Source organism: Podarcis erhardii (assembly GCF_964252035.2).
Source record: "Podarcis erhardii genome assembly, chromosome: 11".
NCBI lineage: Eukaryota > Metazoa > Chordata > Lepidosauria > Squamata > Lacertidae > Podarcis > Podarcis erhardii.
In genome coordinates, this window is record NC_138501.1 from 54952853 (window position 1) to 55236985 (window position 284133).

The 284133-nt window shown below is 48.6% G+C and overlaps 6 protein-coding genes and 1 long non-coding RNA gene across 12 annotated transcripts; 3 read left to right on the plus strand and 4 right to left on the minus strand.

Moving 5' to 3' along the window:
- The first annotated feature begins 414 nt into the window (after nucleotides 1-414).
- IL11RA (interleukin 11 receptor subunit alpha) lies at nucleotides 415-140106 on the plus strand. Of its 4 annotated transcripts, none has more exons than XM_081881597.1 (14): nucleotides 415-537; nucleotides 70803-70878; nucleotides 115788-115887; nucleotides 119449-119509; nucleotides 119702-119868; nucleotides 121089-121203; nucleotides 129164-129199; nucleotides 130906-131069; nucleotides 131993-132156; nucleotides 133173-133314; nucleotides 134812-134907; nucleotides 135236-135335; nucleotides 137286-137368; nucleotides 138514-140106. In XM_081881597.1, exons 3-14 carry the CDS (start codon nucleotides 115788-115790, stop codon nucleotides 138528-138530), a joined length of 1245 nt encoding a protein of 414 aa, XP_081737723.1. In that variant the 5' UTR covers nucleotides 415-537; nucleotides 70803-70878; the 3' UTR covers nucleotides 138531-140106. The 4 variants fall into 4 exon arrangements, with proteins under 4 accessions (XP_081737723.1, XP_081737720.1, XP_081737722.1 ...); XM_081881594.1 differs by lacking the exon at nucleotides 415-537 and adding an exon at nucleotides 70532-70604; XM_081881596.1 differs by lacking the exons at nucleotides 415-537; nucleotides 70803-70878 and adding an exon at nucleotides 71709-71815.
- A 6498-nt stretch (nucleotides 140107-146604) lies between these two features.
- Nucleotides 146605-154709, minus strand: LOC309352845 (uncharacterized protein). 3 transcript variants are annotated; one of them, XM_081881722.1, is made up of 7 exons: nucleotides 154342-154709; nucleotides 153163-153329; nucleotides 151945-152025; nucleotides 151754-151835; nucleotides 149895-149977; nucleotides 149507-149583; nucleotides 146605-146840 (listed from the first exon to the last, which is right to left on the minus strand). In XM_081881722.1, exons 1-7 carry the CDS (start codon nucleotides 154364-154366, stop codon nucleotides 146837-146839), a joined length of 519 nt encoding a protein of 172 aa, XP_081737848.1. In that variant the 5' UTR covers nucleotides 154367-154709; the 3' UTR covers nucleotides 146605-146836. The 3 variants fall into 3 exon arrangements, with proteins under 3 accessions (XP_081737848.1, XP_081737849.1, XP_081737850.1); XM_081881723.1 differs by having other exon boundaries at nucleotides 151945-152019; nucleotides 154342-154708; XM_081881724.1 differs by having other exon boundaries at nucleotides 151945-152016; nucleotides 154342-154703.
- Nucleotides 154710-177755: 23046 nt separating this feature from the next.
- LOC309352855 (C-C motif chemokine 19-like) lies at nucleotides 177756-187525 on the minus strand. Its single transcript, XM_081881735.1, has 4 exons — nucleotides 187328-187525; nucleotides 185568-185691; nucleotides 180559-180655; nucleotides 177756-178890 (listed from the first exon to the last, which is right to left on the minus strand). The coding sequence occupies exons 1-4, from the start codon at nucleotides 187404-187406 to the stop codon at nucleotides 178867-178869; spliced, it is 324 nt and encodes a 107-aa protein (XP_081737861.1). The 5' UTR covers nucleotides 187407-187525; the 3' UTR covers nucleotides 177756-178866.
- A 5827-nt stretch (nucleotides 187526-193352) lies between these two features.
- LOC309352911 lies at nucleotides 193353-269060 on the plus strand. The gene is made up of 2 exons (XR_014161472.1): nucleotides 193353-193384; nucleotides 268960-269060. It is a non-coding gene; the product is annotated as an uncharacterized lncRNA (long non-coding RNA).
- Nucleotides 196209-200858, minus strand: LOC309352853 (C-C motif chemokine 21c-like). Its single transcript, XM_081881733.1, has 4 exons — nucleotides 200685-200858; nucleotides 199451-199580; nucleotides 198347-198479; nucleotides 196209-197200 (listed from the first exon to the last, which is right to left on the minus strand). Exons 1-3 carry the CDS (start codon nucleotides 200755-200757, stop codon nucleotides 198359-198361), a joined length of 324 nt encoding a protein of 107 aa, XP_081737859.1. The 5' UTR covers nucleotides 200758-200858; the 3' UTR covers nucleotides 196209-197200; nucleotides 198347-198358.
- Nucleotides 207299-227545, plus strand: LOC309352835 (uncharacterized protein). The gene is made up of 9 exons (XM_081881705.1): nucleotides 207299-207447; nucleotides 211522-211561; nucleotides 220504-220570; nucleotides 221282-221459; nucleotides 221591-221671; nucleotides 222998-223087; nucleotides 224798-224917; nucleotides 225952-226042; nucleotides 227380-227545. Exons 2-9 carry the CDS (start codon nucleotides 211525-211527, stop codon nucleotides 227412-227414), a joined length of 699 nt encoding a protein of 232 aa, XP_081737831.1. The 5' UTR covers nucleotides 207299-207447; nucleotides 211522-211524; the 3' UTR covers nucleotides 227415-227545.
- On the minus strand, nucleotides 228725-244709 carry LOC309352308 (uncharacterized protein; the record flags this gene model as incomplete). The annotated part of the gene is made up of 5 exons (XM_081880668.1): nucleotides 244544-244709; nucleotides 242418-242469; nucleotides 230956-239746; nucleotides 230466-230872; nucleotides 228725-228786 (listed from the first exon to the last, which is right to left on the minus strand). The coding sequence occupies exons 1-5, from the start codon at nucleotides 244706-244708 to the stop codon at nucleotides 228725-228727; spliced, it is 9477 nt and encodes a 3158-aa protein (XP_081736794.1). The 5' UTR covers nucleotide 244709.
- Nucleotides 269061-284133: the final 15073 nt, after the last annotated feature.

Sequence of the window (284133 nt, forward strand, 5' to 3'; positions counted from 1 at the left end):
CAAGGTTGGGAAACACTGATCTAGTCCAACCCCCTGCAAAACACAGTCAGTGGCAGCCAAAGCAGCATGGCTCCATCAGTGCCGGATTTCTGTATAAACTGAGCAAAATCCCTTATTTGGTCCCTTGTTTTCAGATCTGTAAGTTGACAGCTATAGTCTCGGGGCGCAGGTCGGGAGAAGGCGCCCAGTCACCCGTCCGGGCTCCCCTCTAGCCAGCCAGCCAGCCAGCCAGCCAGTTGGGTAGCCAGTGCAGCGCTGCGCCGCGAGGCGCGCCCGGAGAGCAGCCGCCGCTCGCCCCGCGGGGACTGGCCGTCCCTCCTCCGCCAGACACGCCGCCTTCGCCCGCCCGGATTGGCCGCGCCGGCGGCAGCAGCGCGGGGCGGGACGGCGCGGGCGGGCGAGCGAGCGAGCGAGCCAGCCGGAGGCAGCCGAGCCGAGACACCGGCACCCTCCGCCGGCCGGCCGGAGGCAGGAGAGCGCGGGCAGCCGCGGCCAACATGCGCGCCTAGCAGCCCCGGGACCGCGCAGGAGGACGAGGTAAGGCCCGCGCCGACGGGAACGGGATGGGCGCACGGCGGGGAAGCAGGAACCTCTCCAAGCGCGCGTCGCATTCCCCGGCTGCGCTTTCTCCTCCCAGCCAGCCAGCCGTTCTTCCTTCCGCCCCCCATTGCCAAGGAAAAGCCCCCACTACATCCTAAGAGAGGCCCCCACTCTGAAAGTTATGTCCAAGCGCTGCCCCCACCCCCGGTCCGGAGGCACAGACATTGCGAGCCGCCCCCTCCGGGGGAAAAATAACAACTTTCCGCTGCTTATTTACTGCCGCGTGTCCGCGCCAAGAGACGGGCTGATATCCTCCCAGAGACGCAGGACTTTTCAAGCCAGCCAGCCCCCCCCCCCCGTCCCGGAGAGAGATGCCCCCTCCCGTAGCGTGCTCCTTCCCACCTCTCCCGACCCATAAAGACCAAGGCAGACGCCTCTCCCCGTGGAAAAGGCATTTCTCCTCCCCCAAGCAACTAGCCTTTTATCTTGGACTTATGTGGCCTGGAATGGAGTTTTCGGGTGATGGGAATCCCAAGCTGGCTGGACTTTCCGCCGTCCTGGCCAGCCAGACGCAGGGGAGAGGGCCAACTTCTTGCCTGGCAGGAGGCGTAAACAGCTCTGCAGAAGCCGCAGCGTGGCGGGGGGGGGGGAGACTCCCCCCTCTCCTGCCCCCCCTCCCTGGGAGTCCCTGCTCTGCACCCCGGAAAGGCCTTGGGGGTCTCTCCTGCCTGCCCTCTCCAACCTCCCTGGCAGCCGTCCTTGGAGACTAAACAGCCACTTTCTCCCCCATCTCTCCACCCCCCCCCCCAAATCTCCCGCTCAGCAGCTGCAGCTGCCAACCCAACTTTTATTACTAGAGAGAAATAGGCAGCTCACTGCCCGTAAAATGCCAGGCAGGAGGAAGGGAGGGGGCGGGGAGAGACGCAGCGGGAAGGGGGGAGCCTTTTTGCCAGCCAGCCAACTCTCTGGGTCCCTGGTGCGACTGTCAGAAGGAGGGGGGGGGGAGCAACTGAGCACTAAAAACAAAAACACCGCTTAGCACACAGTCCATGTCCTCCCGCCTTTCTGGAATTGGGAAATGCTTCGCCTTTTATTTATTGTGATGGGAACTGCAGAGGAAAAGGTAAACTCTGCGGACACAGTTGTTTAGAGATCTGCTGCTTTCCTTCCTTCGCTCAAGTACACAAACACTCGTAAATCTCTCCCAGAGGCTTCCAGGCCTGTGACTACTGGTGCACGCACGCGTGCAAATCGTTCTCCGTGCACGCCTGGAGTCATGGCTGCCGCAGGGACACGGCGTGGCCCCGATCTTGAGGCGGCTGCTTGCTTTGGAGGAAGGCTCAAGAGTAGATCAAGTAGATCAATAGGTTGTCTTTCGGTGACAGGCGTCTTTGAGTGTCCGCTGCCGGACCCACCACTCACTTCTGGAGAAGATCTGGGAGGGGGCGAGAGTTTTCTGGACGGCTCTTAGCAATTCCAGAGAGGGCACACTGCAGGGTTGGGCTGGCAAAGAGGGTCTTTATAATGGACCCTGTGGGTTTTGTGCTAACAGGCCACAAGGCTGTCTGGTGTCTGGCGATAAAGAGCCCTAATGGCCGGCAAGTGGGAGAAGAAGATGGCTGGAGTCTTGACCTAGGGAGTGTGTGTGTGGTCCAACCTTTGTAGACTTTAGGCCTTGACCAAGAGCCACAAGGTGTTCATTTGAATGTCAATTCCAGGGCTGAAGAAACTCAGGTTCAGGAGCCAAATGCAGCCCCCAGGGGTCTCTGTCTGGCCCTTGGGAGTTTCCTCCAGCTCCTCCCCCCCCCCCGCCGGCCACCATCCTGAGCCACATCCCTCCCCAGGTCTGATTTGCTTATTTCACCCTGTGTCTTTTATCTCCAAAATGGGAAGGTTTATGATCTCATATTCTGCAAGAGTTTGGGGGAAATTGAGTAATAATAATATTTATCATTTATTTGCTTATTTATTACCTGTTTCACAAAATAAGTGTACACCGCTTGATTGTACAAAAGCAACAACCTCATAAAGAGGTGTAAAGGTAAAAGTACTGCTGACCGTCAGGTCCAGTCATGACCCACTCTGGGGCTGCAGCACTCATCTCGTTTTATTGGCCGAGGGAGCCGGCATACAGCTTCCGGGTCATGTGGCCAGCATGACTAAGCCGCTTCTGGCGAACCAGAGCAGCGCATGGAAATGCCGTTTACCTTCCCACCAGAGTGGTACCTATTTATCTACTTGCACTTTGACGTGCTTTCGAACTGCTAGGTTGGCAGGAGCAGGGACCGAGCAACGGGAGCTCACCCTGTCGCAGGCATTTGAACCGCCAACCTTCTGATCGGCAAGACCTAGGCTCAGTGGTTTAGACCACAGCGCTACCCGCGTTTTGTAAAGAGGCTTACAAAAAGATAAAAACATCAAGCAAAATTCATGGCAATGCTTAAAAACCTACAGAAAGCTAACATACCCAAGCAGATTAAACCTCACACCAACTTCCTGAGCTTCTGGGTAAGCTTGTTGAAGCAAAAATGGTTTTAGTAGGCAGTGAAGGTGCCTGCTTGATATCAGTAGGCAGGGAGTTCCAAAGGGCAATAATCATGTGCCCAGGATTCGCACCCACTGCTGTTTGGTGGGAGCAGAGCCTCTCTTTCCCTGTGGAAGGGCTGGGCTTTATTCCACGCCTCTCCCAGAGACAACTGCTCTTGCTTAGACCTTGTGGAGTTGTGGAGCCCGCCAGGGTTGCCTTCGGTCCTTTGCTCTGGTTGTGAACAAGGCAGCTCCTTCCGTGCCTCCGTATTTTCCCTCCTGGACTTTATTCTCTGATATCCTTGTAATGGAAAATCAGGCAAACTGACCTGCTCGGTTTTGTGGCCCCAGAACAAGGAATGTCAGTAGAGGAGCAAATGCTGCAGAGGTCCTGGGAATGAATGAACCTTGCATAGTTAAACTATGGAACTCATTCCCGCAGGACTTTGGATTCCTTTAAAAGAGGATTAGACCAATCCATGGAAGAGAGAGCTGTTTTCTGAATGCTTCTGAATACAGTGGTACCTCAGGTTAAGTGCTTAGTTCGTTCTGGAGGTCTGTACTTAACCTTAAACTGTTCTTAACCTGAAGCACCACTTTAGCTAATGGGGCCTCCTGCTGCCGCCACGTCGCTGCCGCACGATTTCTGTTCTCATCCTGAAGCAAAGTTCTTAACCCGAGGTACTATTTCTGGGTTATCGGGATCTGTAACCTGAAGCGTCTGTAACCTGAAGCAACTGTAACCCGAGGTACCACTGTACAGTCAAACCTCGGTTGTTGAACATAATCCGTTCCAGAACCCCGTTCGGCTTCCGAAATATTTGACAACCAAGGCAGGGATTCCGATTGGTTGCAGGATCTTCTTGCACTCAAGCAGAAGCCGAGTTGGATATTTGGCTTCCAAAAAATGTTTGAAAACCGGAGCATTTACTTCTGGGTTATCAGCGTTCGGGAGCCGCAACGTTCCGAAACGGAGGCGTTCAGGATCTGAGGTTTGACTGTACCAGTTGCTGGAAACCGAGGGCTCTTTCATTCATGCCCTCATTGCATCCCACAGGCATCTGGTCAGCCACTGCGAGAACAAGATGCTGGACTAAAGGAGCTGTTGGCCTGATCCTGCAGGCTCTTCTTACGTGCTTCTAAGACTTCCAAGGGAGGAGAATTCCTCCTCTTGTGTTGTGATTAAAGGCCTTTCCTCCTTGAAGGAGCCGTTCAAAGTGCTGAGGCCTTTTCTTCACATGAGCATCATGTATCACACACACACATCTGTGTGCGCCTGTTGGTCTTTGTGGATGCCGTGCCTTGCCAGGCTACGAGGATCGAGGCATCACATGCGCCTCTCCTCTCTTGATCCAACGCCTTTGCACTGCAGGAAATTTTGCTAGTTGTCTGAGCCGTTGGATACGGAGCTCAGGAGGGGAGCATTTTCTTGCATGATGCTCCTTAAGCTTGTTGCGTGAGTCATCTGTGGCTATTCTGCTCCACAGCTCCCTCTCTGCATTGCACCTTGAGTCCCTGCATGTGGTGTGGACAGAATGAAGTGTGGGCGTCTGGATCAGAGGGGGAAATTCATACCTGTAGGCTCAGGGGGGACGGGACACTCCAAGATAAGGGTCCTCAAACTACGGCCCACGGGCCAGATCTGGCCTGCCAGGGTCCTAAACCCGGCCCGCCCAGCAGTTGCAGAACCCACCGCTGTCTAGCAGGTCTATGGCGAAAGGAAGTACGGTGTCCCATGCGTGAGCGCGACCTGTGCATCCAGCATCCATTGATGCTGCGAGTGGGTTGGTTGGTTGCGTGGAGGGGGGGCAGTGCGCATGCAAGAGGAGGGATGATGCGATCCTGCACATGTGCAGCAAGCGGGCTGGCGCTTTTGCGTTCTCTCTCTCTCTGTCTCTCTGGTCCGTGGCTGAGAGTTTCTTCGGCTGTGCAGTGCGAGGCGAGTAACTCAGGTGAGGCAGCCGTGGAGATAGGGGGAAGGTTGGCCACCCCCCGCTTTCCCTTTTCAGCCGTTACGCTCTGAGGCGGGACAGTGAAGTAGCCATTTCGTGGCTGGGGAGCCTCATTCCACTGCCCGGCAGAGCAGGTGGGAGGAGATATTGACCATCTCATTAGCCAAAAGTAGGCCCATACTTCTCATTGAAATACTTGTAAGTTTATGTTGATTAAAACCGTTCTTCTTTTTAAATACAGTGGTACCTCCGTTGCGAACGGGATCCGTTCCGGAGGCCCGTTCACAACATGAAAAGCCCACAACCTGAAGCGCCGTATCTGCGCAGGTGCATGGTGCAACTTAGCACTTCTGCACGTGTGCGAGCGGCGAAACCCGGAAGTATCCCTTTCCGGTACTTCCGGGACCCCGGGGGAGACAACCCGAAAAAACATAACATGAAGCAAACGTAGCATGAGGTATGACTGTATTGTATTGTTTTCCCTATTTTTTTGTGCACCACAAATAAAATATGTGCATTGTGCATAGGAATTTGTTCATATTTTTTTCAAACTATAGTCCGGCCTGCAACAGTGTCTGAGGGACAGTGAGCTGGCTCCCTGTTTAAAAAGTTTGAGGATCCCTGCTCCAAGAAGAAGGAAGCATTCGGTTTACTCCTTCGCAACTTGTGAAATTGGTTGTGTCTGCAAGGTGTGCTGGTCCATAGAACAGGCAGCTTTAGGATGGGATGAGTTTGCCGTGAAAGAGCCCTAGCAGCTGTTGCCAACCATGAAATCTCTCCCCTGGCCTCCAGGTCTTTTGGATCACAACTATTTAATAAGAAAATGCACAGCCAGAAGTATCAGGGTTGGGAGAGGAGATCATCAGGCATTCTGGAAAAAAGAGTGACGAACTGGACAGACAAAAAAACCAATGACAAAACAAAGCAAAATACAGACACATACATAGGAGCCTGAGATCCACAGAAGGTAGCCTTAAATCATATTCCCATTCTGGCTGGACCTTTCTAGCAAAGTGTCCTATGGTGTTGCCCAAAACCTGCTTATTTCTCTTCAGGATTTATTCTTAGGAAGTCACTTTAGATTTTAATGTGTTCTATAGAGAAATGTTACTAATGGTAGTAACACATTAAGTTTACTCCAAGGTGGTTGTGAACTCTGCAACCACTTCAAGCCTCCTCCACACCACACCCCCCATTTTTCAGGGTAACAGATTAAAAAAAAGGTGTCTAGTTTTCGTTTGTTAAATAGTGGTGATGTTTAACAGTATCACCAACCCAAGCTGGCCCATGTAAACCTTAGGAAGAACTTGCTGAAGGTAAGAGCTGTTTGGCTATAGAACGGACTCCTTGTGAAGGTGATGGACTCTCCTTCATGGGAGATTCTTGAGTAGTGGTTGAATGGTGGCAGGAAGCTGGTGAGTGTGTCTTGGGAGAAGGCGGGCTGGAGTCTGACTCTGGAGAAGGGGCCAGAGGTCCGTGGGGACCTGTGCCAGGAGAATCAGAGGCAGGAGAAGCTTCAGAGCTGTGCCAGCTTGGGAGGAGGCAGGACAGGCAAGTGACGTTCTTCTTCACCCTCTCCAGCACCCCTGTCTCCCAGAACCAAGAGAGAGCTGAAGAGGGAAGAGCAGAGGAAGCTTTCATGCAGGCAGGCGTAGTCTCTGACTATGTGTGTCCAGACTGTCAGAGGAAGGTACATAAACTGGTGGAGGGAGAGTGGTCCCCAGTTCCTGCAACTGCTCCATACAGCACAGACCTGGGAATAGGTGCCTAGGTCATGGGTAGATAACCTAAGGCCCAGGGGCCAGATGCGGCCCAGTCGCCTTCTAAATCTGGCCCACGGACGGTCCGGGAACCAGCGTGTTTTTACCTCAGTAGAATGTGTCCTTTTATTTAAAATGCATCTCTGGGTTATTTGTGGGGCACAGGAATCCGTACTCCCCCCCAAAAAAATATAGTCCAGCCCCCCACAAGGTCTGAGGGACAGTGGACCAGCCCCCTGCTGAAAAAGTTTGCTAACCCCTGGCCTAGATGCTAGACTGGCATGCCCAGATCTCCAGAGCGGTAGAAGCAACTGTAAGTGTTATCTTTTTTTTCTTTTTTTAAAAGTCATATTTATTAAGTTTTTAGCAAAACAAAAAAAAAGGTTACAAAGCAATAAACAGTAAACAAAAAACACACTAAAAATACAATAACCAAAATTTAACGTAAAAAGAAAAAAGAGAAAAAAAATCCCTCTTTCTGATATCTTATTGCTCGTTAACTTATTTTCATGACTTCCTCACACCTCCCTTTTTTGTATTCCAGTTAATAGTTGGTTCAGCAAATCCATACCCTCTTTGTTTACTCTTAGTTCTTCATCTTCATGCATTATAACTTCAAATTTTCATTTAATATCAGTCCAATCTTACATATTCCTATCTTGCCTTATTGCTAAAACCACTTCATTTCATTCCAACATCATTAACATTCAATAATTTTACAGTGTTTCTGTAAATAATCTTTAAATTTCTTCGCTTCTCGGCCTTTTGGCTAAGATCAAGTGTAGTATCTCTAAGTGTTATCTTTGACCATAAGTCATTAATTGCATTCCTTTGGCTGAGAAGTGCCTTTAACAGATGCTCGCCTGCCAGGGATGCTTTTGCTGTGATTCCTACATCGCGCATGTGGGGTGGGCAACTGACTCGCGAGGGTCCCTTCCAACTCTGCAATTCTGTGATTTGATGAGACTTGGGAGAGGGGCCAGCAGGGAGGTCTGGCAGCAGGTGGCAAGAAAGGAAGAACTGGATTGAGGATGCAGAATCTGCCCCGGTGGACCTCCAATGGGGTCGTTGCTCTGGAGATGACCCAGACATGTGTGACACCCCCCCCTTGGCGGTGACCCTGTGTTACACCCGCTCTTCCCACGCATGGGAAAGTCCAGGGTCGGGGTTGGGAAGAAGCGATGGCGACGTACGTCGGCTAAGCAACTTTCTCTTTGCTGTAATAAAATCTTCTCGCTGTGGCAGCTGGAATAGGGGGGGCGGCGGAGAGGGAGAGACAGAGGCCTTGGCTCCCTTGCCCTCTCTTATGAAGCATGAATGAATCAATGAATGAATGGGAGAGCGAGCCGGTGACTCAGCCCGCCACCCGTCCCCTCCGAGGCCAGAGAATATTGGAAGCCGCCCAAGTTTCCTCTCCCGTCGCCCTCGCCTTATCGGAAGCCTGGCCGCCTTGATTTACGGCTGATCTGCCCGCCTTCCCGGCTCCTTGCCCTTCAAGTGCCCCTGGGGGCATGTGGCAGCAAAGCAGTGCCCAAGGCGGTTCTTGCCAGGGAAAGGAGACAGAGGAGGAGAGGGGCTGTTGAGGGATACGACTGCTCAGATGGCTGTGCTTTGACTGTATGGGCAGAGGAAGCGATGCTTCTGAATATCCTTTGTTGGAAAATATAGGAGGGGAGAGTTGCTCTTGTGCTGGGATCCTGATTGCTGGTTTCCCACTGAGGTATCTGAGTGTCCACTGTGAGAACAGGGTGCTGGACCAGATGGGCCATTGGCCTGATCCTGCAGGCTCTGCTTATGAGCCCCAGACACTGCCGGCGGCAGCAGGAGGAAGCGTGTGGTCCTGAGCGCGTGGACTTTGGGGCTCCACCCTGTTGGAGCATATTTCCTCTAGGGCAGGGTTCCTTTTTCAGCAGGGGGCTGGTCCACTGTCCCTCAGACCTTGTGGGGGGCTGGACAATATTTTTTTGGGGAAATGAACGCATTCCTATGCCCCACAAATAACCCAGAGATGCATTCTAAATAAAAGCACCCATTCTACTCATGTAAAAACACGCTGGGCTGGATTTAGAAGGCGATTGCGCCGGATCCAGTCCCTGGGCCTTAGTTTGCCTACCCATGCTCTAGGGCAGGCTTTTGCAACCTGTGGGTCCCCAGATGTTGTCGAACTACAACTCCCATCACCCCTAGCTAGCAAGGTCGGAGCTCAGGGATGATGGGAGTTGTAGTCCAACAACATCTGGGGACCCACAGGTTGAGGACTGCTGCCATACGGGGATAAAGTGGTAGTATTGTGTGAGGCAGCGTTGTGCAGTGGTCAGAGCAAGACTGCAGAGTTATGGGTTCGAATGTGCACTCAGCCGTGCAGCTCAGTGAGTAACCTTGAGGCAGTCAGTGTCCCTCAGCCTGGTTATTTTTATTCATTTTATTTATTGAATTTGTATACAGTACCACCCTTCATCCGTAGATCTCAGGGTGGTTCACAACATAAAAATACAACCTAAAAACGCAACATAATGAAAACAACAAACAATAGACCCACTTCCCACAAACACCTGATCTATCGCACGGGGTTGTTGTAATGATGAAATGTGGACGGGGGAGAACCACACATCCCACTTTGGACGCCTTAAAAGAAAAGCAGAGTATAGATGCAGTAAAACAAATCCTGCCACCCCCATTTTCCAAGATAAGACCTTCTTTGCCTTGGCTCTGGTTGACTGCAAGAAAGAATGAATATGATTCATCTGTAGGTGGCTCCAGTAAGTGAGCCAAACTGCAACATAGCATAAATTTCAGAATGCTTTGCAATCTTTTGGATTGTGTGTCCCCTCATCACAAGCTTGTCAGGTAGGCCCTATTTTCATTGGTGGGGAGTTATGGCAGAGAAAGAGACAGGGAGCTCGGCTGGTCATTCAGTGAATTTGTGGCAATGTAGGACTCGAATCTTGAACAACCCATCTCTCACTTCTGTTTCTCTTCCATGAACTACAAGAAAATGCAACCTCACAGATGCAGCTGGGATCTCCAGCTGAGTTGGGAGGGGCGGGGTGGTTGTGGCTGGGAATCCTTTTCTTACTACAGATCATGAGGCGATTGATCTGTGTGATTAATTTTCCCCATGTTCCGTCTCAGTCACTGCAGATTTCTGCAGGCTATTCCTGACTCGCTCATTCGCTTGCCAGCAAAGTCAGAACCCTCTCCTCTTGGAGACTCACCAAATCCTGAGCATGAGAGCATGCATGGTGCCATGTGGCCTAGTGGTTAGTGCCCAACTTGGACCAGGGAGGCCTGGGTGCAAAGCTCTGCTTGGCCATGCGGCTCACTGGGTGATTGGCAGTCAATTGCTATCCCTTAGCCAAACCTATCTCACACTTTGAGGGATGACGGGTGGGGCGCACCTATTTATTTGCTTGTTTATTTGCTTAATCAAATTTGTATACCACTTGATTGTAGGGAAACCCCCCTCAAAGCAGTTCGCAAAAAGATAAAATGCTAAAATTATCACTAAGAATTTACAACCCTGTTGTAAAACATGCAGAAATTTAAAACCAGAATTAAGCAAATTAAATTTGTTTAAATAAATAAAATGGTTTTTGTTTGTTTTCTTGTTGCATTTATAACCTGCCTCTCCCCCCGCCCCAACCCAAGGAGCTCAAGGCAACATACACAGTTCTCCCCTGCCTCATTTGATCTCCACAACAACCCTGTGAGGTGTTGCAGGAATTTATGTATAGGTTGGGGGGGGGGTTGTCCCTCCAGCAGATATCATGCACATGCAGCCCACTACCAAAATCAGCACAATTGTTTTTGTGACTTTTGTGATTTGTCCCCGCAAAACACTTCATCACAGTTTCTTCCTATCTATTCAAAGGGCCTTTGCTGAACGACACCAAATGTAAGAATTCACTGATCAATGTGTCTATGTACTGGCTCACAGGGAAAACTAAATAAATTCCTATAGACCTGTGAGCTCAGCTCCTCAGCAGCCCCTCTGCCTGAGTGATAATCCCTGGCATCCTGATACCTGAGGGCCAGACTTGTAGCCATTCCAGAAATAACAAACCCAGATGAGGACAAAAGGGTGTGATGAACTTGGCTGGGAAACAGGGAAATGTAAATACTGTATCTCTTTTGTTCCACTTGATGGGTGTTTGGTGGAGGGCAAGGGGAACCATGGGGCAGGGTCCAGGATGCTCAGATTCCTGCCACCAGACCTCCGCTTGCATGATGTAACCGTGATGTATGAGTGATGTAGTTGGGGGGGGGTAACATGGGGATGAGCAGCTAATAAAAGTTTGGGTTCTCTTTTGTTTGGGGCTTCCATCTTGTTCCACCTTGTGGCAGGTGGGAGTCCTGTCGCGACAGTCTTCAATCAAGACCAAGCCTACTGGCTGCTGTTTTGCTCTGTTATTCCTGGCTGGTGTCCTTGTTTTTTGTCCAAGGGAGCCCACAGATTTCTCTGTTAAGAGAGGTCAGTTCAGCTGACAGGTCAGACTGACTGGCCCAAGGTCACACCCAGTGCGCTACATGGCCGAGCCAGGATTTGACCCCTGGTCTCTCCTGGGTCCTAGTCCCTCATTCTGACCACTACATGACACTGTTTCTCTTTGTATATTCCATTTTCGGATAGACATTTTCTGAATGTCCCTGGAGCCCTTGTTTGGCCAGGCAGCTAATTGTTGCAGATAAGCCGGTGCTGAGATTAAGTGGGCTTTGTCTTTTTAAAAGAAACATCTTTGATTTAGCTACTGACTCCACAGAACAGCCAGACCTGCTCCAGGGATGCTTTGCCAAAGGGCTTTGTACATGTCGGTGGAAGGATCCTGTGCTATGGAAAAACCGCTTGAGGTCTAAGCTCGGAGTCTTTTTTGCGGCTGCAACCCCTGAGGAAAGGCAGACGTTCTCTGGCCTTGCTCTGTTGACTCCCCTGGACTGCAGCCAACACCTTGACAGCTGTTATTTATGCCTCCAGGTTTTAAATGGTTGTAATCTCTTGTGGGAGGACAGGCGAAAGAAATGTCTAAAGGCATCCGCTGCCTTCAGGGACTGCAAGACCTTGCAACCATTCTTAATGTGCAAAATCGTTAAGGAAATTCAGCTGCCACCTGCCAGCTCTCCTCTCCTCTGTGACTGGTCAGGTGTTACCTGTGTTTTCAGGGTTCCCTGAGCAAGGCCAAAATTTAGTGCCCCTCCAAATGGATCTCCTCAGTTCTGGATCTTTACCTTTTTGCTCCACTTTGGTTTGGCACCCTGTGCAGGGGAACTGCCCAAACGTGCCCTAAATCCGGCACTGGTGTGTCGTAGAGCAGAGATGCTCAAATAGTGATCCATGTTCTCTAAGAATAGAGGAAGCAGCTTCACAATGAATAATAGATCATACAATTGGAAGGGAGCCCTGAGGGCCATCTAGTCCAGCCCTCTGCAATGCAGGCTTGAATCCATGGCCCTGCAGGGGTCTACTCTACTGCAGGGGTCAGCAATGTCTAGGCAACACGATGACCATGTACATATGCAATGAACAATCTTTTATAGAATTCCTTCAAACCAAAGAAAGTCCAAAATGAAATCTTTAGTCTCAAAGTCTCTGAAAATATTTAAATAGACTATATCCGGAATCACTGTTCAGTGTTGGATGTCATATTTGCTGAATACACAAAGCTTCATAGCTTGTCTGCCATTGTACAAAGTCTGGTACCTCGCTTCATTTAAAGATTTTCAGAGACTTTGAGACTAAATATTTCATTTTGGACTTGTTTTCATTTTGGACTTGCCTAGACATTGATGACGTTTTCTTTGCAACACAGGGGTTTGTTTGGTTACCTACTGCAGGGGTCCGCAAGGATTACCTCACCTGGGCCAGCTCCAGCAGAGATCCCTCTGTGAAGAGAAGAAGAAGAAGAGTTTGGATTTGATATCCCGCCTTTCACTCCCCTTCAGGAGTCTCAAAGCGGCTAACATTCTCCTTTCCCTTCCTCCCCCACAACAAACACTCTGTGGGGTGAGTGGGGCTGAGAGACTTCAGAGAAGTGTGACTGGCCCAAGGTCACCCAGCAGCTGCAGGTGGAGGAGCGGAGACGCGAACCCGGTTCCCCAGATTAGGAGACTACCGCTCTTAACCACTACACCACACTGGCTCACTGTGGGCCGGATTGTGCGCACACTTGAGTGTGTGCTGTGATTTTCAGCGTCTGCACATGCACAGACGCGATTTCTGGTGCCACAGAAGCGAGTTCCCGCCTCATGCTGCACTGGTTTAGCACAGCGCGCAGGGACTTGCTGAGTGGGCGGCTCAGTTTGGGGGCAGCTTGTGGGCTGGTTAAATGACCCACGTGGGCCGTTTGTGGCCCATGGGCCTTAGGTTGCCTACCCCTGCTCTACCCACTGAGCAATCCCAGCTTCCTACTGAGCCAGACCATTGACTGGCAGCAGCGGCATAGCGTGGGTTGTCAGCACCCGGGGCAAGGCAAGTAATTTGCGCCCCTAACCCCTAACCTGCCGCTGCTGCCAGCTTCTTCTTGCTGCTGCCTGGGCTGGGGTATTTACGCTAAGGTAGCCACGGTGGCGGTGGGTCCGTGTCAGGTGATCTGAGGCGAGTTGCCGCTGGCGCTGCCGCCCAAACAACGCCGCTTGCCTGGAGGAGGAGGGCAGAGAGGCGAGGAAAATGCAACATGACCCAGCAGCTGCAGCAGCAGTGGCGGTGGCGGGGCTGTGAGGAGGGGCTGCCTGGCGCGCCCTCCGTGGCCCTGAGAGCCGCTGCCTGCCGGACGCCTTCAGCCCAGACGCGCGCACAGCTCTTCAATTCCGTGAGACATGGGGCTCTGCTACAGCCTGCGCCCGAGGCCCTTCAGCGACTCCGGAGGCGACGAGCGCCCCCCCCAGATGTTGCGCCCGGTGCGGCCGGCCCCCCCTGCACCCCCCATGCTACGCCACTGACTGGCAGCAATTCCTAGAATCACAGAACCGTGCAAACATGGCTACGTCTGAGAAAGCCTGTGTAATTCCAGAGCTCCGCGAAGCCCTCCATACCACACTTCTGTTTCGGGTCGTAGATGGGTCTTTCCTGAATTCAGTCTACGGAGAGTGACTTGGGGGAGCGCTCCCATGGTTTGACAATGTGGAAGCACCCTGATATTTGGCAAATGCAGAAATGTGGGACTTAGCAGAGAAGGTGGCAGAGCCTAGGCATCCCGGCAGCCCTGAAGCCCAATCAAAGCTTTGTGGCAACCGAGGTGCATGACACAGAACTCTCTTGAGAACCGCTTTGCACACTCATTGTGGCGTCTCCAGCAGCTTCCCGTCTGCAGTGAGGGTGCAATATCTGATAGAAGCCACTGATAGTCCTCTCCTTCTCCATGAATTTGCCTAGTCCTCTTTTAAAGCCATCCAGGTTGCTGGTCCTTACTGCCTCTTGTGGGAGGGAGTTCCATGGATCAACTATATATCGCATGAAGAAGTCCATTTTGCAGAACAGCAAACCCAGATTTGCCACCAAGCATTCCCTCAACAGGGAGCCACGTTCAGCCACGGATCCCTGGCCGGACACAAATGCAAGGTGCATCAATCGATTGCACGCATTCCTTGCTGTTTCGGTACGTGCTTTAGATGGCAACTGGTGACAAACAGAAATGATTCTGCGTTGTTGGGGGTGGGAGCAGGTGCCCTGTGAGTCATTGCCGTGACATCATTTGCAAAGGCCTCGGAATGTGGATTCTTCTTGCAAGGCATCTCATGAAAGCAGCTGCAATTTCTGAATTTTTGCATGGATTGAGAGAGAGAGAGAGAGAGAGAGAGAGAGATGTCCTTGTGTGTGAGGGTGTTAAGTTCCAGAAGGCAAGATGGCTGTGAGTCGGGGTGGGTAAACAGAAGGGAGGCCTCTAGCGCAGCAGGAACCCCGTCCAAACTTCTCCCTTTGTTCCTGTTTGTTTAACGTTGTCTAGGAAATGTGGGCTTACCCGACTGAGCATGTGCTGTTCCCAGCTGAGCCACTAAACATGTTAATCATGAGGCTGCGTTTATTAAATTGCTGTTAAAGGTTTTAGTACAGAGATAGTTTTTAAAGCAGGACTTTTGTACTGCTGGCAGGAGCTGAGCTTGGGACCCTATCCGTTTCCCATTGTCCACTGACTGTAAGTTTCTAGAGTCCTGTTCAGGTGTCCAAAGAACAAGAGGGTGTGCAGTGGGTCATCGTTCTGAGTGCACAGAGCCTACACATCGGTACACTGTTTCGCCCCCTGGAAAAGGCTGAGTGCCCTTCACTGGTTGTGTGTTTTTTACATGCATACATGCATAATTTTATTTGCAGCTTTTCCATAGCTCGAACCATGCTCAAGGCAGCTTATGACATGAAAAAAGATTCTGTGAGTCCCACATTGCATGTTCGGGATGTGTAGACCAAACAGTCCATGTGCCCGTGATATGCGGAGATTGGAGCAGAGTCAGCAGATCCCGACTCCCACTGCCCCCAAGTGCACGCCAGTTTGTACTTGTTGCGCCACTTGGCTCGCGTTTCCCACATTGCGCATGCAATCCAATGCGCCTGGTGCTCCCATTAGAGCAAATGGGCCCCAGGCCTGCTTGCTGGAATGCGCTCAATAAAAGTGATTTGTTTGTGTTATTAAGTCAATAGAAATGTCCTCAGTATATCACCTGCTCTGAAATACTGTAATATATTATTTTAACGGGCTAATGAATCTGCTAATCGGTTAAAGGCCCCCAAAAGCAGTTGATGGTTCCCCACAAATGCTTTAATTTGTTACAGGCCTAAAAAACTCTGGCAAAAGCCCCAGAGGGATCTTCATTTTTCTCCTTCCACCCAGTGGCACGGCTTGTGAGAGTATGAAAGATGGAGAAAAGGCTGAATATTGTATCCCCCCCCCACCTGCTCTTGCGCCTTGTCTTTGGGCAAACTGGATATTTGACGCCATGTTGGGGTTGTTGTTTTTTTAAATGTAGGCCAGATGTTTGAATGTGATTCAGCTGAAGGTTTTAAGAACCTGACTACCTTCCCCCAGCTTGTCTACTTCCAGTCTCTCTCTTTCTGGGCTATTGTCCCTTCCGCATCCCGTGGAAAGATCTTAGCTCTCTAGTAGAGCACCTGCCCAGATTCCATCCCCAGCAGTGTGGTACAGTGGTTAGCGTGTCAAACTAGGACACTGGGAGAGACCAGGCTTCAAATCCCCACTCAGCCATGAAGCTCACTCTCTCAGCCTTCCTTGTCCTCACCAACAGAAGGAGGTACCAGACAAGGCTCCACAGCATTAGGCTAGGGGTGTCCAATTGCCACAGGGGCAGGTTGCTCCTCTGACAACCTACTCAGGCCGCCCCTGGCTTCCAGATCTCTTCTTCCCAGGCGCTGGGTGCCTCACCGGGTTCCGACACTTCTTGATGTCCTGATTCCATCCTGCTAGAACTCTTTCCAGTGTCCTCCAGCTCCAACTCTCCAGGCTCCTCCCATTCCACCTTGAGATGCAGCCATCTCCTCCATGACACCTCCATGGGACTCACAATATTCAGCACACATGGCAGCCATTCCCAGCTGTAATGAGGTCTTAGTTAGTGCCTGTAACTGCATTTGTTCACATTCATCGTCACCATCCTTGTCTCTTCCCTTCCTGTTGGCATCTCCTGCACAATGAATAATAATAATAATAATAATAATAATAATAATAATAATAATAATAAAGCTCACTGCCTGACGCTGGGGGGGGGGGGTAGTCACTGCCTTACAGCCTAACCTACATCACAGGGTTGTTGTGGGGGTCAACTGAGTGAGCGCCTTGGAGAAAAAAGAGTGCTATAGATGCAATTAATGGCCTGATAGTCTGCAAGCTGGGCTGGACTCAAACCCTGGAGAGCCACTGTGTGATGATGCTGAGCTTCTGATGAATGGACTTTGTTGGTCAACAAGGGGAGAGGCTTGCTATGAAATGTGCTGTCTGCGCACATGAGCTCTTTCAGATGTTCTGCTGAATCAGAGAATTGTAGAGTTGGGAGGTGAAATAAAAAAATTAAGATCTTATAAGAATAATAAATGTTCATAAATGTACCAAGCAAACACGTATATAAATATATAAACCACATGTCTGAAGCAGCACAGGAAAACAGCCATGAAGCCATTTTGGCTCCCAAACTGACCAAGTGTTTTCTCTGCAAGGTCAAGGAAAATGGAAAAGCCTCCCCATTGTCTTTTCATTCACAAATCCTGTCTTAAGGGTATGTCTGTGTATGAATAGGGTGTGAGCCTGTGACCTGGCTCAGGAACTAAGTATTTATCATTACAAAAGACTGGCCAGGCTCCCCAGGGTATCCAATCAAGTGAGCATTAACAGGTGACCTGCCAGACAGGAGATAAACAATCCACTCAGATTTCTGCTGTAGACCGCCCTTCCTGTGATGTAGGTATGATGTTTCTGGGGGGTGGTCTTAGACTCCAAGGCGTGCAATTTAAAATGTCTATATAAGGGCGGGCACACCTTTGTACGGGATCCTCCTCCCTCCCTGCATGTGAGGCGAGCCCCCTGTTGCAACAGTTCAGTAAAGATCAGGCTTACGAGCTGCTTTGCTTCTCAATATTCTCTGGTTGGCCTCTGTTATTTTCTCCGACCGATGGAGAACCCGCAAAGGACTCTATAAGGGCTCTTGTGTCTCCCATAAGAGAATAAGGACCCCCCACCCAAGGGTTCTCTAGTCCAGCCCACTACAATACAAGAATTTCAACCCAAGCATCTCTGGCAGATGGCCACCCGACCTTGAGCATGCCAAGGGTGAGGTCGACCTCACTCATGGATGTCTGCTCAGTCCTCAACCCTTGAGGCTTCCGGTGCATGAATGACGGCTGTTGGGTCTAGACCAGAGTTGCAAGCGCTTCCTGCCAGTGGAGAGCTTGAAGCATCTTCTCGTGGCTGCTGAAGACCTGAGCACCTTGACCCACTGTGGGTTTTGGGTGGCGATTGGCAACTGGAGCTTTCTGGGTCAGAATCTGTCCCCTTGGCAGGTAATGGCTGGGCTCCATAGGGGTGGCTCCGAGGTGTTGCTGGCAGGAATGGGAAATGGGAATTGGCACCTTTGCTTCCAGAGATGCCCTCTGGCAAAATGAGGCACTGGTTTGAAGAGGCCTCCCCGGGCTGCCAACGTGGGTAACCACAAGAGCCACAGAACTTAGCACTTTCCCCTGCTCCGTCAAAATGTGCTTTATTTTTATGCACGAGACACCGTTGGTATATCTGGCACTTTAGAGCATAAGAAAAAGCACTGACACTTTTAGGGGTGTCTTTTAGGGGTGTTTTCTGGGGCTGGTGGTGGTTGTGGTCCAAAACATTTGGCGGGTAACAGGATGGCGAAAGCTGCTGTAAGCTAAGCCAGCACTACAACCTCCCATTCTGCAGGTGGAAGGACTGAGGCTTGCCAACGTCATTGGCAGTTCGTGCCAGAAGAGAGATTTGAACTTCCTGACTTGGAATAATCATCATCATCATCATCATGATAATGATAATATTTGTACCCTTCCCATCTGACTGGTTTGCCCGAGCCACTCTGGGCGGCTTCCAACGCATATAAAAACATAATAAAACATCTTGATACAGGGCTGCCTTCAGATGTCTTCTAAAAGTCAGATAGCTGTTTATTTCCTTGACATCTGATGGGAGGGTGTTCCAACAGGATGGACACCACTACCGAGAAGGCCCTGTGCCTGGTTCCCTGTAACTTGGCTTCTCGCAGTGAGGGAACCGCCAGAAGGCCCTCAGCGCTGGACCTCAGTGTCCAGGCTGAATGATGGGAGTAAAGATGCTCCTTCAGGTATACACGGCCAAGGCCATTTAGGGCTTTTAAGGTCAGCACCAACACTTTGAATTGTACTTGGAAACATACTGGGAGCCAGTGAAGATCCTTTAGGTCCCAGCAGCTGCTCCCAGTCCCCAGTCTAGCTGCCACATTCTGAATTAGTTGTAGTTTCCAAGTCACCTTCAAAGGTAGCCCCATGTAGAGCGCATTGCAGTAGTCCAGTAACTCACCGCAGTTCTTTAAGGTTATGCACATAATAAATAATAATAATATATTTTTATTTATACCCCACCCTTCCTGGTTCAAAAACCGGGCTCAGGGTGGCTAACAACAAATTTCAAACACTTAATTGTAAAAGCAGCATAAAATACAGTATAAAAACATGAATAACAATAAAATTCAAAGTTCAGAAATCAGTTTAAGGGAAATCCCTCTAATAAGCATTAGATAATCCCCAGGACTAGCTGGCTGAATTGGTCCTACTTGGGCCAGCGAGGAGACCAGGGGAGAATTAGCTGTGGGGTCTCAAAGCAGGTAATCTTCATAAAAGGGGAGAGGGAGGGAAGAGAAGGGAAATAAAAGATCAGGCTGAATTCAAATTAAAGGCCAGGCGGAATAGCTCTGTCTTACAGGCCCGACGGAAGGAGGTTAAATCCTGCAGGGCCCTGGTCTCATGGGACAGAGCATTCCACCAGGTCGGAGCCATCACTGAGAAGGCCCTGGCCCTGGTGGAGCATAGTCTGACTTCCTTGGGGCCCGGGACCTCTAAACGATGGTTATTCATGGACCTTAAGGTCCTCTGCGGGGCAAACCAGGAGAGGCAGTCCCATAGATACGAGGGGCCTAAGCCACAGGTGTCCCATCCCGTCGTCCCCCCGACAACTGATAGTCTTGCACCTGCAGGTGTGGAGTCATAACTGTAAAACACAGCAGAGAAGTACTTTTGAATTATGGATTCATCTGAAGCACGTTTTAACCTCTCCAACCTCCCGAGTCTCTGAAGCAGAGTTCAGTCATAAGAGGGTCTTTGCTTCCTGCATGCAGGCTCCTTGCTCACTCCCGATTCTTGTCTTCTCCTCTCCAGTAAAGCTGTGTCAATACTTGTCCCCAAGGGCTTTGTTTGTTTTTGCTTGAGCTGTGCCACTCGACGTTCACTGACCCAGAATCCACCCTTGTTCTCTGCTAGAACTGCTGCCTTTTCCTTGCGCTTGAAAGTCAACATGGCCTGCCTCTGTGGGACATGAGGAGCACCTGTGATTTCTGCAATGGGTTGGCGTGGAAGTGGGAGCCTTGCTTCTGCAGCGCCTGCCTTGCCCATTCCGGTACATTCCTCCACGGCAGTAAATATCCCCCAATATAAATAGGATTGACTTCTGCAGGAAGGCCGGGGTTCCTGCAGAGTCGTGCAAGGCTAGAACTGCGGAAGGATGGAACATTTAGAGCTTTTTTGGTTCAGCAAAAAGTAGATTTAGGAGAGGGGTGGAAGGGTTAAGGTTTGGTTCGCTGTGGTGCCCACCTTAAAAAATTTATAGCAATGCTGGGCAATAAATATAGGACGCAATACAGATTTTCCTCTTTGGGAAAAACTCTGGAAGTGTGATCCAAAATTTAGCCCCAAAATGGAAAATGGCTATAGAAGATTGACAACTTTAACTGATGGAATATGAGCAGCTTGTGAACTTAACTTATAGAATAAGAGAACAAGAAGAACATACGTTTAAAGAAGGTTGGAAAATGTTTATTGAATATCTGGAGGAAAATTGTGTTTATTTGAAAATGTGGGCAGCATTAAGATAAATTCAACAGTGTAAATAGCATTTGATGAATGTAATACAGTGGTACCTCGGTTTACGAACAGTCCTGTTTACGAACTATTTGGTTTATGAACTCTGCAAAACCAGAAGTAGTGTTCCGGTTTGCGAACTTTACCTTGGTCTACAAACGGAATCTGAACGGTAGAAGGGCACTGGTGGTGGGAGGCCTCATTAGGGAAAGCGCACCTCAGTTTAAGAACGGTTTCGGTTTCAGAAAGGACTTCTGGAGCGGATTAAGTTCGTAAACCGAGGTACCACTGTAATGGAATACTGAATGGTTTAGTTTATATAAAATGTGCAGGGACTTATGTTGTGCAAAATGAACCATGGAAAGTGAGGAAGGGAAGTCATTGATATTTTAAGGTTGTTTAAGTGAATATTCTAAAATGTAAAACAGAAATTTAATAGAAAATTAAACGAATTATTTTTTTTTAAAAAATATAAAAATGGCTATGTGGCCTCCTTTGGAAGCGAGTTCCAGAGTTGGTAACTCTGCGCTGTGTTGAGAAGTTATTTATTTTGTCTGCCCTGAATCTTCCGACAAAGGAAGAACTGGGACAAATGGAAGCACATAGTTAAATTGGGGGGTTGTGCTGCCCCCCCCCACTTTGGGCAGTTTTAGAAGGGGGTTAGACAAATCCATGGGGGATAATTCAGGGCAAAGTCAGGATCGCTGTGCCCTCCCCTCCAGTATCGGCTCCTGGCCCCTGACTAATCAAGGTCCAGAAGTCAAAAGAGGAGCAGCCTCTTCATTCCTCTGGAACCAGCTGTTCTCCTTTTCTTTCCCGAAGTCACTTTTCTCATTCCCACATCCCACAGCTGGTTGCTTTGCAGGGAAAACGTTTCTTTTTTAAAAATAATAATAATATTTATTCAAATTTTAAAGATTACAAAGAGAAAAAACAAAAAATAAATAAATAAAAAAGACAGAAAAATACAAACAATTAAAAAAACACACCACCAAATCAAACCTTTACATAACTTTCTTTCCTTTGCTTATTTCCTTGACCTCCTCACACCTCCCTTTTTTGTATTCTAGTTCAATTAGATATTTCAGCAAATCCTTTTCAGTTTTTATCCTAATAATTTATCTTAATATACTGTAATTTTACATTCTCGTCTTTCACCAATTAAAAAATCAATTTTTACCTAATCCTTTATATCATTTCTGCTAAAACCACATTACTTCATTCCAACATCCTTCTAACATTCCTTAATTTTGCAGGGACAATGCCACTACCGATCCTCAGGAGGGGGTGGAGTTGCGGGCTCACGACCCCTCCCACACTCCCGCGGGGCTGAGGTCAGCCTCGCGGGATTACAGGGTTGCATTATCCCAGGCAGTGACATCTGGCGATGGGTGATCAGGGTTGCTTTTCCTGGCTGGCTGACCTCTGCAGCATCTGGTTGGTGGATAGGTCTGTCTTGGAGCAGGAAGAGGTTGAAGGACATCACTCTCTGAGCAGCATTTATCTCTGGGGATTTTATCTGTTTAACTCTGACCCTACTGCTGAATGGCTTCTCAGGCTGCAGTTTGTTCTCCCTAAGCTTTGCTCTTCTCAGAGTCATCTTGCTGATCAAAAGGACTTTGAATTCTAATCTTATCTCTTATTGCATTCTGCGCACAACAAAAGTCACCCATGAGTTGTCAGGGCCCTCAAAATATTTGCAGATCCTTCAGCCGATTAAGTATTAATCCCCCTGTCTCTTGCAAACTCATCGCTTTATTCCTTTGCTTTGAACTCCTCCGGTTTGGGCTTTTCTCGGCCTCTCTGACCACAAAAGGCTCTGGACTCTGGATGTCGTTTGGGTCTGGTTCCAGCAGAAACTGGCCTCTGACTCCTCATATAGAAGTCCAGGAAATTTCCAGCACTCCAACCACTACACCACACTGTCTCTTACATGCTAAGTGGCAGTAGTTCATTGGTCTCACTCTCCGCACAAACACAGGGTTGTAAAGACTGCCGAGAGAATAATTGGGTGCACTCTTCCCACCTTGGATCAAATCTATGCTTCCAGGTGTCATAAGAAAGCTGCAGGGATAGCGCAGGATAGTGCACACCCCGGAAATGATCTCTTTCAGCTTCTGCCTTCTGGAAGAAGGTCCAGGGTTATAAAGACTAGGACTAGCCACCTGAGAAACAGTTTCTATCCAAATGCGATTTTGGTTTTAAGCGCGGTGTAAGGAGTCTCTATGGGAGTATATCGTATTTAATTATGGGGTATCAGAGTTTCTAGGGGGATAATCAGGCTGGGATAGCTGGGATAGCAGGCTTGTGGGTTTTTGAATGTCTGATGTAGATTTTTTTTCAATTTTGTTGTTCTGCGTGGGACAATGGCAATAAAGATAATAATAACAACAACAACAACAACAACAACAACAACAACAACAATAATTTATTTGTACCCCGCCCATCTGGATGGGTTTCCCCAGCCACTCTGGGCGGCTTCCATAAAAACCAAAAATACACTAAAATATCACAGATTAAAAACTTCCTTGAACAGGGCTGCCTTAAGATGTCTTCTTATCATATCATATCGTATCGTAGTCCAACCCGCTGTACCGCAGGAATCTCAACTAAAGCATCCAAGACAAATGGCCAGTGAAGTCCTCCATGCAGTGTATCGTTAATCTGTGGAACTCCCTCCCACAGGAGGCAGTGAGGACCACCAACTTGGATGGCCTTAAAAGAGGATTGGGCAAATTCATGGAGGGAGAGATATCTATCAATGGCTACTAGCCAGGATGGGTTTGCTCTGCCTTCACATTGGGAGGCAGCAATGCTTACAAATACCAGTTGCTGGAAACTTCGGGAAAGGAGAGGGCTCTTGCGCTTGAATCCTGCTTGCTGGTTTCCCATTGGGGCCACTGTGAGAACAGGATGCTGGCTCTTCTTACGTTGCTGGCAGAAGTCATTTTGCAGTGCCAAGCAGCATCTCTGAAAACCTGGAGAGGTATTAAAAAATTGTCCAGTAGCACCTTTGTTGTTGCTTAGTCGTGTCCAACTCTTCGTGACCCCATGGGCAACAGCACGCCAGGCACTCCTGTCTTCCACTGCCTTCCGCAGTTTGGTCAAACTCATGTTCGTAGCTTTGAGAACACTGTCCCGCCATCTCGTCCTCTGTCATCCCCTTCTCCTTGTGCCCTCCATCTCTCCCAGCATCAGGGTCTTTTCCAGGGAGTCTTCTCTTCTCATGAGGTGGCCAAAGTCTTGGAGCCTCAGCTTCAGGATCTGTCCTTCCAGTGAGCACTCAGGGCTGATTTCCTTCAGAATGGGGAGGTTTGATCTTCTTGCAGTCCATGGGACTCTCAAGAGTCTCCTCCAGCACCAGAATTCTAAAGCATCCATTCTTTGGCGACCAGCCTTCTTTATGGCGACTGAGCCTGGCCAAGCCACAGAGTTGCCATGGCCCAAAGGGGCAGAAATGGCTTCCACATGGACCCTGTAGCTACATCTTCTTTGCTTCTCATGTTGAAAAGTGAGCAAGAAGCAAGCACTTTTCTTTGAACTCGAGGAGGTGCAAAACCATGAAAGCAAATAAAAGACAGGAACGGGCGGCGGGGAGGCCTGTTCAGAGGAAAAGCAGTGTTTGGCGTCCGCGGAGAAACATGATTCTTCTTTCTCTTTCTTCTTTTATGCATCAAAGTTTGTCATAAAACTTTTACGGCAAGGATAAATGATTTGCTTGTGTGTGAAATGTGCAGATATCACAGAAACACATTTTTTTTTTCCAACCAGGGAGAGAGAACCCTGCAGCCCCATTCCTCCCCCATCCAAATCATTTTTGATATGACTGCCTCCGGCTGCATCTCAAAAGAATCCACAAACAGGCTTGTTCCAGTTTGTGCATTTGGGCTTTTGCTGATACAAACCAGAAGGTTTCTGTGCCAGGCGAGAACTCAGAGCTTGCTGTCTGCAGGAATTTCAGGCGCACTGGGAAGCGGTTTCCCTAATTGCTGCTTGCGGAGAAACTGGGAGACCAGTTTTTAATCTTTAACCCGCCCCAGAGAGGCCCAAAGAGATCAGGTTGGCTGAAGGATGGAGGTTTGAAAGGGGAATTTAAGCCAAGGCAGCTCCCCCCCCCCCAATTTCAGTTAGGGTGCTCAGGAATAATGAAACCCCTCATGCACACATGGTTTTCTCCTCTTTGCATATGACAACCGTGTAAAAAAACCCTGCAGAAGTTATAAGCCTGCTGGGGCTGGCAGAGGGGAAACCAAGAGTTCTCGCCTGGCTCCAGCAGCCAAACTGCATTTCTCTGCTGAGCCAGGATGAGCCCAAGTGAGGCCTGTAACAAAATGTTGCAGCATGGAGCACAGCTGCTCCAGGATTCCAGCCACCCACGCCTTCTCCCAGGATACTTGCATTTTATGTCCACTTAGTTTACACTTTATTCCCCTTCCAAAAGACAGTCAGCATTCAATGCCCACCAGTTTGGGGTTTTTTTTAGAAAAAAGGTGATGGTACTCATCACGAACTTGTTACAGTAAATGCTACACTTTTAACATTGAGCGGGGGGTGCCTGTATTGTGTACCCTTGAGCACCCCCAGGAAAAAAAACACTGATTCCCACTGAGGGCTGTCACATGGAAGAAGGAGCAAACTTGTTTTCTCCTTCTCTGTTGGGGAGGACTCGAACCCATGGCTTCCAGTTACAAGTGTTGCAGGAATTTATGTATAGGTGGTGGTGGGGTTTTGCCCCTCCAGCAGATATCATGCACATGCAGCCCACTACCAAAATCAGCACAATCACTTTTGTGGCTTTTGTGAATTGTCCCCACAAAACACTTCATCACACTTTCTTCCTATCTATTCAAAGGGCCTTTGCTGCACGATACCAAATGTAACAATTCACTGATAAATGTCTCTACAGTATGGACTGGCTCACAGGGAAAACTAAATAAATTCCTATAGACATGTGAGCTCAGCTCCTCAGCAGCCCCTCTGCCTGAGTGATAATTCCTGGCATCCTGATACCTGAGTGCCAGACAGGTAGCCATTCCAGAAATAACAAACCCAAATGAGGACAAAAGGGTGTGATGAACTTGGCTGGGAAACAGGGAAATGTAAATATCTCTTTTGTTACACTTGATGGGTGTTTGGTGGAGGGCAAGGGGAACCATGGGGCAGGGTCCAGGATGCTCAGATTCCTGCCACCAGACCCCCCCCCCCTTTCATGATGTAACCATGATGTATTAGTGATGTAGTTTGGGGGGTATAACATGGGGATTAGCAGCTAATAAAAGTTTGGGGTCTTCTTTTGTTTTGTGCTTCCATTTTGTTGTTTTTTTTCTTTTTTTTAAATAATATTTATTAAGAGTTTCCAATTATAACAATATAAAAAAAAAACACATCCAAATTTAAGATCTTATTTTCCGTAACATCTTTCCAGGACTTCCCCTCCCCTCCCCCTCTTATATTCCAATTCTTACAAATAAATTCAGCAATTTATTATCCCAAATTTTAACCTTATTATCATTAACCCAATTTAAAAATATTTTCCCATCTCCTAAGATCGACCTATTCCCTTCCGCGCGTTCTCCCCTTTAATAATAGATTAAAATATAATAAAATAAAATATGATTTTGCAGCCTTTGGATTCCAAATTTCCCTCCCCCTTTTCCTGGTTGCGTTCCCCATATTGATCAACATCTGATGTCTTCCTGGAGCTCCCACATTTATTTAAACCATAGTCCTTTACCAGTCTTCTTTAATTTTAAATGTCCAATCTTGGAAGGAGTCTATCTCAAAAAGGCCCATTTTTTCCATCCAGATTTTTATATACTTGGGAGTAAAACTCCAATTTTATTTCTTAAACCTTTCAAATCTGGATGTCCCAAATGTTCCCACTTCCAACTTTGTCCAATTCTTATTATTCTTGTTGTTCTTGTTAATCTCTCTCTTCTTTCTTTTCCTGTTTTCCTGCACAAATGTTCTAATTCCAAAAGCTTCTAAATTCCACTGCAGAGGCTCTGTTATTCAGGAACGAAACATGATGCCAAGTCCCTTCCATTTTTCAATAGATAAGTCTATTGTCTACTTTAGTGTGTAAACCTCTGTAGCCAAAATAATGTTCCATTTCTGCAGTTTCCCAGGAGATAAAAAGTTCTGTCAAATTCGATGCCAACAACTTGTAATATCCCTCGGCTCCTCTAGGTGGATTGTAGTAACTCAGTTCCCTTCCAGATCACGTCCACCAGTCAGAGTAACTTATTATTCCTTGTTTTAAACATTTTGTATCCAATTTGTAACAAATATAACCGGCAAAGTCCTCGTAACAAAGTCCTCGTAACAAAGTTCTCATTTTGTTCTTCTGCTTTGACAGCTCTTTGACAGCTGTCAAAACCTCTCCTTGTCTTCTCCCGGCGCTCTAACTAAAACGCTCCCAGGTTCCGGGGGGGGGGGGGTTGCTTTTTGAATAAATTCCACTTTTCTCCTCCAGCTCAATCTTATAATTTTCCATCGCGAAATTTCATAACTTTATCAAAATAAGGTTGCGCTCAATCTTAGATGTTAAGTCCTTTACTTTAGCTCCTCTACACCAGGGGGGGGGGGCTGACTTCCATTTTATGCCTCCCCCGCTCGTTCCGAATTATTTAAAAATTTCTCGCCTTTTTTAATCCAAGTTCCGATTACTCACGGGTTATGCTTTTAAGTCCAAATTTCCAATGGAAGAAGTCAGCGCTCTCCATCAAATGGCATGCGGCTTCGCTCGGCAGGGGAAGCGGAGGACTCAAAGCACCACCCCCCCCCCTGTCACCCGTTCCGCAGCCTTTAAAAAGGCTCCTTCGCGGGTCGGGGGGGGCTCAAAAGGTGCCAGCCGAGTCACCATGTCCATGGGTTTTAGCGCCCATGGTTTTTAAGGGTCCCCGCGTCGCCAGCGCGGCAGGACCCAGCCCCTACCGAGCAGGCTCCCTCCAGAGCTCGGAGGGAGTCCGCCATTCAGCGATGGCGCCAACCCGGAAGTCTGTTTTGTGCTTCCATTTTGTTCCACCTGGTGGGAGGTGGGAGTCCTGTCGTGACAGTCTCCAAGAAAGACCAAGCCTACTGGCTGCTGTTTTGCTCTGGTATTTCTGGCTGATGTCCTTGTTTTTTGTTCAAGGGAGCCCTCAGATTTCTTAGTTAATGCAAGAAAGGAGATTCTAACTCAACATTAGGAAGAACTTCCTGACAGTAAAAGCTGTTTGACTGGGGAACAGACTCCTTCTTGAAGTTGTGAACTCTCCTTCCTTGGAGGTTTTTAAACAGAGCTAGGATGGCTGCCTGTCATGGATGCTTGAGCTGAGATTCCTGCATTGCAGCGGGTTGGACTAGATAACCCCCAGGGGTCCCTTCCAACTCTACAATTCTTTGAATGTTGGGGTTGTTTTTGCCTCCTGCAAAATGAGCCATCTGATGCCTTCCTCATTTCCCCAAGGGCTACTGTTTCAACCACGTAAGGAAGAGTGCTCAGAAATTGAATTTCTTCATAGTGAACTGTATATGATTACAACGATCCTCTGGTGTTTTTGTTCCTTTTTCTTTTATTTATGCCCAACCTTTCAGCTCCTGGAGCGGTTTAAAATGAAAATGGAACGCAGAATAAACCAGTCCTTATCAAATTGCAACACGCTCTCAGAGCTGTTACAATACAGGGGTACCTCAGTCTAAGAACAGTCCTGTTAATGAACGATTCGGGCAACGCACTCCGCAAAAGCGGAAGTAGGTGTTCCGGCTAGCGAACTTTGCCCCAGAAGCCGAATGGAAGCTGAACGGTGGAAGGGCACCGGCGGTGGGAGGCTGCCCTACATTCCCAAAGTCTCCCCAATCTGGCTTTGCCAGGGATTCCTTAGCTGGGATTCCTGCATTGCAGGGGGCTGGGCTGGATGACCTTTGGAGATCCCTTCTGACTCTGCCATTCTGTGATTCCTTTTCTCGCCCGCTTGCTCCATGTATGCCGCTCAGCCTGTTCCCCCCCCTTCCTTGCTTGCTCTTGCTCCCTCCCTCGCCTCCCTGCTCTCGCTGAGGCAATGTGAAATCTGTGACAATGGGACCCCAGTGCAGTTTCCAAGGAGCCTGGCTCTGAGCTCTGGGCATGGATTGTGCAAATGGTGAGTTTGCATAATGCATTCTGCCTCATCCAAGGTTCGGTGGAGGAAGGGGACAGGCAATAATAGAGCCATTGCTCGCTGGCAGAGCAGCTGCCTCGAATGCAGAAGGGCTCGGTCTCCAGCACCTACAGCTAAACTCTGGATTTCTGGTATTAGGCCATGGGCAGGCAATCTAAGGCCTGGGGGCCGGATCTGGCACCATTGCCTTCTAAATCCAGCCCGCCGACGGTCCGGGAATCAGTGTGTTTTTACATAAGTAGAATGTGTCCTTTTATTTAAAATGCATCTCTGGGGCATTATTTGTGGGGCCTGCCTGGTGTTTTTAATGTGTGCTTTTATTTAAAATGCATCTCTGGGTTATTTGTGGGGCATAGGAAGTCATTCATTCCCCCTGACAAAATATTGTCCGGCCCCCCACAAGGTCTGAGGGACAGTGGACCAGCCCCCTGCTGAAAAAGTTTGCTGACCCCTGTATTAAAAAGGTAAAGGGACCCCTGACCATTAGGTCCAGTCATGGCCGACTCTGGGGTTGAGGCGCTCATCTCGCTTTATTGGCCGAGGGAGCCGGCGTACAGCTTCCGGGTCATGTGGCCAGCATGACTAAGCCGCTTCTGGTGAACCAGAGCAGCATACGGAAACGCCGTTTACCTTCCCGCCGGAGTGGTACCTATTTATCTACTTGCGCTTTCGAACTGCTAGGTTGGCAGGAGCTGAGACCAAGCAACGGGAGCTCACCCCGTCACGGGGTTCGAACCGCCGACCTTCTGATCGGCAAGTCCTAGGCTCCGTGGATTAACCCACAGCAAACCTCTTCTTTTCTGCCTGTGACCCTGAAGAACTGCTGCTGGCCACAGTAGGCAATACTGGGCTCAGTCGCCTGACTCTGTAATGGACAGGGTGTGCATTAAAGTGTTTTGAGTGCTGGTTTTCATTTTTGGTGATGGTGTGAGCAGTCTTTTAGTCATCATTGCAAGCACCCTGGTGCCGTGCTGTGGGAAGGATTCAGGGGCAGTGATGCACTGAGAATCGCAGAATCGTAGGGTTGGAAGGGACCCAAAGGGTCACCCAGCCCAACCCCCGGTAAATGCAAGAACCTGTCACCCTCTGCAACTTGGGCAGGGGTTGCACCACGTGGAATTGCCAGTGGAAAACTGGCTTTTTTGTGCAGCTCCTGCAACAAAAAAGCCCATCACTGCCATGAATGGAAACAGAAAGGAATCCAAGATCGAGGAGCGATGGTGAATTCTGAAGGCTGAGGAGTGTTAAAAAGTACTGCAGAGTGTTAAAAAGTACTGTTTTCATTTTTAGTATGTCTTTTGTGGTTTTATATCTTGATTTTATTATGTGAACTTCCCTGAGACCCCTGGGTATAGGGCAGTATATAAATAATAATAATAATAATAATAATAATAATAATAATAATAATAGAAATGTAGAAACGCTTGGTTATAACGCTCTTATGCAGATCAGTGGTGTGGCTGCATTTGGAATAGCGTTTTCAGTTCTGGTCGCCTTGCCTCAAAAAGGATACCTTAGAGTTGGAAAATGTTCAGGAAAGGGCCACAAAGATGATCCAAGGATCAAGGGGATGGAGCGACTGTCCCAGGCGGGAGATTTGCATCTTTTAGGAATTCCAGGCAAGATGCGTTATTTTTATCTGGCCAACTCAGCACGTAAATGCCAGAGAGTTTAGGGAACCTTCACAAGACCTTGTTAGTACCTCAGGTTAAGTACTTAATTCATTCTGGAGGTCCGTTCTTAACCTGAACTTAACCTGAAGCACCACTTTAGCTAATGGGGCCTCCCGCTGCCGCCGCGCCACCGGAGCACGATTTCTGTTCTCATCCTTAAGCAAACTTCTTAACATAAGTTATTATTTCTGGGTTAGCGGAGTCTGTAACCTGAAGCGTATGTAACCCAAAGTACCACTTGTAATGCTAAAACCCAAAGCAACAGAGTTTGGTTGCAGGGAGCGGGGGACTGTCACTTGGAGCCATGTTCTTCTCATCTCTGGGAAGTTTTTTGTTGCCCCCCCCCCAAAAAAACCCCTTAAAAACAGCCATCAGTTTTATGGGAAAATGCCTGAGAGAATCCCTGAGCAACCTGCTAGCTACCTGTTCATATCAGAAAGATCTCTCCTTCCCTGGAGGATTTTAGGCAGAGGTGGGCGGAGTGGGGGGCACCAGGGATTTTTCAGCTGAGATTCTTCCGTTGCATGGGGCTGGAGTAGATGACCTTTGGGGGACCCTGCCGTTCTCTGAACCCTGTCACCCTGCAATCTCCCCTTCCAAGACAGCAGTGGTTGAATATGTCTGGCTCTTCTATGGCAGGTGAGGAAGAACTTCCTCCTCCTGGAATCTTCTCAGATCTGGCAGATTCTGGGCATCCTTGACAGCACTTGGCGCAAAGCTAAGGGCATCCCCTGTCTCTGGCCCCATTAGCACCTCCACTTTGCCTTTTGTGGGATCCCTTCTCTCCCGCAACCGCATCCTTTTACTACTGTGAGAAGAGCCTGCATAGCTCCAGACGGCTGCAGCAGCGGCAGCCACTGGCTCTGCGAGCTTCTCTGTTGCCTTGGGAGATTTCCCCAGTAATGCTGACCTAACTCCGAAAACATTTAAACAGAAGGTCGAGAGGGAAACGGCCTAAGCTGAAGCTTCCTTCCCCCCTCCTCTTGCACCTCTGTCAGCTTGGCAGTCTGAATGGTGCAACTCCTGCAAGGAGGATCGAGTCCTTTCTGAATCTCTAAGCTGAATTCCACACCATATTCCGCCCCCTGCCTCCCGTTTCCTGGCTAAATGTAGCTGTTGGCACAGCCTTGGCAGGGGAGATAAATCTCTGGTTTGTGCTACAGCAGGGACCTCTCTGCAGATGGAGGCAGCTGCGTGCTCCTGCCCGTCTCCCCAGCATGGCGCTTTGCACAAACGAAGCCTCCTGCGTGTTGGGGTTTGGTGTGCAAAGCAAAATCGTTCCTCCAGAGCAAACTCAGATCTCCAAGGCGGATGAGAGAGCAAGCTCTTCTCAAAAAAAGAAGTGGTGGGTTCATGCAAAATTCATGCAAGGCACTGCAATGTTTTTGCAGGAGAATGCTGAGCCACAGGCCCCTCACACATCGGGGTACAGCATTCCTGCTTCAAGGAAAAGAAGGGAACCCCAGCATTTACCCTTGTGATAGGAATTTTGAGCTCTTGTTGTTGTTTAGTCGTTTAGTCATGTCCGACTTTTCATGACCCCCTGGACCAGAGCACGCCAGGCCCTCCTGTCTTCCACTGCCTCCCGCAGTTTGGTCAAACTCATGCTGGTAGCTTCAAGAACACTGTCCCGCCATCTCGTCCTCTGTCGTCTCCTTCTCCTTGTGCCCTCCATCTTTCCCAACATCAGGGTCTTTTCCAGGGAGTCTTCTCTTCTCATGAGGTGGCCAAAGTCTTGGAGTCTCAGCTTCAGGATCTGTCCTTCCAGTGGCCACTCAGGGCTGATTTCCTTCAGAATGGAGAGGTTGGATCTTCTTGCAGTCCATGGGACTCTCAGGAGTCTCCTCCAGCACCATCATTCAAAAGCATCCATTCTTCAGCCATCAGCCTTCTTTATGGTCCAGCTCTCACTTCCATACATCACTACTGGGAAAACCATGGCTTTAACTATACGGACCTTTGTCGGCAAGGTGATGTCTCTGATTTTTAAGATGCTGTCTAGGTTTGTCATTGCTTTCCTCCCAAGAAACAGGCGTCTTTTAATTTCATGGCTGCTGTCACCATCTGCAGTGATCATGGAGCCCAAGAAAGTAAAATCTCTCACTGCCTCCATTTCTTCCCCTTCTATTTGCCAGGAGGTGATGGGACCAGTGGCCATGATCTTCGTTTTTTTTATGTTGAGCTTCAGACCATATTTTGTGCTCTCCTCTTTCACCCTCATTAAAAGGTTCTTTAATTCCTCCTCACTTTCTGCCATCAAGGTTGTGTCATCTGCATATCTGAGGTTGTTGGTATTTCTTCCGGCGATCTTAATTCCGGCTTGGGATTCATCCAGTCTAGCCTTTCGCATGATGAATTCTGCATATAAGTTAAATAAGCAGGGAGACAAAATACAGCCTTGCCATACTCCTTTCCCAATTTTGAACCAATCAGTTGTTCCATATCCAGTTCTAACTGTAGCTTCTTGTCCCACATAGAGATTTCTCAGGAGACCGATGAGGTGATCAGGCACTCCCATTTCTTTAAGAACTTGCCATAGTTTGCTGTGGTCGACACAGTCAAAGGCTTTTGCATAGTCAACGAAGTAGAAGTAGATGTCTTTCTGGAACTCTCTAGCTTTCTCCATAATCCAGCGCATGTTTGCAATTTGGTCTCTGGTTCCTCTGCCTCTTCTAAATCCAGCTTGCACTTCTGGGAGTTCTCAGTCCACATACTGCTTGAGCCCTTGATCTACAGGGTGGCAATTTCAAAAGTCCATATAAGGCCTTGCATGCCATTGTTCTGGGTTCCTCCTCCCTCCAGTGTGGGGTGAGTGAGGACCCTGTTGCAACAGATCAATAAAGATCAGGCTTATTAGCTGCTTTGCTTCTCAATATTCTCTGGTTGGCCTCTGTTTTCTCCTACCAATGGGGAAACTATGTAAGGACTCTATATGGGCCCTTGGGTACCCCATAAGGGAAAAGGGCAATTTTTGTTTACAACACCCTCGCTCCTTCCAGCTGGTTTGGTTAGAAAACAGGGGTGCTTTGACCCTTTCTGCAGGCAGGAAGAACTTGCTCAGAAGGCCTTCCAGGAGTTTCCAGCCAGACTTCAGATTAATTTAATCGATTGGTCTGAATGATTCCTGACAGGTTCCCCCAAACTGCCGCCCTTCTCCTGGCCTAATCTCTGCTGTTTCCACTGCTGGTCAGCTGTCTCCTATGTGGGCTGCATCTGAAAATGGCTGCTGTACAGAATGAAAGTGGCTCTCTCCAAAACTCCCCAATTCTCCCTGTCTGTCTCCCTCACCTGCCTCTTAGAGCACCTTTTCCTCTCCTTCCCTCTCAAGAAATATCTCTGGCCAGTTCCTATTGCTCTTCTGATTGTGGGTGCTGATCAGTTAATCCACGTTAAATGATATGGATGTGTACCTGCCTTAACGCCTTGGTCTGGATGACTTGAATTCTTGGAATTTTGGAGTTGGAAGGGATCCCTGGGGTCATCTAGTCCAACCCCCCTGCGATGCAGGAATTTCAACTACAGAATCCCTGCCGGGTGGCCCCCCAACCTTTGCTTAAAACCTAAAATGAACGTGGGTCCACCACCTTAAAAATCTGGCTGTGGGATCAGCCCAAAGAATCGCCAAGCCCAGCAGCCTCTTGACCTCAACAACTCGTACACAGAGGCCTCTGAAACCTTCGGCAAATTCATGGAGAACAGGACTTGTTATGCCATCAGAACAGTAGCTGTCACCTTCTCTGTGACAGTGAGCGTTCCATCAGTCAACTTGTCTGCTGTTCAAAATAACATTTCCCATGGTCTGTTTTGAACCTGCCCATTTTGCTATAATAATAATAATAATAATAATAATAATAATAATAATAATAATAATAATAATTTATACCCCACCCTTCCTGGTTCAAAAACCTGGCTCAGGGCAGCTAACAACAAATTTGAAATACTTAATTATAAAAACAGCATAAAATACAGTATAAAAACATGAATAACAATAAAAATCAAAAATCAATTAGATAAGCCCCAGGGCTAGCTGGCTGAATTGGTCCTACTTGGGCCTGTGAGGAGACCAGGGGAGAATTCGCTGTGGGGTCTCAGATCGGGTAATCTTCATAAAAGGGGAGGGAAGGGAAGGGGAATAAAAGATCAGGCTAAGTTCAAATTGAAAGCCAGGCAGAATAGCTCTGTCTTACAGGCCCTGCAGAAGGAGGTTAAATCCTGCAGGGCCCTGGTCTCCTGGAACAGAGCATTCCACCATGTTGGAGCCATCACTGAGAAGGCCCTGGCCCTGGTGGAGGATAGTCTGACTTCCTTAGGGCCCAGGACCTCTAAAGTATGGTTATTCATGGATCTTAAGGTCCTCTGCGGGGCAGAACAGGAGAGGCAGTCCCATAGATACGAGGGCCCTAAGCCACAGAGGGCTTTAAAGGTCAAGACCAGCACCTTGAACTTGACCCTATACTCTATCAGGAGCCAGTGCAACTGGTACAGCACTGGGTCTCCTGGGTTTTGGAGCCAAGAGAGTGGGGGGGGGACCCCACTTCTGTGTCCACTTCCTTCTCTATCCACAATTTCCTTTCGCCGCTTTCCATGCTGGTCCTGCAGGTTCTGTATCCCTCTCCTTGGCTTTCCCCAAATTGCTGCTTTTGCATGGACGGTTTCGCGGGGCAAGCGCTGGGGCAAAGCTGCCGCCTGGAACAGTCTTCCTCCCCTGCTGCCAGGGGTCTCTGGGTGTTGTCATCCCCAAAGCACCCCGAGAGGCACCGGGTGGAAGAAAACTCAGCAGGACTACGCAGGTCCCCTGAGCTCCTTGAATTCTCTGCCTGGGAACTAACGCCTGGCGCCCCTGGCCCTTCCGCAGCTCCTCGCAGATTTGTGCAGCTCTGAGCACCTTGCTGGCCGCTGGCCATCGATTCCTGGCTGCTCATCCAACCTGCCGTCCTTGCTGCTGTCAGCGTGGTTTATGGTGCCGGCAAGAACTTAATTACTGGCCTTGTCCTCCCCTCCAAGGACCACGTCCTCTCCAGATAATGGAGCAGCGTTCTGCTCCGCTGAGGGCTGGCAGATAACCGATGGAGCCGTGTTTTCTCCTCTTCAACATGCACATTAACATCGATCCAACCTGCCTGAAAGTCTGCTGCTGCAGGTCTAGAGGCTCTTGCCAAAATACAGCCGGCTTGCGGCGCTGAAAGAAGCCTCTGCTCTTTCCACCGTCTGCCCCAAGCCGCTTTCTGATTTGGGGGCTTCGATCGCTGCTTATTTTTATTTGTTTAACAACGTTTATATACTGCTTGAGTGTGGTGCTGTGGTTAGAGTGTCGGACAGGGACCTGGGAGTTGAGTGTTCGAATCTCTGCTTAGTCATGAAGTGACCTGGGGGGGGGGGTGGCAGTCACTGCCTCTTAGCCCAACCTACCTCGCAGGGTTGTTGTTGTTGTGGGGAGAACCATGTGTGCCCCTTGAGCCCCTTGGAGAAGGAGGTGGAATATACATGCAACAAATAGAGATAAAAAACAGAACCTCCTAAGGAATTTGCAGGAAAATGAAAGGAACATTAAATACATCAATGAAAGACACTTAAAAGCAGGGTTTTCTTTTCTTTTCTTTTCTTTTTTTATACAAAAGAAAAACATCTATGCTACATCTTTTACAAACAAACAAACAAACAAACAAACAAACAGAAATATGTAACACTGCTTCACCAATACACAAAAATATTCCAACTTTCTTGATGTGGGTCCTTGTCTCCTCGATTCCTTGCCTCTGATATTCTAATAAATTTGATCTGTACTAAATCTTATTTGTATTTGTTTTACCTTATTTCAGTTCGAGAGTTATTTGAAGCATTCTAAAGTTTTTATATGGGGACACTTTTGGGTCGATCGATCTCTATTTCCCTCCGTCATATATGCTAATTCCATATATCCTAACAGTTTTCCTTGCCACTCCTCTTTTGATGGAACTTTATCTCCCTTCCACCCCATGGAATCCGTTCCCGAAGTCCATTTGACTTCCAAAATGTTCAGAAACCAAGGCGCGGCTTAAGATTGGCTGCAGAAAGCTCCTGCAGCCAATCAGAACCCACTTTGGACATTCAGGTTCCAAAGAACGTTCACAAACCGGAACACTCACTTCCAGGTTTGCTGCGTTTGGGAGCCAAAACATTCGACTTGCAAGGCGTTCGACTTCCGAGGTCCGACTGTATCAGGTTCAGATTGTGCTCGTGTCCTGTTAAAACCCTTTCTTGCCCACACTGTAGGCAGCTGGGTGCCGGCAGTCCAGACCTCCTGTTTCTCTGTGGGGGTGGGCTGTGCTGAGTGGTCACTAAGGGTTTGAAATAAAAAAATTAAGTTCTTATATACGGTATATAATAAATGTTCATAAATGTACCAAGCAAACATGTACATAAATATATAAACCACATACAGTATCTGAGTGGATAGTAATGAAATTATAATACAGAAGGGGGAGGTGTGAGGAGGTCGAGGAAATAAGGTTTAAGAGAAAAAAAGGATTGAAATTATACTTGTATTTTGTTTGTGTATGTCTGTGTATTTTTGTGTTTTAATAGAAATTTCAATAAATATCATTAATATATATATATATATATATATATATATATATATATATATATATGCAGGTTTTGGTGTCCTCGGGTGTCTTCCCGTGTAAAAGTTGGGGTGTCTAGGCGACGTTTCGACGAGGTCTCACTCGTCATCTTCAGGCTGGTGCTTTCGGCTTCTTGTTACTGGAACAGAGCAGGATCTCAGTGTTTGAGTTCCTATAAATACTGTAGAGGGGGTGTGGTGTATAGCCTCCAATGTTCTGGGCAGAGAGGAAGTTCCCAGGCTAGTGTGCCTTTTCTTCTTTTGTTCCTTAATTACCTTTTGTTCCTTAATTGTAATTAAGGAACAAAAGAAGAAAAGGCACACTAGCCTGGGAACTTCCTCTCTGCCCAGAACATTGGAGGCTATACACCACACCCCCTCTACAGTATTTATAGGAACTCAAACACTGAGATCCTGCTCTGTTCCAGTAACAAGAAGCCGAAAGCACCAGCCTGAAGATGACGAGTGAGACCTCGTCGAAACGTCGCCTAGACACCCCAACTTTTACACGGGAAGACACCCGAGGACACCAAAACCTGCATTCCTGTACCCGTGAAAATCTACGAAAGCAAATATATATATATATATATATATATATATATATATATATATATATATAAACCACATATCTGAAGCAGCGCAGGAAAACAGCCATGAAGCCATTTTGGCTCCCAAACTGACCAAATGTTTTCTCTGCAAAGTCAAAGGAAAATGGAAAAGCCTCCCCATTGTCTTTTCCTTCACAAATCCTGTCTTAAGGGTATGTCTGTGTATGAATAGGGTGTGAGCCTGTGACCTGGCTCAGGAACTAAGTATTTATCATTACAAAAGACTGGCCAGGTTCCCCAGGGTATCCAATCAAGTGAGCATTAACAGGTAACCAGCCAGACAGGAGGTAAACAACCCACTCAGATTTCTGCTGTAGACCACCCCTTTCTGTGATGTGGGTATGATGTTTCTGGGGGTGGTCTTGGACTCCAGGGCAGGCAATTTAAAATGTCTATATAAGAGCGGGCACACCTAGGTTCTGGGTCCTCCTCCTTTCCTGCGTGTGAGGGGAGCACAGTTCAATAAAGATGATGATGAAGAAGAAGAGTTTGGATTTGATATCCCGCTTTATCACTCCCCTTCAGGAGTCTCAAAGCAGCTCACATTCTCCTTTCCCTTCCTCCCCCACAACAAACACCCTGTGAGGTGAGTGGGGCTGAGAGACTTCAGAGAAGTGTGACTGGCCCAAGGTCACCCAGCAGCTGCATGTGGAGGAGCGGAGACGCGAACCCGGTTCCCCAGATTACGAGTCCACCGCTCTTAACCACTACACCACACTGGCTCTCAAAGATCAAAGGTCAGGCTTACTAGCTGCTTTGGTTCTCAATATTCTCTGGTTGGCCTCTGTTATTTTCTCCGAATGATGGAGAACCTACAAAGGACTCTATAAGGGCTCTTGTGTCCCCCATAAGGGAATAAGGGCAGATTTTTGTTTATTACAAGTTGAAAGAGAGGGAGCACTGGTGGCCAAGGGGCAAAGTGACCCAAGGGGCTCCTGGGGAACTCGATTCTGCCTGGCTGCTGCGCTGCCTCCCTGCCTCTTTACTGCAGGTAGCCTCTTCTTGCTGCATCGGAGGACGAGGTGGAGACTCTGTCCTACGCAGGCAGAAGCAATCACCACTAATGGCCGGCCAGGGAGTTGTTTGGGCAGGTTGTCCTCCTGCAAGCCGAGCCAGACCCTCCTGCGCTGGATCCGTGCGTGTGATTTGCATTGCCTTTACAGGACCAGGGGGAAAGGAAAGGGAGGCGAGAATCTCTTGGAAATGTGGCTGCTGCTTCATGCAGACCTGGGAGGAGGCCGTTGCAGGCCCCAAATTGTGGGCAAGGGTGTGTGTGCTCTTGCACAATGTGGACTTGACGTTCGCAGCAGAGGGGGGCAGAATCTTACCTTTTACTTGTTGGAAATGAAAGGGTCAGTGCACTGCTGCAGGAATTTATGTATAAGTTGGGGGGGGGTTTCCCCTCCAGCAGATATGATGCACATGCAGCCCCCTACCAAAATCAGCACAATCGTTTTTGTGACTTTTGTGATTTGCCCCCACAAAACACCCCATCACAGTTTCTTCCTATCTATTCAAAGGGCCTCTGCGGCACAATACCAAATGTAGGAATTCACTGATAACTGTATCTATGCACTGGCTCACTGGGAAAACTTCAGAAATTCCAATAATAATAATAATAAGAAGAAGAAGAAGAAGTTATTATTTATACCCCGCCCACCTGGCTGGGCCTCCCCAGCCACTCTGGGCGGCTTCCATAGAAACCAAAAATACAGTAAAATCACACATTAAAAACTTCCCTGAACAGGGCTGCCTTAAGATGTCTTCTGAATGTCAGGTAGTTGTTTATTGCTTTGACATCTGCTGGAAGGGCGTTCCACAGGGCGGGTGCCACTACCGAGAAGGCCCCCTGCCGGTTCCCTGTAGCTTTGCTTCTCGCAATGAGGGAACCGCCAGAAGGCCCTCGGCGCTGGACCTCAGCATCCGGGCAGAATGATGGGGGTGGAGACGCTCCTTCAGGTATACTGGACCGAGGCCGTTTAGGGCTTTAAAGGTCATCACCAACACTTTGAATTGTGCTCGGAAACGTACTGGGAGCCAATGTAGGTCTTTCAAGACCAGTGTTATATGGTCTTGGCAGCCGCTCCCAGACCCCAGTCTAGCTGCCGCATTCTGGATTAGTTGTAGTTTCCGAGTCACCTTCAAAGGTAGCCCCACGTAGAGTGCGAGACAGTCCGCAGGCAGATAGGGTCTCAGCCTACGTACCAGATGGAGCTGGTAAACAGCTGCCCTGGACACAGATTTGACCTGCACCTCCATGGACAGCTGTGAGTCCAAATTGACTCCCAGGCTGTTCACCTGGTCCTTCAGGGGCACAGTTACCCCATTCAGGACCAGGGAATCCTCCACACCTGCCCGCCTCCTGTCCCCCCAAAACAGTACTTCTGTCTTGTCAGGATTCAACCTCAATCTGTTAGCCGCCATCCATCCTCCAACCGCCTCCAGACACTCACACAGGACATGTGAGCTCAGCTACTCTGCAGCCCCTCTGCCTGAGTGATAATTCCTGGCATCCTGATACCTGAGTGCCAGACAGGTAGCCATTCCAGAAATACCAAACCCAGATGAAGACAAAAGGGTGTGATGAACTTGGCTGGGAAACGGAAATGTAAATATCTCTTTCCTATCACTTGATGGGTGTTTGGTGGAGGGCAAGGGGAACCATGGGGCAGGGTCCAGGATGCTCAGATTCCTGCCCCCAGACCTCCCCTTTCATGATGTAACCATGATGTATGAGTGATGTAGTTTTTGGGGTGGTAACATGGGGATTGGGATGCGGGTGGCGCTGTGGGTTAAACCACAGAGCCTAGGACTTGCCGATCAGAAGGTCAGCGGTTCGAATCCCTGCGACAGGGTGAGCTCCCGTTGCTCGTTCCCTTCTCCTGCCAACCTAGCAGTTCGAAAGCATGAAGTGCAAGTAGATAAATAGGTACTGCTCTGGCGGGAAGGTAAACGGCATTTCCGTGCGCTGCTCTGGTTTGCCAGAAGCGGCTTAGTCATGCTGGCCACATGACCCGGAAGCTGTACGCCGGCTCCCTCAGCCAATAAAGCGAGATGAGCTCTGCAACCCCAGAGTCGGCCACGACTGGACCTAATGGTCAGGGGTCCCTTTACCTTTTACCTTAACATGGGGATTAGTAGCTAATACAAGTTTGTGGGCTCTTTTGTTCGGGGCTTCCATCTTGTTCCACCTGGTGGCAGGTGGGAGTCCTGTCGCGACAGTCTTCAAGAAAGACCAAGCCTACTGGCTGCTGTTTTGCTCTGGTATTCCTGGCTGGTCTCCTTGTTTTTTGTCCAAGGGAGCCCTCAGATTTCTCCATTAACAGCACAACCTGGGAGCAGCTTTTCCAGCACAAGGTCTTTGGAATTAAACCTGTTCTCTGCTGTCAGAGGATGCATGCTTCTGAACCCCATTTTCTGGAAACCAAAGAGGGGAGAAGGGTCCCGTTCTCAGGTCCTGATTTAGGTTTCCCTTTGGTTGGTCACCGTGAGAACAGGACGCTGGACTAGATGGGCCATTGGCCTGATCCAGACTGACACCCGCCACACCTAAAACCGTATTATCATATTCTGCAAACTGTCCCACAAGTTCTGCTGAATGGCGGCAGATACATTTCTGATAGAACCAGCACCCGAAACAGTCTGTCCACTTCCTTTGCAGTCCCCCTCCACTTCTGCCTTCCATAAATCTTATTTGCCTCCCCCCACCTTGTTGCCCTGCTCCCCATGCTTCGTGAAACTTCTCCCGCTCTGTAGCCCCAGCAGCTGCCAAAAAAGAGAGAGAGAGAGAGAGAGAGAGAGAGATCTCAGATTTTGCAGAAACCCAGATGCCGCATCTGGAAGCAATTTGGAGGGAAAAAATTAAGTAATTTTCCTAACTTATTCTGATTGCAGAATTTGGGGCGGGGGGTTCGGTGTAAAAATCCACATGGCCCCGACCACAGGAGAACACGAGGCGCTGAAACTGAGTCATTTCTGGCTGTGCCTCGCCATCGTTTGTTTTGCTGGGGTCCTGTTGAAAGCCGCTGCAGAGTAAGAGGATTTTCCTCTTTGTTCGCACATGGTTTTCAGGCTCCGTGAAATGGCTGTATTTTCTCTTTTAACAGCTTCCCGGCGTCAGTGGGGAGGTGTGCAGATCTGCAAGGGTGCAGATTTGATGTGGTCCTTGTTGAGAGGGTTCCCTGTATCCCCACGGAGGATTGAGCGGCCCAGAGGGGCTGAGTTGATGGAGGGTGTTGGCTGGTGGTGACAGGGACCAGGTGAGGCAGGTGTTTGCTCAGGAAGCTTGGCAGAAGAAGACAAGGGATCTTCCACACTTAGAATCATAGAAGGGGTCCGGACGATCATCTAGTCCAACCCTGGGCAATCCAGGAATCACACCAGGAGATGAGAAGCACCCCAGAGTTGGGAGAGGAGTTCAGAGCGGGGAATTTAAAATGGAAAACTGGACCTTTCCATCACCTTTCCTCCCAGAGTTTTAAGTACAACATCAGAAGGGCCATTCGCTTGATCCAGCAAGCTCTTCCTGTGTTCTTATGTTAACAAATGGAGCACCTTGTCCAGGGAGTCTCTCAGGTAAACTGTTTGCTCAGTGTTTCAGAGCAAAGGCAAGCGAGAGGCAGGAGGGTGGAGGTTTATAAAATTCTGCAAGGCATGCTCTAAAACTCTTGGGCACCCAAGGAAGCTGAATGTTGAAAGATTCAGATACAAGAAAGGACTTCTTTAAACTATGGAACTCCCTCCCACAGGAGCCAGTGTTGCCCACCAACCTGGATGGCGTTAATGATAATAATAAATAATAAAATAATAAAAATAAAATTTTATTTACCGTATTTTTCGCTCTATAAGATGCACCAGACCATAAGACGCACCTAGTTTTTGGAGGAGGAAAACAAGAAAAAAAAAATATTCTGAATCTCAGAAGCCAGAACAACAAGAGGGATCACTGCACAGCGAAAGCAGCAATCCCTCTTGTTGTTCTGCCTTCTGGGATAGCTGCGCAGCCTGCATTCGCTCCATAGGACGTGCACACATTTCCCCTTACTTTTCAGGAGGGAAAAAGTGAGTCTTATAGAGCAAAAAATACGGTATATCTTGCCCTCCCCAGCTGAAGCTGGGCTCAGAGCAGCTAACAACAATAAAAGTAACACAGTTTACATAAAATCACAATCATGCATTCTAAAATCAATTCATTCTACAATCAATTCAGAATCAAATTAATGGCAACCATTGGGCTAGAATTCTATGAGGATTACCAAAGGAGGGGGTCAGGCTGTGCCTCGGCCAAAGGCCCGGTGGAACAGCTCTGTCTTCCAGGCCCTGTGGAAAGATGTCAAGTCCCGCAGGGCCCTAGTCTCTTGTGACAGAGCGTTCCACCAGATCGGGGCCACGGCCGAAAAGGCCCTGGCTCTGGTTGAGGCCAGCCTGACCTCCCTGTGTCCCGGGACCTCCAAGATGTTTTTATTTGAAGACCGTAAGGTCCTCCAGGAGAGGTGGTCCCGTAGGTACAAGGGTCCTAGGCTGCATAGGGCTTTAAAGGTTAAAACCAGCACCTTGAACCTGATCCTGTACTCCACCGGCAGCCACTGCAGCTGGTATAGCACCAGGTGAATGTGATCCCGTGGCGAGGATTAGACAAATACATGGAGAAAGAAAGAGCTCTGAATCCCTGTTGTGGGGGGGGGGGGTGGACAGGAGGGGAGAGGGCTCTTGTGCTTGGATCCTGCTTGTGGGTTTCGGAAGATGGGCATCTGGTTGGTCACTGTGAGAAGAAGATGCTGAACTAGATGGGTGACTGGCCTGATCCAGCAGGTTCTCATTGCGTTCCTATTCATTCTGATTTGCTTGCACACCATTTACATGGAGGTTAGACTATATTCAGCCATTATTGAGCATTTGCTCGCAGGGAGTTCATACATCTTCCCATTAAACATTTGTTCCCCTTTCAGTTCATATACCCGTCACTTTCCTGACTGCAAAAAGCTTCCCTCTTTTCTGAGTGGGTTTGTTGCTCTAGGGCAACAGAGCTTTTAAATCCGCTTTAATTGAACAAACCTAATGTTCCAGAATGCAGCCGAATCCCTCCGTTTAATTTAAATGCAACTCTCTGGGAAACTCTGCTTAAACCACAGATCCACTGTGTAAAAAAGCAGCAGAACAATTCCAGCAGAAATCAGCATAACATGTAAATAAACATTGGAATTCTGAACAGCTCGGTTCCAAAATATTTCAGCTCCAGGTGAGACAGCTCTATCAATCTAAGCCGCTCCTGGGGCTTCTGGGAGATGCCAAAACCAAAACATCTGGACACATATTAACAAGTAACAGTGAGTGTCAGCAATCCCTAGAATGCAAACAGAGCTGGGTGAACCGTCGGAACAAACGGCAGATGAATAGCAAGCTTGATTCTTGCTTTGCCAGCTTAGAGGTCCAAGCAGCTGCTCCCCACTCAAAAGATCTCTAACTCCAACACGTGTGGAGGAAGGGTTGTAAAATCCCCGGGTCCGTTTCCCCTGCCGCTAGGACAGAGGAGATTGAATTTCAGAGCGAATCCAGCCTTTCGCCATAAATCACACTCCAATTTTGGAAGGTCAAACTCATCAGCGGACTTTGCAAGCTAACATTGCTACGATTCCTGGTCAAGATGGATCAGCCCTTAAGGCGAGGCAAGGATGCTCTGTTCACAAAGCAGTTGGGCATACAGTCTTAGGTTTATTAGCAACCGTAATAAGGAAACAGCCAATTCATCAACAAGTTTGGCCGGTGGCCTTGGGCTGATTCACACATTAGCTGTGATTCCTGCATTGAAGGGGGTTGGACTAGATGACCGCTGGGGTCCCTTCCACCTACAGTTCTGTGATTCTTTGCCCTCCCTTGCTCTTTGCTCCTGCGCCTGTTTAAATATGTTGCTCTCTCGGCCAGGTTTTGTGGTTGGTTTTTAATTCTCCGTTTTATATGGCCTCTCGGGTGCTTTTGTTTTTAGGCACTTAAGAAAATATTAATTATGCCTCAGTAGATGAGTCAGCACTGAAAGGCTTTCCTGGAAATCAAAATCACTGGACATTGGAGCTCTAAACCAGGGGTTGGCAAGGTTTACCACGCCTGGGCCAGTTCACTCATGCGGAGATCACTCCGTGGGCCGGATCGAGTCTGCAGACGCAATTTCCGGCACCACAGAAGCGAGTCCCTGCTCCGCGGTGCGCCAGTTTAGCATAGAGCACGGGGACTCACCGAGCAGGTGGCTCAGGGGCCATTTAAACGATCCCTAAACAGACGCGGAAGGTGGGAGTTGCAGTTCAGATACCTGGCTGGAGAAATTTGGGCTGCACTTTCTTGCAGTTAGCTCGGGGAGCTGCAGCCCGCCTGTGTGTCCTGCGGTTCAACTCCTGGCCTGTTTTTGCCTCTCCAGCTCTGCCCAATGAGCCCTTCTGCCCTGCCTAAGGCTGGTTGGAGTGGGTGGTGCTTGGTATCCAGTGCAGCTCAATGTAGTAAGATTCAGGACAGGTAAAAGAAAGGACTGTGGAACTCACTGCCACAAGAGGCCCCAACCTAGAGAGGGTTAGTCAAATTCATGGAGGACCAGAGGGCTATGGTTCAGCAATGCTTCTGAAAAACTAGTTGCTGGAAAACACAAGAGGGAAGAGCGTTGTTCTTGTGCTTGAATCCTGCCTTTGGGTTTCCCACAGGAATCTGGACTGGATGGGCCACTGGCCTGATCCAGCATGAAAACTACTTTGTTTTTAATTGGCTCTATGGGCTTGGGGAGCTTCTCTCGACACTTGCTGGGTATTTAAATGGGCCGTTGCCATTGCCGGCAATTTGCCTGGCTTTTGGCTCTGACGAGCCCCTGCAGAAAAATTCCTGTGTGTGTGTGTTGAGCCGCCATGCCTCATTTAGGATAACTGGCGGGTGGGAGGGGGGTGGAGAGGAGAGGAGAGGAGGGAGGGAGGGAGAAAAGGGAGAAGGTCACACAGAGAGGGCAGCTTCCTCTCGAACAATGTTATAAAAGTGTAATTGCCCTGGGTTATTCAGAGTCCTTTCCCCTCTCTTTACAAGAGTATTGGGGGGGAGGTGGGCTTATTACACATTTTTTAGCAAGCTGAGCGAGGCACATAATGGGGGCTGCACCCCGTCCAAAGGGATTGTAAGGGGGGGGTTAGTGAACGATAGACCCCAGGAATCCTGGCTCCCAATCTCTGCTGGAAGCACTTAGCGCTTTCGTTCTCCTTGGGAACATCAGCTTCTAGTAGGAGGATGGAGGCTGCCTTGCAGGCTGGACCACAGAGGGTTTGGGTCTTTCAGGTTTCTGTACTGAACACATGCCCTCCACATGGCCCAGAGTCCCCCCCCCCCGGCCCAAGTGCCCTGGCGCCACCGCAGGAGAGCCAAAGAGCAGCCAGAGTTCACTTCCTGCCCGCCTGAGAGCTTAGCAAGCAGTCGAGCTGCTTATCTGCCCTTGGCGGCTGACCTCTGCCCATGAAGGGAGCCATTTCCCTTGGCCTTGAAATGTTCCAAACAATGTCTGAAAGTATGGGAACCTCAGAGATTTGTAGAGCTGGGACTCCAAAGGTTCTCTAGCCTAACATAGTCTAACCTCTAGTTTGGCATGCATGCTGAAATCCAGCATCGCTAGTGTTATCTCCCGATTGAAGTGCAGAGTGTTTGAGAACCGGGACATTTGCAGGGAAACCAAAATGCAGTGGTACCTCTGGATGTGAACGGGATCCATTTCGGATTTCCCCCCCCCCCTCTCTCTCTGTGTGTGTGTGTGTTTCTCTTTCTCTCTCGTTAACTCTATCATTCACTCCCTCTACCAAAAACAACTCCCCAAAAGCTTTTCTTACTCGGCTACCAGTGATCACCAAAGAAGAAGAATAAGTCTAACCCCCGTGCAATGCAGCTAAAGAATCCCTGACAGGTAGACAAGGTAGAAAAGTCGGAATCTCCTTCTTGTCAAGTGAAGCCATGGGTTCGAGTCCTACCCTCCAGAGCAGGGGAAAACAAGCTTGCTCCTTCCTCCATGTGATGGCCCTTCAGATATTTGAAGATGGCTATCATACAAACATAAGAAGATGCTGCTGGCTCAGGCCAATGGCCCGTCTAGTCCAGCATCCTGTCCTCACTGTGGTCAACCAGATGCCTGTGGGTAACTAGAAAGCTGGACCATCAAGAAGGCTGATCGCCGAAGAATGGATGCTTTTGAATTCTGGTGCTGGAGGAGACGCTTGAGAGTGCCATGGACTGCAAGAAGATCCAACCTCTCCATTCTGAAGGAAATCAGCCCTGAGTGCTCACTGGAAGGACAGATCCTGAAGCTGAGGCTCCAAGACTTTGGCCACCTCATGAGAAGAGAAGACTCCCTGGAAAAGACCCTGATGTTGGGAAAGATGGAGGGCCCAAGGAGAAGGGGATGACAGAGGACGAGATGGTGGGACAGTGTTCTCAAAGCTACCAGCATGAGTTTGACCAAACTGCGGGAGGCAGTGGAAGACAGGAGTGCCTGGGGTGCTCTCGTCCAGGGGGTCACGAAGAGTCGGACACGACTAAACAACTCAACAACAACAACAACAACAACAACAACAACAACAACTAGCAAGCAGAAGAGCAACTCTTCCAGTGTGGTGAGAGCCAATGTGGTGTAGTGGTTAAGAGCGGTAGATTCGTAACCTGGTGAACCGGGTTCGCGTCTCCGCTCCTCCACCTGCAGCTGCTGGGTGACCTTGGGCCAGTCACACTTCTCTGATGTCTCTCAGCCCCACTCACCTCACAGAGTGTTTGTTGTGGGGGAGGAAGGGAAAGGAGATTGTGAGCCGCTTTGAGACTCCTTCAGGTAGTGATAAAGCGGGATATCAAATCCAAACTCTTCTTCCCTCCTGGGGTTTCCAGCAACTGGCATTCAGAAGCATCACTGCCTCTGACTGTTGAGGCAGAGCAGAGCTGTCCTGGCAAGTAGCCATCAATATGCTTCTTCTCCATGAATTTGTCTAATCCTAACTCCTCTCAGTCTCTTCTTCTTCTCCAGCCTAAGCACCCGCAACTCCTCCAACTGTTCCTCCCAAGGTTTGATTTCCTAAACCCTCCATCATCTTGGTCTCCCCCCTTTGCACACCGTTTGTACGTTTCCACACACAGTCCTGCAAAGCTGGAAATGCCATGTTTGTAATGCCACACACGCAGCCAGCAGAAGACCACATGCCTCCAAATTTGGGGCCCAACTTACAAGGCAACCCTGCATTTTGGTTCTTGCAAAGGACTGGGAGGGAGCTGGCATGCCGATGCCTCTCGCACCTCTTTTGTGGGGAGAAGGGGATTAGCTTGTAAGTTTGCTTCACTATTGATTTAACAGAAATTCCATTAAGCCTGGCTATCGGAGTTCATTTTTTTCTTAATTCCTAAAGAATCAAACATCAGCAGAAACAGGGGGGGAAACCCACCCACATTTCATTAAGCTACACAATGTCTGCTGTTGGTTAGCCAGGAGAGCCCCAGGAAGAAACGAAGTCTTGGCTGAAGCATTCCACCCAGCAATTTTAAAAGGGAAAAAAAAGATGTTCAAATAAATAAACACTTATAAGCCCTCTCTGCGCCGAACGGCCCTGGGGCAGGTTACATAAAATATCACAATTTAAAACAATACACAACACATGAAAACCATTAAAGCAAAACCACAAAACCAAAAATAATCACAAGGGCAGCAAAACGGGAAGGCAGGAATACTGCAGAAGGGAAAGATCTGCTGACCCAACAGCCTCCGGAGCAGAGAGATGGGATTTGACCCGACACCAGAAACGAGGGTGCAAGTCTCACCTGGGAGGCGAGAGTGCTCCACAACCCGACTTCTTGCATTTCATTCCCCATTGCAAAATAACTCTGGGTGTTTTGGCCAGGGGGTGCCACTGAGGGAAGCTTTGAGAGGAACTGTGAGACCGCTGCGTCGCCGGTGGTCAGAGTCTCCCTATGCCGTTCTCTTTTCAGTTTACAGTGGTGCCTCGCAAGACGAAAAGAATCCGTTCCGCGAGTCTCTTTGTCTAGCGGTTTTTTCGTCTTGCGAAGCAAGCCCTTTGACGGCTTAGCGTATTAGTGCTATTAGCGCTATTAGCGGCTTTTAGTGGCTTAGCGGATAAGCAGATAAGCGGCTTAGCAGATAAGCGGCTTAGCGGCTTAGAAAAGGGGGGGGGAACCCACAGGAACTCACAAGACATTTTCGTCTTGCTAAGCAAGCCCATAGGAAATTCGTTTTGCGAAGCGCCTCCAAAACGGAAAACTCTTTCGTTTAGCGGGTTTTCCGTCTTGCGAGGCATTCGTCTTGCGGGGCACCACTGTATCCTTTTTACTGCGAAAACACAAGAACCCAGTGGACACTTTAGGGAGCAGCAGGCACCTGGATGTGTCAACCCCCAAAGGAGTTCTTTAAGAATGAACAGGCCGGTCACCCCCTCAATGACGTGTGGGATGCACGTTCGCAACCCGCAGCGAATTTGGTGCTTCTGCGCATGCGTGACTGCCAAAGCCCAGAAGTAACCTGTTCCGCTACTTCCAGGTTTTGGTGGGTCCGTAACCCCAAAAAATGCAACCTGAAGCATCTGTAGTCCGAGGTATGACTTTATTTGAAATGCATCTCTAGGTTATTTGTGGGGCCTGCCTGGTGTTTTTACATGAGTGGAATGTGTGCTTTTATTTAAAATGCATCTCTGGGTTATTTGTGGGGCATAGAAATTTGTTCACCCCCCCCCAAAAAAAAAACAATATAGTCCGGGCCCCCACAAGGTCTGAGGGGCAGTGGACCAGCCCCCTGCTGAAAAAGTTTGCTGACCCCTGGTCCACACTGATTGGCAGCAATGGTTCTCCAGGGTTTTAGTTCTTCCCAGCCCCACCTGCAGATGCCAGCAGGGATTGCAGCTGATGCCTTCTGCATGCCAGGCAGATGTTCTGCCTGCTGAGCTGTGTCCTCTCCGCTAACTGGGGTTGTGGGAATCCTCCCCGGAGTTAAGCCAGGCAGTGATAACAGAGAGAGAGAGAGAGAGAGAGAGAGTAATTCTCCCTCCCCCACGAAATTCATAGTGAGAAATTCCTTTTGTGGTTGCTTCCTAACCGTCCTCCTGCATATTTTTATTTCCTTTCCACGATGTCACATTCCAAAAGGTGATTCACCAAGAAACAATACTTGAAGTCGCCTTAGGCTCATTCATCTGCCATGTTCTGGATGAATGCTGACCAGGAAGGAGGCAGCGGTGCTTCTGAGTATCAGTGCTGCTAACTGCAGGAGGGGAGAGTTTCTCCTGTGATCGAATCCTGCTTCCGAGTTTCCCCCCAGGGCATCTGTTTGGCCACTGCGAGAACAGGATGCTGGACTGGACGGGCCATCAGCCTCATCCTGCAGGCTGTTCTTATGGGTCAATTAAATAATATTTATTAATGTATTGCTTTTCTATCCTTCTGCTCCTCCCAAAGGATCCCGGTGTGGCAAGCATGAACATGGTTAGAACAATATAATTTGAAATGAAATAAAAGCAAGTTTGAAAACAATTTTAAAAACCATCTAAAGGCTAATAATAAATTTTACCCTGCCCTCCCCAGCCAAGACTGGACTCAGGGCGGCTAACACCAGGTATAAAAACAATTGATTAAAATACAACTTAGAAACAAGATTAAGTACAACATTAAAATGCAGCCTCATTTCAGTAGAAACTCAAATCAAAAACTTTTTGGGATGAAAACGTCAAAACTTCACCAAGGCCAACTATCCAGACTGGTCCTACGTGGGCCAGAAAAAAGCCAGTGACATATAGGACATCTGAAAATAATTGAAATCGCGGAACTGGACCAAATATGTTGTTAGAGACTGAGAAAAAACCAGAAGCGAGGGATTCTTCTGAGAGTCATGACAGGGACCCCAACTCTGTAATGTTCTGGGGAAAAGACCAACTCAGCTCTGTTTGTGTTACCTGGACAGGTATTCTTGTGTGACAAGGCGACAGACGCATCAGAAACTGAGCCTGTCAGGTCAAAGAGCCCTTGAGGTGCAGCCTCCCTTTTGCAGATTTTGGGATTTCTTGTTCCCTCCTGCCCTCCTCCCCCAACTCAACAATCTCCTCACAGCTTGTAAAACAGCTCGAATGAAAGACGGCTGGATAAGTGTTGGCTGCTGGTCAAGTGTCTGTCCCAGGAGCCCAGGAGGCAGAGAACTTAAAAGGTAACACATGATGGAGAAGCGAGCAGCAGAGCTGGCCTCCTTTCCCTCCTCTTAAAGGGGAACAGGCACGGGGTCCGGGGCAAGGGCTGCATTGCTTTGCTGGGTGAGACTAGCTGCATCCCCATCTGCATCTGGGCCCCTTTTTTCCGCCAGAAAGGTGCCTCTTGCAAAACTCATAAGCAGAGCATCTGCTGGATCAGGCCAGTGGCCCATCTAGTCCAGCCTCCTGTTCTCACATGGGCCAACAATCAGATGCCCCAATGGGAAATCCGCAAGCAGGATCCGAGCACCAGAGATTCTCTCCCCTCCTGGGGTTTCCAGCAACTGGCGTTCAGAAGCATTGCTGCCTCTGACCGTGGAGGCAGAACACAGCCACCTGGCTGGTAACCAAGTGGTACGCAGGATGAGACCCTCCCTGCCCACAGACTGTCTCGCCAGAGTGGTGCATGCTCTAGTTATCTCCTGCTTGGACTACTGTCATATGCTCTATGTGGGGCTCCCTTTGAAGGTGACCCGGAAACTACAACTAATACAGAATTCAGCGGCTAGACTGGTGACTGTTGCTGTTATGATATTGGCAGTCTTCTTTCAAGTGATCCCTTTCCTAATGATCCTTTTTCACAGCTGCCGCATGTTGGGTCGACATCTGAGCGACCTGCGCAGTTCTGCAAAGAATCTTGTATGGGTCTTGCTACCTCGCTACCTTCCTGCAGCTGGGAACACAACCCAGAAGCCCTTCTTCCCAGTTTCTGCAAACAGCCTTCTCCCTGCAGCTGGAATGCAAACCCAGCATCCTGCTTCTGTCCCCTTGGGGGGGCTATGGCTTTCTGGGAGGGGAGGGCAGCTTCCTGAGTGTCGCTCTGTGGGGGCAAAGAGTCACGGAAGCGCCTGCCTGCGTGTCGGGCTTGATGTCGAGTTCCCAGAAGTAACTTTTCAACCCTTGCCAAACACTGCCAGGTCTGTTTCCTCCCCTCTGCAGATGGTGGGGGCCCCGGGAGTGCAGGAAGGCAGATGCCCCTGGGGCAAATCTCCAGACAGGGAGGACTGAACCCGGGCGCGGGGAGGGCAAATTCTTTGTGACGGCCATGGAATGAAAACGGTGCATTTGTTTTATTTTACTCACTTGGTATATTTTTACGCCTCCCCTCAAATGAAAGGTTCTCAGGGCAGTATGCAGCATTTAAAATGAAATTATTATTATTATTATTATTATTATTATTATTATTATTATTACTATTATTACAGTGGTACCTCGGGATGCGAACGGGATCCGTTCCGGAGCCCCGTTCGCATCCTGAATAGAACGTAAGGCGCAATGGCGTGTGTGCGGGTCATGTTTTGCCACTTCCGCGCATGCGTGTGACATCATTTTGAGCATCTGCGCATGCGTGAGTGGCGAAACCCAGAAGTAACACGCTCCGTTACTTCCAGGTTGCTGCGGAGCGCAACCCAAAAGCACTCAACCTGAAGCACATTCAACCCGAGGTATGACTGTATTATGTTTATTATGTTTATTTAATTTCTTTACCACCCTATACCCAAAGGTCTCAGGGCGGTTCACATAAAATATCAAATACATAAAATCAAAACAAAACCAACAACCCAATAAAACCCCTCCAAAACAGCCAGCATTTTAAAAAAGGGTATAGGATGTAGATCAAGTCAGGCAAAGGCTTGGTTGAAAAGGAACATTTTTGCCTGGCACCTAAAGGTGTATATTGAAGGTGCCAGGCAAACTTCCCTGAGGAGAGCATTCCACAGATGGGGAGCCACTGCAGAGAAGACCCCGTTCTCATGTGGCCACCCTCCTGAACTCTCACGGAGGAGGTACATGAAGGAGGGACTCAGAAGATGATCTCAGGAACCGGGTAGGTTCATATGGGAAGCGGCAGTCCTTGAGGTATTGCGGTCCTGAGCCATTTAAGGATTTATAGGTCAAAACCAGCACTTTGAACTGGGCCTGGAAACTAATCGGTAGCCAGTGCAGTCAGACAAGAATCGGTGTTATATGCTCAAACCATCTTGCTCCGGTGAGCAACCTGGCCACTGAATTCCGCACCAGCTGAAGTTTCCGAACCATCTTCAAAGGTAGCCCTCCACAGAAGGCATTGCAGTAATCTAACCTTGAGGTTACCAGAGCATAGACAACAATAGTTAGGCTACCCCTGTCCAGATAGGGGCATAGCTGATGGAAGGCACTCTGGGCCACTGAGGTGACCTGAGTCTCGAGCAACAGCAAAGGATCCAGGAGGACCCCCAAGCTATGAAGTTGATCCATCAGGGGAAGTGTAACCCCATCCAGAGCAGGCGACCTCCCACCCATCTGGTCTTAGGAATCGCCCACTAGCCATGCTTTGGTCTTATCTGGATTGAGCTTCAGTCTATTGGCTGAATGAGAATGTAAACATAAGAACAGGAGAAGGGCCTCCTGAGTCAGGCGAGTGACCCATCCCTGTCTTCTGTTGGCAGTTCTATAGTTCAGCTCCGCTCTGCACGAAGAAGCGCTTTGTATTCTCTGTCCTGAATCTTCCAACAATCAGTATAGCATCTAGATCAAGGGAAGTAATAGTGCCACTGTATTCTGCTCTGGTCAGACCTCACCTGGAGTACTGTGTCCAGTTCTGGGCACCACAGTTCAAGAAGGACACTGACAAACTGGAACGTGTCCAGAGGAGGGCAACCAAAATGGTCAAAGGCCTGGAAACGATGCCTTATGAGGAACGGCTAAGGGAGCTGGGCATGTTTAGCCTGGAGAAGAGGAGGTTAAGGGGTGATATGATAGCCATGTTCAAATATATAAAAGGATGTCACATAGAGGAGGGAGAAAGGTTGTTTTCTGCTGCTCCAGAGAAGTGGACACGGAGCAATGGTTCCAAACTGCAAGAAAGAAGATTCCACCTAAACCTTAGGAAGAACTTCCTGACAGTAAGAGCTGTTCGACAGTGGAAGTTGCTGCCAAGGAGTGTGGTGGAGTCTCCTTCTTTGGAGGTCTTTAAGCAGAGGCTTGACAACCATATGTCAGGAGTACTCTGATGGTGTTTCCTGCTTGGCAGGGGGTTGGACTCGATGGCCCTTGTGGTCTCTTCCAACTCTAGGATTCTATGATTCTATGATTCTATGATCTTCATTGGATGCCCACAAGTTCTAGCATGTCTTGACCAGGGGCTGACCAGACTTTGGGATGCGGGTGGCCTGTGGAATGTGGAGATAGATAGATAAAACTTTATTCGCATTAGCCAATGGCCATAGCAACAGTAAAATATTACAGTATATGCAGAAAAGGAAATTTGATAGAAGAGCACAATTTAAAGTCCTGAATCAGCCATCAGTTAGTGGTCCTTAATCTGATTGCCCCTGCTATGAACCTAGCAACCTTTGCTGTTATCTGCTCATTTTGATCTGATGGAAGAAAGGACATTGTGGCAGTGGTTGAGCAGCCTGGGGTAGTTAGTACGAGTTAGCATGGGATGCGGGTGGCGCTGTAGTCTAAACCAATGAGGTTGATGGTTCGAATCCCCGCGATGGAGTGAGCTCCTGTCGCACTGTCCCAGTTCCTGCCAACCTCGCAGTTCGAAAGCACACCAGCGCAAGTAGATAAATAGGTACCTTGGCGGCAGGAAGGTAAACAGCATTTCTGTGTACTCTGGCTTCCGTCACGGTGTCCCGCAGCACCAGAAGCAGTTTAGTCCTGCTGGACACATGACCCGGAAAGCTGTCTGTGGCCAAACATCGGCTCCCTTGGCCTGAAAGCGAGATGAGCGCTGCAACCCCATAGTCACCTTTGACTGGATTTAACTGTCTGGTGGTCCTTTACCTTTTACCTTGATCAGACTTGTAGCTCAAAATATCTGGAGGGTGCCAGGTTGCCAAAGGCTGCATTAGCACCTAGAACTGAGCTCAGTAGCAAATCAGTAGATCCCTGAAATGCAATCCACCCACTGTTGCCACAGGATGGGAGAGGGCTCTTCTGCTCTGGTTCTGCTTTTTGTTCCCCTAGAGGACCATATGAGAACAGGATTCTGGTCCAAATAGACCATGGGCTTGATCCAGCAAGCTCCTCTTACATTCTTACTCCATGCTTTAACTCCCCACCCCCACCCCACCCCTTTGTGAAGATGCCCAAAGCTCAGATTTGTAACCATGGATGCTTTCGGCACTCTGTCCTTGACTTCTGAACGGTTGACGTGCTCCTTGGAATTTTCCCCAGTGGGGCAAAGAAAAGCTTTTGGGGAGTTGTTTTTGGGTAGAGGGGTGAATGATAGGGTTAACCAGAGAGCGAGAGAGAGAGAAACACACACACACACAGAGAGAGAGAGAGAGAGAGAGAGAGAGAGAGAGAGAGCGCTTCTCCGAGATCTCCATAAACTAGCTTGGATCTAACAATGATCCAATAATTCCATATAGGTTTGAGGCATGAAGACCTTCACATGGTACCTCCAGACTGAATTGGTGAATGCACTGGAGATGTGAGTCTGAATGGAAAGCACTGCCCAGAAAACCCATTAGGAAGAGTGTTCTTCTTCTTCTTCTTCTTTGGCGATCCCTCGTAGCCGAGTAAGATTGTCTTCCATAAACACGGTTTTAACAATGAGTCCGTAAGTGACTGTGGAGGCCAATTCTGGATCCACACGTCCTTCCACAATGGGGACACTGGTTTCCAGGCAGGAGTTGATCACGGTGTGGATTTGCCAAGCGTACCTTCCTCTTAGCACGTTTCTCCCTTGCGTCCTGAGTTCGAGTGTCTTCAAAGCCCATGACACCTTTGGCAAAGGCTGTTCTCCAAGTGGACCACTCCCAGGCCAGTGTTTATTCCCTTTGACCTTACCGCCTTGGGTGACCCTGCTGGGAGTCTGAGTTTCCCAACGGTTTCGCTCGCAAGGGTCATAGGAACATGCAAGCCCACTCACCACAACAAGGTGATGATCCAGCGAGTGGGTAGGAAGAGTAATATTGACTCATTAACCAGAAGCTTTGGAGAGGGCAGAGGGGGGTGTTATGGGGTGAGCTGGCCTAACAGCCAGAGGTCTTGGGGGAAGGGCAAAGTGCTTTGCAGCAACCTCGCTAGAAGGGCCTGACCCTGGTAACAAGGTGTACCTTGCACTGGCTGGCTGATTCTCTCTTGGTGATACTGCAGAATGATAAATAACCATATCCCATACCACACCTTCTCAATTCTGCAGCTGAGCTCTGGTTCAGATGCAGTCCTGATGTTAGCCAGACAGCTTTATGCTCACATTCAGGGGTGCGGGTGTGTGAAAAGTGAGGCAGCCTTGGGTGCCTTCTGCCGTTCTGGATCACAGTCTTTCCTACTTGCATTTCGTATCCCCTGGGGAGAACCCCAGCCATTCCACTCCCCACCCCCCACCCCGATGCCCCAGTGCCAGTTGTGCTGGCCAATTGCTGAGAGCCAGCCTTTTGGATCAGAGCTGAGTCGCTAATATTATTTTGGGAGTGGAGGAAGCCTGCCTGCTGGGCAAACAAAAGCCAGCAAGTGTGAAAATACGAGCTGGTGACACGCTGCATCCTCTTGCTGGGCTTTCTTGTAAATATGTCACTGCGGAAGGAGGGAGGGGAAAGGAGTTGGCTGCAAGGAGAGCATCCGGCCAGGAAGTTCTGGCCCCTGGTGGAGCAAGCTGGCCGGTTGGTGCCGGGGGCCCGTGTTGGTCCTGGAAACGATGGGGCAGAGGTGGAGCTTGTTCCTGGATTCTCTTTGCTTCCATCTAACACATTGGCAGCACATTTCTCTTCCTTTTTCAACTTGAGATCACACACACACACGAGCTCACTCCTGTGAGTGCCAGTTTTCATTTTACAGTTGGGAAACTGAGGCTGGAGCAGAATGGTTTTCTTTGGGGTCAAATGGTGGAGTTGTGCACTTAAAGCACATTTAAAGTACATAGTTTTTAATGTGCATTAAAGTACACAGCCCCTCCCGAAGATTACTGGGAACTGTAGTTCACCCCCCCACACACACAACCACAATTCCCAGCACCCGCTGGAAGCTGCAGGATTCTTTCGCGGGCAGGTTGTGTGCTGTCAATGCATACTGTGTATGCAGCCTGTGGCTTGCACCCAGCTTCCTTGAGATAGGTCATAGAAATCATAGAACAGTAGAGTTGGAAGGGACCCCAAGGATCATCTAGTCCAGCCCCCTGCAGTGCAGGATTCGTGTCCTTACTGAACCACCCACATAACTCCAGTGGCATAGCATGGGGGGCACAAGGGCAGTTGTCCCAGGTGCAAAATTGTTGGGGGCCCAAAATTTCATCCCCCGGTGCTTCCTCAATACAGCTGTTCAGTTTCTCTGTGCAAACCAGGAAGTGACCTCTCCAGACAACGGGCCGGCTCTGCTTTTCCCATCTCTATGGCTGTGGTCTCCTGGGCGATGCAGATACCATTCTCTTCCTCCCTCCCATCCCTCCATGCAGCCCCGGGCACTGGCAACCTCTGCTACATCACTGGATTACTTTCCCCCCCAATTTTTTAAAATTAATTTTCCAAAATTTTAAACTAACAAACAAACATATATCATAACTTATCTTAATAACATTGTTAAGTGACTTCCTCAAATTCCCTTGACTGAATTTCAATATATATCATTGTAACGGTTTTCCAAAACAGATTCTCATAAAATTGACTTAATCCTCTTAACATCTTTGTTTCTTTTCATCTTTGCTTTAAACATAGTATTCAATAACTTCACATATTTAAATCCTTAGCATATCTATTTTTTGCAAGTATTTCTGATTAATTTATATTAGCATATTTAAGTATAATCTTTGAAGTTCTTCCATTCTTCCTGGTGCTCCTCCTCCTTCTGGTCACGGACTCTTCCGGTCAGGTTGGCTAGCTCCGAAAAGTCCATCATCTTCATCTGCCATTCCTTCACTGTTGGTACTTCTTGAGTTTTCCAATTCTCGGCCAGTAAAATTTGAGCTGCAGTTGTGGCATACAAAAACAATCTAACATCTTTTTTGGGCAATTCCAAACTGGATCACTGGATAACTCCCTTTCAGACTAGACTGGCATTAGAAGGCTGCCAGTCTTGAGCTGTAGGGTTTGAGGGAGACACCAGGGGTCCGAGTCTGCCCCACGCTTTGCATTCCTCCTTCGTCTCTTCCTTCGTCCTCCCACTGCCCCAGCTCCTCTCTAAATAGCCCTCTGGTTTCCTAGGTGCTATTTGGCGGCTGCTTCCCCGCATCACACCTAAAACACAGCACACACAGCACAGGAATTTGCTGGGTCCTTGACAGAATCGCCGCCTTTTCAGAAACATGGCCAGCGCCAAGCGAAATAGGAAGCCGGCTGAGGCAGGAAGGGCGCAGAGCGCTCTTGTTTGCAACTGCTGCCTTGACCGGCTGGCTGGCAGGGCTGCCGAGTCCCTTTTGCAGAGACTGCCAGGATTTGCACCTCCAGTGGCTCCAGTTTGGGAGGAGCAGCTGCTTGCTAGGCCAACGGAGAGAGCGAGGCGACTCCTTGATGGGCCATCAGCAACGAGGGGATGAAGCGCCCTCCCAGATGTTCAGATTTGGGGTGGTGGAAGTGCCAGGAGGAGACGGGCGGGTCACATCTCAGAGGTCTGAAGGACTGCCAGCAGATCATCTTCATTCTAGATTGGCCCTTGGATAACAATTGCCACATTTCCAGACTTAAACTACATGGTTAATCTATGGAACTCCCTCCCACAGGAGGCAATGACGGCCACCAACTTGGATGGCTTTAAAAGAGGATTGGACACATTCATGGAGGGAAGGGCTATCAATGTCTACTAGCCACAATGGCTATGTTCTATCTCCACAGTCAGAGTCAGCAATGCTCCATCTGGTACGCAGGATGAGACCCTCCCTGCCCGCAGACTGTCTCACCAGAGTGGTGCATGCTCTGGTTATCTCCCACTTGGACTACTGCCATGCGCTCTACATGTGGCTCCATTTGAAGGTGACCTGGAAACTACAACTAATCCAGAATGCGGCAGCTAGACTGGTGACTGGGGGCGGCCATCAAAACCACATAACACCGGTCTTGAAAGACCTACACTGGCTCCCAGTATGTTTCCGAGCACAATTCAAAGTGTTGGTGCTGACCTTGAAAGCCCTAAACGGCCTCGGCCCAGTATACCTGAAGGAGCGTCTCCACCTCCATCGTTCAGCCCGGACGCTGAGGTCCAGCGCCGAGGGCCTTCTGGCGGTTCCCTCATTGCGAGAAGCAAAGCTACAGGAAACCAGGCAGAGGGCCTTCTCGGTGGTGGCGACCGCCCTGTAGAACACCCTCCCACCAGATGTCAAAGAAATAGACAACTACCTGACATTTAGAAGACATCTGAAGGCTGTTCAGGGAAGTTGTTAATGTGTGATAGTTTAATGTATTTTTAATCTTTGTTGGAAGCTGCCCAGAGTTGCTGGGGAAACCCAGCCAGATGGGCGGGGTACAAATAATAAATTATTATTATTCTGTCTCCCAGTTGCTGGAAACCACAGAAGGAGAGAGGGCTCTTATGCTTGAATCCTGTTTGCTAGTTTCCCTTTTGGAGCATCTGGTTGGCCTTGTGAGGACAGGACGCTGGACTAGATCAACCATTGGCCTCATCCAGCAGGCTCTTCTGATGTTCTTAGGTCCCAAGTAATCTTCAAGGGCAGCCCCATAGGGAGCATGTTGCAGTAGTCCAGTCTGGAAGTTTTCACCGTGGCCAATGAGAGAGAGCTTTCGACGGCTACTAGCTATGATGGCTTTGCTCTGCCTCTGTGGTTGGAGTTCTGCACAGGTATCTGGTTGGCCATTGTGGGAAGAAGGTGCTGGACTGGATGAAGCACCCCTGGGTGGCCAGATTTGGGATAGTGGAAGTGTCAGGAGAAGACAGACAGGTCAGGTCTCAGAGGTCTGATGTAAGAGCCAGCTGTTCTTATTCATTCTCATTCATTCCTTGGGTTACAATTGCCGTGTTTCCGAAGTGTAATTGCCTTTGTGTGAGGCAATGAGTGTCATCTGTGTTCTGGATATTTTTAATGCTTCCAAATTTAGACTTCAGGAACAGTCACTTAATTTATAAATACAGCACTATCCTCTGATTGACTGCATAAGTGCATATTTGGCTTGCGACTGAGGCGTGATTTCTCAATAAATGTTTGCATTCAAGAACAGTTACTCATGCATCTGACTAAAGAGGAGACGCTCTGATTGCATACTGACCTGTGCCTGGGATCAAGTTTGGAAGATGAAAGTGCCGTCCCTGCTGAAGGTCATAAGGACCTTGTTTGAATTTGTCCACGTGTTGCAAGTTAAGTCTCATTTCCCTCAAAAGGATTCCTCTACATCTTGAAATGTAAAATAAGGTTACCAGGCGTCCGTTTCCCGGGGACAGTCCCCGGATTTACAAATCAGTCCCCATACAAAATCCATTGAAGTTGAAAAGTGTCCCCTGATTCATTGAAAAATATCTGGTAACCTTAACCCTCAAGACAGAATTTGCCACCTTTTTTTTCCTTTTTTTTGCAGGCTCCACCAAAACTCTTGCTCAGATCCTTGTTCTGTCTACCTTGCATCGACAACTGTACTTATCCTCTCTCGGCTTAAACTAAGCAGAGATTCAGCATCCTTCCTTTTGACTTTTGCGCATTCAAGGGTCTTCAAGACTTTTTTTAAGCTGACAAACCTACAGAGTCATTTAAAATATCCTTGAGCAGTTTGTCGTTTTAATGATTGCTCTGCATTGCTTTTAAATGTTTTCCGTGTCGCTGTGTACCACCCTAATATTTTACGAGAGGACAGTGCAGAAATACTTTTATAAATGAAATAGTGCAGTTCTTTGGGCGCAGGTGGAATATGCTGTCATAATCTCACCCCTGGTTGGAGAAGCCTGACCTGGCCACAGAAATCAATGATCAAGCCATGGTTTGACTGCTGCCATGTGCTCTGTGTGGCCCTTTAAAGTCCTCTTCAAAACTCATTGTATTGAAATATGGCTGCCTGAATCATGTGACACTCCCCCCCCCCCCCACTGTTAAATACCACCAGTGCATTTCCGAGCTGAGATTGAACTGCTAACTTTAACTTCTTTAAATCCTTGAATGAGGATTTGAAGGAGCACCTACAGCCAATATTGTTTTGCTCATGCATCAGGGATGGAAGTCTGAGCTGTTTGCCCCACTGCACACACTCCAGAAAATCCACTCTTTAGTGCTAAATCGGAAGAAACTGCAATCCACAGGAAACCCAATTGCTGTTTGTTCCAATTCAGTGCAAAACCGCAGCTTTTCCCGGGGGAAAGCGGAGAGGCAAATAGAGGTGTGGCTAAGCCCTGAATTGCTCATCACCATCCAATCATAGAAATGTAGAGCTAGAAGGGAACCCAAAGGTCATCTGGTCCAACCTCCTGCAATGCAGGAATCCCAGCCAAAGCATCCTTTGTCTTCTTGTATGGGCCACTGGAGACAAGATAGCTGCAGCTTTGCTCAGCAGACAGAAGTGGGCTTGTGACAAACCACCCCCATAAAAGGCAGGCTCCTCAGGCCTTCACACCAGCACGATGGACAAGACGTTGTGTTTGCTTAGTGGATTTCCAAGAGTAGCAGAAAATCCGAATGAAATGTTAGCAAAGAGGAAGCAAGTGTGGTCTGACGTTTTGATGATGGAGAGTGTTGTGCGGAAGCAGCTGTGATGTCCTGGGACTGGGTCTCGGACTTGGAACCAGAGGAGACTCGGTCTGCACGGATCCTTCGCCTCAGGCATCATCTGAACAAAGTCTGGGACCTGATCCTGAAGAGCCCCAGTCTGCACAGGTTCCCCTGCAACAAACCCCAGCTGGGCCGAGTCCGGGGCCTGAGCCTGCCCTGGCTCCAGATGCGGGGATGACCTCGTTGCCTTCAGCTGGGCCATCACTTACAGCTGCTCCACTACCGGTTGGGTCAGGGGAGGCTGAGGCGGCCCCTGGGTCTAGTCACCCACCGACGTCTCCCGAGCTGCAGAGACTGAGGTCTGAGAGAAGGAGAGACCTGAGCACTCGCAGGAGGAGTGCTCGCCTTCGGGTGAAACAGGGAGGTGAGTCGCCAGGGGATCAGGACCGGCAGCTACCCTGACAAAGATGAAAGGCTGTCAGACCCTGCCCCAGGTTGAGGGAGCAACATTGCTGTATGCTAGATCCTGCACCTGTCCTTGCCTGGTTTCCTGCCTCGTGTCCTGCCTTGGCCCTGTCAGACTGACTCCCAGCAGAACCTTCGGATTCTGGACCAGACCTGGACTGCGTTTCATGGGTTACCCCCTGGCCCAGCACAGCAGCAAAAAGACAGGCATGCACAAATCAGCTACATCAATTCCACCACAAACCTTCACCCGGAAGCAGCACCCATCTTCTTGGTCTTTGTCCTGGTGGAGCACCCTCCTGGCTGTCGGCCAGAGAGCCAGTGGTGGTTTTAAGACCTGGGAGAGACCAGAATTTAAATCCAATCCCCTTCTCAGCCATGAAGCTCGCTGAGTGACCCTGAGCCAGTTGCAACTCCTCTGCCTAACCTACTTCACACGGCTGTTGTGGGGATTAAATGAGGATGGAATTCTTCATGCAGCACAAAGTTAACCTATGGAACTCCCTCCCACAAGAGGCAGTGGTGGCCACCAATTTGGAGGGCTTTAAAAAAGATTAGACAGATTTATGGAGGAGGAGAGGGCTGCCAATGGCTCCTAGCCAGCATGGCTGTGATCTCACAGTCAGAGGCAGCCATGCTTCTGAATCCCAGTTGCTGGAAACCACAGGAGAGCAGAGGGTTCTCGTGCTCAAATCCTGCTTGCAGATTTCCCATTGGGGCATCTGCTTGGCTGCTGTGAAAACAGGATGTTGTTGCTGTCATTTATTCGTGTCTGCCTCTTTGTGACCCCCTGGACCAGAGCACGCCAGGCACTCCTGTCTTCCACTGCCTCCCACAGTTTGGTCAAACTCATGCTGGTAGCTTTGACAACACTGTCCCACCATCTCGTCCTCTGTCATCCCCTTCTCCTTGTGCCCTCCATCTTTCCCAACATCAGGGTCTTTTCCAGGGAGTCTTCTCTTCTCCTGAGGTGGCCAAAGTCTTGGAGCCTCAGCTTCAGGATCTGTCCTTCCAGTGAGCACTCAGGGCTGTTTTCCTTCAGAATGGAGAGGTTTGATCTTCTTGCAGTCCATGGGACTCTCAAGAGTCTCCTCCAGCACCAGAATTCAAAATCATCAATTCTTTGGCGATCAGCCTTCTTTATGGTCCAGCTCTCACTTCCACACATCACTAGAAAACAGGATGCTAGACAGTTTATCCAGCAGGCTCTTAACATTTTGTAACTCACTCTACATGGGGCTGCCCTTGAGACTGAGCCAAAAACTCCAGCGGGTGCAGAATGCCGCGGCGAGACTCCTTACAGGGTCCTCGCTGCGGGATCACATTCGCCCGGCGCTATATCAGCTGCACTGGCTCCGGGTGGAGTACAGGATCAGGTTTAAGGTGCTGGTTTTGACCTTTAAAGCCCTATATGGCCTAGGACCCTCGTACCTATGGGACTGCCACTCCTGGTATGTCCCATGGAGGCAGGGGCGCCGACTTATAAAAAATATTGGGGGGGCGGGGGCCCATACCGACTTATAAAAAATATTGGGGGGGCCCAAGACCTCCAAACCTCTGCTGCTGGGGGAACGAAAGGGGCGAGCCCCGGGCTGCCCCGACCTTAAGTGAACCTGTGAGGGCCCGCCCTTTGCGGTAGCCGATTGGCTGCCGCCGTGGGCGGTGAATATTAATGAGCTAGGGGGAATCCCCGCTTCTCGTGGGGCTGACGCCAGCCCCGCGAGATTGTTGATGGGTCGAGAGCCCGCAACCCCACCCCCTCTCTAGATCGGGAGTGGCTTTGTTTTAACTTATTACTGAATGTATTTTAAAAGGTAACTATCGTCAAACAAGGAAAATAAAAAATACCAACATAATTTTGTGATTTTACAAAGCATAATATAACTAATAATTTTCTTAAGTTATTGGGGGGGCAGAGCCCCCCAAACGAATTTTTGAGGGGGCTCGGGCCCCCTCAGGCCCCATGGAGTCGGCGCCTATGCATGGAGGACCTTATAGTCTTCAAAGAAAAACATATTGGAAGTCCCGGGCCACAGGGAGATTAGGCTGGCCTCAACCAGAGCCAGGGGTTTTTCGCCCGTGGTCCCGATCTGGTGGAACGCTCTGTCACAAGAGACTAGGGCCCTGCAGTACTTAACATCTTTCTGCAGGGCCTGCAAGACAGAGCTGTTCCACCGGGCCTTTGGCCGAGGCACAGCCTGACCCCCTCCTTTGATCATCCTCACAGAACTCCAGCCCAATGGTTGCCATGAATTTGATTCTGAATTGAATTTAGAATGATTTGATTTTAGAATGCATTTCAATTAATAGATTGTGGTTTTATATAAACTGTGTTACTTTTACTGTTGTTAGCCGCTCTGAGCCCGGCTTCAGCTGGGGAGGGTAGGATATAAATAAAATTTTATTATTATTATTTATTATTATTATTAAAGCCATCCCGGTTGGTGTGCACCACTGGCTCCTGTGGGAGGGAGTTCCATAGTTTAAATAAATCCTTTCTTGTATCTGAATCTTGTATCTGAATCAGGGGGTTGGACTTGATGGCCCTTGTGGTCTCTTCCAACTCTATGATTCTATGATCTTTCAACATTCAGCTTCCTTGGGCGTCCAAGAGTTTTAGTGCATGCCTTGCAGAATTTTATAGACCTCCACCCTCCTGCCTCTCGCTTGCCTTTGCTCTAAAACACTGAGCAAACAGCTCACCTGAGAGACTCCCTGGACAAAGTGCTCCATTTGTTAACATAAGAACACAGGAAGAGCTTGCTGGATCAAGCCAATGGCCCTTCTGATGTTGTACTTAAAACTCTGGGAGGAAAGGTGATAGATAGGTCCAGTTTTCCATTTTAAATTCCCCAGTGACCAGAGTAGAAATAACCGCTGGGATGAGCGCAGAAAGAAGGAACGCCCTGGTGCATCTGCAGCGGCACAACTGGGCACCTTGCTCTGCCCCAGCTGCAATAAAACATGTCTCTCCCCTATCCGTGTCTACAGCCATAGCAGGCACTGCTAGCTCCCAACAGCTTACCCTCACCCCAAAAGGTGGACCCCTCTGTTGTCCCCCCAGACCAATGCCCTGCCTATCCCACCTTGAGCTCCTTGGAAACAGAAATGGGATATAAACTAGCAAATAAATTTGGAAGAAGCAGAGAAATGATGCCTGCAAGCTGCATCTCTCCTCCGGAATCTGATCTGCTTCCCCAAACCTGCAATGGGCCCCCTCTCTCCACTCCCCCCCCCACCAATTTACTGCTGGAGCTGAATCAGCCCTCCTGCCCCCCTCCTTCTCAACAGCCCTGCCTCAAACAAGGCTCCTCTTTTATTATTTTTGGGGCCTCTGTTTCCCCCCTCCTGCCCCTCTCCTTTCTGCGCCTTCACCATCTGGGTTCGATAGAAATGCACACACACATACGATTCCTCCCAGCAAAGCTTATTTTCCTCCATTTGGGTTTTTTCTTTTTTTTAGTGTATGTTTTCTGTAGCTCTAATTGGCCGGGGCTTGAACCCGCGCCAAGGCAAACGCACCTGAGGGAGTCTTGCTTTACAGGCCCCCTCGCGAGAGCCAGAAATTTGGCCTCTCTGACTGCTGGGGTGGGGCACGAATCGTGACCGGGGGGAGGGGGAACTTTTGGCAGGGTCTTTGCTGACCGGGAAGGGAAGGGGGGTCGCGCCAACAGCACAGTTACCAGCCGTGCCCCATGACAGCTGCCCTCTGTTGGCGGAGCCAGGAGCAAAGGCTTCCAGCCTTTGGAGCTGAGTGGGGAATAGATGCTGTGTCAGACCTGCAACCACCTGTGAACTGTGCCCCCCTCCCTCTGCAAAAAGGGGCCTGGACCGCAAATGGGCCAACGGAGGATGCCAGGCACGTGGGCTGCATGTGCTACCCAGAAAGGAGCAGGTCCGCTTCCAGATTCTGAGTATTTTTGGGTCAGAAGTATCACATAGCGGGGGGGGGGGAATACATGAGGAGTTGGGGGGAAAATGCTTAAGATCACATTAACGGAAAAATCAGAGGCTTACCAATAATAATAATAATAATAATAATAATAATTTATTATTTATACCCCAGCCATCTGGCTGGGCTTCTCCAGCCACTCTGGGTGGCTTCCAACAAAATATTAAAATACAGCAATGCATCAAACATTAAAAGCTTCCCTGAACAGGGCTGCCTTCAGATGTCATCTAAAAATCTGGTAGTTGTTTTTCTCTTTGACATCTGCTGGGAGGGCGTTCCACAGGGCGGGTGCCACTACCAAGAAGGCCCTCTGGCTGGTTCCCTGTAACTTGGCTTCTCACAGCGAGGGAACCACCAGAAGGCCCTTGGAGTAATGGGGGTGGAGACACTCTTTCAGGTATACTGGACCGAGGCTGTTTAAGGCTTTAAAGGTCAGCACTAACACTTTGAATTGTGCTCAGAAACGTACTGGGAGCCAATGTAGATCTTTCAAGACCGGTGTTATATGGTCTCGGCGGCCGCCCCCAGTCACCAGTCTAGCTGCCGCATTCTGGATTAGTTGCAGTTTCCGAGTCACCTTCAAAGGTAGCCCCACGTAGAGCGCATTGCAGTAGTCCAAGAGGGAGATAACTAGAGCATGCACCACTCTGGTGAGACATTCCGCGGGTAGACTGGGCCTTTTAGAAAAAGAAATAGTGAAATCGAATAAAAGAATTTTTTATATGCGACCACCGCAGCTAGGATAGTAATAGCATCTAAATGGAAAGCTAAAGAGCTACCTACCAAGGAGGAATGGATTCTTGAATTAAATGAATATTTAAAACTGGCTAAATTAACAGCATCCATACGACAGCAGTCAAATCAAAACCTAAAAAACGAATGGCAATGCTTTGATGATTCTATGACAAGAAATTGCTCCAAAAAAGACATGCTAACATGCTTAGATTAAGAATGAAATGCATCAAAACAATAAATTATCAATGACATATGTATGTATACAGAGAAAATAAAAACAACCAGAATGCACTGATAAGTGTAAAATTGATTCTAGGGAAGATGAGTAGTGGTGGAGGGAAGTTAAACAGGGTGGTGGGTTTATTTTCTTTTGTTTATTTTTTTTCTTTTTCCTTTTTGGATATTGTATGATGATTTAATGTTTCTTTTCTGTTATGTATTATTTCTCTTTTTTTAATTAAATTGTATGATGAAAAATCTAAATAAAAATACAAAAGAAAAAAGAAGGAAGTATCACGTAGTGAGGCTTTAGAAGCCAGATTTGCACAACCACCAGTCAAGGTTCAGGAGTCGGTCCTCCCTTGTGCTTTCCCCTCCTCAGAGGATTCCATAAAGGCAAGATCTCTCCTGAGCGTCTTCTCTGGGGTTTTGGAGCCTAGCAGCTCCTTGGGACTCTTTGATACCCGTTCCACATTTGTAAGAACTTGATCGTTTAGAGTGAGTGAGTGAGTTATTAGAAGTTTTCACTGAAAAAAAATATGAAATAAAAGAAATATGAATACAATCGTACCTTGGAAATCGAACGGAATCCATTCCCGAAGTCCGTTCGACTTCCAAAACGTTCGTAAGCCAAAGTGAGGCCAGCAGAAGCTTCTGCAGCCAAATGGAAGCCCCATTGGATGTTTGGTTTCCAAAAATAGTTCGCAAACCGGAACAGTCACTTCCAGGCTTGTGACATACAGGAGCCAAAATGAGAACTAAGCTGTTTGAAAACCAAGGTACAAAAGGAAAAGGAAAAGGAAAAATAACCAAAGCATTACAATACAACAGAGTATACAGTACGGTAAATAAGTACATAAGTGATATAATTGTTTGTATCACTTATGTACTGCTTGTTTGTTTGTTTGTTTTTACAATCAAGTGGTATATAAATTTTCTGAAATAAACAAATAAATGGGAAGGGGAAAAACATGCTTGTGCACTAGCACTTAGCGTTACAGTTCTGATAACACGCAACTGTGATTCAGATGGTTTTGGGTGACCTGATGGCATCTCTGCTGCCAGGTGGCAATTGAGCGAGGGCCAAAGGCAGCTGATCTCTCAGCGGAAGAGATGGCCTGGCCCTGCTTTGCTCCCCCCCTCCCCCACCCCCAGCTCTGCGGTCTGATGGAACAACTTCAGCTCCTTTCTCAAGCCTGACCTCTCAGGATTTATGGAACTTTCTTTCTCTCCCTGTAAAATGCACATTGTGCTGTGCCGATTCCCCTGCCTGGCATCTGACGCAGTTGGCTTTTGCCTTTCAGCATCTCCGCAGACCTGTGATTAGTCTCTTTGGGGGTGCGGCATTCCTGCAACGAATCCTGCCCATATCTGCTGCTGCAGGACAGGAGGCCTAGCCTCTTCTGTGATTTGTTTCTGACATGAGGTTGCTGTAGCGATGGCCACCACATGGCTTGGCAAGGCCAGCGCCAAGCACAATGTGATTTATGGGTGGGAAGAGAACAGACCTTGCATCGCCCCCTCCGCATTCTGCCTTTCCAAACCCCATGACTTTTCCTTTTCCCTGGGAGTTGAGAGGTTAAGGGCCCACCCTCTTCCCAGACCAAATCGATGGCCCAGCGCCTTTCGAGGGGCTGTTTCTCAGGTGCGCTTGGAGCTGCCTGGAGCCCAAAGGGGCCTTTGTTTTGGAAGCGGCAGAGGGCTGTTTTGCATGGCTGGAATGCAGCGCTCCCATCCCGGCAAGCGAAGGAGCACAGGAGCGGCAGTGAGCTGTTTGCTTTGGAGCTCGCCTGCTGGCTGACCTGAGCGCCTCCGTGCTTGGAAGCCGGCTTGTGGCTATGCCCTGCCCTGGGCCAGGAGGCATCGCTAGCCAAAGCACAGCTACGGAGAGCCGTCCAGCAGGAAAGAGGTTGCCCAGCTGTGGTTTTGAAAGGGTGGCGGTGGAAGCCATGAGGAACGGGCAGGCGGCTAAGGGACCCAGGTGCCCGGGGAGCCCTTTGACCCCTTCTTTCTGCAGGGAGGGAGGGGTAGCAGCAGGATCAGGACCACTCCTAGCTCAGCTGAGCACCTCTAGTCTAGAGGTCTGGTCTAGCCACTTGCCCAAAGCTCAGAGACTCCATTCCCTCTGGTATCTCCAGCTTCCAGTCAGGGTAGACAATACAGTATTGAGCTAGGTAAAGGTAAAGGGACCCCTGACCATTAGGTCCAGTCGTGGCTAACTCTGGGGTTGCGGCGCTCATCTCTATAAGCCGAGGGAGCCAGCGTACAGCTTCTGGGTCATGTGGCCAGCATGACTAAGCCGAACCAGAGCAGCGCATGGAAATGCCATTTACCTTCCCGCCAGAGCGGTACCTACTTGTCTACTTGCACTTTGATGTGCTTTCAAATTGCTAGGTTGGCAGGGGCAGGGACCAAGCAACGGGAGCTCACCCAGTCGCGGGGATTCAAACCGCTGACCTTCTGATCGGCAAACCCTAGGCTCTGTGGTTTAACCCACAGCATCACCCGCGATGGACCCAGTTCTCTGCTTAGTATAAGGCTCCTTCCTATGCTCCACGACAGAGTTGGGCGGTCCAACTTTTTATGCTACGTGGGCTGCAAAAGTACTTTGGCATGGAACCTGTGAGCCCCACAGTGCCTTGTCGCAAGGCTGAAATTTGAAGCCCCTTCCCCAGCCCTCGCGCTGACTTCCCAAAGATAACTAAACAAGGCGAACCTCAGTCAGCTTGTTAGGTGGTTGTAGGCAGCCATGCTCTCCCCACCTCGATGCCCCCTCTCCCCCAGAATGGGGGTGACAGCGCTGACCTACCTTGCAGGGTTGTTTGTAAGTACTGAAACAAGCTGGCGTAGAGGAAGCACCTTAAACTGTAATGTGCTCATGCCCTGCTCTGTACTGTATTGTTGAATTTCGTAATACAGTGGTACCTTGGGTTAAGTACTTAATTCGTTCCGGAGGTCCGTTCTTAACCTGAAACTGTTCTTAACCTGAAGCACCACTTTAGCTAATGGGGCCTCCTGCTGTTGCTGCGCCACCAGAGCACGATTTCTGTTCTCATCCTGAAGCAAAGTTCTTAACCTGAAGCAATATTTCTGGGTTAGCGGAGTCTGTAACCTGAAGCGTATGTAACCTGAGGTACCACTGTAAACACAATAGGATGTAGCAGGTGGAGAGAGGAGAGTTGTCTTCTTCTTCTTCTTCTTCTTCTTCTTCTTCTTCTTCTTCTTCTTCTTCTTCTTCTTCTTTAGATATTGTATTTTAATATTCTGTTGGAAGCTGCCCAGAGTGGCTGGGGAAACCCTGCCAGATGGGCGGGGTATTATTATTATTATTATTATTATTAATAATAATAATAATTACTAACACTGGAACTCAGTGGAACGGCTCTGCTCTGCTCTGCAATGCTTCTGAATCCCATTTGCTGGAAGACGTGGGCTTTTCTCTGGGGCATCTGAGCGAGGTCCAGATGTCTTGATCCAGCAGGCCCTTTCTATATGCTTTCACCCACAACCCCATTGCCTCTCAGGTAATATCCTCAAGCCCCATTCTTTGCTCAAGTGGCCATTAGCTCCTGCAGAGCGTGATCCTGCTCACAGCAATTGCGCGATTTGTGCACGATTTTTTCACAGCACCCCGAATCGCCTCCTCCTCCTCCTCTCCCTTGCCCGCCGACACCCACACCTGCGCAGGTTGCCTTTTGCTCTGGGAGATGCTGCTCCTGTCCTCGCTTGCGTTTTCCTCATCCCGGAAACTCTGCCTGCAAAGGGGAGAGCCAGGGAGGCCTTGCCTTTTGCTCCTGGTATCTGCAGCCTGAAATCGAACCCGGCTCCCGGCTCCCCCACTCCATTCCCCAGCCGCCCAACTTTTTTACGAGCGCTTTGCTTTTGACATTATTTTTAGGAATTTCTCCAGCGTGTGGCTGGGCTGGTGGGGGGAGGGAGGTGGGGGGAAATGGTTTTCCTTTCCTCCCGAGCTTAGCAGGCAGGAGCCGCTGGGCTGCTTTGGCTGCCGTTCTGCTTGTTAACAGAGCAGTTGCTGTTCGGCTCCTGCCAGAGCCTCAGGTTACGGGTAGGCGAGGGGCTCGGGTTGGGTGCAGTGGGGCGGCTGCCGAGGGGAGGGAGCTTGGGCTGCGGGGAGGCTTGGGCGAGGGGCAGAAGCGGGGGTCGCGGTGGGGATTGGGTGGGTGTGTTCCCAGCTCTCCGGCTGCAGCCAGCGTCAAGAATAGCGGCCCCCCTCCACCAACCCCCCTTTCCTTTCTTTTCCCAGAGTTTTTGTGATCTGGCGGCGGCTGCGAGGCCATGGGGAACGGCAGAGGCAGCAGAGGCAGCACCAGGTCTTGAAGGTAAGCCCTTGCCACAGGACAGCAGGAATGCTCCTGCGCTCTCCGAAGGACAAGGGAGACTAGTAGTTGTGGCTTCTGGAGCATGGTGCTGTCGGGTTGCACCAGGCAGAGGAGAAATCCCGTGGGTCATAAGTGGTTTAGATACTACTAGGGGAAACGGGTTGTCTGAAGGATCCATGCGCTGCCTGAACCTCTCCATCCCTATGCCGTGCATGTGTTTTATGGCACATGGGGCATGCTCCGAGGGCGCCGGGCTGGGTTCCTCTGGCTGATCCCGGTAGAAGGAGCTTGGCTCCTCCAGAGGCGACACAGCATCGCTGAGTCACAATCCACTGAGTCAGCACTCTGGGACCCCTGCGTCAACGGGGTCACCGCACGCGGTGGACTCTCTCGTATCTGAGTCAGAGCGTTGGGAAGCGTTCAGTCCTGCGCAGCTGAGTTCAAAGCGTTTTGCAGAGCGCACTGCACACAAGTCTCGGGCTGTTTTTACAACGTGTTTGCCGCACAGCGAGGGAGAGCGTCGTCAGGGCTGCAGCCGTTTCCTTGCTAAATGTATTTGCTCCACCGTTTAGGGCACAAAAACCCTCACAAAGCTGCTTTACGGCATTTAATAAATATATTCCAAAACTCTTACCACTTTAGCATTCAAAAAAGAAGCTTCCAAATTTATTTCCTGCTGTTAAAAGTTAACTCTGCTGCGCTAATGCAAGGGTGGTGCAGGCTGCTTCGTGCTGTTGTTTTTGTACGAGTTGCTCAGACTTCCACTCAGGCTATCTAAGCCGAAATGTTTCTCTAGATCTCCTGAGCTTTGCCAGACTTATTTCCCTAGCTGCAGTGACAGTAGCAGCAGCAGCAGCCGCCCTGGTCGATTGTATCTCATCCAACTCTCCAAGGTCAACCCAAAGCAACCTTTTAATGGGGCCATAAACCAGGAGGGGTATGTAGAAAGTTTCGGCATGCGGACCCTGCATTTATGGAACGCTCTCCCTCGGAGATTAATCAAAGCCCAGCGCTGTAACCTTTTGAAAGCTGTGCACAATCTGCTTGGGGTGGCTTCTGTTGCAGGGGACAAGCAGAGAGACGGTGGTGGGGTTAAGAGACCAATTGAGTTTTGATGCCGAATTGGATTTAAAGTGGGTGCTTCCTTTGTTTAATCTGTTAACTGCCCTCGGAGTCTCCAGGGTGGGATGAGCTAGGTCCTCAAACAATTAAATCTCTGCTCTTTTATTAGCCATTTATTAACTAAATAAGTTGTTTTGGTTTTATTTCTGTTTAACCCGTTGCTGTGCACAGTCTCTGTGAAGGCGGAGGAATTGGCTTCAATTTTTCTGCCTTTATAGTTCTCTGGCTCCATTGCAGTTTACTTTCTCTGGTACTGATATAGTTCAGTTGCTCTGGAGCACAACAGAAAGATCTGTGTATGTTCTGCCTGGAGAAGAGAAGATTATTGTGGATTATTGTGGGAAAGGTTTAGAAAGAGGGCGATGAAAATTATCAAGGGGATGGAGAAAGGTTGCAGCATTTAGGACTTTCTAGTTTTGAGAAAAGGCAAGTTAAAAAGGTGGCATGATGGATGTTTATAAACCCATGGCATGGAGAAATTGGAGAGTGAAATCTCATAATACTGGAACCCAGCTGGGGGGCATCCAAGGAAGCTAAATGTTGGGAGAATTCAGGACAAAAGAAGATACTCGCACAGTGCACAGTTCAACTATGGAACTCCCTGCCACAAGGAGGTAGTGACGGCCACCAAATTGGATAGCTTTAAAAGATTAGACAGATTTATGGTGTGTAAGGTTCTTCTGATGGCTACTAGTCAGGAAGGCTATACAGTGGTGCCTCGCAAGATGAAAAGAATCCATTCCGCGATTCTCTTCATCTAGCGGTTTTTTCATCTTGCGAAGCAAGCCCATTGACGGCTTAGCGGATTAGCGCTATTAGCGGTTTAGCGGCTTTTAGCGGCTTTTAGCGGCTTATCGGCTTAGTGGATAAGCTGCTTAGCGGCTTAGAAAAAGGGGGGGAAGGGAAAAAAAGTCGGAAAAACTCGCAAGACATTTCGTCTTGCGAAGCAAGCCCATAGGGAAATTCGTTTTGCGAAGCGCCTCCAAAACGGAAAACCCTTTGTCTAGCGGGTTTTTCATCTTGCGAGGCATTCGTCTTGCGGGGCACCACTGTATTTGGCCCTAAACGGCCTCGGCCCAGTATACCTGAAGGAGTGTCTCCACCCCCATCGTTCAGCCCGGACACTGAGGTCCAGCACCGAGGACCTTCTGACCCTCACTGCAAGAAGTTACAGGGAACCAGGCAGAGGGCCTTCTTGGTAGTGGCGCCTGCCCTGTGGAATGCCCTCCCATCAGATGTCAAGGAAATAAACAACTACCTGACTTTTAGAAGACATCTGAATGCAGCCCTGCATAGGGAAGTTTTTAATGTTTGAAGTTTTATTCTGTTTTTAATGTTCTGTTGAAAGCCACCCAAAGTGGCTGGGGGAGGCCAGCCAGGTGGGCGGGGCAGAAATGATTAATAATAATAATAATAATAATAATTACAATAATAATTACAATTGGAGGCAGAACGGTTTCTGAATACCAGCCACTGGAGACAGCAGGAAGGGAGAGGGCTACTCTTGTGCTCAGATGCTTGCAGGTTTCCAGTGGGGTAACTGTTTGGCCATTTTGAGAACAGGACACTGGACTAGATGGGCCATTGCTCCAGCAGGCTTTTCTCATGCTTCTATTAATGTGAGCCATGGCAGAGGTTTGCAGATACCTGTTTGTCTGTCTCACACATAATAATAATAATAATAATAATAATAATAATAATAATAATAATATTTTATTTATACCCTGCCCTCCCCAGCCAAGGCCGGGCTCAGAGCGGCTTACAAACAATAATAAAAACAAGAAGAATGATTTCAACTTAAAAACAAAACTTAAAAACAAAAATAAAATACAACATTAAAATAATGGAACATTAAAATATTAAAATGTAGGAGGAGAAGGAAAAGAAAAAGAGAGAGAGAGAGAGAGAGAGAGAGGGAATCAAATTGGCTCCAAGCCAAAGGCCAGGCGGAACAACTCTGTCTTACAGGCCCTGCGGAAAGAAATCAGATCCTACAGGGCCCTGGTCTCATGAGACAGAGCGTTCCACCAGCCGGGGCCAGAGTTGAAAAGGCCCTGGCTCTGGTTGAAGCCAATCTAACTTCCTTAGGTCCCGGGACCACTAGGGTGTTGCTATTTATGGACCTTGAGGCTCTCCGTGGGGCATACCGGGAGAGGCGGTCCCGTAGGTACGAGGGTCCTAGGCTGTGAAGGGCTTTAAAGGTCAAAAGCAGCACCTTAAATCTGAACTCTTGTTCTCCCATTGCTCCAGAGGGCAGGACCAGCATTGGAGGGTGGAAACTGCAAGGCGGCAGCTTTTTTTTTTTTTGCTATGAACATTACGAGAAATTTCCTAATGGCAAGAGCTGTTCAACAGTGGAACAGTCTGCCTCAAGGAAGTGGTGTCCTCTCCTTTGCCGAGGCAGAGACTGGGCGGCCATCACCAGTCAGGGATGCTGTAGATTCCTAGGCCTTCAATTTGTTGTTGTTGTTTAGTCGTTTAGTCGTGTCCACCTCTTCATGATTCCCTGGACCAGAGCACACCAGGCACTCCTGTCTTCCACTGCGTCCCGCAGTTTGGTCAGACTCATGTTTGTAGCTTCGAGAACACTGTCCACCATCTCGTCCTCTGTCATTCCCCTTCTCCTTGTGCCCTCCATCTTTCCCAACATCAGGGTCTTTTCCAGGGAGTCTCCTCTTTTCAAGAGGTGGCCAAAGTATTGGAGTCTCAGCTTCAGGATCTGTCCTTCCAGTGAGCACTCAGGGCTGGTTTCCTTCAGAATGGAGAGGTTTGTTCTTCTTGCAGTCCATGGGACTCTCAAGAGTCTCCTCCAGCACCAGAATTCAAAAGCATCAATTCTTCGGCGATCAGCCTTCTAGGCCTTCAATATCCCTCCCAAATCCAACATTCTGTGATGCTTTCACAACCTAGATGAATTGTGTCATTCTGGATTTTTTGGGAAGGCTGAAATCAAGAAACCCATTTCCACACACTCCCTTCCCAAGTGGCCGAATTGGTAGCGTTAGCTACCCAAGCAGATGTTGCAATCCGGTAGACAACGCCAAATGTTTTTTGGAGCCCGCTTGGCCGGTGTGGTCAAATGCTGGCAACTGCATGGCTGTGGCGTGAAAGGGGCATGAGGAGTCATCATCCGCGTATCTTGGCAGCATTTGAGTTCCTCATCTCCAGGCAGGCTCAGAATTTGAGCTGAAGGTGGCAGTTTAAATGTCAGAGAGGAAATGTGCTTTTGCTCAGCTGGATTTCCAAGGGGAAATCTGTCTTTGGACAAAGATCGTAGAATCTTAAAATCTTGGAAGGGACCCCAAGGGTCATCTAGTCCAACCCCCTGAAATGCAGGAATCTCAGCTAAAGCATCCCTGACTGATGGCCATCCAAACTCTGCTTGAAAACCTCCAATGGAGGAGAATTCACAACCTCCCAAGGGAGACTGTTCCATTGTCAAATAGCTCATACTATCAGAAACATCTTCCTGGTGTTTAGTCGGAATCTCCTTTCTTGCAACTTGGAGCTATTGCTTCAAATCCTCCCCTCCAGAAGAAACAAACTCGCTCCATCTTCCATGTGGCAGCCCTTGAGATATTTGAAGATGGCTCTTATACCTCCTCTCAGTCTCCTCTTTCCCAGGCTAAACATTACCAGCTCCTTCAACCGTTCCTCATCAGGCTTGGTTTCCAGGCCCTTGACCATCTTGGTCGCCCTCCTCTGCCCATCCTCCAGCTTGTCAACGTCCTTCTTAAATTGTGGTGCCCAGAATTGGACACAGTATTCCAGGTGTGGCCTGATCAAGGCAGAATAGAGTGGGACTATTATTTCCCTTGATCTGGACACTAGACTTCTGTTGGTGCCACCTAGAACAGCATTCACTTCTTTTGCTGGTGCATCACACTGTTCACTCATGTTAAGCTTGTGGTCCTAAGACCCCTGGGTCTTTTTTACGTCTCCTACTGGTAAGCCAGATGTTCCTCATCTTATATATGTGCATCTGGTTCTTCCTACCTAAGTGCTTAACTTAGATTTGTCCCTGTTGAAATTCATTTTGTGAGCTTGCGCCCAGTACTCCAATCTGTAAAGGTCATTTTGAATTCTGATTCTGTTTTCTGTGGCATTACCTTACCTTATGGCAGGATGAGTGAAAGACTCATTCTAACATGAGAAGATCTTGCTGGATCAGGCCAGTGGCCCATCTGGTCCAGCATCCTGTTCTCACAGGGACCGACTAAATGCTTATGTGAAACCTGCAAGCAGGATCCAGGCTCTATAGGCCTCTCCCTTCCTGTGGTTTCCAGCAACTGGGATTCGGAAGCCTGGCTGCCTCCAACTGCAGAGGCAGAGCATAGTCATCCTGGCCATTGACAGCAATAACCTCCACAAATTTGTCTACTCCTCTTTTAAAGCCATCTAGGTTGGCAGCCATCCCTGCCTCCTGTGGCAGGGAGTTCCACAATTCAACTGTGCTGAAGATGGCCTCATCATCATCACCTGATGCTGTTGAACCCGGGACCTTTGGTCTGTCCCTGAGCTCTGGCCACTCTTTGTTGAGGGATAAAGCCCCCCAGGTTAACTGTGATGGGGTGAAGCCTGCCAGAAAGCGCTTGCCCCTCTTCCAAGGTTCATGCAGATTAGCTGTGACCGCTCAGTTCTGATAGAAATCCATTCTGTACGTTTTCAAGAGCACCCTTTACAAAATAAAAACCAAATCACATGTTGCAGAACATTCAGAGTTTGGCATTTCTGTCCTTTCCTGAAAGAGGAAAAAGCTGGAGGGTTTGGGTTTCAAAATATGGATTTCAGCATTGGAAGGAAATTCAGTTTTAATGAGGTCTTATGTCTCTATTCATTTTATTGCCTTCCCTGAGCCTTTAGAGTGGAGCAGGCAATAAAATAAATTGTCCGGCTCGCCAGGAGCCTTCTAAGTTACCACCGGAAGATCCAGCATCGGTCTGTTGCCATGGGAGCTCTGCCACAGTGGGAAGCAAGGAGAGGTGGTTCCACTGTAGAGACAGGAGAGGTGGCAGGCGCTGAGCTTTTGATACACGGAAGGTGCCCACTTTCAACCCCTGCCATCTCTGGTGGGAAGGAACCTGGTGGCAAGGCTGGAAGTCTTGGTTCAGGTGGCACAGAGACTCACAGAATTGTAGTTCTGGGAGGGGACCCCAGTGGTCATCTAGTCCAACCCCCTTCAATGTGGCAATCATGGCTAAAGAACCCCTGACAGAAGGTCATTCAAGCTCTCCAGCAAAGGGGAGTCCACCACCTTCCAAGGGAGTTTTTTAAAACGGTTGGATGGGTTGTTATGTTGTCTTGAAGCTAGGAAATTAAGGGAGAGAGCCCAGTTGAAGATTCGGAGCAGACATTTGGAGGTAACATCGAGCCCTCTCTTATAATACTTCTTGTTGTCAGAAGCACAAGCCCATTCAATAAACACACAAGACATAACCGGCTGTACGTTTGAAAAAATAATATATACTATTCATTGTACTGAATTGTAGATTTCAACAGAAGTAGCTCATAAAGTTTAACGAAAAACATAGAAGACCCACTGGATCAGTTCATTCACTAATCAGTTTATGCATAAGTTCCATATATGTGAAAGGGTCTATTCCACCTGTCTGTTCATAGAGTCCAACAATCCACACGAAAGGTTGTTGCAGTTCGATAAGGATTTCCGGAATATTAGCCTTGTTTCGCCGTCTTGGGCTTCATCAGTAGTACAAACTCATATATGATATCACAGGACAGTGGATCTTATAGCATAGTAGTAGCTGCTATAAGGGGACGCGGGTGGCGCTGTGGGTTCAACCACAGAGCCTAGGGCTTGCCAATCAGAAGGTCGGTGGTTCAAATCCCTGCGATGGGGTGAGCTCCCCTTGCTTGGTCCCTGCTCCTGCCAACCTAGCAGTTGGAAAGCACGTCAAAGTGCGAGTAGATCAATAGGTACTGCTCCGGCGGGAAGGTAAACGGTATTTCCGTGCACTGCTCTGGTTCGCCAGAAGTGGCTTAGTCATGCTGGCCACATGACCCAGAAGCTGTACGTCAGCTCCCTCGGCCAATAAAGCGAGATGAGTGCCGCAACCCCAGAGTCAGTCACGACTGGACCTAATGGTCAGGGGTCCCTTTACCTTTAGCTGCTATAAGAACCACAAGCCCAGCAGCAACTCAGTCAAAGAACTCTTTGGCTTCCATCTTGGCAAAATGGCACGCGGCCTTCTCGAAGGACTCAGCAGATGAAACAATACGGTCGAGGCGGTGGTGATTCTGTGCGGCCTTCTGAAGAGCTCTTTCAGCAAATAGATTTATTTTAATTGTGCTTCTTAAAAATGCAGTTTGAAAATCTAGGACTTTGTCCTGTTGTGTATGAGGTGATTTGAATTCCGGGCACACAGATGGTCATTTTCTGGACTCAGTGAAATGGGGACAATTCAGTCAGATGTTGCTTCTCTCAGTGTGCACAGATGGAGCTGATCATTGCTTTTTGTTCCCTGTTTTGCCTTCCTGCTCATAAATCCTGAGAGGTATTTCCTGAAACTCTAAACTCTATATGAGTGAAAGCTGGTTTGACAATCAGATCCCCTCTTCACAGGGACTCCTGGGAACTTTAGTTTTTGAGTGGGGGGCTAGGAGCGCCTAACAGGATCCAGAGCATCTCGCCAGCTACAGTTCCTGGGATTCTTCCGGTGAAGTGATCCTAAAGTGATAGGCAACGAATGCGAGTTAGTGCAGCGGATGTGCCCCAAATACATGTTCGTACTTAGTTTGTGCACCTTGGCATTTTCTAACGGAGCATCTAAGGACACGTTCGGAAGTGGTGCTAAAAATGCTTTTCGTTCTGAAAAGTGTGAAGCTGGTTAATGAGGTGTAGAAAGTGGAAAAGAGCCATTTTAAAAATAGAAATCTGCATGCCAGCTAATGAAGATTTCCTTTTTCATTTTAAACTACACTTGTGGGAAACGGGCACAGGGGACTCACTGAGTTATTATACATGTCATACGAAAATGAGCATCTGTCCTGGAGAAACTGAGGCTTTCTTGGAGGTGATTTGCAGTTCCAGAGTGAGAAGGTCAGTGCTGCAAGGCAGATTTCCCTGAAAGATGGGCTTGACCCCCGCCACCGATCAACTCCTGCGATGCACAAATGCAGACGAGTGTTAGAATCATAGAGTTGGAAGAGACCACAAGGGCCATCGAGTCCAACCCCCTGCCAAGCAGGAAACACCATCAGACCACTCCTGACATATGGTTGTCAAGCCTCTGCTTAAAGACCTCCAAAGAAGGAGACTCCACCACACTCCTTATTGTTTGGTGTGTTCCCGGACGCGTTCTCCGTTTACACAGAGCCACAGTGACGCCCAGCAAGATTGGCCGGCACCTCGCGTGAACGCCCTGGGACGCTTCCCACAATCCTCTGCAATAAGCCGTCACTCGGCAGACACACGTCGACTTGGAAAGGGCTCTCTGCAGCTAGAAAATTCTGAAACCCACTGGAATAGCCAGGCATAGATGTTGAAAGCCGGCGTGGCGTTTCGCTCCAATGTTTTGAGCGTCCTCCTCTGCCTGTGTGAAACTGAGTCACAAGGTCTGGACGCTTTTGCAAAGAAATCTGACTTTTTAATGAAAAATGCAAGGGAGCCTCATGGCGAGAGGCTTAAGGGGTTGCGTTGCCGGGGTTGCGTTGCCGGGCTTGCAGTGTGGACATTCTCTCTTCATGGATTAAATGCACACAGGTTGGAGGTGTTTGCAGAGTTGTGGGCCCTACAATGCTTCGCCAGCCAGCACGTGCCAATCAGCATGGCTTTTCTTGTGCAACTCATTGTTTTCCCATCTGTGATATTATTATTATTATTATTATTATTAATAATAATACCCTGCCCTTCCCGGTTCAAAAGCCAGGCTCAGGGTGGCTAACAACAAATTTAAAACAATTGTAAAAGCAGCATAAAATACAGTATAAAAACATGAATAACAATAAAAATCAAAAATCAATTAGATAATCCCCAGGGCTAGCTGGTTGAATTGGTCCTACTTGGGCCAGTGAGGAGGCCAGGAGAGAATTAGCTGTGGGATCTTAGAACGGGTGATCTTCATAAAAGGGGAGTGGGGGAGAAGAGAAGGGGAATAAAAGATCAGGCTGAATTCAGATTAAAAGCCAGGCGGAATAGCTCCGTCTTACAGGCCCAATGGAAGGAGGTTAAATCCTGAAGGGCCTGAGTACATGTGTACCCTCTGAGTACATGCAGGGATGTTCCGATTCTAGACAATTCAGTTTCATCCATAGAAGACTCCATTCTGCGTATGTCCAAAGGGGCTGTTGTTTTGGGGTAGAGCAGAGGAATGATGGGTTCTGGTGACAAGTCATGTCTGACTTCCGTGTGTGTGTGTGACGGATTGCAGAGGCTGGCCCACCCCTTTCCTTTGCTGAAAGCCTTCATGTGGGATACAGGCATGCTTTTTCCAGAAGAGCTGACAAACGGAAGATGCTGAGCTTGATGTGCCTTTGGTTTGATCCAGCAGCCAGGCTCTTCCTATGCCGTGACGTCGATGTTCTCGCTGAGTGCAGTCAAACCTCGATTTTTGAACGTAATCCATTCTGGAAGCCCGTTCAGCTTCCAAAATGTTCAGAAGCCGTGCCTCAGCTGTCAAGCTTCCTGCAGTCAAGTGGGAGGCGCGTTGGACATTTGGCTTCTGGAAAACGTTCGAAAACTGGAGCATTTACTTCCAGGTTTTTAGCATTCGGGAACTGAAACGTTCCAAAACGGAGGCGTATGTAACCCGAGGTACCACTGTACTGATTTATTCCAGAATACTTTTTTTTGCAAGCATCAATCTGATAATGCCACAATCCTTGCAACATTGTGCTTCTGAATTCCAGTTGCTGGCAGGTGCGCATGGTCTTACTGCTGCCGGGCTCATGCGCAGCTTGCAGGCTTCCGTAGGCGTCTGGTTGGCCATTGCAAGCCCAGGATGACGGATGGATGGACCATTGGCTGATCCAGCAAGCTTGTCCTATGTTCTCATAACATTTTGGAGTGGGTGTCCGTGCAGTGGAGACCTTTGCTGAGACGGTACCAAGTGGGCCTCCTTTGAGGCAGCTGGAGCACCAGAGAGGGACACAATGAATTCTAGGATTTGAGGAACACACAGGACCAAGTCATCTCCTGATCCAGCCATCAGGGCCATGGCATGCCTTTCACCTCTCCTTGCATTGCGTCTCAATATCACTGCCCAGATGTGATGCCCTGGCTTAGTCTGCTTTGCTTAGTGTGAACCCAAATATGTGTGTGCTTATTTGTGAATGGAGTTGTTCCCTCCAAGCCTAGAGACAGTGTCCCACTGAACACAGTTACAGATAGGTAGCCGTGTTGGTCTGCCATAGTCAAAACAAAACAAATTCCTTCCAGTAGCACCTTAAAGACCAACTAAGTCAGTTCTTGGTATGAGCTTTCGTGTGCATGCACACTTCTTCAGATACTTCTTAGTATCTGAAGAAGTGTGCATGCACACGAAAGCTCATACCAAGAACTGACTTAGTTGGTCTTTAAGGTGCTACTGGAAGGAATTTGTTTTGTTTCCACTGAACACAAGCAGAGATGTATTCATTTCAATTATTTAAATACAGTGCTCCCTTGGTTCTCAAACTTAATCCATTCCGGAAGTTGATTCCAAAACCAAAGCGTTCCAAAACCAAGGTGCACTTCCCCATAGAAAGTAATGCAAAACGGATTAATCCATTCTAGACTTTTAAAAAGAACCCCTAAAACAGCAAATTAACCTGAATTTTACTATCTAACGAGACCATTGATCCATAAGCAATAAACAATGTACTGCAGTCACATAATCAATCAGTAGCTGAACTGGGTTCCACACAGTCAGAAAAACAAAACAAAAGCCGCAAAAACAAAAATGCAAAATAATTAGCAAAAACAGACAGACCTTGGTGTAACACTCAAAATGGAAGTGTGGCACTCAAATCGGAAGCATAACGCTCAAAATGTTAGTGTAACACTCAAAACAGAAGCGTAACACTCAAAACAGAGCACGTTCAGCTTCTGAAAAAAGTTTGCAAACCGGAACACTGTACTTTCAGGTTTGCAGTGTTTGGCTTCCAAGGCGTTTGAGAACCAAGGTACCACTGTACTGCCCTTTTGCCACAACAAAAGCAAATAGATACGAATACATTAAAAAAAGAAAACTGTCTGGCATTTGACATTACTTTGTGCATTGTTAGCTCAGAATCTGGGTATATCTTTTCTGTGGGTGTGTCATATGTTTGTACTTCCCGCTTTGTGGAAATGGATCTGCAAAGCGATTTGCAGATCGTGAGCTGACCTGGCGATAATGTTCCTAAGATCCTTAAAGGATGGGGAAGGCGGGTCACTGACAAGATCCTTTGGTTTGGTGGCTGAATCGCTTAAAGCCGTGCTGGGTTGCTGCCGTTTTGCAGAGCCAGGCGGGGCATGTTGTGCAACGCGCAGTAAAACGGTTGACGACCGGCAACTGTCAAGTGTGGAGCCAGGATTCTCTGCTGACGGACACATGTTCAGGCGTCTCAGTTTCCATAGGGACGGGCTGCTTCCCCAGGAATGCTCTTGGCTCCTGGCATTTAAATATAACCCATCTTGCACCAACGCAGTGGATTGTTTTCTAGGCCTCTTATATCACCGTCGCCTCTTGGATCCGGGTCTTGTAAACAACAGATGAGGCAGTAAATCTACGTCTGGATTGTATTGCGTGGGACTGCCGGTGGGGACTCACATCACAGAATGCTCCTCCATGGAACAAAACGCTTTTACCTAGAAATCTAGCCTTCTGCAGAGAAGGCCAAGCTTCTTTTTTTTTTTAATTTTATTTTATTTTATTTTATTTTATTTTATTTTATTTTATTTATTTTATTTTATTTTATTTTATTTTATTTTATTTTATTTTATTTTATTTTATTTTATTTTATTTTTTATGTTAAATTTCTATACCACCCTTCATGCAAGGATCACAAGGCACTTTACAATATAAAAGCACAAAAATACAGAACAGAGTAACAATCAAAAACAATAACCCCTGGACACAATTTAAAAGGCTATTGCTTTCCTTGGTCTGGAAACTATATAGTGGTACCTTAGTTCTCAAACTTAATTCCAGAAGTTCATTCCAAAACCAAGGCACGCTTTCCCATAGAAAGTCCAGACTTTTAAATGCAACCCCTAAAACAGCAATTTAACATGAATTTTGCTATCTAACGATACCATTGATCCATAAAAGGAAAGCAAGAAACAATGTACTGTACTATAAAATAAATAAGACAGTATTGTAGATTATAGAAGTTTTTTTAAAAAAATTCTTACCAGCACTGATGATAGTCATTGTTTGGTAAGGGGCTTTTATCCATTTCTGCAGTCACACAACCCATCAATCAGTAGCTGAACTGGATTCCACATAGTCCCAAAAACAAATGAACTGAAAAAGCCTCAAAAACAAAAAATCAAAATAAATGACAAAAACAAAAGCGCCAAACTTAATCCGTTCCGGAAGTTCCGTTTGACTTCTGAAATGTTCAAAAACCAAGGTGCAGCTTCTGATTGGTCCAGACCAGGGGTCAGCAACCTTTATCAGCCATGGGCTGGTCCACTGTCCCTCAGACCATGTGGTGGGCCTGACTATATTTTGGGGGGGGGAAATAATGAACGAATTCCTCTGCCCCACAAATAACCCAGAGATGCATTTTAAATAAAAGGACACATTCTACTCATGTAAAAACACACGGATTCCTGGACCATCCGCTGGCTGGATTTAGAAGGCAATTGGGCCGCATCCGGCCCACGGGCCTTAGTTTGCCTACCCCTGGTCCAGGCGCCCCAGAAACAATAGCCAACAGCTGTATCAGATGTTTGGCTTCCGAAAAACATTTGCAAACTAGAACACATACTTCTGGGTTTTCGGCGTTTGGGAACCAAGGTACAACTGTACTTCTGTTGAAGCAGCCGAGAATAATGTTAGCTTTTATTGCCTCTGCATCACCCTGTTGACTCATGTTAAGCTTGTAGTCCATACGGGTAGCGCTGTGGGTTAAACCACAGAGCCTAGGACTTGCCAATCGGAAGGTCGGCGGTTTGAATCCCTGCGACGGGGTGGGCTCCCATTGCTCGGTCCCTGCTCCTGCCCACCTAGCAGTTTGAAAGCACGTAAAAGTGCAAGTAGATAAAGAGGTACCGCTCCAGCAGGAAGGTAAACGGCGTTTCTATGCACTGCTCTGGTTCACCAGAAGCAGCTTAGTCATGCTGGCCACATGACCTGGAAGTTGTACTCCAGCTCCTTTGGCCAGTAAAGCGAGATGAGCGCCGCAACCCCAGATTCGTCAGCGACTGGACCTAATGGTCAGGGGTCCCTTTATCTTTACCACCAACTGAGCTTGTGGTTTGCAGCTGACACTCTTCTCATTTAACATGTCCTTCAGGGAAGCCGACAGAGATACCAGTGCAAACCAATCTGTCACACACATAGGACAGTGTGGAGCAGGTGGCACTTCCTTGCTCACCAGCTTGCCTCTGTTTGTCAGGGTGGGGGCGCCCCAGGAATATGCCTGCATCAGGCAGGCTAATTCACAGGAGTGGGGTCTCACGCCAGGGAGGACTAAGACCCATTAGCACCTGGGTGGTGGAGTAATAAGATGTCTAAACCTCAGCAATTTGCACCTCATTAATGAGCTGAGATGTTGCCCAGCTTTGAGATCCATCCATCTGCATCCTGGCCACTCCTATACACCAGACACATTTCCTATGAGGAACTCATGAGGAAATGTGAGTGTTAAGAAGTGGAGACTCAAATGGCCTTAGGGTACAAATCAGGGTGGATAAAAATAAATGATTTTTAAAAATAAAATAAATCAGATTTTTTAAAATTTAAATCAGATTTTTTTAAATTTAATTTGGGATTTTTAAAATAAAATGCTTTTGGAGGAAACATCTTTTCTATTTAAGTTACATTATAGTCCAAAGGTTATTCATCAGGAAATAAGGATTTGTTTTTCATATGTGCCAAAACTCAGTCTAAGGGTGAGTGTTTTTTAATCGTTTAACCACATCAGTTAGCAAACATGGATACATATGCAATAATGTTATTGTTTTAGTTAAATAAATTGTTTAAAGGTAAAGGGACCCCTGACCATTAGGTCCAGTCGTGACAGACTCTGGGGTTGTGTTCTTAACCCGAGGTACTATTTCTGGGTTAGCGGAGTCTGTAACCTGAAGCGTCTGTAATCTGAGGGTACCACTGTATCCACATTTTGCAAAGAAAAAATTTTTTTTGATACTATGGTTTACCACATTGAAATGTTTAAGTGTTTCTTTGTCCTTGAATCTTCCTGCCACACTTGCCATCCATTCATGCCACACCAGGGTGGCATGCCGCACCCTTTGAGAACCTTAAAGGGGTAAAGGTCTGTTCAAGACCCCGTGTTTATTTACACAGGGCAATTGTGCTGGAGAAGACCCCGCCAGCCAGACTCTCTCCTGGGCTGACCGGCAGGCTGTTCGTCTGCTTGCATAAAGAACTTGACAGCTTTTATAAAGACGGCAAAGTTGTCATAACTCAGCTAATAAGAAACCACAAGGAATTAGCTTTGTAGGGGGCAAACGTTGCCAGTCCAAAAACCTCAAGCGTTTTGTTTCTTCTCGTGAATGTAGCATCCCATGCCAGCCTGGGTTTGTTTTGTTTTTTATGTGTTTGTCTCATAGCCCGGGGCGGGGGTGGGGGCTAGGCAAGAGCAAGACTATCTATCTATCTATCTATCAATCTATCTATCTATCTATCTATAAGTTAATAAGCTTGTGCTTCAGCAAGAATACCATGATTCCCATCATAAATTCTTTTTTATAGAAAGTGATTGCCAAAATCGTAGTCCAATTTCACACAGTCAATTCTGTAGTTAAACCATAATCATCACGATAGTAAAAGATTCTTTCAATCCTGCTTGCGTACTTCAAAAGTCAGGCAGTCAGTCTTTCGAAAGAGGTTTGCCAGGTAGAATAGCAAATGCAAAATATATCAAAGAGAAATAATGGAGGCTCACCCCGCCCTTCCGTTCCGACATACGAGTCCAATTGCAATGATGGTCCTTCTCCAGATCAAATCTTTGGCACCCAGTGGCTGAGTCAATAAGCAGAATACTTTACCTCCCCTAGTTCAGAGCATGCCTGTTAATTAAGTCCAAATTTCATCTTAAAAAGCAGGTGTCCGCTGCTCATGTTGACAGCTTTGGAGAGCTGCCAAAAACGCACAGTGCTTTGTACCTACCGCCCCCTGCCTCCTCGTTCCTTCCAGATGGGCAGCAGGTATCGGACGATCTGCGGGTAAAGCTGCCCCCCCCCAGCCCTGGGGGGTTTCGGAGGATAATTACTCCCATGTTATCCTCAAATTCCATACAAAAAGGCTCTGGTGTAATGGGGACAGCCGTTCGCCATGGCAACCAAACAGGAAGTCCAGGCAAGAGCAAATCTTATCTATTTTATTATTATGACATTTATAGCCTACTTTTTGCCCAGGAAGCTGAAGCTGGCACACGTGGTTCTCCCCTTCCTTATTTCATCCTCACAACAACCCTGTAGGGTAGGTCAGCCTAGGAGACTGAGTCTGACCCCAGGTGACCCAGCATGTTCCATAGCTGAGTGGGGATTTGAACTCTGGTCTCCCAAGTCTTGGACACTTTTAAAGAGCCATTTAAGCTTGTGATTGCTAACATGTGTTGCGGCAGTGAGTTGTTCAGGTTGCCTGTGCATCGTGCCAATAACTGCTTAGATTTTACATGAGCCTCATGCAGCAAACCAGCTGCATTAGAAATTGCCCGATTTCTCAAAAATTTATGGAAAAGTGGGATAGATATAAGATATAGGTTCAAAAATAGAGTAAAGGTTCACTATCTATGCTAGCATTCGATTGACGTTGGAGAGAGATTGAGTTGAGAAATAAGACCAAGGGTACATATTGATATAGCAATGTATTAGATAAATTGCAAATAAATATACAATAATAAGAGTACATTCATTTGTAAAAAAAAGGAATATACAACAAGATAGACAGGAAGTCCAAAGTGTTGGTATATATATGATTTTGGAATAGTTTTTTGTCCTTGCGTTGTTTTTTCCTTTCCTTTAAGTACGGTATATAAACTTTTATACATGCTGAAAATTACAGTATAATAAGCCTTGTGATGTAATATGATAATGTTTACCGATGTAACATAAGAACTTTAATTAATAAATAAAACTGCAATAAAGAAAGAATGAAAAGAAATTGGCCCAGTTTCTAATATTCTTGCCTAGGATGCAGTTGGGGACTGTTTTCCCAGGGTTGCTGCAAAGAGGGAATACAATTAATTGCACATGCTAAACAATTAGCAATGTAATTAAGGCTTTGAGGCATGTTGGCCCACAGGAACATCTTGGTATTATGGAAGCTGAGTGTCTGGGTTTGGGGTCTGCAAGTCTGAGTCACATCTCTGTTAGAGTGTAAAAATATGAAGGTGGCTGAAAGTTTAAAAGGTGAACTGTGAAGGGAGTGTGGAATGATTCAGTGCTTTTGACCAGCAAGGCCATTTTCCTGAGTTTTCCTTTTCTTTTCACAGCAAATTTATTGTGGCCTCCCATGAATCAAGTTGCGATAACATTGACATCCCTATAAAAACTGTTCAGTTCTGTACGTGAGCAGAACACCCTATCAGTCAGCTCGGAAGAAAGTCTGGCTGACCGGGTCTTCTCCAGTGCAATGGCCTTGTCCCTTTTCTCAGTCAGACAGCGTGGGATAGTGGTTAGAGTGTTGGACCGAGACCTGAGAGAGACCTGGGTTCCAAACCCTGCTTGGCCATGTGATGCTCACTGGGTGACCTGGTGGAGGGCAGTCGCTGCCCCTCAAGTCTAACCTCCTTTGCAGGGTTGTTGTGGGGATTAAATGCAGAAGCATATATGTGGGGTCACCTGGAGCTCCTTGGGAGGAAAAAGTGGGATATATAAATGGAGGCAGTGAGAGATTTTACCTTCTTGGGCTCCATGATCACTGCAGATGGTGACAGCAGTCACGAAATTAAAAGACGCCTGCTTCTTGGGAGGAAAGCAATGACAAACCTAGACAGCATCTTAAAAAGCAGAGACATCACCTTGCCGACAAAGGTCCGTTTAGTAAAAGCTATGGTTTTCCCAGTAGTGATCTATGGAAGTGAGAGCTGGACCATCAAGAAGGCTGATCGCCAAAGAATGGATGCTTTTGAATTCTGGTGCTGGAGGAGACTCTTGAGAGTCCCATGGACTGCAAGAAGATCCAACCTCTCCATTCTGAAGGAAATCAGCCCTGAGTGCTCACTGGAAGGACAGATCCTGAAGCTTAGGCTCCAAGACTTTGGCCACCTCATGAGAAGAGAAGACTCCCTGGAAAAGACCCTGATGCTGGGAAAGATGGAGGGCACAAGGAGAAGGGGACGACAGGATGAGATGGTTGGATAGTGTTCTTGAAGCTACCAGCATGAGTTTGATCAAACTGCGGGAGACAGTGGAAGACAGGAGTGCCTGGCGTGCTCTGGTCCAGGGGGTCACGAAGAGTCGGACACGACTCAACAACAACAAATAAATGCAATAAATAAATAAAATAGTAAGTTTGCAGTCTCTGCCCTTAGCCCAAGGCCCATCATGGGGTCCCCATCCTGCCTGCCTGCCATCTCTTTCAAACAGACTTTACGCTCCCTTTTCAGCTCCAGAAGCCAAACCGAGCCTCTTGGCCTGGAACTGGAGCTCTTGCCCTGCTTTGTCTCTGGAAAGAGAGAGTCGGGTCGGGTTTCACCAGGAGAAACCGCAGTTTGAAGTATGGCAGTGCAGGGAGAGCTTGGAGGGGACTTGTGAGGTGGGAGGCCAGGGAAATTCTCCAAACCCCAGGCATGATATGGACCCTTCTGTGGCTCAGGCTTGGATCAAGCGCTGAGGATGGGAGGCTTAATCGATGTGCGCGTGTGAGCCCTCTGGAACATGTGCATGCAACTTATTTATTTACTTTATCTATTTCATAGAATGTATGCGCTGCTTGATTGTAAAAAACAAAACCCAAAACAGTTTGGAAAAAGATAAAACAATAAGATCAAGAAAGGTTTGCAACCGTACTTTGAAACATACAAAGAGTTAAAATACCAAAACGGATGAAACCCACAACAGCATTGCTAAGCATCTGGGCATGCTTGCCTAAACCAGGACGTTTTTGGCAGGCACTGAAAAGAATACAGGGAGGGCATCTGATATCAATAGGCAGGGAGTTCCAACTTTCAAAATTGTATGCCATTATATAAATTTATGGTGCAACAGCATTTGGATGAGGGTGTTCAGTTCTGGTCGCCTGGCCTCAGAAAGCGTATTGCAGAGTTCGAAAACATTCAGAAAAGGCCAAGCAAAATGATAAACGGGATGCAGTGACAAGGGAAGTTGAAAGCATTTTGGAACCTTTTAGTTTAGAGAAAAGACGATGGAGAGGAAGCAGGATTGAATTTTTTTAACTGGTGCCTGGCATGGAGAGAGCAGATGGGGACCAGTTTCCCTCCCTCTCTCATCACACTAGAAGTTGTGGACCTCCAAGGAAGCCGGGCGTCGGGAGAATCAGAACAGATAAAAGACAGTCCTTCTTGACACAGTGGAACTTTTGGAACTCCCTTCCACAGGAGGACACCAGCTTGGATGTCTGTAAAAGAGGACTGGACAAATTCACGGAGCAGGAGAAGGCTATCGATGGCTCTACTCTGCCTCCGTTGTTAGAGGCAAAAGTGCTTCTCAAGGCCAATTACTGGAAACCACAGGAGGGGAGAGGGTCTTGTGGTCGAATCCTGCCTGCGGGTTTCACAAAGGCGTCTGCTGGGCTACTGTGAGAACAGGGTCTGGACTTTTGTTGTTTAGTCGTGTCCGCCTCTTTGTGACCCCCTGGACCAGAGCACGCCAGGCCCTCCTGTCTTCCACTGCCTCCCACAGTTTGACTCATGCTGGTAGCTTTGAGAACACTGGCCAACCATCTCATCCTCTGCCGTCCCCTTCCCCTTGTGCCCTCCATCTTTCCCAACATCAGGGTCTTTTCCAGGGAGTCTTCTCTTCTCCTCCAGCACCAGAATTCAAAAGCATCCATTCTTTGGCGATCAACCTTCTTGATGGTCCAGCTCTCACTTCCATACATCACAACTGGGAAAACCATGGCTTTAACTTTGTTGGCAAGGTGATGTCTCTGCTGGACTAGAAGGGCCTTTTGGCTGGATCCAGCAGGACCTCTTACGCTGTTATGTTCTTAACTTCTCGTTCCCCCGCTGCTGCTGGGCCCTGACCCTCAGAGAATGCATCTGAGAATGTGCTGAGTGCCTTTCCTGCTCCCCTGGCTGTCCCGTGCACCGTCCTGGGATGGAGTCCCGGTGGTTTTAGGCAGCCTCTCCGCTCCCCACCCTCTGCTTTGGGCACATTGCACTGCCCATAGTCCTTGGCAGGCTCCTGGGGGGAGGCTGGATGGATGGAAAGAAGCTGGCCCCACTTTCTCTCCCTTGCGCCTCTTTGCTCTTTAAAGCCTGACCAGGTCCTGGGGCTGCTGCTGCACAATTATAACGCAATGCAATTAAAGCCCCTATAAAATGCCAGCAGCATGGAAGTAGTCCATGAGCGAAAGAACAGGCTGTTTGTTGTGCTTGGCAGGTTTCGCTTCATGGAACCATCGCGGCAAGAGGCACCCTCTGTCCACTCCAAGCTCGGTGGGCCGGGGTAGAGGGGGGAGAAGGGATGGAACCTGGAACACATGGTGGGCTTGTGCCAAACAGTCTTCCTGGAGCATTGGGGGGGGGCAGAAAGGGGGCTTTTTCAGTGGGGGAAGTCTTGGATGCGTCGCCCTCTCCCCCTGACCAATGTTACTCATAGCTCTTGCATTTTCCCTTCTCTGCCGCTGCACTAAATCATAGAATTGTAGGGATGGAAGGGAACCCAGTGGTCATCTAGTCCAACCTGCTGCAATGCATCCCTAGCAACCAAGACACGTACTATGCGGACGTGTGTCTTCATCTTTTGCAGTTTGTTGCTGAGTTTAATTAGTTTTGAATGCTTCTTTGAATAGCTGTTCTTGCCTTTTGTTGGTCATATCAGTATTTCATTTTGTGATGTAAACCCCTTTGAGGTTTTGTAATGTACGCATAAAAGGAAGCCCTTTTTCACGCAGTGCAGAGTTAACCTGTGGAACTCCCTCCCACAGGAGGCAGTGATGGCCAGCGACTTGGCTTTTAAAGAGGATTAAGCAAATTCACGGAGGAGGAGAGGGCTTCCGATGCTTGCTAGTCTCTCCTCTCCACAGTCAGAAGCAGCGATGCTTCTGAATGCCAGTTTCTGAGTTGCTCTTGTGCTCAAAGTTCTTTGTCTCTTACTACAATCAAGTACTTTGTAGATTTCGATAAATAAGTAAATAACGCTTAGCAGAGTGGAACGAGTATGGATGGAAGACATAAATAGCATGGATGGAAGACATAAATAGCAACACCCTAGAGGTCCCGGGCCCTAAGGAAGTCAGATTAGCCTCAGCCAGAGCCAGGGCCTTTTCAGCACTGGCCCCATCCTGGTGGAACGCTCTGTCTCATGAGACCAGGGCCCTGCAGGATCTGATTTCTTTCTGCAGGGCCTGTAAGACAGAGTTGTTCCGCCTGGCCTTTGGCTTGGAATCAACTTGATCCCCTTCCCCTCTTTCTCCTTCTGTGATGGAACTCCTATTTGGGGACTTCCCTGGCTTTTTTCTGGCGCACGTAGGACCAGTCTGGATAGTTGGCCTTGGTGAAGACTTGATGTTTTTATCCCCAAAAAGTTTTTGAGTTTCTGCTGAAATGAGGCTGCATTTTAATATTGTACTTAATCTTGTTTTTAAGTTGTATTTTAATCAAATGTTTTTATACCTGGTGTTAGCCGCCCTGAGCCCTGTCTTGGCTGGGGAGGGCGGGGTATAAATAAATTTATTCTTATTCTTATTCTTAGGGAAGCACTATCTTACAGGAGGCTCCCTTCATCTTCGGGACTGTGAGCAATGCTTGAGGTTTTCCAGGCACCAGGTGCATTTTGCTTCTGGCGTGGGTCCAATTGCAACTATGTGGAGATTTCTGTGCACCAGGTCGGTGACCACAGTTTCAAAATCTACCTTAGTCCACATTTAATGCCATTTCCACTGTGTGTGCTTCTCCTTCTTGCATACTGGGACAAGTGAATATGTAGTTGTAAGAGCACTGCAGCTGAGATCAAAGAATCGTAGAATTGTAGTATTGGAAAGGGAACCCAAGGGTCAACTAGTCCAGCCCCCGGGCCAATAGGCATTCTGTTGTGGTGACCATAACCTGAGTCTGAGTTTCTGATGCTGACTCTGAGACAGCTGTCCTGTGAGCCCTCCTGGCTTCCTTCTTCACGCCCAGAACTTAGGAGTGCAAGAAAGCACAGTCCTCTCTCCTCGCCTTGCTCCCAAACCTCTACGCCAGGGGTGGCCAACTCCCAAGAGACTGCGATCTACTCAATGAGTTAAAAACTGGCAGTGATCTACCTCCTTTTTGGGGGTTCAAGCTGTTGACCTTTTTTTTAGGAAGGAAAACCGTGTTTTGGGGGTGGTTCAGGTCAAAGTTATTGAGCTTTTTTTTTAGCTTCTTTGGGAGGGGGGGCAGTGATCTACCTGTCGGAGGTGCCTGCTCTACGCCATTCACATTTCAGGTTTAAAGTTTTGTAGGTTTTTATCCCTCGGCTCAAATTTTACTATGGTGGATTGCGTACAATAAAATATATGCCATAAAAATATAATTCATGCAATAAAATATAAGAGCAATATAACAGACAGAAATTAAAAACAGCAGACGAAAGCAGCATAATACCCAATCAACTCATTGTTAAATGTTCTTAAAGAGCCTTGGGGAAATTGAAAAGGTCTCTCTGCCTGTTGCTGCAAACCTGACAGTTTGGGTGCCAGGTGAACTTCCCTAGAGAAGAGCAGCGGATCAGCTGGGTGCTGCTACCAAGAAGGCTCTCTCCCCATCATGTCGTCTTCTTCTTTGGTGATCCCTCGTAGCCAAGTAAGATTGTCTTCCATGAACATGGTCTTAACCATGGGTAGGCAGACTAAGGCCCCGGGGGCCGGATCCGGCCCAATCGCCTTCTAAATCCAGCCCGCAGACGGTCCAGGAATCAGTGTGTTTTTACATGAGTAGGATGTGTGATTTTCTTTAAAATGCATCTCTGGGTTATTTGTGGGGCCTGCCGTGGTATTTTAACATGAGTAGAATGTGTGATTTTCTTTAAAATGCATCTGTGGGTTATTTGCGGGGTACAGGAATTTTTTCCAAAGGAATTTTTTCTTCCCCAATTCCCCCCCCCCCCCAAGGTCTGAGGAACAATAGACCAGCCCCCTGCTGAAAATGTTTGCTGACCCCTGGTCTTAACAGTGAGTCTGTGACTGACTTTGGAGGCCAATTCTGGGTCCTGCGGGGTTGGGGGCGCCCAGGCAGATATTTGCATGTGCAAAACCCCTGTTTCACATCCTGCCCATTGCTGCTGGCACCTGCTGCTGCTCTCAGCTTGGCCAGCTGATTCCCAAGAACCTTCCTGTCCCACAAGCCAATGAAAGGAGCAGCGCAGAGGTCACAGGCTCCTTCTGGCTGCTTCAAGGGCCAGGTGAGCCTTGCAGCCCTGTGCTGGGAGGGATTCATCCTTCCTGAGCACAGCTCTGCCCCTCCCTTCTCCTTGGGCACTGTTTACCTTTGCAGTCTACGCCCAAAGTGACTCTCTTTCAGCTGTTTGTTTTCACCTGATAACTGGCCAGCAGGCAATTTGCTGGTCCTCCAGTAAGAACCAACCAGCAGCCTAGATGAAGCATAGAATTGCAAGGGACCTTTAGAGTCATCTAGTCCAACCCCTTCCAATGCAACACACATTCCTCCATCCAATTTGAAACCATAGTGTGGAGTGGCTTTGCTCCGATGCAACCTCATGTAACTTCCCCTTGTTAACGGCGAAATCCGAGGGCTCCCTTGGACAAAAAGCAGACACCAACCAGGACAATTGGAGCAAAACAGCAGTCAGTAGGCTTGGTCTTTATTGAAGACTGTCGTGACAGGACTCCCACTCACTGCAAGACGAAGCGAGATGGAACCCCCGAACAAAAGGAGACCCCAACTTTTATTAGCTACTAATCCCTCATGCTACACCCCGAAGACTACATCACAACGACATCATTGACACATCACAAAAAGGAGGGGTTGAGGGAGGAGTTGTGGTGGTAACCTGAGTGTCTTGTCACCTGGCCGGTTCCTCCTTTCCCCCGCCCCATCAGTACTTTACAAAGGGGAAACAAAATAAAAAAATTCCTTCCAGTAGCACCTTAAAGACCAACTAAGTTAGTTCTTGGTATGAGCTTTCGTGTGCATGCACACTTCTTCAGATACATGCATGCACACGAAAGCTCATACCAAGAACTAACTTAGTTGGTCTTTAAGGTGCTACTGGAAGGAATTTTTTTATTTTGTTTTGACTATGGCAGACCAACACGGCTACCCATCTGTAATTACAAAGGGGAGTTTGCAGTTTCCTGTCTCCAGAGGAAAGAGCTGATCACTGTCCTGTGTTTCAGTCCGTACTGAATCCACTCCCATATGCAGGTCTTTTGTGAGTGCAATGATCTTCTGTCTAGGACCATCAAGGTTGGCATGCCAACTGGGTAGGGCTCGCTGGGGGCTTGGGGAATTATGGCTGCCTTGTGTCAAGTCTCCCCCCTTTGATAGTCCTTCCTTCATGGTGTAAAATAAAAGTGGAACAGTACAGATCTGATGTACGGGTGATTTTCTATGACTTTATAACAGAAGCGTCACGTGTGTGAGTGTGTGTGTGTGTGTGTCGTGTTTGTACAAACTGAATGATTGGGGGGGCGTGTCCTGCAACACCCTCAAACAGATCAGAACGAAGGGTCATTAGATAGCCAACACCACCTGATCAGTCTGCAAACAAACTGGGAAGAATGGCAGGATAAACAGGCCATTTGGAAGCCCCCTTAGCTCCTGAGTGGGGGGAAACTGGGCTTGTCCCACTTAATTCTGCCCGGTGCTGTTGAGTCTCCAAAGACATCTCTGATGTCAACAAGTAGCATAGCATGTGTGTGGGGGGGACATTAAGGACTGCCAAGTTTTCTCATCTCCCCTCTTCCTTTCCCAGCAGCAGGACGCCTGCTCTGTGGTTCATGGACCACCAAGGTGGCATTTGGCAGGGGGCACTCAGTGGCCCCCCCAGCATTGTGCACTCATCCCGGCTTGGCTTGGATCAAGGATCCCACACTGCGGCCAGTGTGCCAGCTGCCATGGAAAGTGGGCTCAGCCCCAGCACTACCCCAGGAACCCCCATCTGCTATGTGCCAGCCTCTCCCCTCCATCTTCTCAATACCCTCCCTTCCCCATCATCCAGACAGGGCAGGGCACTGAGCTGACAAGCATCCCATCCGTCACGCTGCAGGGGAAACAGAGCCAGCGGCAAAGAGCTTCTAGGGCTGGTTCCCTGGAAGAAGGAGGTCAGGTCTCTCTGACTTGTGGGTGTGAATAGAAGAGCCTGTGCTGGATTGGGCCAGTGTCCCACCTAGGCCAGCATCCTGCTCTCACCGTGGCCAACCTGCTCTCACCGTGGGTAGGAGACCCACAAGCAAAACCTCAGCACCAGATCCTTCTCCCCTCCCGCAGTTTCCAGCAACCACCCTCTGACTGCAGGTAGAGAAAAGCCATCATGGTTAACAACCATTTGGTACCCCCCTCCCCCATGCATTTCTCTAATCCTCTTTTAAAGTCATCCAAGTTGGTGGACATTGCTGCCTCTTGTGGCAGGGAGTTCCACAGTTTAAGTGTGTGACACATGAATAAACCATTTCTTTTGTCTGTTGTAAATCTTCCAATATTCAGCTTCCTTGGATGCCCCCTTCCCCCCCCTGTGCCGTCAATAATTTTACAAACGTCTATCACGCCGTATCTTATTTGCCATTTCTCATCTCAACATCGTAGCACCAGGGTTGTGTTCCTGTTGCTGTACGGAATGCGAGAGGAGCATAGCGGTCGTACAATAGATGGAAAGACACCCAGAGAGGGGAAAGACCTTAGAGGTTGGAGAAGGCTGTCTGTCTAACCCTGCTGCTCCCAAACAGTCTCTGTAAGGGGTATAGAAAGAGAAGGGAGCCAGGAAATAGGGCAAATGGCCCCAGGGGAGTAGGACTGTTAGCAAATAAATCTGAGGTCTCCCTTGGACAAAAAACAAGGACACCAGCCAGAAATACCAGCGCAAAACAGCAGCCAGGAGGCTTGGTCTTTCTTGAATACCAGAGCAAAACAGCAGCCAGTAGGCTTGGTCTTTCTTGAAGACTGTCGCGACAGGACTCCCACCTGCCACCAGGTGGAACAAGATGGAAGCCCCAAACAAAAGAGAACCCAAACTTTTATTAGCTGCTAATCCCCATGTTACACCCCCCCCCACTACATCACTCATACATCATGAAAAGGGAGGTCTGGTGGCAGTAATCTGAGCATCCTGGACCCTGCCCCATGGTTCCCCTTGCCCTCCACCAAACACCCATCAAGTGGAACAAAAGAGATCTTTACATTTCCCTGTTTCCTAGCCAACTTTATCGCACCCTTTTGTCGTCATCTGGGTTTGGTATTTCTGGAATGGCTACCTGTCTGGCACTCAGGTATCAAGATGCCAGGAATTATCACTCAGGCAGAGGGGCTGCTGAGTAGCTGAGCTCACATGTCCATCTGAATTTCTGAAGTTTTCCCAGTGAGCCAGTGCATAGATACATTTATCAGTGAATTGTTACATTTGGTATCGTGCAGCAAAGGCCCTTTTGAATAGATAGGAAGAAACTGTGATGAAGTGTTTTGTGGGGACAAATAACAAAAGTCACAAAAGTGATTGTGCTGGTTTTGGTAGTGGGCTGCAGGTGCATGAGATCTGCTGGAGGGGCAACCCCCCCCCACCTATACATAAATTCCTGCAACAGGAGAGAGGGTGTACAAAATAGGTGGTACAGGAGAAGAGTGGCTGAAACAGTTCCCAGTTAAGACTCTGGCAAGTGTTGCAAACTTGATGGCATGTTTGTGCCAATTCATGTTTGCTTCCGCTACAAATTACATTTTATTTATCTCATTCCATAAAATTTGTACACCACTTGAGTGCTCAATAACAAGAACCTCAAGCGGTTTCGAAAAAAAGGTAAAACAGAAATGTTATGAGGAAGAAGAGTTAGCAACAATAATGCAATGCTTTCAGAAAGTTAAAATAACAATAGACTAAAAATGGATTAAAACTCACACTACCTTTCTAAACATCAACTTTCTAAAGCACTGAGTAGGTTTGTCTAAACAAAAAAATTTTTTTAGCAGGCGATGCTGGTTCCTGCCTGATATATCAATAGGCAGGGAGTTCCAAAGTGAGACTGAGTTCTTGCCAGTGCGGAACGGAGATTATGCGGCACCCACAACGGGGCCAGTTCTGCAGATTGAAGAGGTTGAGTGGGTGCATAGGGGGAAAGCTGATCTCACAGGTAAACTGGTGCAGAGTTGTTAAAGGGCTTTATTTACTCATAGTAAACACCTTGAACTTGGCTTAGTAGCAGATGAGCAGCCAGTGCAGATCTCCGAGCTGAGGCAAGGCCTCACCCCTGCCAGCAATTGTGCTGCAGCATTCTGCACCCACTGAAGCTTCCGGCTTTATTTATTTATTTATTTATTTATTTATTCATCCCCCACACATCTAGCTGAACTTCCCCAGCCACTCTGGGCGGCTTCCAACAAAATTTTAAAATACAGTAATGCATCAAATATTAAAAGCTTCCCTAAACAGGGATGCCTTCAGATGTCTTCTAAAAGTCTGGTAGTTGTTGTTCTCTTTGACATCTGGTGGGAGGGCGTTCCACAGGGCAGGTGCCACCACTGAGAAGGCCCTCTGCCTAGTTCCCTGTAACTTGGCTTCTCGCAGGGAGGGAACTGCCAGAAGGCCCTCGGAGCTGGATCTCAGCGTCTGGGCTGAATGATGGGAATGGAGATGCTCCTTCAGGTATACTGGACTGAAGCCGTTTAGGGCTTTCAAGGTCAGCACCAACACTTTGCTCGGAAATGTACTGGGAGCCAATGTAGGTCTTTCAGCACCGGTGTTATGTGGTCTCAGCAGCTGCTCCCAGTCACCAGTCTAGCTGCCGCATCCTGGATTAATTGCAGTTTCCGGGTCACTTTCAAAGGCAGCCCCACACAGAGCGCATTGCAGTAGTCCAAGCGAGAAATAACCAGAGCATGCACCACTCTGGTGAGACAGTCCGTGGGCAGGGAGGGTCTCAGCCTGCGTACTATGCACAAGGGAAACCCCACATAGAGCACATCGCAGTAATCCCGTCTTGAAGAAACCAGTTTGGAGATGTAAAGTGAAGGAGAATCCAAATTGTGCACTTAAAATCTGTAATGTGTGAATGAAGGGGTGCTTTGCTCTTGATTAGGAGCAGCAAGGAATTTCCCCCAAACGGAGGCTCTCCGCGCAGCTTTCCCTTTCATTGGTCGGCAAGGCCTCTGCTTCCCCAGCAAATATTTCCCCTGCGCAACCCTGTTTGTGCTACCAGAGGCTTTCAGCTCTGCCACCGCCCCCAGCTGCTGAGTGGGGGCCTCTGTGTTCCCCAGGCGGGCTTGCTCAATGAGCACCACGGGTCAGAGGGTTCGAGTGCACGACAGAGGAGGAATCAAAGGCATTCTTGTTTGGCCGGGACGTGGCTTGACTGTGTGGTTTCTCAGGGCAAGCTGGTCAGGCTCAGCGATGCACTCATCCCCGCGCAAGGCATGTGTCAAAGCCGACGGTCGCATCCTCATGGCCGTTACTCTTGGCCATTGCATGTGTTTTGGGAAAATTAACAAATCCCGGGACGGCCTTCATCTTCTGGGTTGTAAGCAGATTTGCTTTGTGTCTTTGTTTTCAGCCTTCTTCTTTGTTCTGTTCAGATTTTATTGAATTTCAAAATATTAACAAACACCAAAAGGAAAATAAAACAAGATTCTCAGGCATGCAAAAACTAAAGTAAATGAAAGTCATTAGCATCTAAGAGTTCAATGGGGGGAAATGCCTCTTTTCCGATTTTGGAATCAACGGTGTACCAATACCAAATCACAATGCACTATTAATGTTGTGGCATTTCACTTATTGCATTAACTTCTTTGCAGGCTGGAGATGATGGGATATAATAAAAATAATACATAATATGTTTTTTAATCCCTCTGGCCTATACTAGCCAAACTGTGCCATGAAGTGGGAACAGCTCCTTGCCATGTGCTTCATTTTAATTTAGATACAATGAAACCATGCAAGATGGGGGTTTTTTTGTTCCCAGGACACTTAATTTCTGCAATAAGGCTGTTTGCCAAACAGTGCTATCCCACTGGTCTATATCTAGAGATTTCAGAGTTTTCCCATTTCTCGCTATGGCTATATGTGCTGCTGTTGAAAGAGGTGTTGCAATTTCTCTGCTTCTTAAATGTTCAGTTTCTTTGTATAGAAGAATGCAGGAGAAAATGGAGCACTCTGAGATGTAATTGGAAAATGTTTTTCTTATGTTCATATCTTACTGGGGACCCATTTGCCCAGCCCAGTCCAAAGAGGCAGCTGTGAGTTAGGGTCTCCCGTCTTGCCAGTTGCCCCCTGGGGAGGAATCTGGTGGGAACAATTTTTTATTTTGCCTTTGGGCAGCGGGCGAGTTTGTTGCAGGGCGTTCTGGGCTCTGGAGAAGAGGCAGCCTTATCCCGAGGCCTTGGCTCGGTGCACTGCGTCGGGCTTTCATAACTGTGCCCCTGCTAAGTATTCCTTGGCACCGGGGCTGTGTATGCGGCTTGCTTTGCCAGCCCTTAATCACTCCAGCCTCGCTCCTGGCCGTAAGTCACGGAGAGATTAAAGCAGAAGGGAAAACAGCTGGGCTGGCAGCAAAGTCCTTCCTTGTCCCGAGGTCTTGGGGGATGAGAGAGAAGGAGGCAGGTGAGAGGAGACTTCCCCCCCCCCCTCGGTCCTCTTCCTCTGCTACCCCCAATCCCAAAATTTCTGCTGCACTGAACTAGCGTCAGCATCTCTGCCCAGATAGCCGTGCCAACTTGGCTTATGGCAGCAGCCGCAAAGGATTCTGGGGTCTGTGTGAGGTCTCCTTTGCCCTCACCTGCCCCCCAAATCCCCCTTTACAGTGGTCCCTCTGGTTAAGAACTTACCGTATTTTCGCTCTATAAGACGCACCAGACCACAAGACGCACCTAGTTTTTGGAGGAAGAAAACAAGAAAAAAAATATTCTGAATCTCAGAAGCCAGAACAGCAAGAGGGATCATTGTGCAGTGAAAGCAGCAATCCCTCTTGCTGTTCTGGCTTCTAGGATAGCTGCGCAGCCTGCATTCGCTCCATAAGACGCACACACATTTCCCCTTACTTTTTAGGAGGGAAAAAGTGAGTCTTATAGAGCAAAAAATACGGTAATTCGTTCTGGAGGTCTGTTCTTAACCTGAAGCGCCACTTTAGCTAATGGGGCCTCCTGGTGCTGCCGCACCGCCGGAGCATGATTTCTGTTCTCATCCTGAAGCAAAGTTCTTAACCCAAGGTAGTATTTCTGGGTTAGTGGAGTCTGTAATCTGAAGCGTATGTAACCCGAGGTACCACTGTATGGCCTTCCGTCTCCGACACAATCTCTCTCCAGCTGAATTTTTCTCCTTTCACATCCTTACCCCTTTAGGTGCATGAAAAGGCCAACCCCTGGTGGACTTTGAAGGCAGGACTTGATTTTCCTTTTTGTTGTGTCCTGGGCGTGAGCAGAGCAACGCCACCCTCTAACTGAAAACGTCTAGGGCCCCATCCGATGTGAAGTCCTGGTGCCCTCTTTCAATTCCTCCTCATGCATCCCACATTTCCCAGAGCCTCCTGAAGGACAGCCCTTTCCTCCTGGGATTGTTTTCATTAATGAAATGTATTATACAAGGGGGTGGGGAGAGCAGGGAGTGGAGCTCATAAGTAGGAGAGCCCCCTGGCTTTTCTTCCCCTCCCACCTCGTATAATCAATTTTATTAATCGAAACAATCCCAGAAGTAAAGGGCTGTCCTCCAGGAGTCTCTTGGACTAGAAATTCACGGTAAGAATTTTGTTTCGCTCTCCTCCAAATAGCACCGTCCTCTGTTTTCTCCTCCCTAAATCCAGATATTCCCTCTGCTTTGAAGACCCAAGTAGGAAAGCTACATCAGCCGCATGGTGGATCTCTGCATTTAGGCAGAAGAAAGCTTGGGGCAGCAATACCTGGAGGAGAATTATGGCCAGAACAAGGGGGAGTTAAAGGAGACGTGGGAAGATTCACAACCCATATTGAGTGGAGGTATGGAGGACCAGCGGGAGAGATGTCTTTCTGTTCAAATTCATAGACGCGTCGAATTGTACAGTAGGAAGGGACTCCAAAGGTCATCCAGTCAAACCCCATGCAATGCAGGAATCTCAGCTAGATCATCCATAATTGATGGCCATACAGTCGTACCTCCAGTTACGTAAACTTTGGAATACGTAAGCAGCAAACCCGGAAGTATATTTCTGGGTTTTTGCCACGCGCACATGCGCAGAAGTGCTCTACCGCTGCATGTGTGTGTGCGCGCAGCAGTGGTCTCTCCAGTTGCCAAAACCTCGGGATCTGCTGGACCTCTGGAATGGATCCCATCCGCAACCAGAGGTACCACTGTAGTCATACCTCATGTTACGTCCGCTTCATGTTACGTTCTTTCAGGATACGTCCCGTGGCGCCCCGGAAGTACCAGAAAGGGTTATTTCTGGGTTTTGCTGCTCACGCATGCGCAGAAGTGCAAAATGACATCACGTGCATGCACAGAAGTGGTGAGTCGCAACCCGCGCATGCACAGATGCGCCACTACGGGTTGCGTTCTTTTCATGTTGCGAAGGGGCCTCCGGAACGGATCCCGTTCACAACCAGAGGTACCACTGTACATCCTCTGCTGAGAAGCCTCCAAGGAAAGAGAATCCACCAACTATTTGCACCTGCACATTTAAATTAGCACATGCGCATTTTACACAAACCCATGTCCTCTATTTGGGGGTTGATGCATGAGTGCAATGTCTCATGCACAGCCTCCATGTCTCTTCCCAAGCCCACTTCTTCAGCCAAGCCTTTTCTCAGCTATGCTAACCCGATCCTGAGAGCCTGGCCTGCCGGATGAGGCCAGAGGGCCGCCCATTTCAGCATCCAGCTTCCCAAGGTGTCCACCAGCAGGACGTGAAGGTAGCAGCCTTCTTTCCCATCTGCTGCACTCAGTGGCCCCCGCTGCCTCTCCCTAAGATGCTCCGGATGTTCGGCATTGTGACTCATGCCAATGGCAGGCAGTCCCCCTGCTCCTCCATGAATTTGTCTAATTCCTCTTTACAGCCATCTGAGCTAAGTGGGCTGTCACCGCCTCTTGTGACACAGCATTCCATCAATTTAATTATGCTTGATGTGTGGAAGTTCATTCCTTTGTCTGACCCAGAAAAGAAAAAGAAAAGATGTTCTCCGGAACACTTCAGATGTATGCACAGGGGCTGGGAGCGTGGAGCCCTCTTGCCACAGTCCAGCTCCTGCCAACCTAGCAGTTCGAAAGCACACCAGTGCAAGTAGATAAATAGGTACCGCTGTGGCGGGAAGGTAAATAGCGTTTCCGTGCGCTCTAGTTTCCATCACAGTGTTCCGTTGCGCCAGAAACTGTTTAGTCCTGCTGGCCACATGACCCAGAAAAGCTGTTTGTGGACAAATGCCAGCTCCCTTGGCCTGAAAAGTGAGATGAGCGCCGCAATCCCATAGTCGCCTTTGACTGGACTTAACCATCCAGGGGTCCTTTACTTTACCTATTTTGCCATTGAACCTGGGACCTTCCTGCAAGGCAGACACTCTGCCCCTGAGCGATGCTCCTTCTGAATACCAGATACAGGAAACTTATTTGCCAAATCCCACAAGCTCATCTTATTTTCATGGACCTTGAGCATACAGTGGTACCTCGGGTTAAGTACTTAATTTGTTCCGGAGGTCTGTTCTTAACCTGAAACTGTTCTCAACCTGAAGCACCACTTTAGCTAATGGGGCCTCCCGCTGCCGCCATGTGATTTCTGTTCTCATCCTGAACCATAGTAACCTGAGGTACTATTTCTGGGTTAGCGGAGTCTGTAACCTGAAGCGTATGTAACCCAGGGTACCACTGTACAGCATATATGTTTTGCTAAGAACTACAGACCTCTTCCTCACTTGAGTAGGATTCCTCCATACAATGGAGATTATCTTGGCTCTGAATGGAAGAAGTATCCTCCCCGCCACCCAGCCATGAGCTCTTGAAACGTCTTTCTTTCCCAGGAATGCGTTTACTTTGATTCTCATTGATCCCCTTGATCCCGCTTAGTAAATACACTTGCTCTCTTGAACTGCCATTGACTTCAAAGTCGCCTGAGCGCGAATGTGTTTGGAATTAGCTCCTCTGTTGGTAATTCATAACCCGCAAACATTTGTTGTTTATGCCATTCATAAATTGTGGCTTGTTACTTCATCAGACTGCTGGGCTCTGATCTTGTGGTGCGTAACCCATGGTGCAGATGAAAACATCAGCGTCCTCCCAGATCAGTGTCTTGTGAACTCTAAGGCACATTTGGCGACCACTTGGTCCTAAACGGGATGGGAGCTTGGAGTCGCCGAATTCGTGGCAGGTTTGTCATGGAAAGGGGCCTTGCTCCAGACATTACTCTCACTCGGAGCGGGAAGTTGAGCTCAGTCTATAAAGTTGTCTACTTGCAGACACGGCAACGGCAGATGAATTAGGAGCTTGGAAGCTCATGCGGTGTTGTTCGGAGAAGCGGAGTGCTGTTTGCTCTTATCTTCTTGCATCCCAGCCCTCCAGGAACTTCCGATGATGCAAGGCTTTCTCAAAAGCACAGCCGCAGGCCTTGTTCCGGACATGCCCCACACTGAAACAGAGAAGTTCCTAGTGGGCTGTGCGGTGAAGGGGGGGGGTACCGCAAAGCAGAAGCTCTGCCCATTTACCCAACTCCTGGTTTGCAGAGCCTTTGTCCTGCCCGGGGAAAGCCAGAGAGCCACAGCAATATCGCCTGGCAATTGTGGTTTGCTTGAGTTATGAAACCATGCTTTGCTGAGCGGTAGCCTCTGGGGTGGTAGAGGGAGGGAGGGCGAGGCTGGCACCAGAACAGCCTCTCCAGCCCCCACGGCTTTGTTTGCCTACGGCTCTTGCTGAATTGGGCAGCAGGCTGGTTAGAGAAGAACAAAAGGGGTTAGGGGGACCCAGGAGATGCCTTGTGGGGAGGGAATGCAGCCAATGCAGGGTGTTATTCTTGTGTCGTGCGGCAGCAACATTGGATGATGATTGCGAATTCCAGAATGCCAGTGCAACTGTGTTTTAAAGGAGACAAATGCTTAGGAGCCCCGGTTGCTTGGAATAGAAAGTCAGGTGCCTAGTCCTCAAGGCTAAGGATGGAATATTTGAATCATTCAGGCATTGGTCCTTGAATTACTCACGTCACCTCCCCTTTCTTCTAAATCCCCTCTTAAGACTTGATTCTTCAGCAAAGCCACTTTGGAACCAAGCTGTCTCACTTTCATTGATTCTTCATCCCTTGTCATTGCCCCTCTTCTTCCTTAGAAGTCTTTGTTTCCCTGCTGCCTTTTGGAACTGTCTGCAAAAGGTGTACAGCGGTACCTTGGGTTAATTCGTTCCAGAGGTCTGTTCTTAACCTGAAACTGTTCTTAATCTGAAGTCCCACTTTAGCTAATGGGGCCTCCCGCTGCCACACGATTTCTGTTCTCTGGATGAGAACAGAAATCATGTGGCAGCGGGAGGCCCCATTAGCTAAAGTGGGACTTCAGGTTAAGAACACTTTCAGGTTAAGAACAGACCTCTGGGTTAGCGGAGTCTGTAACCTGAAGCGTATGTAAAGGGTAAAGGGACCCCTGACCATTAGGTCCAGTCGTGACCAACTCTGGGGTTGGGTGCTCATCTTCCTTTATTGGCCAAGGGAGCCAGCGTACAGCTTTCGGGTCATGTGGCCAGCATGACAAGTCGCTTCTGGAGAACCAGAGCAGCGCATGGAAACGCCGTTTACCTTCCCCCCGGAGCGGTACCTATTTATCCACTTGCACTTTGACGTGCTTTCAAACTGCTAGGTTGGCAGGAGCAGGGACCGAGCAATGGGAGCTCACCCCGTCACGGGGATTCAAACCGCCGACCTTCTGATCGGCAAGTCCTAGGCTTTGTGGTTTAACCCACAGCACCACCCGTGTCCCTGTAACCTGAGGTACCACTGTATTAAAAATATTTTTGAAGCACCACCCCTCCTCAAAAATAGATGACCTGATATAATCTGGGACATCTGTCAGCCTTCAAGTAGGACCCCCACTTAGCAGCTTGCGGTGCTAAGCAGCAGTTCTTTAAAATGGGAAGCTAAAGAGAGCCACTCTCACCCCCCCCCCAGTTGTGGGTCAATGCTGGCAAGGTGGGTTGGCACGGGCAGTTTTCCCTCTGTAATTGGAGGCAGCGCTGCTCCTGAATACCAGCTGCCTGAAACCACAGGAGGGGAGACCCAGGTAACTACCGACAGGTGAGCCTTACATCAGAAAAGGTCCTAGAACAGATCATTCAACAGTTGGTCTGTGAGCCCTTAATGAAGGATGTGATCACAGCATCTTCTTTTAAGTGCTCACAGATTGACTGCTTAATTTACATGGGATATTTAATAATGTGTGATGTCATTTTTATGTTAATAATAAACATGATAATATCCGTACCTGTTGAGAATATTAAGAGCCTAATGACTCATATCGATAGCATAAGCGCCCACACGGTAGTCGCTGAGCTAACCACGCTCTCTAAACTTGTATGTGTAACACAACGCAGTGTGCATCGCACAACGGCTTTGTCGTATCCGCAGGGTTTCATTTATGAAAACATGCAAATGCGCCTGCACTTAATCATATGACCTGCCATACTGTCTTAAGTCAGAAATGCTCGGTTCATGGCACAGATTCGCAAGCCATTCAGAGCGGTGTGTGCATTGAACGTGAAATATGTATTTTGTTACGAATTGCATAAAGCGCATGCAAGAGAGTCGGGACCCAAGGATTTGTGCCGGCAGCCACTCAACCCCCTCCATCTCCTGGGTTTGAATATCTGGTCCTCTCCCTTTCTGTCTGCGTTTATGGAGCCTGATCTGGTGATCTGGTGCATGACCTATGAAACCAGGGGCTGGAACCGTTTATTGTGCCCCTTCTGTGACCATCGGTGGTGCATGCATCCATCTTTCTGAACCCTCTTTTGCAGTCTGTTGCTACTGCCTCTCTCACTCGCTCTTTGAGTGGGATATTTTCCGAATTTTACTTTTAACACACACACACACACAAAAACAGCAAAGAAATTAACTTTCAGAAAGTCTACAGGACGCAGATATGTTCCTTTCAGAGCCAAGAGTCCAGGGCAAAAATATGGCTAGCTAATGTTGCGGCTGACGAGGTAGTTTTTCATTTATTGGGCGAGGGCTGGAGCGCAATGGGTTTCTTGTGTGCTTTAATGGAGAAAGCATGTGGAAAGCGAAGGATTTATGGCCCCGCTGTTTACGTGTGAGTCTGAACAGCATATGTGCAAGCGGGGGGGGGGGGAGAGGGTGTTGGATCTGGCTGTTAAAACAATGGCTCTCATCTTCCGTGCCAGTCCAAGCTGCCTGCAAGAGGAAAGGGGGGACGTCAGTTTTATTCCTCATAGGTATTTGAGGCACACGCATGCTCCCTCAGGGCCAACAGCAACTGCAAAGGTCTGGCTCATATAAGACTATATGGAAGCTTTATTCTTTGTAATGATGGAACTCCCTGCCTCTTGAGATAAACAGGCACCTTCGCTGAACTTTTTTCGGCACCAGGCAAGCCAGCCCAGGTGTTTAGGGAGCTGAGGTAATTTTAATGTGTTTTTAATATTCTAACTTTTTGTATGTTTTAAATTAGAGATGTTATTTTTCCCCCTTCATTTTGTTGTTGTTTCTTTTCTATTTGTTCTATTTGTGTTCTTTTTGTTAACAAATCAATTTTAAAAAGCAATTACAAGCAGGGGAGGATGGTGTGAAAGGGGCCGATTCTCAACAAACACCACGGCTTGGCACCCTTGCTTTCCTTGTTCCCTTAGCTTTTTCCCTTAGCCTGGACCTCCTGCATCACAGAACCATAGAATCGGAGAGTTGAAAGGGACCCCGCAGGGTCATCCAGTCCACCCCCACCTCCGCCACAGTGCAGGACTCTCAGCTAAAGCATCCCTGACAGACAGCCATCCAACCTCTGCTTAAAAACCTCCAAGGAGTCCAACAGCTCCTGAGGGAATCTGTTCCAGTTTCAAATGGCTCTTCCCATCAGAAAGTTCTTCCTGGTGTTTTTCTTTCCATTTTAAATATTTTTTATTCAATTTTAAGCACTATATAACAAGCCTCTACTAAAGCCGTCCTGCAGCAGGGAGTTCCACAGATCATTACAAAACGGTCTGGAAACCAAGCCTTATGAGGAACAGTGGAGGGAGTTGGGTATGTTTAGCCGGGAGATACGATAGCCATCTTCAGGTATTTCATAGAATGAGATTCCGACTAAACATCAGGAAGAACTTTCTGACCGTGAGATCTGTTCAGCCGTGAAAGAGGGGGTTGGACTAGATGACTTCATGGGAACCCAGTTCTGTGATTCTGTAACCTGTTTCAAGCTCAGGCCTACAGCTGAAGCACCTTAAGGATTGTCACTTTGAGTTCTCAGCACCCTCACAAAGGTGCCATTGTTTGCAAGATTCTTGTGCTGACAGTCAAACCAGCTCAAAAGCAGTTCATTTATGTAATGCAAACGAGCCCCCTCAGTAGATTAGCTTCAGCTCAAAAGCTTCTCTTCTCTCTCTCTCCCACATTGGGGTTCTGTGAGCCCCTGTTCCTGGCAGGGGCTGTTCATCTGGAAACACTTGCCTGCCTCAGTTCCTCAGGGAAGCTTGCCAGACCTCTGGCCTCTGCCCAACCACATCATGTGGCGCTGAGTTCCACGGTCATTTAGCCGCCAAATGCCGGCTGTGTAAGAAAACAACCCAGCCAGCCAGCCCTGTGATTTACGCTGCCCTGAAAGCTTTAAAAGCTACCCAAATAGAAACTGCAGTCTGCCCTCGTTCCAAGGGACTCTTCTCCCCTACAAGGTCTGATTCTTTGCGACAAAGTCTTGGCAGAGGTCAGAGAACTATTTGATGCCTTCCAATCAGCTGCTTATTCCAAAAGGGCCGTATAGGGTACGATCTGAGCAGTGCGGCATCTGGGAAAAGTCCATAGGAAAGAGAAATAAACAAATAAGTGAGCTGATACGTGGCGACAATGGCTGTGAATCCCCAATGGTGAAGCAATCCTAATTTTTCCAGCTTTGCATTGTGTGCTGGGAAGGAGAGTCTAGTTTGCACTCCAGTTTTGCCTTCTCTCTTCGAATACCACCAAAGATTTCCCCTTCTGCCTCTCCTTTTGAAAGCCGCCCCCCAGGTTGGATTGCTTGGCACAGATGCAGCTGCCCAGAACGATGGTGGCGGCGACTCCTTGTGGGACGGCCTGTGTGGTTTCGAACCTGCCCTCGGGAGAGGAAATCAAAGAGCACAGGGTGGAAAAACAAGCCATCCTTGCTCCCTGCCGCTCAAGCCACAGTGAGCGGCGATAAACAAACAGAGTGACAATGATGGACACAGACTAAACACTGGCATTTTCCGTCCTGCCAGAGCAGCTCATGGGCAGAGGAAGGTGCCCAGAGTTCTGAAGGCTCCATAAACCATCCTATAGGCGCCGTGGCATTGAAAGGACAGGGTTGCTTGCAAAGGAGGCCTTTGCTCTGCATTGATCTTGCAGTTTCCTCCTGCTATGGGGGCCTGGAGGCATTTGGCCCAGGTTGCAGACAAGAGGCTGATCTGCTGTGGCCATCTCACTTTACTTCATTTCATTTTTGATTTGTATACCACTTTTGTACATTGCTATACAGTCGGACCTTGGAAGTCAAACGGTATCCGTTCCGGAAGTCCATTCGGCTTTCAAAACGTTCGGAAACCAAAGCGCGGCTTCTGATTGGCTGCAGGAAGCCCCGTCGGACTTCCAGGTTCCAAAGAACGTCCACAAACCAGAATAGTCACTTCCGGGTTTGCGGCGTTCGGTAGCCAAAACGTTCGACTTGCAAAGCATTCGGGAGCCATTGTAAGACTGTTTACAAGACAACACACAAGCTGAGGGAACAACAAAGATCACACCCATTATAACAATGTAACCCAATACAAAAATGTCATAAGAAAAACATAGCTTTGAAATAAACAACATATATCAAATAAAATAACATTCAATAACCCCTCACAGCACACAATAAAATTAAATGTCAGCAAATAATTGTTAAACAGAAATCCACTCTTCACAATTACAATAAATAATTTCTAGACCGTAATCAATAAAAATGACAGCAATTCACGGCATGTTAAATAGCGCAATACAAATGGATAAGCAAAGGTACACAACTCATAAAAATATTTTTTAAAAATATCCCTGAACTCCTCTTCTTTTGCAGTTGGGTCCCTCTGCACCCAGCACCCAGCCTGCCCTGGAAACCACAGCCAGACCCGATCCCTCTCTCTTTCGCCACTGCCACTGTGTGAACACCACGGCTCTGCTGGAAGAAGGAGTTCAGGGTCTAATCCTGATCTCCATGGCAGGTCTAGCTTCCTCCAGCTCAGCCCCCATGCCCCCTCCTGGCATTCATGAAGGGAGAAAGCAGCTGGCAAAGGACGGAGCCTCCAATTGGCCTGTTTAGGATTTCTGCTCTGTTTGCAGCCCCACACCGGTCCCTGGAATCCACGTATAAATAAACATGCCAATCCATTATAGGTTGGAGAGATGTTGTTTTTTCCATGTCAAACTATTCCAGACATCTTGCTTCACCAAAGTCTTTCTGCCTGGTCCGGGACGGGTGAACCAAAAGCCAGGGGCTTAGAGAGGGATTTCACCCGGCTGTTGAGCTGGTGGTGCCTGGGGGTGGGCGGTGGCGGACAGTGTGGTAGCCGCAGGCTGGTCCTGCTGCGGTTTGGGGGGGTCGGGAGAGGCCCAGGAAGTCCCTGCACACACAGTAAGGCTTATTCTGGAGCTGCGCTTTACAAGAAATGAAAACTCTCGTATTTGGGATCGACGGTCGGCTCGGAACAATAAAGCCTTAGTTCGAGCAAAGTATTGCCAGCTAGTTAAAGGAATATTTCCAGCAGGCTCCAAATGCATCTCGCTGAACACTCAGCAGCTTGCTAAATATGCCCCTGGGGCAGCACCGCTCTGGTAATTATAAAGACCCCCCAACAGCATCCTCTTGGGTCAGCGCGCTGCCTGTTGCCCCGTTTGGGAGGCCACTCGGTGGTGCAGGCTGGATTTGTACCCAAGACTTGGGCATCCCTCCCTGCCAAGAGCGGCTGTTTTGGCCGGGGAAAAGCTGACTGTTTGATTTGGGAGGCCGGACCAGAGCCGCTTGGGTGAGTGTGTACGGAAATCTGGGAAGGTGTTTTCAGCAGTGCAAAATGGGGGCTGTCTAAATATGGGAAAGGTGTTGTTTTTGTTGCATTGCAGTTCGTAGAATCATAGAGCCGGAAGGGACCCGCGGGGTCATCTAGCCCAACCCCCTGCGATGCAGGAATCTTTTTGCCCAGTGAACGTGAGATTAAGAGCCACAGGCTCTACTGGATGAGCTATCCAAGCAGTCAATTCCACCCCACTTTTTTAGGTCCAGTCGTGGACGACTCTGGAGTTGTGGCACTTATCTCACTTAATTGGCCGAGGGAGCCGGCATACAGCTTCCGGGTCATGTGGCCAGCATGACTAAGCCACTTCTGGCGAACCAGAGCAGCGCACGGAAATGCCGTTTACCTTCCCGCTGGAGCGGTACCTATTTATCTACTTGCACTTTGACGTGCTTTTGAACTGCTAGGTGGGCAGGAGCAGGGACCGAGCAACAGGAGCTCACCCCGTCGCGGGGATTCGAACCGCCAACCTTCTGATCGGCTTTTCTTCCTCTGTCGTAACACTAGAACTTGCGGACATCCAATAAAACTTAATTTTGGGATATTCAGGGCAGACAGAAGAAAGGACTTGTCCACGCAGCTCAGCGTTAAACTATGGAACTCCCTTCCACAAGAGGCAGAGATGGCAACCAACCTGGGTGGCTTTTAAAGAGGATTAGACAAATTCGTGGAGGAGAGGGGTGTTGCAGGCCACAATCCTTCTAAATACTACTTGCTGGAGACTACAGGAGGACAGAGGGCTTTTGTGCTGCAACTCTGCTTGCAAGTTTCCCCCAGGCAACTGTTCAGCCAGTGTGAGAACTCAATGGGCCACTGGCCTGATCCAGCACAGAACCTTCTTGCATCCATTGTGGCCATTTCAGTGTTGCATCAATGCTAAATGCCTCATACAGTCATACCTCAGAAAACAGACGCTTCAGGTTGTGTTTTTTTGGGTTGCGGACCACCAAAACCCAGAAGTACCAGAGTGGGTTACTTCCGGGTTTCAGTGGTCGTGCATGCGCAGAAGTGTTGAATCGTAACCCGCGCGTGCGCAGACACGGGTTGTGAACGCTGTGGGTTGCGAACGCGTATCCCACACAGATTACGTTCACAACCCGAGCGTCCACTATATTTGGAAAATGCCAGGCCTCTCCTGTCTCAAGGCAAGTCCAGTCACTATCCTGCCTGTTTGGCTTCTTCCACACATGGTGGCAAATGGCCTGCGATGCGCTTCCTCCGGCAGGCCGGCTGCAAGGTCAAGAGGTTCCCCAGAGGTCATCCACTCTGCCCCCGCTCTTCCCAGGCGATTCCCCTGCGATCCGCATTGTGCCGTGTCCACTCATTTGGCACAAGCGGCTCTTTGATTTCGCAAGGCTGTGATCAACTTGCCAGGGGAAGCCCAGTCCCTCACGAGTCAGCCTGCCCCCCGAGTTTAGTCACCCGCTTTGTTGGGGGGGGGCGCGCTTGGTCTCCAGTCCTTGGACTGTGTCCCGGGAAACGTCTCTTTGTGAAACGGGCATTTATTGAAACCAGATTGTGGGAGGAGCAGTCTGCGCCTCCATCGCTCTCCTTTTGAACACTAAGCGCTCTGGAATGAACTCAGCAACCTCGAAAGGAATCCTTGCCTGTTGTCTTCTCCATACAGCGAGTCACGGAGGGAAGAGGGGCCAGGAGAACCTTTGATTCTGCTCACAGTTTCCCAATAGGCCTTAGCTCAGGCCCGTCTCATAGAATCGTACAATTGTAGAATTGGAAGGGACCCTGGGGTCATCTAGTCCAACCCTCTGCAATGCAGGAATCTCAGCTCAAGCATCCATGACAGATGGCCGCCCAACCTCTGCTTAGAAACCGCCAAGGAAGGAGAGTCCATCTCCTTTCTAGGGAGTCTGTTCCACTGTCCAGCAGCTCTTACCATTAGTAAGTTCCTCCCAATGTTCAGTCGGGATCCCCTTTCTTCTCATCTGAATCTGTTCTTTTGGGTTCTGCCCTCCAGAGCAGGGAAAAATAAACTTACTCCATCTTCCTTGAGAGCAGGGAAAAATAAACTTACTCCATCTTCCTTGAAAGTTTGTTTGGGGTGGAGGCTGCTGTACTCAGTTGGCTTGTTTTAAAATAATCATTGCAGTGTCTCCAAAAAAGCATTGGACATTGAAGCTTCCTTGTAATGTATTGAGCCCCATATTGTCTACACCAGGCATGTCCAAAGCCCGTTTCAGGGGCCTAATCTGGCCCACCGGTCGATTTAATCCTGCCCCCATGCCAGTATATGTCCTGGGGTAAAATCCCTTTAAAAAGCTTGGCAACCTCAATGCTAGGACCCTCGTACCTACGGGACTGCCTCTCCTGGTATGTCCCACGGAGGACCTTACGGCCTTCAAATAAAAACATCTTGGAGGTCCTGGACCACAGGGAGGTTAGGCTGGTCTCAACCAGAGCCAGGGCCTTTTCGGCTGTGGCCCCGATCTGGTGGAACACTCTGTCCCAAGAGACTAGGGCCCTGCGGGACTTGAGACTAGGGCCCTGCGGGACTTGACAGGCTGTGCCCTGACCAAAGGCCTGGTGGAACAGCTCCGTCTTGCAGGCCCTGCGGAAAGACGTCAAGTCCCGCAGGGCCTGCAAGACGGAGCTGTTCCACCAGGCCTTTGGTCAGGGCACAGCCTGACCCCCTCCTTTGGTAATCCTCACAGAACTCTAGCCCAATAGTTGCCATTAATTTGATTTTAATTGATTTTATAATGAAATGATTTTAGAACGCTGTGTTACTTTTATTGTTGTTAGCTGCTCTGAGCCCGGCTTCGGCTGGGGAGGGCGGGATATAAATAAATTATTACTACTACTACTATTATTATTATTATTATTATTATTATTATTATTATTATTATTTTAAAAAGCTCAACAATTTTGTTCGGCCCTCCTGCATGTTGGGCACCCTACACAGACAGGCAGCCAAGGAGCCTGGAACGAACTTGGGTGTCTTGTTTACTTCCACACATCCTTAGATGACTATATTCCACTGATGTGAAAATAAGCAATGATGCCCTTATTAAACTGTGGGGTGCAAGTGACCTTGTTGAGGTTGCCGTGTTCAGGGTGCTGTGATCCCAAGTTACGACTTCTGCAAAGATGCAGATTGGGCACCACATTCCCATACCATATTTGAAAGAAAACACAGTGTAGGGAGTGTTTTGAAGGACCCTCCTATACTGGGCTGGTCCAGTCCCAAACCACCACCTCACCAATTTGGGATCTTCCACTTGTGTGGCGGCAAGAGGGGCCAGATCCGGCAGATACAGCAGGACAGGCTGGAGAGGACACAACTCAGGCCTGTTTCGTTCCCTGTTTGTTTCGTTCCTGTTTGTCTTGTGGGACCACGGCAGCTCGAGAGGTGAGCGGATCGACGGAGCCTGCTTTTAGTAGCCATGGTGTGTCTGCTGGGAAAGCAGAGCTGAAAACTGGGGCAAGAGGACGAGGGCGAGAGAGCAGGATATTAGGAAGAAGGGTGCGCTGCAACATTTTGTGGCGGTTGCCGCGTGCACGCATGGTGTGCTTGTGCATACACCAGCTGCAACATCCCAGCCCCACCCCTTTAGCACGGCTGTTGACAACCTGGTGCCCTCCAGCTGCTTGGGAATACAACTCCCATCATCCGCCAAATGGCCGTGCTGCCTGGAGCTCATGGGAGTTGTAGTCCAGCACAGCTGGAGGGTGCCAGGCTGCTTTAGCCTCCCCAAGAAATGCCTAAGAGCCTGGTGGGACTGTGCCAATGAGCCTGGTCCTTTGGCTCTAGGGATTCGTTGGCTCTACGGAGTTTCCGTTTAATTTAATTTATTTCTCTGTACGGCATTTATAGCCCACCTTTTCCCCCCAAGGAGTTCCAGGTGGCACGCATGGTTCTCCACCTCCTCATTTAACCCCCACAATAACCCTGTGAGGTAGGTTAGGCTGAGAGGCAGCCACTGGCCCAAGTTCGCCAAGTGAGCTTCATGGCTGGGTGGGAATTCGAACTCGGGTCCTAGTCCAGCACTCTATTATTTTTTACTAAATCTCTTTCCCTCCCTTCACCATAACGGCTCCTCCCCAGGCTAGCACTACCACGAAGCCTAGTAAACTGATCCCTCTCGGACCCCTGTGGGCAGGGGTGACCCTTGGCTAGATGGCCTTTGGGTGCCCCTTCCCTCCCTTTTGTCCTTTGCTTCTCCTTGGTCCAAAGCCTTGACAGAGCAGGAGATTCCTGAGACCGAACCCTGAACCTGGCGCAGGTAGCAATCGAGGGAAGTGCCTTTGTTTCCGGACTCCAATTCCTCCCTGTTCCAATATTTGCTTGTGGAGATTAGCTGTTTGATTTTCCATGCGTGGCTCCAACGTGGTCCAAGCCTGCCAGAGGGTTCACACACCCCTTCCAGCTTTTGGTAAACCAGCAGAGTGGGTTTCATTCTGGGATGCCCCCGCCCTTCAAAAAACATCCATTCATTTATTCATTTCTGATATTTGTAGATCGCCATTGTAGATCACCACCGATGGACACAAAGCAGTTTATGGTCAATTAAGTAGTTCCTTCACCGAGTAGCACAGTGTTTGACACAACCCCCCCCCCCCCCCCAAGGTTAAAAACATTAATTCCATAAATAGGCATCATAAAAATTACTTAAAGCAAATTGTATTAAATTAAAATATTGCAAGTCGCTTTGAGTTGCTGTGGCAACAAAAGCGACCAATAAATTTAATAAACATTAATCTTAGAATGGCAGAGTTGGAAAGGACCCCACGAATCCTTGCAATGCAGAAGTTGCAGCTAAAGAATCCCTGACGCTTAAGAACAGGTATTTAAAAACCAATTAAAACCAACATTAAAACTAAAAACACAGATTAAAACCCATGCCAACATTCTACCTGGGTTTGCCTAGACAAAGATGTTTTAAGCAGGTGCTGGAAAGGGTACAGTGAAGGTGCCTGCCTGGTGTCAAGTGGCAGGGAGTTCCAAAGTGTAGGTGCTGCAATACTAAGAAATGGCGAGGATTGTGCGGCACCTGTAACATTGCCCATCTGTAGGTATTCCTGTTGTGTGTTGCCCTTCCCATTGGCTGGTTTTGGGAATTCACCCACACCTCGAATCAGGGTTGGACCATCTGCCTTATAGTATTGTCTCTTTTCTCCCCTCTTTTTCCCCGGCTCTCAGATGCTGACCCTTGTCTCCTGTGTCGGCAGAGTGGTGGTCCTCTTGGCGGCTGTCTCGGTGACCACGTCCATCACCATGTCAGGAGAATGGGGAGAAGAAGGTGAGCTGACACCTGCAGACAAGTATCTCTCTAGGGCAGGCACACACCCCCAACTCGGCCCTCCAGATGTTTTGGGACTACAACTCCCATGATCCCTGAACACTGGTCCTGTGAGCTAGGGATGATGGGAGTTGTAGTCCCAAAACATCTGGAGGGCCGAGTTGGGGGATGCTTGCTCTAGGGCTACGAGGACTGCTTTGCAGGGTTAGAGCCAGGGAGGTAGGTCTTAGCAGGATCAGGACCAAGGACCAGACCAGCTCAGAGTGGTGGGAAGCAGGGACCAAGGGGAAAGCAAAATGATCGAGGGCTCTCTTATGAAAACAGGTCTCAGTGTTTGGGACTTCTTAGTCATTTTGGACTCACAGCTGTCCATGGAGGCGCAGGTTAATTCTGTGTCCAGGGCAGCTGTCTCCCAGCTCCATCTGATCCACAGGCTGAGACCCTCCCTGCCCGAAGACTGTCTGGCCAGAGTGGCACATGCTCTGGTTATCTCCTGCTTGGACTACATCAATGCGCTCTACGTGGGGCTACCTTTGATAACTAATCCAGAATGCGTCAACTAGACTGGTGACTAGCAGTGGCCGCCAAGACCATATAACACCGGTCTTGCAAGACCTACATTGGCTCCCAGTGCGTTTCTGAGCACAATTCAAAGTGTTGGTGCTGAACCTTGAAAGCCCTAAATGGCCTCGGCCCAGTATACCTGAAGGAGCGTCTCCACCCCCATCGTTCTGCCCGGACACTAAGATCCAGCTCCGAGGGCCTTCTGGCGGTTCCCTCACTGCGAGAAGTGAGGTTACAGGGAACCAGGCAAAGAGCCTTCTCCGTAGTGCCGCCCACCCTGTGGAATGCCCTCCCAGCAGTTGTCAAGGCAATAAAAAACTATTTTACTTTTAAAAGACAACTGAAGGTGGCCCTGTTTAGGGAAGTTTTTAATGTCTGACGCTGTATTGTTTTTAATATTCAGTTGGAAGCCACCCAGAGTGGCTGGGGAAACCCAGCCAGATGGACAGGGTATAAATAATAAATTATTATTATTATTATTATTATTATTATTATTATTATTATTATTATTTAGAGAACCTTGATGGTTTTCAAGGAAGATTAGGCAAAATTCATGGAGGAGAGGGCTATCAATGGCTATGCTCTGCACCCACAATTGGAGGCAGCAATACTACTGAATATCAGTTGCTGAAAGCCAGAGGAGGGGAGAGCTGCTCTTGTGCTCGGGTCCTGCTTGTGGGTTTGTTTGTTTGTTTGTTTGAGTTTGTATGTGGCTTTTCCACAACGCGCTGTCCTCAAAGCAGCTCACAGCAGGCATTCCAAACAACCAAACAGAGAGCAATGCAAATATGCAAAATGCAGAACATGCCAGCGAATTCAAAATAACGAAAATCATCGATTTGGCAAGCTCAGAAGACATTGCAGAAAAGCTTAAGTACGTGAATTCAAATCAAAAATGAAAGCTAGCCAACAATGAAGTTTCTGGCACTGGTCTTGCTGCATCCCAAGGAGCCCGGCTTAAGTGGCGTTCGCAGGAGAGGCTTCGATGGCACACAGCTGGCATACAGGCTGGGTGGCAAACCTCTGGCTCCCGTATCTCTCCTCCGGCGGAGGTTGGCAGCACCAAAAGGCAAATGTCAGGGTGGGGGGCAATGATGGCAAGTCTCTCCCCCGGCCTCCTGGGCGGTACCAATGGCTGGGGCATGTTTTGCTGCCCTTCCCACTGGTTGGCTGCTGTGAGAAGAGGATGGTGAAATCGAAAGGCCATTGGGCTAATCCGTCAGACTCTTCTTCCGTTCTGAGGTTCTTAATCTTTAAACTGGGCCCTTAGTGCCTATTCTGGCTACTGGCTGCTCTTCGGGGTCCCAAGCAGAGAGTCGTTCCCCACCCCCAGCCTTGCTCCCTGTAACTGGGGAGACTGCACTTGGCTTTTCTCTGCAACAGCATTCCCAAACCGGTGCCCTCCAGGTGTTTTGGCTGCAGAGAGATGAGGCAGAAGGACTCACCTGCCTGGCATGCATGTTATGTTGCTGACAGACAGATCTATTGGCCAAGTTGGCAGCAGCTTCCTCCTGCTTCCTTTTCCCGTGGGGGGAGGTGAACTAGCAGCCCCACAAACAAGCCCCAGCGCTGCCTCACCTTAGGCACAGCAGGTTGGGGCTCGTGAGTCTCGTTCTTCCAGGTATTGAACAGGAGAGCAGCCCTGTTCCTTTGTCCTCTGATTGCCTTACCTAGCTCAGGACTAAAGCTCTCTCAAGCAGCCCAAGAGACTACAGAGATTGGCGGGGGGAGATGATTTTTTTATTTCATTTCATAATCTCTATAATCCAGAATGCAGCAGCAAGAGTGGTGACCGGGAGCAAGACTGGTGTCCTGAATGGGGTCACTGTGCCCCTGAAGGACCAGGTGCGCAGCCTGGGAGCCATTTTGGACTCACAGCTGTCCATGGAGGCGCAGGTCAATTCTGTGTCCAGGGCAGCTGTCTCCCAGCTCCATCTGGTACGCAGGATGAGACCCTCCCTGTCCGCAGACTGTCTGGCCAGAGTGGTGCATGCTCTGGTTATCTCCCACTTCAATTACTGCAATGTGCTCTACGTGGGGCTACCTTTGAAGGTGACCAGGAAACCACAACTAATCCAGAATGCGGCAGCTAGACTGGTGACTGGGAGCGGCCTCCGAGACCATATAACACCGGTCCTGAAAGACCTACATTGGCTCCCAGTACATTTCCTAGCACATTTCAAAGTGTTGGTGCTGACCTTTAAGCCCCAAACGACCTCGGCCCAGTAGACCTTAAGGATCGTCTCCACCCCCATCGTTCAGCCTGGACACTGAGGTCCAGCACAAAGGGCCTTCTGGCGGTTCCCTCCCTGTGAGAAGTGAGGTTACAGGGAACCAGGCAGAGGGCCTTCTCGGTTGTGGCGCCCACCCTGTGGAATGCCCTCCCACCAGATGTCAAAGAGAAAAACAGCTATCTGACTTTTAGAAGACATTTGAAGGCAGCCATGTTTAGGGAAGTTTTTAATGTTTGATCTTTTATCGTGTTTTAATGTTCTGTTGGCAGCCACCCAGAGTGGCTGGGGAAACCCAGCCAGATGGGCGGGGTATAAATTGTCGTCATCATCATCATCATCATCATCATCATCATCATTGAAACAAAATAAAAAAAAATCCTTCCAGTAGCACCTTAGAGACCAACTAAGTTTGTTATTTGTATGAACTTTCGTGTTCATACACACTTCTTCAGGCACACTTATTTCGCATGCACACCCAAAGATTGCTTATATCCAAACCCTGGGGGGTGGGGAGAGAGAGAACCCCAAACTCTCAGAGACCGTTTGCCCAGCGAGGCTGACCAGGAAGCGATGCGGAGAGCTTAAAAGCTCTTTTTGTGCCGGGCGACCCAAGCAGAACTGGTGCAAAAGAGCTTTTAAGCTCTCCTCCTTGCTTGGGGGGCAAGGCTTGCTCAGTGTGCCGGCTCTGGGATGTTTGTGTGAGATTCCTCACCATACAAAATGGGATGTCCCTGTTGTTCATGTTCATGGGCCTCTTTTCCAGGGGTGACGTATGCCCAGCTGGGGAAAGAAGTGATCCTGACGTGCGCTGGAGCGAGTCCCGGGTAGGTGTCTCCAAGCAGTCGTGGTCCCTTCCAGAGGACCTGCAAGACCTCGGAGTGCGGGAGGGGAGGCAAGAACCACCTTGGGACGGGCCAGGGTGATTTTCTGGGCCCCTCGACGGGAACAGAGGGCATGTTTGCAGACAAGACATCTCTGCCTCTTGTGCATCCTCACTTCGGCTTTCTGGCTTTCAGCTCCTCGGTGGAATGGCGGTGGAACGGAGGCCCTGTCCTCCCAGAAGACTCGGCGGTGCAGGCCGGACAGCTTCTCCTGTCCCACCCCCAGCTCTCCTCCGAAGGGGTTTACAGCTGCCACGACACCAGCGGGGTCCTCCTCAGCTCGACTGTGCTCCGTCTCGGACGTAAGTTTGGGGTCGGCTGCACCAGAGGCGGAGCGGTGCACCCCAGATGCCATCCCTGAAGGGGGATGACAAAATCCTGGCTGGGTCTGATGGCTGCCACACCAGATCACGCACCCCAACCTGGCCACCATGGCAGAGCGCACCCCCCAGCCAGGCGCAATTGCCCGGCCCACTGGGGAGAGAACGGGAAAGAGGCAGGTGAGCAAACACGGAGGGGGTGGGAATGGGTGCCACACGCCCCGTCCCATCCCTCCTATGGGCAGTTCCCCAAGTGCCAGAGAGGCTTTCTCCGCCGCTGGGCTGCACAGGTTCACGGCAAGGTGGGGAAATTCTTGGGAATGAGGGCGGGGCAGTTAGGAACATAGGAAGTCCCATCAAACCCAGAATTGTCTCCACCGGCCAGAGTTTCAAGCAGAGTGTTTCTCCCAGCTTGAGAGATGCTGAGGATTGAACCTGACGGAATATTCTGGAAGAAACTTGGAAATGGTCTTGAACAAGTTGTTAAGTAATGGAGAATTTCCCCAGCAACAGGTGCCTTTATTAGGGCATGTGATCAACTATGTTGCTTTATTTGTTTCTATTTATTTACTAATGACCAGCATAAGGTTTTGTAAATACAGTGGATGCTTGGGTTGCGAACGTGATCCGTGCGGGATGCACGTTTGCAACCCGCAACAGCGTGTCTGCGCACACGTGTGTTTAAATTTGGTGCTTCTGTGCATGTGTGACCCCCAAAACCCGGAAGTAACCCTTTCCAGTACTTCCAGGTTTCAGCGGGTCCGTTACCCAAAAGAACGCGACCTGAAGCATCTGTAACCTGAGGTATGACTGTAATAAAGACTCTTAGAAACAGAACCAAATGGTATTTATTCCTGTAATGGGAATTTCGCTAAGAGATAGCTAGAATGCTGATGCTGTAAAGAAGTAGAAGATTCAGGAAAACCTTTCTGTAAAAGGAACTCTGCTGCGGAAAGAAATGGCCAGCCAAAACTCGATGCTCACCTTGAATGTTCTGCATACAATGAGCTGTGGCCCTTCCCCAAATGCTGGGCCAGCCTTGAGCTTTTGCCAGGAGCAAAGGGCTGGCCTGGGATGCTAGAGCTGAGCAGCTGGGCTTCCCCTGAACTTAGGCAGGAGGTGAGAGACATTGGAGGAAGTCCAGAGATGCTCCCTGCCCTGGTTGTGCCCCTACTCCAAGCCGCACCTTGCTTCTCCCGCAGGCCTGCCGGGGAAGCCCTCCATCTTGTGCACGGCACCAAACTATGAAGACCTTTCCTGCTTCTGGGCTTCCACCGTCGAGACCTTCCTGCCCACCAGATACATCACTTCCTACAGGTAAGGCCTCTGGGTCTGCAGAAGGGATCGGGGCCTTGCGTACCTGCGCCACAACTAAGAACCCACCTCTAGCTGGTGTGCAGCATGGCAGATTAGTTCGTGTGTTCGTAAAATCATGGAATTGTACGGTTGGAAGGGATCCCTGAGGGTCATCTAGCCCAACCCCCTTAGCCCAATCACAGCTAAGACTTCCTGACAGATGCCCCCCCCCTGCCCGCTTAAACCTTCCCACATAGGAGAGGCCACCACCTTCCAAGAGAGTCTGATAACAACTCTTATCATCAGGAACGTCTTCCTAATGGTTAGTCGGAATCTCATTTTGTGTCATTTGAGGCCATTGGTTCGGGTTCTACCCTCTGGAGAAACAGAAAACATGCTGGTTTTATTGGAAGATGGCTCTCAGGATCCCCAAGGAGCTGGCTTCAGGCACCAGGCCTGCCAGAGCAGACCAAGTTGTCTGCAAACATGACATGAAGGCCCTGCTGTGTGGGAATCCCTTGCAGAGCCAGGAGACAGTCAGGTTGTGCATGTCAGGAGTTCAGCCTACACTTGAGTAGGACCCTGGCAGAGACACATGCCCGACTGGCATGTTCCCTCCCTCCTGGTCTTTTGTTTGGGAGCTTCAAAAGCTTTCTTCTGCCCGAACATCACAGCAACTGATGCCAACAAACACCGGCACACTTAGGGATCCGCAGAGTCTTCACAGCTTGCGTAACAGACCTCAGCAACTCAGCATTTTGGCTAATCTACTTTATTTACATATAAACACCCACGGAGCACTGCAACATGGCTTCCTCTCTCTCTAGCATCAGACAGCAAAGAGAGAAAGAACAAAGGACAATAGTCCCCATTTGACGGAACACAGGAACACAAACCTCCTGTCTCCTTCACTTCCCACTCTGTGGAGTCAAAACATACACCGTCATGTGATAGACAAAAATCCCATGACTGCCATCACGGAGCAGGAATTCTAACAGTGCATCCACAGCAGTGACCAGAGGAGGAATGACCGCTGGGAGGATCGCTGAGAGAAGGAACGCCCTGGTGCATCTGGAGCAGCACAATCAGACTCCTTCCTCTGCCTCGGCTGCAACGAAACATGTCTCTCCCTTATCGGTCTCTGCAGCCACTGCAGGTGCTGTAACTCCCCAGCGGTTGGTCTTCACCCCAAAAGACACACTCCTTCCTCGTCTCCTGAGACAGCGGGATGCCAACAGTATCCTCAGCTCCTCTCTCAGTCCTCTCTTCTTCAGCCCAAACATCCCCAACTCCCAGAAGTATTCCTCCTAAGTCTTTGTTTCCAGACCCTTCATGTCCGTGTTCTGCCTCCTCTGTGATGGTAACGCTGATCAAAGGAATGTCCAGGCCAGGGCAGCTCTCTTCACACACTTGGACCCATTTCTCAGTTATTGCAGGCAGAGTAGAGGGATCGGGTGGGAGATAAAGGTTAGGGTGGGGCGGCAGAATTCTGGCTGGCTTTCCCCCCTCTCCTTGCATTCTGACTTTACATTCTCCTGCCCTTGCAAATGCTGCGTTCTTTTCCAAACCTTGCTGGCTGGCTGGCTGGCCGGGAGGCCCTTCCCCAAAAAACACACCACGCGGCTTTCCATTGCTTTGTCCAAATCGATACTCACCAAGAAGAAGAAAGATTTGTGTCTTTCCACACGAAGGGAAAGTGCTGCCTGGACGGAAAGGGAGGTGGGGGCCCCTGATGTCTCCACCCGACATTCCAGAAGGGTGGAGTAACCGAGAGGACGGTTCCAGGCCCACCAAGTCCACTGCAGGGAGGGAGGGGGGAAGGGGGGCTGAAGCCCCTCTGGCAACTTTCCGACACAGTTAGCCAAGCCGTAAAGAACCCAAAGTCACACTCCCTCCCTATTAAAAAAGTGAGGGTAGCTCCCAGTAGTGATGTATGGAAGTGAGAGCTGGACCATAAAGAAGGCTGATTGCTGAAGAATGGATGCTTTTGAATTCTGGTGCTGGAGGAGACTCTTGAGAGTCCCATGGACTGCAAGAAGATCAAACCTCTCCATTCTGAAGGAAATCAGCTGGGCTGAGGCGTGCAATCTCCGCGGGCACAGAGGAAGGAGCTGTATAGCCCAGCTGCAAGATGGGAAGTTTTCCTTTGCTGGAGGCCCCAGTGGGGAAAAGACGAATGGAAATGGGAATGGGAAGCATCCAGGAAAGGATAGGAAGCAGGGGCCATTATCCATTAGTCCTGCCAGCCTGAAAAAAGAATGCCTACCTTCCTTGCCAACAAAGGTCCATATAGTTAAAGCTCTGGTTTTCCCAGTAGTGATGTATGGAAGTGAGAGCTGGACCATCAGGAAGGCTGATCGCAGAAGAATGGATGCCTTTGAATTCTGGTGCTGGAGGAGACACTTGAGAGTCCCATGGACTGCAAGAAGATCAAACCTTTCCATTCTGAAGAAAATCAGCCCTGAGTGCTCACTGGAAGGACAGATCGTGAAGCTGAGGCTCCAAGACTTTGGCCACCTCATGTGAAGAGAAGACTCCCTGGAAAAGTCCCTGATGTTGGGAAAGATGGAGGGCGCAAGGAGAAGGGGACGACAGAGGACGAGATGGTGGGACAGTGTTCTCAAAGCTACCAGCATGAGTTTGACCAAACTGCAGGAGGCAGTGGAAGACAGAAGTGCCTGGCGTGCTCTGGTCCAGGGGGTCATGAAGAGGCGGACACGACTAAATGACTAAACAACAACAACAGCTCCAGGGTCCCAGCAGGAAGATCTCTTGTGGCGTTCTTCAAGAAGGGAGCGCCTGGCTGGGGCTGACTCCTCCCCTCCCCCATTTTTTTTTTAATTCATTTTATAGCACAACTAAACACCACAAACAGAAAAACAAATAATACAAGCGAGTTCTTGTCTTATCCTTATTTTTTCTCAACATTGTTAGGTGAGCTTCCCCAAGTCCCCCCTATCTGATTTTCATTTTAACTCATCTTTAGCAGTTTACATATATCATATTTTTAACCATTTTTTTATCATGCTTACTTTTACCATAAAAATCTTCACATTTTATCACTTACAAATAATACTTAATAATTTTAAACTGCAATATCGTCTACTTCTAACCCTACAGCCTATATCCACTTCCAAAGCTATTCCAAGATTTAAATATTAACATATTTTTTCAGATATTCTTTAAACTTCTTCCAATCTTCTTCCACTGTCTCTTCTCTCTGGTCCCGGAATCTCCCAGTCAGTTTGGCAAGTTCCATATAGTCCATCATCTTCATCTGCCATTTTTTGACAGTTGGTAAATCTTGTTTCTTCCAATTAGCCTCTCCTCCTCTGCCGCTCTCTGCCCTCCTTCTCCGCCTTCCATGCCTGACCCACCGTGCACCGCTTCCCCACCACCACCAAAGAACCAGGGGCTGCCCAGGCTCATGGAGAAAGGAGATAGAAGCCTCGGAGGAAGGGGAAATGTGGCGGTTGAGGTCAAGGCGGCGGCCGCCCCTCTGCCACCCCCATCGCTGCAGCATCAACGTCCAAAACATGTCATATTTAATTAATGAATGAATCAATTAAAATGTCCCCGGATTCATTGAAAAAAATCTGGTAACCTCTTTTTCTCTCTCTCTCTCTCTCTCTCTCTCTATCTATCTATCGGGGGGGGGGATTTCATTTTCCTCCGTAATAACAGGGCAACATCTTTTACCTGATCCTATGCTAGCCCAGCTGTCAGTGTAAAACGTTATCAATCCACATGTTGCGATAAACTGCGGGTCTTCTTTCTTATGACAGCAGTGAGACAAATCCCGTATTTTTCTGTGCATAAGGCAAGGATTTTTTATTAGAGAATAACATGGAAAATTTGGGATCGTCTTATACACGGAGAGTGCAGAGGGTGGACTGGCGACTGGTTGCTGCCGCGAGCAGGAGATTGTCATCGGCAAAAGGGCGGGCGATTGGTGACTGCGGTGATTGTTGATAGGCTGGCGCTGTAGCAATTGGGGGTGCGATTGACGGCTGCTGGCAGTGATCAGGCAGTCGATTGATGGCTTTAGCGGCGCTCATTATTGTCAGCGTTGGTCAGGCAGGTGAGTGATTTTAGGCAACCCCCCCCAAAAAAAGCTCAAAAACTGGGGGCAATCCTCCCCCCAAAAAACTCAACAACTCTGGGTGATCTCCCCCCATTTTCTCAATTTATACTCCCCCAAAATAGGGGGCGTCTTATACACAGGGGCATCTTATACACAGAAAAATATCATCGTTGCTTCCTGTTGGGGGGCAGGCAGCCACCCCCCTTCAAAACCTGGACCCAACAAGTGTGGAATATAGCACTTAAGTGGTGCTTAAACTCATCATTAGAGGATGGTAAGAGGAAGAACAAAGAAAGATTGGCTTGATCCATATGTTCTCAATTTACTCCGTTTATTACCAAGAATACTGTAATTTAGCAGCCATTATGGAGAAATTATCTTAATGATTTAGATTGAAGTGTGCCCTGTGGATGTGAGCTTAATCTGTAATGTAAAAGTTTTTCTGAGCTTGCTCTGATGCTCGCAAGACTTAACATCTGTCGTAAGACGACACTTTATGGTTTGGTAATTTTTGGTAGTTTTTAATCAAGTTTTTTGATCAAGTTTGAAGAAGAAAAAGAGGGACAGAGGGACACATAGCCTCTCCAAGGAAGGAACGTCCACAACCTTCTGAAGTGTTGAACGGTTCTTGCCATCAGAAAGTTATTCCCAAAATTGAGATGGAATTTCCTTTCTTGTGAATCCATTACATGAAAGGCGATTCAACTCAGCACTGGGACCACCACTAAAAGACCCTATCACAGGTCAACGGAAGCTGTACGCTGGCTCCCTCAGCCAATAAAGTGAGATGAGTTCCGCAACCCCAGAGTCGGTCATGACTGGACCTAACGGTCAGGGGTCCCTTTACCTTTACCTTTATTGACCTTTATTGGGTCAGCGGTGGGTTCCCCCAAAATGAGGTCTTGCAGGCACCCCAGGCCAGCTGATTGCCAGGGAAATTGCTTTTTAAATGCACAGGGAAAGGAAATGATTCGCCTGACAGTCATTGTGATGCTAGGAGATTGACAGGTGCTCACCTGCCAAAATTGGCTGGTGGGGGAGGTAAACATCTGGCTTCCCAGCCAAATCAGTTCCCTGCTCCGACTAGAGGGGATCATGCCTCCCCTGTGCCGTGCATCCACCTCTGCCATAGAGCACATCTGGAGTTTAGAAGGCATGTAGGCAACCTTTTGTGGTGTTGGGCAAGCCGGGCATTGACATGCTAGCCCAGTGGTACCCAAAGTGGGCTATAGCAGCCCCTCAAGGGCAGCGGGAATACCTAGCAGGGGGATAAGAGGCAGAGCACATTGAACTTTAGAACTCGCTTTCTCAAGAAGTCCCTGAATGGCTTTAAAAGAGGATTGATTAGACAGATGTTGCTGTTTTACTCTGTTTTAGCATTCTAATTTCTTGTTATGTTTTAAAGCAGGGTTCTTCATTTTCTTGTTTTGTCTTTTTGTGATATGTTTTGACGTTGTTGTTTTTGGAATCGAGTGGTGTATAAATTTTATGAATGAACAAAATGAATGAAGGAATAATAGGTATCCACTCTTGACTCTGAAAGGAGGCTGCCTCCTTCTGGCCAAGCCTTGGCATTACGCTGGAGCAGCCGGCCAGGGTGCAGTGCCCTTCCTTTGCAGGAAAGCACGTCAAAGTGCAAGTAGATCAATAGGTCCCGCTCCAGTGGGAAGGTAAACGGCGTTTCTGTGTGCTGCTCTGGTTCGCCAGAAGCGGCTTAGTCATGCTGGCCACATGACCCGGAAGCTGCACGCCGGCTCCCTCGGCCAGTAAAGCGAGATGAGCGCCGCAACCCCAGAGTCGGCCACGACTGGACCTAACGGTCAGGTGTCCCTTTACCTTTACCTTTTTATGGTGTCCAGGGGGGACGCGGGTGGCACTGTGAATTAAACCACAGAGCCTAGGACTTGCCGATCAGAAGGTTGGCGGTTTGAATCCCCGCGACAGGGTGCGCTCCTGTTGCTCGGTCCCTGCTCCTGCCAACCTAGCAGTTCGAAAGCACGTCAAAGTGCAAGTAGATCAATAGGTACCGCTCCAGCAGGATGGTAAACGGCATTTCCGTGCACTGCTCTGGTTCGCCAGAAGCGGCTTAGTCATGCTGGCCACATGACCCGGAAGCTGTACGCCGGCTCCCTCGGCCAATAAAGCGAGATGAGCGCCGCAACCCCAGAGTCAGCCATGACTGGACCTAACGGTCAGGGGTCCCTTTACCTTTTTTACAGGACCAGAGATAGCCAGGAGGATAAGGGAAACCTTTCTGTGTGGCACCACAGTCATGAGAGTACTCATAGCGAGACATTGGAAGAGTGACCAAATCCCCATCAGATCAGAAGGGTTACTAAAATTGGTAGAATTTGCTGAACTAGATAGTCTCTCGGAAAAGATTAAAGATAAGCAAAAACAATGAGTTCGTTGATCACTGGAAACCTCTAAAGAGTTACTTAAAAAATAAGTGTTGCAATCTGAATTCGGTAGCAGCTTTTGAATAAGCTCTGTAAATAAAGGTTAAATGGGCTAAAATGGATATATATACATAGATGCATATTAGTACTTTATTATGATTTTGCTGATAAATTTTGGCAATAGGTTTACTAGAGTGAAAAGATGTTGAGAAGGATGGGAAGTCAAATTTATGAAGATATATACTTCTTTGATGGAATTTTTATTTTAATGAGCTTGATTTACAGACTATAAAATGTCTTTGATGGATGGATGTAACTACGGTTAATAAAGCATTAAAATAAAATAAAAAAGCTTGAGAGAGAGAGAGAGAGAGAGAGAGAGAGAGAGAGAGAGAGAGAGATATGAGGAAAGTTCTTTGCTCTACACTTTCTGGCACCTGCTGAAAACGTTTTTGTTTAGGAAGTTCTATCCAGACAAGTAGACTTTTTTGCATTTTAAGCTGCTATCAGCCAATTGTTGATTTTACTTAGTTTTTGACGTGTGTTTTTTCCAAACAGCAGTTTTTAACTGTCTTTTATATGGGTAATTATAATGTGTTTTGTTTTCTTGTAAACCACTCAGAGGTTTTATTACAATCAAATGTAAATTGTAATAAAAGTTGTTCAACATAAATATTGTTAAATATAATCCTGCAGACTCCTTTGCTGTGTTCTTTTCAGCACCTGCTCAGAACGTTTTTCTTTAGAAAACTCTTCCCAGCCATGTAGAAAACACCAAAGTGCATTTTGATCTGTTTTCAGTTTATCACTGATTTCAATTTTTTGAACATTCTAATTGAGTTAAAAAAAATTTTTACCAATAATGTTATTGTTTATTCCTTTTGTAAATCTCTTAGAAGTGTTTTTTTTTTTATTTTACAACCAATCAAGCGGTTTATACATTTTGTGAAATAAGCAAATGAATGTGGCAATAACTGCAGGATGGCTGTAATAATTATGGAGGGCGGTGTCCAACTAAACAATCACGCTAGAGCAACAGCGTTTAAAAGTACAGTGTAATTTCCCTGCCATTTCTTCTCCCTGTGCCCACCTGCCCCCGTAAAAAAAACCTGTTCCAGCGGATTGGTTGGGGAAACCCCTGGAGCAAATTTAGGAGATGCATGTATGGAGAAAGCAAATTATTATTATTATTATTATTATTATTTACATCCTACCCATCTGGCTGGGTTTCCCCGGCCACTCTGGGTAGCTTCCAACAAACGATTCAAAATACATTAAAACATCAGTCATTAAAAACTTCCCTAAACAGGGCTGCCTTATCTGAAGGCTGTCTTCTGAACGTCTGGTAGTTGTTTATTCCTTTGACATCCGATGGGAGGGCGCATAATAATAATTTATTATTTATAATAGTAGAATGCAGTTTTCTCCCTGTTCCAAAGTCCTGCTCATGTGCTGGATTTCCTCAATGCTTTCTCCCTTCTCTCCCCTTTTTCCCCAGGAGTGGGTCCCTGAATCCTGAATCCAAGAAGCAAAGGTGAGTTCTTGTGGTCCAGCCCTTTGTCTCAAGACTGTCATGTTTGCGTCCCAGGGATGCCCCAAGCGATAGCTCCTTTGGCTTCTCTTGCAGAAACTCCGTTACAGGGAAGACTTTCCTGTCCATCTGCTTAGGAATCCTCCTATGGAACCCAAATCTGCCTCCCTCTGGCTTGGGCCCTTTCCTCTTAGCTTCAGCTGAGCATTCCACCTCTTCTTTCTGACCTCCTTTTAAATAATATAAATAGAGCCGCCTGGATCAGGCCAGTGGCTCATCTCTCACAACGGCCAACTAGATGCCCCAATGGGAAAAAGCCCACAAGCTGGACTCGAACACAGGAATTTTGTTATACAGTGGTGCCTCTGGTTGCCAACGGGATCCATTCCGGAGGCCCCTTCCAACATGAAAAGTGCGCAACCTGAAGCGCTGTATCTGCGCAGGTGCGTGGCGCGATTTGGCACTTGTGCACATGCACAAAGCGTGATTTAGTGCTTGTGCGCATGCGCGAGCAACAAAACACAGACATAACCCTTTCCAGTACTTCCGGATCGCCGCGGGATGCAACCTGAAAAAACATAACATGAAGCAAACGTAACATGAGGTATGACTGTACTATTTTAACTTCGGTATGTTTAAAAGTTTTTCTTGTTTTTGTAAACTGTTTTGAGAGTTTCGGTGGGTTGTTGTTTTTTTACAACCAAGCAGTGTATAAATTTTATGAAATCAAAGAAATAGATAAAAATGAGAGCATCTCTCCCCTCCTGCGATTCACAGCATCTGGTATTCAGAAGCGCCGCTGCCTCCAGCTGTGAAAGCAGAGCCTAGCACAGCAAATATTTGCAAACTCAACTCTTTTATCGTTTTAAAAGCATCACAGCACAACCCTATACATCTCCCATTGAATTTGAAAGGACTTAGTAAGTTTGCCTTTTGAAGAAGGGACTCAAAATGGTTTATTTCTCTCAAAACCGCCTTTTCCAGGAGATGTCTTGGAGGTTTCAGAGGGATGTTGTTGTTGTTGAGTCATTTGGTCGTGTCCGCCTCTTCGTGACCCCCTGGACCAGAGCACGCCAGGCACTCCTGTCTTCCGCTGCCTCGCTCATGCTGGTAGCTTTGAGAACACTGTCCCACCATCTCGTCCTCTGTCGTCCCCTTCTCCTTGTGCCATTGTATCTTATACAATGTTTTAGACTTCCGTCAACACCTCTGATGATTTTCCGTTCTTTATCACTTATTCTGCATTTCTTAATTTCTCTATTACTCTTAATTATCATTAACTAATAATTCTCCTCATAGTCTTTCTTGAAATATTTCAAATAGTCCTCCTTACAAAGCTTCCTGCAGTCCTAGGAGCTTAATCAATTGCTTTTCAAATGTTCGTATATTTACTCCAGTCTTCTAAGAATCTCTGGTCCCGCAGGTTTCGAATCCTTCCTGTTGATTTATCCAGTTCTGCATAGTCCATCAATTTCATCCACCATTCTTTTGTCGGTAATTCTTCTTGCTTACATTTTTGTGCCAATAATATTCTTGCTGCCAAAAAGCAGCTGTTTCCTGCAGATTTCCCCCTCGTGGACTTGGCAGTTTTTATTTTTCTCCATTGCCATGTGCTGGGCTGCGGAAGGAGAGGGTTGCACAGCGGAGCTCACTGGTCAGATCACTGTCTTTGCCAAAGCCTTCCTATCCCCGCTTCTGTCTCTGGCCAGGTCTCTGCCCATTCAGGAGGGGCCCTGCATCCAGGATCCTGCCCACCCATTCTCCTGCACCATCCACCAGTCCCAGTTCTGGACCGGCTACTGGATCAACGTGACAGAGGTGAATCCGCTGGGCTCCAACTTTCACCTCCTGAAGGTCATCATGCAAGGCATCAGTAAGTCCTGCCCTTGGGGGGGGGGGGAGGCACAGCAATGTTATGGTTTTGCCGGAGCCATTTTCTTTGGCCCAGATCGAGTAGGCAGGGTCCAAAGCTGGGATCAGATAGGGCGTTTCCAGGGCTGGGTGGCCGATCTCAAGGAAAGTGCTTCCTATTGGTGCTTTGCAACTTTGACCTGTTGCAGGACCTTAGCCAGACCTTAGCAGAGCATGCGCAGAGTTCCAGAAAGCAATCAGTTGCAGGCAGGATGGACGAAGCAGGAACCAGACGCTGCTACTAGTAACTTGGTTACTTAGAGGTGTTTGTTATTTACAGCAGACTCTACAAGTTACAGTGGTACCTTGGGTTAAGAACTTAATTCGTTCCGGAGGTCCGTTCTTAACCCGAAACTGTTCTTAACCTGAAGCACCACTTTAGCTAATGGGGCCTCCTGCTGCCACTGCACCGTCGGAACATGATTTCTGTTCTCATCCTTAAGCAAAGTTCTTAACCCGAGGTACTATTTCTGAGTCTGTAACCTGAAGTGTCTGTAACCTGAAGTGTCTGTAACCTGAAGCGTCTGTAACCTGAAGCGTCTGTAACTTGAAGCGTCTGTAACCTGAGGTACCGCTGTACTATATACAAGAACAGATACAGATACGGATGTTTACTAGCTGTCTCTCAACAAACTCCAAACGACTCTCAGAACCCAGAACACCACACTATCCAGTCAGTAAGGTCATAAGTCATCATGCCTGTGTGAGACTTCAACCAGTGGTAGAGCTGTATCCAAGGTCCAAGAACTCCTCTCTGCTCGGTCATCCTTGGCTTTCGGCCAATTTCTAATTGCTTGGTGTGAAGCTGCACAGAATGGCACGTAGTCCAAATCCCAATACTGCCCACCTCCAGCACTTGCAACACCCCTCTGCTTTGTCCCCCAGTCAAGCCAGACCCACCGGAGCATCTTCGGGTAGAGCCAGTGCCTTCGGTGCCCAACCGGCTGCAGGTGAGCTGGGAATACCCTTCCAGCTGGACCAAGGAGCTTCACTTCCTGCTCAAGTTCCGCCTGCGATACCGACCCGTCACCTCAACTTCCTGGGCTATGGTGAGTTGAGGGACAGGAGTGGATGGAGCCCAGGGCTTATGCTCAGAAAGAGGAGTGTTGCCTGCCCACTTCAGAAACTGAGGCTCAGCTGCCTGGCATTGGCCTGTTGTTGAATTATTATTTCACTGCTCTTGTTGTTTGCTGAATTTGCCAGTCCCATTACCTAGCAAAGGATCCAGGAGGACCCCCAAGCTGCTCACCCAGTCCTTCAGAGGGAGGGTAACCCCATCAAGAGCAGGCGATCTCCCGTCTATGGTCTCGGGAGCCACCCACTAACAGTGGCTCAATCTTATCTGCATTGAGTCTTTGTTTGTTGTCTCTCATCCAGTCCATTACCGAGGCAAGACAACGGTCCAGCACTTCCACTGCCTCACCTGCAGATGTGAAGGAGAAGCCAAGCTGGGTGTCATCAGCAACAATCTGTGTTGTATTTGTTAGCATTGAATGCCAACATTGGTATCTTGGTCACAACAGGAAACATATATGAATGTCCTTGTTGCCAGAACTCCATTGTCCCATCACCTTCTCCTCCAAAATATCTAGATTTAAATGCAGACTTCTGTTAACTAACAATAAAGTCTCCTTGATTCTGAGTATCTCTGTGAATCTTCACTGGCAGCTCTTTCCCCAAATTTCATGCAACATCTGTTCAGCCAGCTGTGCTCAGGGTTTTGTGGAAAGATTGTGAGCTTGTGAGTTTAGCACAACTAGGTGGGCCAATGGTTTGCTCCTGTATGTATGAGGTTCTTATCAGGGCTTCCCTTCCAAGAAGACTGATCCTGGCAAACAGGATCTGCCCCAAGGGCATTTATCCATTGTCACCAATCTTGAAGTATGTGTCCACAGGGGCTCACGGCTCACAGATCTATGGCCTGCTCTTGGTTGGTGGCATGAGCTGAGAGCACCCTCCCAAAAACAGAAACATAAAAACTGCCCGGCAGGATGCCACATTCTGGGAAGCAGAGAGTAGGGGTCTCATCCTGCATCTGCCCATTGTGTGTGTCCTGGATCTGCAGGTGGAGACGGCCAATGTGTCCGAGGTGATAACAGACTGCTTCCTGGGCTTGCTGCATGTGGTCCAGGTGAGCGCGAAGGACTTCCTGGATGCTGGGAGCTGGAGCGAGTGGACCCCTGAAGCGTGGGCCATGCCGACCACGGGTAAGCAGCCCTCACAGCTGTGAGGCATGTGCCTTGTTTGAAGGAGGCGCTTTGCAAGGGGGTTCCAAGCACATACCATAACCTCACGTTTGTGCAAATACAGTGGTACCTCTGGTTGCGAACAGGATCCGTTCCAGAGGCCCGTTCACAACATGAAAAGAGCACAACCCTCAGCGGTGCATCTGCGCACGTGCGGGTTGCGATTCACCGCTTCTGCACATGTGCGTGATGTCATTTTGCACTTCTGCGCATGCGCGAGTGGCAAAACCCGAAAGTAACCCTTTATAATAATAATAATAATAATTTATTATTTATACCCCGCCCATCTGGCTGGGCCTCCCCAGCCACTCTGGGCGGCTTCCATAGAAACCAAAAATACGGTAAAATATCACATGTTAAAAACTTCCCTGAACAGGGCTGCCTTAAGATGTCTTCTGAATGTCAGGTAGTTGTTTATTGCTTTGACATCTGCTGGAAGGGCGTTCCACAGGGCGGGGGCCACTACCGAGAAGGCCCTCTGCCTGGTTCCCTGTAGCTTTGCTTCTCGCAATGAGGGAACCGCCAGAAGGCCCTCGGCGCTGGACCTCAGTGTCCGGGCAGAACGAAGGGGGTGGAGACGCTCCTTCAGGTTTACTGGGCCTTTGAGGCCGTTTAGGGCTTTAAAGGTCAGCACCAACACTTTGAATTGTGCTCAGAAACGCACTGGGAGCCTTTCCAGTACTTCCGGGTCACCGTGGGACGTAACCTGAAAGAACGTAACATGAAGCGGACGTAACATGAGGTATGATGTAAAGTGGATTAAAACACGAAGTCTCATCCACACTTAAATTTTGCTCTGCGCTTTCTTGACTCAGGTCCTCACTTTCCTGGTTTGTGTCTGAGCATTTGTTGGTTGGTTGGTTTGTTTGCCTGCCTCAGTGCTTTCCCCAGGAAAACCCATTCTTTAACACGGAATCGAAACAAATGGCAATTTGGGATTTCTGCATATATTTTTTCCATGGTAAAGAGCGGGTTTTTGTGGGGAAAGCAACAAGGCAAAATAATAATAATAAGTGCTTGGGCATGGAGCTTTGAAGTGCAGACCCGTACCTAGAAAAGCGACACAAAAGGAAGTCTGGATGTGTCCTGAATTGCTACATTTCCACTTTAAAAGGAAGAAGAATAGGACTTTTTACTGTTTGGAAAGTGACAGAGAAATGCGTTGAAAAGTGTGGGGTGAATGATTGACTTAATGGAAAGGTACATCAACACCCTGCAAACAAATCAGGAAGGATGCAGGAGGAGTAAACAGTGTGGTGCAGTGGTTAGAGTGTCTGACTTGGACCTGGGTTCAAATCCCGATTTGGCCAAGAAGCTTTTACCAGGTGACCTTGGACCAATCACTGCCTTTCAGCCTAACCTACCTCACGGGGTTGCTGTGTAGATTAAATGAGGAGGGGGAGAGCCATGATTCTGTAATCTCCCTCTTTTCCCTAAAATGCTTCTCTCTTTCCCCAGGACAAACTTTGGTACCCAGCGAAACAGCCACTGCAGCCATCAAGGCAGAAAGCCCAGCAGAGGAGCCTTCTCTGGCCCCCAACAATCGGCCCATTGGTAGGTCTCTTATTGTCAGCCCCACACAGAGAAAGGGGGAGACGGGCACCATCCAATCTCAAGCTCTTTAAATTTGTGTTGAGATTTCGGTGCTGCATTATTTTTTAAAAATATATATATATATTAGCAGACTCAGGCCCCTGACTCGGCCCAGCTGGTGCTTATTGTAGGGGAACCTGTGCAGACTGGGGCTGTTCAGGATCAGGCCCCAGACTTGGTTCAGATGATGCCTGAGGCAAAGGATCCAGTGCAGACTGAGTCCCCTCTGGTTCCGAGACCGAGCCCCAGTCCCAGGCCATCACACCCCTTTCCCTTCTGCCCCTAACAGGCCACAGCGACCCCACGGAGAAGGTGGCGGTTCTGGTGTCGCTGGGCGTCTTTGCCTTCTTCGTCCTGGCGGTGATTCTGGTCTTCGCCTTTCTGATGTGGTAAGTGTGATTTCACCCTCCCTTCTCTCCAGAGGGCATGAGGCCCTTCTTCTCCAACACTTCTGCTGGAGCATCTTGCTTGGGGAGGACCAGTTCCATATTTTGGGGGCCTCTGAGCCCTCAAACCTTGGCTTCTGCCCTTGGCGCAGTTGCGTCAGCTGGTGTGGCGATGGGAGGCGGGGCCTGCTCTGTGGTGGCCCCCCAGTTGTGAGCAGGGATGGGGGAGAGATATGAGTCTGCTCACACTGGCAAGCCAGCCTACCGGATTTGCACTTTCAGAAACAGCGCCCAAATCAAAACGCAGCCGTCCCACAGAACTCCCACATCTCTGAATTTTGCAGTGGGGTTCTGCAGCCGAGTAAAGTGTACAAGGACACGTACTCCAGGATAAAGTGTGGATAAAAATGCATTTATTAGGGGAAATCACTTTGCAAAAATATGTGCGTTAGGGGAAGTTACCAGTGGGTAATGGCCGGTGGGAAGTCTGACAGGGTAGAAGGTCTGGCTGCCACTTCCAGCCCCACATCCTGCAGGGGATAAGGCTGGATAACCTTTTGGACCCCTTTCAACACTACAATTCTGTGATTGTGTCCCTGCCTCGTCCTCTGCCCAGCCCGGCCTGTTGTGTTTCGCTGGCCGGAATCCACCCCGATTCTGGAGACCGTCCACCTAAAACAAGACGCAAATTGGTTGTGTCGCCAAGGCTGGAGCTGGTGGGAGAGTCGGAATAAAGTCTTCCAGTTCCGGGGAAGGGAAGTCCAGATGGGCAGAGAGGGGGCTGGACTGGGTTGGCCTTGCTTGGAAGAGCCTCAGAAAGGCCCTGCCAGAGCAGGAGGCAGAACACAGAGAGCTGGGACCGTCCAGTCCACAACCTGGGCAGTTCATTCATTTAGATCAGCGGCTCCCAAACTTTTTTGGACCACTGTCCCCTCGGTTCCATGAGCTCATCTCTAGGGCCCCTTGGACCACCCAATACCCTATAAAAAGTGTTACAGTTTGCACAACCCACTAAGGAAGGCAGTAACACAATCAAACCCAAAACAGTAGCAATGTTATGCATGTTTATTGAAAATCAAATTAAAACGGTTTAGTTAATGCAGCAAAACAGATGCACTTGATTCAGCCATGCCAGCTTTTCAAAGTCTCATAGCCATTCACACCTCCAGCCTCCCCCACCCCCTTGCCTCTTTGCCCCACCCCACCCCCGGTAATTCCCCCCACCCCCCGCTCAGCTGGTGTGGCCAGAGTACCACACACTCTGGGAACCACCGATTCAGATTTATAAAAATATATTTGCAGACAGCCCCCTCCTGTCAAATATCAAGGTGGCATACCAACAAATCTAGGGCGTTTTAAAAGTGTGTGTGTGTGGGGGGGGGGAAATATTGTTGTTTTCTATTATTATGCCATGTGTTTTGTTTATATGCTGTAAGCCTCCCTGCTGTCTTCAGATGGAGAGCAGTATATAAATTTAATAAATCGTCATGTTAAAAAGTGCAAAAACGAAAAAAGGAAAATCCTATGAAAACAATACAAAACAATCACAGAATTGTAGAGTCGGAAGGGGTCCTGGGGTCATCCACTCCAACCCCCTGCAATGCAGAAATCTCAGCTAAAGCACCCATAACAGACAGCCCCCCAACCTCTGCTTAGAAACCTCCAAGGAAGGAGAGTCCATCGCCTTGCATGGGAGACCTGATCCACTCCCGAACAGCTCTTACAGTCAGAAAGTTCCTCCTCGTGTTGAATCAGAATTTCTCGCGATTTGAATCCATTGGCCCCATTGGTCCTCTCCTCCAGAGCAGGAGAAGACATGATCTCTCAGCCCTTCTGATAGTTGCAGATGGTTAGCCCACCTCCTCTCAGTTTCCTTTCTTCCAGGCTAAACATGCATCCCATGGCTAAGCGCCCCCCCCCTCAATTCTCTCTCCCCCTCCCCATCTTTCCCAGGGTCCGGATGAAGAAGCACAGTAAAGAGGCCACGAAAAACCACGACCTCCTTGCCGCTGCCATCCACATGAAGGCCTTGCCCAGTGAGTACAGCAGCTTGTGGGGAGGACGGGGAAGGGGAGGGGGACAAGATGCTCCCCCAAGAGGGGATATGGGGCAGGAGCATCTCCACCTCAGAGTGCACAGACCTCCTCTGACTGGAAGCCTCCCTCTGGCATTGTCCTGGCGCCCGCAGGATCAGGCCCACCCTCTTGCTAGCTGCTAATTATTCAAGGCTGTCTGAATTGGGTGTGTTTCCCCATTTATTCCTGCTTCCCCTGTCAGGGGCTGGGCCTTGATGCTGGGGGTCAACCCTGCCTGGAATTCTGTTTACCTGAAAATGGAAGCTCCTGTTCAGGGAAATTTTTAATGTGTGCTATTTTAATGTATTTTTAATCTTTGTCGGAAACCGCCCAGAGTGGCTGGAGAAACCCAGCCAGATGGGTGGGGTACAAATAAATTATTATTATTATTATTATTATTGTTATTATTAGTATTAGTATTAATTACTACCGTATTTTTCGCCCTATAGGAAGCACTTTTTCCCCTCCAAAAATGAAGGGGAGATGTGTGTGCAACCTATGGGGCGAATGCAGGCTTTCGCTGAAGCCTGGAGAGGAAGAGGGGTTGGTGTGCGAAGTCGTGCCGATCTCCCAAGGCTTGCAGAGAGCTGCATGCATCCCGAAGCCTGGGGCCCACTGAACAGTGCGCCCCGGGCTTCGGGCAGCTCTCTGCAAGCCTGGGGGGAAATAATTCCCCCCCTTTATCCCCCCCCCAAAAAACTAGGTATGCCCTATGAGCCAGTGCGCCCTATGGGACGAAAAATACGGTATAATATTATTATTATTATTATTATTATTATTATTATTATTATTATTATTATCTGTAAAGGCAACTCTTTAAAATGTGCAAAAGATGCAATCAGCAATAGACTCAAAACCCATTAAAACTTTCATCAAGTTTCTAAACATCTGGACGGGATTGTTGAACCAGAAATTTTTTAGCAAGAACTGGCAAACAATAATGTTGTCACTGAGAAAAATCTGCAACAATAGTTTAAAAAACACAGAAAGCTAAAATCCTCAAACAAACAAAAATGCACACCAGTTTCCTGGGCATCTCAGAAGCAAGAATGTTTTTCTCAGGTGATTCTATGACTGCTCCTCCTTCTCTCTTTCCCCTCCTGCAGAAGCTCAGATCTTGTAGCAAGGACCTCTCCCCCCTTCCCCACTGGCAGCAGACCCCCCACGCCAACAAGAGGGACATCAACGCCACTGACCTCACCAGTCGCAGCTACATATTGACTGGGGGGGCACTGAGGATGCCCCTCTACTGACCCCCCCACCACCACCACCATGGAAGGACTCACTTGGGAAAGAAGCTCATCAACAGGACATTTTGGGGTGGTGTATTCGCCCTGGGGGGCACCCCTGCTGGCTGAGCACCAGCCCCCTCAAGACCTCCTCTTCTCCCCATTTCCACATGCAGACTGAATGCTGTCTTGGGACTGACCGACAGCCTCTGGACAGCTAAGGAAGAGGAGAATGTTGAGATTTTGTTGCCCACCAAGCCTGGCAGAGGGCGCCAGTAGGTGTTCGCCGGCACAGCTTGGGGCAAAAGGACCACCCCCCGAGTCTGGTGCCCCCGTCACCTGCAAGGAGCCAGAGTGTGACTCTTGGGACAGTGGGACATTTTGGGTACACTGCCCTTCCCTCGACGGTTGCCCCGAGTCTAATGGCAGCATCGCTTATGGAACCTGCTTCCCTGGAGCCCAGGCAGGGCATGGCAGGGATGTGTGTGTGTGTGGCACCTGCAGCGCATGGAGGAATGGGGGTGGGATCCTGCACCCCATTCCAGGAAGGGAGCATCAGCCAGGGGGAGACCTCAGGGGGCGAGGTGATGGCAAAAGCCTCCGCAGGAACCACAAAGGCAAGGAAGAAGGATGGCAGAGCTATGGAATTGGGGTTTTTTAATATGTCACTGTTCCCAGCAGCCCCAGTTAGGATAATGGGAGCTGGAAGCCGGAAACATTTGGAGGGTCCCCAGCCCTGAAGGAAGGCGGCCATCTGTGTGTGTTTGTGTGTGTGTGCACGCATGTAAACTTGTACAGATGCAGCTACTCTCAGGGTTTGAAACCTGGAACTGAATTCTCTTGCAATGAATATTTAGCATATAGAGTTGGCAGGACATCAGTTTCTGCTTGTATCGGTTCAGCTCAACTTCGGGGCAAAGCAAGCAGGATGCTAGAGCATTGCACCCAAAGAAGAGTTTGGCACACTGTCAGCGTGCTGGAAATGCGAGGAGGCTGGGCTCACTAGGCTTCCACGCTCTGGCATTCAGAGGCAGCTCCTTACGGGATCCTGTGTGCGGGGCTGTGGGTGCGGATTCAGCTGTGATCGTAACACAAAAGCTGGGGGAATACCTTGTTGGGCATGAGTTGGGAATCTTAGTTTTTTTGGGGGGGTTAAGAAAAAGGAAGCATATTTCTCACTCTTGGTGACAAAGATCAGCATGTGGGAAACACCTGCTAGGACTTCAGACGGTGGAGGCCCTGGAGAAGGAGGGGGCTGGGAAAGGGATTTGCAGCCCTTTTTCTCTCCCCCCTCGCCGCCATGCCAGCCTGCCCCCCTTCCAATCCCTACACACACCCCCGACTTAACCCCTCTGTGCTTTGGACTTGGAGGACAGAAGAGCCTTCAAATGGGATCAGCTCAAAGGGTCCCATCTAGTCCAGCTTCCCCTTCTGACGGTGGCCGGCGAGGGGGCCAAATGGGAAGTCCGTCCCCCCTCTCTCCACCGGGGGTTCCCAGTGGCTGAGAATTGTGCCAGCAGAACGGAGCCCTTGTTGCTGGTAGCCAAGGGTAGCTGGGTCTCTCTTGTGGACTTCCCTTAAGCCTCTTTCAAAGCGTTGCAATTTGGTGGCCACCCGTAACTCTTCTGGGAGAAGGGGGTCTTCTTGAGGGTTCACACCTACACACAGAGAGAGATGCATACATTCTTCACACAATTAATATAGAGATCAGGAGGCAGCTGAGGTGGGGAGAGAGATTTCCTGTTGGGTTTCTTGGAGATACAAGCAGTGGGAGGAATCGGTGAGTTGGATGGGACCCCCAAAGGTGCTCTATTCCAACCCTCTGAAATACAGGAACCATAACTAAAGCGCCATATTTTTCGTTCCATAAGACGCACCTGACCATAAGATGCACCTAGTTTTTAGAGGAGGAAAACAAGGGGGAAAATATTCTGAATGAAACAGTGGGTGTATGATTTTTGTGCTTCATGCTGTGGCCACAGACATGTGATTTGACGCTGAGTTTGGGTTAGCCCAATGCAAAAATCCTGAGAATCCATGTGGATCCGTGCTTTGTAATCACATTTTTGCAGCATTGCAGCCCCAGGCAACAGTGGGTGCGTGATTTTTTTGGTGCAGGCTGTAGCCATGGACATGCTATGTGATCTGATGGTGAATTTAGGGTGACCCAATGTAAAAATCCTGAGGATCCATGGGCTTTTACCTCTCTCTCCCAGGCAGCCTCTGCTAGCATCCCTTATCTCTCTTCCAATCCCACTGATCAGCTGCTTCCTTTCAACACCCCCTTCCCTCTTGTTTGCCTTAGTGTCTTTTCCTTAGCTGGAGCAGTTTTTTGCTCCTCCTTTTCTTCTAATTTCTCTCCTCATTGCTTTAGTCTTCCTGTTTCCCCCCTTTGCGATCAGCGGCTTTGTTTCAACACCCACTTCCCTCTTTCAAAAAAACAAAAAAGCATGATCTGCTTTTCTCCCCTGGGCAATTCGGCTCCAGGGACCACACATTCGCTCCATAAGATGCACAGACATTTCCCCTTACTTTTTAGGAAGAAAAAAGTGTGTCTTATGGAGCGAAAAATTCGGTATCTCTGACAGGTGGCCCTCCTGCAAGTCAGCAGGGGGAGAGCAGAAAACTTTCCTCTCTGCAACTCAATGACTTCCACGCCCCCCCCCCCAGGTGGCCAAGGTGTTCTTCCGCATGCAGGCATTGGGTGTGTATTCCCACAAAGACTCAGGATAGACAGAAAGGTCTCCTTGCAAAGCATCTTGCTACAAGCTGCGGTGGCATCTATGCGCTTTAGCACAAGACTAATGGAGATGGTTGGCCTTCAGGCATCCCTGGACCTCAACTCTCATCAGTCCCAGCCATCAAAATTAGGCTGGCTGGGGCTGATAGGAATTGGAGTCCAGCACAGGAGAGGAGAGGTCTAGTGGTGGCTGTCGGCCACGATACCTTCAATAGAACCTCCAGCATGAGAGGCAGTCTACCTCGGGACACAAGTGTTGGGGATGTAGGCACTGTGGCCATCACACTCTAGTTGTGGGATTCCCAGCTGGCTGCGGAGGGAGACAAGATGCTCGCTGAGACGGATCCTGGCCTCAGATGCAGCCGCCACTCATGGTCTTCCTATGCTCTGTGGTTGTGTGGCCTGGTTCTGCAGAGCGAGGTGAACAAATTGCCTGTCGTGTTTAGGGAGTGTGGCGATGTGCAGTTCCCCAGGGTGCTTCTGTTCCGGAATGTGTGTATGTGTGTGCAATTAGTCTGCACTGTCTCCCGCAAATCCCGGGTTCACAGGTTTAAGGTGTGGGTCTGGGCAAGGCTTCCTGCCTCCGGGCCCCTCTGAGCAATTGCTCGCACACGTTTCGGCCGTGCCAACCCACCACCCCGGAGCCAGCGAGCGGATGAGGTGGGGCCAGCCGTGCGGTGAGGAGTCTCTGGCCTTTGCCAACCCCGGAGGCAGCAAACTCGATGGAAACTTCCTGAGATGAAGGCAAGCAGTGGCGGCGGCGGCAGGCGCCAGATGACAGGAGGGGAGAGGAGGTGGGGAGGCTAAAAATAGCCAGGAACACTTTCTCCTGCCAGGATGCTGGCATGGCTGGACCACAGCACAGGGGTCAAAGCGATGCTCCCTGCCAGCTGGAGGAAAGGCTACCTGGAACCTCCTTGCTTTGAGGCGGAGGGGAGAAAGGGCTCAGGGCCTCAGAAAGGACTGCAGATGCCTCTGTAGTTTGTTGCTCCTCTCACGCAACAGCAACTTAGCTTCAAGGAAAGTTTGGGGGTTAGAGGTGACATGATAAGGTAAAGGTAAAGGTACCCCTGCCCGTACGGGCCAGTCTTGACAGACTCTGGGGTTGGTGCGCCCATCTCACTCAAGAGGCCGGGGGCCAGCACTGTCCGGAGACACTTCCGGGTCACGTGGCCAGCGTGACAAAGCTGCATCTGGCGAGCCAGCACAGCACACGGAAACGCCGTTTACCTTCCCGCCAGTAAGCGGTCCCTATTTATCTACTTGCACCCGGGGGTGCTTTCGAACTGCTAGGTTGGCAGGCGCTGGGACCGAGCGACGGGAGCGCACCCTGCCACGGGGATTCGAACCGCCGACCTTTCGATCGGCAAGCCCTAGGCGCTGAGGCTTTTACCCACAGCGCCACCCGTGTCCCCAGAGGTGACATGGTTGACGTTTGCAAAACAATACCCAGCCTGGATAAATTGGAGAGAGAGAAAGTTTCTCCCCCCTCCTCTTAACAACTACAACTGACGCTGAATGTTGAGAGTTTTGGGACAGAAAGTTCTTCATGCAGTGCAGATTTAAACTGTGGAACTCACTGCCACAGGAGACAGTGGTTGGCCACTGTGAGAGCAGGAGGCTGGACTAGATGGGCCATTGGCCAGATCCATCAGGCTCTACCTGTGTTCTTGTGAATTGTGGGACTGGCTTACAGATTGGTTGACAACTCAAGCAACAATTACTAACACATCAGTTCCCTGGCAGGTCATTGCTGGGAGAATTTTGTGCGTGTCCGAACTGGCCAGGAAAAGGGAGTTGGAGAGGTCAGGTGTCCCTTCTTCACAGAGGGGACCTTGTGAGTTTATGGTGGAAAGAGGGGAGATGGAGAGTTTGGGCACCGATGCACCTTGCCTTCGCTCCATAGAAAAGATTTTCATTTTGTTTGGGGGCTCTGCCCTCTCGCTCTGGAGTGCTGCACAGGTGGCCTCTCAAGGACATGAGAAGAGCCCAGCTCCTGTACTGGATCAGACCAAGGGGTCTCCATCTAGCCTGGCCAACCAGGGGACCCAAATGGGAACACCCCCCAGCAGGTCCTGAGCACAACAGCACCTCTCCCCGCTCTTGCTCCCCAGGAACAGGTATTTGGAGACATCTCTTTAAATGCCTTCAATCACTGTGATTTCTGCACTGCAGGCAGTTGGGTCATTGCAGATGGCCCCAGGGTGCCTTCCAGCTCTGCAACAGAGGAGGTCATCAACAGCAGTGAAATGGGAGAATGTCAACTTCATTTTTCCTCATTTCCAGGGGGTGGAGAAATTGTCCCATCCTTTTTCCAGCACAGGTGTCCATTAGCTCACGCAAGACCACAAGGTCTGGCCCAGTCTTTCAAGCCCATTTTGCTGTCGTTGGACTGCCTGCTGCCACCGGGGCCCTTCCAGGACATTATAGGGCATGGGTAGGCAACCAAAGGCCCGGGGGCCAGATCCGGCCCAATCATATTCTAAATCCGGCCTGCAGACGGTCCGGGAATCAGCCTATTTTTACATGAGTAGAATGTGTCCTTTTATTGAAAATGCATCTCTGAGTTATTTGTGGGGCATAGGAATTTGTTCATATTTTTTTCCTTCCAAATATACTCCGGCCCCCCACAAGGTCTGAGAGACAGTGGACCGGCCCCCTGCTGGAAAGGTTTGCTGACCCCTGTTATAGGGCATCTTGGGGATAGTGGCTGCCCCCCCCCAACGAAATGATGGGGAAGTATTTGGAATAAATTCTGCAAAGGGGCCCCTTTCTCTAGAGTAGGCGCTGGATTTTTCTTAGGGGGAATGCCTTCTGAGAAATTTCAGGTCCACTGTTGCCGACTCCTCTACAGGACTGACCATCTATGCAGCATTTTAAAAAGGGTCAGGGTGTAAATGTGAAGGGGTTTCAGTACAGCTACCCTGCAGCCCGGCAGGGCTCTCATGCATTTTGGGTGAAGGGTGGCATCCACAGGCTGGCATAGCACCCCTTTTAGGCGATTGTGCAGAAGGATCCTTTGGTGCTGTGTGCATACGTGCATGTGTGTGTGTGTGTGTGTGTGTGTGTGTGTGTGTGTGTGTTCACGGGGAATTTCATATTCGGTGCAGAATGCAGCATTCCCACTTCCGTTTTAAGAAGAATGCCATGCCTCTGTCCCTCATGATTGCGGAAACGAGACTGAAACTGAGGGGCCTTGTTTGGGGAGCTCCTGGAAGCTAAGAAGATCCTGAGCGGGGTCTGTTAGGGCTTCAGCAGTCTGAGCCCACTCCCAGCAAGCTGCTGAATAAATAAACCATGCAAAAAGGAACAATAAATAATGCAAAGCATCAAGCTATGCAAAATTGGGGGGGCAAAACCTACAAAGCACACAATTCTACAAAAAGTGCATGATTTATTCAGCTTGCAAATTCTTGGCTTTCCTTGGTGCAGGGTGTGTGTATGTTACTTTGGTTTGCAATTTGTTTTTCAGACTGTTTTAGAGAGATCTGAGATTCTGTGTGTGAGTCAATGAGATTCCTGATTGGCAATAGATGTTGTATATGTGTGGGGCTCGCCAGAGTGGGGGGAGACCAGCTGGCCCTCCATGCCGCCCCCACCCCTGCCTCCAAGTTGCCCTCTGCTCTCTCCCCTCCTGGCACCCACAAAGATCCCAGTTCCATAGCTGTCAACGTTTCCCTTTTTTAAAGGGAAATTCCCTTATTCTGAATAGGATTCCTCGCAATAAAAGGGAAACATTGACAGCTATGCCCAGTTCCAAAAGAAGTTGCCGCCTTCTCCTCCTGCTGCTGCTGCCGCCTCCCCACAGTCTTCTCTGCTCTTGCAAAGAAATTGACCCCAACCAAGCAAGGACAGGCAAAGTTCTTCATTCCCCTCTCCATCGATTCTTGCCATGGGCTCCTCTAAGCTGGCTCCCTCGGGTGCTCTCGTTTCGGGTGGCATTTGGTGCCCCGCAAACCTGGTTGAAATAAGCTAATGCCGGACTGCGTAACAGCTGTGGGCTCGTCACACTCGTGTATAAATAAAAAATGAAGGAAAGTGAGCTTTTTGTTACTTCTGGGGCTTTCTGGACAAAAAAGGGTGGGGGGGGAGCAATCCCCTACAAGCAATTCAGTGCCGCTCTGCGTTGCCAAAGGCAAGTCAAGGCTACACACAGCCCAACCACTGTCTTCCTCCTGGAACCCTTCACATGGTGAGCAGGTACGACCCTTCTGGAAAGGTGGGGGGCTTGGGAAGGCGGAGAACAGGCAAGCAGCTCGTCATCGTCTTAGGACAAGACATCTCCTACCTTCTGGGCCACACAGCCAGAGATGTGGACCTCAGGAACAACCAGCTTCTAGAATTCGAGATGACGGAGCCTCCCTGTTTTCGTGCTGCACTGTTTTCCTACCTAAGCTATCAACCCCCCTGCAAAGACTTAGAATCATAGAATTGTAGGTGGCCTCGGCCCAATGTACCTGAAGGAGTGTCTCCACCCCCATCGTTCTGCCCGGACACTGAGGTCCAGATCCGAGGGCCTTCTGGCGGTTCCCTCACTGTGAGAAGCCAAGTTGCAGGGAACCAGGCAGAGGGCCTTCTCGGTGGTGGTGCTCGCCCTGTGAAATGCCCTCCCACCAGATGTCAGAGAACAACAACTACCAGACTTTTTAGAAGACATCTGAAGGCAGCCCTGTTATGGTATTTTAATATTGTGTTGGAAGCTGCCCAGAGTGGCTGGGGAAGCCCAGCCAGATGGGTGGGGTATAAATATTATTATTATTATTATTATTATTATTATTATTATTATTAGGGACCCCGAGGTTCATCTAATCCACCCCCTTCAATGCAGAAATCTCAGCCAAAGCACCCCTGACGGATGGCCATCCAACCTCTGCTTAAAAGCCTCCAACTCTACAATTCTATGAAAGGATTTTGTGGGGAGCACTGAGATTGCACCTCCATGCAGATGCAGGGCTGCTTTTAATCCCCCTCACACACACCCCAATGTACTGTATTGGCCCTAATATAAGCCGCACTTCAAGTTTTCACGATCGGAATTTGGAAGAAAAAAAGGTGCAGCTTATATTCGAGCCAATACGGTATATTTGTGCTGAAATGTCTTGGAATCACTGAGCCTGGGTTTCTGCTCCAAAGGAATTCTTCCCTTGGGGAACCAGCACCCTCTGGTGGCAGAAGATGCAAACAGCCCATCCTGGGCAAAAAAGAAATTTGGCAGCTGGAGCAGGAAGTTTCAGGAAGAAGCTTTTAATTTCCAGGGTGTTGCAGATTTCAGTCCTTCCAAAGAATAGCAACCGGCATATATCTGGGCGGCCAGCGCTGGGCAGGGCAAATAGAGGCTTGTGTCGCATCCTTTGGGATCTGGCTAAAGATAGGGGGCATATTTGGGGGGAGGTAGTGATGGGGTGAGACCAGGGTCCTGGCAGCAGGGAAAACATCACAGGAAGCACCCTCTGCCTGGGGTCAACTGGAGGGAGGAAAAGGCAAGAAAGGTGAGAAGAGCGCAAAGCCACCTTTCGCCCCTCAAGCATGAGCCCCACACCCCAGAGCAGGATTCCCCAACCAGGTGCCCTCCAGCTGCTTTGGACGACAACTGACACCAGCCCCAGCCAGAGCCATTCCCAGCCCCCTTTGCGTCCAGCCTGGCTGTGGTCTCTCCTTGCTGGTGTCTGTCTTGGAGTTGGCTCTGGGAGGCAGTTGTGGGGAGACTCACAAACAGAGGAGGAGAGGAAGCTGCCTTATACGGAATCTCCCCCATCCAGCTCAATATTGCCTACACTGGCTGGCAGAGGTGCTCCATGGTTTTGTAAGAACTAATCCAACATCCTATTCTCCCAGCGGCTGACCAGATGCCTCTTCTGGGAAACCAAGCAGGATTCAAGCACAAGGGCAATCTCTTCTCACATAGTTTCCAGCAACTGGGATTCAGAACCATTGCTGCCTCCGACTGTAGAGGCAGAGTACAGCCATCCTGGCTAGAAGCCATCAGTAGCCTTTTCCTCCTCCAAAAATTTGTCCCATCTTCTTTTAAAGCCATCCAGCTTTGTGGCCATCCCTTCCTCTTGTGGGAGGGAGTTCCACTGTCTAATGATGCTCTGCATGAAGCAGTGGCTTAGTGTGGGGGGGGCAGACTCTTGGGAGGCTCAAACCAGGCACCTCTGCAGAGATCATGCCCTGCTGGCCATCAGTGGCAAGGGCCGGGTGACTGCAGAGGATGCTCTTCACACACACACACACACACATGCCCTGCCCCTGACCAGTGTGTGAGCATCAGCCTGACAAAGAGTTTTACACCCCTGGCATGAAGAAATACTTTATTTTATCCCGACTCTTCCAGTGGGTGGGGAGTTTTACCTGACCCCGCTTGGAGATGGCAGGATTGAACCTGGAACCTTCTGCATGCAAAGGAGGTGCTCTACCTCTGAGCTACGGCCTTTTTCCGTAAAGTTCGTGCCCTCTGGTCTTTCCAGGTGCAGACAGGAGCAGCCGTAGCTCTGGGACTGGGCGATCTGTCTAGGCACTTCTGCTACTGGGAGGAGATTCAATTTCACAGCTGATCTTGCCCCCCACGCACTGTGAAATCGTAACCCCTTGCCTCGCCTTTGTGCCGGCTTGTTTCGCTCCCTCTCGGGTTTCCGAAACAAAGCTTCTGGAAGCCAAAATCAGAGGAGGAGGCCCAGGGTTTGGTGGCACGGAACATGCGTTGGCATGCAAAGGCTCTCCCATGGCATATCCAGTTAAAAGGATCTCAGGTTGCAGAGTAACACAGTTTCATGCATGCTCATGAACTCAGTGCTCTTGCGAAAGCAACACTAAACATGATGGATGACACCGGAATTGACTCCATGCTCATGAGTCAAACCATGCCTGGCGGAATTTGAGCTCCAGCTTCCAAACGAGAGAGCAGAGCTCCAAAAGGGGAGAGCAGAGCTCATCTTCCTTCTTCTGAGTTAAAGCTAAAAACCTCCTTAAGGGGATCTTCACAAGGAAGGCAATTTAGGGCTCTTCCCAGGGGAAAGTGGCCGGGAAAGTGGAAGTGGAGACAAGCCCTTAGTTGAACTTTTAATGCATGGGTAGGCAAACTAAGGCCTGGGGGCTGGATCCAGCCCAATCGCCTTCTAAATCCGGCCTGCGGACCGCCCAGGAATCAGCGTGTTTTTACATGAGTAGAATGTGTGCTTTTATTTAAAATGCATCTCTGGGTTATTTGTGGGGCATAGGAATTCGTTCATTCCCCCCCAAAAAAAAAATATAGTCTGGCCCCCCACAAGGTCTGAGGGACAGTGGACTGGTCCCCTGCTGAAAAAGTTTGCTGACCCCTGTATTAAGGAAAGGTACCATCAGTAGTTCTAAAGGTAAAGGTAAAGGGACCCCTGACCATTAGGTCCAGTCGCGGACAACTCTGGGCTTGTGGCGCTCATCTCGCTTTATTGGCCGAGGGAGCCGGCGTACAGCTTCCGGGTCATGTGGCCAGCATGACTAAGCCACTTATGGCGAACCAGAGCAGCGCACAGAAACGCCGTTTACCTTCCCGCCGGAGTGGTACCTATTGATCTACTTGCACTTTGAGGTGCTTTCGAACTGCTAGGTTGGCAGGAGCAGGGACCGAGCAACAGGAGCTCACCCCGTCGCGGGGATTCAAACCGCCAACCTTCTGATTGGCAAGTCCTAGTCTCTGTGGTTTAACTCACAGCGCCACCCGTGTCCCTTTCAGTAGTTCTACTAATCCTTTTTTAAAAATCAAATATCTGCATGAGGTACCACAGTATGGCATTACCAGAACTGTACACGTGTTTTAAATTTCTATTCTTACGGTGGTTTTCTGCTACTTCCAGAGATACGGTAATTTCCTAGGGAATGTTGTGAAGCTGCCTTTCTGCTACTGAAGAGACACTCAGACGGACTTTAAGTGCAGTTTCTATCATCCCACCAAGACCTCTTTTTGTGGGGTGGGGGAGTGAAGAGCCGCAGCCCAGAGCCAGAGCATCGACTTTGCGTACATAAGCCTCAGGTTTGATCACCAGTGACATTATTTCCAGATAGACCAAAACCCTGGAAGGCGACTGACCAGTTGCTGACCGCCTCCACCTGCTTTGGCTGACCACACATCCTATCTCTTCTGCGCCGACATACCTTGTCACGGCTGCACCCTTTTGTCTCTCCTGCACATCCTGAGCCAGGGGAAGAAGTAGAAGCAGCCCCAATAAATCCTGCAAGAGAGAAAAGGGAGGGAGGGGAGATCCAGGCCGCTGAGCAGAGAGGCTCCCACCTCGGAGAAGAAGTGTTTGGCCCAGGTGAAGATCAGACCTGGAAATTGTGTGCCCCTGGAGTTGGAATGGCAGGCCAAGGATGGAGGGGGGAGGGGGGCAGAGAGAGATGCTTGTTGCTAAGCTACAGGTCTCCTTCCAGATGCAGGTGACACCCTTAAGGCAGGTCAAGCTGCTCCAAAGGGGGGGCTTGGCTTGGCCAGGCCAGCAAGGAGGCTGCTGCTGCTGGACCCTGGAAATGCTTCTGCACTCACTCTTCGTGGACCGACTCTGACTCCCAGTCCAGCCTCCAGCCATGAGACTCCAGCCCTTCCTCTTGCCGAATGAGGTCTCCGCCCTGCAGGAAAGAGAGTCAGCGTTGCTGTATTGACCCCCACCACACACACACACACACACACACACACACACGAATGCACACAGCATCTCAGGCATCGTCATCTGCCGAGCTGCGTAGCTACATTGCATTGCCAACAATCCCGCAATAAGAACGCGAGAAGAGCCTGCAGCATCAGGCCAATAGCCCATCTAGACCAGAATCCTGTTCTCACAGTGGCTAAACAGCCGCCATTATGGGAGACCAAGCATAAGAGCAACACTCTCCCCTCCTGTTGGTTCCAGCAACTGGTATTCAGAAAGAGGGGCAGAACATCTCCTATTGCTGTGCAGGTGGGTTTGCTTGCAGGGCTCTGTGCATGCCCATGGGGGGGGGCATGCCATGGGGCACCCTCATGCACCGGAGCCCACCAGAGGAGAGGGGCAGCAAAGCCACCGCTCTGCCTGTGCCCCTTTCTACTGCTTCTGCCCCTGGGGGCAGGTTTGATGCAGAAGTGGAGCTGCAGCCAACTGGCCTCCCCCTCCCTTTTGGCTAGCCCAGGGGTGGCCGTAAGGAGAAGGAGCCACTGTCGCCCCAGACCTGAAGGCTGGGCCCGGGCGCAGCTTCCCTCGATGAGGGAGCCTGTGGGATAGGAATTTTGAGGTCTTAGATATATGTTCAATGTTCATAAGTGTACCAACCAAGCACGTACATAGATCAGCACAGGAAGACAGACCTGAAACCATTTTGATTCCCAAACTGACCAAATGTTTTCTCTGCAAGGTCAAAGGAAAATGGAAAAGCCTCCCCATTGTCTTTTCCTTCACAAATCCTGTCTTAAGGGCACATTTAAGATATGAATAGGGTGTGAGCCTGTGACCTGGCTCAGGAACTAAGTATTTATCATTACAAAAGACTGGCCAGGCTCCCCAGGCTATCCAGTCAAGTGACCATTAAAAAGGTAACCTGGCAGACAGGAGGTAAACAACACACTCAGATTTCTGCTGTAGACCGCCCTTTCTGGGATGTAGGTATGATGTTTCTGGAGGTGGTCTTGGACTCCAGGGAGGGAATTTAAAATGTCTATATAAGGGCAGGCACACCTTTGTTCGGGGTTCGTCTTCCCTCCTGCGTGTGGTGAGTGGGGGACCCTGCTGCAACAGATCAATAAAGATCAAGCTTACTAGCTGCTTTGCTTCTCAATATTCTCTGCTTGGCCTCTGTTATTTTCTCCTGCCAATAAGGAACCTACGTAAGGACTCTATATGGGCTCTTAGATATCCCATAAGGGAAAAGGGCAGATTTTTGTTTATAACACCTGCCACGGGGGAAGCTGGTTGTGTCCCTCAAAAAAATGTGCCTGAGTCTACCCCCCACTCCATGCTATGCCATGTTCAGAAGCATTTCTGCCTCTGACTGTGGAGCAGTGGCGTAGCGTGGGGGGTGCAGGGGGGGCCGGCCGCACCGGGCGCAACATCTGGGGGTTAGGGTTAGGGGCGCAAATCCACGGGTTAGGGGGCGCAAATCCATGGGTTAGGGGGCGCAAATTACTTGCCTTGCCCCGGGTGCTGACAACCCACGCTATGCCACTGCTGTGGAGGCATCCATTGTCCGTACCATCAATACCAGCTGCTAGAAACCGCAGGCCAGGAGAGGGTTTGAGTGCTTGCTGGATTCCCATTGAGGCTTGTGGTTGGTCCCCGTGTGATGGGCCACTGGCCTGATCCAGAAGGCTTTCCTTGTCTTCTTGTGGTTCAGCTGTTCCCTCCTCCACCACCGCCACCTCCAGACATCCTTTACCTGGCTTCAGAATTGCCCACTTGCCTGAAGGCGACACTTCTCCCCTTCCGCTTCCTGCTGCAGAGGCCTCTTCACCTCCTGGCTGCTCTGTGGATCAAACAATGGAGAAGGCTGGGACCCTTGTAAGGCTGTGTGTGTTTGGGTGGTTGGAGGGCACAAAGTCCGCAAGGCTTTCCCGTCCTTGGCCCTACCTGCTCCACATACTCCGCTCCTTGCACCAATGGATCCTCACGCGCTCCGGCTTCCAGCTGCTGCTGCTGCTGCTGCTTTTTCTGGGGGCAGATGCGGAAAGAACAGAGGTTCATCCAGACAGCGCCCTCTGTTTTTAGGGAGCAGCGAAGTCGCCTGCCTGGTATCAACGGGGAGTTCAAAAGTGTGGGAGATGCCACACTAAAATGGCTACTGAGCGGCACCTGCAGTAGTGCCAATTCTGGCGATTGCAGCAGTTGAGGGGGCACGCTTGGGGCAAGGCGATTTCGTAGGCAAACTGGTCCCAAGTTGCTCAGGGCTTTACAGTGGTACCTCGGGTTACAGATGCTTCAGGTTACAGACTCCGCTAATCCAGAAACAGTACCTTGGGTTAAGAACTTTGCTTCAGGATGAGAACAGAAATCATGCTCTGGCGGCACGGCAACAGCAGGAGGCCCCATTAGCTAAAGTGGTGCTTCAGGTTAAGAACAGTTTCAGGTTAAGAATGGACCTCCGGAACGAATTAAGTTCTTAACCCGAGGTACCACTGTATATACTAACACTATAGGGACACAGTGGCGGAGCTTCATGTTCTGGCACTGGGAGGTAGAGAGCAGGCAGGGGCGTGGTTGGCGCACGTCCTGGGGGGCATGGCCCGTCGCCTGCAGGGGCATGGCGTCCAGGGTGGGTAGGGGGGCAGCCGTGATGGCATCCCTCCAGGATCACGCTGCCGGGGGTGGTACGCTCCCCCCGCTCCCTTCTTCCTCCACCAGTGTAGGGATGCGGGTGGTGATGTGGTCTAAACCACTGAGCCTCTTGGGCTTGCCAATCAGAAGGTTGGCAGTTCGAATCCCCATGACGGGGTGAGCTCCTGTTGCTCTGGCCCAGCTCCTGCCAACCTAACAGTTCAAAAGCACGTCAAAGTGCAAGTAGATAAATAGGTATCACTGTGGCGGGAAGGTAAATGGCATTTCCGTGCACTCTGGTTTCTGTCACGGTGTTCTGTTGCACCAGAAGCAGTTTAGTCCTGCTGGCCACATGACCTGGAAAGCTGTCTGTGGACAAATGCTGGCTCCCTTGGCCTGAAAGCGAGATGAGCACTGCAACCCCATAGTCGCCTTTGACTGGACTTAACCGTCCAGGGGTCCTTTACCTTACCTTACCTTTTACCTATACTAACCCTGACACCTTGAACTTGCAACCAGCGTAGGTCTACTGACCTGGTAGGCGTGGTCTCCCCTCTTGACTTTGCAGTTGTCTCTTCTCTCCCAGCACAGCCCAGACACCATCTCTCTCCTCTCTGACATGGACTGGGCAGTGGGGGCTTTGGGGGAATTGAGGCTGTACATCTCAGTCAACAGAGACTCCATGGCCACAGCAGAAGCCCCTGAGGACACCAAATACTTGGGTCAGCTGGAATATCCCCTGCCTTGCCCTGCCCTCCCTTTCCCATGAAGTGGAACGCCAGCCTAATGGGGTAGACATCTCCACTAGGAGATTGCACCCATCTCTCTTTAGAGTTCAGCTGCTCCTATCTGTTAGAATTCCTGCTCCGTGTTTGCAGTCATGGGATTGTTGTCTTTCACATGACGGTGTATATTTTGACTCCACAGAGTGGGAAGTGACGGAGACAGGACGTTTGTGTTACTGTGTTCCGTGAAGTGGGACTCTTGTCCTTTGTTCTTTCTCTCTTTGCTGTCTGATGCTAGAGAGAGAGGGAGCCATGTTGCAGTGCTCCGTGTGTGTTTATATGTAAATAAAGTAGATTAGCCAATATGCTGAGTTGCTGAGGTCTGTCACGCAAGCTGTGAAGACTGTGCGGACCCCTAAGTGTGCTGGTGTCGGTTGGCATCGGTCGCTGTGATGTTCGGGCAGAAGAAAGCTTATGAAGCTCCCGAACAATCGACCAGGAGGGAGAGAACGTACCAGTTGGGCATGTGTCTCTGCTGGGGTCCTACTCGAGAGTAGGATGAGCTCCTGAAAGAACATCCTTCTCCCCGTTGGGTGATTTTAATATATGTCTACATTGCTGTTGACTGCTCTGGAACCTTATGCTGATGGGCAGGGAAGGGAAGGACACAACCAATTGTAAGAGCTGTTCAGCAATGGAAGGTGGTGGACTTTCCTTCCCTGGAGGTTTTTAAGCAGAGGTTGGATGGCCATCTGTCAGGGATTAAGAACCTAAGAAGAGCCCTCCATGAATTTGTCCAATCCTCTTTTCAAGCCATCCTAGTTGGTGGCCATCCCTGCCTCCAGTGGGAGGGAGTTCCATAGGACAATGCTGTGCTGAGTCTCCCAACGCTCAGCTTCATTGGGTGTCCACCAGTTGTGATCCAACCACATCTGGAAGGTCGCAGGTTCCCCATCCCTATCTTAACAGACGCAGCCAGCACACCCACCTCCTGGTGTGAAACAGGCCTCCATTAAGAAGTGCTCCGGGAGCAGGGAAGGGAAACGAGGCCCTCCTCAAGTGTCAACAGAGTCCGCCTTCCAAGTCATTCAGTCTGACCATCCAGACTCTTGTGTCCAGCTGTGCCAAAGCTTCTGCTGCCTCCCAGTTCAACTGAGGACACCTGTGGCCAGTGGGGAGCTGGCTCGGGGGTAACAGCCTCTCAGAGAGGCAAGAGGTCACACAACAGCCTCCGGCAGTGGCTGAGTGGGGGCAAATTGCAGCACCGTCAAATCCGATGGGAAGAGGATAACCCAAGATGGCCTCCACCAGAGTCAGTTGCTCCATCCTCTGCTGGGATTCCGTGGTTCTGTGACCCCAAAGAGACAGCGGAAGGAAGGTCAACATCAGGCAGAGGCAGCTGGCATGGCCTCTCTCACTGGGAAGCTGTCCACCAGATGTTCTGCTCTCTCTCAGTATCATAGGAGCGCTCTCTGTTTCCCCGTTATAGGAATTCTAAGGACTTATATATATAAAATAAATGTTCATAAATGTACAAGGCAAACACATACATAAGTATATAAACCACGTGTCTGAAATAGTAAAGGTAAAAAGGTAAAGGGACCCCTGACCGTTAGGTCCAGTCACGGACGACTCTGGGGTTGCAGCGCTCATCTCGCTTTACTGGCCGAGAGAGACGGCATACAGCTTCTGGGTCATGTGGCCAGCAGGACTAAGCCACTTCTGGCAAACCAGAGCAGCGCACGGAAACGCTGTTTACCTTCCCGCTGGAGCGGTACCTATTTATCTACTTGCACTTTGACGTGCTTTTGAACTGCTAGGTTGGCAGGAGCAGGGACTGAGCAACGGGAGCTCACCCCGTCGCAGGGATTCGAACCGCCGACCTTCTGATTGGCAAGTCCTAGGCTCTGCGGTTTAACCCACAGCGCCACCCGCATCCCTATGCCTGAAATAGTACAGGAGAACAATCCTGAAGCCATTTTGACTCTCCCAAATGGACCTCAACTATTTCTCTGCAAGGAGGAAGGAAATAGGGGAAGCTTTCCAATGGTCTTTGGACTGTGGGGGCTGCTTACACCTCCCTGTAAATACAGTCTGGCAAGTATCTGTTAACCTGAGCACACTCTCAATATGCGTAAGAGATTCTGTAACTAAGTATTTACCATCTCAAAGGAATGGCCATGCTACCGAGAACATGCAATCAAGGAAGGCATTATCAGGTATCATGGCAGACAGGAGAGAAGCAACACACTCAAATTTCTGCTGTAGACCGCCTCCTTCAGTGATGTATGTATGATGTTTTGGGGGGTGGTCTTGAGTTACAGGGGAGGCAATTTCAAAAGTCTGTATAAGAGCTTGCACACCATTGTTCTGGGTTCCTCTCTTCCCTTCCTGCAAGGGGGGAGTGGGGGACCCTGTTGCAACAGTTAATAAAGATCAGGCTTACTAGCCACTTTGCTTCTCAATATTCTCTGGTTGGCCTCTGGTATTTTCTCCTACCAATAGGGAACCCACTTAAGGACTCTATACAGGCTCTTGGAAACCCCATAAGGAAAAAGGAGCAGCTTTTTCTTACAACACCCCAAGCATCTTATTGTTATGGATGTTGGGAGCCGTCCTCACTCTGTGGAGCAGTAGCAAGATCCCAGGGGTTCCAGGCCTCCCCAGAGTTTGTGCTTCTTTGGAGAACTGAAGACGCAGCAGAGACGGTTGTAGCTTTAAGAACTATGGTTTATTTCACACCTTCAGTCTGAGTCCATGTGCTCCCATATTGTAAACCGCCCTGTGATCCTTGGATGAAGGGCAGTATAGGAATTCAATAAATAAATTAAATGAATAAGATACAAATGGAGGCGTTTTTGTTTTGCTTTGCTTTTAAGCATGTTAGTTAAAACCAGTGCTTTTTTTCTTTTTTAAAAAAATGTTTTGGGATACTCTCATTTTGACTCAAGGAAATCACCATTTTCCAGTTCAAATCGGGAAAAAATAAATGGACAAAAGTACAAAGATTCACAAAATGTTTAGGGGTATGTGTACCTCTGCGTACCCCCAGGGAAAAAAACACTGGTTGAAACCGCCAAACCTGGCTTCAGTTAAAGTGCCCCGCTGGGCTGAAAAAAGTATTGAGCTAATGCCAGGCGTTCAGTGAAGGGGGATGCTGTGTGACCTCAACTGGAAGGGAGTTCCACAGATTTGGGTCTACCATACTGAATGCTTCTAGTTTAGGGTCACCATAGGTCTGGAATTTTCCAGACATTGCTGGGATTTGGCTGCCAGAAACAGTGTATGGGAGAAAATGTAGTCCAGAAGTGTTGGAAATGTGGATTTTGGCTAATTTCCTTAAAAATAGCTCAAAAACTCTTTCTCCTTCTCCTTCTTCTCAGCAACTCTATTCTAGCTGGAGCAGATGAGCACTGAAGCCCAACTATGTATTTCTCTGATTTTATACCCCTCAGGCTCCCTTCCAAATCTGCCATTCCACAGCCCCATGAGATGCAAAGCATCCTATTTGTGTAGATGCTCAATGCTGTGCTTCTTTTACACACTGCCTGGAAGAAGAGGCCCCGTGGCCCCGCACTCACACTTTCTCTGCTACACGTGAGCAGAGCATGAACTGCGCTTCTCTCTCTGTATCTCTGAGCATTCTGGATTAGTTGTAGTTTCTGGGTCGCCTTCAAAGGTAGCCCCACACAGAGCCCATTGCAGTACTCCAAGCAGGAGATAACCAGAGCATGCACCACTCTGGCGAGACAGTCTGCAGGCAGGGAGGGTCTCATCCTGCGTACCAGATGGAGCTGGGAGACAGCTGCCCTGAACACAGAATTGACCTGCACCTCCATGGACAGCTGTGAGTCCAGAATGACTCCCAGGCTGCGCACCTGGTCCTTCAAACGATGATGATTTCAGGCACATGTCTCCCAGTCCTGCTTGAAGATGCTGCCTGCCAGGGATTGAGTCTGGGGCTGTGAAGCTACAGCCTCTCCATTGAGTGACTGACTCCACTGACTGACAGCTAAGGGAGCTGGGCATGTTTAGCCTGGAGAAGAGGAGGTTAAAGGGTGATATGATAGCCATGTTCAAATATATAAAAGGATGTCACATAGAGGAGGGAGAAAGGTTGTTTTCTGCTGCTCCAGAGAAGCGGACACGGAGCAATGGTTCCAAACTACAAGAAAGAATCATAGAATCATAGAGTTGGAAGAGACCACAAAGGCCATCGAGTCCAACCCCCTGCCAAGCATGAAACACCATCACAGCACTCCTGACATATGGTTGTCAAGCCTCTGCTTAAAGACCTCCAAAGAAAGAGACTCCACCACACTCCTGGGCAGCCAATTCCACTGTCGAACAGCTCTTACTGTCAGGAAGTTCTTCCTAATGTTTAGGTGGAATCTTCTTTCTTGTAGTTTGGAGCCATTGCTCCGTGTCCGCTTCTCTGGAGCAGCAGAAAACAACCTTTCTCCCTCCTCTATGTGACATCCTTTTATATATTTGAACATGGCTATCATATCACCCCTTAACCTCCTCTTCTCCAGGCTAAACATGCCCAGCTCCCTTAGCCGTTCCTCATAAGGCATCGTTTCCAGGCCTTTGACCGTTTTGGTTGCCCTCCTCTGGACACGTTCCAGTTTGTCAGTGTCCTTCTTGAACTGTGGTGCCCAGAACTGGACACAGTACTCCAGGTGAGGTCTGACCAGAACAGAATACAGTGGCACTATTACTTCCCTTGATCTAGATGCTATACTCCTATTGATGCAGCCCAGAATTGCATTGGCTTTTTTAGCTGCCGCGTCGCACTGTTGGCTCATGTCAAGTTTGTGGTCAACCAAGACTCCTAGATCCTTTTCACATGTACTGCTCTCAAGCCAGGTGTCACCCATCTTGTATTTGTGCCTCTCATTTTTTTTGCCCAAGTGCAATACTTTACATTTCTCCCTGTTAAAATTCATCTTGTTTGTTTTGGCCCAGTTCTCTAATCTGTCAAGGTCGTTTTGAAGTGTGATCCTGTCCTCTGGGGTGTTAGCCACCCCTCCCAGTTTGGTGTCATCTGCAAATTTGATCAGGATGCCCTTGAGTCCATCATCCAAGTCGTTGATAAAGATGTTGAATAAGACCGGCCCCAAGACAGAACCCTGTGGCACCCCACTAGTCAATAGTCAAGAAGATTCCACCTAAACGTTAGGAAGAACTTCCTGACAGTAAGAGCTGTTTGACAGTGGAATTTGCTGCCCAGGAGTGTGGTGGAGTCTCCTTCTTTGGAGGTCTTTAAGCAGAGGCTTGACAACCATATGTCAGGAGTGCTCTGATGGTGTTTCCTGCTTGGCAGGGGGTTGGACTCGATGGCCCTTGTGGTCTCTTCCAACTCTAGGATTCTATGACTTCTTAAATTTTTCCGCTCCTAGGGAAAAGTATTCAGATTCATGGGGGAGTGAAAGTTAGGGGAAAGTTAGAGCGTAGAAAGTACCTGGTGTATCAGCTAAGACGGGTGACTGTAGATGAAACCAAACTCACTTTCCCTCTGGAAAAAAGCAGAAGAGAGCTTCGAGGAAGGAAGGAAGGATTGGGCCCTCGGTTCTGTGTTCTTCAAATGGGGAAATGCTAATTCTCAGCTGCTGTGAATATCGGAAAGGAACATACCAGGAAGAGTTCAAGGGGGAGAGTTGCTGTTTGGGGAGCTGTCTTGCATTGGCCAGATGCAAGTTGCATGCAAGTTTTCAGGTTTCACAGAACTCTTTTCTCAGAAAAGAGTAAGCCTGAAACTCCACCGCATGCTTGCACCAGACTAGGAATAGGCAGCTGAGGGTCCGATCTGGATCATAACAACTGACCCCCATTGTACCCTTGATTATTATTGTGGTGTCCATTTGCTCACTTTAAGCAAGTAGACTGGGTGTTTTGGAGGGGAAAATGAACTGAATTTTTTTCTGGAAATAATTCCTATGCAAATTAGGGTGATTTTCACTAGATAATTTGCACTGGGGGGGGGGGAGTTTTGGTGCCCTAGACCTCATTTTATTTATATTTAGTAACCAAAGCTAAAAACCTTGAAACTTCCCAGGTTGGAAGGCCAGGTTGGACGGCCATTTGTTAGGGATTTTTAGCTACAATTCCTCAATTGCAGGGGGTTGGACCAGATGACCCCAAGGGGACTCTGCAATTCGATGAGGCTTGCCTAACATCTATTTGCAACAGGCAGCCCAATGAATTTATGAAGCAAAAGATTTTCTGCAGAAAAATTAAGTGCTGGGGAAGTTTCTGCTCTGCATCCCTGCTTTGAACCCCTCGCGATGGAGTTTGCTCCTTATCCCCCTCGGGCAAAGAGACTGAAGAGGTTCTTTGTGTGTGCGCAAAAGCGTTCAAGGGTTTGTTCCCAGTATCTTCAGTGTTGCAAGAAATCGCCGGATGTTTCTCTACGCCCCACTTGCTCGATTCAAAACATGGACCCGATAAAAATAAGCAGTCGGCCAAGGCTCCCGCACACCTTTGCAAATCAACAGGCATTGTTTCACCTGCTTTGTTGTCTCTTCTGTTGTGTGTTTTGGAGGGGGGGGGGAATCCCCTTCTGAACTGAGCAGGGTTGGCAGGCACATTCTTGGCAAATCTGACCGTCAGGAGGATTAGATGCGGTAGGATTAGGATGGCATCAACAAGAGGTGGCTGGAAGTGGGCCTCAGACCCCCCACATGCACACACCTGAGCAAACACGGTGCCCTTCGCCCCATCGGTCTGCACAGAGCAGGCACCCTGCCCCTCCTGAAAGAATCCTCCACTCGGATCCTCAGTTGCCTGGGCAGTAGGAGCCCACAATTTCAGTTATATTATTTTATTTTTGAATAACTTTTATTGGGTTTTATAAACAAGGATAATGTTGTACAAATAATTATTCCAAGTTTTCTCATGCCATTTGTATATCACAAAAATAGCGTAATAAATGTGGAGTAATATCTATGACAGGGACGCAGGTGGCGCTGTGGTCTAAACCACAGAGCCTTGGACTTACCAATCGGAAGTTTGGCAGTTCGAATCCCCGCAATGGAGTGATCTCCTGTTGCTCAGTCCCTGCTCCTGCCAACCTAGCAGTTCGAAAGCACGTCAAAGTGCAAGTAGATCAATAGGTACCGCTCCAGCAGGAAGGTAAGTGGCATTTCCATGCACTGCTCTGGTTCGCCAGAAGTGGCTTAGTCATGCTGGCCACATGACCTGGAAAAACTGTCTGCGGACAAACATCGGCTCCCTCGACCAGTAAAGCCACAACCCCAGTGTCAGCCATGACTGGACCTAATGGTCAGGGGTCCCTTTACCTCTCCCAGGTCACAGTCCAGCCCTCTAACCACTGCACCACACTGGATTTCGCTTCTAGAGGCAGCTGTTGCTCAGAGATATCCCCTCACCCACACCCCCCAAAAAATCCCCTCCACCGCTTTCAACATTTAATTCTCTTCCTTGTCCTCCCATGTCCTTGCAGGCAGTTAGGGGCTCAGAAAGGAGGTTTGTGTCAAATCACATCTGTCTTGTGGACACTTCTTTTCATCTCAATTTGGTGGGATTTTACTGAACCCATTAAAGGAAGGAGGAAAATTGACATTTGTCTCTTCCACAATTTCTCTCTCAATAAACTTAGGATAACTAACATCTAGTTGGCTGAAAGAGTTTCTTGGCGTAGTATAGAGCCTTTTATTCCTTGTACCCCTTGTGTCTCTGATGGTTTCAGTCACCGGTTTATGTTTCTGTATCTCTTGAAAGTCAGGGCCCCTCACCTCTTCCTTGCTTTCTCATTTCTTACTATGGTCCCCTCCCCTTACCTGTCTGAATCTTAGTGAAAATAGCCAGATAAACCAGCTTTATCATTTCTTCTTGTGAATACAACATCCCTTACCCACCTTGGGTTTGGTTGCAGTTTAGTTTTTAAACAATTGCTTCGTGAAGCTCTGTTTTGCTATTTGGGTTATATGCATAAAATTCAATAATAATATTTCGTTGTGAAAAAAATTTTTAAAATAAGTTTTGGGTTGAGGGACCCAGAGGGATAAGCCTGTCTGTCAGTGTCTGCAGAAAAGCATCTTGCCGGAATGGCAAGGCAGTGATTCCAGAGAGACAGAAAAGTTACCTTCAATATGAAAAATTCAAGGGAAGTCTCCATATCTTGTGATGCCCTGATGCAGGGATGATGGAGTTTTTCTCCAGCGAATTGACAGAGCTACCTGCTATTTTTGAGGGGTTGCTGTTGGACCTTAAGGACAGAATTTCTGCACGGGTCCCTTCCTCAGATGCCTGAAATGTTAATCCCGCCATGTGCAGATTCGTCCACCAGAGGGCAGGCTGCTCCTTCCGACAAGAAGGGGATTTCTCGCAAGGTCTCAAGAAAGGAAAGGGAATGAAACATCAGAAAAGTCTTTTCTCTCGATTGAAACAAGTCTTGTGAGTTTCATTATTTGCTAAAGCACAATTAAGGAAATGAAAATAGAGATCAGTAAAGAACGAATGATTGGGTGGTCAGATTGCTATGATACCTAAAAAATGAAACCAGTAATTAAACGGCTGGTGTCCAGGAAGGAACAGAAAACAATTAAAGGGCCTTTGCCAACTTAGAGTCAAATTAGAGCTAACACTTTGCAAGATTTTGCCCAGGGGAACCTGCAATTGTGAGACTATCAGAAATAATATATTAAATTCTGTTTTAATTGGTTGCAGAAGAGCAAATGTCCCAGGCAGCAGTAGGAAAGGAAACTGGCGTAGAAACAGCTGGGGTGGTTTTTCAAGTTTTGAGACCCCACTGCACCCCCAGCACCCCCAGCCATCCACGTGTGAACTCTCCTCCATGAATTTGTCTGATCCTCTTTTAAAGCCATCTAGGTTGGCAGCCATGCCTGTCTCCTGTGGCAGGGAGTTCCGCAGTTGAACTCTGCACTGCACTTATCTGGCCTGGATCTACCAATTTTCAGCTGCAATGGATGTCCAGGAGTTCCAGAGCTATGGGAGAGAAAAACCTTTTGTTATGTACTGAGTTGAATAGGATCCAAACTGCAGCAGTCTGATTGGTCCTAGAACAATAGGATTCAGAATGCAGCAGTCTGATTGGTCTTAGAACAATGCAGCAGTATGATTGGTTGGCAGGAACTACCCAATCATGCTCCAGATAGAAGTGAATCCACAACCTGATTGGCTTACAGTAGAATTCCGGAATTAGCCAATCATGTGCAGCCCATTGTGTAAATAATGTATATAAAGCAGATACTTTGAGGGGACTCTCATTCATTCCTCCTCACCACTATGAGCTGAATAAAGAGCATGAAATCACTTTGCGACTCTGAATATATTTCACCTTTCTTTCTCCACTTTCTCCAGGTCATGCATAATTCCATAAACTTCTGTCATGCTGCCTCTTCCTTGCGTTTTCTCTAAACTAAAAATGTTTGAAATATACTCAGAGTCGAGTGTGGATTTCATGCTCTTTCTTCAGCTCATAGTGGTGAGGAGGAATGGAAGTTCCCCCAGAATGTCTGCTTTATATACATTATTTACACAATGGGCCCCACGTGATTGGCTAATTCCGGGATTCTCCTGTAGGCCAATCTGGTTGCGGATTCACTTCCACCTGGAGTTGGATTGGGTGGCTCCTGCTGACCAATCAGACTGCTGCATTCTGGATCCTATTGTTCTAGGACCCATCAGACTGCTGCATTCTGAATCCTATCGTTCTAGGACCAATCAGACTGCTGCATTCTGGATCCTATTCAACTCAGTACATAGCAATGTTCCACTCCATCCCCTTGATCTTTTGGCTTTCCCTTTCCTAAAATATATTTTTTAATCAAGCTATGCAACAGCCGCCAACTGAGTTCTGCGCCCCAGTTCTCTGTTTCCAAGACCAGATCAACTTGGCGCTTCAGCAAAGAGCTGGTTCACCTACGAAGTGCCAAGTTTCTATTTCTCCAGCCTGCAGCGGCTGTTTGTGATGTTTTCGCCACCAATGCAAACATTTCCTACAACCAGCTGCTTCTGGGAACCAGCCAGGGAGTCCCTTCTGCTCTGGAAATCTCCCTTGGTGGCCTCAGCCTGGGTCACAAGTTCTGGCCTTCTCCTTTCAGGAAAATGTTTTTGAAAACAAGTCCTGAAACCAGAACAGAAACTGATAGCAGAACGTGCCAGAAGCACCCATGAGCAAGAGATAGGATAGGGAAAGGCTTATCTGGGAGAGTGGGTGTCATTCCTGTGTGCTGCTCACACACAGGAGAACGTTCTTCCCGCTTTCCCAGCAGGGAAGGTCAAAGAAAGTCCGCTGGATTCATGGCAGGGTGCCCCCAAAAGACAGGAAGAAGTCCTCGAAGGAGACACCGTTCAGGAGTCAGGATGCGTGCTTGCTGGCCTTCCTCTTTAAAGCAAGGAGGAATTTCTGGCTATTTGATGGCATCCATTCTGATTTCTTTGCAGGGAGATGACATTGCATCAAGCAATGCTATAATAATAATAATAATAATAATAATAATAATAATAATAATAATAATAAAATAGAACAGTGAAGCTATTGCCCAGCAAAATTAAAAACAATAATTTACGGCTTTTGAAAAGTTAAAATGGCAATAGACTAAGAACAGATTAAAACTGCTGGCTGTGATCCAGCTTCCTTCTCACATTCCTTCACTCTGGGTTTCCACCTGCAAAAAGGACTACTAGGCAGCTAGCAGACCATCCAAGGCTCTGGGTGGATTTCTAGCGCAAGGCTTGGGATCCTTCCAAATCCCTTTTGGAGTTTGGCACTTCCTTCGTTTCTACCTTATTGGATAAACATGGCTGCAGATTTAATGGCTTTGTGCAGACAAACATTTGCTGTTGATTTCTTCCCACAGGGATCCAATATCCCCTCTGACAAGCAGATGGATCATCTCCTGGGGGAGTCCCAAAATGCTGGGCGGCAGCTGCAGAAACTGAGCAGCAGGAGGAGGGAAGGGCGGCAAAACTCTCCCGCTCTGTCCATCGGGAACCTGCAACGTGGTCGCCTTCAGCCCTTGGCACTGGGGAAGCAGGCTGGAGTTTGCAGCACCTGCCTTGCACGCTGGAGATCCCAGGTCCATCTCTGATGGCATCTCCAGCTAGACAGACCAATGGCCTGAAGAATTCCTGACAGGTGTCCATCCAGCCTCTGCTGCAAAACCTCCAGGGGAAGAGAGTCCACCACCTTCCATGGGAGTCCGTTCCACTGTTGAATGGTTCTTACTCTCAGGAAGTTCTGCCTGTTTTGTTTTTTTATATATATAATTATTTTTATTAAGTTTTCCATTTTAACAATCCAATCATATCACATTAATTATTCCAAATTATACCAATATATATAATAAATTATACATTTTTGTTGGGGCTTCCCATGCTTCGAGATCATCTCATATTTCTGCTGCTTTTAGTATTCACCAGTCCCATCTTTCAATCTTCTTCTTGTTACCATTTTTCTTCTTAATAGCCTCTGAGTTGTTTCCACAGGTAAGTTAAAGTAAGCAATATTATGCTTCCGTGTGAACTTTGTATGGCTCTCCCTTTTTAAAAAAAAGCTGGTAAGTCTTTTGTTTGCAATAAACCCTCACACGCTGTTATTTATGCTGAGATCCTTTTGTCGGAATCTCCTTTCACGTCATTTGAATCCATTGGGGAGTTGGGTTCTACTCTCTGGAGCAACAGAAAGCAAACTTGCTTCTTTTCTAACTGCCAAGCAAGTAATTTTCCTGGTCTGTTCCCTAATTCAATTTTTTGTTTGTTTGTTTCATCCATTTGATTTTCTTCTCAATTTCATAATTTAAAAGCGTTAAAAAAGAAACAAAAAGAAAAACAAATCAACAAACTTGTCCAAGATGATCAAGTTCTGGGCAAACAAGATGAAATGGTGAACTGTTTTCTAGAATATTTTAGTAAATTATACAAGGCGGGAAAAGAGAATGATCAGGAGAAGTCATCGTATCTAGAAGGGAAGGAGATTCCAAAAATATCATAAGAAAAAATTCTACAATTAAATGCACCGATCACAACAATGGAGATCCACCAGGTAATAATAAATTCTAAACTAGGACCAGATGGACTTCCCATTCTACACTATAAGAAAATGGAAGAGGTTTTAGCACTTCTATTTAAAAAACTCTTAAATGAAATACTACAGAAAGGGAAAACTCCGAAGACATAGGAAGAAGTAGAAAGCAAACTTGCTCCATCTTCTGTGGGAATGTTCAGGGAGGCAGGAGAGGATATATTGTTTATTAATATCCTTCCTAACTTGGGCTAGCAAGTTCCTTTACTTAGCAGAGTTTCACATTCCCCTTTTAAACGCACAGGGGGTATCTGGTTGAGAGGCTTGTGTAAGCCTCTCAATACTAGGTTCCTGGTAATTTCCCTTATATCCCTCTTAAAAGAATAAACACACCACAATCTTGCTTAAAGTCAATAAAAGAAGTTTACTCACATTCAGTTCACGGTTGAATCCCTGAAGACAGACTTAGTTACAAAGTATATACATGTGGACCTACCCCATATGGAGATAATCCCAGTGTCCTCTGTTGGCTGAGTGCCAACAAAGCATCTCTAGCTAAAAAGCTGCTCCAACAACGGAGGAAGTCAAAGAGAGAGAGTGCTGCGTGACTCGTCCTTTTGTTACCTTGACAGGTTAGGTCACGCCCACCTCTAGTCACATGCAAAGGAAGGATGTCTCAGCCAGGAGGAAACAGGAAGTTTTCGACTGGCTGGACCAAACATTCCCCTGCATGTCCACTCTAGGAAAACAAGGAATGTTGTACTTGACTGCTACTTATGTATCACATCCCACATCTTCCACATGACAGCCCATCAGATATTTCAAGATGGCACTGCAAGGAATGTGGAGCGAGCTTTGCAGAGGATTGGACTAGATGACCCCAAGGTCCCTTCCATCTCTGCAATTCTATGATCTCCTCTCAGTGTCCTCTTTCCCAGGTTAAGCATCCCCAGCTCTCTCAGTTGTTCCTCCCAAGGCTTAGTTTCGAGATCCATGATCATCTGGGTCACTCATTCCAGCTTGTCAATATCCTTCTTTAACTGGCACCCAGAGCTGCCCAAGACTCCTGTGTCTGGTTCTGGGTGCCAAGAGAGAATAGAGTGGCCCTCTTACTTCCCTTGATCTGGAAACTAGACTTCTGTTGATGCAGCCTAGGGTAGCATTAGCTTTTTTTTGCTGATACGTCACACTGTTGACCCATTGGTTCAGATCCTGCCTTCTGGAGCAGCAGGAAACCAGCTTGCACCATTGTCCGTGTGACAGACCTTCAGATATTTGATGATGGCTGTCATACAAGTACAGTGGTACCTCGATCTAAGAGGAGTCCTGTTAATGAACGATTCAGGCAAGGCAGTCCGCAAAACTACAGGTAGGTGTTCTGGCTAGCAAACTTTGCCCCGGAAGACAAACAGATGGCGACTGGTGGAAGGGTACTGGCGGCAGGAGGCCTCATTGGGGAAAGCGCTCCTAGGTTTAAGAATGCTTTCCGTGTAAGAACAGACTTTCGGAACAAAGTAAGTTTGTAAACAGAGGTACAACTGTACAGTAGAACCTCGGTTGTCGAACGCTTCGGAAGTCAAACGGCACTTTTTTCCAATGGATTTTGCCGACCGGCAATTGCACCTCGGTTGTCGAACATTCAGGAAGTGGAACTGTCTTCCAGAACAGATTATGTTCAACAGCTGAGGTTCCGCTCTTCGTGCTTTCACCCTACTTCCCTTGCAGTGCCAAAAGCACATCCCTCCCTGACTTCATCCTTTTTTGTACTTCCCCACATCTGTCCCTTGGCCCCTTCCCAACCTGTCCCGTTTTGATGGATGCTGTAAGCCCCCAAGGCCAAATGTTTTTTCCATTGCTCATCCCTTGAAGACGGAGCCTCTTGAAAGCTCAAGGACCACAAGGACCTTGACCTCTGGGCTTCCCGAATGCAGGAGACTCTCTTACTACCAAAGCCCAGTAGCAGCAAACATGTTCTCCCTCTCTTCCCCATTTCCTACAAGGGCCATCTCAGGCCAAGCAGCCAGCCAGGATGTTGCGAGGTCACTGGCAGCGTGTAAACAGAAGCCAGGCTCTGCGGGAGTTTCCACTCTTCTGCTGACAGCAGCTCCACGCCTCTGGTCAAAAGTCTGAGCAGGACTGCCTGCCATCTCTCACCTGCATACCTGCTGCCCCTGTTTTAGCCGGTGCTTAGGAACAAGCCGTGTCCACAGAGGCAAATCCACTATCAGCCAGCATGGTGTCCTTTCTCCTCTTGGGAAGGGCCACAGCTCAGAGGTGGAGCATCTGTCCAGCATGCAAAAGGTGCCAGGTTCAATTCTTGGCATCCTCTCCAGGGATAGTTGGGAGAGACTCCTGCCTAAAATCCTCCAGAGCCATTGATGTCAGTCATGGTAGACAATACTTAGCAGGAAGGGCCTGCGGTTTGAGTCAGTATAAGGCAGCTTCCCAGTTTCCTAACAAAATGTGCAGTTTATCCTGATTTTGCACAGGCCAGAGGGCAGTTCACAAGACAGGCAAGGAAGGAAGAAGGCATTGTGATAGGAATTTTGAGGTCTTAGATATACTGTATGTTCAATCACAAAATAAAAAAATTCCTTCCAGTAGCACCTTAAAGACTAACTAAGTTAGTTCTAGGTATGAGCTTTCGTGTGCATGCACACTTCTTCAGATACCAATTCTTCAGATATCTGAAGAAGTGAGCATGCACACCAAAGCTCATACCAAGAACTAACTTAGTTAGTCTTTAAGGTGCTACTGGAAGGATTTTTTTTTATTTTGCTTTGACTATGGCAGACCAACACGGCTACCTATCTGTAACTGTATGTTCAATGTTCATAAGTGTACCAACCAAGCACGTACATAGATCAGCACAGGAAGATCGACCTAGAACCATTTTTGATTCCCAAACTGACCAAATGTTTTCTCTGCAAGGTCAAAGGAAAATGGAAAAGCCTCCCCATTGTCCTTTCCTTCACAAATCCTGTCTTAAGGGTATGTCTGTGTTTGTGGGTGAGCCTGTGACCTGACTCAGGAACTAAGTGTTTATCATTACTAAGTATTTATCATTACAAAAGACTGGCCAGGCTCCCCAAGGTATCCAATCAAGTAACCTGCCAGACAGGAGAAAAACAACATTCAAATTTCTGTTTTAGACCAGCTTTTCTGTGATTTAGGTATGATGTATCTGGGGTGGTGGGACTTGGATGGTGCTGTGGGTTAAACCACAGAGCCTAGGACTTGCCGATCAGAAGGTCAGCGGTTCGAATCCCCGCGACAGGGTGAGCTCCTGTTGCTCGGTCCCTGCTCCTGCCCACCTAGCAGTTCAAAAGCACGTCAAAGTCCAAGTAGATAAATAGGTACTGCTCTGGCAGGAAGGTAAAGGGCATTTCCGTGCCCTGCTCTGGTTTCGCCAGAAGCGGCTTAGTCCTGCTGGCCACATGACCCGGAAGCTGTACACCGGCTCCCTCAGCCAATAAAGCGAGATGAGCACTGCAACCCCAGAGTCGGCCACGACTGGACCTAATGGTCAGGGGTCCCCTTTACCTTTATCTGGGGTGGTGGTCTTGAGCTACACCCCTTCTGTGATGCATGTATGATGTTTCTGGGGATGGTCTTGATCTACAGGGTGGCAATTTCAAAATGTCTATATAAGGCCTTGCACACCATTCTTCTGGGTTCCTCCTTCTTTCCTGCGTGTGAAGGGAGCCCCCTGTTGCAACAGATCAATAAAGATCAGGCTTACTAGCAGCTTTGCTTCTCAATATTCTCTGCTTGGCCTCTGTTATTTTCTCCTACCAATAGGGAAGGACTCTACATGGGCTCTTGGGTACCCCATAAGGGAAAAAGGGCAGAGATTTTGTTTACGATAGAATTCAATCCATACAAAACACAATCCACTAAAACGGCACAAGAACAAATCACAGAAGTATAGTTACGAATAGCAGCAGCAGCCTGGTCCGTCCTCCTCCAAATTATTATTTTGTGTATGTGCATGTGCATGCGTATGATGTTGTGGGTATGGAGGGGACCAGTCTAGCTGATGCTCTGAGTCCCTTCCAGTTCTTGGGGTCCTGTACCCAGTGAGTGCTGGAATCTAACAGAGGAGGTTGATGGTCCAACAAGCTCCTTTGTAAAAGCATGACTTTAGCCCGCCGCTTAAGTGTCCTCATCACCATCCCAAAAGGATGAACCAGGTTGCGGGAGCTACAGCTAAGTGATGGGGCCCGCAGGAGAATGGGTGTAGCTTTCCTCCCCTCCTCCCCTAGCTGCAGCATAAAAGAACAATAACCAGGGTGGTATCTGTGAGCAGAGCTGGAAGCGGATCACACACAGAGACACCGGCTTGTTCTGTGCCAGATCCAAAGCTGTGACTAACTGAGAAGCAAGATCTGCTGGTTTTCCCATTAGCTGTTGTGATTTCATCCAACTCCTGGCCCAGCTTCAAAGAGGCTTGCATGTTTTCAACAGGGCTCTCAGTTTTGATTGTCATCATCACATCACCAGCTGTACTTAAACGGAGGTTGGACAGTCATCTGTCTGGGATTCTTTAATTGTGCTTCCCCCATTGCTGGGGGCTGGACTGGATGACTCTTGGGGGCCCCTTCCAACTCTATACAGTGGTACCTCAGGTTAAGAACTTAATTCGTTCTGGAGGTCCGTTCTTAACCTGAAACTGTTCTTAACCTGAGACACCACTTTAGCTAATGGGGCCTCCCGCTGCCACCGGAGCACGGTTTCTGTTCTCATCCTGAAGCAAAGTTCTTAACCCGAGGTACTATTTCTGGGTTAGCAGAGTCTGTAACCTGAAGCATCTGTAACCTGAAGCGTATGTAACCTGAGGTACCACTGTAGTTGTCAGTCCCATGCCACAAACAACAGCCTGTACGATTTCTTGCAAAGTCATGTTTCTTGCAATAAAAACAAACTTCCAGGTTCTTACAAACCGTGCTTCCATCTTGCCAACGCAGCAATTCAAAAGCCCTTGAATATCATGAAAGCACCCACAGAAACCAGCAGCTGGCTGCCTCCTTTTCATTCCTGCTTCTGGTTTCGATTATTCAGACAGAAGTAGCAATGCTTTCTTCACTTCCCCAAGTGGGATCTCCTAAGATTTTCTTTAACCCATTAGAAGGATTAAGTGATTGTCAGGCACGGGCTTTGCCCATCTTGGGAGCGGGGGGGGGGGGGGGATTTCGGCAGCATTTGAGCTGAATCTGTTTCTTGGAAGCAGCCCTGCCCAGGCCTGTCGGCTTTTAACAATTGAAATACAAGATTGCAGGATAGAGGAGCTTAAGTGCAGCGAGAACAGAGAGTCAGAAGTGTGTCACAGTTTCAGCAGCTTGCAGTTCTTTAAGCTCTGGGAAGGGATAAATATCCTTTCCCAATTTCGAACCCTTCTGTACCAGCCCAAAGGTAGAATTTGCACGCTTGTCAGCACACAGATATTTCAATTACTAAAAGTCATGGCTGGGAGGTGGCAGGGGCTGAAGGCCAGTGGTGAGCCCAGCTGCCTCTCCCCAGTCACCCCGGGGGGGGGGGCGATGATGATAATCCCCTTCTTCACCTGAACTTCATGGATCAGCTGGAGAGAAATGGCTTGGGGCCAGTTTTTCTTATAACACTAGCCATTGTGGCTGGTAGACTTTTCCTCCATGAATTCAATAGAATCGTAGAGTCAGAAGGGACCACCAAGGGGCATCGGGGTCACCAAAGGGCATCTGGTCCACCCCCCTGCAACGCAGGAATCTCAACTGAAGAATGCCTGATGGCTGGCCCTCCAACCTCTGCTGAGAAACCTCCAAGGAAGGAGCGTCCACCCCCTTCTGAGCTGGTCCCTTCCACTGTCAAAACAGCTCTCACCACCAGAAAGTTCTTTCCAATGCTTATTCTGATTTGTCTATGCCTATTTTGAGGCCAGGTGGTGGTGGAGAAGGAATGGGAATGAATGAATGAATCTTTATTTGCATCACCCATCGGCCATAGCAACAAAAGAGCAATGTGATATACAAAGAACAGAAATCAAAAAGTCAATTATATAAAATACATTTTAGGGTTTTGAATGAATAGTCAAATAGTGGACCTTATTCCGATTGCCCCAGCTAAAAACCTTGCAACCTTTGTGGTCATCTGCTCATCTTGATCTGCCAAGAGAAAAGACACTGCAGCAGTGGCTGGGCAACCCAGAATGGACAATAAAAGAGAGGTGATAATCTCATTCCTCAAGTCTTTATAAAGAGTGAAAGCCAGAAGGGCATGCGCCACCAATTCAGTACTGCCATCTCAACAGGGACATGGGCGTTTTTCATGTGGAATCTGTTGGAATCGTCCCTCAAGTACAGCCAAGGGCAGTATGTTCAATCTTTGGAATTGGAATTGCTAGGTTATGCAGATAAGGTGGAAGGAATGGGATGTGGGTACCAGTTTGCATGTACCCTCCAAGCTGTGACTTCCTGGCAAGGTCTGGGGTCTCTCTTCCCTGGCATGCTTTACTCCTCTGGCAAAGGCTGGCAGAAGGCGTTTGCTCCTGCCATTCTAACCTCCTGGCTGCCTTTACCCCAAATAAACAGCGGGGCAGGTGTGGGGTGGGAATCCGCCAGCTCCACTGGGAAACTGTCTTCTCACCTTCGAAATAAGGACACGGGCTTTCCCCACTGGAAAGCCCCAAGAGAAATACAGACCGGCAAGGGGGTGGGTGTTGCTTCGCGTGACGCTGCAGGCCGCAGACACAAAGGTCAGCTTATCAGCTGCCGCAGGTGTGGCTGTTGTTCCCATGCAGACGTGTCCTTGGAAGCCTAGCCTGGCAAGACAGACTCAGATGCACTTCTTGATTTCTCCCTTCTCCCTCTTCCTCTTCTTCTTCTTCAGCAGTGAAAGACAGTGCGCCAGTGAGGGATGAGCAAATATGCTGCTTTCGGTTTCTATCCATTTCTCGTTTTTCCTGTCTTAAGTCTCCTACTAATTTCCCCATCAATTTGTGGGTTAAAAAAAAAGTCTGCATGAAAATTCAGCAGCATTTCCTTTTTTAAACGTTTCCTTTAGCTCATTATATACCATTTCCCAGAAAGCCTATACCTCTTTACAAGTCCACCACATGTGGTAGAAGATACCTTCCCTTTCTTTACATTTCCAGAACTCATTAGTTCTTGCCTAAAAATACTTTTGTTAAAAATACCCAGAAGCCTTTTTATTGGGGATAGTGGGTGAAGAGATACCAAGATAAAAAACTGTTTATGTATGCAGCAACTGTGGCAAGAATACTTTAGCCCCAAAATGGAAACAGCAAGAAGTGTTGGTTTGCAAGCCCCCTCCATAGAGGCTGGCCCCTCTCACTGTCCTCGGAGCTTGCATACCGGTAACCTCCTCTGGCTGATATCCAGACAGACCAGGGAGATTTTGATAGGCGACATTTTCCCAAGCATGGGCAAAATGCACAACCCCTCCCTCCTGCTTCCGCAGGGGAAAGAAAATAAGTCAGAAATCTATTTACATGATGTTTATTTCTGACATTACAGCACTAGAGAAAAACACATCCTTTCAGTTCAGTTCTTCCAGCAGGTCTGACAAACTTCCTGAACATGCGCAAATAGAAGGTTTCAGATTACACTCTTCACAAAGACTTATCCAGCCTGTGAACGTCCTGGGAAATTCTTCTTTCCCACAGATAAGCGCATCGTGTGGTGTCAACAATCTGGCTGTCTGCAGCGGTGATGTTTCCATATACTGACAAGAAGTACCAACGAAAGAAGAGTGGCAGGTGAAGATGATGGACTGCAGAACTGGCGAAGCTGACGGGAAAAATCCGAAACCAGCATGATCAAGTATTCCAAAAGGACTGGAGTAAATTTATACGATATCTGAAAGATTATTGTAAGCAATTAACATCACTAGCAGGGTTGTCTGAAGACTTGTAATGAGAAATTTTCTACCTTTCTATATTTATTTAAATTTTGAGCCATTTTGTAATGAGTGTAATTAGAATGGGAAAATGGAGAAAATGCAGTGATAGAAAAGTTAATTTTGAAAGCCATGAGGCAGGAGGGAAGGAAATCGACAGGCTCTAAGAGCCAAGGCGGTATAGTAGATAAAGATGATGTGAATGTATAATATTAAATGGAATATATATATATATATATATATATGGAAATTTGGCAGCGTTTTTATGAGAAGGCATCCTGTTTGTATGCAGTCCTCTTAGACATACAATGAAGCTGAGCATTGGAATATTAAGGACAGATAAAATAAAGTCCTTCTTCATGCATAGTTAAACTACGGAACTCACTGCTGCAGGGAACAAAGATGGCCACCAACCTAGTTGGGTTGAAAAGAGGATTAGATGGATTCATGGAGGAGGGGAGCCTATCGAAGGCAATAGTGGCTCTGTCTCTCCAGCTGGAGGCAGCAATGCTTCTGAATGCCTGGCTCTCAGGGCTGGGGCAACACATGGGGCTGGGCCCTGGCAGCAGCCTCTCCTCCTCGTCTGCTCTCTGGCAGTGCTGTGAGCTGCCCAAGGGAAGAGGCCAGTCGCAGCACCAGCAGCCATGGAGAGGCTACGGAGGAGAAACGGGGTCTTTTCTTGCAGCCACCGCAGCCACCAATTGCAATGCTCAGAACAAGCGCCAGCTCACCCTCCTGTCTGATCTCATCTGCAACAGCACTGCTGGAAGAAATACCGTGGTACCTCAGGTTACAGACGCTTCAGGTTACAGACTCCGCTAACCCAGAAATAGTACCTCGGGTTAAGAACTTTGCTTCAGGATGAGAACAGAAATTGTGCTCTGGCAGCGCGGTGGCAGCGGGAGGCCCTATTAGCTAAAATGGTGCTTCAGGTTAAGAACAGTTTCAGGTTAAGAATGGACCTCCGGAACAAATTAAGTATGTAACCAGAGGTACCACTGTAAGGGCATTTCAGAATCAAATCAGAAGCTGAGGTGGCTTTCATAATTATGGACTGTCCCTGGACATAGTCAAAGGTGACTATGGGGTTGCAGAACTCATCCACAGGCATGTGCTCCTGGTGCAACAGAACATTGTGACAGAAACCAGAGTGCACTGAAACGCTGTTTACCTTCCTGCCACAGTGGTACCTGTTTATCTACTTGCACTGGTGTGCTTTCAAACTGCTAGGTTGGCAGGAGCTGGAACAGAGCAATGGGAGCTCACTCCATCGTGGGGATTCAAACTGCCGTCCTTCTGATCGGCAAGTGCAAGAGGCTCAGTGGTTTAGACCACAGCGCCATCCGCATCCCTCCTAGGGTATAGAAGTGGTGACCCACTGAACCCATTTCAGGAAACACAGGTGCCCTGTGGCACTCACTAGGCACCTTCCCTCAAAGAAGTACTCCTAGTTTGGCAAAGTTTTCTGTTTTTCAGGCACTCAAACCACAGCATATTGCACAACTACTTAAAGAAGAAAGGTACTTTCCCCTGGCTTTCGGGGCTGTTGCCACTTGGAATAAGCTCCTTGTGCCAGCTTCACAATGTGCAAAGGATCGGTGGTGATCAGAGTGGTGCTTTGCTTTGCCATAACACTGACAGAACCCACCCTGAGGGCAGATGTGCCAGGAAGGAGAGGAAAAACACCCGGCTGAGGTAGGGGAGGTGGGACATTAATGCTCAGACACGCACACAGCCCTACATTGCTGATAATTTTTATTTTTCTGCCTTGCTGGACTAGATGCCCTTTGAGTCCCTTCCAACTCTACGATTCTATTATCTTTTTAAAAGTTAAAAGCTGTTAAGGGGAGGAATTTAACACTTTCCCTCAACACGCTTTCTCTCATCTCTTGTTGTAATCAAAATCTGCCTTTTCCCCCTTATGGGGTACCCAAGAGCCCATACAGAGTCCTTATGTAGCTTCCCTATTGGTAGGAGAAAATAACAGAGGCCAAGCAGAGAATATTGAGAAGCAAAGTGGCTAGTAAGCCTGATCTTTATTGATCTGTTGCAACAGGGTGCTCCCCTCACATGCAGGAAAGGAAGAGGACCCCAAACAAAGGTGTGCCTGCCCTTATATAGATATTTTAAATTCCCTCCCTGGAGTCCAAGACAACCCCCAGAAACATCATACATACATCACAGAAGGGGTGTAGCTCAAGACCACCCCCTCAGATATATCATACCTACATCCCAGAAAGGGCGGTCTACAGCAGAAATCTGAGTGCTTTGTTTACCTCCTGTCTGCCAGGTTACCTGTTTAATGGTCTCTTGATTGGATTGCCTGGGGAGCCTGGCCAGTCTTTTGTAATGATAAATACTTAGTTCCTGGGCCAGGTCACAGGCTCACACCCTATTCATATCTTAAATGTGCCCTTAAGACAGGATTTGTGAAGGAAAAGACAATGGGGAGGCTTTTCCATTTTCCTTTGACCTTGCAGAGAAAACATTTGGTCAGTTTGGGAATCAAAATGGTTTCAGGTCGGTCTTCCTGTGCTGATCTATGTACATGCTTGGTTGGTACATTTATGAACATTTAACATATATCTAAGACCTCAAAATTCATATCACACTCTCCCCGAGGTTGGGACTTGTCCTGCTGTGCGGTGGGGGACCAAGGGTGTGAGAGAAGAGCAGCTGGATGGGGATGTAATTTAGTGGAAACTGCAGGAAGGCAGAGGGCTACTCTTGTGCTCAAATCCTGCTTGTGGACTGTGCACAGGCAGCTGGTTGATCACTGCTAGAAGAGGAGGAAGGATCCTACAGGCCACTGAGTGGATTCAGCAGGCTCTTCTCACCTTCTTATATTCATGAAGATTCGGAAGGCCTTCTGAAAACCTTCTATTCTATTGGGAATAGTACCAGGAAGTCTAAAGGAAGAGGATGAGACATTATATTTATCCGCAACAGTAGCCACAAGGCTATTGATTGCAAAAAATTGGAAAAGTGGTATAATACTGACAAAAACAGAGTGGCTTGCCAAATTACTGGAGTATTACAATATATCCAAAACAATGGGAGAAATTGGAAGGATCTCAAAAGAGAAGACAGACAAGGACTGGAAGGTGTTTAAAGGATATTTGCAAAATCATATTGAAAAATCAGAACTCCTGTTAGAATAAATAAGTTCAGTTATAAATACTGAAATACTAAATAAGATGGATGACAATGTGTAACAGAAAAAGAAGTATCGTCTGTCCCCTCAAAAAGAAGTATCATCTGTACCACCTATCGTCTGTCCCCTCAGCAATCGCCCGCCCAATTGCCGCAGAGACAGCCAATCAACACCAGCCCTTGCCGCAGCCACCAATAACACGCACAATAGCCGCTGACAATCTCCGGCTTGCAGCGGCAACCAATCCCATGTCCCTGTGATGCACTATCTGTGTATAAGACGACCTCCCCTCCCCTTTTGGCAAAATTTTCTAAGGGAAAAACCTCGTCTTATACATGGAAAAGTACAGTATCTGATGAAGGAGAGCCAGCCATCTTCCCACTCACTTTCTTCCCCTCTCAAGCAGCCCCACATGCAGAAAATCCTTACTTTTTTCCAAATAAGACACATTAATGGTCATTCCCTTTTTTTATTTGAGAATTCATAGAGATTGCAAGCAGACACAATGGAAGGAAATTCAAATTACATTTGGATTTAGCATCTGTGAGTAGATACTTGTAGGACAACCGCAAAGGGAAGACAGAAAAATAGAGAATAACATGAAACCATGCAAATGGTTTTTAAAACACTCCTGATTAATTCATCCATAACTTTATTAAGGAATGCAAAGCGTTGGAATAAGATGCCCTCACCAGTTAATCAGGTTTCAAATGAAAGCTCCCAATTACTCAATTTTTTCTGAACTTCCCAGTTTTGTCATTCAGATTTCTAATTCAGCATTGAAAATCACATTTTGGATGTGAAGTATTTGCATCTGGTATTGCCCTAGCCTTTGTTCATGAATCTTTTGACAGTTTGATTCAGCTGTCAAACCTTCATTATCACTGCAAGTGATATTCAAAGGCAGCCTGGTAAAATGTCTCTGCTCTGCACTGTCATGGAGATATACTGGGTTCGTTCTAAGCCACACTTCTGGTTCACAATTGGCCTAAATTGAAAGTGAGCCCAGAATCCTCAGCAACGCATAAGGGGTTTTGCAGCAGATGTGCAGGTTATCTTGGCAGAAGAGACCATTTGTGCCGGAGTGATCCCTGAAGACTGGAAACAGATTCAGATGTCAGTGCTGTCAAGCGCCAAGCCGCCCATGTGCTGCAAAGCATTAAACACTGAAGTCCCAATATCATTAGATACCCAATATCAACTAGCTAGAAAACATTCAACAAATATTCAAGGAATCAGACAACCTCTGGAGAAGATGAACGACAAAATTCACAAAGGGGAAGTTCAAGGAGCGCTTGAGAAGCAAATTCATCCTTAAATTCATCCTTGAGAAGCAAATTCTGCCTTAAAGTTCCTGTTTTGTGGTTATGAATGTTGCATCTGTCTCGGATTGGGGCCTTTGTGCCCCATCATGTGCTCTGTCTTTCTCACCCTTGTGTTTCCACTATCTTGACTAGCTGCCCCGTTGCATCATTGTGAGTTTCCCTTTCTTTCTTTTGCCAAATCACACCACCAAGATCCACAGGGTTCCTCACAGATAGTACGGTAATTTTCCTTGCCTTGAATAACAGGCTATTTGTTTTAGCCAATAAAAGAGAGAGAAAACTACCTTTTGGGCACCCAGATTGCATACATGATTGTTAGCTTGGACTTAATTTCCATTAAGAGACATTTGTAAACATGCACAGAGGCAATTCCAGGCCACGTTTAAAAAAGCCAAGGGTTCTGGCACACCTAACACACCCAAGGATGATTCTACAATATGCCCATGTTGCTAAGCTAGTCAGTGTCAGGGGATGATGGGAGCTGTAGTCCAGCAACATCTGCAGGGCCACAGCTGCCCCAAACCAGGTTTATACCACGGTTCTGCATTCTCCTCTTCTTCTCCCTGTCACCTTCATCTTTTGCAGCCTCATAATTCTCATAATTTGCTTGTTCCTTAACCCACCAAATGCACCACCAGCAGCACAATTTCAAGATTTCAGAATAACAAGGAAACAGCCCAAGCAACTGAAGGCGACCTCTCTGTTCCCTGAAGAGCAGCGAATGTGGCCAGATTGTGGCTAGGAAGAAGGCAAAGCAGCCTCTAAGGCGGCTCAAGAAAAAATGGGCCGTCTATTAAGACAGTGGGAAGTTTTGAATCTCATGAAACTGGGATTTGTGTATGAAGGTGTGTGTAGCAAACAGCTGGGAGCTTTTGCAACTGGTGGGGTCTGAATCAACTAACTCGAGATGGATATTTGCAAATGCAAGAAAGTAGCGGAAAGGCTTTACAATAGTCTAGAGGCAAAGACACCCCCCCCCCATTTCCAAGGGGGCAAACGGCTGGAACGCAGGAGCACAAAGAAGGACCTTGCTGGATTAGATGCGTGGTCCATCTTGGGGAAATGCAGGCATTGGATGAAGCTGATTGCTCGAGGTTCCTCCTCTAGGATGCAAGGAGGTCAGCCGGCCATCTAGAAGGAACGCCAGGATGACCTCTGGGAGAAGAGGGAAAGCAACATTAATGGATTGGCCAGCCCAGCCTGCCAAACTCAGCATTTCTTCAGGTGGTTGTCCCACCCAGACAGAAGGGCTCAGAAGGTCAGGTTGTCACAAGGCCCACCATTGTATACTGACAACTAGGGAAGTCAAAACTGCTTCAATCAGCAAAATTGGTCCTATTATGGGTGGCACCTAAGCCCCATTCCTCAACTGTACTGACTCAATCTTTCAGTGTGGCAGCACCTACGTTTTGGAATTCCCTGTCCATTTGGTCTCAAGCAGGCACCTTCAAGGGCCTTTTTTTGACACCTGCTAAAAGCATTTTCATTTTCACAAGCCTACCCAGAAGTCTGGCAGGTTGATGTGAGTCTTGGGTCTTATCCACACATCTTCTTTTCCCGCTGCTTTCACCCGGGGAAAACCACTCTATAGTGTTCAGTCAGAACAAACAGCCATTTGGGTTTCCTCCGGATTGACGTTTACTCCGATTTAGCACCAAAGAGTACATTTTCCCTGGGAAAGGGGTGGGTCAAGGGGAAGCCACTTGGAGCTGGGCTCTCCTGGCACAAGACAAGAAGAAGTGTGAAGGAGCCCTTAATCTGATTTCAGTCTGTTGTCATTTTACATTTTTGAATGTCTTACATTATTGCTCTTAACTGCTCTTAGTGGTGATTTTATTGATTTATCTTTTTTTGCAAACTGCTTTGAGGTGTTCCTTTTACAGTCAAGCAGTGTATACATTTGATGAAATAAAAACAAGCCAACAAGACTTTTCCAGACCCAGTTTCTTGGCTTTGCTGGGACTAATTCTGCCACCCCTTTCCAGTCACACATTCACTGATGTCACACAGAAGGTGGAGGAAACTTGTTTTCTGCTGCTCCAGAGGAGGGGATCTGAACCAACAGATTCAAATGACCAGAAAGGAGCTTCTGACTAAACATCAAGAAGAACTTTCTGACGGGAAGAGCTAGTTGACAGTGGAAAGGACTCCCTCAAAAGTCCTTCCTTAGGGGATTTTAAGTAGAGGTTGGGCGGCCATCTGACTTGGAAGAGTTAGTTGAGATTCCTGCATTGCCAGGGGTTGGACTAAATGACCCTTCGGGTCCCTTCCAGTTCTACAATTCTGTGATTCTATGACCGTGGGGTCCCCTTGCAACTCTATGCCTCTATGATCTCAGAAGTTGGTGGCTTGTGAGAGAGGCTGCCATTTGAATCCATTGGTTCGGGTCGTACTTGGGACTTCAAATACCGTATTTTTTGCTCTATAAGACTCACTTTTTCCCTCCTAAAAAGTAAGGGGAAATGTGTGTTCATCTTATGGAGCAAATGCAGGCTGCGCAGCTATCCCAGAAACCAGAAAAGAAAGAGGGATTGCTGCTTTCACTGCGCAACGAGCCCTCTTGCTCTTCTGGCTTTTGAGATTAAGAATATTTTTTTTCTTGTTTTCCTCCTCCAAAAACTAAGTGTGTCTTGTGGTCTGGTGCGTCTTATAGAGCGAAAAATACGGTAGATTTCACAGTAGCTTTCATCTGGGGAAAACCACTCTGTAGTATTCAATTGGAACAAACAGCCATTTCAGTTTTCTCCGGATTGACGTTTACTCCAATTTAGCACCAAAGAGTACATTTTCCCTGGGAAAGGGTGACTAAAAACGACACCTCACCCTGTTATGGTTTCGGCGGTTCAACGTCTCTTTCAGATGCTTCACCCAGGGGGCATGGGGAGGGGCGCAGAGGTTCCTCCCTCTGATGGTGGTGAAACTGGAAACACAAAGAGCAGGAAAAAATATGAGCAGATGACCAGGATGCCTCTGCCATCTTAGATATCCCTCTTGTTAACCCCCCCTTCCCCCCCCCACTGAAATATCTGCATTGCATGGTCTAAAGCAGTTGTTCCCCCCTTTTTTGTATAATTTTTATTAATTTTTTCTGTTTTGCATTTTGGAATATTCATTTAAACAACCTTAAAATATCAATACTTCCTTTCTTCTCTTTCCATGGTTCATTTTGCATACCACATATTTTACATCCATTATTACATCCATCAAACCTTATTTACACTGTTGAATTTATCTTGATGCTGCCGACGTTATCAAGTGTACAAAATCCCCCCCATATATTCAATAAACATTTTCCAATCTTCTTTAAACGAATGTTCTTCTTGTTCTCTTATTCTATAAATTAGGTCTGCAAGCTACGCATATTCCATCAGTTTAAGTTGCCATTCTTCTTCTTTTTTCCAATAGATTTTTATTGAGATTTTAAAGGTTACAAAAAGAAAAAATAAAGAACATATTTAAACAGAGAAAAAAAAAATACAGAACAATACAAGAACAAAGGGGGAAAAAACACAAAAAGATGCAGATAATTAAAAAAACAAATCAATCCTTTACATAACTTTCTTTCCTTTGCTTATTTCCTTGACCTCCTCACACCTCCCTTTTTTGTATTCTAATTCAATTAGATATTTCAGCAAATCCTTTCCATCCTTATTTTTATCCTAATGATTTATCTTAATATACTATTCACTATTTACATTCTGTTCTTTCACCAATTAACAATCCATTTTTACTTAATCCTTTATATCATTTCTGCTAAAACCACATAACTTCATTCCAACATCCTTCTAACATTCCTTAATTTTACAATGTTTCTGTAGATAAACTTTAAATTTCTTCCAATCTTCTTCTACCGACTCTTCTCCCTGGTCTCGGATTCTGCCAGTCATTTCCGCCAGTTCCATATAGTCCATCACCTTCATCTGCCATTCTTCCCGGGTGGGTAAATCTTGTGTCTTCCAGTACTTTGCAATAAGTATTCTTGCTGCTGTTGTAGCATACATAAAGAAAGTTCTATCCTTCTTTGACACCAATTGGCCGACCATGCCCAGGAGAAAGGCCTCTGGTTTCTTCTGAAAGGTCTATTTAAATACCTTTTTCATTTCATTATAAATCATCTCCCAGAAAGTCTTAATCCTTGGGCATGTCCACCAAAGGTGAAAGAATGTACCTTCAATCTCTTTACACTTCCAACATTTATTATCGGGCAAATGATAAATTTTTGCAAGCTTGACTGGCGTTATGTACCACCTGTAGATCATTTTCATTATATTCTCTCTTAAGGCATTGCATGCCGTGAACTTCATACCTGTGGTCCATAACTGTTCCCAGTCAGCCATCATAATGTTATGTCTAACATCTTGTGCCCATTTAATCATAGCAGATTTCACCATTTCATCCTGAGTATTCCATTTCAACAGCAAATTATACATTCTTGACAAATTCTTAGTTTTAGGGTCTAACAGTAAGTTGCCATTCTTCTTTAGCTGGGACCTGGCTTGTTATCCATGGAGGTAGTGGCCCCTGAAAGGGCAGTGAGATTACCTTGGGGTTGCTAAGAGGCAAGAGGGTTGAAGTGGATCACTGGATCAAGTTCACCCATTTCGTTGAATTAACTAAACTAAGTAGCTTTCATTGGATTTTGAATAGATGTGCAATTAATTGTTATTGTTTCAAATTTTATTGCATTATTCTCTTCCTTAGTGTGAACCACTATTCTGAACGATGCTTTTCTATGGGGTTGGGTAGGGGGCACTGGGGATAAATTTATGGAAACAAGGAGGCAGGGCCTCCAAAAAGTTTGGGCACCAGAGATCTATAGGCAGCAGTTGCCACATTGCCCTCCTAGGAGGAAAGGTGGGGCCAAATGACCTCTTTCATGCTTTCTGGTACTGTGGAGCCCTTTATCGGCGAGAATCCCTGATTAAGTTGCCAGGGGAAATGGTCCGTGCAACTCAACACTTTTGTCACTTCTTGAAAGCAACCAAAGTTGCCATGATGGGATCTCATTCCACCTCATTTGCACAGCCTGGCATTGTGCCAGGGAAGTCGCTGTGAACGGGACGTGGTAGCTGAAGTTTGTGCAATGTTCTCTCAGCCTCGCTTTTGGCTGCAAGCCACAGACCACAGAAGTCGTTTTATTTGCATGGAAGTTGATCCCATTATGTGCCTAGATAGTAGCAGGGGAAGACCGTGTACACCTGAACTTTGCTCTCTTTGTTCGCAGCGGGAGGGCAGAGGAATGGAAATGCAACAGATATTTCCCTCTTGTGGGTTTAACAGAGCATGGAACAGGTTGTAGTGATGTCAGGTTACAAGAAATGCAGGACTCCAAGAATTGCAGGCTCCGGGACTGCAAGGAGAGGTCTCTGGTTACATCGATTGTCCCAGACAACAGACACTTCTTAAACTAGATGAAACAGGCACGCTTAACTCCTCTGAACTTAGAATTCTTCCTAAGACAACCCTCCACCCATCTCAAAGGAGGACTGTGAAGTCCTCATTTAATATAAGACAGGGTTACTAAACTCTGTAGGCCCAGAACAAGAAGTCAAATCATAGTAACTGGAAACAGCGTTTGTCATTGCCCATTACTACAAAGCCAACACAAGATTACTTCATTTAGGGTTTTTCTAAAAAAAAATAAATCAGTTTCCACATAGTGTGCTCTTGCTCAACAGCGCATGGCTGGCAACTAGATGGGACAGAGAAGGAGAATGTCTCCTGCCAAGATTCCCCAAATTGATGCCCTCCAGCTGTTTTGGACTACAACTCCCATCTGTCCCAGCCAGCTAGTGCTGATGGGAATTGAAGTCCGCAGTTTCCGTAGAGCATCAGGTTGGTGGAAGTTTGACCTATCAGCTGCCGTTTGGGTCTGGCATGGCTGGTTAAGATGATAAGAAGAGCCTGTTGGATCAGGCCAAAGGGGGTCAAGCAAGTCCAGCCTTCGGTTCCCACAATGGCCAACCAGATATCTCAAAGGGGTTTGAGCCCAAAAGCCCTCCTGTGGTTCCCCAAAACTGGCCTTCAGAAGCTGTGCTGCTTGCAACTGTGGGTGCAGAGCACAGCCATCTTGCCTAGTGGTTGCTGCGTGCTGATAGGAGGAATTCCCATCAAGTTGGAAGCGCATAAAGGAATGGAAGTGGGGAGAATCCTTTGTTCCTTTCCCCGCACCTGGCCTTGTGGGAATCATCTGAGCATATCAGGATCCCAACCACCCCCCTCATGGGGGGTCAACTGATCCTCCATGCCAGGTGGGGTTCCATCGCCCCAACCCTGCAGCACCTCCAACCTGACCCCCAAGCTGTGTCCTTCCTACAAGGGAAGGCTGAAGCTCCAGACCGTTCCCACAGCAGACACTTCGTCCTGGAAGAAGCTTCCACAGGCCTCTTGCACACTTGACTGCTTGGCCAAAGGTGACTGGAAGCGTGTAAATTCAGCACCACTAAGAAAAGTCACTGGAGTGGAGGAGATGTGGAATGAAGATAAATGGGGGCCACAAAGGTCTGCAAGAGGGCAGCCAGGCAGGTGGGAACGGTACACCCAGGACGAAAAGCATCTGCTGTCACCAAAGTTAATCGGCAGCAAAGTTAATTCAGCCGTGGTGCATCGCCTCTTCTGCACTGTCCCTGCCGGCTGCGGTTCCAACCCTTTCTTTTCCTTCTAAGCATGTTGGAGCTCTGTTTAAAAACACCCAAGGAATTGTAGACTCATCACCAAGAGTCATCTAGGCTGACCCCCCTGCAATGCAGGAATCGCAGCTAAAGAACCTCTGGCCAGTGCTGGATTTACACATAAGCTAAACAAGCTATAGCTTACAGCCCCCAAAATTTAAAGGGGGAAAAACTGGATGTACATTTCCGAAATATGAGATAAAAAACAAATGAAATAAAACCTACATACAGCAACAGTGTTTTGTGTTGTGTAGGCTCCTATGATGCTCCCTAAAATTGAATTTCAGTTCAACAATTACTTTGATAAAATACATATTTTGTTATGTGCAAATGGCTTGAGATACTTATTAGGTCCATAAATTACCATATAGCATATATAGCATATAGCATATATCCCACACACAAAACAGCAACAATTTGTTGTTGACAAAGGACAGCTAGACATATAAAGGGTCTCATTACCTTCAGTAGCTTAAAGGTAAAGGTAAAGGGACCCCTGACTATTAGGTCCAGTCACGGACGACTCTGGGGTTGCGGCGCTCATCTCGCTTTATTGGCTGAGGGAGCCGGCATACAGCTTCCGGGTCATGTGGCCAGCAGGACTAAGCCGCTTCTGGCGAACCAGAGCAGCACACGGAAACGCCGTTTACCTTCCCGCTTGCACTTTGTGCTTTTGAACTGCTAGGTTGGCAGGAGCAGGGACAGAGCAATGGGAGCTCACCCTGTTGCGGGGATTTGAACCGCCGACCTTCAGATCAGCAAGTTCTAGGCTCTGTGGTTTAACCCACAGCACCACCCGCGGCCTCATCAAACCTAAATCGGGCCCTGCCTCTGACAGAAGGCCACCCAAGCTCTACTTAAAAACCTCCCATGAAGAAGAGCCCATTGCCTTCTGAGGGAGTCTGCTCCACTGTTGAAGGCTCTCACCACCAGAAGATTCTTCCTAATGTCTAGTCAGAATTCTTTTCATGTAATCTGAACACACTTCACCGGGTCCTGCGGCCTAAAAAGGCTTGTGTTGCACCCCCTGTCTTCTTCCTCTCTCTGATTTGCTAGAGGTCTATGCAAGGGCACACAATGATCTAAGTACACACTAGCCTGCCCCACCCCACCCCTTTAAAAAGCCGACTCCTGGAATGCAAAGTAGGGGCCCCAGCTTACATCACAGCCCGGACTGGGCAGCCATCTTGAACATACTGGTCCTGGTAATCTCGGACAACTTTGGCAGGAATGGGCATTGAGCTAGTTCTCACACAGCAGTCCATGACCTGATAATCACCAGAAACTGAGGAAAGGAAAGGAAAAATCAATGTGTAAGGGAGGGGAAACGGAGGGTCTGCCCTTCTCTCCGCTCTCTTTGCAATCCAGGTTAGAGAAAGAGAAGCGCCTTGCTCCAAGGACACCCGTTGCCCCTTCTCTGCCACAGCGGGCCCAGCCCAGCCAGAGCTGGCAAGGATCCCATCTGGCAAGTGGGCAAGTGGGGGAGGCGAAAGGAGGAACAGCATCTTCATCCATCAGGTCAGCTTCCTCCAGAAGCTACTGGCTGCCAGCATCTACCTGCATAGCCCAAATCTCCAGGGTCCTCTGACTACAAGGCTATAGTAGCAGAAGCAGAGGCCAGTGTTATGGTTAAAAAAGGTAAAGGGACCCCTGACCGTTAAGTCCAGTCGTGGCCGACTCTGGGGTTGCGGCGCTCATCTCGCTCTACTGGCCAAGGGAGCCAGCGTACAGCTTCCGGGTCATGTGGTCAGCATGACTAAGCCGCTTCTGGCGAACCAGAGCAGCACATGGAAACACCGTTTACCTTCCCACCGGAGTGGTGCCTATTTATCTACTTGCACTTTGACGTGCTTTTGAACTGCTAGGTTGGCAGGAGCAGGGACCAAGCAACGGGAACTCACCCCGTCACGGGGATTTGAACCGTCGACCTTCTGATCGGCAAGCCCTAGGCTCTGTGGTTTAACCCACAGCGCCACCCGCGTCCCTCAGTGTTGTGGTTACATGGCAGCAAATATAAGGCAACAAACATGAAAAAGCATTTGTCTGAAAAGGGTCAATCAGTCTGAAAAGGGTCTTTCCAAACAAGACATGTGGGCATTAAAATGGCAAATAGTATTTATTTTTATTTCAGAAAAGGTATACACCATTTGATGATTTTAAAAAAGCCCCAAAGAGAGCAAAACCATAATATTATCAGTTTTAAAAAAACACATGAAAACAACTTTGCAAATCATTCAGAACATAAAATCAACAGTAAACTAAACATAGATTAAAGTACATTTTACATTATAGATGTCTGGACAGACTTCTCTAAACCAAAATGTTTCAGCAGGTGCTGGAAAGGGCCCAGGGAAGGTGCTGGCCTGGTGTCAATTGGCAGGGAGTTAGAGGTGCCACACTAAAAGATTGATTTCTTACAAATGAGGAAGGGGTGACACCTGCAGCAGTGCCAGTTCTGCTGACTGAAGCGGTCAGGTGGGGCAAGGTGATCTTGCAGGCAAACTGGTCCTCAAGTTGCTAAGGGATTTAACACTAAGACCTTGAACTTGGCCCGGAATCAGATTAGAAACCAGTGCAGATCTCTGGGCGCAAGGCCTCCCTCCTGTCAGCAACTGCGTTGCAGCATTCTGCACCGACTGCAGCTTCCAGAGCAAGCGCTAGTGAAGACCCACCATTTGCCAAGGAGGAGGCTTAACCACTAGGGGACACAGCCCAGGTCGAGGGACTTCCCCATCATTTACGGGGAGCCAGAGAGCATTGGCAGGGAAACGCTTGAGTGCCAACTTCAAGGCAGTGAAATTCAGGAAGGGAGAGAGGAAGACGAAGGATTCCCTTGCCCAGGAGAGGCCCAGCCGAAAGACCTCCTGAACATTGGACCCAGCAGTGTGGCAGCCAGAAGGGGAGAAGATGTTGTCTCTTACCCTGCTGGGTGCTCCAGACACAGAGAGCCACCAACCCAAGGATCCAGCCGCCGCCGTGTGCTGCCATGCCTGCTGCCATGCTGTGGGTGCCAAGGATGCCGCAGAGAGGAAGAACGACCCAGCCAGACCCGGGTAGCTGATGCTCTAGTGTGGAGCCAGCTCCCGCCTCTCCTATTTATTGCGATCCCTTGCTCTCGTTTTCACTTTCTTGGTGTGAGTAACAGAGGAAATCCCAGGGAACCAGAGACAGAGGTGAGCAAGAAGAGGCCCAGACAGGGCTTGTGGCCTGGGCACTGTGCCAGGAATGCCAGCCTGCTGCGGCACCTGAGGGCTTGGTCTCTTTGCTCAAGGGACGTGGCTTGAGTCCTGGAGAATGTGAAGGGGTTCTTAGGCAGAGAGAGGCAGAATCATCGAACTGTAGAGTTGTAAGGGACCCCCAAGTGTCACAGAGTCTAACCCCCTGCAGTGGGGGAACCACAGCCGAAGAATCCCTGGCAAATGGCCACCCAACCTCTGCTTAAAAACCTCCAGTGCGGTAGAGCCCAACACCTCCCAAGGGAGTCCATTCCACTCTCAAACAGCTCTTAGCATCTGGAAGTTCTTCCTGATATTTAGTCAGAATAGTCCCACCCTCCTGAGCAGGAGAAAACAAGCTTGCTCCTTCTTCCATGGGGCAGCCCTCCAGATATTTGAAGATGGCTCTCATATCTCCTCTCAGCATCCTCTTTTCCAGGCTAAACATACCCAGCTCCTTCAGTCGCTGCTCATCAGGCTTGGCTTCCAGACCTTTGATCATCTTGGCTGCCCTCCTCTGCACATGTTCCAGCATGTCAATATCCTTCTTAAATTGTGGTGTCCAGAACTGGACATAGGATTCCAGGTGTGGTCTGATCAAGGCAGAATAGAGCAGGACCATGCTTCTGTTGATGCAGCCTAGAATAGCATTAGCTTTTTATGCTGCTGCAGCATCGCAATGTTCTCATGTTCAGTTTGTGGTCCACTAAGACCTTTAGATCCCTTTTGCATGTAATACTAGCAAGGCAGGCGTCCCCCATCCTACGTTTGTGCAGCTGGTTATTCCTGCCTATGTGTAAAACATTACTTTTGTCTCTATTGAAATTCATTTTGTTAATTTTGGTCTAGTTCTCCAAGACTAATTTTGGTCTAGTTCTCCAAGACTACAGGGCTGGGTCAAATAAAAAGCTTAAAGGAGCTTGCTAATGGGTGCTGATGTTTCTGCCAAAAGGAGCTATAGTTCAAATGGTGGTGGGATGCTGGAACAATCTGTTTTGCCATTTGCATTGTAGGGTTCCAGTCAATTGCAATTTCGGAGTGGGATCCAGTCCTATACCACCAAATTCACACTGTCGAATTATGGTTTGATTTTGGGAGGCCTTGCGCAGAAAACTCACTTCCTCCAGAAGATCGTACTTTTTGCAAGAAGGAAAGTGATGGGGGAAATGCTGGGAATTGGGGGGGGTAATGTTTGCTTTGACACAACATGCAGCACATAGTTAAACTAGGGAACTCCCTCCTGCAGGAGGCAGTGATGGCTCCCAGCCTAGATGGCTTTAACACAGGATTGAACAAATTCATTGAGGAGGAGAGGGATATTGAGGACTACTAGCCGGGATGGTTAAGCTCCACAGTCTCCACAGTCAAGGCTGCAATGCTTCTGAATGCCAGTTGCTGCAAAATGCAGGACAGGAGAGGGCTCTTGCACTCGGCTCCTGCTTGTGGGCTCTTTTTATAGTCTTACATTCTTCAGGCCCATGTGTGCAAAGAAAGGGAGGCCATTTCACAAACTAGACCACAGCAGCCACTGTCTGGTCACAATGAAGATGGAATTTCAAGGAACATTGTTTTATGTTTTTAACAGCATCTAACCTCCCCACAATGGGACGTGAGTGGCGCTGTGGGTTAAACCATGGAGCCTAGGGCTTGCTGATCAGAAGGTTGGCGGTTTGAATCCCCGCAATGGCGGGGTGAGCTCCCGTTGCTCGGTCCCTGCTCCTGCCAACCTAGCAGTTCGAAAGCACATCAAGTGCAAGTAGATAAATAGGTACGGCTCCAGCTGGAAGGTAAATGGTGTTTCCATGCGCTGCTCTGGTTTCGCCAGAAGTGGCTTAGTCATGCTGGCCACATGACCCGGAGGCTGTACGCCGGCTCCCTCGGCCAATAAAGCGAGATGAGCGCCACAACCCCAGAATCGGCCACGACTGGACCTAATGGTCAGGGGCCCCTTGACCTTTACCTTTAACCTCTCCACAAAGAGATGAGGGTGGATGTCTGGAAGTTCCCGGTGCCGCATCAAGTAAATGTTATTCCCCACCCATTTGCAGTACATTTCCTATCATTTTCCTTATTGCAAAAAGTCTGATTTGGGGTTCAAGAGCATCTGTTTGTGCAAGTTCTTCCCATCAACTTTAATTGCGCAACCAGCATAGCGACTGTCTGGAAGTGCCCTGGGTTTCTCCCTTCCCTCTCCCTATCCCCTGCTCAGTTTATAGACATAATTCTGTGCCTTCATTTACCATTTCCTCATAAAGAAGCTTTGAGCTGCTCCTGGAACATCTGACTGCTTGTGGGGAAAGGAAACACCACGGAAACCCAAGTATTGCCCCAGGGAGTGAACGGAGTCCCTTCCCCATACCACTGGGGGCAAAATGACCTCTGGGTGACCAGAAAGCTTACTTGGCCAATGATGGGCTAGATGAGGGCCAATAAACTGGCTTGAATGCTAGCAAGATGGATGTGCTCTGGGGTTCCCATGTCCAGATCATTGATCAATTGCCTGCTTTTGGATGGGCTCCTACTCCCCTGAAACAGCAGGTTTGTAATCTGGGGTGTTCCTGGATCCATCTTGGTTGCTAAAGACCCAGGTGACCTCAGTGCCTAAGAATGCCTTCTACCATCTTTGGCTGGTAAAACAGCCATGGCCGTTTCTGCGCCAGGATAGCCTGTCCACACTGTTGTCGAATCACCGGTAACCTCCAGGCTGGATTCCTGCAAAGCACTTTATGTGTGGCAGCCCCTTAAGGTTGGTCAGAAGCTACAGCCAATATTAATAATACTAATAATTTATTATTTATACCTCGCCCATCTGGCTGGGCTTCCCCAGCCACTCTGGGAGGCTTCCAACAAAATATTAAAATACAGTAATCCATCAAATATTAAAAGCTTCCCTAAACAGAGCTGCCTTCAGATGTCTTCTAAAAGTCTGGTAGTTGTTGTTCTCTATGACATCTGGTGGGAGGGCGTTCCACAGGGCGGGTGCCACTACCAAGAAGGCTCTCTGCCTGGTTCCCTGCCAAGGCAAAATGCAGTAACTCACCTGCTCACGGGGGGAGGATATTGCCAGCAAGTTATCTTACTGTTGGGAGAATTGTGCTGGCTGCCAGTCAGTGACCTGGCTAAGTTCAAGACGCTGTTTTGGAAGGATAATGCCCTATGCAGCTTGGGATCAGGATACCTCCAATATCGTCACTGCACCCGGCAGGTGAGTGCATCTTTTCAGGAGGTCCATTCTTTTAATTTGGAGGCACTGGCCCTTTGGAACTGCCTCCCACTTGAATATTAGATGGGCACTCTCTCCATTGACTTACTGCTGCCTACTGGGGCCCCTTCTCTTCTGAGGAACCTTTCATTCTATGCTGACCACAATGTCTGCAACTGACTTAATACCCTTTATGGCTCCTATGCAGCCTTCTAAAAGCCATCTGTAGAAGTTTTCAGATGAAGCTGCTCTTTCTCTCCAGGAGAGACTTCTCCAGGCACTGGATCCCCCTTTTTACATGCCAGAAATTGAATACAGTATGTGGTCTACCACTAAGCAATAATCCCTCTGCCATGGGAACTACTGATGGTGGGGTTAGCCGTGATTCCCATACTGCTGAGGGTTGGACTAGACAAACCTTTGGGTATCTTCCAACTCTCCAAATCTATGATACTCTGATGAAGGAAAAAATGGAGTTTCCTCCTGGCAGTCTGCAAAACTGTGACCAGTAAGCTCAGCAAATCAACCCAAGTCTGCCTGTTTCTTACATCCTGGAGTCTGCTTGGCTCTATCCTGAGACCAGCAACTCATCACAGCAATTACTATCTCTTTCATTTTTTCTTAATCTGCAGCATTGCCCTGCAAATGATTTCTTTTCACAGAATTCTGTACCCTTCCCTTTCCAGAGAAATCATGTTGAATTCCCCACTTTTCCAGATGTTTGGGAGAGGGGGGGGTTGAAATACTTTGAAAGAAGGTTTCAAAGTGAAACTGAGGTCCCTTCCCCTTTTCAGAGATACATTTCTTTCCATATAGCCCAGCTTCTTGAGGGCAAGAGGTTGCCCAACCACACCCAAACACCGGCACTTAATCTGTAGTCCCTCTGACGTTTCCAAGAAATGCTCAATATAGAAAGGAGAGGTAAGAGCCTCTGGAGAGCAGGTGCATGTGCATTTTTTGCAGAGCCAGAAGCCCACCAGCCAAATCCCATTGTGAGTTTCAAGTGATGCGGGGAGCAAAGGAGGAAAATTTACCTCTTCAGTGAGCCAGTGTGGTGCAGTGGTTAAGAGCAGTAGTCTCGTAATCTGGTGAACTGGGTTTGCGTCTCCACTCCTCCACATGCAGCTGCTGGGTGACCTTGGGCCAATCACACTTCTCTGAAGTCTCTCAGCCTCATTCACCTCACAGAGTGTTTTTTGTGGGGGAGGAAGGGAAAGGAGAATGTTAGCCGCTTTGAGACTCCTTCGGGTAGTGATAAAGCGGGATATCAAATCCAAACTCTTCTTCTTCTTCTTCCACATGCAGCTGCTGGGTGACCTTGGGCCAGTCACACTTCTCTGAATTCTCTCAGCCTCACAGAGTCTCTCAGCCTCACTCACCTCACAGAGTGGTTGTTGTGGGGGAGGAAGGGAAAAGGAGATTGTTAGCTGCTTTGAGACTCCTTAGGGTAGTGATAAAATGGGATATCAAATTTAAACTCCTCCTCCTCCTCCTCTTCTTCTTCATCTTCCTCAACACCAGGCTGGTTAGCTTGTCTGTGGGACATGCTCTGGTAGCAGCAGCACCACACGAGATGCTACCAGAACTCAGGTCAGGTCTTGGGAGATTTCCTAGGGGCTGCAGGGTCCATCATCACCAGCACCTCTCCCCAGGGTGAGTTGAGCACAGCACAGAATTGCACCACCTGTGCCCTTCAGTGGCTGGCAGGGGAACTAGGTGGCCATATTATGCTTGGCACAGGCCTACAGAGGAGCTCTGGTTTTGGCAAGGTGTGGGGCACCCCTATTTCATCTGCATTCTGCAGTGGCTTCCACCTGCTTCCTCTGTCCTACCCCCCGCCCAAGGTGGAGGTGCTTTTCTGCCCAGAAGAATAACAAATCCCCGAGTGTCTACAAGAAGCGCGACCTGCTGTTCTTCTTCCACCTTTCAGAGCCAAAACAGATGTGATGTTAATTGTGTGAATGAATTTCCCTAAGGACACCAGCCGAGCCCTGAAATGTTGGAAGCCTAATAAAGGAAGCCTTCACTGAACTCTGTCCAGATGTTTTTGGACGCTGTGCAACTCTAGCCTTGGGAAGGAAGGGTGGTCTGGAAAAGGAGACTCCCAAATCGCTGTCCATGGTGCTGCTCTCCCCTCCTTCCAGGTCTCAGCATACCTCTGCGATTCTTTTACTTTGTTTTATTGCATTTCTAGCTCACTTCATCCTAAAACTCAAGTAAACACAGATTCACTGAATATCCACTCAGCAGATGAAAATCAGCTTAGACATACTGAGCTCCAGTCATTGCTGAAAGGCATCTTGAGTTAGCCTGATGGCACCTCAAGAAAATGCTCTTGCTCACACTTTGCTCAATTGATGACAGCAGGGAGGACCACAGTCTTGAAGCAGCTACCAAGAAGGCAAAGATATAGAGCGTGGGTAGGCAAACTAAGACCCAGGGGCCGGATGCGGCCCAATCGCCCTCTAAATCCAGCCCGCGGACGGTCCGGGAATCAGCGTGTTTTTCCATGGGTAGAATGTGTATTTTTATTTAAAAGGCATCTCTGGGTTATTTGTGGGGCATAGGAATTCATTTATTTCCCCCAAAAAAGTATAGCCTGGCCCCCCACAAGATCTGAGGGACAATGGACTGCCCCCCTGCTGAAAAAGTTTGCTGACCCCTGATATAGAGTCAATTGGACCCTGAATGCTTCCTGTGAAAACTTATGTGACAGACAAACCGCTTACACTTCAAGCCTAATCATGTTTACTCAGTAGTAGTGGTGGACTCTGTTAGAAGTTTTTAAAAAGAAGTTGACTGGTCATATGTGGGGGATTTTTTTATTCCTGTATTTCAGGAGGTGGGAGTAGATGACTCCAAGGGGGTATCTGAGGTCCAGCTCCGAGAGCCTTCTGGCAGTTCCCTCCCTGCGAGAAGTGAGGCTGCAGGGATCCAGGCAGAGGGCCTTCTTGGTGGTGGCGCCCGCCCTGTGGAATGCCCTCCCAGCAGATGTCAAGGCAATAAACAACTATCTGACTTTGAGAAGACATCTGAAGGCAGCCCTGCATAGGGAAGTTTTTAATGTTTGATGTTTTATTGTGCTTTTAATTCTGTTGGGAGCCGCCCAGAGTGGCGGGTTTCCCCAGCCAGATGGGCAGGGTATAAATAATAATAATAATAATAATAATAATAATAATAATAATAATAATAGTTATTATTATTATTATTATTATTATTATTATTATTATTATTATTATTCCAACTCTACGATGTTAGTTCTACTCAAAGTAGACCCATTGGGTGGTATTCAACTGAGTTTTTGTTCGGGGTTGACCTTAATGAAATTAATGGACCTAACTTAATCATGTTCATTCATTTCAGTGGGTCTTCTCTGAGCAAAACCTAATCAAATGCCACCCATTGGAATTCATGGATGTGACTAACTTAGGTCTATTCATCTCAGTGTGTGAGCTGTGCGTAGAGTTTAACTGGGTGCAACCCAACATCTCTTTCTTGTCCTTAAAAGTGATGCTGCTTTGGAGATTCCCTTTTAGTTTTTTGCAGGCAGGAAATGCTATAACATCCCCAGGCAGGCAGAGCTGATGGAAGAAAAGCAATTATTTTTTTTGGCTCTGCTTGGGGGAATTTGGCAGAGCAGAGAATTCCCCCTCCCTCTGCACCGCCCCCCCTCCCAATCCCAGCCACCAAAATGTGTGATAGTGGAATGTGAATGGAGCAGTAAAGATTTGCTGATAGCGCTCAGGTTCATGTATCCTTTTATCAGCCTATGTTATCTCAGTAGTTCATGATTAAACAAAGTCCTTGGCACAAGTCAGAACACTTTATAGCTGCATACGCACAAAGACACGCCCCTGTTAAAAAGCCCCTTCTTTTGTAGGTTAGGCAACAGAAAAAGAGAATGAAAGACACCATTTGCACAACATTTGCACTCAGACTCCTGGAATTGTTTCCTGCACAAACTCCACAGAATATTATTATTATTATTATTATTATTATTATTATTATCCACTTCATTGTAGTTAAAATTTATTTATTTTGTTTCCTAAAAATTTATACACCATTTGGTTGTGGAAAGAAAAGAAAAAACCCTCCAAGAAGTTTACAAAAAAAAGACAAAACAATAAAATTATCACTAGGGAAATGTAATAATTTAGGACTTTCAAAGAGTTAAAATAGCAATGGACCACAAACAGATTAAAACTTGCATCAGCTTTCTAAACATGTGAGTCAGCTTCTCTAAACCAAAATGATTTCAGCAGGCAGCGAAAACAGTGCAGTGGTGGCACCTCTGCCTGGTGTCAATTGGCAGGGAGTTCCAAAGTTTAAGCACTGCCACACGGGAAGATAGAGCTCTTACAAATGTGGAGCAGGTGTTATGCGTCACCTGCAGCTCCACAGTTCCACAGACTGAAGTGTTCAGGTGGGCATATATGGGGGAAGGAGATCTTACAGGTAAACCGGTCCCAAGTTGTGAAGGGCTTTTTAAGTACCAGTAGTAACACTCTGAGCTTGGCATGGTAGCAAATCGGCAGCTGGGGCAGATCTCTGAGCACAGGAGTCACCGGCAGACGCTTGTTGCAGACACAAGCGACACAAGCGATTGTCAGCGAGCTGTGCAAGCAATTTTAACAACAACTTAGGGCCATCCTCCCCCCAAAAAGCTCCACAACTCTGGGTCGTTTTCTTAGATTAAAGGTAAAGCTAAAGGGACCCCTGCCCATTAGGTTCAGTCGCGGCCGACTCTGGGGTTAACTGTGCTCATCTCGCTTTACTGGCCGAGGGAGCCGGCGTACAGCTTCTGGGTCATGTGGCCAGCATGACTAAGCCGCTTCTGGCGAACCAGAGCAGCGCACAGAAATGCCGTTTACCTTCCCGCCGGAGCGGTACCTATTTATCTACTTGCACTTTGATTGTGCTTTCAAACTACTAAGTGGGCAGGAGCAGGGAGCGAGCAATGGGAGCTCACCCCATCACGGGGATTTGAACCACCAACCTTCTGATCGGCAAGCCCTAGGCTCAGTGGTTTAACCGACAGCGCCACCCATGTCCCTTTTCTTAGATTGGAGTCCCCCAAAATAGAGGCCATCTTATACACGGGGGCATGTTATACACGGAAAAGTACGGTATATGTTGACAAGATCTCACTCCCTAACTGCTTCTTTCCCCTGCTCTTTGGGTGGACAATGTGAATCGTTTTCCCTGCTTTGCTCTGGGGTCCCTTTATTGTGTGGGAATCATTCATTTTCAGCATAAAAAGATCCCTTTGCTAAAGGGCAGGGCTAGGGAAGGTGAGATCCGAACCCTCCATTGACAGCATCAATCTCTTCTTGCCATTGGATTAGTCTCTTGGGCTGAGATAAAGAAGGAACCACATGCACATGGTAAGAAGTAAAATGTTTTTAATCAAGCAAACTGCAGTATAAAACAGTGGGGACCGTTACAGAGAGCAAAAGGAGACAGGCTTATATACCAGATTACATGCTTTGCTTATGACATTGCAGAGACCCTTGATGGCCACACCGGTGCCAGTTTTTCCATTCCTAAATGCCCACAACCATTGCCTATTATATGGGGAGAGGTGACCGATTTCTTTCTCTCCCTCTTTCCCCCAACAAACTAGATTCAGACATCCGATGAATCCATTCAAAGTTTCCCAAATGCTTGCTTGCCAGAAATGCTAAGTCCTCTTGCCTATGAGGCCCCATTATTGCGGGGAAACGGGAAGCTGCCATCGTGAAGGAAGTACCTAGTGTTTAGCTTATCATCATTATTATTTTAATACAATTGTTGAAGGACACAAAGCCTTGCCCAGATGTGAGAGGCTTATGCTGTGTTTCCTCTGGGGTTAGGGAAATCCACAGCTGAGCATGTCCTGAGATGTGTCCATTTCATTCATTCACATGATTCAGGGATGGGGCCTGGCATCCAAGACATAGAATCATAGAATTGTAGAGTTGGAGGGGACCCAAAAGGCCATTTAGTCCAACCCGCTGCAATGCAATGCAGCAGGACTGAACCCAGACTAAAGGCCCCTTTCATGGGTGCTTGCTAGTCAGGAGCTCAGAATCTCTCTCTCTGTTTGTAAGGGTTGAATGAATAGCTGCCATGGGCTCCATGTTCTCCACCCTGGAAATTCGGGAGCTGACATTTTCAGTCTAATCTACCAAACAGAGAAGTAGGAGGCGCTTTTCAAGGAAGCAGCACGAGGCTAGATAAACTGAGAAAGAGGATTTAAAGGGATCCCGTCCCACCCAGCCCCAGGTCCACATTTGCAGAGAAGAAGGTAAGCACAGAGGCCAATCTCTTTGTCCATGTTCATGGCAGAGAGATTTTCTTCGTAATTCCAGTCCGTGAGGCAGTGATGGAGTGTTCTCCTGGAGGGGAAAAGAAGGGCGGTTTGTTGATTGGTTAGAGAGATCAGATGAAGCAGGAAAAAGGAAAAGATAGAAGGACACAAGAGCCTGACTGATCGATCAGACAAAAGACCACAAGATGAGCCTGTGCTGGATCAGGCCAATGGCCCATCTAGTCCAGCATTGCCTTCTCACACTGGCTGACCAAATCCCTCTGGGAAACCTGCAATCAGGATCTGAGCTCAAGAGCACCCCCTCTCCCCTCCAACTGGTATTCAGAAGCCTTGCTCCCTCCAGCTGTGGAGGCAGAGCCATCCTGGGTAATAATAATAATAATAATAATAATAATAATAATAATAATAATAATAATTTATACACCGCCCTTCCTGGTTCAAAAACCAGGCTCAGGGCGGCTAACAACAAATTTAAAACACTTTAAAACACTTAATTATAAAAGCAGCATAAAATACAGTATAAAAACATGAATAACAATAAAATTCAAAAATCACTTAAATAATCCCCAGGGCTAGCTGGCTGAATTGGTCCTACTTGGGCCAGCGAGGAGGCCAGGGGAGAATTAGCTGTGGTGTCTCAGAGCGGGTGATCTTCATAAAAGGGGAGGGGGAAGGAAGAGAAGGGAAATAAAAGATCAGGCTGAATTCAAATTAAAGGCCAGGCAGAATAGCTCCGTCTTACAGGCCCTGCAGAAGGAGGTTAAATCCTGCAGGGCCCTGGTCTTCTGGGACAGAGCATTCCACCAGGTCGGAGCCATCACTGAGAAGGCCCTGGCCCTGGTGAGGATAGTCTGACTTCCTTAGGGCCTAGGACCTCTAAACTATGGTTAGTCATAGACCTTAAGGTCCTCTGCGGGGCAGACCAGGAGAGGCGGTCCTGTCGATACATTGCCCTAAGTCACAAAGGTAGTAGTTATCAATAGCCTTTTCATCCTCCATGAATTTGTCTCATCCTCTTTTAAAAACATCCAACTTGGTGGTCCTCGCTGCCTCTTCTGGCAGGGAGTTCCACAGATTAACTATGCACTGCGTGAAGAAGGACTTTCTTTGATCTGTCCTGAATCTTCCAGTTTCGTGGCCTGCCCATGAGTTCTAGGGCTCCAGCCCAGCCTCCCCTCTGTCCTCCCCCCACTGCGTCACCACAGATCCTCACCATGCCTGCCTCCTACACTCTTCGGGAGTTTTGCTGCTTGCGGTTCCTCCTCGCGTTCAGGATCTTCACAATCTGCAGAGCGTTTGCATCATCCGAACGGAAGCACAGCCAGCGCCCATTTTTGGTGAGCAGCCTGAGCCGGGAAAGGAGAATGGAAAAGGATGAGGATGGTGGGGGGAGGTCTTAATCAGCCCCCCCCCCCACACTGCAACCTGCACTGCCCCCTTAACAGAGGACACCATCCCCAAGACAAACAGCCTTGTCCAGGGAACCAGGTTTTATGGTACTTCATTCCGTAAAATGCACATGCCACTTGACTGTAAAACAGCAACCCCCAAAGCAGTTCACAAAAAAGATAAAACAAGAAAATTATCAGGAAGAAAAATTAACAACAAGGTTTTGAGACATTTGAAAAGTTAAAATAACAACAGTCCAAGATCAGATTAAAACTTGCACCAATTTTCTAAATATCTGGGTGGGCTTGTTGAAACAACAATGTTTTTAAGAGTGCTGTGAAGGCGCCTTTCTGGTATCAATAGGCGGGGTGTTCCAAAGTTTAAGTGCTGCTACATTTCATTCAACTACTCAACCCCCTCAGTATTTATTTATTATTGTTTATTTCTCGTATTTATATCCCAACTTTTTCTCCAAGGAGCTCTAGGTCCTCCCTCTCCTCCTTTAATCCCCCACAGCAAACCCTGTGAGGCAGGTAGGCTAGACTGAGAGGCAGGGACTGTCCTAAAGGTCATCCCTTCAGCTTCATGGCCGAGCGGATATTTGAACCCTGCTCAATCCAACACTCTAACCACTACACCACACTGCCTTCCCCTGGATCCTAACTTGGGGGATACCTACATGGATGTGTGACTGGAGAGCGCAAGGGGGTTTAAAGCACATTTAAAGTAGACACCCCCCGGGCAAGAATCCTGGGAACTGTAGTTTGCTGGGGGTGTGGGGAATTGCAGTTCTGTAGGGGGTGAACTACAACTCATTTGAGTCTTAGGAGGAAGCTGAGTGCTTTGAATATAGGATGGGGGTGACCATTATCTGGAGCACAGATAATGCATTCCCAGGAACCCCCTCCCCAATTTGCCAGGTACTCACGCAATGGCCTGGAGAGTGCAGCCCATATGTGGCCCCTGGTTCTCGTAAGACTGTATACGGTGGGCCGCATTAATGGGGAGAGGCTTGTTGCTGAATCGAGAGCAGCAGTCCTGCATGGTGTTCAGTCTTCCTGGATAAGAAAAGAGAGGGAACTTTGGGTGAGGAGGGCACATTTATGGGCTCTTCTGAAGTCCAACTACACTCAGGTGTATGTGGAAGCTGGTAGATTGTTTCGAATGCATTGCATGGGGTTGGGGTCAACTCTACAATTCTATTTTTCAACTCTACAATTCTATTTTCCTGTGGTTCTGTTAACTGCCTTAGTGACTTGTCATGACTTGCTGCTCAATAGACCTGGAGCTCAGGGGTCAACTTGCCCCAACTCAGCTTTTTAAACCATGTGGGTTTCTAGGGCTAGTGGGCTCTTGGCCTCAGTTCCTTCATCTGTAAAATAGGTACAGGGAGACTTCTGCAGGAACACAGAAAGAGTTCTGAATGTGGTGCTGGACACAGAATTCAGTTCCCTGAGAAACATAGCTTGCTTGCTTTGCATTTTAAAAGAAAATTTCAGGTCCTTAAATTGCCCTTTGCATCCCTTCCAACTTCACAGTTCTATGAGCCTACGAAATAATTAAATAAACCCAGAAACTTCTCCCAGAATTAAATAATAAAATTAACCCTGGATCCTCTCCCAAATTTAATTAACCCATAATTAAATAATGCAATGCAGCAACAAGGGCAGAATGCATTTCGTAAAATGAGGGTGGCCAAATCAAGTTTCCGGGTTGCAGATTCCAGCTATTCTTGGTAGATAAATCTGGGCTGCTTGAGGGCAGAATTTTTTTTGCTTCCAGCTGAGAGTACAATAGGCAGCTGTGACAGGTTTGCTGAGCAAATGTCTTTAACGGTAAGAAGCATTTGCACTTGGAAAGTGCCTTTTAACAAAATACAGAACCCACTGGAGGAAGCATAAAAGATGCCTGCAGCCCAGGAGCAGCCACTGGAAGGGAGGAGAAACATCTGTTGCTTGCAAGGAAAGAAATGAGCTCTGGGCTGGGACTTCTCTTGCAACCACATAAGCCCTGCAATGCCAGCAGCACACTCCCCTGAAATTGCAGGCAGGGGCTAATGCCTGCTTAAGCATCACAACATCTCTCCAGAAACCAAGTCCCCTTCTCTCTCTCCCCACCACCACATTGTCTCTCTCTCGCACACACATAGATGCACATAGTACCTTCGGCTTGGAAGACGCACAAAGCTGCAGCCAGAGCCAGGAGGCAGATGCTGGGCAGAGAAGGGAGAGCCATCTCGAGGGCAGAGGTTCACAGCTGGATTCTCAGGAGGCTTGTCAGTCAGGAGGCTGCAAGAGAGATGGACTGCCTGCTGTGTGCTGCCCCCTCTATATACTTCCTCCGTTAAGACTTTCGCTTTCTTTTCGCCTCACCTCGCCTTGGCATCTGGCCTGCTTTCCTGCCCGGACATGTGTTGAACTTGGGGAAGGGGTTCAGATGCCTGGCATTCTCCTGCTCCTCTTGGAAGGGCCATCGGATAGTCCAGTTGAACAGCCGCCAGTCCCTGGAGCAGATTCAAGGCGATGTCACACAGGCTGATAGTATGCATGTGCACATGTTTTGTTTTTGCATTATTTTAAACTGCAGATTACAGTAAGTGGTGTGCGTCTTTCCAACTGAGGAAACACCATCCAGATTTCAGGGAACATGATCATCCTCCTTCTCATGTCTCAATCTCCTCACAGAGCTTTATGGCGGAGCAGGGCTGCCCAAGATGATTCACTGCCTGAGACAAAGGATCCGTCCAGTGGTTCCCAAAATGTTTTGGGGCTCACACAGCCCTTGGCTCCACAAACTCATCCCCAGTGCCCCCTACCCTATAAAAAGCAGTTCCCAGAATCGTGGTTCGCATGACCCACTAAGGAAGATCGTAACGCGATAAAATTCAAACAGCAACAATTAATTGCACGTTTATTCAAAATCCAGCTCAAACTATTTTGTTTAATTGATACAACAAAACTGATTAGCTTTATCCAGTGAGACCAGCTTTTCAAAGTCTGATAGTCATTTAGCAAGAGTCTCAGTAACTAGGGTACTTCCCTGTTTAGTAAATTCTTTCATGCAATGGGTGGACTTGATGAAGTGACCCCAGTTTCCCAATGTCAAGATATACAAAAAATAAAAATTAAAAAATTGTCCAGTAGCACCTCAGAGACCAACTAAGTTTGTTCTTGGTATAAGCTTTCATGTGCATGCACACTTCTTCAGATACTTGTTCAGATACTTTCAGATGTTTTGAGACTACAATTCCCATCATTCCTGACCACTGGTTCTGCTAGCTGGGGATCATGGGATCTAAAACACCTGGAGGGCCAAGGTTGAGGAAGCCTGGACAGTCATACCTCAGGTTACAGGCATTTCGGGTTGCGTGATTTGGGGTTCTGCACCATGCTGAACCCAAAAGTACCGGAACGGTTACTTCCAGGTTTCAGCGCTTGCACATGCACAGAAGTGCTAAATTGTGCTTTGTGTGTGCACAGAAGCACTGAATCACAACCCGTGCATGCACAGATGTGCAGGTTGCGGGTTGCGAACACGCCTCCCGCACGGATCACATTCGCAACCCGAGTGTCCACTGTATTAGAGGAGAAAGGAGGGAGATTTCTGAAATGATGCGTGTTGTCAGGAAACATTTTATCCCTCTCTCATAATACAAGAACCTCGCAGGGCCACCCAATAAAGATGAAGGCTGGATGATTCATGACAGATAAAGTATGTCTACCTTCACGCAGCACACAGTGCTCCCACAGGATGATCCAGCAGGGTTGTAGGAGCAAAAAACCACTAATGCTAGGCTGCATCAGCAGAAGTCTAGTGTCCAGGTCAAGGGAAGTAATAGTCCCACTCTCTTCTGCCTTGGCCAGACCACACCTGGAGTCCTGTGTCCAATTCTGGGCACCACAGTTTAAGAAGGATGTTGACAAGCTGGAAGGTGTGCAGAGGAGGGCAACCAAGATGGTCAAGGATCTGGAAACCAAGTCTTATGAGGAACGGTTGAAGGAGCTGGGTATGTTTAGCCTGGGAAAGAGGAGATCAAGAGGTCAAGGGGCTGCCCCATGGAAGATGGAACAAGTTTGTTTTTTCCTGCTCCAAAGGGTAGAGCTCGAACCAATGGATTCAAGTCATAAAAAAGGAGATTCTGACCAAACCTCAGGAGGAACTTCCCAATAGTCAGAGCTATTTGACAGTGGAACAGTTTCCCTTGGGAAGCTGTAGACCCCCTTCCTTGGAGTTTTTTAAGCCAAGGTTGGATGGCCATCTGTCAGGGATGCATTAGTTAAGATTCCTGCGCTACAGGGCTTAGACTAGATAACCCTCAAGGTACCTTCTGACACTACAATTCTATGATTCCATGAATTGGCTCAAGTTGAGCCCAACTCTTATTAGATTTTCAGGGACACAGTTTTGAGGAGTCTGAAGATTCAGATAAGTGATCTGCTTTTCCGTGGGTCCTGGCAGCAACTTTTGGGAAGGGCCATGAACCCAAAAGTTTCTCTTTCTCGGATACTCAGGTGCTGCCAGTTATGATTTACATGGAGGGAAGGTTGGCCCAGGTCCAACTGGCTTTGTGGGAACTGTTCTCTGGTTTTGTTTCCCCAGTCAGATCTCATCCTGATTGCTTAAGTCAACAGCCCAGCAGAATAGAAAGTGGACCCCCCCCCCTGCTTCTTCCCTGCCCAGCCTTCAGGCAAAGTTCCATTTCCAGAAAAAGAGGGGCAGAAAAGAGTTGAGGAAAGTCAATTCAAGAAGGGGGACTTTCCAATGTAATGATACGCCACACGCAAACACACACTGCAAGTGGGAATTAGCTGTCAAGTGGAAAGCCTTTTGCACAAGATTTTCTGGCCAGTGTTGCTTTGAAGACCTCTAGAGACTTGGAGCATGTGGGCTGCCTGTTGCAAACATTCTGGCTTTCAACAACCAAGGCTTCTTTCCTCAGCAACCACAGCAGCAAAGCACCCTCTCTTCTGGGATCTATTGACTCTCTTGCTAAGCATTCCCCATCCTGTAAGTTGCCTCCAGATTGTCAGGATTTTGTGGGAATGGTTCAAGTACACATTGGAAATTCAAGTGGATTGCAGTACCCTTTTTTAAAAAATGGACTTTTTGCAGTTAGAAAAATGATGGGAAAGCATGCTGAAAATGATTAAGAGGGAGATAAATAAATGTTGCTCAAGGAGTGTCCAACCACCTTTTTGCTTTCTCTAGAGCTTTTCCTATGGAAACCCTCTCTTTAAAGCTCAGTGGAAAACCTGAACTGATGTTTGCTCCAACTGAGTGCTAAAGAGCTGGATTTTGTGGGGAGAACTCTTTCCTCAATAGCCCTCTCCTCAATTTGTCCTGTCCTTTGCAGTGAGTGGTTCGAATCCCCGCGATGGGGTGAGCTCCCGTTGCTCAGTCCCTGCTCCTGCCAACCTAGCAGTTTGAAAGCATGTCAAATTGCAAGTAGATAAATAGGTACTGCTCTGGCGGGAAGGTAAATGGCGCTTCCATGTGCTGCTCTGGTTTGCCAGAAGCGGCTTAGTCATGCTGGCCACATGACCCGGAAGCTGTACGCGGGCTTCCTCAGCCAATAAAGTGAGATGAGCGCCGCAACCCCAGAGTCGGCCACGACTGGACCTAATGGTCAGGGGGCCCTTTACCTTTACCTTTGCTGTGAGTGCCAAAGTACTGAAATGAAGATGCCAGTGACAAGCTGGTGTCAAGAAGCTTAGACTGTTTGCAAACCGCTTACAAGTTTCCTTACAATCAAGCGGTGTATACACTTTGTTAAATAAAGATAAAGTGAGCCAGCTTTCACAATCTTTGCCAAATCTCCAGTCTCGTATTTCATTCTGGAAGGAACTGCAACATGTTTCCAGCACCTCCTGGGACATGTTCCTCAGCCTAGTGACCTAAATTACCTATATAGGGAAGTTTGTGGTTACACCCCTCCCTCTCTGGGCAACTATGGCATGTTCACACTTGATCCCTCTGCCCCAACTTTGGCTTCTGCCAACCAAGGAGTCACAGGATGTCCTTTGCCCACTCACTTCTCTGTTGGGACTTATCCTCACTTCCTTTCGCCCCGCTGCTTTCCCCTGAAGAAAGCCACTCTTTATCCCTCAATCTGAGCTAACAGAAACCCAGTTCTCTGGATTGCCATTTGCTCTAATTTAGCATTAAAGAACAGGTTTCCCCTGGGTAAAGAGCAGAGCAAGGGGGGAGACTGCTTGGATCCATGGGACAAGTGTGGACGACCCCTTAGCCTCTGCTCATAGGGGGAGCTCTTTTTTTCTTTTTAAAGTATGTATGGAAAAGGGACACGGGTGGCGCTGTGGGTTAAACCACAGAGCCTAGGACTTGCTGATCAGAAGGTCAGCTGTTCGAATCACCATGACGGGGTGAACTGTTGTTGCTCGGTCCCTGCTCCTGCCCACCTAGCAGTTCGAAAGCACGTCAAAGTGCAAGTAGATAAATAGGTACCACTCTGGCGGGAAGGTAAATGGCGTTTCCGTGTGCTGCTCTGGTTCACCAGAAGCGGCTTAGTCATGCTGGCCACATGACCCAGAAGCTGTACGCCGGCTCTCTTGGCCAGTAAAGCGAGATGAGCGCTGCAACCCCAGAGTCGGTTACGACTGGACCTAATCGTCAGGGGTCCCTTAACCTTTATGTATGGAAAGCACCTGTCGGGGAGCTGGGACAGAGATGGGCAGGAGGGGACAGAAACAGGCCAGGCTGGACAGAGACAGAGGATATGATAGAGGATATGGAGGTCCCTTCCTGCCACTGGGAGAATGTTGCTATTCTGGGATGGACTCCATCACATGCCAACAAACCCAGGTGGCACAATCATAGCTGATTCAATACTGTTGTGCAACAAACTTCCTCCAAAAGATTGTGGGCTTTTTCCAATCAGCAAAGGGCTGGGAAAATGCACTGGGAAGGGCAGGATAAGACTCGCTTTGGTGCTGTGGTATCTAATCTCTCTGGAAACAAATAATAGAATTGGAAGGGACCACGAGGGTCATCTAGTCCATCTTCTGCCCAACATGGGGCTTGACCCATGGCCCTGAAATTAAGAGTTGCATGCTGTACCAACTGAGCTATCCAATCAGGATGAATGGTCAATAAGCAGGTGATAAGAAGCTCAGCCTTCTTGCCTTGATCAGACCCCAAGTGGAGTCCCTTGTCCAGTTCTGGGCACCACAATTGGAGAAAGGTATTGACAAGTTGGAAGATGTGCAGAGGAGGGCAACCAAGATGATCAAGGGTCTGGAAACCAAACCTTGTGGGGAAAGGTTGAGGGAGCTGGGTATGTTTAGCATGGCAAAGTGGAGACTGAGAGGAAAAAGGAGAAAGGTAAAGGGACCCCTGACCATTAGGTCTAGTCGTGGCCAACTCTGGAGTTGTGGTGCTCATCTCGCTTTATTGGCCGAGGGAGCAGGCATACAGCTTCCAGGTCATGTGTCCTGCATGACTAAGCCGCTTCTGGTGAACCGGAGCAGCGCACAAAAATGCCCTTTACCTTCCCGCCGGAGTGGTACCTATTTATCTACTTGCACTTTTGGGGGTGCTTTCGAACTGCTAGGTGGGCAGGAGCAGGGACTGAGGAACGGGAGCTCACCCCGTCACAGGGATTCGAACCGCTGGCCTTCTGATCGGCAAGTCCTAGGCTCTGTGGTTTAACCCACAGCGCCACCTGCATTCCTCAGAAGAAAGGATAGACATCATCAAATATCTTAAGGGCTGTCACATGGAAGATGGAACATGCTTGTTTTCTCCTGCTCTGGAAGGTAGGACTCAAAGCAGTGGCTTCAAGTTACAAGAAAGGAGATTCCAACTCAACATCAAAAAGAACTTTCGGACATTAAGAACAGTGGGATGAACTCCCTTGAGAGCAGGTGAAATCTCCTATATTGGAAGTTTTTAAGCAGAGGTTGGACAGCCATTTATTAGCTGAGATTCCTGCACTGCAGGGGGTTGGACTCTTGTGTCCCTCCCTACTCTACAATTCTTTCAAACAAAAATCAAATAAAACCAAGCCAACTCAAATGAGAAGAAAGGAGATTCTGACTAAATCTTAGGAAGAACTTTATTGGATTTGAAATTGTAGGATTGCTTTCTTGTAACCCGTCCAAGGGACCCTGTGGTGAAATGGGGAGGAGGAGGTTAGAAAAAACCCCAATATATAAATATATGCCTGTTGTCTTTGTCCATGGAGTTTTCTTGGCAGGGATACTGGAGTGGCTTGCCGGTTCCTGCTCCCAGTAGTGATCTATGGAAGTGAGAGCTGGACCATCAAGAAGCCTGATCGCCGAAGAATGGATGCTTTTGAATTATGGTGCTGGAGGAGACTCTGGAGAGTCCCATGGACTGCAAGAAGATCAAACCTCTCCATTCTGAAGGAAATCAGCCCTGAGTGCTCCCTGGAAGGACAGATTGTGAAGCTGAGGCTCCAAGACTTTGGCCACCTCATGAGAAGAGAAGACTCCCTGGAAAAGACCCTGATGCTGGGAAAGATGGAGGGCACAAGGAGAAGGGGACGGCAGAGGATGAGATGGTTGGACAGTGTTCTCGGAGCTACCAGCATGAGTTTGACCAAACTGCAGGAGGCAGTGGAAGACAGGAGTGCCTGGCGTGCTCTGGTCCAGGGGGTCATGAAGAGTTGGACACAACTAAACGACTCAACAAGAACAACAACATAAACCTATAGGTCTCTGCTTTTTCACCTTCATGTTCCGTGATCAGCCACCTTCCTCTGTGACCTCATAAGACCAGCCAGTGGCATCAGCCTCCTGGCAACCAGAAGACAACATCCATCTGGTGAGCCACTCCAAGGAGCAGGCTGGGGAAAGAGGCCAAGGGAGGTCCTGTTTTGGGTGGGTCTCTCAACCACCACACCAGAGAAGAGGCCAGCTGCCCCACAGAAACCTTCCCCTTGAGGTGAGTCGCTTGCGATCTCCCAGGTCTTCCCAAAGCCAGCAAACCACAACAGGTGGACATGAGGTATGACCTGGATTTTAAGGATGGACCACGTAGCGTGTAGAATCTGCCAGGTCTCAGGTGCAGTAGGATTCTGTCCGGGAGCTGGGGTGGGGGGAGAGATGTGCTTTTGTGAAAGACCACCTCCTTCCCTACAGACCCTCTCAGGTGCTGCGATTGGCAGAGGGGGCCCTCTTAGTAGTTCCTCCACCCTCAGAGGCTCAGTGGGTGACTGCTCAGGTGGAGAGGGTCTTCTCTGTGGTGGCCCCTGAACTGTGTAACTCACCACAGAAGTACACCTGGTCCCTTCATTGCACAGCTTCTTGAGGATGCTGAAGACACACCTCTTTACCCTGGCTCTTGGCACGTGAGGTGTAGGTAACTTATTTCTTATTGTTGAAAGTCGCTTTAAATTACTTTTAAATTGTGTCTTAATGTTTTGCCCTTCCCTGGGATTTTATCTCACTTTGAGTCATAAGGTTTCACTAGGCGACTGAAAACCGTTACGTAAAAACCAATATTAAAATTAGCCGCTTAAAAACCGCCACCAAATCAGCTTCAGCAATGCACACATCAAACTCAATTAAAAGCGTTTAAAAAAGAAAATAGAGCATTTCCAGTTGCCTCCTGTAAGAGAGGAAGTCTGATAGCAAAGCCTGGCCAGGAAAGGAATTTCCAGAAGTGGGGCACCACAACCAAAAAGGCCTCGTCCCTTGTCCTCATCCAACTGATCTCAGAAAGATGGAGCTATTTTGGAAAGGGTCTCAAAAGCAACATTTCTGCCTTCAAGACAGATGCATGCAAGAGCAGACTGTTCTCCAGCTATCTCAGTTCCAGCCCATCTCAGACTTCAAGATCAAAACCAGCTCTTGGAATTCTTCCCTGAAACGAGTTGGCGGCCACTGTAGTTCTTTAAATGGAGCTAAGATCCTCTTCCTCCTATTAGAAACCTTCCACTTGACCCCTGAAAACCTCCCGGCTCTCTCTAAACTTCTCCAGTCGGGTTCCAGGCAAGTTTCAGCTACATCCCCTCTCTTCTTATTCAGTTCTCAGAATGGTTTATGATAGTAACAAAGCAACCATGGGAAAGAATATCAGACAGCCTTTCTCAGCCTGTGGGTCCCCAGATGTTGTTGAACTACAACTCCCATCACCCCTAGCTAGCAAGGCCAGAGCTCAGGAATGATGGGAGTTGTAGTCCAACAACATCTGGGGACCCACAGGTTGAGAACCGCTGAAAGAGCCAGCAAAATGACAGATAAAATGATGGCCCAAGTACATAAGAAGAGTCTGCTGGATGAGGCCATTGGCCCCTCTGGCCCAGCATCCTGTTCTCACAGTGGCCAAATAACCCTAAGAACCTAGGAATCGTGATAGACTGCTCCTGCAGCTGGAGGTTCCATAAGAGCAAAAGAAGAGCCTGGCCGCATCAGACCAAAGGAGGCCCCTCTGGTCCAGCATCCTGTTCTCACATGGGCCAACAATCAGATGCCCCAATGGGGAACTCACAAGCAGGATCCGAGCACAAGAACCCTCTCTCTTCCTGTGGTTTCCAGCAACTGGAATTCAGAAGCATTGTGGCATCCAACGTGGAGACAGAGCCGAGCCATCCTGGCTCATAACCATTGATAGCCCTCTCTCCCATGAATTTGTACAATCCTCTTTTCAAGTCATCCAAGTGGGTGGCCATCGCTGCTTCCAGTGGCAGTGAGTTCCACACTTTTAACTATGCACTGCGTTAAGGAGGACTTCCTTTTCTCTTTCGTGAATCTTCCAACATTCAGCTTTGTCCGTGAGCTTACGCGTATCAAGAGGGAGAGAGAAACTTTTCTTTAACCCTTTTCTCCATGCCATGTATGATTGCAAAAACTTCCACCATGTTGCCTCCTATTCGCCAAATGCTAGGGAAAATAAAACAGAAAATGTGCAATAAAATGAATAGGCAGGGAGGAGTGCCAAAAGACTCAAACCAGGATGAGCGCCTAATGTGAAGTTTCTATTCCCTCCAAGTTGCCTCACCCCCACCCCCACCCCCACCCCATGTTTATGAGTTTTTATCTCTGGAGGACTTCCTTCCCGACAGGAGAGAGTCTTGGAAATTTCCCTCTCCTTAGCAGTAAGTAACAAAAAGAGCCTCATTTCCCGGCGATCTTCAGCCTTGATCAGAAAGTGATGAATGCACATTCTGTTTGCAGGAAACCATGTTCTGTGTTGTCCTGTATACATTTCTGCAGGACCTCTTCGGTCTAGAACAGGGAGCGCAGGCTGGATCAGGCCCAATGGCCTTCAGGATCTGGCCTGAGGAATGTCCGTGGATTGATGTGGGGATTCTGTTCGTTCAGGCTGCGCCATTATTTTTCTGTGCCATTCCATTCCCTGCCCACAGACACACACACCGCGGCAGCACCTCTTCCCTCCCTCCTCCTGACTTCTCCCCTCCCTGCCTAGAGAAGGAAGGGAGCTGGGCTGAGCTGGCTGAGCACCATGAATGTGATTCGGTGTTGGCCCTTTGTTCTGTCTTTTATGGTTTTTTAATTATTATTTATTAAAAAACTAAACAAACCAAAGATAAAGAGCACAAATAAATACAGTGACAGCAGGTTGAAAGCAACGTACGTTTGGAGATTATCACTGAACTTGTTGCTCCAAAAACAAAGGGGGAAGGGGCGAATGCCGCCGGCAAAGCGGCGCAGGTCCCCCCCTTACCCCAACGGCTCAGAGTAGGCTTGGGAGTCAGGGGCAGGCGGCACGCCAAATGTCACCCCCCCCCAACGAAGACATCCGGGGTGGTCTGCCCCCACCACACACCCCTTCCTCTGCCCCTGTGCACACCCCTGTTTCCTTCACATCAGCTAGAAGCCTGAAGCCTTTGCCCCCCTTCTGAGAGCCTGAGGAGGGAAACTGGCAGCTAAAGACCCTTCATTTGTGTGTTGCATCAAATGCTCTTCTCCGAAACATCTTTGATGCAGAGAATGCTGGACCATTCACTCAGCAGAGTAGGTTGGCCCCGAAGAGCACTCCCACACTGCCCTCTGCTGGGGGCAAAGGATTCTTATTTTATTTCACTTTTCTACCTGTGGGTTTTGACTCAGCCAAAGTTTCGAGAGAAGTGGGAACAGGAGGCCTGGGACGTGGGAACGAGACCTCAGCATAAACTTCTTGATGGCCTCGATGACAAGCCACTAACTCGCCATGGATGGTTTTCATCACTGTGCGGCAGTGACAGTTTATGAGGCAGCACTTTTCCAATGGAAAATTATTAGCAGCAGTCTGCCTTTGCCCTGGGGCTTGGGGCTGGGTGCAACTTTGTAAGAGGGCAGGGGACACAAAATGCCATGATGGAGTCTACTCCAGGCAGCCCTGCCCATGCCCTGTGCTCAGAAAGCCATAGAGGCAGCCTGCATTTTGATATTCTTTCGCCCACGAAATACAGTTGTTAAGCCAAGGGTTTTCAGAGAATTAATGTGATGCGGTGTCAGCCATTTGTTCTGTCTTTTATGGTTTTTTAATTATTATTTATTAATAAACTAAACAAACCAAAGATAAAAGACACAAATAAATACAGTGACAGCAGGTTTGAAAGAACGTAAGTTTGGAGATTATCACTGAACTTGTTGCTCCGAAACATTACAGAAAATATCATTTTTTCCACAAACCCACTAGGCTGGTTTTATATGTATTCCTTTGTGGTGAGTTAGCTTAACCATAGTTCCTACTGACAAATCACTGATGGTGTGTTTTTTCTCTCTTCATTTTTAGCTATTATGATTGTAGCAGCAGTTATAAGGTTAAACACTATTACTTGATCGTTTTCTGGAACAGCTTATTTGAGATATCCAGGCATAAATATGTCTTCTATGACTTTATGGTGTTTAAAGAATTTTATTGTACACCATCATAATGGGTTATTTTTAAACAAGTTAATGATTTATAAATGCTCTTATAAATAAATTAAGTGTTCAAGGCTGGAGATGCCTCGGCGCATCTTTAGAGTAGACCAGCCTCCCACAAGGCTCCCTCTTTTCTTTCTTTCAGGCCATGGATCAGAGAGGTTCTGCAACCCCCAGCCTCCCAGGTAAGAAGGGCGACTTCACACAACCCCTGAACACACACACACACACCGTATCTTGTAGGGTAGGACAGGGCACAGGTTAACATCAGTGGAGCGAGAGGCAGGTGGTTCAATGCAAGAATGGGAGGAAGGGGCTGTTTCCCATGGCAGTGGGGGGATGGGAGCTGCTCCAAGGCCCACCTCTCAGCTACATTTAAGGCTGAATTTGCAGGTATTCCAGCTAAACATTTGGCAGAACTTTCTGATGGTAGGAGCTGTTTCAGAGTGGAATAGACTGTCGGGATTCTCAGAATGCTGTGTGAGACAGTAAGTCTGTAGGCTTGAGGTTGCTAACTGATGCAATTGGATGGTGCAATCAGCCTACAATGCTTTCTATGGAAGTGCTGGGTCAAAATGACTCAGCCATAAGGTGCTGACAGTTGATTGGCTGTCATTGGTTTAAAAGGGAAGCCTGTCCAGCAGTAAAGGTGGTGGTGTAGAGGAGTGTGGTCAGAGAGAGAAAGAGTCTTCCTATTTGCTTTAAGGTGCAGCCAGTTACTCTGTTTGACTGTATGAACTGCTCATGTATTATAACCTGTAGATATTTGTACGCCAGGCACTCCTGTCTTCCACTGCCTCCTGCAGTTTGGTCAGGCTCATGTTTGCAGCTTCGAGAACACTGTCCCACCATCTTGTCCTCTGTCATCCCCTTCTCCTTGTGCCCTCCATCTTTCCCAACATCAGGGTCTTTTCCAGGGAGTCTTCTCTTCTCATGAGGTGGCCAAAGTACTGGAGCCTCAGCTTCAGGATCTGTCCTTCCAGTGAGCACTCAGGGCTGATTTCCTTCAGAATTGAGAGGTTTGATCTTCTTGCAGTCCATGGGACTCTCAAGAGTCTCCTCCAGCACCAGAATTCAAAAGCATCAATTCTTCGGTGATCAGTCTTCTTTATGGTCCAGTTCTCACTTCCATACATCACTACTGGGAAAACCAGAGCTTTAACTATATGGACCTTTGTCGGCAAGGTGATGTCTCTGCTTTTTAAGATTTGTATATATAAAAAGGTAAAGGTACCCCTGCCCGTACGGGCCAGTCTTGACAGACTCTGGGGTTGTGCGCCCATCTCACTCAAGAGGCCGGGGGCCAGCGCTGTCCGGAGACACTTCCGGGTCACGTGGCCAGCGTGACAAAGCTGCATCTGGCGAGCCAGCGCAGCACACGGAAACGCTGTTTACCTTCCCGCCAGTATTTATCTACTTGCACCCGGGGGTGCTTTCGAACTGCTAGGTTGGCAGGCGCTGGGACCGAGCAATGGGAGCGCACCCCGCCGCGGGGATTCGAACTGCCAACCTTTCGATCGGCAAGCCCTAGGCGCTGAGGCTTTTACCCACAGCGCCACGCGCGTCCCTATATTTGTATATATAGCTCACAATAAATATACTGCACTGATGAACCTGGAACTCTAAGCATTTCTGCTAAAGCGCCACGAAGAATTCGCGACATAGACTCCCTCAGAAGGTAGTGGCCTCTCCTTCCCTGGAGGTTTCTAAGCAGAGGTTGGGTGGCCATTTGTCAGGGTTTCTTTAGCTGTGATCCCTGTGTTACAGGGGGTCAGACTAGATGGCCCATGGAACCCCTTCCAACATTACATTGCTATGAATTGTACCGTGTTCTATCTTGTATTTTATTCTGTGAACCACCCTGAGATCTTTTGATAAAGGGCAGTATATTAATTTAATTAGTAAAATAGCTAGAATACACTCCTTCAATCTGTTTGGTGCAGAATTTGGTAGATGGGAAGGGTTTCCTGAAGCAGCTGGGGAAGATGGAGCTGCCTGGCCCATCCAAGGCACCAAGTGGAACATCTACCATATTTTTTGCTCCATAAGACTCCCCTGACCATACGATGCACCTAGTTTTTAGAGGAGGAAAACAAGAAAAAAATATTCTGAACAAAACAGTGGATGTGTGATTTTTGTGGTTCATGCTGTGGCCAAAAACATGTGATCTGATGGTGAATTTGGGGCAGCCCAATGCAAAAATCCTGAGAATCCATGTGGACCCATGCTTTGTAACCACTTTTTTGCACTATTGCAGCCCCACGAAACAGTGGGTGCGTGATTTTTTGGTGCAGGCTGTAGCCATGGACATGCTATGTGATCTAATGGTGAATTTGGGGTGACCCAATGCAAAAATCCTGAGGATCCATGGGCTTTTACCTCCCCCCTCCCAGGCAGCCTCCTTTATCGCTTGTTGTTGTTTAGTCGTGTCCGACTCTTCGTGACCCCATGGACCAGAGCACGCCAGGCACTCCTGTCTTCTACTGCCTCCCGCACAGTTTGGTCAGACTCATGTTTGTAGCTTCGAGAACACTGTCCAACCATCTTGTCTTACATTCCAGGTTCCTTTCGCTTCCAGGCATATCCGCAACTGAGCGTCCTTTCAGCTTTGGCCCAGCCGCTTTATCAGCTCTGAATCTACTTGTACTTGTCCTCTGCTCTTCCTCAGTAGCATGTTGGACGCCTTCCGACCTGAGGGGCTCATCTTCCAGCGTCATAACTTTTATATGCCTGTCGTCTTTGTCCATGGAGTTTTCTTGGCAGGGATACTGGAGTGGCTTGCCGGTTCCTGCTCCAGGTGGATCACGTTTGGTCAAAACTCTCCACTATGACCTGTCCATCTTGGGTGGCCCTGCACGGCATAGCTCATAGCTTCTCTGAGTTATTCAAGCCCCTTCGCCACAGCAAGGCAGTGATCCATGAAGTGGCCTTTCTCGCTAGCCTTCCTTATCTCCTTCCCTCCCTTACCAACCAGCTGTTTCTTTTCAACACTCCCTTCCCTCTTGTTTGCCTTAGTGACTTTTCCTTAGATGGAGCAGTTTTTTGCTCCTCCTTTTCTTCTAATTTCTCTCCCCATTGCTTTAGTCTTCCTGTCTCCTCTCCTTGCAAGTTTGCTGTCTTTACCATCCCCCTCCCAGGCAGCCTCTTTTATTGGTAGCGTCCCTTATCTCGTTCCTGACCGGCAAACGATCAGCGGCTTTGTTTCAACACCCACTTTCCTCTTTCAAAAAAACATGATCTGCTTTTTGCCCCTGGGCAATTCGGCTCCAGGGACCACGCATTCGCTCCATAAGACACACAGACATTTCCCCTTACTTTTTAGGAGGGGAAAAGTGTGTCTTATGGAGCGAAAAATACAGTATATAGTTGATCTGATGCCAGAACCTGCAGGGAAAGAAGGAAGGCTGGTCGACGATTGCTAGACCATGGACAGCTCCAAGCAAACAACTTGGTCCAGCTAAGATTGGAAGGAGCTGGCCAAGGTCTTTGCTCCCTGTTTCCAGACTCCCACCTCCAGGCTCCACCCCATCAAAGGACCAACACTCTGGCATGAAGATGGACACTCCTTCTTTCCATAGGTTTCATGCATCCATGTAGTCCATGCACTGATAACCTTGAAACTGGACTACTGTAACTGGACCATGTGGGGCTGCCCTCAGGTCTGGTTCGGGAGCTCCAGCTGGCGCAGGATGCGGGCATCCAGATTGCTGACGGGGTCTTCTGTTTGAGAACATGTGGCACCATTGTTAAAACAGTTGCACTGACCTCGCACCCACTGCTGAGACATGTTCAAGGTCCTTGTATTAAATTACAAACGCCCGAGCAAGCATGCAATAAAACCATTAAAATAGTTAAACTCAGGCATCCATTAATCCTTGTGGGAAGATGCACTCTTAATTGTTTGCAGAGGCCTGGTGGAATAGAAAAGTTTTTGCAGGAATGTTCAGGGAGGCAGGAGTTATAGCAAGTTCTATAACTTAGCAGAGTTTTAAACTTTCGCCTTTAAACGTACAGCAATTTGCTTGTTGCAAGCTCGTTTGAGCTTCTAAATATAGGATTCCTGGTAATTCTCTTTTGTCCCTCTTAAAAAGAATAAACACGACAATCTTATTTAGAATCAGTAAGAGAGGTTTACTCACAGTATCATCAGTTCACAATTGGATCCCTGAAGGCAGACTTAGGTTACAAAATATACACACATGGAACTATCCCATAGCTATCTCTAGCTGAATAGCTGTTGCTTCTTCAATGAAAGCAAGAGGAAGAAGAGGGAGTGTGCTGTGCTGCCTACGTTGCCCCTTTTGGTACCAGTGTGGTGGTGTGGTTAAGAGCGGTGGACTCGTAATCTGGGGAACCGGGTTCGCGTCTCCGCTCCTCCACCTGCAGCTGCTGGGTGACCTTGGGCTAGTCACACTTCTCTGAAGTCTCTCAGCCCCACTCACCTCACAGAGTGTTTGTTGTGGGGGAAGAAGGGAAAGGAGATTGTGAGCCGCTTTGAGACTCTTTCGGGTAGTGATAAAGTAGGATATCAAATCCAAACTCTTCTTCTTCTTCTACCTGGGCAGGTAAGGTCACGCCCACCTCTAGTCATCTGCAGAGGAAGTTCGGGGGACAGGAGGCAGGCAGGTGTGGAGGATTCCCTGGTCCTGAATGGGGTAACTGTGCCCCTGAAGGACCAGGTGCGCAGCCTGGGAGTCATTTTGGACTCACAGCTGTCCATGGAGGCACAGGTCAAATCTGTATCCAGGGCAGCTGTTTACCAGCTCCATCTGGTACGTAGGCTGTGACCCTATCTGCCTGCGGACTGTCTCGCCAGAGTGGTGCATGCTCTGGTTATCTCTCGCTTGGACTACTGTAATGCGCTCTGTGTGGGGCTACCTTTGAAGGTGACCCGGAAACTACAACTAATCCAGAACGCGGCAGCTAGACTGGTGACTGGCAGCGGCCACCGAGACCATATAACACCGGTCTTGAAAGACCTACATTGGCTCCCAGTACGTTTCTGAGCACAATTCAAAGTGTTGGTGCTGACCTTTAAAGCCCTAAACGGCCTCGGTCCAGTATATCTGAAGGAGCGTCTCCTCCCCCATCGTTCTGCCCGGACACTGAGGTCCAGCTCCGAGGGCCTTCTGGCGGTTCCCTCACTGCGAGAGGCCAAGTTACAGGGAACCAGGCAGAGGGCCTTCTCGGTAGTGGCGCCCGCCCTGTGGAACGCCCTCCCATCAGATGTCAAAGAGATAGACAACTACCTGACATTTAGAAGACATCTGAAGGCAGCCCTGTTCAGGGAAGTTTTTATTATGTGACATTTTAGTGTATTTTTCATCTTTGTTGGAAGCCGCCCAGAGTGGCTGGGGAAACCCAGCCAGATGGGCGGGGTACAAATAATAAATTATTATTATTATTATTATTATTTGTCCCAGCTCAGGAGGAAACAGGAAGTTTTCTCCTGGCTGGTACAAAGCATCCCCTAGCATGTCCACTCTAGGAACGTTGTACTTGACTGCTATGTGTTCCACATCCCACAGTTTTCAACAGGTGTTTAAAGTTTGCCACAGAAGGCTAAATCTCTATTGGCTTGGTAGTGGGTGGGGAGCAGCTGGAGCTTCCAAGCTATGTGTGTGTGTGTGTATATATATATATATATATATATATATATATATATATTTGCTTTCGTAGATTTTCACGGGTACAGGAATGCAGGTTTTGGTGTCCTCGGGTGTCTTCCCGTGTAAAAGTTGGGGTGTCTAGGTGACGTTTCGACGAGGTCTCACTCGTCATCTTCAGGCTGGTGCTTTCGGCTTCTTGTTACTGGAACAGAGCAGGATCTCAGTGTTTGAGTTCCTATAAATACTGTAGAGGGGGTGTGGTGTATAGCCTCCAATGTTCTGGGCAGAGAGGAAGTTCCCAGGCTAGTGTGCCTTTTCTTCTTTTGTTCCTTAATTACTTGAGAGATATCTTGAGTGATTTCTTGAGTGATATCCTGAGTACCACTTAGGTGGGTCATTAGGTGTGGATTAGTTGTTAAAGTCTTTGTGTCTTGACCTCTTGAACTTTGTGAAGAGTTTTCCTGAGAAGATGGCTGTACTGTACTTAGTTGTGCTCTGGCTTGGCTTCGTGTATAGGGGCGAGCTGTGGTTTTGTGGCTTGTGTCAGCCAGATCTGTGTAGGGATTGCAGGGGGGTGCAGCATCCGGAGGTGCCACCATGGATTGGCTACTGGATGGTGTCTGTAATTCATCTGTGGAGAGGGTCTGGGTTTGGGTCTGGTGTGGTTGATTGGTGTTGGCGTTCTGTGTGTCTCTGGATCTGGTGTCAGTTTTTGTGGGGAGGGCTAATTTCCAGATGTCTGGCAAGCGGGATGTGTCGTCACGCTTGTTCATGTTGTGAGGGTGTTTCTCTATCTCGATGGCTTCCATGATTATTCTCTTGTGGTGATGTTCCGTGTTAAAGAGCAATTTGGAATCTGCAAAATTAATTTCGTGTCCTGTTTCTTTCATGTGTTGGAAAAGAGAGGAAGTTTTTTCTTCTTTTTTGACGGCATTCTTGTGTTCTGCGATACGTGCATTTATTCGTCTGTTTGTTTGTCCAATGTACGTGGCTGGGCAGACTTTGCAGGGTATTTCATAGATCCCTTGGTTTTCCAACTGGATTTTATCCTTGGGGTTTCTGAGGATATTGGCTATTTTTTGGTTGGTGCAAAAGGCTGTTTTGATATTGTGTTTATGGAGGATTTTGCTAATTTTATCTGTAGTGCCCTTGATATAAGGAAGGAGGGCCATGCCATTGTTTTCTTCTGTGTCTTGGTTTTTGGGGGGTGTTTCCTTTTGGATTAGCTTCGTAATCCTGTTTTGCTGGTATCCATTGGCAATTAACACGTTTGAGAGATTCTGTAACTCAGTTGTCAAGTGGTCTTTGTCAGCCAATATCCTCAGAAACCCCAAGGATAAAATCCAGTTGGAAAACCAAGGGATCTATGAAATACCCTGCAAAGTCTGCCCAGCCACGTACATTGGACAAACAAACAGACGAATAAATGCACGTATCGCAGAACACAAGAATGCCGTCAAAAAAGAAGAAAAAACTTCCTCTCTTTTCCAACACATGAAAGAAACAGGACACGAAATTAATTTTGCAGATTCCAAATTGCTCTTTAACACGGAACATCACCACAAGAGAATAATCATGGAAGCCATCGAGATAGAGAAACACCCTCACAACATGAACAAGCGTGACGACACATCCCGCTTGCCAGACATCTGGAAATTAGCCCTCCCCACAAAAACTGACACCAGATCCAGAGACACACAGAACGCCAACACCAATCAACCACACCAGACCCAAACCCAGACCCTCTCCACAGATGAATTACAGACACCATCCAGTAGCCAATCCATGGTGGCACCTCCGGATGCTGCACCCCCCTGCAATCCCTACACAGATCTGGCTGACACAAGCCACAAAACCACAGCTCGCCCCTATACACGAAGCCAAGCCAGAGCACAACTAAGTACAGTACAGCCATCTTCTCAGGAAAACTCTTCACAAAGTTCAAGAGGTCAAGACACAAAGACTTTAGCAACTAATCCACACCTAATGACCCACCTAAGTGGTACTCAGGATATCACTCAAGAAATCACTCAAGATATCTCTCAAGTAATTAAGGAACAAAAGAAGAAAAGGCACACTAGCCTGGGAACTTCCTCTCTGCCCAGAACATTGGAGGCTATACACCACACCCCCTCTACAGTATTTATAGGAACTCAAACACTGAGATCCTGCTCTGTTCCAGTAACAAGAAGCCGAAAGCACCAGCCTGAAGATGACGAGTGAGACCTCGTCGAAACGTCGCCTAGACACCCCAACTTTTACACGGGAAGACACCCGAGGACACCAAAACCTGCATATATATATATATATATATATATATATATATATATATATATAAGTTTTTTAACATATCATTTTCGACAGTAATTAAACATACTTTTACATCTTATTCAATTTTTTTGACTTCCATCAATCCTGTCTGAAAATTTTCCAATCTAATCTCTTAGTATGCATTTATTTTCCCTATTACATTTCAAACTCATAACCAATATCTCTATCTTTTTCTACTTTGTAACACTTCGTATATTTCTCCTTACAAAACTTCTTGCAGTCCTACTAGTGTAATTTGTTGATTACAGTTGCTCTTCAAATAATTCATATACTTCTTCGAAATCTTCTGTAAATCTCTGGTCCCGCAGGTTTCGAATCCTTCCTGTCATTTTGTCCAATTCTGCATAGTCCATTAATTTCGTCTGCCATTCTTCTTTATCGGAATTTCTTCTTGTTTCCATTTCTGGGCTAACAATACTCTTGCTGCAGTTGTTGCATATAAAAACAATTTAACATCTTGCCTATTAATGTCCTGACCTATAATACCAAGTAAAAATGCTTCTGTGTTTTTTAAAAAAAAATGTATATTTCAACATCTTTTTCATCTCATTATATATCATTTCCCAGAAGTTCTTTACTTTTTTACATTCCCACCACATGTGATAAAATGTTCCTTCTTTTTCTTTACACTTTTTTACATTTATTATTTGTCTTATACATTTTAGCTAATTTCACTGGTGTAATATACCATCTATACATCATTTTCACCATATTCTCTTTCAAAGCATTACAGGCTGTAAATTTTATCCTTTCGTTCCACAACCTTTCCCTGTATATTATATCCAAAGTCTTTTGCCCGATGTATCATTACCGATTTCACTTCCTCATCTTTCAAATGCCATTCCAACAGTATTTTATACATTTTAGACATTATTTTACATTCATGGTTTAATATTTCTATTTCAGCTGGAGCTTCCAAGCTTGACCCACAGGCAGTTAAAGGGGGGGGGGGCTTCTCCAGGCAGTTTTGGCTAGTGGGCTTCCCCAGGTATTTCAAGCAACATGCCCAGCTGTACTCTCTCATACATCACAAGGATCAGATATGGGGGAATGGGCACGGGTGCAAACAGGGGCTACCAGCTGCAGAAGATCTGTGCCTCACCATGCCCACCGCTCCGAGGCTATCTGGGGCCAAAAGACCCACACTCATTTGCCATGTCCTCTCCCCTTTTCTTTCCCCTGCGTAGCTGAGCCTCGATGTTCCATGACCGAGAACACCCTGCATGGAGAAGAGGAACTGGATGAGGAGACGGTGTAAGTGCAGCGCATGGTTGGACTGTGGAACTCCCTGCCACAGGAGGGAGTGTTGGCCTCCAACCTAGAAGTCCTCAAAAAGAGGGCTAGACAGATTCATGGAGGAGAGGGCTTTCCTGAGGCTCTTACTTTTAGAAGACATCTGAAGGCAGCCCTGTTTAGGGAAACTTTTAATGTTTAATAGACTATTGTATTTTAATATTCTGTTGGAAGCCACCCAGAGTGGCTGGGGAAACCCAGTCAGATGGGCGGGGTATAATAATAAATTATTATTATTATTATTATTATTATTATGACAGATTTGTTCCGCCTGGCCTTTTGGCTTGGAATCAGTTTGATTCCCTCCTCCTCTTTCCTTTTCCCTTTCTCCTCCTGTGATAGAACTCCTATTTGGGGACTTCCCAGGCTTTTTTCTGGCCCACGTAGGACTAGTCTGGATAGTTAGCCTTGGTAAAGACTTGACATTTTTATCCCCCAAAAAGTTTTTCATTGAGTTTCCACTGAAATGAGGCTGCTTTTTAATGTTTCAATGTTGTATCTTAATCTTGTTTTTTAAGCAGTATTTCAATCAATTGTTTTTATATTTGGTGTTAGCCATCCTGAGCCCGGTCTTGGCTGGGGAGGGCGGGGTATAAATAAAATTTATTATTTATATTTTCATTTTTACTCTTATTTTTATTAACATTGCTGGGTTGCTTGTCCTTCTCTCAGGAACTTCATTTCAACCTTGTATGAATCTCTGGGGCCTCTTTTGACTGAAGTGACCAAGCTCCAAAACAACCAGGACCCTCCTGCCCACCTGATGGTCGACATGAGGGCCAAGCTGAGGGAGATGGGCTCCACAGTCTCTGATGCCAGGAAGAAGATGATTAGGTACAACATGTACCTGGTGAGTCCTGCAATCAGCCTGCCCCACCTCACTAGGGAGACGACCCCAGAGCATCGAGCAAGCACACCCTCCCTTCGGGGCAGGTTCTTTCCACAAAACCAACTGTGGTGCCTTTGCCTTCCTCCCCACAGAAGAGGAGGCTCGCCAAAGCAGTCCATGAGAAGAAGGCCTTGAGGGAGCAGCAACTGAGGCAGCAAGAATGTAATGAGCAGGTAAGGCGTTTCCAACTCTCCCCAGTCCAGCGGAGTGGAGCTGAGGTGTTCCCAAAGTAAAGGAAGGACTGAACTCTGTTTAAGAAGAATACACATAGAGGCTTGAACCAGCAAGACTCTGGGAAGGGTGCATATGATAATCTCTCTCTCTCTCTCCACCCCTCGGCCCAGGTCGTTTTATTCACAAAGAACTTTTTACAGAGTATTCGTAAGAACCAATTAGATGTCTTCTGAGCATTTCAACAAACCCCACGTGGGGACAAAGTTAAACTACCAAAACTAATTAAGCATGGGGTAAATAAAACAGAACTACAAAGGAGTGCATTTGGCAACCCCTGAGGTCATAAACAAGCAATATACATGATAAGAAGGGTGGCCAGGAGGACAGCGATCATTATCACCTTCATGTGAGATCTGTTTCCTGGCTTTAAGATTTATTTTTTTTAAAAAAAATAATCTTTATTACTTTCCAAACTTACGGCAGACAAGAAAAAAGAACAAAAGAAGAAACAATACAATAAACAATACAAAACACAACCTTAACACTAAATTAAACAAAACAAAACAACAATAATTTAAAAAAACATATAGCATACCATTTCATTAGTCTATCTTTCATTCCCTTATTTCATCGACTTCCTCCTCCAGGTTCATCAACCTGGAGATCTTCTGTCCTAAGATTAACATATCAGAAAAGCTACATCAAAGAAGCTTGCCCACGATCTTTATGGCCCAGGATGCCTGCCTGGCAAAACAACTGGGCTGTGTACGTGACTTGTCAAGCAAGGGAAATGGACAGTAGAGGAAATGGCCAGAGATGCAGAGGGTTGTGGGATTGGATCAGAAATTATCGTCAATACATTAAACCCAGTCAACACAATGCATTCATCGTGGACACAATGGCTTGATGTATATTTTATAATTCCTCATAGTAATCCCACCTGACCCCACACTCTGGATATTTGCACTCCTACATGGAGCCACTTAGAATCACAGAAGAGTCAGAAGGGACCCCACGGGTCATCTAGCCCAACCCCCTGCAATGCAGGAATCACAACTAAAAATCCCCAACAGATGGCCATCCAACCTCTGCTTAATAGCCTCCAATGAAGGAGAGGCCACCAGTAGGAATAGCTCCTACTGTCAGAAAGTTTTCCTTGATGTTGGCATCCCCTTTCTTGTCACTCAAATACATGGGTTCTGTTTCTCCCCTCTGAAGCAGCAAAAAACAAGATTGCTCCATCTTTCATAGGATGACCTTTCAAAAATTTGAATGCATGCACTGCATGAACCTTGCCCCCCCCCTCTCTCTCTCTCTTTCTCCAGCTCGGAGCCATGCCCATCGCAGTACAAAGAGGGTACAGAGTGGATTTGGAGCCAGTCAAATCCAGCGTGGCCCAAGATAAGAACCTCCAGGTGAGTGAGGGACATGAGAGATGGAGGAAGGAGGTCCATATGGAGGCCTGACCACTGGGAAGAACAGAGGCAGTGCGGTGTAGTGGTTAGAGTGTTGGACTAGGACCTAGGAGACCATGGTTCAAATCCCTACTCAGCCATGAAGCTCACTGGGTGACCCGGGGCCAGTCACTGCCTCTTGGTCCATCCTCATTCACAGGGTTGCTTTGAGCTTAAAACAAGCTACAGCACCTTGAACTTCTCAGGAGGAAAAGGTAGTGGTTGTTGTTGAGTCGTTTAGTCGTGTCCGACTCTTCGTGACACTCCTATAGGCACTCCTATCTTCCACTGCCTCCCACAGCTTGGTCAAACTCATGTTTGTAGCTTCGAGAACACTGTCCAACCATCTCGTCCTCTGTCGTCCCCTTCTCCTTGTGCCCTCCATCTTTCCCAACATCAGGGTCTTTTCCAGGGAGGCTTCTCTTCTCACAAGGTGGCCAAAGTCTTGGAGTCTCAGCTTCAGGATCTGTCCTTCCAGGGAGCACTCAGGGCTGATTTCCTTCAGAATGGAGAGGTTTGATCTTCTTGCAGTCCATGGGACTCTCCAGAGTCTCCTCCAGCACCAGAATTCAAAAGCACCCATTCTTTGGCGATCAGCCTTCTTTATGGCCCAGCTCTCACTTCCATACATCACTACTGGGAAAACCATAGCTTTAACTATATGGTGGTATATAAATGTAATAGGTTCTGGTGATGGTGACAGCAATCCTTGCCCACTTGTGAGCCTGCACACAGACTTGTATACAGAGAAGAGATCCTGGCTAGGTCCTGCCCCTTGCTGGGCATGTGGATTTTTTCATCAAAAGAAAATCCTTCATCAGACAGCACAAAGTTAAACTATGGAACTTGCTAACACAGGAAGCACGTTCTGCATGAAACCACATGAAGTCTGAAGGACGGTCCTTGGAAGGGGCTGGTGGTGAGGGCATCCATGGCAGCAGGTCCAAGGCAGCAACACTGAGCATAAATCTAAATAAATGCATCCTTCATTTGCTGACCTTCTGGAAGGGAGTAATGTGTTGTGTGGTCACACTTGGATGCTGAGTGCCTCCCTCTTACCTACAAAGCTCACTCCTCTAATTAGAATGTGCATAATGCTGTTAGGGGGTAAATTGCCCATGAATAGCAATTATCCTTCGCAGGCAGGAAACAGCAACCTGTCTCCGCTAGACCTGCCAGGCATATGGAGCTGTTCAAAGTGGTTGGTCCCCTCCCTTTGAAGCAAGTAAACAGCACCGCATAGACCTGGACACACACAGGCAAATTTGCAACGCTCTGCTTGAATCACCACCAGTGCAATCAAAACACTGAGCAGAAACTCTATTGATAGAGAACTTGCCAAGTTGCAAAGGGAGGCTATTGCAGAGTTTACTGCATTATTCAGGCGCCTCACCCCCCTGGAGCTGGTCCATGCATGAAAATCTGGGGTTTTAAATCAGAGGTAGAAGCATTATCCCAGATCTTTTAACTCTGATTTTTAACAGCTTTAAGCCAGAAGCACCTGCTGCTAGGTGAAATTTCATTAGGGGTTTTTGTTGGTTTGTTTTTTTACTGATTTCCTAAAAATAAAATATTGCATTGCAAGCTGTTCTGGGAATATCTGCTTTGAAAGGTGGCATGTCAAGCGCTTTCAATCAATCAACCTCTTCTGACACCCTTCCTTCCGTGTAGGAGATGCCACCACCAGAGCTGCTGAGGAACAAAGCCCAGGAGAGGGCTCACCGGCGGGGTGTCAGCCTGCAAGACCCCCAGTTCGTTCCAGTGGTGGAGGAAGCCTCAGGGCGACTGCGGGTTAGAGACTGGGTTTGGGGGCAAGGGAGTGGGAGCTGAAAGTGACGGGGGGGGCAGGTTATAATGATGGGAGGCCCTAGGTTTGTGGTGTAAACAGCCCACAAAAACTTACTTTACTGCCTGGCGCAAACAGCATTTTCTTAGCTTCTCCCAGCCTGAAAAGACAGCTAAGAAGCTGAGGAAAACATTAAGCGGCATGAATGAGGCAAGTTCTATAGGGCATGATTGATGGAAGAACTGGCTCTGTGGCAGGTGCCACAAAATGCCTGTTCTTCATCTATCAGAACTCAAACGATTAACGTGCACCTGCACTTCGGAAATCCTTGCCTATGGATTACCAGGCAGGTGCCTTCCCTGTGCCTTTTGGCCCCTGCTAAAAAAAACCCCTCTTGTTTAAACAAGCCCACCCAAACTCTTAGAAAGTTGGTGCAAGTTTTCATCTGTTGTTTTAGTCTATTGTGATTTTAAGTTTTGCAAAAGTTTTAAATTGTTGTTAAATTTTATTTTTATCTTTTGTGTAAATTGCTTTGAGGTGCTTTGTTTTTTTGTTTTTGTTTACAATCAAGTAGTAAGTAAGTAAGTAAAGGTAAAGGGACTCCTGACCATTAGGTCCAGTTGTGGCCGACTCTGGGGTTGCGGTGCTCATCTCACTTTATTGGCCGAGGGAGCCAGCGTACAGCTTCCGGGTCATGTGGCCAGCATGACTAAGCCGCTTCTGGTGAACCAGAGCAGCGCATGGAAATGCCGTTTACCTTGCTGCAGGAGCGGTACCTATTTATCCACTTGCACTCTGACGTGCTTTCGAACTGCTAGGTTGGCAGGAGCAGGGACCAAGCAAGGGGAGCTCACCCCGTCGTGGGGATTCGAACCGCTGCCCTTCTGATCAGCAAGTCCTAGGCTCTGTGGGTTAAACCACAGAGTTTAACCACAGAGTTAAACCACAAGTCCTAGGCTCTGTGGGTTAAACCACCCGCGTCCCTAAGCAAGTAAGTAAGGTCAACCAGCTCACCCCACCCTCCCCTTTCTCCTTTCAGCCTCTCCAAGACATCGCCGATGGAAGCAGCCGGGTGTGCATGACCCCACAGGGAGTGCTGCAGAAAAGTGCTTGCAGGCTGGATGGCATGCGTAAGTGGAGGGGTCAGGGTGCCCTGGGATGTGCACACAGACCTCTCCCCCCCCCCATGTTTCTTGGCAATCCTATTTGGAATAAGGGAATACTGGTTACTGGTCTTTCTAGCTAGGGGTGATGGGAGTTCTAGTCCAAAAACTGCTGGAGACCCAAGTTTGGAACACAGTGGCCTAGAGGAAAGGGCCGGCTTGGCCGGCTTGCTTTCTTGCGTTCTTCCCCTACAGATGCAGGATTGCAAGAATTGGAAGGGAAGGGACTTGGGGCATCATCAGGACAGACTGACCCCAGCCCCAAACTCACAACAGCAGCACCTTTGGAATACAGTGGTACCTTGGTTCTCAAATTTAATCCGTTCCAGAAGTCCGTTCCAAAACCAATTACTTTCCCATAGAAAGTAATAAAAAAACAGATTAATCCATTCCAGACTTTTAAAAACAACCCCTAAAACAGCAATTTAACATGAATTGTACTGAGATCATTGACTCATAAAATGAAAGCAATAATCAATGTACAGGTAAAGGGACCCCTGACCGTTAGGTCCAGTTCTGGCTGACTCTGGGGTTGCAGCACTCATCTCGCTTTACTGGCCAAGGGAGCGGGCACACAGCTTCCAGGTCATGTGGCCAGCATGACTAAGCCGCTTCTGGAGAACCAGAGCAGCACAGGGAAACGCCGTTTACCTTCCTGCCGGAGCGGTACCTATTTATCTATTTGCACTTTGATGTGCTTTCGAACTGCTAGGTGGGCAGGAGCAGGGACAGAGCAATGGGAGCTCACCCCGTCATGGGGATTCGAACCACAGACCTTCTGATCAGCAAGTCCTAGGCTCTGTGGTTTAACCCACAGCGCCACCTGTGTCCCAATAATCAATTTACTGTACTATAAAATACATAAGACAGTATTGTAGATGATGAAAATTAAAATTATTATTTTTTCTTACCTGCACTGATGATAGTCGTTGTTTGGATGGGGGGCTTTGATCTGTTGTTGCAGTCACACAATCAATCAGTCAGTAGCTGAACTGGGTTCCACACGGTCACAGAAACAAATTAACCGAAAAAGCCTCAAAAACAAAAACACAAAATAAATACCAAAAACAAAAGCGCCAGACTTAATCTGTTCTGGAAGTCCGTTTGATTTCCGAAATGTTTGGAAACCCAAGGCGCAGCTTCTGATTGGTGCAGGCGGCCTGGAAACAATAGCCAACAGCGGCATCAGACGTTCAGCTTCTGAAAAACGTTCGAAAACAGGAGCACTTAGTTCCAGGTTTTTGGCGTTGGAAGTACCACTGTACTTCATTGTGGAGTCTAACTGGGTTGCCCTTCTCTTTCAGCTTCTCGTCCATCCCTTGATAGAGGCCAGATGTGATCACGGAAGGTGGCAGACAGATCTCTCGTTGCTTTTTCTTTGGGACCCCATGGACCAAAGTGAGGCTCAACATGCCTGAGCTGTGTCCCTTGTCACCCAGTAGCACCAATTAAACCTCATTTCTTCCATGAGTTCCAGGATAGTTGCCTCTTCTTTCCAGGACAACCACTCTCTTTTGCAAATGGTTGGTTTTTTTGTAAGATGCTAACTTGCAATGGTTAGGGCAGGCATAGGCAAGCACGCCCCTCCAGATGTTTTGGGACTACAACTCCCATCATCCCTAGCTAACAGGACCAGTGGTCAGGGATGATGGGAGTTGTAGTCCCCAAACATCTGGAGGGCTGAGGTTGCCTATGCCTGGGTTAGGGCCATAGATGTAAAGCACATTCAAAGCACACACACACCAAGAATACTGGAAACTGTAGTTTATTAATGGTGCTGGGAATTATAGCTTTGTGAGGGGGTAAATGACATTGGACTGGATGACCCCTGGGATCTCTTCCAACTTTATAATTCTGTGTAAATTCATATGAATGCCTTCACTTCTTTCTCACCTTGTGCCTTGGAAAAACTGGAAACTTGGTGTGATTTTCAACTCTTGATTAGTTAAAAGATACGCAGGTTTAGTTAGATCATCAGCATTAGACGTGAGTAATCTTCCATCTATTTTGGCATTCTAATTATCCTGTCATGATGCTGTGATTTATGATGCCACTCTCTTTAAGATGATATTTAAGTGCTTCATTTATGCCAGTTAATGCTTCATTGTTTTAATGTTTATCCTGCTCTTTAAAGAAAAAGAAAAATTCAGAGCATCTAAAAGTAAAATAGAGGGGGGGGGGAATAAGTAAAGCAAACAAGAAGGATGAGCCACTTCTGGATTTTTGTGGGGCAAAGGATCCTGGGAAACAGCAGCCCAGACCTCTGATGGGACCCCAACTAGGAACAGAACGGAAATTCCGTTTGGTTCTCATTTAAAGGCAAACCTCCCTAACTCTCTTTCCAAAATAATACAAAAACCGGAACATAGAACCTCCCTTTAAAATGTGCATGGTTTCTCCATCTAAGCAATGTGTTCAGAAATGCATGTATGGGGGGCGGAGGGGAGAGCCTATGAATCCATACAAGTGAAAACAGCAGGGGAAAATGTGTTACTGGGAGAAATTGCTTTGTAAAAATGTATGTATTAGGTAACATCACATAGAAACATATATAATGAGAAATTCACACTAAAATGCTGATGAATTTTCATGAGAAAAATAAATTTTTCATGAGCCTTTAAAATAATAAAAAAGCCACAAACTGATGATTTAGTTGTAATTCCTGTAGGGCAAAGAGTTGGGCTCGATGAGTCCCTTCCAGCTCTGCAATTCTAGGATATTGAAATGCGGAGAAAGGTGAGACAGATTTGCCCCTCTTTAATCCGCAGCTGGGGGAATCCCAGTTGCAGGAAAACGCAAGCAGGGAGAGTTCTGCTCTTGTCTTCGAATCCTGCTTCCTGGTTCCCCAGAAGAGGCATCTGGCTGGCCCCTGCTTATGTTCAAAACTCACCTCCCGTTTGAAAAGCACTAAAACAGAAAATGGAGGGATGCAATGGCTGTTTCTGTACAGTGGTACCTCTGGTTGCGAATGGGATCCGTTCCGGAGCCCCGTTTGCAACATGAGCAGAACACAACCTGCATCTGCGCGTGTGTGGGCCACAATTTGCCACTTCTGAGCATGCGCGTGATGTCATTTTGAGCATCTGTGCATGTGCGAGCGGCAAAACCCGGAAGTAAATCTTTCTTGTACTTCCGGGTTGCAGCAGGACGCAACCTGAAAAGATTTAACCTGAAGCAAACGTAACAAGAGGCATGACTGTACATGCAATTTATTGGTAGATGGGAGAGAAAACAACTGGACTCAGGCTCTGGGTACAATATGTGTGTATTTGAGAAAGAGGTGGGGTGAGGAAGGGAGGGAGAGAAAATTTCACACCCAACTTTCACATTTAGAAAGATATTTGGCATCGCAGACACTATTGCTGAATTTCCCCAAACAGATTAGACTGGTTTTGTATTAAGGTGGGGTTCCACCACATGTCAGATCAGATATCTTTAAAAACAAAAACAAAAAAAAAACACCTGAACATATCTAGAAAGCCCATGCTCATATTTATAGTCCTCTAGGTTTGAGAGAGAGTTGGGTAGTCGGCCAGTACCGAAAACTTGCCTGTCACCTGCTAACTGCCTGAGATGCTCTGACATCACAGAATGTTCACCAACATTCTGGGTTCTGTCGGCAGCAAGACTTGCAAAAGAGGCTTAGAGGAGGACCCAGGAGGCAGAGGAAGAAATGGGAGGAGAGACATGACAGAAAGCAGCAACAACAACAGTCTGAGGGAGAACAAGGGATGTTGGGCAGAAGGCTCAATGCTCAGGGAAGAGGGAGGCAGAAGGGCAACAGAGGAAGGAGGCCTTTACCACTGGGAAACTTGATCAAGAACGGGACCTTGTAGGGGTTCGACTGGATGACTCTTGGGGTCCCTTCCAACTCTACAACTCTATGATTCTTTGCATATCTGGTTAATGTAACAGAAAGATCCCTCTGAAAATTCCAGCCAAGGAAGAGCATCTTAACAAAAGCAGAGGTTTTTTTATTTTCTTACAAATAAAACAAAACACAGACTATTATTTACAAACCAACAAAATAATAAAAAACTAAAACCTATACACGATTCTCCTCCTCGCTGTCTGTTGAGCTCCAGAACGCCCTGCGTCTCAAAAGAATCTTCTCCTTTAGGTTGCGGAAGGGATCTTCGGAGGCTGCCCCGCTCTGCCTGCCCACGTGTCTTGTGAAAGCAGAGCCCCGGGGGTGGTGGCTCCTCCCAGGAACACCAGCACAAGACACTTCTGGAGCTGCGTGCCCACTTGCCCCTGTGGCGTGGCAGTCCTCATGCCGCGGTTCCAAAACGCCACTTTGGAAAAAGGCCCTGCTCTTCGGCTGCCCCCTTAACGCAGCTCCCATTTGCCCACTGGGCACACCCACAAAACTTTGCTGTGCAAATCTCACTCGGATAATGGATCTCTGGTGCAGCCTCCCCCCTTTCCCTGGGGGTGTCCCCACTTGGAGGCCTAGAGGTTGCTCTCTCCCCGCCTCGCTGCCTGAGGCACTGCCCAATGGCCTCTCGGTCCCCCTGGTGCTGAGCCTCGTTTTCCTGCTGCTGGATGCCCCTTTCCTGCCCCCAGCTCCCCTCCTGGACAGCCTTCCTGGGCTGGGAGTTTTCTGCCTTCTCCCCTCTCTGCCCCCACAAGACCTCACACCCGAAGCCTTGCTCCTGCTCCTGGTCGAGGCCAATGCACTGTCCGGCCCCGTGGACCTCTCTCTGCTGTGGCTCGTTCTGGAGGGCCTCCCCAGAAAATGTGGGTTGGAGGCTGAGCTTGCGGAAAGGCCAGGTCTGTTCTGGGATCTCGTGTTCTCTGCCGGAGACGGGCGTGCTTCTGAAACGCTGGTTCTGCGGGCCTCCTTGTCACTCAGAACCACAGAACAGGCTCCCGTTTGCCTCTTTGAGACTCCTCCTTTCACAGCAGGATCAGCACCCCTGTGAGGCTCAATCCTGAACCCCTCAGTCTTGCCCACTTCTTCCTCCAGGCAGCTGGCAGTGGGGGCGCCTGGCTGGATGCCCCCACTCCAGGATACTCTCCGCCTTTCCTGGCTTTGCAACCAGATGTGCAGCCCGTGCTTCAGGTTCAGTTTCCCCTCCAGGATGGCAGAGATGATGAACAAGCGCTTTTCCGCATCCTCGGCAGGAGAGGCCGTTTCTCTCTGAGGTCTCCTGACAGCCTCAGCCGCTTTGGGGCAGGATCCTGCCCCAGGCCTCTCCCCCACATTCTGATCATCATCAGCGCAGGGCTCCTGTCTTGCCAGGCTCTCTCTGCTGTGGATGGCTTTGCTGCCCCGGTGCCGGACCCTCTCCCTCTTCCGTTCTGTGCTGAAGGGCGACTGGTCCTCTGCTGGTAGGGGGCACGGTGTTGGTGGGTGGTCAGGTGGTGTCTTCAGAAAAATGCCTTCAGAGGCTGAGATGCTGCTGGCTTCAGGCATCCTCTCTACACCTGTCTCTTCTGCATCTGAGTGAAACCAGTCGGACGGAGGGGCTGGAAATTCTTCACCAGTACCCAGAAAACATCCAGATGAGAGATGCTGGTTGGAGCCTCCTGAGGCTTCGGAGCCCTCACATGAAGCCTTCCTGCTTCCTTCAGCAGCTGGGAGAAAAGCGTGGTGCTGCTGCTGCTGCTGCTGCTCCAGAGATCTCCCACTTACGCAAAGGGGTAGAGAAGGAGGTTTCAGGCCTGTGCCGACTCCCCCTCTCTGCCCATCAGCCCAGCCCCTTGGCTCTGTGGGTGCAAACAGGGTTCTGTGGTCCTCCTGGGTCTGGAAGGTTGGCCCCACCCTACTTGCTGCAGACAGCCCAAGGCTGGCCTTTTCCCCATGGATCTGGCCCCTCAGTCTCTCCTGGCATTCTTTGTCCAGCCTGGGCACCATGGCCTCGTAGGTGGACTGTGGGGAGATGGCATGGGACAGGTGCACAAAGGACCCCAGAGTTCTCTGGGAGATGGGGGCCCCATGCAGGCCACTGGCTGCTCCTTCAGAAGACTTGCAGGGGCCCTCCTGCTCTGGGAGGTTAATATCCACCCTGCTTTCCGCAAAGGACAAACTGGGTTCTTCCTGGGTTTTGTTTCTTTCTGGAGAGGGGCAGGAGCTGCTTCCTGCACCCTTGGCCATGGCGGGGGCCTCTTCCTGCTGCTGCCAACCTTGATGTGCATCCGTCCCATAGGGGAACGTCCTGTTTTTCTGATAAGTGGTGGTGTGGCCCATGCAGGTAGAGCGGGTAGCAATTTCTGGGGATGGAGATGATGGCGTTGGTTCTACTGGATGCTGGCGGTTCTGCATCATTCTCCGGAGGCTGAGGTCCAGCCACTCTGAAATCTTCTCTTTATCCCAAAGCAATGTTTCGATGCAACTTTCCAGGGCTGATTCAACACCGCTGTCCAGGGAGCTGCGTTCCAAAGAGTTGATAAGTTGGTTGCCGCTAGGCCTGGCATCCTGCTTGTAGTCCTTAGGCTGAGCCGACGGAGGGGAAGGGGGCAGGATCCCACACTCCTCCTGTGGCTCTCGAAAGGTTCCTGGGTCCTGCAAAGACATGCCCAGAATGAATGCCCTTCCTTTGGAACATGGACTCCTTGATAAACTCCCTCCAGATTTCCTCTCCTGACCACTGCCTCCCAGTGAGGTCACTGCGGAGAGATGGTGTTTTGGGGAAACAGAGGGAGAGGCTACCCAAGAAGTAATTCTCCCACCGTGTCCCACTTGAAGCCGCAGTTCGGTCCGGTGGCCCTGTGGCTTCTTCTGCAAGCCTGAGCGGGATCCCACTTTCCCTTCCTCCACAGATCGGTCTCCAAAGACCCTGAGTGGTTTATAGTAGCTGTGAAGTCTGGGCTGGGAATGGTGAAGGAACAGCTTCAGCGAGTCCTGGATCTGCTCAGAAACACGCCATCTGCAGGCCACTGCCAGTCTTCCAGGGTGGGTGGCCACACACAGCTTAGCACCCTGCCATGTGCTCTGGCCACAGACCTGGGCTCCTCCTGGAGCCTGGGGGGGACTCTCCGCCTTGACGCTTGTTCCCTCTCTGAGCTGCGGCCTCTCATGGGCTCCTCTTGTTCCTTCTCCTCCCTTTGGGGCCAGAGCTTGTGGCTGCTCACCAGTGGCTCCTGGTGCCTTTTCTGCTAAAGGCCTTTCCCCATCTGCATGTCTTTCTTCTTCGGAAGATGGACACTCCCTGGGGACGTTCCCTTCCTCAGCAGCCTCCAAACTCATATCAGTGGTGCTGCTTTTTTCCTCCATGGCCTCTGGGCTTCCACCTGCAGCAGCTACTTCTTCTGCCCCCTCTTGGCTCCCAGGAGGAACTCTGTTGTCTCCCTCTTCTCCAGCATGTCCAGTCTCACCAACACGACCCATCATTTCCTCCTCCTCCTCCTCCTCCTCCTCCTCCTCCTCCTGGGCGTGGACCATGGCTGTGACCCCCTGACTCTCTCCAGCCACACTCATTTCATCTTCTGCTGCTGGAGGGCTTTTGCAAGGGGCATCTGCAGACTGTGGGCTCTGTGTCTCAGGTGTGCTCATTTCCCCTTCCTTTGACCTTGGAGTCCACTCTGCCACAACTCCTTCTACAGCCAGTGGGATCTCATAAACCACACTCCCATTCCCTGCATCCTGTGGGCTTTCACCACCAACACCCTTTGTGGCCTCTGGCATCTCACTAGCAACATTATCTCGCGGTTCTGGTCCAAGAAGGCTTTCTGTTTCTGTGGCTGCTGGTCTCTCACTAGTAACCATGGTCATTTCTTCAGAAGTGGCTTGTGGGATCTCCTCTGTGATCTCTGCTTCCTCTGTGGGCTGTGGGCTCTCAGAAGCAAAGTCCTCTGTGGGCTGTGGGCTACCACTGCTTCTTTCCTCTGTCACTTGTTTGGTTTGGTTTGCTCTGAATTCTCCACTAGCCTGTGTCATTTCATGAGGAGTGCTTATTGCTTCTGTAGCATTTGGGTTCTTGCCAAGCCATTCTTCCAGCTGTGGGCTCTGGGCATCAATCTTTTCTTCCTTTGTGGCCTCCTGTGGGCTCTCTGCAGCTATGCCCTCATTCTCTATGGCTCGTGATATCCCACCACTCACTTCCTCCCTGCCCTGCCATTGGTCATCCGTGATGTCTGCTTCACTAGGAGAAGGCAGGTTCCCATCAGAGATGTTCATTTCCTTGTTCCTCTCTGTAGCCATGCTTCTATCACCAACAAGACCCCCAAAATGACAGCGCTGAACAGCCAACTCAAGCCGGGCGATATCTTCTGTGGGCATAATAGTCATGGTGATGCCACGAGGCCACAGGGCCCCTTGGCCAGCAAGGATCAGCTTGGGAAGGGGTTGTCCTAAAAGGCGGTGTGCAGGTAGCTCAGAGACCCCAGCAGCAGCAGCAGCAGCAGCAGCTGGGGAAACCCCAAACTGGAGTTCCATATGTTTCTTAGCTAGGTGAAACCACATTGCCCTCAAGCTCTTGGACTCCAGTGTGGGGAGTGGATGAGCTGCATTTTGTGTGGGGCTGGCCACTCCTCTTCTTCTGCAGACGTCCTGCTCTGTGCCCACAGCCCACCGTACTGGAGCACTCCCAGAGCTGGGCCAGATCTCATCCAGACAAGACCTTGGACCTTCTCCTACTGGCACATCAGCCGATGACAGCAACTTAAGGGACTGGGCCACCCTCCTGGGCAACCCCCATTGGTGTTGGAGATTCCTCTTACGCATGTGAAACTCTAAGCGGCTGCAGATTTCTTGAGGTAGGAAAACTGGCTCTTGTTGAACGATGTGAATCTGAACCACCTTGGTTCTTTGGGGGGTGGGCAGGAGGGGAAAGTCTCCTACAAAGGCCCTCAGTGATTTTTGGACAAGTCCCGGGAAGCACCATGCATGGTGGAGCTTCTTCTTCATGACATGAACTTCCAAGGCTTCTCTTTCCCTGTCCAGAAGGAACAGTGTTTGTGCCTCCTTGAACTCAATGACGGGCCGTTTCTTAGCTCCCAGGGGCTCAGTGAATGGCCTGGGCACCATCCTGCTCAGATATTCCATGTCGTCTGTCCCCACACCTCCCCACAGGGATGCCAGATGCCTGCCCTGAACAGCCAGGTCCACTTGCTTGACGTCACCCATGGGGAAGTGGGGCAAAGACGAGCAACGAGGCTGGTGCAGCATGAAGCCAGGCGGGATCGCCTTGGGGAGGGGTGGCCTGGGGGAGAGGTGCGCCCATGCCCAAGGGAGGCTGGTAAAATCTGGGGAGTCCTTCAGCTTCACCTCCAGGTTCTTCTTCGCCAAGTGGAGCTGCAACTCGTCCGTGACTTGACCTTGCCATAGTGTGTTCCAGCCCATTCCAGTCCTGACTTCTGACAGTTCAGGAACCATCCCACAGTCAGGACAGTGGAGGTGGTCTTTCCTGTACCCAGCCCTTGCCAGGCCAAAGGTACTGCTCCCAAACTCAGGGCGAAGTTGCCTGATAGACTCCAGAACCCTCCTGGGCAGCCTCCACCGTCGCTGGATCTCCAGCCTCTGAATGTGGAATTCTAAGCCCCTGAAGACATTTCGCGGAAGGAGCAAGGATGGCTCCTGCCAAAGAACATGGATGTGGACTTCAGACTTTTGGGGGCTGGGAGGTGGGGGAGCCCTTTGCATGAAGCCCACCAGAGATTTCTGGATGAGGCCTGGGAGACCCCACTGATGCTGGATCCTCTTTGTTCGAATGTGCAGCTCTAAGTTCTCTCTGACCTGGGCTTCAAGGAATGGCGTCGGCTCCTCTAAGAACTCCACATCCATGTCTCTCGGGGGCCTGGAGGGCAGCTTGGGCTTCAGGGCACCCACAGTCACTACGTAGCTTCTGTCCAGCCCCCAAAGGGATGCCAAGTGATTGCGTAGGATGACCAACTCCATCTGATCCACCTCCGCTGGCTTTATAAATGGCAGGAACCTGCTGCGTGGTTGTGGGGTCCAGTGGCCTTGGGAGGCTGGCTTGAGAAGGGGTGGCCTCCAAGACACCGGCGCGCCTTGGCAAGGCTCTCTTACAATATGTGGGGAAAACTCCACACACTTCTTAGGAAAGGGGAGCTGCATCTTCTCCCAGACCTTTGGTCCAGATGCGTTGAGGAGCTGAGTCGTTGGTGGAAGAGAGCCAGCCCTTCTCCTTCCAGCCCCCTGAACTTCCAACTCTTCCCCGACCCAAGACGCTGTCACTTTCCTCCGGCTTCTGCCTAGTGGTGGAAGACGAGGCCTCGGGGCTTCCTCTCCCAGGACTGCTGTCTCAGGCCATAGACCCAATGATCTCAGGGACTGAAGGACCCTCCTGGGCAAGCCCCATTGCTGGTGGAGCTTCCTTTTTTGGATATGCTTCTCCAGACAGTCACAAACACCAGCTGGAAGGAATGGCAGCCCCTGTTGCCTTATCTGAAGGTCCACCATTGCCATGTGTGGGGTCTGCGGTGAATGAGCCCCACCTGAAAAGCCTGCCAGAGACCTCTGGACAAGGCCAGGGAGGCCCCATTCATGCTGGATCACCTTCTTGTTGACGTGCAGCTCCAAGGCCTCTCGGTCCAGGACTGAAAGAAACAGTGTCTCGGATTCCACAAACACGGGTGCTCTTTTGGGCCCGGGAGGCTGCAAGGACGGCCTGGACACCACCCCGCCCAGAGCTTCTACATAGTGGGTGCCCAGTCCCCAGAGGGACATTAAGTGGTTGCGCTGTATGGCCAGTTCAATTTGGCCTATGTCTTCTGGCCTCTGGGAGGGCAGGAAGTGGCTGCGGGCCTGGGGGGGCTTCTGGCTGGGCAGGATGAGCTTGGGGAGGGGCTGCCTCACTGAGGGGGACGTGCTTTGTCCAGAAGGCCTGGTCAAGGCAGGCAGGAGCCCCAGCTGGGCCGCCACACACTTCTTGCCTAGGTGGAACGTCACCTTCCCTGTGTCTCTAGCAGGCAGAGGGGGCCTAAGATGACCCCATGGGGAGGAAGCCACCACCACCCTCATTTTCCTGGACCTCTGGTCTGTGCCTCCCCCAACCCCAACCTCCGGGTAAAACGTCCTGAGAGATTCAAGGACCCTCCTGGGCAAGCACCATCGCTGGAGCAAGACTCTCTTCCGCACGTTCCTCTCCAGCTCTTGCAGGGTGGCATTGCTGAGGAAGGGGACCTTGTCAGCCAGGAGGACGGTCACCTCCACATGCCCACGTGCCCGCAAATGGGGGGCATCTGGGCAAAGGGAGTGGAGGGATCTCTTGACAAGGCCTGGCAGCTCCCAAAAGTGCTGCAGCTTCTTCTCCCTCACGTGCCACTCGAGATCCTCCCGGGTTCCTTGACTGAGGAACGGAGTGTCCACTGAGGCAAAGTCAAGCATGGCGCCCTTGCTGGATGAGGGAGGAGAGGGGGCCTGAGCTGAGGCCTTCTGGAGCTGGAGAGAGAGGGGCTTTCCACAGAGTGTAGGCAGTCCCCACTGGCGGGACAAGTCTTTATGGGTGACGTGGAGCTCCCAGCGGTCCAGGACGGCCTGCTCCACAAAGGGAAGCTCTTGGGATTGTGGTCGCTGGGCGAGTCTCAACCCAGGCAGTTCAGGCCTCCTGAGATGGCCATCAGGGGCCTGAGACAAATGCTGTGCAGGGTCAAACAGCTTCAGTTGAATTTCCAGAACCCTTTTGGCCACGTATCTCTGGAGTGCTGAGTTTGGAGGGTGCTCTGGACTTGGTGCCTCTGTAAGCGGTGGCTGTCTCAATCCCCTTTCCCCTCGCATGGACTCTGAGGCCTTCTCAGAACCCCTGGGTGTCTCTGTAGGCAGAGGGGAGCACGGTCCGACTGTGTGCTGCTGAGATGCCGTCACCCGCTTGGGAAGGCCCCGCTGCCTCTCTGGGATCTTGCTCCTGGTGTGGCCGTCCATCTGCCTCGTGGTCTCCAGAGTGATGGAGGTGGGCAGGGAGCTGTCAGGGAGGACCTCCCCTTCCACTCGCAAGGACAGCATGGGGAACAAGCAGGGCTCTTGTAGTGGAGGTGGGACAAACTGCTGCAAGGACCACTGCACCAGGCTGGGCTGGTCCTCCTGGGGCTCAGCCTTCTTCCTGGCGAGGTGGGATTCCAGCTGCTGCTGTGCACAGTGGGGCAGAAAGGGCTCTTCCACATGCCCAAATTCAGTGGTGGGATGCCTCTGAGGTGGTGTGGTTGCCAGCTCCAAAGCACTGGGCACCTTCTGGGTATAGGACTGGAGGTATTTGCTCCTGATGTTCACATCCACACAATACGCCTTCCTCCAGAGACCCAGGCTTGGCCCACAGCGCGGCTGAGGGTGGCTCCTTTGCCTTGGGATCAGCTTGGGGAGGGGTAGTTTCCTCACACCTGGGGAGGCCATTTCCGAGAAATCCCCCATGTGTTCAGAAAATGCCTCCAGCCCATTCTCGAACAACTTCTTCATGGCATCAGCTTGGGGGTCAGTTAGGGAATATAGGGCAGATTGGAGGGTGCCACCCCCAGCTGTGGAGATGAGGTGGGGAGCTTGCTGGTGTGGTTCTTCTGCCCTCGAGTGCTTGACTCCTCCTAGGCCTTCCTCTTCCGTGGATGTAGAGGAGATCTTGTCTACCATGTGATGAGAGACAGTCTTCCTGTGCCAGAAGGTCCTCTGGGCTCCCCTTGGTTGCCCCTGATGCCTGCGGAAAGTCACTCTCTTCATGTGCTGTTCCAGCCTCTTACTGCTGGCCACAGCCACGAAGGGGAGATCCTGAGGCCTTGTCACTGCATCCGCCTTCCTCTTTGTGGACCCCAGAAATGTGGGGTCTGGGGCAGGAGGCAAAGAGGTCTTGAGGAGGCTCAAGGGCAGCCCCAGGTCGTGCTGAAGCCTCTTCACAACCAAGTGCAACTCCAAGGTCATGCGTGCCACATTGGACATGAAAGGAGTGTCCACAGAAGCAAATTTGCGCCTCTGATGCTTGTGAGACCCAGGTGAGGCCTTCAGGGGCCAAGAATGACTGTACCTTCTTCGTTGAGGAAGAAAATGCCCACCCTGACCATCCTCTTCCTCGCTCTCGGAAGAGGCATTGCCCTCACTCGGAGAGGAGGTTTCATATTTTTCCTGCTTAGGAAGGGGGGCTTCATGCAGCCCCCAAAACCTGCCCCTGTCTTGGCTACGGACGGGTGAGGAGGACAGGCTGGAAGAGGAGCTGGTGGAAGACGGCTCAGGTGGTCTAGAAGAGGTCCTGGGGTGGTCTTCTTGGTCTCCCAACTCTTTGTTGTCATCAGAACTGCCAGGGCCTGTTTTGCACCAAGGGGCAGCCGGGCTGTGGGGCTGGGAGTGTGGAGGGCCTGGCCATAGGGCTGACGAGCTGGGGCCCTGGAAATGAAGGCTGCTTGCAGGGTGGCGGGGATGCAAACAGGGCGGCTCCTCCTGCTGCTGCTCCTTGCGGCTGTGAGGGTGCTGCCCCTTCCAAGGCAAGGGGGCTGCTTCCAGGCCCGGACTGAGGTCCCCAGGGTTAGGGGCAGGGTGGCTTCTGCTCCCCGGAAAGGTAGCACTTCCCCCCAGGACAGGAATGGCTGGCAGGCTGGAGCGCTCTATGCAAGAGGAGGTGGGCAACGCCGCCAGGTGGCTTCGCTGGGCCAGCCGCTCGGCCTCCGTAGCGGTGCAGGCGCACAAGGGACAGGCTGTGTTGTCGCACAGCAACCTGCGGATGGAGATGCTGGGGCTGGTCCTGTCCAGCAGCTGCCAAGTCACCATTTCTCTCTCCCAGACTCTGGGGCCTGCAAGGAGACAGGGAGGCACCACTCAGCTTTCCTCCAGACCCAGAGCCCCTTTCCTGCCATATACATGCACACCGGCCATTCCTCTCAGGTGTATTTTCATCCCTCCCATTGCAAAGATCACCAGATCATGTTTGTTTTACTTTCTGTATCAGAGAAAGGAGGGAGCAGGAACCACTCTTCCAGACTTCCCTCCCTAGCACTGTGCTGGTTTTTCGTTGATCTGTCTAGAGACTAAGTGGCAGCATGAGAGAGAGCGGACTCTCTCGTGCATGTCTGTTATGTTCTTTTCTTTTGTTTAATCAGTACAGTGGTACCTTGGGTTAAGAACTTAATTCGTTCCAGAGGTCCATTCTTAACCTGAAACTGTTCTTAACCTGAAGCACCACTTTAGCTAATGGGGTCTCCTGCTGCCGCTGCACCACCAGAGGACGATTTCTGTTCTCATCCTGAAGCAAAGTTCTTAACCCGAGGTAATATTTCTGGGTTAGTGGAGTCTGTAACCTGAAGCGTATGTAACCTGAAGCATATGTAACCCAAGGTACCACTGTAGTAATAAAATTAGGTATGCAACAAAACCTCCACTGTTTCGCTTCCATTACTCTGCTACTATTGAGGTGCCCACAACAGCAACTGTGATTCCACTGCACCAGGACCTGTTCTAGAGGAACGCTGTGCTCTGCTGTTTCTGCGTTCCTGTGATCGGAGGATCAGTGAAGGTGTTCCGGACACCCAGCCCATGCAGGCACTGAATGCACCGGCTCTAAAGGGTGTACGGACAATTCCTGCATTGCAGGGGGTTAGCTTAGATGACCCCTGGGTCTGCAGTTCTGCAGTTCTACAGACCTGCCACACCTAGGCTGTGTTTTCAGTGCCAAGAAACGCTGCTGTGGCATACTGGGAATGCTGAGGGTGGCAGGAGAGGATATATTGTTTATTAATATCCTTCCGAACTTGCACTAGCAAGTTCCTTTATATAGCAGTTACATTCCCCCTTTTTATATGCACAGCAGATAGCTGGTTGCAGGCTCATGTGAGCCTCTCACTATTATACAATTCAGTCTGTCTCAGATAGAATTGTACGTTCCTGGTAAGTTCCCTTGAATCCTTCTTAAAAGAATAAATACACGACAATCTTATTCAAAGTCAATAAAAGAAGTTTAGTTACATCAGTTCACAGTTGGATACCCGAAGGCAGACTTAGTTACAAATATGTACATGTGGAACTACCCCATATGGGGGAATAATCCCAGTGCTTCTGCTAGCTGAGAGCTAACAGAGCAGTCCTAGCTAGAAGCTGGTCAAACGAAGAAGGAAGTCAAAAAGAGAGAGGTGTGCTGTGTGACTCCTCCTTTTGTTACCTGGACAGGTTAGGTCACGCCCACCTTCTAGCACATGCAAAAGGAAGGATGCTCCAGCCAGGGGAACTGGAAGTTTTGACTGGCTGGACCAAACATTCCCTTGCGTGTCTTCTCTAGCATTTCATGGAATGTTGTGCTTGACTGCCTCTCATGGATCACATCTCACACAGACATCACCTCATGAGATACACCAATGCCGCTTCATGCCTCCCAAATGAGGATTCTCCATGCAGCGTCTGGAAAATGCTCCCATCAAAACACAGAGGTCAGCAGCTGCTGCAGCTCCCGGGTGGCTCATGCTAAGCATAAAAAGCACAGGCAGAACACCTGCAACAGGGACTCTCACAGTCCAGCATCATAGAATCATAGAGCTCGAACCCACAACCCTGAGATTAAAGGCCTCACGCTCTACCGACTGAGCTATCCCAAAGGTAATCCCAGAGCGTCCTATTTTGACAGCGGCCAGACAGCTTTAGAAGGGGGCTCAGCAAATTATTGGGCAATAAGGAGATAAATGGCTCCTGGTCACAATGGCCACATTCTGTCTCCAGGATGGCCTTGGTGGCTCAGATGGCTAGAGCGTGGTGCTGATAATGCTAAGGTTGCAGGTTCGATCCCTGTATGGCAGCGGTTCTCAACCTGTAGGTCCCCAGATGTTGTTGGACTACAACTCCCATCATCCCTGAGCTCTGGCCTTGCTAGCTAGGGGTGATGGGAGTTGTAGGGAGTTGTAGTTCAACAACATCTGGGGACCCACAGGTTGAGAACCGCTGCATATTGCTGCATTGCAGGGGGCTGGACTAGATGACACTCAAGGTCCCTTCCAACTCTACAAGCCTATGGATCAGTGACAGTAGTCCTTTCGGTACCAATTGTGGGGCAACACCCAAATGCAGTGATCGTGATTATGACTGGCATGCCATGGGACTTAGCAACAAGATGAGATGCAAACAGCTTAAAACCAAATAAAAGTCAAAGGGGAAAACAGCACACAGAATGGAAGTTATCTAAAGTGCTCATCCAACAGCACAATCAACTTCCTTGTGTACTTCCTGCAAGACACAAGAAGAGCCTTGCAGCTGGATCAGCCCAGATAGGGGGCATCTCATTTTGTTGTCCTAGTGGCCACTCAAGGGAATCCCAGGAGAAGGACCTGAGGGCAGCAGTATTTGGCACGCCTGCCATTCCCAACAACGGGCATCATTCAGAGAGACACTGTTGCGTCTGACAGCGGAGCAGAGCTAGAAGTTCTGGCTGGTCCCTCTGGGTGTACAGATCCCTGGAATGTGGCTCTTGCCTGAATGCCTTACCTTCTCTTTTGTCAACATTTGCCTGGGGCTGGTCTCTGCTTTCCAGAGGATCCTGCCAGGAAGAGAGGAGGCAGCAAAGTTACTCAGGAGGAAGGGGGTGTCCCTGATCTTCCTGCTTTCTGGAGTCACAGGCTCAGGACTCCCCAACCCATGCACTTGAAAGCCATTTACAAATTAAAACCACGATGAAGCTGGGGAAACGACAGAGCCGCTATGCAGAATCAGCCCAGCAATAAAGGTGTTGGGGGAAGGCACTGAGATGGTCAAGGGTCTGGAAACCAAGCCTTATGAGGAGTGGTTGAGGGAGTTGGGTATGTTTAGCCTGGAGAAGAGACTGGGAGGTGGTACAATAGCCAACTTCAAGTATCTGAAGGGTTGTCACAGGGAGGATGGAGCAAGAAATGAGATTCTGACTCAACCTGAGGAAGAACATTCTGATGGTAAGAGCTGTTCAACAGTGGAAATGACTCCCTTGGGAAGCTGTGGATTTTCCTTCCTTGGAGGTTTTAAAGCAGAGGTTGGATGGTCATTTGGCATGGCTGCTTTAGCTGAGATTCCTGCACCGCAGGGGGTTGGACTAGAGGAGCTTTGGGAGACCCTTCCAATACTACTGTTCTGTGAAGACTCTTTCCTGTTTACAAGCTATAGAACATTTTGATCTTTTGTACTCTGCCTGTGCTAGTCCCAGTCCAGCCCTCCATCGAGCCCTGGAGCCTGTTCCCAAGATAGGGGCCTGCCATCTTGCATTATGAAATCATCCACTGGGAAGGTTCTTCATCAATGGCCCGCATCTGGAGTCTGAGCTGATCCCTCTCTTTGGGCAAAAACCCTGTTCTGAGCCTCATCAGACAGGTGTCTTGGGACCAGCAGGCTGTTTGAAGCATAAGGAGGGAAAAGGGAGAGATGGGTGCCTCTTTGAGAGAGCAGGAAGACCACTGGTGGTGAGAAGAGGGTGGTAGAGCTGAAAAAGCAAAGGCCATGGGAAAGGATTTCTCAGAATATGGGGGGGGGGGAGCTTTCAAGGACCAGGACTATGTGCTGGATTCAGAAGTGGACAGAAACCAATGTAGGAACTTATGGAGGAGACTCCCAGGATCAGAGCCATGAGGAGGGAATGGTTTAGATCAACATACATGGATCAAGCTGAAACCACAGAGCATCAGAGAGGATAACACTGGCAAGGGATGCTTGGATCGTGGACCAGAATGCTTGATGAAGGCAAGAGGGAAAGGCCCATATTTCTGTAAATTCATCCAGAGCAAAAGGATGTATCACAATATGCTTGGTGCAGTGAGATGACCCGTTAACAAACTGCTTACACCAAAATGATGTCACCACAGTGCCGTCGCGATGTCATCACCTTGGGACTTCCACACTAGTGGCCAATGACCTTTGAAGTGGAAAGGGCCGTGTGGTGTGAGTCACCTTCAGATGGCCAGACTATCTCACAAACAGGGTCCTTGGTCCTCGCCCTCGGTGGGCCAGCCTTAGAGAGAGGAGCAACTGCAATGTGTTATACATGGGGCTGCCTCTGAAGACGCCTCAGAGACTTCAGCTGCTGCAGAATTCAGCAGCCAGGTTGCTCACAGTCAAGACGCTTTGAGCATATAATGCCAATCCTGGCCCAACTGCACTGGCTGACAATTAGTTTCTGGGCCCAAATCAAATTTTGACCTATAAAGCCTTAAATGGCTCAGGACCACAGTACCCCAAGAACTGCCATTCTCTATATGTACCTACCTGGGCAGTGAGATAGTCACCTGAGGCTCTTCTTTACGTGCCTCCTCCATGGGAGGTCCAGAGGCTGGCAAAGCGCGAAAACAGGCTTTTTATGGGGCAGATTCCCATTTGTGTAATGCTCTCCTGGGGAACCTTACCTGGTGCCTTCATTACATATATTTAGGAGACAGACGAAAGCCTTCCTCTATAACCAGGTCTTTGGCCTTTAACTGCTGTATCTGTGGTGGTTTAGAAGTGGACGGGATGTTTTTAATGCATTTTTTTCTCCTTGATTTTAATGTAACCGTTGGCCGGGGTGTCTGCTTGTTTGCTTGGCTATAAGTTGCTTTGGGTTGCCCCGGACATGATAGAACAAATTCAGCAAATCATAATAATAACTTGCTCACTTCTTGTGCTACGGAGGCCGGAGTCACAGAAGCTTCCCATCCCACGGAAAAAGAGAAGATTCTCCTCCACATGCTGCCAAGTCTGATGCACCTCAGGAAGGAGACACTCTGGATCCTTTTGGTGAGGAAGATGAGGACCAAGTTGAGGATTCTCCATGTGGACATGCCCCACAGACAATGGAAGCATGGTTCTCCCAGACAATGACGCTCCTCCTGCATTGGCTACAGCTGCATTCTAAAGAACATCACAAAGGAGTGGTTCTCGGCTCATTTCTAGAACCAACAATCAAAAAACAACCTTTGGAACACTCCCTAGGTTCTCTCCATCTGGCACCCAGGAGCATCGCATCAGAAGAGCAGAAAAACTGGTCCCCAGGTCAGTGACAAATTTTGCAGAAATGCACACCTCAGGACTCCATGGGCCTGCACTGCTGTGCCAGATGTGAAGTTAGTGACCCACCAGATTGATGTGGGATGTGAAACACAAGAGCAGTCAAGTACAACATTCCTAGAGTGAACATGCTTACACATGGGGAGGAATGTTTGTCCAGCCAGCAGGTCAACTTCCTGTTTCCTTCTGGGCTGGGACAGACTTCCTCTGCATGTGACTAGAGGTGGGCATGGCCTCACCTGTGCAGGTAACGACAAAAGCACAGGGCAGGGCAGCCATCTCTCTTTTACTACATGCATCGAAGAAGCAACATCTGCTTAGCCAAAGATGCTCTCAAAGATGCTCTCAAAGATGCTTCCAGCCAAGAGAGGACAAAGGGACTGTCTTCTTATGGGATAGTTTTCCAAGTGTATGTTACTTTTCTAAGCTAAGTCTGCCTTCTGGAATCCTATTGTGAACAGAATGATGTGTGAGTAAACCTTTTTATACTTAGATAGAAGACTGTGTCTCATCTTATCTTTTATGAGGGAATAAGGGGAAAATACCAGAGTAGTTATTATAGAGGCTTTAGCGAGCCTGAGCAAATGCATCCGCTGCAAGTTTAAAAAGGGGAATGTTACTCTGCTAAATTGTGGAACTTGTTAACACAAGTTGGAAAGGCTATAACCAAACAATATATCCTCTCCTGCATCCCTGAACATTCCCACAATTGATCGAGTGCACTCTTTTGTACAAGTCAAACTGCCCATGACGAGTGTGTTGCAACGGAAATAGTTGCTACCTGGAGGTAACTAGGCTGTGGACAAGTGTCACCCCATTAGCCCCCATCAGTATGGAACTTTGAGATAGGACAGTAATTCCACCACCCGGATCTTTTAGCTCTTACGGCTGGAGAGTCAGGCAATGGAAATGTCTGAGGATGTATTTGATTTGCAAAAGACATTCAATTTCTGGAATAGAAAGTGGCAGAACCCCACTTGGCGTGTACAGCGCGCAGCTAAAACCACTCAGACATCACGTGAGTGAAATATGACATAATGACGCATCCGTTTCCCGTGCTTGGTGTGAGAGGCCTGTCTTTGCATACAGACAACTCCTAAAGAGGGATGTGGTATCAGGGATCAATCTGGTAAGTCACTGTAATAAACAAAAATCTGCCCTCATTCCCGTATGGGGTATCCAAGAGCCCTTATAGAGTCCTTTGTAGGTTCTCCATCAGTCGGAGAAAATAACAGAGGCCAAACAGAGAATATTGAGAAGCAAAGCAGCTAGTAAGCCTGATCTTTATTGAACAGTTGCAACAGGGTGCCCCCCTCACACACAGGAAAGGAGGAGGAACCCAGAATAAAGGTGTGCCCGTCCTTACCTAGACATTTTAAATTGCCCCCCCTGGAGTCCAAGACCACCCCCAGAAACATCATACATGCATCACAGAAGGGGTGTAGCTCAAGACCAGCCCCCAGATACATCATACCTACATCACAGAAAAGGCAGTCTACAACAGAAATCTGAGCGGGTTGTTTACCTCCTGTCTGGCAGGTTACGTGTTAATGCTCACTTGATTGGATACCCTGGGGAACCTGGCCAGTCTTTTGTAATGATAAATACTTAGTTCCTGAGCCACATCACAGGCTCACCCTATCCATACACAGACATACCCTTAAGACAGGATTTGTGAAGGAAAAGACAATGGGGAGGCTTTTCCATTTTCCTTCAACCTTGCAGAGAAAACATTTGGTCAGTTTGGGAGTCAAGATGGTTTCAGGGGTGTTTTCCTGAGCTGCTTCAAACATGTGGTTTATATATTTATGTACGTGTTTGCTTGGTACATTTATGAACATTTATTATATATATAAGCCCTTAAATTTTTTATTTCATCACTACACATTTGGTGCAGCAGTGCAGACCCATGGAGTTCAGAGGTGTGCATTTCTGCAAAATGTGTCACCAACCCTTAATTGTCGGGCACCAACTTTTCTGCTCTTAGGATTCCAGACTGTCATTATTTTCCCATGGCGTACTGGTGAATCAGGCAAGCCTGGAAAAAAGGAGACTAAGAGGAGATATGATAGCCGTCTTCAAATATCTCAAGGGCTGTCACATGGAAGATGGAGAAAGCTTGTTTTCAGGCCCTGAGGCGGATAGCGACTCCCTCAATATTGAAGGGGCCAAAGCCCCTTCCACCCCCTATGGTTGACACAAGCAGGACTTGGGCACAAGAGCACTCTCCCTTCCTCTGGTTTCCAGCAAAGTATTGCACAAAAACCCGGCATCTCCAAAATAACTGACCTTTTTGTGGGAAGGAAGTATCTACCATCCTGCAAACAAATCAGAATGAATGCTCAACAAGCAGGTGATCTGGAAGCCTCCTTTGTGTTCGCATCTGATTTATTGTTATTTTCTTGGAGCAGAATGTGGGGTATTTCTTCAGAATAGTTTTATTTGAGGCTGTTGCAAACAGGTGTTCTGCCAACAGTGTGACGCAGCAGCTAAAAAAGCCAATGCTATTCTGGGCTGCATCAATAGGAGTATAGCATCTAGATCAAGGGAAGTAATAGTGCCACTGTATTCTGCTCTGGTCAGACCTCACCTGGAGTACTGTGTCCAGTTCTGGGCACCACAGTTCAAGAGGACACTGACAAACTGGAATGTGTCCAGAGGAGGGCAACCAAAATGGTCAAAGGCCTGGAAACGATGCCTTATGAGGAACGGCTAAGGGTTCCCAAAGAACCCACAGTTAGCCAGTTTGTGCTCTCCGTGCAAACGCCTATCTGAGAATACCTGCAGTGTGTTCCGTTCCCTTGAGGCCCTCTTCCAAGCTTGTTAGGAGGAATCGGCACATGGGAAACTGAGATGTCCAGCAGTCATGACTCATGGAGGCAATGAATAGCTCGGAATCACCAGCTCAAATATTCCACTGGGATTTGCTTCCAAATAAAACCCTTTTCTGGCATTGCATCTCCTGCCATTGCTGCCTCTTCAGCCTCTAGATGGCAGCAATTGATGCCACAAGGATGCAAGAAGGAGCCTCCTAAGGCCAAGGGCCTGCTGGAGCCTCCATGGGGAGCTGGGAGCAAAACGTGCCATTCAGGAGCACAAAGAAAGCTTTGGCAGTGCTTTGCAATGCGGACAGACCTTCCAAGGACCCCTATTTTCCAGGGACAGTCCTGATTTGATCCTAGAATGTCCTGCTTTTCCATCATGGTGGGTGGCCAGTGATAGCCCTCCCTTCTCCATGAATTTGTCTAATCCATGGGTAGGCAAACTAAGGCCCAGGGGCTGGATCCGGCCCAATCGCCTTCTAAATCCGGCCTGCGGACTGTCCGGGAATCAGCCTGTTTTTACATGAGTAGAATGTGTCCTTTTATTTAAAATGCATCTCTGGTTATTTGTGGGACATAAGAATTCGTTCATTATTCCCCCCCCCCAAAAAAAAAGAAAATATAGTCTGGCCTACCACAAGGTCTGAGGGACAATGGACCAGCCCCCTGCTGAAAAAACTTGCTGACCCCTGGGACTCTAAACCTCTTTTAAAGCCACCCAAGTTGGTGGAGCAATGACAAACCTAGACAGCATCTTAAAAAGCAGAGACATCACCTTGCCGACAAAGGTCCGTATTGTTAAAGCTCTGGTTTTCCCAGTAGTGATGTATGGAAGTGAGAGCTGGACCATCAAGAAGGCTGATCGCCAAAGAACTGATGCTTTTGAATTCTGGTGCTGGAGGAGACTCTTGAGAGTCCCATGGACTGCAAGAAGATCAAACCGATCCATTCTGAAGGAAATCAGTCCTGAGTGCTCACTGGAAGGACAGATCCTGAAGCTGAGGCTCTAAGACTTTGGCCCCCTCATGAGAAGAGAAGACTCCCTGGAAAAGACCCTGATTTTGGGAAAGATGGAGGGCATAAGGAGAAGGGGACGACAGAGGACGAGATGGTGGGATAGTGTTCTCAGAGGTACCAGCCTGAGTTTGACCAAACTGTGGGAGGCAGTGGAAGACAGGAGTGCCTGACGTGCTCTGGTCCAGGGGGTCATGAAGAGGCAGACATGACTAAACAACTAAACAACAACAACAACAAGTTGGTGGACCTCACTGCCTCATGTGAGAGCGAGTGCCACAGGTTAATTCCTGCAAATGAGGAGCCAGCAAAGCTGTCGGTTCTTTTGACTGATCTTGCCACTTCATAGCAACATGGAATTGCAGAGTTGGAAGGGACCATGAGGCAATCATCTACCCCTTCCTACGTGGGAATAATTCCCCCAAAGTGGGCTCAAACCCAAGACCCTAAAGACCCTCCTGTTGCACCTACTGAACAACAAACAACCATCCAAACTTCTCCTCTACCCTTTAATCAGCCTCCGAGGTCTTATAAAGCCCTACCAGAGAAATTTCTAACTCACCTGCATGTGCCCTTGCCCAATGCTTACCAGGTTCTGGAGGCCGATATTATTTTGCTGAAGAGTTGGTGGTGATGGAGGGTGGGGAGACTAGTGTGTTGCCTCTTTGTTTCATTTGCTAGTTTCTTTGTCCTCCCACCATAGAGGTAGATTGGGCCTCAGAACCTAAATAATAAATCAGAAAGGTCTTTAATTTCTAGGATTCTGAAGCTATGCAAGAATGGCTCTTTTTCTCATCAGACGTCCAATTTCCCCGTTTGCTTTTCTTCGATTATTTTGGACATCCCAGGAATAGGCATATTTCAGTGCTTTGTACTTTTATGCGCTTTGCTTTGTAGATCTTGGGGAAAGAAGTGATTGAAAATATTTTGCTTTTGATCAAATGTTGCAATTGTTTTCCAGATTTTGAAAAATACCTTCTTTGCACTACTGCGTCCATGCCAAGTGACACTCGTTCTTGCATTAGGGTGTCTATGGATTTAACCTCTCTATGCCCACCATGCTTAAAAGCTCTTTTGCATGCGCTGCACTGGCCTTTGGGGCTCTTATATATCTGAGGACGCCCCTCAGATTTTCTCCCACTGGTGACTGCTCTGTGTCTTTCTTAAAGTGACAGATCCCATTTGCAACCCCTGTGATCATGACGACTTAGAGCCTGCAAAGTGCCACGTCTGGGCAAGGTAAGGCATCGTATTTCCTGCTACATACAAAAAAATAATACTGAGAAAATGCTGCATTTATACAGCATGAATACAACCTTGAGAGAAAGTTTCTGATCTGCAAGAAAGCAACACTGATCTGGCAAAAAGCCCTAAATTATGCATTAGAATTTTGGGGTTGAATTTTGCTACTTGACATGCTTTTTAAAGCTCAGATTTTAATAATTTAATACTGCTTCCATATTATGCTATGTTAATTGGGGGAGGGGGTTGTTTTAATCCTTCTTTGTATGGAAAATATAATTTACAGAGTTGTGTGGAAGTTGCCCAGGGTCGTTTGACCCTTTTTGGTAGTTCTCTTTTCTCCTTGAAAAACTACCCAAGGCAATTTTATTTAAGTTTTAAAAATAACATACGACTTTTACCTGGTGTACTTGCTTTTGTCACACTGAAGGTACAAGAAAGGCAGGCAGCTGATATTCATGGTGTTACTGAAACATATTTACATGAATTTGTATCTGAGACTGATTAATGTTTACAGATTGACTCTGGGGCAACCGCATCTCCCCACAGGCTTTGAGGAAGATTTGCATCTTTTAACGTATAATTTTTTATAAAAAAAAATTAACCTAGTCATTTCAATGAGAGATTTACGTGTTTGTTCTCAATGGCTGATAACTGAACTAGCTGGAAAAAACTGACCCAGGCAAATGACATCATAGGATTCTATACTACAGCACTGTTGTTGTTGTTGTTTAGTCATGTCTGCCTCTTTGTGACCCCCTGGACCAGAGCACGCCAGGCCCTCCTGTCTTCCACTGCCTCCCGCAGTTTGGTCAAACTCATGCTGTTGTTCAGTAGGTGCAGCAGAAGACTCTAAATCTCAGGGTCTTGGGTTCGAGCTTCACATTGGGAAAAATATTCCCACTTTGGAAGGGATAGATGATCGCCTCATGGTCCCTTCCAACTCTGCAATTCCATGTTGCTAGGAAGTGGCAAGATCAGTCAAAAGAACCAACAGCTTTGCTGGCTCCTCATTTGCAGGAATTAACCTGTGGAACTTGCTCCCACATGAGGCAGTGAGGTCCACCAACTTGTTGTTGTTGTTTAGTCATTTAGTCACGTCCGCCTCTTGGTGACCCCCTGGACCAGAGCACGCCAGGCCCTCCTGTCTTCCACTGCCTCCCGCAGTTTGGTCAAACTCATGCTGGTAGTTTCGAGAACACTGTCCCACCAACTTGTTGTTGTTGTTGTTTAGTTGTTTAGTCGTGTCTGCCTCTTCATGACCCCCTGGACCAGAGCACGTCAGGCACTCCTGTCTTCCACTGCCTCCCACAGTTTGGTCAAACTCATGCTGGTACCTCCGAGAACACTATCCCACCATCTCGTCCTCTGTCGTCCCCTTCTCCTTGTGCCCTCCATCTCCCCCAACATCAGGGTCTTTTCCAGGGAGGCTTCTCTTCTCATGAGGTGGCCAAAGTCTTGGAGCCTCAGCTTCACGATCTGCCCTTCCAGTGATCACTCAGGGCTGATTTCCTTCAGAATGGATCGGTTTGATCTTCTTGCAGTCCATGGGACTCTCCTGAGTCTCCTCCAGCACCAGAATTCAAAAGCATCAGTTCTTTGGTGGAGGAACAAGGTAGAAGATTATAAAATGATGCCTGGCACAGAGGAAACAGACAGAGAAGCTTTTCTCATCTTTATAAAACACCAGAATGTGTGGACATCCAATGAAGCCGAATGCTGAAAGATTATGGGAAGAGAAAATCAAGTACAGGGCATAGTTAACCTGTGGAACTCCCTCCCACAGGAGGCAGCAATGGCCACCCACTTGGATGACTTTAAAAGAGGGTTGGACAAATTCGTGGAGGAGGAGAGGGCTCTGGATGGCCACCAGCCATGCTGCCTTTGCTCTGCCTCCACAGATGAAGGCAGCAATGGGGCATTGCTCTGATCTAGCAGGCTCCTCTAATACCCACCTGCCATTCCCTCTGGCGCCCCCTGCTGCTGGCCTCCCTGCCGCCCCCCACCTTGCGAGTCCCACTGGGCACCAGCAGCCACCCCTGGTGCGCCGGACTTGTGGCGCATGGCGCCGCCTCTCCCTTTCCCCTTCTGATGGCGGCCTGGCGCTCTCCCCGAGGCGTTCTGGGCGTGCTGCATTTTCTCAGGGAAACGCAGGCATCTGCTCAGGGGACTGGCAAATTCCCCATCATTCTTGATTTGCAAATGAAGGCAGCTGTTCCTCTAGCAGAGAGGCTGTTGCCAATTATTTAACTGGGATAACGAGGTGGTAAATATGTTTGGAAGGAGCAGGAGGGCAGGGATTTCCCTGGCTTAGCCTGAAGAATGGGATTTCCTCTTGGTAAGTTTGGTCCTCTTTTGGTGTCCCCCCCCCCCATGGGTTGCAAGGGAGCCTATTTTGGCTGGATCCAAAAACTGAGAAGGATTCAGCAACTGGGTCTATATATGCAGCATTGATGGTGACAAGCAGCTCCCAAACACCATCAATTTTCTCCCCTTGCCTAATAGCTGCAGAGATTAGCCAGATGTGCTGAAATGGCTCTCTGATGATGGTGAACACCAACAGTGGGGAGATTGAGGCTGAGGGGGGAGGGAGAGGACCAACCGGCAACATCTCTCTTCCTTTGCAGCAATCCAGTAGGGACAGGCGGAAGGTTCTGCAATTAGGGCTTATCCCCATCTCCGCTTACTCCGTTGTTTTCCACCAGGGAAACACGATCTTTAGCCCTGGATCAGAATAAGTGATGAAAGTTTTCTATGGATTGCTATTTGTTCTGATTTAGAGCTAAAATGTCCATCCCCCCTGACTCACCTTAACTTAGGAAACACCCCCTCCCACCAGGAAGAAGAAGAAGAGTTTGGATTTGATATCCCGCTTTATCACTACCCTAAGGAGTGTCAAAGCGGCTAACATCCTCCTTTCCCTTCCTCCCCCACAACAAACACCCTGTGAGGTGAGTGGGGCTGAGAGACTTCAAAGAAGTGTGACTAGCCCAAGGTCCCCCAGCAGCTGCAGGTGGAGGAGCGGAGACGCGAACCCGGTTCCCCAGATTACGAGTCTACCGCTCTTAACCACTACACCACACTGGCTCCCAGTGGAGGCATTGCCTTCACACTTCTAAAGTTTCTCTTCTCAGTCCCATAGGACTTTCTCTCTCTCTCTCTCTCTCTCATCACATGTCCAACATACAACATAAAAACAAGATTCCAAGGAATCTCCTGGACTTCCCTCCTTCCTTTTGTGGGTCCTATTATTAATCATTTCCTCCCGCATCTTTTATGATAATCCAAATCTTTTACACCTCCATTATGTCCAAAATTCACCATTAAATTACAAGTGTTATTCCAACCCTACTACCGATTTTAACGGTTTACAATGGTCTTTAGCATAAGTTTTAAAATTTCCCCATTCCTAATTAAAATTTTGGTCTTCCTGATTTCTGATTCTTCCAGTCATTTTAGCCATTTCGGCACAGTCCATCAACTTGATCTGTCATTCTTCTCTGGACGGGACGTGATCTTTTTTCCGTCTCTGGGCCAATAACATCCATGCAGCTGTGGTCGCGTACATAAATAGTCTTTTCTGCTCTTTGGGGATTTTGGCACCTAGAATTCCTAAAAGGCAAGTTTCAGATTTTTAAGAAAAGGTTATTTTAAACATTTTTTCCAACTCATTATATATAATTTCCCCAAATTCTTTTACTACCTTACATTTCCACCACCTATGATAAAAGGTGCCTTCTTTTCTCCCCTAGTACCCCCCCTTAGTGCTTCTCAATCCTTCCTCCTATGGCTTGGCTTCCAGACCCTTAAACATCTCGGTCCCCTTCCTCTACACGCATTCCAGTTTGTCAATATCCTTCTTTAACTGTGCCCAGACTTGGACACAGGACTCCAGGCTCCATAATGTCCTAGCTGCCCCTTTGCCCCTTTGCTTGCTGGTGGCCCCAGGAGCAGCACTTCTGCTAGTCTTCGGCATTGAGAATTGCAATTCTCCCTCTCCTCCCAGCTACTGGAATTTCCTCCCAGACACACTTTGGCTTGGGGGACCCCCTCTCCCACCAGGACGCGTTGCTTTCAAGCTTTTAAAGTTTCTCTTCTCAGTCCCATCGAACCTAGAAACTTGCTGGCTTGCTTCTTTTGGTACATAGTGCATCCAAATTTAAGGGGATTAATCTGTCTTGCGTAGGTGTGTTGTCGTGTTTCGGGAAGGACTGGTCTGTGAGTTGTGTCTGGTTCCATGGAGTTGGCTGAATTTGACAACTGACAGGCAACAAAACTTCTGTTCTTCACGGAGCTGGTCCTTTGATTTTCAGCTGGCTGGTGGATGCTGCTGACCTCCGTTCGAAACCCATGCTGCACGTTGCCAATTACGAGGCAGCTTTTTGGGCAGAGGCAGCCTAATGAAAGGTATCGTTGAGGCGTCAGCCTGGATTGTTTATGCTGCCAGAGGCTCAGCAGTGAAGCTTCTGCTAAGAGGGACTTCTGTGGCCACATCCAAAGCAAGACCTTCGGAAGGATGCGTCAGCCCAGATAATGAGGTGGAGATGCCCTGGCAGCTTCTCCAGCCGGCTGAAATAAATGTTTCAACGGAATGCACCATCTGAGGCACCCCAGATATAGATGTATATATATTAGAAACATGGGAAATGATGGAAAGAGATGGAGGTATGGGTGCAAGGAGCTTGCGAACATGTGGAAGACTTCTGTGGTTTGGACATGGGGTCAAGCCCCAGGCCAGGCTCCTCCTCTGGGCACCTGGGGAGGTTTATTCGAGCTCAGCTCTTCTCCAGGACCCATTTATTTATTTGTTTCATAAAATTTATAGACTGTTTGATTGTAAACAACAACAACAACAGCTGTTGAGATATTCCGTTCCACCTTAAGGAACAGGCATGATTGTTGTGTGTCACATGTCTGTTTACACTCCAGCACAGTATGCTGGGAACTTCCGTTTTGTGTATAGCTATTGCTTTTGCCTCTTTGCTTTGGACATGAAGGAGATCAGACATGGATGAGCTCCTCCCCTGCATGCAAAGCAGCTGTGTGAAGCCCAAGGCAGGGGAGGAGGAAGGGGGGCGGTGGGGCAGATGCCCAAGGTGCCCTCACTGAGGGGGGTGACATTCGGTGCACCACCCACCTGCGACTCCCAAGCCTACCCCGAGCTGTTGGGGTAAGGGGAGAGCTGCGCCGCTTTGCTGGCAGCATTCCCCCCCTTCCCCCTTCGTTTTGACAGCTTGGGGGAGGCTTGGGAGTCACGGTCAGGTGACACGCTGAATGTCCGCCATGGGCTATCCCATGCTTAGGAGGGTCCCCTCCGCGCCACGTTCCCCTTGGGAACACACTCGACCGGGGCAGCTCAGGCATACGAGAATACAATACAATATGATAATCTTTATTGTCATTGTCCCATACAGAACAACGAAACTGAAAATATCTACATCAGACATTCAAAAACCCACAGACCTGCTATCCCAGCTATCCCAGCCTGGTTAGCCCCCTAAAAACTCTGATACGCCCTAATTAAATACAATATACTCCCACAGAGACTACCTTACACTGCATTTAAAACCAAAATTGCATTTGGATAGAAACTGTTTCTCAGGCGGCTACTCTTAGTCTTTATAAAACTGTATCTTCTTCCAGAAGGCAGAAGCTGAAAGAGATCATTTCCGGGGTGCGCACTATCCTGCGCTATCTCTGCAGCTTTCTTACGGCACCTGGAAGCGTAGATGTGATCCAAGGTGAGAAGAGTGCACCCAGTTATTCTCTCCACAGTCTTTACAACCTTGGACAGCATTGTTTTTTCCCTGACCCTGCAGGGAACTGTGCATTTGCTCTGCCACTGGCCCAAGGCAAACTTCGGGGCCTCAAATTTCAGTGGCACCCTGTGCAATGCTAAAACTGGGCGCCCCTGCACCTCTCACACTTGGTCCTACAGTGTTGTAGCGGCACTCTCTGCAACGCAGTGCCCCATGCACTCAGAGCGGCCATGCTACTCTAAAACGGCCTCTGCTGCCTCGGTTGGAGGGCAGGTGCTCTGAGGTCACTCCGCTCAATACGCACAGAGCACTTTCCGTGGCTTCTGCAGAAATGGAGCAACCAAGCAGAGCTGAGTGCAGCTGCAGATGGAAAGTGGATGGCTGGGGGGAGAGGAGAGATTCCCTCCAGCCTGGAAGAAGTGGCGCTGCCATCTTGGGCCAGAAGATGCCTCTGGGTGGAGAGAGAGATCACAGAGTGTATATGTGGCTGCCAAGACAGTCCATCTCTCATCAGCTTCAGGCTAGAATTAACCCTGAGTGAAGCACCAAGGGCTTGTTGCTCTGCAGCTGAATCCCAAGTGTAAAACTCAGCTTTTGAAGAAGGTGGGTTGTTTTCCTGGAAGATGAATGAAGTGGCGGGGGTATGAGGGGTGGTGGAATATTTGGGAAATGCATTATTCTCACCCAATAAAAAGTGCCCCCATCATCTCCATCAGTGGTGGAGAGAAAGGCAAATAAGGGCTCGTCCACACTCCTGCTTTGTCCAGCACCTTGGAAGCACAGCTCAGTGTTGGAGCTGACCTTTAAAGTCCTAAACGGTCTCAGTCCAGTATACCTGAAGGAGCGTCTCCACCCCAGACACCAGGGTCCAGCACCAAGGGCCTTCTGGCAGTTCCCTCCCTGTGAGAATCCAAGTTACAGGGAACCAGGCAGAGGGCCTTCTCGGTAGTGGCACCCGCCCTGTGGAACGCCCTCCCACCAGATGTCAAAGAGAAAAACAACTGCCAGACTTTTAGAAGACATCTGAAGGCAGCCCTGTTTAGGGAAATTTTAAATGTTTAATAGACTATTGTATTTTAATATTCTGTTGTAAGCTGCCCAGTGTGGCTGGGGAAACTCCTCAAAGGCCCCACAGAGCATCCTGCCTGGCTGCCCCGCCCCTGGGCACAGGGCACGCACGCCCCCCAATTCTGCCACCAATAGGAACTTACAAGATCCTGGAGAGTGGACTTAAGAGAGACCTCTACCCCACCCCATAAGCCCTTCTATCTAGCTTACCTGTTGTAGGAATCATTCTTCCCTTTCCTGCTTCTGCCCCAGTGTTCCCAAGGAATCTAGTCAGGCCTTTCCTGCGGCTTCATTCTGCCTAACCAGAGGAGAGAGAGGGGGGTCCATCTCACAAGGCTCCTTGCCTGCCTGCCATCAGTCACCCCTGCCAGCCATTAATATTAATTGGAGCTGAATAATTCACTGGCTGTTTAGGATCCTGTTGTTTAAGTCCGGCTCGTGCTGTTCTCCTTCGTTAGTCATTACGGAGAAAATCTCCAGAGCAGCTCCCATAAATCTTCCTCTCCTTTCGCACACTGTGGAAAGAAAGCAGGAGCCACGCTAAGCAAGGCCAGCACAGGGCACTGGAAGCATCAGAAGGAGTAGCCGACTGGGAAGGAAGGAAGGAAGGAAGGAAGGAAGGAAGGAAGGAAGGAAGGAAGGAAGGAAGGAAGGAAGGAAGGAAGGAAGGAAGGAAGGAAGGAAGGGTTCAGAGGAGAAGAACAGCATTTGGGACCTTTTAGTTTAGAGAAAAGGCAAGGAAGAGGTGACAGGATAGAAGTTTGCAAAATTATGCATGGCACACAGAAAATGGAGAGAGGAAATTATTTCTCCCTCTGTTATAACACTAGAACTCTTGGATATCCAATGAGGCCAAATGTTGGAAGATTCAAGAGAGATAAATCCTTCATGCAGTGCATAGGTGAACTATGGAACTCTCTCCCACAAGAGAGTTGGCTGGTTTTAAAAGAGGATTAGACAAATTCATGGAGGAGGAGAGGGTTATTGATGGCTACTAGCCCTGATGACATCTGACATCTGGAGGCAGCCCTATTTAGGGAAGCTTTTAATGTTTGATGCATTACTGTATTTTAATATTTTGTTGGAAGCCACCCAGAGTGGCTGGGAAGGCCCAGCCAGTTGGGTGGGGAAGAAATTATTATTATTATTATTATTATTGTTGTTGTTGTTGTTGTTGTTGTTGTTGTTGCCCTGCTCTGCCTCCACAGTTGGAGGCAACAGTGCTTCTGAATGCCAGTTGCTGGAAACCACAAGAGAGGAGATTTGCTCTTGTGCTCAAACCCTGCTTGTGGGTTTCCCAATAATGCATCTAGTTGGGCGTTGTGAGAACAGCATGCTGAACTAGATGGGCCATTGCCCTGATCCAGCTAGCTCTTCTTATGTTCATGTCAGCATACCTATAAGCTAACTTTTTGTTAAGCCCATTCTGCAGAGCACTGACTCATCCCTGCGTGTTTCCTTGGGCGTCACACAGAACAACCTCCCAAATCTCCTCACTTTCAGCATTTCAAAATTCACTGAATTAAGATTCCCCTTTCACCTGGCGTAGAGATAGGAAGCCAATGGTTCCCTGTTCAGGCTTCTGGCAATGAATCATCAGGCAGTTTAACTCACTGAAGAACACCAGCCTTCCGCTTTCACCCAGAGTGCAACCTCTTGCTTAAGGCAAGCTTCCAAATGCAATGCACTCAAACACAGCACTGTATGCACATTAAACTTTTAAGTGTGACATGGAATAAGTGGAAAGAACCAGCAAAGCTGGATGTCATCTTCCAATCCACCACAACTTACCAGAAGATCCCATGGGCTACCTCACCTTGGGTACACCATAAGAGCTCAGGCAGGCAGGCAAGCTCAGGAAAGAACATAAGAAAATTCTGCTGGATCAGGACAGTGGCCAATCTAGTCCAGCATTCTCTTCTCATGGTGGCCAACCAGATACATTCATGGGAAACCCACAAGCAGGATTTGAGTGCAAGAGCCCTCTCCCCTCCCATGTCTTCCAGAAAGGCCTCTCCTCCTCCCAGAGGGGAGGGATTGTGAGTGGGAGCAACTTCCCGCAAGAGACAGGGAGGCGTGCTCGGCTCCCTGCTCTTGATTGCCCCTTTCAGCCAACCAATAGGACTGGCTGGTGGGCGAGGTTAGCTGCATTTAAGCAGCCGCTGCAGGATGTGAAACACAAGAGCAGTCAAGTTACAGATAGGTAGCCGTGTTGGTCTGCCATAGTCAAAACAAAATAAAAAAATTCCTTCCAGTAGCACCTTAAAGACCAACTAAGTTAGTTCTAGGTATGAGCTTTCGTGTGCATGCACACTTCTTCAGTCAAGTAAAACATTCCTAGAGTGAACATGCTTACACATGGGGAGGAATGTTTGTCCAGCCAGCAGGTCAACTTCCTGTTTCCTTCTGGGCTGGGACAGACTTCCTCTGCATGTGACTAGAGGTGGGCGTGGCCTCACCTGTGCAGGTAACAACAAAAGCACAGGGCAGGGCAGCCATCTCTCTCTCTTTCACTACATGCATCGAAGAAGCAACATCTGCTTAGCCAAAGATGCTCTCTTGGCCTCCAGCCAAGAGAGGACAAAGGGACTGTCTTCTTATGAGATAGTTTCCAGGTATATGTTACTTTCTAAGCTAAGTCTGCCTTCTGGGATCTGATTGTGAACAGAATGATATGTGAGTAAACCTTTTTATACTTTTGTAGAAGACTGTGTTATGTCTTATCTTTTATGAGGGAATAAGGGGAAAATACCAGAACAGTTATTATAGAGGTTTTAGTGAGCCTGAGCAAACGCATCCGCTGCAAGTTTAAAAAGGGGAATGTTACTCTGCTAAATTGTGAAACTTGTTAACACAAGTTGGGAAATGATCTAACCAAACAATATACCGGTCTCCTCTCCTGCATCCCTGAACATTCCCACAGCCGCAGCAGTGTTCTGTTCCCAGTCGGTTCCTGCTTACATCTTTGCATATTGACCTTGCTATGGACTTCGGTTAGTTGCCTTGGTTGCCCAAGGGAACTTGTAGGACTTTTTTTATCCATTTGGCAAATTGGCACTTGATTTTTTCACCTACCTCGTAACAACTCGTCACAACTTTCTGGTATTGGCGGTTAGGCACTGGAATATGTGTGCTGTGTTGGAGGACTGGGTATGAGCCATCATCTACCCCTCCTCTTTGGGGTATTCCATTAAAGGAATCCGGCAGTCATGGATCCTGTCCGATGCCCTGTTGGTGGCTAGGGCCATGGCATGACCCCCAGTGACATCAGGGGAAGCTTCCAGTTGCATTTGCATCAACAAGCTCCTCCCATTGGTTGCTGACCCTGAAATGACTCCCTGCTGAGTGGGGTGGAGTCATGTATTTCTGTTTCATCCAATGCCTAAGCCAATAGTACTCACATGCTGTAACCAATCAAGTTGTGGCCTAATTTTGCCCATTAACCTAAAATAATGCGTCTTTGTGTCTTATTATAATACTATGCGGGTGGCGGGTCCTCGACTCACAACTGGTAATCGGAAACTTTGCTGCTTCCACCTGCAGAGGCAGAGCAGAGCCATCATTGATAGCCCAAAGATCTTGGAAGCCTATTTAAGGGATAACGAACCAGATTCTCTTTAAAGAAGATCTGCATGAGGGTTGGAAGAGGGTGGGCAGACAAGCCAAATGCACAGAAAATAATACTTGGTGCTCAGTTTCCATCTCACCTGGCCTTAAGGCAGCCTCATATGAGGGACCTTTGACCTTCTCGTGCGATGCTTGGGCATGCATGCATGTGTGGAAACACTTGCAAAGTGAGGAGAGAGCTATTTTTAAGTCTATGCAGGCTGTACAAGCACATCAGTTATGGAGTGTGGAATTGCAAGAGGCAGTTTCAGTCTCAAGTGGGGAAATGCTCTGCCGTTCCTGAATAATTTCTGGACCTAAATGCCCACAACAGCGTAGCAAGACAAGAGTTTCTCTCCAGATATTCCATGCATGAGACTAAGTGCTGGTGCAGATACTGTGAACTTCATACCAGTTTGCGGGGAGGCACAGAAGGGTCGCTCTGGGTCCTGAGGGGGTTCCATGCTACTGCAGAGAAGTGCCAACGGCTTTGGGGAACTACAGCTCCCAGCATGCCCTTCTCCGCAACATCATCTCGCAGCATCCATCGCTCCTGCTCCCCTGAGCCTGCTTGAGACGCAACAGCCTTGTGATTAAAACAATGGAGACTCTTTGGCTTCCACTTCAGATGGGCTTATGAAATTTTAATATGCTAAATGGCTTTTCCAGGGCAGGGTGCTGCCGGGAATGGCAAAGCAGGTATGAGAGATGAAAAGAGAACAGATGCTCCTAACCTGTGCATTCTGTGTGCCTCTGCTGTGAGCCTGTGTTGCACCCAGCAGGAGAAAGATGATGGGTTTTCACTGTGGCCCCAGGGGAACCTCCCCTGCTGGGGGAGCTGCCTCTTCTGTGGGGAAGGGCATGGTCAATCCTCACATGCAAATCATGGGCACCCAAGAGGGGAAGGGGAAGGGGAAGGGGAAAGGGGCAGTTGTTGCCTCTGCCTAAGTAAGCCATCACCCTCAAGTCCCAAGTTTCCATTTTAAAATAAAAGATTCTAGCATTTGTAAATGACCATTAAGTCCAGTTGTGACCAACTCTGGGGTTGCGGCACTCATCTCACTTTATTGGGCGAGGGAGCCGGCGTACAGCTTCCGGGTCATGTGGCCAGAATGACTAAGCCGCTTCTGGCAAACCAGAGCAGTGCATGGAAACGCTGTTTACCTTCCCGCTGGAGAGGTACCTATTTATCTACTTGCACTTTGACGTGCTTTCAAACTGCTAGGTGGGCAGGAGCAGGGACCGAGCAACGGGAGCTCACCCCGTCACGGGGATTCAAACCCCCGACCTTCCAATCAGCAAGCCCTAGACTCAGTGGTTTAGACCACAGCGCCACCTGCATCCCACCTAGCATTTGTTGAACCTGAGATATGGGGTGAAATGTGCAGGCACCTTTTTTCTCGTTCATTTTGTGAGAAACCAGTCTCCTCCCGCTTTTCTGTTACATAGGTTTTCTGTTTGTAGTATTTACTTTGGCCCCCACCCGGAAAAGTACTATGTGCATATGTAAATTCATTTAAATATGTGCAGTTTTCAAATAAGCCATCTCTGATGATAAGGCTTAAGTAAAATAAGGCACCTTCCAAACTTCCCCTTTCCTGAAAAAAACAACGCACAGTTCAGGGAGATTTAGGATTGTCCCCATATTAAGAGTGAAGACAATGGCTATGGACTGAAAGCAATTGTAGAAATAGCATACCCTCCAACATTTATCCAGTGAAAATAGGGATGTCCCATTCCATGATGATAATTTGACTATTTATACCCCACACATCTGACTGGCTTCCCCCAGACACTCTAGGCAGATTCCAACATATATAAAAACATAATAAAACATTAAACATTAAAAAATCAATCACACCTATACAGTCAAACCTCGGCTGTCAAATGTAATGCATTTCAGAAGACCATTCAACTTCCAAAATGTTCGACAACCGAGGATCAAAGGATGGTTGGCAAAATCAAAGGAGAGAAAAAGAAAAAAAATTCCCCGGAAGCCGTTCAGCTTCCAAAAATGGTTCAAAAACCAGAACAGTTACTTCCGGATTTTCGGCGTTTGGAAACCGAAATGTACGATAACAGAGGCGTTCAAGAACCAAGGTTTGACTGTACAGGATTACCTTCAGACGGCTCAGGGGCCGGATAACTCCATAACCTCCAACATTTCTCCAATGAAAATAGGGACGTCCTAAGGAAAAGTGGGACATTTTGGGATCAAATCAGAAACCGTCAGCTTCTCTAAATCAGGGACATCCCTGGAAAACAGGGACACTTGAAGGGTCTGAAATAGTTTGCGAATTGCTTTGGGGTTGTTGCTTACCATAGCTCTGAAAGGTAGACTGGGTAGGAAGATGGTCATCTTATTCATGGGTTTTCCCAGTGAGCTTCCTGGGAGAAACTGCCTCTCCCAACAGTGGGAGTGCTTACTGACTGGTGCAAGTGGCCTTCTCGTAGCCTCAGTTCCATCATCTGTGAAATGGGTGGAAATAATGGTGGCATGTCGTACAAGGGTCACAAGAGCAAATACAATAAAGAGCAGAGGACCATGCCTTCCAAACCAGCCTTCTCCATCCAGCATCCAGATGTTTTGGACTACCGCTCCCATCAGCCCCAGCCTGTTGCTGGCGGAAGTTGTAGTCCAACGGTAGTAAGCCAGCAACTAGTGCAGAGCTAGTGAGGTCCCACCTTGCATTCCTCTGCTTCCAGTTCTGCGATTCAGGCACGGCGATTAATCATACAAATGACAAGGATTTTGCCTTGGGGAAAACTGGCAGCCAGGAAGTGGGAGTGGGGGGAGAGGGACGGCTGCACACTCAGCCTTGGCCTGAGAAGCTGCTTTGGTCCCGAGTTGCCCCGGGTTCCAGGGAGATCCCAAAGAGCCGCCTCCATCCACTTTCCCTGTGCACCAGGCAGGTGCATTTGACGGCCCACTGCAGGTGCATTTGACGGCGATTTGACGGCCCACTGTGGGTGGAGGATTGGCTCCTGATCACAGACGCAATTAGAGGCAGTAATTTCAGGTTCATTAGCGGAATTCCTTAATCAACAATGCAATTACTTCGGCAGGGCTTGGAGGAGGGAAAGCCCTGATTAAGTACCAAAGGGAAGCAGAGAAAAAGGCAGAGGAGGAGAATCGCTTGGCATCCTGCAGGCTTTCCCCAACATTAGAGAGATGGCCCCAAGGTTCTACTCTTTGTTCCCATGACCTGGTATTCAGAAATAGACTATTATAGCACATGGAGCTTCCACAGAGCTCTCTCTCTCTCTCTCTTTCTCTCTCTCTCTCTCTCTCCTCCAGGACTTTGCCTAATTCTTCCTTACGTATTCATTTTGTAAGCCAACTAAACTACCTGATGGCCATGTGGCTCTTCATTGCCTCTTATTTCCCTATGCCTTGCTTACAAAGAGACAGTGCAGTGTAATGGCTAGTGTCGGACTAGGACCCAAGAGACCAGGCTTTGAATCCCCACTCAGACATGAAGTTCACTGGTTGACCCTTCAACCAACCACAGCCACTCTCGGCCTCCTTCACAGGGTTGTTGTGGGGACAAAATGGGGAGGGGGAGAACTATCTACAGCACCTTCAGCCCCTTGGAGAAAAAGGAGGGGGAAAGGCAGGAAAGTTCTGCCTTACCATCAGCCTGGCAAAAACCAACATCCTGGGTCAGGACACCACCAGCACTTCACGCATCAGCCTTGGGGACCACACACTTGAAGTGGTAGATGATTTTGTCTTCCTGGGATCTACCATAACCACCACCACCTCCTCCTCCTCCTCCTCCTCCTCCTCCTTCTTCTTCTTCTTCTTCTTCTTCTTCTTCTTCTTCTTCTTCTTCTGTGATCCCTCGTAGCTGAGTAAGATTGTCTTCCATAAACACGGTTTTAACAGTGAGTCCGTAAGTGACCGTGGAGGCCAATTCTGGATCCACACGTCCTTCCACAGTGGGGACATAGGTTTCCGGGTGGGAGTTGATCCCGGTGAGGGTTTGCCAAGCGTGCCTTCCTCTTAGCACATTTCTCCCTTGCGTCCTGAGTTCAAGCGTCTTCAAAGCCCATGACACCTTTGGTCAAGGTTGTTCTCCAACTGGAGCACTCGCAGGCCAGTGTTTCCCAGTTGTCGATGTTTATACTACATTTTTAAAAAGATTTGCCTTGACAGAGTCCATAGCCAGCAACCTTTCCATCGACACTGAGCTGTGCTAACGTCCAATACCAAGATGGAGGTGTATCAGGCTTGCATGTTGAGCACGCTGATTTATGGAAGTGCATCATGGGCAACTTACAACCACCAGGAGTGACACCTCAATGCCTTCCACATGCGCTGTGCCAGGAAGGTTTGGGGCATCACATAACAGGACAAACAAAGCCCACCGTCTACGCTGGCTTGGCCGTGTCCGCAGAATGGAAGATGGCAGGATCCCCAGGGAGGTGCTCTACAGGAGCTGGCTTCCAGCACCTGGCCAGTTGGCAGACCAACTCTGCTGTGCTACAAAGATGTCTGCAAACATGGCATGAAGGCTGGCAACATCAAACCTGTCATGTGGGAATCCCTTGTAGATGACCACAGTGTCTGCAGACAGACAATCAGGTCTTGTATCCATAGCAGTGACCAGAAGAGGAAAGACCTGGGAGGAGCACAGGGAGAAGAAACACCTTCCTCTGTCCCAGCTGCAACAAAACATGTCTCTCCCACATCGGTCTCTACAGCCACAGCAGGTGCTGTAACTCTCCAGAGGTTGGATTTCACCCCTGAAGGCACACTCCTCCATCATCTCTCGAGACAGATAGATGCCAACAGCAATGGCTTATAGCCATTGACAGCCTTATCCTCTGCAAATTTGTCTAATCCTCTTTTAAAGTTGGTGGCCCTCCCTGCCACAGTTTTGCCATGCACTGCGTGAAGATTTCTTTTATCTGCCCTGAATCCTACAATCTGTTTGGGCTGGTGGAGTCCCAGTAGCCTAAATGTTTCATGGTGGGCGGCCACAGCTGAGCTGCCATAAATTTTGTTGACAGCGCTGCCTTGTTCTCTGCTGGCCCCCGAGGGAGAGGAAGGAAGATCCTACTCTCTCCGGCAGATAGAAGTCAGGACGAGTATTTGTCTGTAATGCACTTGCTTGGGCTTCGAGGCTCCTCTCACCAGCATGGAAACGCCAGCTCAGTTTAAGCCTCCTGAAATCTCTTTCTGGGCACGTGGTTTTCATTGGACTGTGCGCTATTTTCATTGGCTGTTTATCTCAGTTTGCTTGCGGGTTGTTGGCCTGTGGCCTGTCTCCATTTAGAGACAGAGCACCCCAGGGGGATGAGCCGCCTTCCTAAACGCGGATGTTTGTCTTCTGCCTGCCAGATCTCTCCCAGGAGTTGTGTCTCTCTCACGGCATCCTCCCCTGGGCATCTGGACTGCGGCCCAGACACGCCAAGCTGCAAGCCGAAGGCTCCTTCTGCCCTTGCTTTCCAGGCTAGCTTTCCTTCTCCTCTGCAGAGAGATGCACCACAACCTCCAGCTCTGCATGGAGAAGGTCCCACCTTCGTTCCCTGCCGGTGTCTTATAGAACCATAGAATTACAGTGGTACCTCGGGTTACAGACACTTCAGGTTACATAGGCTTCAGGTTACAGACTCCGCTAACCCAGAAATAGTATCTCAGGTTAAGAACTTTCCTTCAGGATGAGAACAGAAATCGTGCAGCAGTAGAGGCCCCGTTAGCTAAAGTGGTGCTTCAGGTTAAGAACAGTTTCAGGTTAAGAACGGACCTCTGGAACGAATGAAGTACAAAGGTTGTTGTTGTTGTTTAGTCGTTTAGTCGTGTCCGCCTCTTCGTGACCCCCTGGACCAGAGCACGCCAGGCCCTCCTGTCTTCCACTGCCTCCCGCAGTTTGGTAAAACTCATGCTGGCAGCTTCGAGAACACTGTCCCACCATCTCGTCCTCTGTCGTCCCCTTCTCCTTGTGCCCTCCATCTTTCCCAACATCAGGGTCTTTTCCAGGGAGTCTTCTCTTCTCATGAGGTCTTCTCATGAGGCCAAAGTCTTGGAGTCTCAACTTCAGGATCTGTCCTTCCAATGAGCACTCAGGGCTGTTTTCCTTCAGAATGGAGAGGTTTGATCTTCTTGCAGTCCATGGGACTCTCAAGGGTCTCCTCCAGCACAGAGGTACCACTGTATAAAGGGACCCCCAGGGGTCTTATAGTTCTGTGATGTCCTGGGACTGGGTCTCGGACTCAGAACCAGAAAAGACTCAGTCTGCACCGGATCCTTTGCCTCAGACATCATCTGAACCAAGTCTGGGGCTGATCCTGAAGAGTCCCAGTCTGCACAGGTTCCCCTGCAACAAGCACCAGCTGGGCCAAGTCAGGGGCCTGAGCCTGCCCTGGCTCCAGATGCAGGGATGACCTCATTGCCTTCAGCTGGGCCATCACTTACACCTGCTCCACTAGCAGTTGGGTCAGGGGAGGCTGAGGCGGCCTCTGGGTCTAGTCACCCACCAACATCTCCCGAGCTGCAGAGACTCAGGTCTGAGAGGAGGAGAGACCTGAGTACTCGCAGGAGGAGTGCTCGCCTTTAGGTGAAACAGGGAGGTGAGTCACCGGGGGATCAGGACCGGCCGTGACCCCGACAAAGATAAAAGGCTGTCGGACCCAACCCCAGGTTGCGGGAGCAACATTGCTGTATGCCAGATCCTGCCTGAGATCCTGTGCCTGTCCTTGCCTGGTTCCCTGCCTTGTGTCCTGCCTTGGCCCTGTCGGACTGACTCCTAGCAGGACCTTTGGATTCTGGTCCGGTCCTGGACTGCGTTTCACGGGTTACCCCCGGGCCCAGCACAAGTTCAACCCACTGCAATGTAGGAATCGCAGCCTAGAGAATCCCTGACAGATGGCCATCTGACCTCTGTTTAAGGACCTCCAATGAAGCAGAGGCCACCAGCTTCCGAGGGAAGCCATTCTAATGTTGAATGGCTCTTCCTAATGTTTTCTTGGAAATCTTCTTTCTTGTGATTTCTGAAGGGCTATCATGTGGACGATGATACAAGCTTGTTTTATCCTGCTTCAAAGAGAAGAACTCAAACCAATGGCTTCAAGTTCCAAGGAAAGAGATTGCAACTCAACATCAGGAAAAACTTTCTGACAGTCAGAGCTGTTTGACCATGAGGTGGAAGGAGGTGAACTCTTCTTCCTTGGAGGTTTTCAAGCAGAGATTAGATGGCCATCTGCCATGTATGCTTTAGCTGAGAGTCCTGCATTTCAGGGGGTTGGTCTAGATGACCCTTAGGGTCCCTTCCAAGTCTGTGATTTTATGATTCAATATTTCCATCAATGCATGTGTAAACCCAGATATTAATTGATTGACAATTTAATGCTGCCTTTCAGCCCTCAGAAGGGTCCCCAAGTCAACTTAAACAGTATGGGGGGGGGTAGTCAGCTAATTTTTACTCAGAGTAGGCCTATTGAAAGTAATGACCCTGTCCTTCCAGTTCTGCAGTTCTGTGATTCCATGGAAGCATCCTCTAGATCATCTCTACCCACCATCAATAGTTTTGGCACAAGATCCCTCTGCTTCCTGTGCACATTTTCTCTAAAGAGCAAATGCGTCTCGTGTGACGCTGGGCATTTCCTTTTCGCTTCCTCTCCCTTTCCCCGTCCAGGCCTTTGATTCCAGGGAGATTTGCAGCTCTCAATGTCTCTGTCAGTCCCACCCGGCTCTGATCAAGGCCTTTGCTGAATGAGAAGAGAGAGGCAGATAGGAGTCAGGCCTCCTCCCAGCATCATTCCAAATAAGCTGTCCTCCAATCTCCGTGCTCTCTTTCAAGTCTGCTCCAAACAGACGTTGGGAAAGGGTTGCTATGGAAACACCAGGACAAGGCCTTTTACATAAAAATCCTGAAAAGTGTGTGCGTTGGGGCGGGGAGGGAGAGCGATGGTAAAATGAAGTAAACCTCTCGTGGGCTGCTTAAACGAGAGAAGGTAGTATGGAGGGGTTCCTTAGCAAATGCAAAGCCCTGTCTTCGTTCCTGCAAATGGCCCATGGGCTGCTATGGGGCTATAAAGAGCAGTTCTGTGCAAATGCTGCTCCCCCAGTCACAGACAGCTGTCCGTCCCGGGAATACAGGTGAAAAGCATTGTAAAAGATAAAATAACCAAGCATGTAGAAGAACAAGCCTTGCTCAAGCACAGCCAGCATGGCTTATGCCAAGGCAACTCCTGCTTTGCCAACCCATTAGAGCAGTGTTTCCCAACCTTGGGCCTCCAGCTGTTTTTGAACTACAATTCCCATCATCCCTGACCACTGGTCTTGCTAGCTAGGGATGATGGGAGTTGTAGTCCAAAAACAGCTGGAGGCCCAAGGTTGGGAAACACTGCATTAGAGCATGGGTAGGCAGACTAAGGCCCGGGGGCCGGATCTGGCCCAATCGCCTTCTAAATCCAGCCCTCGGATGGTCTGGGAATCAGTGTATTTTTACATGAGTAGAATGTGCCTTTTTATTTAAAATGCATCTCTGGGTTATTTGTGGGGCATAGGAATTTGTTCATTATTATTTTTTTCAAAATATAGTCTGGCCCCCCACAAGGTCTGAGGGACAGTGGACCAGCCCCCTGCTGAAAAAGTTTGCTGACCCCTGCATTAGAGTTTTTTGAAAGTGCTAGCAAGCATATATATGGCATGCTTGTGCTTTCAAAAAGCTTTTGACAAGGTGCCTCACCAAAGATTCCTGAGTAAGCCTAGCAGTCAAGGAATAAGAGGAGAGATTCTCTTGTGGCTCACAGATTGGCTAAGTCCCCTAACCTGGTGCTCTCCAAAGGACTACAAGACCCCTTGGTCCTCTCCAATAGCTGAATTTTGCAAGAGTCTTGCATGGCTGTGTTGGCTGGGACTGATGGGAGTCCAAAACATCTGGAGGGCACCAGGTTGGGGAAGATTGCTCCTCTGTGCCAATGCACAGCCTGGGAAGGACTCTTTGGAACACAGGCACTCATGCCATGCTTGGGGGTGGGAATCAGTGTGGGAATGTTCAGGGTGGCAGGAGAGGATATAGTGTTTATTAATATCCTTCCTAACTTGCGCTAGCAAGTTCCTTTACTTAGCACATTCCCCCTTTTTATATGCACAGCAGACAGCTGGTTGCAGGCTCATGTGAGCATCTCACTATTATACAATTCAGTCTGTCTCAGATTGAATTGTACGTTCCTGGTAAGTTCCCTTGAATCCCTCTGTCAGGGAACTGCCATCGGAGAGACAGGTGGTGGACAGGCTACAGGAGAATAGGAGAGAATCTGCAGTAGAAGAGGGAACCAGCAGGGGGAGTGCAGGAGTCACAGCGGAGGGGAGGCTCTGGGATGCTTCCAGTGAGAGTAGTGGAGAGGTAACGGGACCCCCGTTGGGAACGCCCACCCTTCGCCGGAAACTGTCACGCAGAGAGTCTCGAAAGCGCATGTCTGTCAAAGAGCTTTTATGTTGGCGTAAATTCCGTAGACGCCCACTGTCAGATTCTACCAGCGACTGACGGAGTCATGCTTTGGGGGCTCCGTTAGTGCATCGGTTTGGATGACCAGCCAAACCCCAGAGGGATCAAGCTTTTACGCACAAGCAGCTCACTATCCCATCACAGCAATCTGACAGTCTTTGAAAGCAGCTTGTGCAAGCAGAAGGCATCATGAGCGAACCATCCGGAACCGGAGGAGCAGGAGCGGGAGCTGGCGCAGATCCAAGCCTGGAACAAAGGTACAGGGCGTTGGAGGTCCAGCTGGCACTGCAAACGGCGAGGCTCGAGGAGAGGAGGGCTCAAGATGCAGATAAGGGGAAGACCACCCCACTTGCCAGACGGGTGCCTGGACTGGTGCAGAAATTTGGGGGGGATCCCCGGAACTATCAAGCCTTTAGGACAGAGATGCAATATGCTCTCAATCTACTGTTTGATGACTTCCCCGACGAGAACTCTAGAGTGGCGTACGTGATTGGCCATCTAGAGGGAGGGGCGAGGGACTGGGTTCGGCCCCTGATGGCAGCCAATAATGAAATCTTAAAGGACACAATGAAGTTTTTCCGCGCCATGGACTTGATGTTTTCCAGCGAGATCGAGCAGGGAGTGGTGCGCAGGCAGTTAATGGCGTGTAAACAGGGGAGCCGATCTGTACGTGAGTACTGGACTGAGTTCACCATGCTGATTCATAGACTTGGGTGGGACCTTGCTAGTGAACCTATTCAAATGCTGTTTGAAGAAGGTCTCTCTCCGGCAGTGAAAGATGAACTTTCCCGGGCGCCTAGGGCGGAGTCTATGGATCAGCTGACTAAATCAGCGCTGTCCATTGGGGCACGCCAGGAAGCTAGAGCTATGGAAAAGCGGGAAGGAAAGGGGGAACGTTGGAAGGACTTCCGCATTCCAGAGATTCCGGAGCAGCCTTTCCCGCCAGCAGAGCCGATGGAACTTGGAACAGCGCGCGCGCGCGCAGTTTCAAACACCAGTGAAGGGCGGAAGAAGGAGGGAAAGAGCGGCAAGAGATGCTATCTCTGCCAACAGCCAGGTCACTTTGCCAGAGTCTGTCCGCAAAGGAAGGAATGGCAAGGGATGGCGGGAACTGTTGGGGGGAAGGAGGAAGAAGAAATCACGGAGCCAGTAAAAGCCAACGCCTGGTTGCCAACAGCAGGGCACAGCAGCCAGGCCAGGGAGTAATGAATGTGCCCACGCCGGAACCTCCAAGACCAGCGCTTGTGATAGAGGTGTTGCTGGAACTGGCAAACGGACACCCACTGAAGATAAAGGCGCTATTGGATTCAGGTAGCTCATGTAATTTCATGAGCAAAGAGTTTGCAGCTGCACACCAAATACAGACTATCCCATTGAGTAAGCCTTTGCAGGTTACCACGATTGATGGGAGGGAGCTGTTGGGAGGAGAAGTGAGCCAACAGACTGTACCAATGATAATGAGGGTGGCACGACACACCGAACTGATAGCGTTTAACGTAGCCACCTTGGGAGGAGCTCCTATTATCTTGGGTATGAGCTGGCTGGCGCTACACGATCCGCTAGTAGGCTGGCATCAGAGAGTGGTTTCCTTTGGATCAGCACATTGCCTAGAACACTGCAAGGAGGGAGAGGCTCAGGCAGGCGCCAGGGGCACTCTAGCAGTGATGGAAGTGATGGACAAAGGGAGGGTGCCACCACAATACGCTGACTTGCTTGACGTATTCAGCGAAAAAGAAGCAGATAAACTGCCCCCGCACAGACCCTTTGATTGTCAAATTACCTTACTCCCAGGAGCACAATTGCCAGTGGGCAAGCTGTATGCAATGTCAGACAGTGAGATGCAGGAGTTAAGGGAGTTCATTGACAAGAATCTCAAGCGAGGTTTCATCAGAGAGTCACGAGCGGTGGGGGGCAGCCCAGTGTTCTTTGTGGACAAAAAAAACACAGGCAAGCCCAGGCTTGTATGTGATTTCAGGGCCCTAAATGCAGTGTCAGAACCAGTGACTTTCCCTATGCCCAGAATTGATGACATTCTAACACGGGTGAGAAAAGGGAAAATTTTTACCAAGCTGGACCTTAGGGGGGCATATAACTTGATACGTGTGAGAAAGGGGGATGAGTGGAAGACCACTATGTTCACCCCCTTGGGGGCCTTTGAGTACACCGTTATGCCTTTCGGATTACAAGGGGGCTCCGCCTGTTTTCAATCATTCATGAATCACGTCCTGGGGCCACTGCTCTACAAGAACTGCGTAGCGTTCTTAGATGACGTTCTGGTGTACTCAGACAATGAGGAGCAGCATGTGCGAGATGTAAGAGAGGTACTGAGCAAGCTGCGAGAAAACCGGCTGTGGGTGAAACTGGAGAAGTGTCAGTTTCATACCAAGGAGGTGGAATTCCTGGGGTACCGGTTGTCTGACAAGGGATTGGCCATGGATCCCAGCAAGGTTCAAGCGGTACTGGAATGGAAAACACCAAAGACCAAGAAGGACGTGCAAAGGTTCCTGGGCTTCGGAAACTTCTATAGGAAGTTCATCAAAAACTTTGCCCATTTAACAGCGCCCATCACGGATTGTCTTAGTAGCAAAAAGAAATTTGTTTGGACGGGAGAAGCGCAACAAGCGTTCGAACGCTTAAAGCAGGCGTTTGCGTCGGAAGAGCAACTCTTGCACGTGGATCTACAACAACCAATGAGAGTGGAGACTGACGCGTCAGACCGAGCGGTGGGGGCCGTTCTTCTCCAGCCGGGAAAAGATACGTCTGAATGGAGACCGTGTGCATTCTTCTCGCGGAAGTTGAACAAATCAGAGAGGAACTACACAGTGTACGACCGAGAACTGCTCGCCATTCATGAAGCATTCCGGAAATGGCGGCACTTGCTGATTGGGGCGCAGCACAAGGTTCAAGTCCGAACTGACCACAAAAATCTGGAATACTGGAGAACAGCCCGAGTGCTGAACCAGAGACAAGTGAGATGGGCCCAGGAGTTCTCCAAATTCCACTTTGAGATTCGTTACGTGCCCGGCTCCGAGAACGTGAGGGCGGACGCTCTTTCCAGGAAACCTGAGTACTTAGAGGGGGAGGGAGCGCCTGAGGCAAGGCATGTAATCTCTGAAGACCGCTGGGTGTGTGGGGCGGCATTGGTGGGGCAGAGGGAACTGATAGAGGGTACGGAGAAAGATGAATACGCCCAAGAGAAACTCAGAGAGCTCCGGAGGACAGAGGAGAACACAGGGGGGTTCGAAGAAAAGAACGGGGCGTTGTATTACAAAGGGGCACTGTACATACCCGACGGGGAACTGAGGGGCAGAGTACTCAAGCAGTTGCATGACAGCCCCACAGCGGGACATTTTGGACAGCACAAAACCATGTGGTTGGTTACCAGGGAGTTTTGGTGGCCCAAGGTGAGGGAGGACGTACGGGAATATGTCAGGGGTTGCGACAGGTGCCAGCGAGCGAAAGGAGAGAGGGTGGCGCCAGCGGGGCTATTACAACCCTTACCCACGCCCGAAAGGCCATGGGAGGCAGTATCCATAGATTTTATGACGGACCTGCCAAAATCCAAAGGCAAAACAGCTGTCATGGTGGTGGTAGATCAATTAACCAAGATGTGTCATTTTATAGCTTGTTCACATGCAGTCACAGCGGAGGAAACCGCCAAGTTGTTTGTAGAACATATTTTCAAGTTGCATGGCGCCCCCTTGAGGGTGGTCAGCGACAGAGGGAAACAATTTACTTCCAGGTTCTGGAGGAAACTTATGAGCTTACTGCACGTAGAACTCAATTTCTCAACTGCCCGGCACCCAGAAACCAATGGGCAAGCGGAAAGGGCAAATGGGGTTTTACAACAATACCTGAGGTGTTATGTAAAAGACAGAGAAAATGATTGGGTGGATAAGTTACCTCTAGCAGAATTTGCCTACAACAACGCGGAGAACGTGTCCACAGGGATGAGTCCCTTCCTGGCAAATTATGGGTGTCACCCCCGGGCATTCCCAGGAGAGGGAGGGGAGAGGTGGAGCGTGCCGGCGGCGGAATGTTTTTTTGAAGAGATGGAGGCGATCCACCGTCAGCTTCAACTTAACTTAGAGAAAGCCAAGGAAGAATATAAGAAGCAAGCAGACAGAAATAGGAGGGAAGGTGAAACTATAAGGGTGGGGGACCGGGTGTGGTTGTCCACCCAAGGGCTACCGTTCAAGGGCGGGAGTAAGAAATTGAGGCCCAAAAGATTGGGACCCTTTGAGGTCATACAGCAGGTCAACCCAGTGGCATTCAAACTCAGGCTGCCCAGTCACATGAAATTACACCCAGTATTTCACAGGTCATTACTGTCGCCGTACCGAGAGGGACGCGAGTGGGGGGAGCGTGAGAGAGAGGCCACCCAAACGCCCGTGATAGAAGAGAGAGCGCGCGACATGAACGTGGCAGGAATCATTGATTCCAGGTGGAAGGGGAATCAGGTGGAATATCTGGTAGAATGGGAGGGGGAAGCAGAGTCGGAAAACACTTGGGTACCAGCAGAGGTAGTCAATGACGAGGTTTTAATAGAAACATTTCATCAGCGTTTCCCAAGAAAACCGCAACCCGTGGCTCGATTTAGAAGGGAACACTTTGGGACCACCGATGAGGAAGGAGAGTTTGAAGGGTTCCCAGAGTCAGGGGTGGGTGAAGAAGCCGACTCCGACGAAGAAGAGGAAGACGGGGAGAGAGACGGTACGCCGTGGCTGGAAGTGTTAGAATCCTCGGACGACGAGGAGAGTTCCTTCAGGGGCTTTCCGCCCTCACCGCCAGTGGGAGAGGAGGCGGGAGGGGGTGAAGGGGGCCCTGGGGGGGAGGTGGATGTCAGGGAACTGCCATCGGAGAGACAGGTGGTGGACAGGCTACAGGAGAATAGGAGAGAATCTGCAGTAGAAGAGGGAACCAGCAGGGGGAGTGCAGGAGTCACAGCGGAGGGGAGGCTCTGGGATGCTTCCAGTGAGAGTAGTGGAGAGGTAACGGGACCCCCGTTGGGAACGCCCACCCTTCGCCGGAAACTGTCACGCAGAGAGTCTCGAAAGCGCATGTCTGTCAAAGAGCTTTTATGTTGGCGTAAATTCCGTAGACGCCCACTGTCAGATTCTACCAGCGACTGACGGAGTCATGCTTTGGGGGCTCCGTTAGTGCATCGGTTTGGATGACCAGCCAAACCCCAGAGGGATCAAGCTTTTACGCACAAGCAGCTCACTATCCCATCACACCCTCTTAAAAGAATAAATACACGACAATCTTATTCAAAGTCAATAAAAGTTTACTTACATCAGTTCACATTTGGATTCCTGAAGGCAGACCTGGTTACAAATATGTCCATGTGGATCTACCCCATATGGGTGAATGATCCCAGTGCTTCTGCTAGCTGAGAGCTAGCAGAGCAGTCCTAGCTAGAAGCTGGTCAAACGAAGAAGGAAGTGAAAAAGAGGGAGGTGTGCTGCGTGACTCGTCCTTTTGTTACCTGGACAGGTTAGGTCACGCCCACCTTCTAGCACATGCAAAAGGAAGGATGCTCCAGCCAGGAGGAACAAGAAGTTTCGACTGGCTGGACCAAACATTCCCTAGCCTGTCTTCTCTAGCATTGCAAGGAATGTTGTATTTGACTGCCTCTCATGGATCACATCCCACAATCAGTTCATCACAGGGCCCAGTTATTGATTTGATTTCTCTGCTGCCCTTCCCAAGAACGTCAAAAGAGCCTGCTGGATCAGGCCAAAGGGGGCCCATCTGGCCTAGCATCCTGTACTCATACTGGCCAGCCACACACCTCTTTTGAGAAGTCCAAATTTTCGCTGGCTAGATTCAATTCTAATCCCTCTAACCTCCCTTGGAGTAGGTTTGCAGGTATGGCAGAAGGAGATAGGATGTGCCCATGCGATGCCCACCTGGTGGAAACTCTCGCTCACATGGTCCTTAAATCTAACATGTATGATGAGCTCCGCTCACAATTTCTAGACCATCTATGTATTCCAACATTGAAACCAGAGACAGAGGTTATACGCTTCTTATTAGAGGGGAGAGACCAGGAGCTCACCAAGACAGTAGCTAAGCTCCTCTATTTGATTTTTTGTCGCCGAAGTACGCTACAGGATCCTGCCCTTGCTGGAGACCCACAGAGATGAAATAGATTGCTCACCTCTTCTTCCCTTTGGCAAATGACTGTACTGTTGAAATGGTGACCAGATCGCACTGGCCTATTTATTCTGAATGTTTGTATGAGATGCCAGTAAAGGTTTGATGATGATGATGATGAGAAGACCAAAAGCAGGGCCTGAGCCCCAGAGCATCACCCTCCCCTCCTCTGGTTTGCAGCAACTGGGATTTGGAGGCAGAGAATAGAGCCATCCCGGCTAGTGGTCACTGACAGCCCTCTCCTATTAGATTCACTGCATGTTACAGTCTCAGAGAAAATGAAAAGAAGATGCTATACAGGTGGTACCTAACCCTGGCCAAATTGGCAAAAATGTAAAAGAACAGTTCAGATGCTTGTTGGAGGTGTAAAATTGGGGTAGGTACATTTATGCACATGTGGTGGGATTGTAAGAGAATAAGAGAATTTTGGGACACCATATATAACCTGAGGCCTTCCTATGAGGAATAATGTCCATGGAAATTAAGAAAAATCATAGACCTCTGTTCATGTACGTGACCACAGCAGCTAGGATTTTGATAGCAAAGAATTGGAAAAGTGATAACATCCCCACAAAAACTGACTGGCAAGCAAAAATCATACAATATTTACAACTTGCAAGGATGACAGAGAGATTAAGAGGAAAATCAATACAAAAAGTTAATAAAGAGTGGATAATGTTTAAAGAATATCTTAAAAACTATGGTGATAACGGTAAACTCCTAGCAGATCTAGAATGAATCTTGAAATATAAAGAAATGGGAAAAAATAATGAATTGTGTACAGGATAACAAAATGCAAAACAGTACAATGAGAAGAACCAGAAGTTAGTGTCCAAGAGGTGTAACAGGTGGAATGGGTATTGTTTGTATTGTATGTATTGTTTAAGTTTTATGTAAATTAATATTAAAAAGGTAAAAGTAAAGGGGCCCCTGACCAGTAGGTCCAGTCATGACCAACTCTGGGGTTGCAGCGCTCATCTCGCTTTACTGGCCAAGGGAGCCAGCGTACAACTTCTGGGTCACGTGGCCAGCATGACTAAGCCACTTCTGGTGAACCAGAGCTGCGCACGGAAACGCCGTTTACCTTCCTGCTGGAGTGGTACCTATTTATCTACTTGTACTTTGACATGCTTTCAAACTGCTAGGTTGGCAGGAGCAGGGACTGAGCAAAGGGAGCTCACCCCGTCGCGGGGATTCGAACCGCCAACCTTCTGATTGGCAAGTCCTAGGCTCTGTGATTTAACCCACAGCGCCACCCGCATCCCTTACATTAATATTAATTGATGTATAATAAAAGCTTATTTTTTAAAAAGAAAAAGATAGCCCTCTCCTCCTCTATGAGTTTGCCTAATCCTCTTTCGAAACCTGGGAGAGGGGCAAAGAACAGAATCATTAAAAACATATTGAAAGCAATTAAGAACTTCTGGGGCTATATCTGGGTTGGAATGGCTGGCTGTGCTTTGTCCTTGAAGCGCAGGAGCCAAGTTGGTTATTTACAGGCTGGGTTTCCCGTTTGCAGGGAGGCCCCGTGACTTAGGGGCTCTCACGTGACTGCCAGCGTTCTCTTTTTATTGCTTCCATTACCTGGAGAGGGACGTGACCACAGCCACAAAGACCCTCTTTCCAGCAGCTCTTTCTGAGAGATATATGTCAGAATGGTTAGGAACCATAAGGCAAATGGCCTTGGCACTCAAGCCAAGATACCGGGCGGGAGCTGGAGGGAAGATTTATTGAAAAGTCAGCTTTATTCAGGAGCTTTCGGAATGGCAGCGTTGGAGATAATATCTCGCCCAACCTGCTGCTTTAAAAAGGAGAGTTGAAAAACAATTGGGGAGGATGTAGAACTGTTATTGGTAATCTTTCTTACGTTATAAAAATAGTAAATAAAAAATAAGAGCAGTGAAAAGTCTCCATGGTGCTGTGAGGGGTCGCACTCCAACAAGCACTCGGGATGAGTTGATGCTGGAAAAGCAGCTAATAATAATAATAATAATAATAATAATAATAATTTATTTATACCCCACCCATCTGGCTGGGTTTTCCCAGCCACTCTCGGCGGCTTCCAACAAAATATTAAAAATACAATAAAACATCAGACATTAAAAGCTTCCCGAAACAGGGCTGCCTTCAGATGTCTTCTAAAAGTCAGGTAGTAGTTTATTTCCTTGACATCTGCTGGGAGGGTGTTCCACAGGGCGGGCGCCACTACTGAGAAGGCCCTCTGCCTGGTTTCCTGTAACCTCACTTCTCACAGTAAGGGAACCGCCAGAAGGCCCTCAGAGCTGTACCTCCGCATCCAGGCTGAATGATGGGGGTGGAGACGCTCCTTCAGGTCTACTGGGCCGAGGCCGTTTAGGGCTTCCAAGGTCAGCAACAACACTTTGAATTGTGCTCGGAAATGTAGCTAAGGAGGTCCTGCTAGGGTTGCACTTTGCCCCTCTGACCCACCATAGACAGGGAGACCCTGCTCAACATGACCATTCCCTGCCCCATGTTTGTTCGTGTGACTGTCAGGCTCAGCTACGGTACAGTCAGCATGGGAAAGGGGAGCCATGAGCAGCAGACTGTGGGACTGGCCTGGGATGTCATCCCGTCCTGACTGAACAGAAACAGTTTCATAGAATGGAAGCGGGTGGCGTATCCTTCCCAGTCTCCTGAAGCTGGGCTGAATGGCATGAAGCTGTTGTCTGTCGCCATTCTGGGTCCTTGGGTCCTGGAGCTGTAGCCTGGATGCTCAGAGTTGAGAGTGGATTTCATGCTCTTTATTCAGCTCATAGTAGTGAGGAATGGAAGTTCCCCCAAACTGTCTGCTTTATATACATTATTTACACAATGGGCTGCACGTGATTGGCTAATTCTGGGATTCATCTGTAGGCCAATCAGGTTGTGGATTCACTTCCACCTGGAGCTGGATTGGGTGGCTCCTGGAGCCACAGGCCAATCCACTGTCCCTCAGACATAATAATAATAATAATAATAATAATAATAATAATAATAATAATAATTTTATTTATACCCCACCCTCCCCAGCAAAGACCAGGCTCAGGGCAGCTAACACCAGATATAAAAACAATTGATTAAAATACAACTTAAAAACAAGATTAAAATACAACATTAAAATGCAGGGTAGGCAAAGGGAGCTCATCTGTTCTGCTTTCTGGCCCACAGGAGCACCAGGGCAGCGGTGGCAGCAGTGGCGGAGGGAAGGTGAGTGGCACGAAAGGGCTGGCTCTGGAAGGGGGCTGCTTAAAATGGCACTCAGCCAGCTCAGCCCAGCCCCCTTCCTCCTCTAGGCAGGACAGGGAGAAGCCAGGAGGAGGGAAGGAAGAGGCGCCGCCGCAGTTTGTGTGAGGGAAGGGGGGAATGGAATGGCGCAGGGAAAAAATGGTGCAGCCTGAATGAACAGAATCCCTACGCCAATCCACGGACAGTCTGTGGGCCAGATCCCGAAGGCAGTTGGGCCTGATCCAGCCCACCACCCTTAGTTTGCCAACCCCTGCCCTGGATCATCTTGGTTGCCCTCCTCTGCACACCTCCCAGCTTGTCAATCTCCTTCTTAAATTGTGGTGCCCAGAAGTGGACACTGGGCTCCAGGTGGGGACTGACCAAGGCAGAATAGAGTGGGACTATGATTTCCCTTGATCTGGACATGAGACTTCTGTGGACAGGTGCAAGAGACTTCTGTGGACAGGCTGGACAAGGAGGGTGTGGCAGAGCAATGGTGTTTTTCAACTGAAGTAAGAAACCCTGGGAATGTGGAGCATCTATCTGGAGCTGATTTTAACCAGAACAGGAGAACCAGCTCCTTTTAAAGCAGGGTGTGTGGCTGGAGAAGGTTTTTTGGAGCCCCTGATCTAACAATGAAAAGTCCCTAGTTTCCTCTAGTCATTGTGGTGTGTTTATGGCGTTTGCTCGGCTCCGAAGGACAGTTGCTCTCCAGGGTACTTTAGGGGGCACTTGGGCAAAGGTCTGCCCAGAACCATTCCAGATCCCTGCAGTCATGAGAGGCACTCCCCTTCTCACCAGATAGGTCCTTGCCCAGATGCGCCCAGAAGCCTCTCTCTCTGCACTGGCCCTGACTTGCTCTGCTCCAGTCAGGGCTGCCAGGCTTTTATTTGCCTTGAGGCAGCACAAATTTCATAGCATCCATTAGGATTATTGTTATTAGCCCTGAGTAGGGAAGAATCGAAGGCTGACGAAGGCTAATTAATTGGTGGGGGGGGATGATGGATGATGGATCAAGGAGCTGGCAGTCGGATGGGCCGGTTGAACGGCTGTTGATTTATTGGACGCATCACGTTGGGTTCACATGTCTGGTCTGCAGCATTTATCTAAGGGGCTGCGATTTCTGCTCAGAGACCAGGAAGATGGAGGAGAACCTCACAGTCCTTGCAAGGTCACCGTCAGAGCAGAAGGCCGAGGGCTGCACAGGGGAAATGAAGGCTCAGGAGAAGACTGACAGGCAATATTGTAGATACTTTCAAATATCTGAAGGGATGACACATGGAAGATTTATTTATTTATTTATTTATTTATTTACTTACTTACTTACTTACTTACTTATTTATTCACTTATTTATTTATTGGATTTATGTACAGCCCTATACACAGAAAAGACCACAATATATAAAATCAAAATAAGAACAATAACACCCCCCAAAAGAGTCACATTTTAAAAGGTCATAGGATGTCACTCAGGTCAACCAAAGGCCTGGTTAAAAAGGAGCATTTTTGCCTGGCGCCTAAAGGGGTACAATGAAGACGCCAGTCAAACTTCCCTAGGGAGAGCATTCCACAGATGGGGAGCCACTGCAGAGAAGGCCCCGCTCTCGTGTTGCCACCCTCCAGACTTCTCGAGGAGGAGGCACACGAAGAAGGGCCTCAGATGATGATTTCAGGGTCTGAGTAGGTTCATGTGGAAAGAGGCAGTCCTTGAGGTATTGCAGTCCTGAGCCATTTAAGGCTTTATAGGTCAAAACCAGCACTTTGAATTGGGCCCAGAAACTTATTGGTAGCCAGTGCAGTAAGATGGAGCAAACATAAGAAAACAAGAAAACAAGAAAATAAGAACAGGTTAATGGGCCATGAATGGTGTAGTGGTTAAGAGCGGTAGACTCGTAATCTGGTGAACCGTTTTCGCGTCTCCGCTCCTCCACATGCAGCTGCTGGGTGACCTTGGGCCAGTCACACTTCTCTGAAGTCTCTCAGCCCCACTCACCTCACAGAGTGTTTGTTGTGGGGGAGGAAGGGAAAGGAGAATGTGAGCTGCTTTGAGACTCCTTAAAGGTAAAGGTAAAGGGACCCCTGACCATTAGGTCCAGTCATGACCAACTCTGGGGTTGCCGCGCTCATCTCGCTTTACTGGCTGAGGGAGCCAGTGTACAGCTTCCGGGTCATGTGGCCAGCATGACTAAGCTGCTTCTGGCAAACCAGAGCAGCGCACGGAAACACCGTTTACCTTCCCGCCGGAGTGGTACCTATGTATCTACTTGCACTTTTACATGCTTTCGAACTGCTAGGTTCGCAGGAGCAGGGACTGAGCAACGGGAGCTCACCCCATCGTGGGGATTCGAACCGCCAACCTTCTGATCAGCAAGTCCTAGGCTCTGTGGTTTAACCCACAGCGCCACCTGCACATCCCTACTTGAGAGTCCTTAGGGTAGTGATAAAGCGGGATATCAAATCCAAACTCTTCTTCTTTTTCACAGTGGCTGACCAGAGTGGGAACCCCATAAGCAGGATTCAAGCACGAGAGACCTCTCCCCTCTTGGAATTCCCCACAACTGGGATTCAGAAGCATTGCTGTGGAAGCAGAGTGTAGCCATTGTGGTTAGTAGACATCAGAAGTCCTTTCCTCCATGAATCCCATGAATCCTGTTTTAGAGCCATCCATGTTTGTGGCCATGACTGCCTCCTGTGGGATTAGACAAACCCCAAAGGGATTTGATGAATTCACAGAAGAGTGGGCTATCAAAGGCAACTGGTCACAATGGCAATGCTCTGCCCTTCACTGTCAACGACACCAATGCTTTTGGACCCCAGCTGCTGGAAACCACAAGGGGGGAGGGCAGGGCTATTGCGCTCAATCCTACTTGTGGGTTTCCCTCAACATCTGGTTAGCCAATCTGACAACAGGATCCTGCACTAGTTGGGCCATTGGCTTGATCCAGCAGGCTCTTCTTCGTAGCATCATAGAATTGTAGAGTTGAAAGGGACCCTTGTGGGAATGTTCAGGGGTGCAGGAGAGGATATATTGTGAGATTATATCCTAATCCAATTTGTGCTAACAAGTTCCCAAAATATCAGCAGAGTTTATGACATTCCCCTTTTAGGTTCACAACGGTAACGTGTGCACAGGTTCGCTAGAACCTCTATAATAATTACCCCTTTGTTCCCTCTTAAAATACAAGACACGACACAGTCTTTATAAAAGTATAAAAGAGTTTACTCACGTTCTGTATCACAATATGATCCCAGAAGGCAGACAGGCTTAAAAAGGTAACATACATTTAGAATCTATCTTATAGGAAGATAGTCCTTTCCTCCTCTCTTGGCTGAGAGCCAAGAGGGCATCCTTAACACATGTTGCTCCTTTGTAAGATAAAGATGAGAGAGAGGCAAGAGAGCAAGAGAGAGATGGCTGGTCTGCCCTGTGCTTTTATCATTACCTGCACAGGTGAGGCCACACCCACCTCTGGTCACATGTGGAGGAATTCTGTCCCAGGAAGTTTACCTGCTTGCTGGACAGACATCCCTCCCCATGTTCTAACATGTACACTCTAGGAATGTTGTCATTGACTGCTCCTGTGTTTTACATCCCACAGCCCTGAGGATTAGCTGAGTCCAGGGGTCAGCAAGGTTTACCCTGCCTGGACCAGTTCACTCCAGCAGAGATCCCTCCATGGGACGGATCATGCTAACATGTGAGCGTGTGCGCCCGCATTTTCCAGAGTCGGAGTCTGCGCAGACGTGATTTCCGGCATCTGCATCTGCACAGATGTGATTTCCAGTGTCTGCGTCGGCGCAGATGTGATTTCTGGCATCTGTGTCTGTGCAGACACAATTTCCGGCACCACAAAAGCGAGTCCCTGCTCCGCGCTGTGCCGGTTTAGTGCAGCGTGCAGGGACTCGCTGAGCAGGCAGCTCGGTTCAGAGGCGGTTTGGGGGCTGGTTAAATGACCTCCATGGGCTGCTTTTGGCCCATGGGCCTTAGTTGCTGACCCCTGTCTTAGTCCAACCCCGCAATGCAAGAATCTCAGCTAAAGCATCCATGACAGATGGCCATTTGACCTCAGCTTAAAAACCTCCAATGAAAGAGAGTCCACAGCTTCCTGAGAGAGCTCTTGCTGTCAGAAAGTTTTCCCTAATGTTGAGCCAGAATCTCCTGTCTTGTCACTTGAAGCCATTGGTTTGAGTCCTACGCTCCTGAGGAGCAGAAAACAAGATTGCTCCCTCTTCCATGTGACAGCCCTTTTGATATTTGAAGATGGCCATCATATCTCATGTCAGTCCCCTCTTATCCAGGCTAAACATATCATTCAGGCCTGGAGCAGACAGTGCAGGGTTGCAGAAACAAGCTCACACAATTCCCTGTTGCATGCACCAAAATCTGAAGCTCAGAGCGGAGCTTCTCCCCCTCACCCGATGTGAATCGGGGGGCATTCCAAAATGGTTATAGGACTGCCTTGCCTTAACCTGGTGCCCATCCAGAGGGCACCAGGTGGGGCAAGGAAAAGACTCAACGGTGCCCACAAATAAAGGCAGCTCACAGTGCATTAAAAGTCACGAGGGCACCCCGGAAACAATAGTACTAATAAAAGCTTGGAAGGCAATTAGATGCTAAAATGCCATATTTAACTGCTCAACAGCTCTCTAAACAATTTGCCTATTGTGCTTTTTAAAAAATTGCTTGCTTTCTAAAAACAACAGCAGCAGCAACCCCACAGAGCTGTTCCGGGCTGAGTTCAGGAGAAAATGCCATATGACGGGGGTCTGTAGGAATTAGGGACCACTACAATTACAATTAGGGACACAGGTGGCGCTGTGGGTTAAACCACGGAGCCTAGGGCTT

Bases quoted from the DNA above. Each gene is read 5' to 3' on its own strand.
- LOC309352835 (XM_081881705.1), top strand. From the start codon at position 211,525: ATGGATCAGAGAGGTTCTGCAACCCCCAGCCTCCCAG. The intron at 221,460-221,590 runs GTGAGTCCTGCA...TCCTCCCCACAG, and splicing joins TTAGGTACAACATGTACCTG to AAGAGGAGGCTCGCCAAAGC. The intron at 226,043-227,379 runs GTAAGTGGAGGG...CTTCTCTTTCAG, and splicing joins TTGCAGGCTGGATGGCATGC to CTTCTCGTCCATCCCTTGAT.
- IL11RA (XM_081881597.1), top strand. From the start codon at position 115,788: ATGCTGACCCTTGTCTCCTGTGTCGGCAGAGTGGTGGTCCTCTTGGCG. The intron at 132,157-133,172 runs GTGAGTTGAGGG...CTGGATCTGCAG, and splicing joins CCTCAACTTCCTGGGCTATG to GTGGAGACGGCCAATGTGTC. The intron at 133,315-134,811 runs GTAAGCAGCCCT...CTCTTTCCCCAG, and splicing joins GTGGGCCATGCCGACCACGG to GACAAACTTTGGTACCCAGC.
- LOC309352855 (XM_081881735.1), bottom strand. From the start codon at position 187,406: ATGGCAGCAGGCATGGCAGCACACGGCGGCGGCTGGATCCTTGGGTTG. The intron at 185,692-187,327 runs GTAAGAGACAAC...TCCTTTCCTCAG, and splicing joins TGTCTGGAGCACCCAGCAGG to TTTCTGGTGATTATCAGGTC. The intron at 180,656-185,567 runs GTAAGCTGGGGC...TTGTGTTTCCAG, and splicing joins TGCCCAGTCCGGGCTGTGAT to TTTCACCACCATCAGAGGGA.
- LOC309352853 (XM_081881733.1), bottom strand. From the start codon at position 200,757: ATGGCTCTCCCTTCTCTGCCCAGCATCTGCCTCCTGGCTCTGGCTGCA. The intron at 199,581-200,684 runs GTACTATGTGCA...TTTCTTATCCAG, and splicing joins GTGCGTCTTCCAAGCCGAAG to GAAGACTGAACACCATGCAG. The intron at 198,480-199,450 runs GTGAGTACCTGG...TTCCCGGCTCAG, and splicing joins TGCACTCTCCAGGCCATTGC to GCTGCTCACCAAAAATGGGC.
- LOC309352845 (XM_081881722.1), bottom strand. From the start codon at position 154,366: ATGGAGGCCTGTTTCACACCAGGAG. The intron at 153,330-154,341 runs GTGGGTGTGCTG...TGGTGTCCTCAG, and splicing joins GGCCTGTTTCACACCAGGAG to GGGCTTCTGCTGTGGCCATG. The intron at 152,026-153,162 runs GTCAGTAGACCT...ATCTGCCCCCAG, and splicing joins GGGGAGACCACGCCTACCAG to AAAAAGCAGCAGCAGCAGCA.